This window comes from Hyla sarda, chromosome 6 (genome assembly GCF_029499605.1).
Source record: "Hyla sarda isolate aHylSar1 chromosome 6, aHylSar1.hap1, whole genome shotgun sequence".
NCBI lineage: Eukaryota > Metazoa > Chordata > Amphibia > Anura > Hylidae > Hyla > Hyla sarda.
In genome coordinates, this window is record NC_079194.1 from 144059353 (window position 1) to 144279846 (window position 220494).

At 44.9% G+C, this 220494-nt stretch overlaps 6 protein-coding genes across 13 annotated transcripts; 3 read left to right on the forward strand and 3 right to left on the reverse strand.

Moving 5' to 3' along the window:
- Positions 1 to 22704: 22704 nt before the first annotated feature.
- Positions 22705 to 37826, reverse strand: SF3B3 (splicing factor 3b subunit 3). 4 transcript variants are annotated; one of them, XM_056525429.1, is made up of 26 exons: positions 37698 to 37826; positions 35838 to 35950; positions 34713 to 35039; positions 33825 to 33997; positions 33505 to 33646; positions 32580 to 32692; positions 32259 to 32396; positions 32060 to 32163; positions 31814 to 31979; positions 31619 to 31714; positions 31370 to 31442; positions 27470 to 27621; positions 27194 to 27349; positions 26961 to 27116; positions 26665 to 26808; positions 26459 to 26581; positions 26205 to 26359; positions 25922 to 26096; positions 25515 to 25720; positions 25276 to 25432; positions 25071 to 25196; positions 24774 to 24986; positions 24441 to 24539; positions 24221 to 24364; positions 23744 to 23848; positions 22705 to 23115 (listed from the first exon to the last, which is right to left on the reverse strand). In XM_056525429.1, the coding sequence occupies exons 2-26, from the start codon at positions 35905 to 35907 to the stop codon at positions 22975 to 22977; spliced, it is 3654 nt and encodes a 1217-aa protein (XP_056381404.1). In that variant the 5' UTR covers positions 35908 to 35950; positions 37698 to 37826; the 3' UTR covers positions 22705 to 22974. The 4 variants fall into 4 exon arrangements, with proteins under 4 accessions (XP_056381404.1, XP_056381405.1, XP_056381402.1 ...); XM_056525430.1 differs by having other exon boundaries at positions 37605 to 37734; XM_056525427.1 differs by lacking the exon at positions 37698 to 37826 and adding an exon at positions 37378 to 37558.
- Positions 37727 to 66017, forward strand: COG4 (component of oligomeric golgi complex 4). The gene is made up of 19 exons (XM_056525437.1): positions 37727 to 37907; positions 40967 to 41049; positions 43000 to 43114; positions 44843 to 45017; positions 45192 to 45385; positions 46012 to 46117; positions 46856 to 47013; positions 47134 to 47192; positions 47728 to 47861; positions 48217 to 48335; positions 48608 to 48774; positions 48941 to 49106; positions 49180 to 49242; positions 64445 to 64561; positions 64644 to 64736; positions 64824 to 64907; positions 65045 to 65146; positions 65353 to 65481; positions 65556 to 66017. Exons 1-19 carry the CDS (start codon positions 37788 to 37790, stop codon positions 65688 to 65690), a joined length of 2319 nt encoding a protein of 772 aa, XP_056381412.1. The 5' UTR covers positions 37727 to 37787; the 3' UTR covers positions 65691 to 66017.
- Positions 66018 to 66204: 187 nt separating this feature from the next.
- FCSK (fucose kinase) lies at positions 66205 to 152386 on the reverse strand. Of its 5 annotated transcripts, none has more exons than XM_056525432.1 (24): positions 152292 to 152386; positions 102841 to 102941; positions 89073 to 89224; positions 88945 to 88995; positions 88745 to 88870; positions 88579 to 88651; positions 88348 to 88445; positions 88187 to 88267; positions 87189 to 87308; positions 86969 to 87116; positions 86388 to 86509; positions 86124 to 86225; positions 85751 to 85921; positions 85570 to 85643; positions 85113 to 85483; positions 80824 to 81034; positions 69195 to 69361; positions 68862 to 69089; positions 68638 to 68781; positions 68305 to 68424; positions 68027 to 68214; positions 67540 to 67639; positions 67204 to 67427; positions 66205 to 66612 (listed from the first exon to the last, which is right to left on the reverse strand). In XM_056525432.1, exons 1-24 carry the CDS (start codon positions 152378 to 152380, stop codon positions 66529 to 66531), a joined length of 3345 nt encoding a protein of 1114 aa, XP_056381407.1. In that variant the 5' UTR covers positions 152381 to 152386; the 3' UTR covers positions 66205 to 66528. The 5 variants fall into 5 exon arrangements, with proteins under 5 accessions (XP_056381407.1, XP_056381409.1, XP_056381408.1 ...); XM_056525434.1 differs by having other exon boundaries at positions 152308 to 152326; XM_056525433.1 differs by lacking the exon at positions 152292 to 152386 and adding an exon at positions 107727 to 107793.
- Positions 143180 to 163614, forward strand: ST3GAL2 (ST3 beta-galactoside alpha-2,3-sialyltransferase 2). The gene is made up of 7 exons (XM_056525438.1): positions 143180 to 143345; positions 150623 to 151264; positions 154689 to 154882; positions 160802 to 160981; positions 161155 to 161200; positions 161453 to 161572; positions 161724 to 163614. The coding sequence occupies exons 2-7, from the start codon at positions 150776 to 150778 to the stop codon at positions 161901 to 161903; spliced, it is 1209 nt and encodes a 402-aa protein (XP_056381413.1). The 5' UTR covers positions 143180 to 143345; positions 150623 to 150775; the 3' UTR covers positions 161904 to 163614.
- Positions 163615 to 165678: 2064 nt separating this feature from the next.
- LOC130277466 (C-type lectin domain family 18 member A-like) lies at positions 165679 to 196145 on the forward strand. The gene is made up of 11 exons (XM_056528139.1): positions 165679 to 165889; positions 166660 to 166751; positions 185316 to 185534; positions 185653 to 185750; positions 185857 to 185978; positions 186124 to 186231; positions 188751 to 188843; positions 189939 to 190042; positions 195353 to 195485; positions 195608 to 195704; positions 195782 to 196145. Exons 1-11 carry the CDS (start codon positions 165679 to 165681, stop codon positions 195879 to 195881), a joined length of 1377 nt encoding a protein of 458 aa, XP_056384114.1. The 3' UTR covers positions 195882 to 196145.
- Positions 196146 to 205029: 8884 nt separating this feature from the next.
- EXOSC6 (exosome component 6) lies at positions 205030 to 216151 on the reverse strand. The gene is made up of 2 exons (XM_056525439.1): positions 215480 to 216151; positions 205030 to 205522 (listed from the first exon to the last, which is right to left on the reverse strand). Exons 1-2 carry the CDS (start codon positions 216098 to 216100, stop codon positions 205361 to 205363), a joined length of 783 nt encoding a protein of 260 aa, XP_056381414.1. The 5' UTR covers positions 216101 to 216151; the 3' UTR covers positions 205030 to 205360.
- Positions 216152 to 220494: the final 4343 nt, after the last annotated feature.

The following is a 220494-nucleotide window of genomic DNA, read 5'->3' on the forward strand; positions in this document are numbered from 1 at the left end:
CTAAAACCGGCCCTGACGAAATCCCAATATTTTCTGATGAGACACAAACATGTAGCACAGACAACTTCAGAACAGCGAGGCCGGGGTGACATGAGGACTAACCTAGTCATGTTACATGTATTGGGCTGATGGGTTGTTAGTTACCATCTGCAGTGAGCACAGGATAACTGAGTACTGTTTATTGCAAAGGTATGTAAAACACAAGCAGATGTGCTTAACTTGCACGCAGCCTCTTGTCCCAGGACAATGTTTAGCTTTCACAAATACTTCCACAAAGCTTCTCTAGATCCCATTTACAGCCTGCATTTGCAAGCTTGGGACAGGAAAACTACCAAGAACTTTCCTTATGTCCTGGCCAGCCGCACAAGTAGGGTATATCTTCCTGTGAACTGGTAGGACAGACAGTATATTATAAAAATAAATAAATAATATTAAAAATAATAAATTAATTAATTAATTAATCAATCAATCAAGAAACCTGAGGGCACACCCTTAACCACAGTTTTTTTTTCTGTCTTGTCAGACAGGTGGCACTATTGTAGTGGGTCCTCTCAATGGGCAGGACAAAAGTCTTACTCCTGCACTCTCTCTGCGACCTTAGACCTTTTTTCTCAAAACACCCTGATAAATAGGTTCCTTAGGGGAGCCACCAGACTAATGCCTTGTGTCCTAAAGTCTGTCCCACAGGTGGGCCCTTTTGGTTGAAGTTGAAATTCCTTACCTGGAACGAGAAATTCTTGCTGGCAACAACATTGGCTAAAATAGTGGGACAGCTATAGGCTTTATCAGCCTTTGAGCCATATACCAGGTTCCTTCCAGACAAGGTCTGGTAAGATTCTTGCCAACATTCATCACCAAGGTGCCTACCCTTGGAAGGTACTACATCAATGAATTGTTTATATACAAACATAACTTTATCTATGGGCACAAAACGAACAGATTTCTTGTGGAGCATAAACTGATAAGAGAATGAGACGGAGCACTGACTGGCAATTCTTGAAGCAGGTGAATCTTTGTTCTTTATGCAGGAACACTGCATGGGGGAGCGGACTGTCGGGAAGGACTTTGGGCTAGAAGTCATTCCCGGCAGTCCGCCAGGAAAAGTAGCTTCTGCCAAAGCCTTTTCCCCAGAGCTTAAGAAAATGTCAATGTTTGCACTTTATTAGTGTGAAATTTCCTCATGTAGGAAATCCAGGGCATTCTGGATAGCAAAAATTAAAAAGGAACCTGGTGCTGGCAACAGCAGCTGGAGAAGACTCTCCTAATCGTCTAGATTACACCAGAATGCATATAACAGTCCAGAGCTTGTTAGAAGAGGCCGATCAACTTTTAGGCTAGGTTCAGACTACGGAATCTCAGGGCAGAAAATTTCCGCCCGGAGATTTCGAGTGCGGCCAGTGCTGACTGAATCAGTCGGCGCTAGGACCGTGCGGACACTGCAGTCTCCAATAGACTGCAATGTGTTCCGAGCGGATTTCCGCCTGAAGAAAGAGCAACGCCATTCTTCAGGCAGAAATTTCCAAGTGGATTTTCCGTTCACAAATTCCGCTTCACAAATTCCAAAGTGTGAATTTGTGAACGGAAACCCATTCACTACACTATGCATTTTAACAAGCAAAATTTCTGCCTGCAATTTCAAAGCGGAATTGCAGATGGAAATTCCGTAGTCTGAACCTAGCCTTAGGCCAACTAGGTGAGGAAAACATAAGCCACCTTGAGTCACTAGATTTGTTATCTGTGGAAGCCTCTGGACATCAACTTTAGCAGTGTGATTCAGGTCCTGTTGGGCTAACATGGGCAGATGGCAATGACTGAGGCCTATTTCTATGTAATCTACTTGTAAGAACTTTTAGATCATTGGGATAGGCAAAAAAAAACATTTGCACATTGTAAATATCATGGGATAGAGATTACATCTAGAGCCCATTGCCTCTCTCTCCTGAGCAGGGAGCAGACACATGCTACCTTGGCATTTTTTCGCCATTAGGTCCACGTCTCCCCAGAGGTCTTCAATCTTTTGGAGGATTATCTGATTGAGATCCTATTCCCCTAGAGGGCCAGATCTGTTGGGACTTCCTTTAATGAGACAGCTAGCTGCTGAAGAAAAGTCTCAGCCCAAGTAAAGATCGGTTCCACCTTAGAAGAAAGGTAATGGATCTTGTACCTTCTTGGTGTAAGATACTGTATGCCAAGGAGGTGCATCTTCCTGAGGAGTACAGCTAGCAGCTGTTGAAGGAAGGTCTCTCACCAAGTAAAGATCGGTCACACTTCTTTAATAAGGCTGGTGGATCTTGTATGTCCCTGGTGTAAGATTGGACTTAACCTTTACTGCTCTATCCTGGGTGGCTGGGTAGAAATGAATGAGAATTTTCTGAATAGCTCTCACCTTTGTGATGTTAAGAGGAGACCACTTCCCCTTCACCCTCTGCCGCATCCTCATGTGGGTGCTCCATCCTGTTGAGTATGCCAATCGAAGTCTAATTCTGGGCTCTTCGGCTGTAAAGGACACATATGTGCAATCTTGCCCTTTCAGCACTATTGCTGGCTGATATAAGACCGAACACCACTGTTTGACACACACTAGCTTGGGTTCTCAGATCTCTGTATTGCATACAAGATCTTTAGTTTTTCTCGTGGAAGAGGTGTGGACATAATCCTGGAACCTAACAGAAACCCTATTAACTAGTGCAACAGAGCTGGACAAAGATGGGATTTCTCTTGGTTGACTATCCACCCAATGCAGCAACCACTTTGGTAAATGTACACAATGTAAAAGAAATCTCAAATGGAAGAGGACTGGCGTTGAAGCAGGTTGCCTTCTCTACAGATTCATATGCAGGGATATGCAGTGTAGTTTCTGCAGAGAGGGATGCACAGCTATGTGTCTTTTAGGTCAATAGTCGAAATTATCCTTCTTCCAGGCGTTGAAGGCGTTATTATTTTTTTCCTTTTTTTTGTGTGAAACCTTTCCATTTTTAATAAACCCATACTAGCTTTCTGTTGGTGTCCGGAGCCCAACTTATGGTTAGTAGAGGAGACACCTCTACTACATCCTCTTGGCACTGATCACTGGGAGAATAAGCCTTCTTTTCTCTTCGGATTGCTAGAAATCAATTTTATTTAAAGGGGAGAATTTGCTTTCTTATCAGATAAAGTCAATTTGCCTTGTATCTTACAGAGAGTGACAATTTTAAGGTGAACATCTGTTCCCCATGGTTCGAGGCCTGCAGTAGAGAAAGTCATAGCTATAGCTGCAAATCTTGCTTGTTGAACAGACATCACAGGTCAGAGCAATTTGTTAGACATTTCTGAGATCATCATCATCTCTGCTACCTCTTAGTCAAAGTTTTCCTCCATCTGGAGGAACAAGATCTGTGATTCTTTAGCAACAGTAAAATAAAAAATATAGTCTTAGCTTGTGCTTAAGCAGAGATATAAATTATGCAAAGTGCGATATCAATTCTATGATCCACAGGTTGCCTAATTTGAGCTATCACTGGGTACAATGGGATGCTAAAAAGCATAAAAACAGCATCCACTTTCAGGGATCACCCCATTTACCATAACTTTATAAGAAAATGATTTGAAGTGTACCTGTCATTTGCCAACATTTTTTATATAATGTAGCTAACAACCTTATATGTTTATCTATAATATACTTTGGTTAAAATGTGTATATTTTTGGGTAAAAAAATAAATGCTGTCTTGTCCCTGTAACTATTACCTGTGTGTTTCTGTGAAGAGACAAAATACAGTAAGTGTGGGCGGGACAAGCAGAGCTCTGTTCAAGCTGCTGACTTGTCAATCAGCCTGCTGTGTGAGACGGGGGCATATCACAGAGCCACAGTGCTCCTGCCCACACTTCCTGTATTTTGTTTCTGCACAGACACACACAGTCAATAGCTGCAGGGACAAGGCAGCATTTTGACACCAAAAATATACAGATTTTTGTAACCAATGTATATTACAAATATGCATATAAGCTATCTACATTATATAAAAAGTTTTTGCAAATGACAGTGTACATTTACCTTTTAACCACTTGCCGCAAAACGCCATTTATAAACGGCGCTGAGGCACAACAGGATTATGAAGCAAGCTCAGGAGCCGAGTTCGCATCATACCCGCACGGTCCCGGCGGCTATTAGAAGCCAGGACCCGTGGCTAATGCCGGACATCGCCGTTCAGGCAGATGTCCGACATTAACTCTTTAGAAGCGGCGATCAAAGTTGATCGCCGTGTCGAAAGTGAAAGCTTCTCAGCAGCTCAGTCGGGCTGATCAGGACCATTGCGGTAAAAACGCGATGTCCTGATCAGCTAGGACCATTCAGGAGAGTGCCTTACCTGCCTCCTGCGCGTCCAATCAGTGATTGATTGCTCCAAGCCTGAAATCCAGGCTTGGAAAATTGACTGCCGACAACACTGATCAATGCAATGCAATGGCAGTGATCAGTGTATTGAATCAATGTACTGCATGTTACAGTCCCCTATGAGAGCTATAACATTGTGAAAGAAAAAGTGAGAAAAAAAAGTGTAAAAAAAAGTTAATAAAGATTCCCCCCCCTTTTCCCATTTAAAAAAAAAACTGTGTAAATAAAAATAAACATATGTGGTATTGCCACGTGCGTGAATGTCCGAACTATAAAATATATCATTAATTAAACCGCACGGTCAATGGCATATGCACAAAAAAGTTCCAAAGTCCAAAATAGCATATTTTTGGACACTTTTTATACCATATAAAAAATGAATAAAAAGAATTCAAAAGTCCGATCAAAACTAAAATGATACCAATACTTCAGATCACAGAGCAAAAAATGAGCCCTCATACCACCCCGTATGTGGAAAAATAAAAAAGTTATAGGGGCAGAAGATGAAAATTTTAAACGTATTAATTTTGGTGCATGTAGTTATGATTTTTTTCCAGAAGTACGACAAAATCAAACCTATATAAGTAGGGTATCATTTTAATCGTATGGACCTACAGAATAAAGATAAGGTGTAATTTTTACCGAAAAATGTACTGTGTAGAAACGGAAGTCCTCAAAAGTTACAAAATGGCCCTTACAACTCTCAGCATGCCCTTACAGTGAGGAGATGCTGGGAGTTATAGTTACAACAGCTAGTGGCCAGGTGATAGGTGTGGTCGGGTGGCCGGGAGCAGAGCTGGCCGACAGGAATATGAAATTACAGCACTGTAATTTCATATTTCCCGGGCAGACCTGTGATTGGTCCGGACCTCCTGGCCAATCACAGCTGCCAGATGAAAATATGACGTTACAGTTTTCCCCGCTGGGAAGCCAGGGAGAGGAGCACAAGCCGCCCGCTTCCCTGGCTCCCTTGCCACCAGCCCACGCCGCAGGACTACAACTCTCAGCATGTTCTTATGATAAGCTTGTCACCTGCCCCGCCGCACAACTACAACTCTTAGCATGTGCTTATTGTAAGGGCATTCTGGGAGTTGTAGTCCTGCGGGTGGAAAGTTGTGCGGGCGGGTGACAAGTTTGTCACCTGCTCGCAAATCAGGACATTGTAAGGACATGCTGGGAGTTGTAGTGATGCGGTGCGGGCGACAAGTTTGTCACCTGCCCGCGCCGCAGGACTACAACTCCCAGAATGCCCTTACAATAAGTACATGCTAAGCGTTATAGTTGTGTGGCAGGGCAGGTGACAAGCTTGTCACCCGCCCGCACATCTCATGCCCGAGCCCCATGACTACAACTTTCAGCAAGTCCTTACTGCAAGGGCATGGTAGGCGTTGTAGTCGTGCGGCGCGGGGGCGGCAGGAGATGTGCAAGAGGATGACAATAAACGTAACACAGAAAATTTACTTTTCTGTGTTTTTTTTTCTTCTCATTTCAGATCCGTGTATCCTGTGGACTACTTCAGATTCGATTGACTACTATGATGACCAGCGTATTTAAAAAAAAATATTAATAAAATGGTTAACGAGGGCTTGAGGGGGAGTGTTTTTAAAAGATTTTTTTTTTCTTTTAAACGTGCTGTTTTTTTTTTTTTTTCAATTTACTTTACAGGCGTAGTAGTGGAAGCTGTCTTATAGACCAAGTACATTACTAAGCCGGGCGTAGCGTTAGCCCCAATCACAGCTTGCGCTAACCCCCAATTGTTACCCCGGTACCCACCACCACAGGGGTGCCGGGAAAAGCCGGGACCAACAGGCCTGGAGTGTCAAAAATGAAGCTCCTGGGCCTAGGCGGTAGCAGGCTGGCATTATTTAGGCTGGGGAGGGCCAGTAACAATGGTCCTCGCCCACCCTGGTAACGTCAGGCTGTTGCTGCTTGGTTGGTATCTGGCTGAGAATAAAAATAGGGGGAACCCTATGCGTTTTTTTTCTTATTATTATTTATACCAAAATGTGTGGGGTTTCCCCTATTTTCATTCTCAGCCAGATACAACCAAGCAGCAACAGCCTGATGTTACCAGGGTGGGCGAGGACCATTGTTACTGGCCCTCCCCAGCCTAAATAACGCCAGCCTGTTACTGCCTAGGCCCAGAAGCGCCATTTTTTGACGCTGCAGCCCTGTTGGTAGCGGCTCTTCACGGCACCCCTGTGGCGGTGGGTACCGGGGTAATAAATATATATATATATATATATATATATATATATATATATATATATATATAATGTGTGTGTGTGTTTATTAAATTGTTGTTTTTTTTACCCCTTTTTCTCCCTAAATGAACTAACTTTTTTTTTTTTTTTTTCCCTCCTTTCAGATCCGTGTATCCTGTGGACTAATTCAGATTTGGTGAACTACGCTGACCAGCTTTTATTTTTAGTTTAATATTAATAAAATGGTTACCGAGGGCTTGTGAGGGAGTATTTTTTTTATATAAAAGTTTTATAAACGTGTTGTGTTTTTTTTTTTATTTACGTTACAGGCTTAGTAGTGGAAGCCGACGTTATAGCGTTAGCCCTATAAACAGCTAGTGTTAACCCCCAAATATATATATACACACACACACACACACACACAGCACATTTCTTTTTCCACAACTGTGTTCTAAAGTCAATTATTGATTTTTGCTTATGTGTGCTAAAAAAAAAAGGTATTCTAATGTGATTTATTGTTTTTTTTGCTTACGTGAGCCAAATTTATCAACCCGCTGTATGATAACTTTGTCACACATAAGTAAAACCAAAACAAGTAAAAAAAAATGCCTACAGAATTCGCTTACCAAAGCAACAAAGATAAATGTCCTTCTAAGTGAAAGAATGGTTAAAAAAAAAGTTAAGATAAATGTAGCCCTTTCCTAATAAAATGTGAATCAACTCCTTCTCACATTTTTTTTTTAAATAAAATTATGTAAACAAAAAACCAAAAAGTGTGGTATCGCCGTTTATGTAAATGTAAAACTATTGTGGTGTCCCGATACTGTATCCTATCCGGTACCTGCGTGGGTGGGTCCCCATAGCCAGAGTCCCTAGGACGTCGGGGTCCCCATTGTCTAGTTCACCCCTAGTCCCCTCTCATCCAGATAGTTATTGCTCCAATAACTTACTTAGGAAGCATGTAAATATTATATCAATGCCTATAAATAGTTAATTACCTGTCTGTAGCGTAACAGGACCTGCGGGTCACGTGATTAGGTGAACTCTATGGTATTTCTGCTTGAGGACCTTTGGAGTTCCTTGTGACGTAGTCAATCCCAGCACACTGTGTAACAGTGAATGACAGATGTTCGGACCAATCAAATTTGCCCCGCCCCCTGCCCATATAAGGGAGCGGCAGCCATTGTTCTCTCTCTTGTTTCCGGGCTTTCAAACGAGCAGGATCTGCGCAGCTGTCTATCGCAGTGAGTTAGGCCTGAGCCTTGCGGCAACGGCTGATATATCTAGGATCGCGAGTGTATCAATCTCCATGCACTCTGCAGGATCCCCTAAATCCGGACGGATCTGCAATAATTACCCTGAATTCAGAGACTTTAATTTTACTCAAGGTCCGCAACAATTGTCAGTCATTGAGATCTATAGAGACTGTTTGCCTGAGACTGTCATTGTTCATTGGATGTACTGCAAGCACTTAAGTAAAGTTTGTTCAAGTACCTTGTGGACCTTCAGTAATTTTATTGCATGCACCTATCGTTTCTGGGAAGGGCGGCGATAGGCCGGAGAATTTACCTCAGCATACCAGCCCTCAGCCTGGCGTCACGAACTCTAGGGTTAACATTAACTCCTTACCTACCACAACATCCCAACTACCCTACACCCCCCAGGGCTACCACACTATTAAGATATAACATTAATTAAACGACTAGATCAATAGCATATACATTAAAAAAAACATAGTCCAGAATTGGGTATTTTTGGTCACTTCATATATCATAAATTTTTTTTAAATAAATCAAGAAGTCTAACCATAGCACCCTCATACATCTCCGTATATGGAAAAAAATAAAAAAATAAAAATAAATAAAAGTTATATCGGTCATAAAACCTATATAAATTGGATATTGTCGTAATTTTATTGACTTACAGAATGACGATAAAAAGTGTAATTTTTACCAAAAAATGCACTGAATAGAAACTGAAGCCACCAAAAGTTAAAAAATGATGTTTGTTTTTTTTAATTTCGTCCACAAATATTTATTGTTTCACTGTAAATTTTGTGGTAACACCAAATGTCATTACAAAGTGCAATTGGCGGTGCAAAAAAAAAAAAGTGCAAATTTTTTACGTAAATTTGTTTTCCCTTAGTCCTAACAGCAGTACAAGTTGGGTGTTTCTCCCCTGTGAAGCCGGCAGGACAGGGGGAATATTTATCGAATTTTGCCCAAGTATAAATTAATTAAATAATTAAGGTCCCCCCCTATAAAGGAGCTCCCGCCCCTAGCCTGGTGCTTTTTAACAAGTAGTATAAGAGTGGAAAACGTGTGTGCTGCTGTTAGGACTAAGGGAAAACAAATTTATGGTAAAAATTTACTCTTCCATTTTGTCCTAACCAGCAGCACAAAGGGGGGCTTCGCAAGGAACAATAAAGTACTACAAATGGGAGGGTACAAAGAGAAGGCAGCACTTAAGATGGAATTCTCAATGGCCACCTCCTCAGATCGCCTGGCATCAAGTGGTTAATAAATGTCAACTGTGTACTACAGGAGGCAGCAGCACAAATTTGCTCTAATGGAATTAGTCTTTTCTCAGTAAAGGAAGTAGAAACTGCACTGGTGGAATGGGCAGTAACAAAAGGAAGGAATAGAATCTTGAGCTTAAAAAGCTTCATGGATTGCCCACCTACTCAGAGGTGAGCCGCAATAACGGACGTCAGAGAATCCCATTCCCAAGTGAATGGGATCCTCTGTGCCCGTTATGCCTCCCGTTGGGCTCCGTCACACTAACAGCCGTTAAAGGCAAAAAGAGCCTAAATGGCCATTTGTGGCGGAGCCCAGCAGCAGTGTGAAAGTAGCCTAATATTGCTGAAAGAGGAGGAGCTGAGGCTACTACCTCTTTTACAGCACACCACTGGAGGAAGATTTGGTTTATTATGGCATAAGCGTTAATTTTTAACGTAAATTTGTTTTCCCTTAGTCCTAACAGCAGCACAAGTGGGGTGTTCTGCCCCTGTGAAGCTGGCAGGACGGTGGAATTTTTAATTCCGCCCAAGTAATTAAAGACTTAATTAGACCCCCATATAAGGCCTCCTCCCTTAGGCCACATTGCTTAATAACAAGTAAAACAAAACAATTTGGGCGGGAAAATTTGTGTGCCGCTGTTAGGACTAAGGGAAAACAAATTTACGTTAAAAATTAACGCTTCCCTTACGTCCTAACCAGCAGCACAAGTGGGGACTTAGCAAGTAACAACACAAATATGGAGGGACTACGGCAGAGTGGCACTTAGGATTGATTGCCCGAAGGCCAACTCTTCCGATCGTTTGGCATTAACCCTGTAATGACTAATAAATGTATTATGCGTGCTCCAGGAGGCAGCAGCGCTGACTTGTTCTAGAGGAACAGCTTTTCTTTCTGCAAAGGAAGTAGAGACTGCCCTAGTGGAATGGGCAGTGACAAAGGCAGGAGGAGCTAACTCCTGGGCTACAAAAGCCTCCCGGATTGCCTCTTTAATCCATCTACTCAGAGAGGGTTTAGAGGCTTTAAGACCTTTGTTCTTCCCAGAAAAGGAAACAAGAAGGTTGTTACGCCGAGCGCTCCGGGTCCCTGCTCCTCCCCGGAGCGCTCACGGCGTTTCTCTCCCTGCAGCGCCCCGGTCAGACCCGCTGACCGGGAGCGCTGCACTGACATTGCCGGCGGGGATGCGATTCGCATAGCGGGACGCGCCCGCTCGCGAATCGCATCCCAAGTCACTTACCCGTCCCGGTCCCCGGCTGTCATGTGCTGGCGCGCGCGGCTCCGCTCTCTAGGGCGCGCGCGCGCCAGCTCTCTAAGACTTAAAGGGCCAGTGCACCAATGATTGGTGCCTGGCCCAATTAGCCTGATTAGCTTCCACCTGTTCCCTGGCTTTATCACATCACTTCCCCTGCACTCCCTGGCCGGATCTTGTTGCCTTGTGCCAGTGAAAGCGTTTAGTGTTGTCCAAGCCTGTGTTACCTGATCTCCTGCTATCCATATTGACTACGAACCTTGCCGCCTGCCCCAACCTTCTGCTACGTCTGACCTTGCCTCTGCCTAGTCCTTCTGTCCCACGCCTTCTCAGCAGTCAGCGAGGTTGAGCCGTTGCTAGTGGATACGACCTGGTTGCTACTGCCGCAGCAAGACCATCCCGCTTTGCGGCGGGCTCTGGTGAACACCAGTAGCCTCTTAGAACCGGTCCACCAGCACGGTCCACGCCAATCCCTCGCTGACACAGTGGATCCACAACCTGTAAGCCGAATCGTGACAGTAGATCCGGCCATGGATCCCGCTGAGGTACCGCTGCCAAGTCTCGCTGACCTTCCCACGGTGGTCGCTCAGCAATCGCAGCAGATTGCCCAACAAGGACAGCAGCTGTCGCAGTTGACCGCCATGTTACAGCAACTTCTGCCTCTGCTACAGCAGCAACCATCTCCTCCGCCAGCTCCTGCACCTCCTCCGCAGCGAGTGGCCGCTCCTAGCCTCCGCTTGTCCCTGACGGACAAATTTGATGGGGACTCTAGACTCTGCCGTGGATTTTTGTCTCAATGTTCCCTGCATATGGAGATGTTGTCGGACTTGTTTCCTACAGAACGGTCTAAGGTGGCGTTCGTAGTGAGGCTTCTTTCAGGAAAGGCCTTGTCTTGGGCCACACCGCTCTGGGACCGCAATGATCCTGCCACAGCCACAGTCCAGTCCTTCTTCGCTGAAGTCCGTAGTGTCTTCGAGGAACCAGCCCGAGCTTCTTCTGCCGAGACTGCCCTGCTGAACCTGGTCCAGGGTAATTCTTCAGTAGGCGAGTACGCCATCCGATTTCGTACTCTTGCTTCCGAATTATCTTGGAATAACGAGGCTCTCTGCGCGACCTTTAAAAAAGGCCTATCCAGTAGCATCAAGGATGTGCTGGCCGCACGAGAGATTCCTGCCAACCTGCAAGAACTTATCCATTTGGCCACCCGCATTGACATTCGTTTTTCTGAGAGACATCAGGAGCTCCGCCAGGAAAAAGACTTAGATCTCTGGGCACCTCTCCCACAGTATCCTTTGCAATCTACGCCTGGGCCTCCCGCCGAGGAGGCCATGCAAGTGGATCGGTCTCGCCTGACCCAGGAAGAGAGGAATCGCTGTAGGGAAGAAAATCTTTGTCTGTACTGTGCCAGTACCGAACATTTCTTGGTGGATTGCCCTATTCGTCCTCCATGTCTAGGAAACTCACGCACGCACCCAGCTCACGTGGGTGTGGCGTCTCTTGGTTCGAAGTCTGCTTCTCCACGTCTCACGGTGCCCGTGCGGATTTCTCCTTCTGCCAACTCCTCCCTCTCAGCCGTGGCCTGCTTGGACTCTGGTGCCTCTGGGAATTTTATTCTGGATTCGTTGGTGAATAAATTCTGCATCCCGGTGACCTGTCTCGTCAAGCCGCTCTACATTTCCGCGGTCAACGGAGTTAGATTGGATTGCACCGTGCGTTACCGCACAAAACCCCTCTTAATGTGCATTGGACCCCATCACGAAATGATTGAATTTTTCGTCCTTCCCAATTGCACCTCTGAGGTCCTCCTCGGTCTGCCATGGCTCCAGCTTCATTCTCCCACCCTTGACTTGACCACCGGGGAGATCAAGAACTGGGACTCTGCTTGCCACAAAAAATGCCTCTCCCCCCCCTCCCAGTCCCGTCAGGCAAGCCTCAGTGCCTCCTCCTACACCTGGTCCCCTCAAGGCTTATCTGGACTGTGCCTTGCCCCCTCATGGCCCCCGTCCTGGTGACACCCTGCCCCATGCCAAGCTTCACCCTCTGCCCTCCCTCCCCATTCCCACTCCTGCTGTACTGCCTGCCTTTGAGGAAACCCTACATTCACTCCCGGTGTCCTCGTCCCAGGTAAAGCAGCTGTCGGACAAAAAAAGGGGGAGACCTAAGGGGGGGGTACTGTTACGCCGAGCGCTCCGGGTCCCTGCTCCTCCCCGGAGCGCTCACGGCGTCTCTCTCCCTGCAGCGCCCCGGTCAGACCCGCTGACCGGGAGCGCTGCACTGACATTGCCGGCGGGGATGCGATTCGCATAGCGGGACGCGCCCGCTCGCGAATCGCATCCCAAGTCACTTACCCGTCCCGGTCCCCGGCTGTCATGTGCTGGCGCGCGCGGCTCCGCTCTCTAGGGCGCGCGCGCGCCAGCTCTCTGAGACTTAAAGGGCCAGTGCACCAATGATTGGTGCCTGGCCCAATTAGCCTGATTAGCTTCCACCTGTTCCCTGGCTTTATCACATCACTTCCCCTGCACTCCCTGGCCGGATCTTGTTGCCTTGTGCCAGTGAAAGCGTTTAGTGTTGTCCAAGCCTGTGTTACCTGATCTCCTGCTATCCATATTGACTACGAACCTTGCCGCCTACCCCAACCTTCTGCTACGTCTGACCTTGCCTCTGCCTAGTCCTTCTGTCCCACGCCTTCTCAGCAGTCAGCGAGGTTGAGCCGTTGCTTGTGGATACGACCTGGTTGCTACTGCCGCAGCAAGACCATCCCGCTTTGCGGCGGGCTCTGGTGAACACCAGTAGCCTCTTAGAACCGGTCCACCAGCACGGTCCACGCCAATCCCTCGCTGACATAGTGGATCCACAACCTGTAAGCCGAATCGTGACAAAGGTGCTCCGATCTTCTAAATTCTCCAGTTCTTGAGATGTAAATTCTGAGGATTCTTGAAATGTCCAGAGTATGGTCAGCAGCTTCCTCGGGAGAGGATGGATTAGGACACAGAACTGGAAGGGATATAGCTTGATTGATGTTGGAGAACGTCGGGACCTTAGGAACAAAGGTGGGCAAAAATCTCAACAGGACTCTATCCTGGAGAAAAAGCGTATAAGGCTCGAAAGCCAAAAGGGCCTGAAGCTCGCCAATCCTTTTGGCTGAGGTTATGGCCAATAAGAAGGTGACTTTAAGGGACAAATACCTAAAGTCGACTTCTTCCAGAGGTTCAAAGGGGTGTGAGCATAACCCCTTAAGAACAATAGTCAAATCCCATTTGGGAATGGGTCTGAGAACTGTGGGTTTAAGTCTTTCAGCTCCCTTAAGGAATCTTCTGATTAGGGATTCTTGTGATAAAGATCTGCCTAAAAAGGCAGAGAGCGCTGAAACTTGAACCCTCAAAGTGGATGGGCTAAGACCCTTGTCAAGGCCATCCTGAAGGAAACGTAAAATTGCAGAAAGAGGAGGATCTGAGGTTACTACCTCTTTCGTAGCACACCATCGAAGGAAAATCTTCTTTATCCTAAAATAGACCTTGTTTGTAGACTCTGCTCTAGAGTGTGCAATAGTTCTCAAGACCTCCGCAGGAAGCCCACTACTTAGTAGGGTCCTGTTAATCTCCAGGCTGTCATATTGAGTCTCCTCAGATCTAGGCAGGAGCCTGTGTTGTGAGACACAAGGTTCTGCACGTGGGGAAGCCTCCAATAACACCCCTGACTCATCCTCATGAGTTGGGTGAACCAGGACCTCTTGGGCCAGAATGGTATGATGGCAATCACTGAGGTCTGGTCTTGCCTGACTTTCATCAATACCCTTGGTATCATGGAAAGTGGAGGGAATATGTAGGCCAGCCTGAACCTCCATGGAATGGACAGAGCGTCTATCGCCACTGGATTGTCCTCTTTGTAAAGAGAGCAAAACTTGTTCCCCTTGGCGTTCAGACGAGTTGCCATGAGATCTATCTCTGGCATACCCCACCTTAGGGTTATCTTCTTGAAGATGTCTTCGTTCAGGGACCATTCCCCTTGGACCGGAAGCCCGCGACTTAGACGATCTGCCACTATGTTGAGATCCCCCTTGATGTGGACTGCAGAAAGGTGGGTTAGATTGAGCTCTGCCCAAGAAAGAATTAGTCCGGTCTCCTTGAGGAGCACTTGGGACTTTGTGCCACCCTGTCTGTTGATGTAAACCACCACAGTGGTGTTGTCTGACCGAACTCTTATCGCTTTCCCTAGAATAAGGGGTGCGAAATGGAGAAGAGCTAGACGAACTGCTCTCAGTTCTCTCATGTTGGAGGAGAGAAGTCTCTCCTGAGGGTTCCAAGTACCCTGTACTGGATTCTCGTCCAGATGGGCTCCCCAGCCCAGAAGGGAGGCGTTCGTGGTTAAAGTGATCCACTGAGGTTGAATCAAGGACTTCCCATCTGTCAGATTCGTCCACCATCTGAGAGATGCACGGACCTCGGTCGACAGGTTGCACTTTTTGTCCAACCCTCTGGGGTTGCGATTCCAGACCTTCAAGACTTGATCTTGGAGAGGCCGGAGGTGCCATAGGGCCCAGGGGACTGCCTCTGCAGATGCTGACATATGACCCAACATCTTCATTAGAGTTCTGATGGGAACCTTGCGAGGGACCATCAAAAACTCGGCGGCTCTTATGACTCGATCTTTCCTTTCTGGAGTGAGGGATAGAGTCATCTGAGAGGAGTTCAGGACAAACCCCAGAAACTTCCTTGAGGTGGACGGGTTGATTTCTGATTTCTCCCAATTTATAAGCCAGCCCAAGCGCTGGAGAAAATCTAGAGCCAGATGAAGATGAGACTGTAGAACGTCTAGAGTAGCGGCTTTTAGAAGCCAGTCGTCTAGATAAGGAATGATCTCTAGACCTTTTAGTCTTAGAGCAGAGACCACTGGAGCCACCACCTTTGTAAAGGTGTGGGGGGCTGAAGTGATGCCGAAAGGCAGAACAGCGAACTGGAAATGCTTTACCATACCGTTTATGGTGACAGCAACCCTCAAATATTTCCTGTGAGCAGGAAAAATAGGAACATGCAGGTAAGCATCCTTCAAGTCGATGGTAACCATGAGATCTTGAGGGTCCAGGATACTGACTACTGAGCGAATGGTTTCCATCCTGAACCGCCTTTTCCTTATGAAACGGTTCAAAAAGCGAAGATCTATGATCATACGCCAGTCGCCCGATGGTTTCGGCCCCAGAAATATTGGGGAATACACCCCTGACCCTCTTTGGTCGGGGGGAACTTCTTCTAGTTCATGTTTCCCCACGTACTGTAGGACAGAGTCCTCTAGAATAGCCTGTTTTGGCTGAGGAAGTAGCTTTGTTAAAACAAATTTCCTTGGAGGAGGGGAAATGAAATCTATTTTGTACCCCGACTGAATGACATCCAGAACCCAAGGATCCTGGATTTCTTGCATCCAGGTTGACAGAAACAAACTTAAACGTCCTCCGACCGGAGAGGGATTGGTAGATAGCTTCTCTACCTGAACTTCCCAAGGGGAAGGGAGAGGGGAAACGTTGGTGGACCTTAGAGGAGAGTCATAGCTCGGCCTTACGGTCTTTACCGCGGCCGCGTCCTCCACCACGCTTTTGAGTAGACTGGCGTCTCTGGGATCTGGAAGGGCCCTGGAACTTCCCCCCCTTGGATCTACCCTTGCCCCGAAAGGACTGTACAGGTAGGCATTTACCTTTTTTATCCGCAAAACCCTCCATGATTCGGTCTAACTCAGACCCAAAGAGCCAATTAGGCTCAAAGGGCATCCCACAGAGGTTGAACTTTGAGGTATTATCAGCTACCCAGGGACGCAACCACAGGGGGCGCCTGCTTGCGGATGAGAGCGCCATGGACTTGGCAGCAAGTTTGAGGTGCTGTTGGGATGATTCGCATAAGAAGTCTACCCCAAGGAGTAGCGTTTTGAAGCTGTCCAGAATATCCTCCCTAGCAACATTACTTTCAATCTCAGACTGAATGTGTTGTACGCGTTCTTTGACAAAGTCCGCAACCTCACTTGAAGCGACAGCCACCGAGGCAGATGCTGAGGCCGCCGAATAGTTGCGTCTTAGAAGGGAGTCCACCTTCCTGTCAAGGGGGTCCTGGAGGTTACTGCCATCATCTGCAGGAACTAGAACCCTCTTGGACAGCTTGTTAACAGCCATATCCACTTTTGGCGGTGGCATCCAGAATTCCGACTCAGCTTCTGATAGAGGAAACATCAGCTTGAACCTCCGGGTAACAACAGCAGGCTTATCTGGGTGCTTCCACTCGGCTTTCATCAGTTTCCTAAGTATATCATCCACTTTGAAAACCAGAGGTCCTCTAGAGGTGGATGTAGAGGCTTCCCCTTGATCAACATCCTGATCCCTTGATCGGATGGATCTTAGCAATCTCTTTTACAAAACCCAAGAATAGCAGGAACCACACAAGTGTAGTCAAGATAGCAAGGCAGCAAGAGGCCAAATGAAGGCCAGTACTGCCTTAAATAGGGGAGAGGGCGGCAATTTTAAAATAAGCCCCGCCCCTCCAGGAAGTCAGAGCACCAACCAGATCGAAATCTAAAAAACGATCTGAAATAAAACATTTTTGCTCTGAGCCCCTTCCTTACCTTGGAAGGGGCAAGTAACTAATATATTAAGTAAAAATAATAGTTAAAATTAGCGCTCATTGCGCCAGAAGGCTCCGATGCCGGACCGGAAGTCGTCAGATGACGCACTTCCGGTCCGCGGCTCCGCACACAGCAGAGGACCAGAGCGAGACAGCGGCGCTGCCGGAAAGGTAAGGGCAGAATGCCCGAGTAGCAGAGGGATCGGAGGATCCCTGAACCATAGAGGGCGGCGCTCAGCGCCGCCTGAACAAAGAAAATAAACTGTATCTACGAACCCGTACCGAAGTCCCGGGTCATAGATACAGAGTCTGAAAAAAACTCAGCTGGGGCAGCACCAAACAAAGCCGCCCAGGCTGACAGAAAAGAAGGGGCAGCAAGCTGCAACCCTGCTAGAAAAAAGCAAACCCTTTTCCACATAAAAGAGGGGGAAGGGAAAACTCCATGCAGGCTCTGCTAAAAAACCAGAGCCTGCACCGTCCTGCTGTCCTGCACAGGACAGAAAAAAAGCAATGTGGCCTAAGGGAGGAGGCCTTATATGGGGGTCTAATTAAGTCTTTAATTACTTGGGCGGAATTAAAAATTCCACCGTCCTGCCAGCTTCACAGGGGGCAGAACACCCCACTTGTGCTGCTGGTTAGGACGTAAGGGAAGCCCTGTTTTTGACCCTGCCTTGGATTGTGCAATGGTTCTCAAGATCTTCGCAGAAAGTCCTCTAGCTTCTAGTAGGAACCTGTCAATCTCCAGGCTGTCAGATTGAGTCTCCTCAGATTTAGACAGGAACCTGTGTCCTGATACACTAGGTCCTGCATTAGGGGAAGTGTCCAGAATAACCACTTTGACTCATTTGCATAAGCTGGGTGAACCACAACCTCTTCTGCCAGAATGGTATGATGGTGATCACTGAGGTCAGGTCTTGCCTGATTTCACCAATACCCTTGGTATCATAGAAACTGGAGGGAATATGTAGGCCAGCCTGAACCTCCATGGAATCAACAGAGTATCTGTCCCACAGGATTGTCTTCCTTGTATAGGGAGCTAAATTTGTCCACTTTGGTATTTAACAGAGTCACCATGAGATCAATCTCTGGCACACCCCACTGTTAAGTTATCTTTGTGAAGGTGTCCCTGTTCAGCAACCACTCACCCGGGACTGGAAGGCCTTGGCTCAAATGATCTGCAACTATGTTGAGTTCCCCTCTGATGTGGACTGCTGATAGGTGTGTTAAGTTGCTCTCTGCACAGGTCAGAATAAAAACCTGCCTCCTCGAGGAGCAGCTGAGATTTTGTGCCTCCCTGTCTGTTGATGACGGAAACCGTTATCATGTTGTCTGATGTTCCCTGTTCACGGGAGTTTTTTTTTAAATTGATAGTGGATCCTGTATGTCACCCAGTCAGAGGCCATGTGCCCAACAGGTGAGTAGAATAAGCATGTTCGGATCCCATCCAAAATGGAGGCCACCTCCACGTGGTGGTTGGGGGAAACATTCTGATCAAAAAGTGATACCAGTGTTTCTCCGAAACTAAGACCGGGTCTTATATTAATTTTAGTCACCTAAAACACACTAGGGCTTATTTACAGGGTAGGGCTGATTTATTTACATGTGATGGGCACATGGCCCCCCGCCGGTTTATCAGCCCAGAGCTGCACCCCACATCGGGGGGCTAATTGTACCATATGTCACCCGCAAGCGCAGCTTCTCTCCCCCCTGCCAAATAATTATCAGCCGCTGCACTGTACTTGTAAAGTAGCTTGAGCATGAAGGGCCAACATATATACCTGAATGTTTTTTTTATGTAGCACACACCTCTATACTTCTAAACACTGGCCAATACCTTTGCGCCAAAAGAGCAGTTAAGTATTTCTGTGCCCGGCCTGCAAATATTAAAAAACAAACTTTAACTTACCTTCGTCCTCCGTTCCCGCGTTGCTAAGGAACCGGCCTCATGGTCCCTCCGCTGTTCTTGCCGCGGTCCTGGGGATGGAATGTCACAGAGCCTCCAGCCTATCACCGGCCGCAGCGATGTCCTGCCTCTGTCGATGATAGGCTGAGCCAACTGTCATGTAAGAAGTCGGCCGACTCCTTACATGACAATGCGCACAGCCCATCATCAGCTGAGGTGGGACATCGCTGCTGCCGGTCATAGGCTGAAGGCTCTGAGACGTCACAACACCAGGAAGCAACAAGAGCAGCGGAGAACAGTGAGGCCGATTCCTTAGCAACGGGGGAAGCGAGGACTAAGGTAAGTTAAAGTCTGTTTTTTAATATTTGCAGCCCGGGCATTGCCTAGATCAGTGGTCTTCAACCTGCGGACCTCCAGATGTTGCAAAACTACAACTCCCAGCATGCCCGGACAGCCAACCCCAATAATCCAGCTAGGGCTTATTTTCGGGTAGGGTGTATTTTCGGGCCTCCATTTTTTGACCAAGAGTGCCGCTGCAACCTTCTTGTATTACTTTTCCACAGCAGCATGCACCCGTATATTAGGTAGTTGTGCTGGCTATTTTTTCTTTTTTTTTTGTGCTATATATCTCATAAAAGGATTTCAAAAGAAATTGAAAATATAAGGGAATTTTAGTTCTGACTTTAAGAAACTGAATGAAAAAGTGCCCCAAAAAGCTGTGTATAAACCTGCTAATGTCAGTCACACTATGTCACTCAGCTTTAACAAAAACATATACAACTGTTGAATACCTTCTAGCAGAGTAAAATACTGAGAAAGGAGCTATAATTCATGTGCTCTGCCAATAGATTAATGTACAACTGCAGGACACTATGTTCATCTATGGTGCATCCTATACACTGCACTGTTCAGCTGGTGACAAGAATATATTTAACTGTGTCTCAAGATGAACCTCTTCCTTGTGGAGTTGTGTCTAGAGATCATATGATCTCACCATAAAGAAAAGGTGACTTAAGGTTCCTGCACATAAATAACATGAGGATGGATATTTATATAACACTTACAGCATTTCAGCACACACTGCTGCTGCCCTTCATACATCTTAGAAGTGTATATAATAATACAGCCTGAAAGATTATGTAAAGTCCAGTATGACCCCTTTATGTAAAGTCTAATATCTGAACAATGTATATAAAGTCCAGTCTGAAGGCCACACTTCGGTATATGAGAGGGATATGATAATGTGGAATTAGTATGTGTTTTTTTTTTTTAACCCACCAAATATAATGGAAGAGACAATTCAATTTCAATTAAATAGATTATAACTTGTTCTTCCATAAAGAAATCCTGAGGGTATCAATCTTTGCAGATGAAACTAATCTCTGTATAATGGATAACACAATAGAGGATAGTGCACTGTTACAAATGGATCTGGATAGGTTGGAGGTTTGGGCTGAGAAACAGCAAATTAGGTTCACTGATAAATGTAAGGTTATGCACATGGGGAGAAAAAAAATCCAGGCTTAGAATATGTACTAAATGGGAAAATACTGGGAGACTACTGACATACAAAAGGACTTGGGTGTTTAATTCTACAGTAAATTTAACTAACAACCAGTGTCGGTCAGCTGTTGCTGTGGCAAAAAAAAATAAAAAAAATCATGGGGTGCATGAAAAGGGGAGTAGATGCCCACAGCAAGGAAGTAATTCTACCACTGTACAAGTCACTAGTCAGACCACACATAGAATACTGTGTACAGTACTGGGCACCAGTGTACAAGAAAGATATAGTGGAGCTGGAGAGGGTTCAAAGACAGGCAACCAGAGTAATACGGGGAATAGAAGGACTACAGTACCCAGAAAGATTATCAGAATTAGGGTTAGTTTAAAAAAAAAAAAAAAAACTGCATAGGGGGTGACCTAATAACTATGTAAACATATATAAAAGGTGCAGTAGAGAGATCTCTCCCTTGACCAATTTATACCCAGAAGTGTATCTATAACAATGGGGCTTCCCCTATGGCTAGAGGAAAGAAGGTTTCTACACCAGCACAGATGGTGGTTCTTTACTGTAAGAGCAGTGAGACTATGGAACATGCTGCCAGAGGAGGTGGTCATGGTGAACTCTGTAAGAGTGTTCAAAATGGGCCTGGATGCATTTCTGGAGAGTAATAACATGGGCACTGTTATACATACTAGATTTATAGGGAGTCAAAGTAATTTTTCCCTAGTATAGGGCAATTGGCATGTGCCTCAAGGGTTTTTTGCCTTTTTTTCTGGATAAACACAGAAGGGACACAATGGGGATTTAGGTTGAACTTGATAGACTCTGGTCTTTATTCAACCTCAGAAATGACCATCAAAGTCTACTAGAGGAGAGCTCTGAACATGGAAGACCCTGCTAGTGCAGACCAGTCCGCCATTGCTGGAGCTTCGTGGGCGGAGCCAGCGGTTGCCTGGATGACTCCCGCACCCAGGCAATGAAGAGAGCGAGCAAGTGAGTGTGGCCTTTGCCTGTGGATGGCTGCTGCTGTTGCGGAGGGAGGTGGGAGTCGTCAACCCTCTGCTAGATCTGGGCCACTATCCTAAGGCTGGTTGACCTGGGCTCTGGAGGAAGACCCCCCCCCCCTTGCTGTGGTGCAGTTGAGGCCTCTGGGGGTGCGTTGTCCTTTGCAGAGGATTGACTTTCTCTGAGATTCTTCGGTGATGCCCATCTCTGCTTCATTTCCTGTGCATCTACAGTTAATATACTGTGCATTCCATTTACTGTACATCTACGGTTAATCTGTGTGTCTCCTGTGCATCTACAATTACTCTACTGTGCATCTACAGTTAATCTACTGTGCATTTCCAGTGCATCTACGATTAATCTACTGTGCATCTACAGTTACTCTACTGTGCATTGGCGGAGCGTTCCATCTACTGTGCATCTTCCGTGCGTCTCTAGTTAATCTACTATGCTTCTGCTGTGCATTCCATCTACTGTGTGGCCTCTGTGCATTTGAGGGACTTCTACTGTACCTCCACTGTGTGTGTCTTGTTAGTGGTGGACATGGGGGGCCTGCATACGCCTAGTGGGCCTCCCCGAAAAAGCTGAAGGTTTGGATCCTGTGCCCTTTCTGGAATCCTGGCTCAAAGAATTGCTGCCGTCTGATACCTTCTCACCTTACTTTACTGTGGAGAGGGCTCATCCGGTCCCTGCTCGGTCTCCCCTCAGTGTTATTGATGACCATAGGCGCTTACTTATCTGGTTCCTATTGTTTTGTGCTAGGAAAGTTTTGATTATGGCCTGAAGGATACTTCCCCTCCCCCGATTGCACGATGGTTCAACTTTGTTAACAGATATGTTCCGTTGTTCAGGATGCTGTACATTAGCTGCAAGTGCCAAGAAATGTGATAAAATTTGGATGCCCTGGCTCCTTATACAGAGTTGATTGTCCCTCCGGAACGAGTTGGTTCCCCTAGGTAGGTTAGTTGTCGCTATCTCGGGCAAGGAAGGGAGGGATACTCCGGGAATGTGTGGGAATGAGTGTGTGTGCGTTGTCTGTGTCTTTGTTAAGTGTTTTGGTGTCATCCCGGGGTAGATATCCTTGCCTGCTTATTTTGAGGGTGGTGATATGCTACTCATTTGCTCCTGTTTTTTTGAGGGTGGTGGAGATGGGTCTCTCTGGATGTATGTTTTCTTTTTGTATTATTTTTTGTATTGTTCTGCTAAATCATTAAAGTTATAAATACATTTTTTTTTTAAAGAATACGAAAAACTAGCAAATAACCCCCTCCCCCCCTAGCAAACTTGAGGCTGTAATGTGTGCCACTTTCTGCAATAAAAAACTTCTACAAAAGCATATAGAAAACAGCATTTATTATGCCAGCCTCTGGGCTTAGACGAACATTTAGCCAAAAGACTTTAAAAAAAAAAAAAAAAAATCATTTTACAAATATATTTACAAAGTCGAAGGGCAGGAGTTAAAGTGAAATTTTGTGTTTAAAACAGAATGAATGTCACTGTTCAGGTGAGATCAAGCTGCCCCTGCTGCATGCAGGATCCATCACCACAACAAATCACTGTGCAGACACTGACTGGGAAGTAACACCTTGTGGTGTGGTCACAGGCAGGAGACACTGGTGGTCTCTTAGAAAGCATATCGTGTACGTATGTCTTCCAGCTTCTTGGAGACCTCAGGTGGCGTTCTATCTAGCTCCTCAGCCACACTTTTCTGCTTTGTTGGCTCCATGGAATTAAACTGTTCACATAAGTCACCATCAATCACATTCTAAAGAAGGAAAAAAAAAAAAAAGATATAGGCCCAAGGTTAGAAGTTTATGATTTAGGGTAAGGAATCTTTAACACTTTCTATGAAACTAGTAGAGGGTGGCAAATCATGGTTTTTAGCATATACAAGAGTCCAGCTTAGGGGGACTGCAGACCCCCAGGGACCATTTATGAGTGGGTTTATCCCAAATATATTTTCACATCTGGAACTGTATTTTAAAATCACAAGCCATTTTTTATTTTAACATAAGTACAATAACATTTATGTTTAAAAAAGGCCCTGGACTTTTGTATTTATAATAATTGTGGTTCCTGACCCACCCTGGGGATCATTTGTGAGTGGTAGTGTACCACAAGCCTTGTGTGGTCTGCCATAATGTGCCCCCCCCCCCCCCCCCCACTCTTCTCGATAAACAGAAATATTATATTAAGGAGGTGAGATTGCAGGAACTGATTACTCTTTAATAAGGACCCAGTGCTGCCCCATCTATTCATCCATTTCGTTTCTGTGCCCCTGGTTGTTACCCATCATTTTCTTTATCTACCAGTGTAGACTGATCTGTCAGTCACCTCCCTGGACATACTTTTATACCCAGATGCAGCAATGAGTCGAGAAGCGCACAACTAACCTTCACAGGAAAGTAATAGGAGCGGAAGCTGAGATGGTCTCGTCCACAGATAGGGGGGTGCTCGGAGCGCAGATGCATCTCTACATGCTGGAAAAAATCATGATCCTGTGGATAAAGATAGTTTGTTGGAAGTTGATATATACATATATACACATATATATACATATATGTATATACATATATATATATATATATATATATATACACATACATACATACATACATACATACATACATACATACATATATATATATATATATATATATATATATTTATTCACAAACCAAATCACACTGAACACCTGGTTTAAAGGTGCCAGACAGGCCATCTCAAAGTTCCAACCCCATAAATCTTGTTCTTTAGATTATTTTTGTTAGTTTACACTGAATAGCAGATACACAATTTCAATCTCTGGGACAGGTCTACCAGCCCTTTAACAGAGTCTGATATCTAGAGCCTTACAACCACATCTGTACCTCATGTGAAGTAAATGGGACAAGAATGCCAATGCCGCCAGATAACGTAGTGTAGACTAGAGACTCTGAGCCTCCAGGGATGAGTGTTGTCTTCTGTACGGACAGCACAGTCTCTCCTACATGGTAGTTCACAATCACCTCTGCCTGCAAGAAGAGGGATCAGTAAGAGCAGGATTCAAACACAGAAAAAATGAAGCAGCAATTTCTAGACATACGTTACCTTCTGAGAGGCTCCATTCAGCAGCCCCCTGTCCCATAAAGCCTTGTTACCAGTCGGATCTTCATCAACATCATCATTTATATTAGGAGGTAGTCGGACCTGTAACAAGATGTAGGAAAGAACATTAGTCTTGCAAAAGAGCAATGTACTGCAATAGAACCATTGAATAGACTGATCTAGTGAGAAAATCAAACCCAATAATGTCTGTATCCTGCAATAATATAATTACCACTAATGCTGTAACTCTACAAGGATGACCTAAGATGATATTCTTACTAGAGATCAGTCCATTTTGACTATCCATCACAAGTCTCAACTCTGCAGACAGCTTACCACACAAATGTTTCCAAACTTGTCAGCACCAGCTACAGTATCATAATCCAGCAGACATGCGTTGGTAACCCAACGTGGATACGTATCATCAGCAAATATGATCAGCTGGTTTTCATTTCGTTTGTAGCGCACCCATATGAAGCTTTCCTGTACGTCAGACACAATTACGCGCTGTCCAATGGTCTGTATGCCCACAATGAAGTTTGCAATGTGCTGTAAAATGGATAAAAGTATTTAATACCCATCTAGGAGCCGACAAGCTGCTTTTTAGCCTAATGACTTGCAAACATGACCCACCTTGTTTTCACACTTCCTCAAAAGCTTCTTCTTTCCCAGATCATATATTCTCAGAAGTTTGCCAACTCCTATCAAGACCCGACCTTGAAAAGGAGCAATCGCAGCTGGAACCTCTTCTACAGGGGTCTACAGGAAAAACAGTCACAGAGGGTCACCTGGAGCAGACACCAACCACACCTGGAGCAGACACCAACCACATACAAACCTTGTGCACAAACTCCAGCTTCTCTCCATTGTTCACAAGCTTATAAGTATAAACCAGCCCTCCAGCCACAGAGCGAGGGTTCAGTATAAGGTCTTTAGCAACACCAACCAAGACATACCAGTCATCTCCAGTGTTACTGAATCGGCACACTGCCACGCTGCCAAGGAGGAACACCACATTAATTTCATTCATCTACATAAGTGCCCCTGCCAAGAACGTGAAAGTTAATTTCAGCTTACCTGAAGGCAGCTTCATTCTGCTCCAACTGTACAAGGTCCAGAGTGTTTCCCTGGATAGGATTCATTACCCTGATAACTGATGCCCACTGACCATTTCCAGCTTTTGGTGCCCCAAAGATGGACTCTGGCAGGTTTTCATTGAGGAATGCAGCTGCCATCTCGGCTGCAAGCTCCCTTTCATCTTCTCCTGCAGCTTCTACCATTTCCTACAACAAATCATTGGAATAAAGTGTCACCACATGCTTACCGCACCCTGATTTAGGATAGTTAGTGTATGACAACAACCAAGTACTCTACTGAAATATGGTTACACCCTACAGCTGGGCAAAAGTCCACTGTGGAGTGATGCACACCAGATGGGGAGAAGAATGCCAGACAATTACAGCATGTTCCTGCCTGCCGCTTACCTCTGCCATTTGCTGCTTACGCTGAGCCTTGGTAGCTTCTGTGTAAGCATTGTGGTCAGTTTCAATGATAATCAAATTGTTACTTTCAGGATGAATCACAAACTTTCGTGGTGTGTACTGGAGAGGGAAAGCCACCTGGTTAAACACTGCACCCAACTTCTCCAGTGCCAAAATTCTGTCGGGATAAATGGAGAGAAAGAGGTTTCTAGTCAGTCTACTTTGCCCTCCACCTGCTAGACATGTCAGCTCAAAACCATACTATGAAGATCCAGCATTTACTGACCTCAGAGTGTTAGTTGAAATAGCTACAATGCCCTCTGGACACTGTTCTGAAGCAAAGCCAGATGCATACTCCAAAGTCTCATAGGACAGAGGAGTAAGGTGGAAACGAGACTGGTAGGAATAGCTGAGCCAAGAACGACTGGACATGGCCAGAACCTGAAAACAGGGGGGAAAAAAATTAATTCACAAATTTCTACTTCTATATGCTCATCATAGTACCCCCCCCCCCCCCCATAAACAGAACCTTCTACTTACAGCCTCTTGACCTTGCATTCTTACACGGAACAACTTGACTGGACGGGACCCTAAATAGCGAGTTCTCGTATCAGACAGATCACCTGTTACCGGATCCAAAACTGTTCTGAGCAGCACTCCATTCTGTAGAGGTTAAACTTTAAGTGAGATGCAAGAAAAAGATGGACCACAGCACAAAATGGCAATAATAAAACCATTTTTCTCACCTGAAGGCCAATGTTAAGATAAAGAAAACCAATGGAGCCTCGCTCACCGAGTTCATCCTGCCTTTCTGCACCTCCCATCTCGACGATACACAGTGCCTCCGGTTGTGCGGGAAGAGCCTGCATACTGAGAGGCTGAAGACAATCCTACCAGGAGAGGCAAGGAGCAGATTAAATGAACATCCAACACAATAAGCATAACTATTACCATGAATCCCAGCCCCACAAGCCAAAACATTTTTGCCTCCCGATTAAAGCAATTCTAGAAAAAATAAAATAAAAGACAAGCAAAAACTTACTGATGGGTCCAGAGAGATTATTCTGACAGTGTTGTCCACCAGCCCAACTGCCAGGAATCGAGATCGCTGCTCTCCTGGAGGGACATTGGCCAGGCTCATACACACGACATCCGCAGACATTTCCTTCCTCTCTGTGTACTCGTTTAGCTGCCCTGACTGGAGGGAAATATGAAGAACTGGTAAGGTGTTTATTTGAGAGAATACAAACTAATCTACAGAGGGCAAGAACTTACAGGGTCCATCTCAAAGTACACCAGCTCTCCCCCGGTGAGAGCGATCACGACTTGCCGCTGGTTCACTGCACACTTCACAATCATCTTCTTCCCAGGCGTTTTCCACTCATTGACTCTCTTGTCTGCTCGAATGTGCCGGATTCCATCAGGATAGACCTGAAAGACAAGAACGTATTAGCTGCGGAAGAAGAGACATGGATAACAGATCTGCTGTATTTCATATCCCTTTCCTGCAATGTCATATTCCCCTACTGTTAGTCATCAAGGAGGACCAACCTGGACTAAGGCATCTTCACCCAACAGAGAACAGGACAGGGTTGGGGTTGTTCCCAGAAATCCAGAATCTGTCACTTCTTCTACAGTTTCACCGATAGAAAGTACCAGGGTGGCGTTCACGAAGGATACAATGATGTATGCATCATACTCATCTGCAAGAGTGAAGGTTACCATATTTCAGGTCACTACACAATACCAAAAGACCTCTTACTTTATAAGCAGAACTATGCAGTGTCACTAGCACCCCACCCTAATCCTAAACACACCAATAGGAAATGCTCAAATACCAAAGAGCAAGCAAAATTTCATAAGACCGTAAAAGTCTTGGGGGTGGGAGATGAGGGAGAGAGAAATTATTTTTTATTTTTTTTTTTAAATAAAAGACTTCCACTATTATAAAGCCTGCTCTATACTAGCTCCCAGAAATATCCCTTGCCCAGACAGTTCTGCACAAATGCCATTTTCAGTCAAGGATAAAGTCAACAGTATCAGGTCTTGGGGAATTTTCTTTAGGGACAAATATGTCTCTGGACTATCCTCTGCTGCTACCCCAAAAAAAAAAAAAATATATATATAATGGAGAATGACTTAAAGGTCTAAAAGGTCTCACAGTGTCCTGTCACTCAGGTCAGTTTATCATGAAACAAATGGCAGCTTTTTCATACTCTGTGTATAGATCACCATTTTGTTGTCAATAGTAACCAATCATAGCTCAGAGATCTATATATATATATATATATATATCTATATATATATATATATATATATATATATATATATATATATATATATATATATATATATATATATATATATATATATATATATATATATATATATATATATATATATATATATATAGTGACCCCCGACCTATGATGGCCCCGACATATGATCAAATCGACATACGATGCTTTTTTATGTCGGGGCCATCACATTAAGTGCTATCCGGCAGCTCAAAATGCTTAAGCTGCTGCTGGATAGCAGCTTAATGTTCCCCGTGTGGTGCGGTAAGTATTACTTACCCCTCCACGATGCTCCAGGCTGCCCTCAAGGTCCAGCGCTGGTCTTCCGGTGTCTTCTCGTCCCTCTCCGATGACGTCATTACGCTGCTGCGCACGTCATCCAATAGGTATGGTGTACGCAGCGGCGTAATCACGTCGCTACGCAGGCCCAGTAAGGCCTTGCGAAAGACAGCAGAGGACCGGAGAAGACAGCGGAGGACCGGAGAAGACAGCGTAGAGCCCAGCGGAGGCCCGGGGTCACCATCGGGAGCGGCGGGGACAGGTGAGTGCAGCTTCCTATACTTTACATTGCACGAATCCCTCAACATACGATGGATTCGACAAACGATGGCTCGTTTGGAACGAATTACCATCGTATGTTGAGGGGCCACTGTATATATTTAAAAATTATACATCTGATGAAATTAAAGCCACGGTATGATTGGTTGCTATGGGCAACAAAGACATCTTGATAAATTTCCTCCTGATTGTATCTTAAAGAGTACCTATCATGAAAAAAACTCTTGATATGTTTTACATTAATGCATTTGGGACACTTTCCTAAATGCATATAATTTTTTTAATATATTTTATTGAGACATTTATGTTTGAAAAATCCACCACTAGGGGTCTCCCTAGATCATCTTTTATAGATTTTGGACTCCTGCTTGGCCCAAGTTGGAAATCTCAGACTGCAGCCTGGTCATGTGATGCGCACAGCGCTGTTCCCTGCCTGTCAGACAGGCGGGAGCTTGCGCTGTGCATGCAGCAGAGCAGAGAGCGCTCCTGACAAGGCCAACCGAGTCATCAGGCTCCTACTGCCTGAGAAGGAGAGCCGACCAAACTGGCCATATGTCAGTGCAGTACTTCTCTGATCTGAGGTATTCTTAATCCAAGTAAGTGATGGGCATACATTTGAACATTAGTGTTTCACAAATAGAGTGCCTCCAGCTGCTAGTAATAGTTTTGCAACAGCTGGAGGCACTATGGTTGTGAAACAAATATATAATATAATATCTATATCCTCAATAAGGCTGCTCATTTCTTCTGCTGTGAGCAAGGGAGGGCGGGGGAAGAGAGTAGCCTGGCAGGCGCAACATCATCTGAAGCCTTGCCGGGCTAATTCCGCCCTTCTTCCTCTCTTTCTATATATAAAGAAGAAGAAAAACTGAATTAGCCCGGCCAGGCTTCATATGAAGTTGCGCCTGCCGGGCTACTCCCCCTTCCTCCCGGCAGAAGAAATGAGCAGCCTTTTTGAGGGGGAAAAGGTATTTATGAGCATTTTTAAGTAGAAATTAAGACAAGAATAGCGTTAGTCAGTGTCAGATTTGGAGGGGGGGGGGGGGGATTAGGTACAGTTTAGTTGATGATAGGTACTCTAAGTTCTTGAGTTGTATATTGCTGCAGAATATATCTGCAATGTAAAGAGATTAAAAGGTGTTATCCAGAGAAAAGCTTTTACATTTAGAGTACTCAGGGTGGCGGCTGCTCAGAGCTTCTTGTACTTTGTCCTGAGGTTTAGCAGCAGGCGACACGTTTTGAGAACTGCTAAATTTAAATATTTTAATCTGTACAACCCCTTTAACATTTTATATCCAGAGGCTGATCAAATACAGGCTATAGGTTAGGTGCAGGCTTATTACAAGATCTGGGCAATGTCAAGGACATGTTTGTTTCTGGATGTAAATAAAGCATTTACTGTCAGCAAGCAGATAATTTGAAAAAAAGAATAGTTTAGACAACTATTATATGAAACCATTTGATTGGTTCCTATGAGTAATAACTCTTCTGTTGCTCTATTGTGGATCAATTTCCCTAATATAAAGCCTTTCTGCTAAAGCTCATATGGACACCACCCTTAACATGTCTATTCAGACATTGTAAAATGCCTGTACTTAGACTGCAAGGAGAGCATCCCTAAACATTCTATCAACAGAAATCACATGGCTGACTAAAGGAACATCCTACGTCCATAATCAGACAACACCGACGACATTTTATTTGCGATTTCATGTGGTTTGATGATTCTGATGTTTGTACAGCCCCAGACGGAGGCCAGCTTCGGCAATTATAAAACTGTGTTCCATAGATATGGCCGCCAAATAGCAAGGAGACAGAACATCAGCAGATAGGACTGATACACACCTGCGTGTGTGGAGGGGGGTTATAGCAGCACCACCTCCACCAGCAGCCACCTGTGGAAGAAAAACAGAGGCTTGGTATAGGGAGTGTATCACCAAGTACCAGCCAGAGTTAGTATGAGCCGCCAATGATGAGTAAAATAAAAAATAAAAAGATCAAATTAAAATGTTTAAGACCCTTTCCTACTTAATGGGGAGAAAGCTTTACTTTGTGTACACATTCGTGCCAGATGTAAGGCAACACAACTTCAGCATATGGGGCATCCAGTAAACTTCTGTAGAAACCAGAACAATTTTTTTTAAAATGAATAAGTCTTATGAAAAAGTCACAATTACTATGCACCAGTAGAATTTACTGTAGCATCACTACTAAGTACACTTCAGGGTACATTGCACGCCAGCAACATCTATTCAGAGTCAATCTTAAACAATAACCACTATCCCCACTGTTTGCACATAATGAACACTTGCTTTCACAAGTGTCTAGCACATAAGCCCATGATTGGAGGCAAAAGGCCTGTTATGAACCTGTGAAAGTCCCCAAGGATCAGAGACACAGGAAACAATGATAGTACAGGCTACAATGCTGTCTTTAGCGACACATGATCCATTTAGAAAATGGTTGCACAGCAAAAACACCAGAAACCGATCATGCAGAGTCTATAGAGCTGAAGAGCTATGGCCGACACACCATAAACCATGCTAACCCCCAACCTATCTCACTCCTACAAAAGAGAATGAGCCATGCTACCAACCTTCAATGTGTCTCCTTACAGTCCACACAGCATTGGGGTTACCGGGTAGCTCAGAGACGGCCATTTCAGAGACCTGCAGGGAGACAAACGATTCATTTCCTGGAAGGATATTCTCTCACACTTTGCATATCTTACATGTCTGTGGCTGTCAGAATCTAACAACTTCTCCATGATGGATGTCAGAGAAGAGACATGAGAATTCATCATACTGCACATACATAGAACAAGACAGACATAGTAACCTCTCACCTCAAGTCCGTGTCTCAAGACCCTGAGAGAGGACCGTGGACCTCGTCCACACGCCACGTACAACTGAGGAGTGTCTTCATTGGCCAAGTCGGCAATCTAAAGAATTGACACAGAGGAGGCTGTAGCGATTTGTAACCAGGAATAAACCTCTCAGCTCATCACCTTTGGCTGCCACATATCACACATTTACTTTACCTGACAGCTCATGATGGGGGAAAGACTGTCCTGCTCATCAACCAGCACCAGGTTCTTCAGAGGCCGAGGCTGAAAGAAGAAAGTATCTCCCTCCTCCAGAGGCATGGCGGAGGAGAACTCTGGTTCCTCATCGTCATCACCCAGGTGAGCAATCTGGTAAAGGTAACTGCAGAAGAGATGTGCAGTCAGTGCCCCATCACAGTGGGATGTATGCCATTCTCCATCCCCCCACCAGATGACACTTACTGGTTCCCAAATTCTGATGCCACAAAGAGGAAGCCAGTCTTTAAAACACACATTGCAGATGCCACTGGAACAGTATCAAAGTATTTCAGCCGGATTTCTGTAACCTGAGGTGAAAAGGGGAGGGTTAGACAGTCAGAAAGCAGCATTATAGTCCTGCAAATGTCAAAACAAAAACACACAACACTGCCACAATTCGCACCATGTCCTCATCCGTTTCCAGTGTGATCTTGAAGATGTCTCCCTGCTCTGTCTGGGCCAGGAAGAAAAACATGGACTTTGTTTTGTGTGTGGCTGAGCAGACAAAAATCATCCCTCTCTCAGGATCATCCAGGTCATTCTGTGCAAAAATAAAGTGTCAGGATCAGATAATTTACCATAACAAAATGACACAATGGTACCCAAGACAGCATAAAATCAGATTTTAATTTCCTCTCCAAGATGTTGTCAGAGAAGAGACATGAGAAATCATCATTAATAGCTTCTGATTATCCGGCGCAAAAAGAACCGCACAACTACTCACCCTCCTCCTTGGGATGGGACAACGAATATCTGGCTGATCCCCAAAGTTCTTGTATGTGATGTAGTTTTCAGAACAAATCAGCACCCCACTGGGGCCGTCTGAGCCTCCAGGAACTGCAAGGAAACGTGAGAACATGAAGCAGTGGTGCAGAACCCAGCAGCTTTCTACTTATCAGAGACACTAGCATCATTGACCCTATCTAGCCAATACACAGGACATAATTAACTCCTTAAGGACACAACCCATTTTGGCCTTGAAGACAGACAATTTTTAGATTTGTGTTTTCCTTGCTCACTTTTACAAGCCATAACTCTTATTTTTCCCCATATCTACAGACCCATATCTGGGCTTGTTATTTTGCACGACCAACTGTACTTTGTATTAAAACCTCTCAATTTATTATAAGATTAAAGGTGCAACCCCAAAAAGGTTGTGGCAGGAAATTGGGAAGAAAACGTCAATTTTGTAACTTTTGGAGTTTTTTTTTTTACGCAGTTCTGTGGGTCAATCGATCCCCATGTTTACATTTACTATGATTTACCAAACATCTGCTGGAAGTTTTATACAATATATCCAACACTGAAGATCACCTGGGTTTGTCATCCAGCTCGCCTGCATGGCAGGTTTCCCTAGTTATCCAAAATTTTCTAGAACAATTTACTAGGCAAAATCCAATGCCAGAAGCCCAGTATAGAGCTGTAATTGTGGTGGCCAGGAAAGATTCATTCAGCTTTTTCAGAAACTGGTCAGTGTTCAAAACCTTATTCATTTGTTTCTTTGTTATCTTTTCTCTAGGACACTTGTGAGCACAGAATATCAGCACAATAATCACAAAGTTATAGAACATTCTACAACTAATGTCTACTGACTGGACACCTTGATATCTTGCAGTACATCTTCAGGCTTGTCCAGCCTCAAAGCTTACCAGTAATTAAGAAGTTGCCATGCTCCTCCAGGGGCTCACTGTATTTGCGCACTACGTGGTTCAGACCAAGATCCAGCTCATAGAAGGTCAGGGTCTGCTGAGTGTTGGCAGCTGCTTCCCCAGTAGGATCATTATCAGCTTCCTACAAATAAACAAAAGTCCTGTCAAGAACACAGTACCAATCTTCCGCACTATGAGATGCCCCAGATAGCTCAGTATCAGAAACACAATTTTCTCCAGCCAGTGTCAGAGAAGAGACATGAAAAACTCATCATAGTGAGCGCGCAGAGCAGGGTATTACCCTGCAACATTCTCCTCACCTCATAGTCCATCTCTAGGCAGGCAAACATGGGATTCTCAAAGCCCACATCCACCCCCACCACATGATACACCAAGGTGTTGGCCTTGTGAGCCTCCAAGGGGGAGGAGATGGTGAGCCGTGCAGCAGCATCTCTGTTCAGGATGTACACCAGCTTCTGCTTCTCTATGGCACCTGAAAATACAGATACAGCTGGTGAATTTCCACTAAACAGGACCAAGGAGCTAAAATACTTTAAGACCAGGCTAATTTCATATCTAGCCTGCAGAACCCTAAGGGTGATTAATTCCGCTTTTCATCACACTGGTATTGATTTAAATGGGATTTTAGCAACTGTTTACACAGTGATTTGTTCACAGACATTTTCAGAGAGGATCCAAATTCTGACAGAAGAATTAACATCGGTAGTAAAATCCTATAAGTCAAAGGGGTATCGCACTGGCCATTGTTCGGAACTAAAGTGTTCCAAACGCTGTTTTCGCGCTGCAGGAGTCGGCCACGTCCCCTTGTGACGTCATGGCCCCCTCCCATAAAATTGCATTGAGGGGGCGTGGTTGTGACATCATGAGGGGGCGTTGCTGACCCCGCAGAAAAACAACAGCGCTCAGAACATTTCGTTCCGAACGATGGCCAGTGGAATACCCCTTTAGTTTTCAGTGCTTATTTCCAACTGCTCATTATTTCTGCTCCTTTTACCAAGCAGCAGAAAACGTGCAGATCCAAACAGAAATTCAGTGAATTTTCCTCGTTGAATTCCGTAGTGTGAACAAGCCCTAACCTTGCTCTAGGAGAAAGAACTACTCCAAGCAAACAATCCAAAAGACTGTTTTCTATAGAGTGCTTCAGTATAGAAATAAGGACACAACCCCCACCCTCCCTAACTACTCACTTATCATTACTGCTCTGCCCTTGGGGTCAACAGCCAAGAACTGCCCGGGCACAATCCTGCGGCATCCACTCTTTCCAAATGTCTCTTGATGAATCTTCTCAAACATGTTCTTAGAAGGGTGGTACTCTAGGATAATGATGCGCCCAGAGTCGCTGCCTACCACAATGTAATCCTTGGTGCCACCAGTTAGGCGGAACGCCATGAGGGAACGGATGATGCCAAATACCTCCACTGTGAGCAGTGTGTGCACTTTACCAGTGTTGGCATCAGGGCGAAGCAGCTCCACAATCTTTCCCCGGGAAACAACAATTTCCTGGAGTTTAGTTCCTTTTAAGTAAGAAAACAAAACATGAGGAGACTGAGAACTTAAAGATTAAAATATGTAACAAATACTAACCAAAACACTAAGAACCCAGCCTAATATGGAATAAGTTATTATGAGACAACCCCAAAAACTATACAGGAAAGTGTCTATATTCCAATTCCATAGTTCCCACCTGGTCCTTAAAAACCATCAGGATAGACCCTGTAGAGCCCAGAATATAGAGGGGGAATTTATCAAATGTTGGTGTGGATGTAGTGATTCTCTACATGGATTGTAGTTGTTTCTTGTGGACTGGTGCTTATTAGAGATGAGCGAACTTACAGTAAATTTGATTCGTCATGAACTTCTCGGCTCGGCAGTTGATGACTTTTCCCTGCATAAATTAGTTCAGCTTTCAGGTGCTCCGGTCGGCTGGAAAAGGTGGATACAGTCCTAGGAGACTCTTTCCTAGGACTGTATCCACCTTTTCCAGCCCACCGGAGCACCTGAAAGATGAACTAATTTATGCAAGAAAAGTCAGCGACCGCCGAGCCGAGAAGTTTGTGACGAATCGAATTTACTGTAAGTTTGCTCATCTCTAGTGCTTATCATACTGTGTGCACCTTTCTGATAAACTGGCCACAAGTCTACAGGTGGCATGTAAGTATGTTATATAAGCACACAACATAGACAACAAAACCAGTGTACATACAATGATAAGTGACTCCAAAATTATTAACAGCCCTAAACCACATGAAAGTGCTGTCCACAAGTGCCATCTTGTTATGGTTTCTGGATTAGAGGTCATGGAGAGGCATTACCTGAGAAGTTTCCATGGATGGCGAAGCTGATGCCAGTGGCTCTCTGCAGGGTGATGTTGTAGAGAAACATGGTGTCAGCCGCCCGATATCAGTGTCGAGTGGAAACAGAACAACTGAAAAACAGAAGAGAAGATACGTAAGTGATGGCGAGATTTGTCTCCAGTGAGAGTCAGAGTGTACCTAGTAGGGATCGACCAATTATCGGTATCGGTTCTAAAAGACCAATATCGGTCGATCCCTAGTACCCTAAGGGTATCTCCGCATACTTTGGTGGTATGACCGCCACGGCACTGCACCGTCACCATTGACGGCTATGCAGTAGTGCTGGGCGGTATACTGGTTCATACCAAATACCGGTGTGGTTTTTTTTTGTTCGGGACTGCCGCGCCGAAATTGTCCCCTACCTTCCTCCTGCGTGTCCGATCGCCGAATGAGACCCAGACAGGAGCAGTAAAGCGGCCGAATCTTTGATCAATGATATCATATGGGATAACAATGATCAATGTAAAAGATCAGTGTGTGGAAAAAAAAAATAAATAAAGTTAAAGGGGTATTCCAGGCCAAAACTTTTTTTTTTTTTTATATATCAACTGGCTCCGGAAAGTTAAACAGATTTGTAAATTACTTCTATTAAAAAATCTTAATCCTTCCAATAGTTAGTAGCTTCTGAAGTTGAGTTGTTTTTTTCTGTCTAACTGCTCTCTGATGACTCACGTCCCGGGAGCTGTGCAGTTCCTATGGGGATATTCTCCCATCATGCACAGCTCCCGGGACGTGACATCATCATTGAGCAGTTACACAGAAAACTTCAGAAGCTAATAACTATTGGAAGGATTAAGATTTTTTTTAATAGAAGTAATTAACAAATTTGTTTAACCAGTTGATATAAAAAAAAAAAAGGTTTTGCCTGGAATACCCCTTTAATAAAGATCATTTAACCCATCCCCTAATACAAGCCAGAATCACCCCCCTTTTCCCATTTTAATAAAATGATAAATTCCCATTTAAAAAATATATATATATATATATATATATATATATATATATATTGTATTGTTAAATACAGTGAAACCGCCATCATTTAGAAAAATACTGCGATATCCATTTTTGATCATACCGCCCAGCACTACGCGTGGAATTCCACTCAAAGAATGAGCATGTTTCTTCACGCAGAACAATTTCATCTACTCACAGAATTTTACCCTGATAGTTACTGCAGCCATATCCTGTCTGGAGCCCTCAGACCTCTCTACCCCCGTGTGCCCTAATTCTCTGAGCAGCTTCACCCCAAACCACAACACTGGGGACGATGGCCCTAGTCACCTCTCTTACACTGCCCCCTATTGTCCCAGCTGCACAAAAAAGCCCACCCCAACTCTACTAAGCCCCAATAGATACGAGTTACTTCACAACCCAGCACTAAGCCCCAGCCACCCGTGCAGACAGCCCCCCAGCCCCCACACACGACAGTGCCCCCTCATCACATACAGCGCAGGTCGCGGCCTACCCTTGAGGCTACCCTCGTGGCCGGGATCCTTACCACCCAGTATCCGGCTGCGGGGCTGGAGCAGGGGGGAGGCACTGGATGTACAGTTGAGAAGCGGGGCTCTAGAGGGGGACTGATGGCGGAGATATTGGCCGGATTGCAGCCACGTTCACTCCACCGCCATTTCGCGCCGCTCTAGACCACGGGCCCTTCAATAGGTCCCCGAGCAGCTGCCCGACTTCCGCCCGCCCTGATGAAAGCCGCCAACACCTTGTCCTCACCTACAGCCGGGGCCGCTCCAGTGTGTACACCGTGCTCCTGGACACCCCTAAGAGCTGGGCGGACACACTTTGCTCTATGCCCTTCTTGCTTACCGGCACTGCCGCGGACAGCCTGACACCTGTAATGAAGACCGCCGGAAATCGTACAGCGCTTAGGAGCCGGAAGTGACGCGGCCTATCAACATGGCCAGCTCAGCGAGTTACCAAGGAGACGGGGGCTCAGCTCTGAGCATGGAGTATATCCGCTCGCTTACAGACCTGCAGGAGCTGGAGGGGGCCTATGCGCGGTTGTGCGCTGAGGAGGTGACCGGGGGGAAGGGCGGGGCCCATTATCACTGTGTTCCTCCCGGAAAGCCGCCCACTTATTACCGCTAGACTCTATAGACGTCCGTGAAATAGCGCCTCTAGCGGCAAAGTACATAGTGTCTCCTGTCAGTTTCGTTGGGGCCTAGGGTCAGTGATGGGTGAGAGTTGTCACCGTATAATGGGCAGTGAAGGGGCCCAGTATCCAAACCTGTGCTGAGGAGGACCCTTACCATCACACAAAAATGGCGCTGGCAGAGGACACCCCACAAGTCGTCTATAGTTGTGCCGAAGTAAAAGTTTACCGCAGTGCTTCCCAACCAGGGTGCCTCCAGCTGTTGCAAAACTACAACTTCCAGCATGCCCGGACAGCCTTCGGCCACGGACGTAAATTTATGTCCTTGGTCGTTAGGGGTTAAAGGGGTACTCTGCCCCTATACATGTTATCATCTATCCAAAGGGTAGGGGATAACATGTTTAAAGGGGTACTCCGGTGCTTAGACATCTTATCCCCTATCCAAAGGATAGGGGATAAGATGCCTGATCGCGGGAGTCCCGCCGCTGGGGACCCCCATGATCTTGCACGCTGCACCCCGTTTGTAATCAGTCCCCGGAGTGTGTTCGCTCCGGGACAGATTACGGGCGACTTCAGATCGGACGGCGTGTGATGTCCCGCCCCTGTTTGATGTCACGCTCCGCCCCTCAATGCAAGCCCACGGGAGGGGTCGTGATAGCTGTCACACCCCCTCCCATAGGCTTGCATTGAGGGGGCGGAACGTGACATCACACATGTAGTCGCCGGTAATCAGTCCCGGAGCGAACACGCTCCAGGGACTGATTACAAACGGGGTGCCGCGTGCAAGATAACGGGGGTCCCCAGCAGCGGGACTCCTGCGATCAGGCATCTTATCCCCTATCCTTTGGATAGGGGATAAGATGTCTAAGCACCGGAGTACCCCATTAATCGTGGTGAGTCCGGCCTCGGGGACCCCCCGCTATCTCCGTGCCGGCGCTGCGATGTTAGTCATGAAAGCCTGGGGCTTTCGTGATTGTGATGTCACACCACGCCCTTTCCATTCATGTCTATGGGAGGGGCGTGACAGCAGTACACATAGTACACAGCCGTCACACCTACTCCCATAGACATGATTGGAGGGGTAGTGGAGGCTGTGTTACATTACTAGGGTTACACATTGTAGCAAAAAATGTAATTACCTTATTACTGGGGTGACCTCCTCTCCAGCTCAGCCCTGCCTCCTCCACAGCATCATCACAGGTCCTTCACCTACCATTTCTCCTATCCTGCACGGCCCAGCTCCACCCGCAACATATTACTGGTCACATTATGGTCCTTTACCTCCAGCCTTTAGAACAGTGGTTCTCGACCGTTTTGGCGACTGTACCTCCAAAGGCTGAAAGTATGTCCGCGGGTACCCCTTGCGTGTAAATTTGCACGAGGGGTACCCGCGGACAAAAGGCGTGTGCTTACCTTTATACTAATGCGATTCTTAATTCCCTTGTGCCATTATTGTACCCTCCATCTTTATCCCCTTTTGCCATTATCCCTCTCTCCCCCTCCATTTTAATGCCCTTGTGCCATTATTTCTCTCCCCCCACCCATCCCCCCCTCCGATCCCACTGGGCTAATATATATATATATATATATATATATATATATATATATCCCATACACTTAGTTTTAACTTTTATTTTTTTTACATTACCCGACTTGTTCAGGTACCGCTCCTAGAGTCCTGTTCCTGGAGTCCCGTTCAGAGCTGCGGCCACGATACTTTACTGAGAGCTGCTGTGGCCATTCCCCGAAATACGATGACAAATACTGGCCAATGCATGGCCGGTATTTGTCAGTGCATTGCGTTCCCCGCACAACCGGTGGCGTACTCCTAGGGGTAGGCATAGTATACCACCGGTTGAGAACCCCTGCTTTAGAAGGCTGGTTTAGGGGGGAGGAGGTGGAGGGAGGGGGTAAGTATAATTCTAGGGAAAGGGGGGATGAGATAACTCAAGGCTTGACAAATCCCAGATGCCATGCCTTAAGATAGGTCACCAGTTTTGAAAAGCTGGATAACCCCGTTAGGCTAGGTATCCACACAGGTTAGGTATCCACACAGGTTTTTTCTGCCATTATTTGAAGTCAAAACCAGAAGTGTATTCACAAGGAATAGGAAATCAAATGAAGGACTTACACTTCTTCTTCCTGCTGGATGCACTTCTGACTTTGCCTCAAAAACTTCAGTGACAGTATTCCAAAAACTGCCAGAAAAAAAACCTGTGTGGAAACCTAGCCTAATGGTCTTTTCCCGCTCAGGTAGGCTTTGAGCACTAATGTATGTTTGAATCTGTTTCAAGATATCATTTCTGCTTGGTCTCGGTTCTGAAGAAGGGATGCAGTACACCTTACCCCAAAGCACATTTTAATTCTGTATCCAACAAGCTTTCTGTTTGTTCTATGAATATTTGCTTGTATCGCTTATAAAATTTGAAGAACAGCCCTAATAGATCCTTCTTTTTCTCCTGACTTACAACACTTTATGTATCGCTCATATCCATTGGATGTGATTGTAGAACCAGGGAAGTCTGCTGCACCGTGGATTATAACTCAGAGATGGAACAACTTATCCCCTATCCTTAAGATAGGGGATAAGTGTTAGATCGCGGGGGTCCGATCGCTGGGGCCCCCTACGATCTCCCAAACGGCGCCCCGGTTCTCAGCATGAATGGGGTGTGTCGACCCACCCTCTCCATGCAGCTCTATAGGATGCAGCTCTATAGGAGTGCCAGAGCACTTTATTTGGCAACCTCTGGCTCTGCCATAGAACTGCATGGAGGGAGCGTGTCGGCCGCAGCTTCGTGTTGGTGCTTGAAAAGGCTCGTTTCATGCAGGGAGCTGGGGCGCCATGCGGGAGATCACGGGTCCCATAAGTCGGACTCCCCGCAATCTAACACTTAGAATATGGGATAAGTTGGTACATACCGGAGTTCTCCTTTAAAAATGTTCAATTCTTCTTTTTTTTTTCATTGTAATGTCTGTTTTACAGATAGAGGTGGAAGCAGAACTGGAGGCACTACTCGGACAGCAAGGTGCAGTAGAGAACAAGATGCTGGCATTACAGCGGATGGGGTATGTAAACATATAGTGCATGAGGAAAGTCTTCAGACCCTTTCACTTTTTCACATTTTGTTATGGTGTGGCCTTGTGATTTAAACAAAAAAAAAAGTAAAGTTGTCCCCCGTAGAAATATTTGCTGATTGAAAAGGAAAAACTAAGATATTGAATTAAGATAAGTATTCAGACCCTTTACTCAGTACTTTGTTGAGGCACCTTAGGCAGCTCTTACAGCCCCCAGTCTCTTTGGGTATGTTTCCACAAGGTTTGCACACGTGAATTTGGGGATTTCCTGCCGTTCTTCCCTGCAGATCCTCTCAAGCTCTGTCGAGTTGGATGGGGACTGTCAGTGGAAGCTATTTTTGATCTCTCCAGAAATGTTCAGTTGTGTTCAAGTCAGGGCTCTTGCTGGGCCACTCAAGAACATTCACAGATTTGTCCCTCAGCCACTCCTGCATTGTCTTGGCTGTGTGCTTAGGGTCATTGTCTGCTTGGAAGGTGAACCTTCGGCCTAGTCTGAGGTCTGGAGCACTCTGGATCAGGCTTTCATTAAAAATATCTCATACACAATGCTTAGAATTGAGGCCAGAAAGTTTAATATTGGTTTCATTAGACCAGATAATCAGTCTCGAGTCTTTAATGTTCTATTTTGCAAACTCCAGGTGGGCTTTTATGGGTTTTTTACGGAGGAGAGGCATCTTCCTGGCCACTCGGCCATAAAGCCAAAATTGGTGGAGTGCTTCAGTGGTTGACCTTGTGGAAGAGTCTCCCATCTGCACACAGAACTTTTGGAGCTAAGCTAGAGACCATTGGATTCTTAGTGACCTCTCTTACCAAGGCCATTCTCACCCAAGTACTAAGTTTGGTGGGGTGGCCAGCTCTAGAAAGAGTCTTAGTTATTCCGAACTTCTTCCATATAAGAATTATGGAAGCCACTATGCTTTTGGGAACTTTCAGCAAAGCAGGAATATTTTTGAACCCTAATCCAGATCTGTGGCTCCACACAATCCCGTCTCTGAGCGAATAGTTAATAGCAGATCGCTTCTTTTATTTCTCAGATTCCTTTTTAAAAATGAAAGAAACATTCTAGTTCAGTGGTTCTTAACCTTGTTTGAGGTACTGAACCCCACCAGTTTCATGTGCGCATTCACCGAACCCTTCTTAATTTGAAAAATAAAATATGATAGGGCAGCTAGGTTGGGATAGGGTTAAAAAAGATTATAGGCACAGATAAACAAATATTGAATACAGGCAGTGGTGATTCAGTGTAAGGATAGGGTTAACTATGAACTAGACACAGTTAGCCCGGCATAGAGTGAAGGCAGTGGTGGTTCAGTGTGCCTACCTGTTCCCGCGACGTCCTTGCGTCCAGGCTGTCCCCTTCTCAGAGGGACCGTCTGGCTGAGCCTGTTTTAAGACGCCGCAGGACCGAAAGTGTGTCATGGGAGGCCGTGCCGAAAGTGGTGCGTTCCAGCGTTGGACGCATGCAGGCGATTGCGTAGGAGCGGAGCCACAAAAGATAGGCTTCCTTTACAGTAGGGTAAAACAGTACTCTGAGATCTGTTAGGTGGGACATGATCACCTGCAGCCAATGATGGACAAGCGAGGCTTGTCATCACGAATCATATGAGTCGGGTGTGTCTTGACCTCCGCCGAACCTGCGAGACTGACTCACCGAACCCCTGGGGTTCGATTGAACCCAGGTTAACCACTGTTCTAGTTGCTATAGGATACTAGTTAACTTTTCCTCTGCACAGGTATGGATAAATTCCCACAAGGACTTGACTGCTTTGGGGGCATTCAGACCAATGTCTGCTGGAACCCGAGAATTGTGCTCTCATTGTACGACCTTGTCATCTGCTGACGTTCAGCTTTCTTTGTCCTGGGTGTTATCCCCAAGCAGTGTCCTTACTTAGGACCTTTTTCCCAATACCTTGCCCTCATAGTTGTTCTTCTTTCATTTAGGCCAAACTTGCAGCTGATAGAAGGAGATGCTCAGCAGCTGTCAGGAATGATAACATTTACCTGTAACCTGGCCGAAAATGTCAGCAGTAAGGTCCGACAACTGGACCTTGCCAAGGTATGTCTGCACTTCCATACTAAAGGACGAATGAAGATTTTTCTCTGCTCGCTAAAACAGCACTGTCAGTGTGTGTGCAAATCAGACCCCAAGCTAGGATCCACTAGATTCACATGAAGAATAGTCACAGCACTTAAGGGTATGATAGTGAGGCTTTTTTTTTATTTTACCATGAGTACAAACTATATTAGTAAAACTAATTTGGGGATAACAATGGAGATACAGCCCTGTATTCCCATTAAGAATACAACATTAGTCACCTTATTCTGTGTCCTTTTAGGGTGAGAAAAAGAGTATGTTTATATTGTTTTATTTTATTTTATTGTTTTCTGGATACTTTTAACCTTTTTAAAAAAAAAAAAAAAAAACTTTCTGTTCCAGACTACCACATATCATTTCCAACAGTGTTGCATAAATCATAGTACAAGCAAATATAAGAAACCCTGTATATCAAAGCTTTCCATACTGGGGCCGTGACACATTAATGTGTTGGTGGCAATCTCCAGGTGTGTTTGGGGACCATCCCAAAGCATCAGCCACTTGTTACTGTCCTTCAGTGGCCACAGCCTACTCTGCCTGATGTTGAATGTGCAGCTGGTGCCACAGCCACTTTTATTCAGTGAGCATCAGCGGCTGCTGGGACTGATGTGACGCCCCTGTGTAGCGGGAGGACATCAATTGTCAGGCACCAATGGGAACTGCGAGCCTGCATCTGGGCCTGCTATAGCAGGACTGAAAGATAAAGGCCAAGTGGGAATAAAATAGCATGGAGGGGATGAAGGTGGGTGAACTGGTACAGGGGATGGCTGGGGGGGGGGGGAATAAAGTTGCACAGGGAATGATCTAGGGGTTGAGTTAAGTGTCACAGGGGGTGATAAAATAGCACAGAGGGTGATGAAGTGAGTGATGAAATAGCACTGTGAGATAAAGAGGGTAATGAAGTGGCACAGAGGGATATGGGGGGGGATGAAGTTGCAAAGGGGTGATGAAATGAAACGGGAGTGATGAAATGGCACAGAGTGGGTAGCAGAATCAATGCTAGTATTGTGGGACACGGAGTGATGAAATCGTAAAGGGGTTGATAAAATGGCAAAGGGGGTGATGGAGGTGGTAATGAAATGGCACAAGGAAGTGATTAAATAGTACAGGGGGTTCTAGTCACATTTGTAATGCTGATACTTGTACAGACAATTGGAGGAGTGTGTCGCAAAACTATGCATGTCTACAAATATGACAAGTTTGGAAATCTCTGCTGTATATCCTTTCAGAGAAATATGCTTCATTCTGCTCATCACTAAGGAAGATCTTCATCAGAGTGAAGACAGGTTTTCAGCTGTACTATTATTAGGTTACACTGCCCATAGAAGTCTATTAAGTCTATTAGAGGTGCAGAGGGAGATGAGTAAGGAGAAGTGCAGGCACACATAAACAGACTCGGCAGGCTTACGGTCTCACAAAAAGTGTTGGGTTCACAGGTTAAACTGGCCGGTACTGCTCTGTATGTTTGTGCAACATCTGAGGGATTGTAACAGTGAGGTAGGATTCATAGTTTTTTGTGTGTAGGTAGTGTATAATAGCTGACACAGGGAAGGAGTCTGCAGGGGGTAACCAAGGGGAAAATACCATATACCAAGTTACAATGGACAGAAATAGTACTTGCTCCTCATGTACATACACAGGACAGCTTATACCTAAATGGAGACTAATTCACAAACTTCTCTTATTTAGAGCCGACTCTATCAGGCCATTCAGCGAGCGGATGACATACTGGATCTTAAGTTTTGTATGGATGGTGTGCAAAGCGCGTTGAAGAATGAGGAGTATGAGCAGGCAGCAGCGCATATACACAGATACCTGTGCTTGGACAAATCCGTTATTGAGCTCAGCAGGCAGGGAAAAGAAGGTGATGTCTGACATTTTAGTATTTTAATCAAGTGGTGTCAGTAAGATGGAGATATATTAAACCTTTTATACTGCTTTGGGGACTTTACTGTCAGTCTTTGACAGTGAGTGCTGTGTATTGGAGAAGCTCCATGGTCACAGAAGGGCTCTCATGGCTTTCTACATTGTGGTCTAGGTAGTATGATTGATGCAAACCTACAGCACCTGCAGGAAGCCGAAAAGCAGCTCAAGGTCCTGGTCAGTGAGAAGTTTGATGTGGCAACTAAAGCTGGAGACCTGCCTCAGGTAGAGAGGTTCTTCAAGATCTTTCCACTACTTGGACTGCATGAAGAAGGAATCAGCAAGTTTTCTGCATACCTGTGTCAGCAGGTCAGAAGATTCTTGTCTCTAACCCAGAACTGCTCCTGCCCCTCTTTACTGCCCCTCCCCACACTGCTTCTGTACTTTATGGGGGAGATTTATAAATATATTTGTGTTCAACCACTTTCACTTTTTTTTTTTGCTTATGTACACCACATTTGTCAACATGGCGCACAGACTGATACATTTTGCACAAATGAAAAATCAAAAATCACTTTAGAACTTGCTGTAGGATGCCATTTTTCTAAGACAAGGCAGAAGTGGTATGAATTTGCGTTTTTCTTGAACATTTGCACATTATTGAATTTTGTCCACTGCTGTCAAGAATGAAGCACTGCATTTCACAGTCACTTTTCCTAAAGTTGTCTATTTTGAAATTGCGCCAAATTTTTGCACAAAAACGAACTGCTCAACAATTTTGCACAAAATTTTAGCCAAATAAATGTCAGGAAGGCAATGATAAATCTCCCCCTATCTGTTTACTTCTCTTGTACCTCTCTACTGCTTCCCCTTACTGCTCCTACAACTCTATGCTGGTTCTGAAAACAGTTTCTTCCCAGTTGCTTCCTGGCTGCAGCCCCCAAAGTCCTACCCCAGCTAGTTCCCTTTCACTGATTATGGTCTGAACATTGCAGGTAGCTAAGAAGGCTGAAGAGAACTTGGCGCTGGCTATGGAAACAGAGGGCAGTGAGCGCCGAGCAACTCTCTTATTTGCAGATACACTAACGCTTCTGTTTGAAGGTGAGTATAGAGCAGTACTTCTTTTTTTATATAACTGTTTTTTTATTAAAGAATTTGTCTTTAAAACAGATATTTGAGAATAAGAAAATAAAAGTACATAGAATCATAAACAGAGTCATTACATATTAATAAGACCAGGTTACAATATGATAACATAGATCCGGCTGTAAAGATGTTGTAAAGTCCAGATTATTTCAGGTCGGCTCTGTGAGTATCCGGGGAAGACCCCACATCAGAGACATGAAGCTTAGATAAAAGCCGTTATCTAACAGATAATAAAGAATGAAGCGAGGATAATATGAAGCACTCTTAGAGGATACTAATAATATCTCTTGACTCCGGATCCATTACACCTCAGCTTATGGTCAATAATCCAGGCAATATGCAATGAAGAAGATGTAAAATAATGTAAAAAAAATAAAAAAAAATAAGAGCAGTACTTCTATAACAGTGAAATGTCACCCAGTTGCAGATGGACAGCTAGGGGGCAGATTTTCAGACATTTTCAAATGCTGTGCTGACCTTTAGCTGTCTGCACCAGTTTCTGCTTTCGTACCATTGTTTTGTACTCCTTATAGTGTTCCTTTGGGGTCAGAGAGAAAAAACAGCAGAGAAGGGAATATAGATGACAGAATAGTGTGCAGCCAGTTACCTCTTACCACTAACCAGTATTGTAAAGCTATATTAGCTATTAGATTATAGCTGCCAAGTGTCCCAGATATTGCCTCTTTATTTCAGGTATCGCCCGAATTGTCGAGACTCATCAACCCATATTAGAGACCTACTATGGCCCAGGCAGACTCTACATACTTATAAAGTACCTTCAAGCTGAGTGCGACCGGCAGGTGGAAAAAGTGGTCGACAGATTCACACAGCAAAGAGACTATCAGAGGAAGGTGAGGTGCTATGTGTTTTGGGAAGCAGGGGTCTATGAGTATGTGTAGGCTGTATATTGACTGCAGATGCTTTTAAGATGTGTTTATATGTATGATATGTGGTGTAATGTATTCCTGCAGTTTCAGCGGGTGCAGAGCTGTATGATCCGTGTTTCATCTTCTGACAAGATTGAGCCAAGGTGAGAGTCCTGCCCTTCATAGCAACCTGGTAGATGGATTTTGTGAACCCCAGAGAAAGACATCTTGCCTGCCAGGCTCATAAAGCAGTGGCAGTGTGATTTTCTATCTCGGCAATCTGATCCTTTATTTCTCAAGGCAAAAAAAGAATATCATACCAAACCCTGATAAAAATAAAGACCTGTCCATGTAAGCACAATCTCTCTATGGGATTTACAGCAATATGCTAACACAACAAGTCTTCAGTGAAGAAAGCCACACCTTTCCACATTGTCCCTTCCCATATGCAGCATCTTGGGCTGCTTAACAAGTGTAATGGGACTTTTATTTACCTTCTAGCTGGAGCTCCCGTCTAGCAAAAATGTTTTAACATTAACTTCGCATCCAGTGGATTTGCCATTAATGTCTAATGTGGCATGCTGTCCTTTTGAGTTTTTAATAGGTTTACAGGGTAGTGTTATGCTATAATAGGACTGTCTTACATAGAATTGTAGGATGTATTGTGACTGTGTTGCATATACTTTTCATGCTATACAGGGACCTGGACCCTATACTGGCTGAGGTGACATTGATGAGTGCCCGTACAGAGCTTTACCTCCGTTTTATTAAACGACGCATCACATCAGACTTTGAAGTTGGAGACTCTATGGCAGCAGAAGAAGTAAAACAAGGTAGTCTGTTTTCTATTTATTTCTATTCTGATCACATGCTGTTTAGAGCCCTTTCTGCAGTTGTCACTTTGCAGCCCTATTCTTGACATCAAAACTAATGAAAACCTGATGGACCTACGTTATAAGTAATTTGTACATCAGTTTCTGTAACGCTTTGTGGTGCAAAGTATCTAGAGCAAGGTCATGACTTCTATTATGAAAAAGGGCCATGACTCTAAAGTGAACATGTACAAACACTCTGAAGACCAGGTGACGGATGGTGAAATTATTAGATCCCTACAGCAGGCATGTGTGGTCAGTAAATGTAGCATATTTTCAGGTTCTCTAACATTACTCTCATGGTACTCTGTTTTAGAACATCAGCAGAATTTGGACAAGCTGCTTAAACATTGTCTCCTCAGTCGCTGCATGCAGGAGCTGATCGGTTACTATATCACCATGGAGGAATACTACATGAGGGAGACCGTCAACAAGGTACAAAGAAAACTGTAGCAACTAGGTGGAAGAGGGGACTTTATGCATGCACTATAGATATCTGAAGTTATTTTTGTGAAACTGCAGAGTCGTTTTATAATTTAACACTGGGTAGTATGGGGGGGAGAGCCTGCAGGTAGCACTGGTGCAATTCTGAACAATTTTAAAGAAGCTTAGAATGGTGGGAGCTAAGGACATGAAAGCCATTCCAAATATACAAAAAAGTATTCCTCTCTGACATAATAGAAGGTCGTGCCCTTTATCTTCTGCAGGCTGTGGCCATGGACACGTGTGAGCAGGGGCAAATGATATCCAGTATGGTGGATGACGTTTTTTACATAGTGAAGAAATGTATCGGACGTGCACTCTCCAGCTCCAGTATAGACTGTCTATGTGCGATGATTAACCTGTCAACAACCATGATGGAGTCTGACTTCAGGTGATTTTGGAGTCCACTATTACATTTTGAAACTCGATGCATAACTGTATATGTACCTTATTCCATATGTACTAAGCAGACAAAATGTAATTCTGTGACCTGAACTTGTTGGCACTGAAAAGTCTAAGAATGACAATTAATTTGCACATTCATGTATTCATTGCAGGGAAGTTCTCTGTAACAAGCTGAGGATGGGTTTCCCGGCCACCACATTACAGGATATCCAGCGTGGGGTGACCAGTGCTGTCAGCATTGTCCACAGCAGTCTGCAGCAGGGCAAATTTGATACCAAGGGCATTGAGAGTAATGATGAGGCCAAGATGTCTTTCCTGGTACGATGTTGGATCATAAGTGAAAGGAAACTGCCATTGTTACTGCCACTCACAAGCTCTTAATTTTTTCTAGGTTTGTCTGAATAATGTGGAAGTGTGTAGTGAGAACATTATGACCCTGAAGAAAAATCTGGAGGTAGGAGGACAGATAAGGGAAATTGTGTATGTGCCCTTAATACGGGAGGGTACAGTAGAAAAGTCATGAAATGCATATATACTGTTGATCACAATAACTACAACCTTCAGACATTTTATTATGTCTTTACCTGATGTAGACCAGAACATGAAGGGGACCAGGTCAGGGTATTAAGGAAGCCCCTTCAGCTGTAGATTAACATGGTCTTTGGCAGAGACTCATTATATGGCCGCTTTGTCTATCTGCTGTGTTTTGGGCTGCAATAGTGCCATTCTTATGCTGGCCATTACATTAACATCGACCAAACTTGACCGATAATCTAGTGTATGCGGGCCTACCGACTACCCCCAGATGGCAGATGTTTGGCAAGAAAACAATTGGGTAGTTAGATTTCAATTGCCTGATTCTTTTGTTTTTCAAGGTGATAATGTGCTGCCAGACACTTCTAGCAGTGGCCTAAGTTTTGTTTCTACTATGAATTATGGCCATTTTTGCAGCCACTGAATTTATTGGGAAAACAGCTATTTGTTCACTGTTTAATATTATGGCTGTAATTGTTAGTCATAAAATTAAATGGGCACTGTCATGAAATCTAAAAATTGATATGTTGTAGTACTTAAGTACTACAACATATCTCTAATATACTTTAATTAAAAAAAGTGATTTTAAACAAGTTTAAAATCACTTTTAAATTCGGCCACTAGGGGTCGCCCTCCTAGTGGCCGAATGCATTCTGCAGTGACGTCACTACTGGATTTCGACTCATTTCAGCCTGGCAATGAGTCGAAATCCAGTCACTGCGGTGCTCGCTCCCGCCTGTCAATCAGACAGGCGAGAGCGAGCACGCTGATAGCTGGGGCTGCGCGCATTGGCCAGCTCCACTGGCCTCGCGCGCGGCCCCGCCCGCCCCCGTTACCCTGTCCGGAGGCAGCTCATTGATCCTCCGGTAAGTCTTCACCACTGGAGGAATGGGGTGGGGGAAGCGGGGTTCGGGAGAGCGCCACCGCCACCGCTGCTGCTCCCGAAGTAGCACTGCTGCGCTAATAAAGTTATTGTTTTCACCACAGGGTGCCTCCAGCTGTTTCACCACTACAACTCCCAGAATGCCCTGACAGCCAGTAGATGTCAGGGCAAGCTGGGAGTTGTAGTGGTGAAACAGCTGGAGGCACCCTGTATAGTGAGCTAAGGGCGGAAGTGCCGGCCCCAGCAGGCATCAGTGACGTGGTGCCTGCTGGGGAAGTCTGCCTGGTAGTGAGCACACTACCAGGCAGACAAAAAGGGATTTTAATATAGTAAAAAAAAATGTAAAGGGAGGGAGGGGGTTAGGGAGAGATGGGCAATAGGCAGGGACAGAAAGAAAGAAAAAAATGGATGGTGGGAGCTACCCTTAAAAGGACAACTCGAAAAACACTTATCCCCTATTCCCAAACAGGGGGTCCAGCATTTCTGCGCTGAGCTCGGACATGCCCCCCTCCATACAGCTCTATGGGAGAGGCAGGGAGGCATCCCGCCTCTCCCATAGAGATACATAGGAGGCGTGTCGGCCAGGGTGTCATGCTGCGGCCGGCACGCCTCCTGTATGGGAGAGCCGGAGCCCCATGCAGGAGCTCGCTGGGGGTCCCAGCGTTCGGACCCCCCGCCATCAGACGTATTTCACTGCAGATTTCCTTTAAGTGCCAGGGCCCTTTTTGGCAGTTTACATTCCCCAGAATACACGCATGCTAGCCAAAAATATGTAAGTGTTGAAAAATTAAATTTTTCTTTTTAATTAAACAACATTTATATAAAACAAACAGCAAACAATAAACATACATAGATCCAGAAACCCCACCCCATCCCACCCTCACAGAAACACCCTCCCCCAGCCTTTCCTTTCTTCAAAGTAGGGAAAACCAGAACAATATTATGGAAAATAAGGCAGTGCAATACAATAAATCATTCCACATATAAGAAGCATGGTCAAGGCAAAAAGCATATGCAAAAATACTCTATAAGCTTTACATGAGAACAAGTGTTATATCAAATAACACTAAAGAGGGGGCAACAACAAGTGGCAGACGCAACATGTACATAGAAAACCGAAAATTAGACAGCACAACACACCAACACAGACACAAAATGACAAAGTATATGAAACAAGAAGAGGTTACAAGCAGAGCTTAGACAGTATTAGTGGTCAGACCCCCCCTAACTGCCCCAAAATCACCTCCATAAGAGTTCCCTGCAAATAAGTGGATGGCAAACCAGGGGTATCCATCCAAGGTTCCCAAATGGACTCAAATTTTTCTTTTAAGATATACTCTTTTCCAATCTAATGATATGATTTAATTTTATAGACAACTCAGAAATAGTAGGTGGGGAGGCTCACAACCAATTCTGTACAATTAATTTACGAGTTTGGTATAAAATCCTACTAATACCAATGTACAAGCCACCTTCCTCATCCAGCCCATCTCAATATCCCAGGACACATGTCAAGGCGGACAAACGAACAACCATACACTCTCCTAATCAACTGTCCCACATCATATCAGAATTGTGCAAGATGAGTACAGACCCACATCACATGAAGCAAGTAAGCATCAGGCAAGGAACAACGGGGACAGTAGGAATCTGGCTGTACCCCAATCCTATGCAGAGAGGCGGGAGTATGATACACCCGATGTAGCACACAAATTTGGGACACCCGGTGGGCCTCCGACACAGCAAGCCTCGGAGTTACAGTTAAAATCTGTGTCCACTGCTTATCTGATAATGGGACCCACATCCACCTCCCATTTATCCTTAATACTCAACAGATAGGCCTCATGATACGAGGACAGCAATTCCCTATACAACACAGCTATCACACCTTTAGTAGAAATCTGAGTGAACAAATTATTTACCACTACGGATGAGCCGACAGTCAAATCACAAGCCTGAGACTGCGCGTCAAATGGATGTCGCAATTGTAGGTAACGATAAAAAAATTAGGTAAAATAAATTCCTCCCGCAGTTGAGCAAATTACTTCAAAATTGGCCCATCTTACACCTGGGAGAGATACAAAATCCTATGTGTAATCTAAAGGGGGATATTGGGTAACAAACACAGTTCAGATAGACCAGGATTATGCCAAAGAGAAGAATATGTAACAAAAACAAGAGTGCATAAGAGTCTTAAACTTCATCCATACCTTACGGATAAGGAGAAAAGTAGGAGGGAGGGCTGGGGGACGAGTCTGAGCAGCCATTTCCAGCAGATATATAGGGGTAACTTTACCAATGTCCCTGGAGACTAAATTGTCCCGTACGCCCCAAAGTAGCAAATTGCACCCACCCCTTCAACTGTTGAACCCGTGACACTAAAAAGTATAGCTAAGGATTTGGAATAGACAAACCACCCACCTCTTTCCCACACTGCAATGTTTCAAGACTGATCCTAGCCGGCTTTGCATTCTAAATGAGCTCCCTAAACAAGAACTGAATCCTAAGAAAATATTTCATAGGAATCCAGACAGGGATTTTATGTAAAATATATAAAAACTGGGACATAAGAACCATTTAACTAAGTTAGATCTACTGATCATGGAGAGGGGAAGTTTACGCCAAGTAACTACTTTATGAGAACTACTGTCTAGCAGCGGAAGAAGATTGAGAGCAATATATTCAGAGGGGAGGGCATTGACATACACACCCAGATATTTAAATTGTGAAACTACAGGAAGGCCGACCCTAGCAATAATTGGTATAGAAGGGAGGGGGGAAGGAGTGTGGATTCGGTCCCAATTAATAGGCCAAAGTAACTACCGTATAATTCTGTAAGGTCCATCAAAGGGGGCAAGAAGTGCCCCACATCTCCCAGGAAGAGAAGCATGTCATCTGAATAAAGGGCAATACGTTCTTCCAAGTCCCCATAATGGAAGCCTTTAAATTCTGTGGATGCCCTAATTAGTACTGCCAGGGGCTCCCATTGCTATGGCAAATAGCCTCTTATGGACGCAGGGCGTACCTGTACGCCCTGAGTCCGCTTCCTTTCTATAACTCGGGACCACAACATGGCCCAGCGTCATAGCGTGTTAGAGGCCGGGACCCCTGGCTAATAGCGCGCGGCACTGATCGCGGTGCTGCGCGCTATTAACCCTTTAGACGCGGCGTTCAAAGTTGATCACCACGTTTAAAGTGAAAGTAAACTACTGCCGGTTAGCTCAGTGGGCTGGATAACACCAGGAGGATCCCTACCTGCCTCCTGCGTATACGATCGCCGAATGACTGCTCAGTGCCTGAGATTCAGGCATGAGCAGTCAAGCGGCAGAATCATTGATCAATGGTTTCCTATGAGAAACCATTGATCAATGTAAAAGATCAGTGTGTGCAGTGTTATAGCCCTCTATGGGAGCTATAACATTGCAAAAAAAAAGTGAATAAAAATCATGTAACCCCTACCCTAATAAAAGTTTGAATCACCCCCCTTTTCCCATTTAAAAAAGTGTAAATAAAAATAAACATATGTGGTATCGCCGCGTGCGGAAATGTCCGAATTATAAAAATATATATTTATATCATGAAAAAATGACTAAAAAGAGATCAAAAAGTCTGATCAATAAAATGGTATTGCTAAAAACTTCAGATCATGGCGCTAAAAATGAGCCCTCATACTGCCATGTATGCGTAAAAGTAAAAAAGTTATAGGGGTCAGAAGATGACAATTTTAAACATAAATTTCTCTATCGGCTCCATTGGGGGACACAGACCGTGGGTGTATGCTGCTGTCTCTAGGAGGTGTAACACTATGGTAACAAAAAAAAGTCAGCTCCTCCCAGCAGAATATACCCGCCTTCAGGCTCTGAGCCAGTCAGTTTAATCTTGGTGTCTGAAGGAGGTGGACATGGCCTGGATTCTCCAGACCAGGTCTTCTGTTTTTTATTTTCCTAGTTAGGGATGTGTTATTTATTTATTTTTTTATTCCTTTTCTTTTCCATTTTCAGGTGGGGACTCGGGGACTGTGGTTCCCGTTTCCCCATTGCGAGTAAGGGAGCACATACATTGCGTATATGCGCTGTTAACCCCCTCTCGCCAACAGTCAGCGTCTGGGTGGAACCTCATGGGTCCGGGTCCCCCTATGTCTCTGCTCGCCTCGCTCGCGCATAGCAGCTAGGCGTGATGCAGGGACCATAAGCTGACTGAAGACTTCACTGAAGACTCCATTAGGTAAGTTCTTCTGACTGAGGTAAGTACATTTCCCTTTCTCCCCTAGGTGCAAGGACTTGCAACCTCTGGAGACCCTCAGTTTTTGCCCACCTTTTCAGGTTTATGGGGCTGTCTGGTACTGGAGCGAGCAGTGGCATCTTTGGGGGCATAATTTATTAGTTTGTAAGTGCTCTCTGTGTGAGACTGTGTTTTATTACACTGTATGTAAGTGCTCTCTGTGTGAGACTGTGTTTTTACTATGCGGCTGTGCCGCAGCGCCTTATATGCGGCTGACAGCCACGTCGCTTTTTTTCTAGCTGAGCGCCGGCTTACTTTCATTTTCTCCGGCAGCTGCTGCCGGTGTTTCTGCCGCCCGCTTACTTCCCCCGAGCGCGTATGTTCTTTCATATGCGCTTGGGACAGGGAGTGGGCGCCATTACTCCTTCGTCCCCAACTTGTACTTAGCTCCGCCCCTAGGGTCCGGAACTCTCTGGAGGCGCTCCCTCGCAGTGTATGTGGTGGTTTGTACTGTCGGGCGCTTGAAGCGCTGTCTTCCTTCACCTCGTCAGCTGACGGCTGCCGGGGGATATGTGCGGCGCCCGCTCACTCACTGCGGCTGCATGTGCGCTCGGGGCATGGGGCGGGCGCCATTACTCTGGTTCTTCTCGGCGGCCGGGGCGCTGTACCTCCGCCCACAGGGCCGCTGGAGCTTCTGGTGGCGTGCATCGCCCCCCAATCAGTGCTGCGCGTGTCTGGTGGCGGGGGCCGATCGGCAGTGCCCCTGCTCTGGGAACGCCCCTCTCAGGGGTTAACTCTTTTCCTGCCATAAGGGGACGCTATTCTGCCCTCCCTCTATACGGACAACTAGACTGCTAGTCTCTATTTTGTCACAATAACATATTATTACTAAAATGCCTACTGACTCTGCCTGCTCCCCCAGATCCCCCAGTTTCCCCGGATGTTACAATTCCGGTGGATTCGGCCACCCTTTCAGCCTGGGGTTTCTTCCTATCCCAGTTTATGGCTGAATTGACTCAAGTCCCCCTTGTGGTGGCTGAGGCCTCACGTGACTAGGTGTCTACCTGGAAGAGGTCTGTCCTGCGCCGACCCTCTGGCGGGTCCCGCTCCTCTTTTACACAAGCTTCACGTTCTCTCTTGAGGCATACTAGGGGTGTTTGTCTGACTTTTACATTGAGTCTCCAGGTAGATGTGGGTGTCCCTTTCTGGAATCGGCGCTCTGCCCTGCCAGAGCCGTGTACCCGGTAAGGGTTGCCCCCCTCCAGGGCTGCCTCCATGCGTTCACTTTCTCCTGGTGAACTGGCGGATCAGGTTTCCGAATCAGCATCTGACCCTCGGATATGTTGAAACTGTGCACTCATTGGTTGCGGCCATAAGTGACACCCTTCACTTAGAGGACCCAGGATCTTCGGACGTTACTCCTGAAGTATCCTTTCATCGTGTTCAACCAGCACCTCAAAGGTTCAGCTCTCACGCTGACTTTGACGACATTCTGGAATCTGCATGGAAACATCCAGACAAGAGGTTCCCGGGAATCAAGACAATCCAAGAACGTTATCCATTTGTCAAGGACCTTCTCGCTAAGGTGGTTTCCCCTCCCTTAGCGGATCCACCACCCTCCCGGAGCTCTAGGGCGACTAAACTGCCTCTGGCAGTTGCCGCTGCCTTCAAGGATCCCACGGACAATAAGGTAGAATCCTTAGCGAGGTTTGCTTCTGAGGCAGCTGGCTCTTCTCTTCTTCCCATCTTCGCCTCGACATGGGTGTCCAAGGCCCTGTCGGAGTGGTGCCAAAAGCTCCATCAGGATATCTTAGCGGGATCCCCCACCAGAGGATCTATCTGCTCTGGCTCTCCACTGCTCTCAAGCTGGAGACCTTCTGTGCACAGCTTCCACGTAGTCAGCCACTTGTTCTGCCTTTGCTGTGGGTCACCTAGCGGCTCTCCGCCGCTTTATGTGGCTTAAAGCTTGGAATGCGGATGCCGCTTCCAAAAGGTCTCTCTCTGAGCTTCCCTTTGCGGGTGGCCGATGAGATTATCTCCGTGGCAACTAGAGGTAAGAGTTCCTTCTTACCTCAAAATAAGGCTCGCCCTTCTACCCAATGGAAGTCCTTTTTCCTTTCGGTCATTTCGGACCTCTGGTTCTAGCTAAGGGTCAGGGCAGGCGCCCTTGCTGGACAAGAAGACTCCCTCGTGCCGGGCCGGCCGTTTTGCGCCCAAATCGGGCAACCGCAAGCCCACTTCTGCTGAATTGAGGCCCCCACCCGTGTTTTCTTCGGGTGGTAGGTTGCCTCTTGTTTTCCGAGCTATCTGGACTTCACACATTCAGGACTCTGGGATCAGGGTTGTGGTGTCCAACGGCTACTGGATCGAATTCGCCTCCCTTACAAGGGATCGCGTTTTTTTCGACCCCCGGTCTCCCCCTCTGGATGACCCTCTCATCAAGGCTCCGACCAGAGCCCAGGCTCTGGAGAATCTGGACATCTCTCTCCACTCTCTGACTCGCTTCGGGTGGATGGTCAACTGGGACAAGTCAGTCTTCTGTCCTACCCAGTCTCTAACCTTAATGGCCTTAGATTCGATGGTCTCTGCCCGCATTTGTCTTCCGCAGGACAGACGTCTGGCGCTCTGGTCGGGGGTCCGCCCCCTTCGGACCCAGTTGTCAGTCTCCACCTGCACAGTATGGACGTCCTGGGTCGGGTGGTGGCTACTATGGAGGCCGTACCCTTTGCCCAGTTTCATTACCGCCCCCTTCAACTGGCGATTCTCTCTCGATGGAACAGGTTTCCTCTGTCCCTCGATCGTCAGTGTTCTCCCTCGCAGGGTCCGTCAGTCTCTGCTCTGGTGGCTCCGCTCCCCCCTTCTTCTCCAAGGGCGGTCCTTTCTTCCCCTTCTCTGGCGGGTTGTTCCACCAGTTGCCAGCCTGGGGCGGCGTGTTCAGGGATTGGACGGTCCAGGAACTCTGGTCTCCCCTGGAGACCCCCCTTTTCCAACAAACATATTGGAATAACGGGCGATTCTTCTTTGTCTTCTTCATTGGGAGTCCCGTCTTCAGTCTCGTCCTGTCCGCATTCAGTCTGACAACGCCACGGCCATGGCGTACATGATCGACACACATTCCGGGAGTGTTCAACTGGGAAGCGGACTTCCTCAGTCGGTCCTCATCCGACCCTGGCAAGTGGTCTCTTCATCCGGAGGTCTTCGCGCAGCTCTGCGACCTCTGGGGCTTTCCGGACGTGGACCTCTTCGCGTCCCGGAACAATCGGAGGATCCTTCCGTTTGTGTCCAAGTTCCGGGACTCTCAGGCTCTGGACGTGGACACCCTAGTGATTCCTTGGGCGGGGTTCGCCCTACCTTATCTGTTCCCTCCTCTTCCACTCCCTTCTAGGGTGCTGAGGAAGTTCAAGGCAGAGGACGTCCTCGCCTTTCTGGTAGCTCCAGATTGGCCCCGAAGGTCATGGTACGCCGACGTAGTCAGGCTCCTGGATGGTGCTCCTCTGCGCCTTCCGCTCCGCCTGGTCCTATTCTCTCTCGGGGTCCTCTTGCCACCCCAATTTACAGTCGCTGCATTGTTGGCGTGGCGATTGAGACAGCAGTTTTGAGGGCCTGTGGGTTCTCTTCCCAAGTCATTCACACCATGCTCTAGGCTCGTAAGCCCTCCTCCACACGATTTTACCACCGCACTTGGCGGTTTTTTGATTGGTGTGAACCTCAAGACTTCTCCCCGGTGACCTTCTCGGTTTCCCGTCTTCTCTCCTTTTTTGCAGTCGGCGTTGGAACTGGGGTTGTCTCTCAGTTCCCTTAAGGTCAAGTTTCGGCCCCTGGTTTCTATTCTCATGTCCGGACCTTCATGCAAGGAGTGGCGCATGCTGCTCCTCCTTATCGGTCACCTTCTCCCCCTTGGGACTTGAACTTGGTTCTGAGTGCCTTCCAGGGTGAAGCCTTTGAGCCCCTTAGAGAGGTGTCTCTCCACCTCCTTTCTTGGAAAGTGGCGTTTTTTGTTGCTATCACCTCCATCCGGAGGGTGTCTGAACTGGCAGTTCTTTCCTGCCGTTCTCCATTTCTGGTGATCCACCAGGACAGGTCGTTTTCCGGCCAGTTCCTTCCTTTTTGCCTAAGGTGGTCTCGGTCTTTCATCTCAATGAGGACTTTGTCCTCTCGTCTTTTTGTCCGGCTCCTTCCCATCCTAAGGAGCGTTACTACACAAGCTGGTTGTAGTTTTGGGCTGTTCGGTTTTATCTCTCCATCACTTCTTCGTTTCGTTAGTGTGATTCCTTTGTCGTCCTTACGGAAGGTCATCGCAAGGGACAACCTGCTTCCAAGGCCACCATCTCTCGGTGGATTCTGTCCGCCATTGCGGAAGCCTAAGGGGAAGATTCCTCCTTTTCAGGGTTGTGGCTCAGTCCACATGTTCTGTTGGGCTTCCTGGGCTCTCCAGAATAGAGCTTCGGCCTTGCGGATTTGCAGGGCGGCTACCTGGTCGTCTTTGCACACTCTCTCGAGGTTTGTCAGAGTTCATACTTTCGCATTGGCTGATGCTAGTCTGGGTAGTAAGGTGTTGCAGGCGGCAGTGGATCGGCCGTCTGCCTGACTACTTATCTGCCCACCCAAGGGACGGCTTTGGTACGTCCCACGGTCTGTGTCCCCCAATGGAGCCGATAGAGAAAAGGAGATTTTTTAACACTTAACGTAAAATCTTTTTCTCGAAGGATCCATTGGGGGACACAGCTCCCGCCCTTTTTGGGTTTTTTCCTTTGGTTCTCTGCCCGAGGGTGTGTTCAGTTGTGTTTTTTCTTCTGGTTCTCGGACAGTTTTGGGTTTTGCTATGCCCTATTGGTCTCCTCCTATTGCTCTGGAACTTAAACTGACTGGCTCAGAGCCTGAAGGCGGGTGTATCCTGCTGGGAGGAGCTGACTTTTTTTGTTACCATAGTGTCACACCTCCTAGAGACAGCAAGATACACCCACGGTCTGTGTCCCCCAATGGATCCTTTGAGAAAGAGATTTTACGATAAGTGTTAAAAAAAATCTCCTTTTTCATGCATGTAGTTATGATTTTTTTTCCAGAAGTACGACAAAATCAAACCTATATAAGTAGGTTATCATTTTAATCGTATGGACCTACAGAATAAAGAGAAGGTGTCATTTTTAACGAAAAATGTATTGCGTAGAAACGGAAGCCCCCAAAATTTACAAAATGGCATATTTTCTTAGATTTTTTTTTTGTTTTGCCATAGATTTTTGGGTAAAATGACTGATGTCATTACAAAGTAGAATTGGTGGGGCAAAAAAGAAGTCATCAAATGGATTTTTAGGTGCAAAATTTAAAGAGTTATGATTAAGGTAAGGAGGAAAAAACAAAAATGCAAAAAATGGAAAAACCCTGAGTCCTTAAGGGGATAGCAATGGAGACGGGGGCACCCCTGGTGTGTACCACGATCCAGGGGAAAGGAGTGAGAAAGCAGGCCGTTAACCTGAATTTTAGCACCAGGGGCAGCATACAACAATTGCACAGATGTCAAAAACTTAGGCCCAAATCCCATGTGGTGCATAACACTCCACAGGAAGTTCCACTCGACGCTGTCAAAAGCTTTGGCAGCGTCGAGTGAAAGCACAGCCCAACAAACAGAATCCTCAGGCTGCAGCTGGAGATTCAGAAAGCGCCTCCTGATATTATCGGCCATCAATTTCCCTGGCATAAACCCCGTCTGAACCACATGCACCAAAGTAGTAATGACCCTTAAGAGACGGTAGGCCAGGACCTTCGCTATTAACTTAACATCAGAGCACAGCAGGGATATTGGCCTGTATGAGTTCGCCAAAAGCGGATCCTTACCGGGCTTCAATAACAATACTATAATTACGTCCAGCATAGACCCAGGGAAGCCCTCCGCCGCAGCCTGTAATACCCCCAGCAACTGGGGCAACAGAATATCTTGATATTGTTTAAGATACTCATTGGGGAGTCCATCAACACCCGGTGACTTCTCAGAAGGCAAGGCCCCCAACGCACTCTCCAATTCTTCAAGAGTAACAGGCTGATCTAAAATATCCCTTTGGGTCTGCGACAGGGCCGGTAGCGAAATGCCAGAAACAAACTGGTCAATAGCAGTAAGATCATGTGTCAGTTTAGAGGAATATGTCTCCCCATAAAAGGAGACCAAGACATTCATAATGTCCACATCATCTTGGACAGCAGTCCCGGCACTATCACAGAGGCAAGGGATAGAGGCTGACCCCTGCTAGGCTCTAATTGTATGAGCCAGCAGGCAACCCGTACTCTCGCCACTCTCAAAATTGCGCTGTTGTTGAAAGAAGCGCCTATTATCTGCCATCTGTAACAAATGTGAGTCTAACAAAGTTTGCAAAGCTTGCCAACTATCTCTAGGGTGGCCAGAAGGATCACTGAGAAACTGTTGTTCCGCCAGGAGCACTTGTTGCTGCAATGAGGTTTGAATTGCCCTATTCTTAGATTTACAGGTGGTAATAGATAAAAAATGTCCCGTACATACGCTTTTAATGAATCCCAAACGGTACCCACCGAAGCAGTCCCCGCACTGATCTCGAGAAATGCTTCCACATCAGAGTTAAGTGTACAGCCTACTGAGGGGACTTGAAGCCAAAATGGATTCAGACGCCACAGAGAACCCCACAATCTAGGATGAGAATTGAAAGTAAGATGCACAAATACAGGGGAATGATCAGAAAGACTACGGGGGAGGTATTCCACAGACATAACCAGGGGGAAAATGAGCTCATTGACCAGTGCGAGATGAATACGTGAGAGCGTACCATGAGAGCTAGAATAGCTAGAATTGCATCTTAGTAGGATTATGTCTTCTCCATAAATCTGCCCACCCTCCACAAATCTAGCTAGACCCATAGATCCAGGAGTCCCAGAAGGCCCTCTGTTATTAAACCTATCAAGCATCGGGTGTAGCAAATTATTGAAATCCTGACCACCAGGAGCGGTGCGTCAGACAGAGAGAATAGAAAAGATAATACCCTGCACAAGGCATCACTCGAGTATGGGGGAGGAATATAGCACACACAGGGTACAGTTAAAAGTGCCATAAAGGCAAACAAATATACCCTCCGGATCAATAAGGCTAGAAACACATGAAAATAAAATGCTTCTATGAATTAGTACACTTACACCCTGGGCATGTGAGGAAAAAGTGTTGTGGAAGGTATTACCAAACCATGGTTTATTCAGCACATTTAGTATCACTCGTCAAGTGTGTCTCAGAGAGGGACGGTACAGCAGGTTGATAGGGTTTGAGCGCCTGAAAAACAGCAAGGCGCTTAGTGGGATCATTGAGGCCCCTTCCACGCTACCACATGCAAATCAGTAGCCATAAGACAATTGAGAAAGGGTAAGTGACAATGTAAGGGGGTGGACGCATGAGCCGCCAATAAGTGAAACTGGGAAGAAACATAGAAGACAGAGCACTGCACAATGAGCGGAAGAAAGGACACTGAACAACACAAACACCCCAGACAAACAACCAAAACCAAACAGTTGCAACTTGCAACACAAGGGGCAAACAAAAAGCCCAGGTAGAGTGAGCAGGTGACATATGGATAGAAGATACTTCACCAAATATACCGTGCTCAAATCTGAGCAAATGAGAAGAGAACATAATGGGGACATCTGGCAACATAGGCAAGTACCCAGAGAACAGATAACCAGTAGTATAAGCAAAAAAATTCCCCCCCCCCCCCCCCCAGTTACCAATAAAGGCATAGCATAGGTACAGAGGCACAAAACTATGTGGCCAAAATATGCATAAAGGCCCAGGAAGTCCCAACATTAATACACATAGGGGGACGTGTATTTGTGTATGGTAGAAGCAGTTTACCCCTTTTCCCGAATTCTAAATTATGTGCAGAAGCGCTACATTTATAAATCAAGCGCAATGAGCTTCATAAATTGTGGGTAAATATAGTAATCTCTTCAATCTCCTCTTTGGAAAATAGAATCGATGATTTAGAGCATCTTGCTACGTAAAGTCCAAGATGGCTTATATTTGCGCAAAAAAACTGCTCTTGCGGAAAATGTTTTGGTGTAAAGGAAAATTACGCAGTTAATAAATCCATGCGTACTATAGATGTCACTCCAAGGTACCCTGATTCGGCCACATCTGGAGGACATGCTCTACCAAAACGTGCGCAAAAAAAATTTGCTAAATTTTGCGCAAAAAAATACACACAAAACAGGGGTAAAATGTTTGATACATGTCCCCCATAGTCCACACAGGAACCTCAGGTACGGGAGCGCCGTATTTGCACCTCATGTATATTCAGCCATTCCGCAGCCGCCACAGAGGAGTTAAAAATATGGTAGTTCCTAGAGCAACCACGCGGAGGTGTGCAGGGTATAGCATAGAGTACATCATATTTAGTGCACGCAGGCATCGCTTATCATCCGTATATTTAGCTCTCCTCTTCTGAACTTCAGCCGAAAAATCCGGGAAAATAGAGATACGGCTGCCATTGATCGTGAGCGAGTCCATGTCCTTGGCTTTAAAGAGAATGATATCTCTATCTTTATAGTGCAAAATGCAGATGGGGACGAGTGGGCACCCTGTGGGCGCACTCAACAGCAAATAAAGGCATAAAAGTCTCTCTTCCAAATGTATTAAGGAGCCAATTTTCTAAATACTCTCCAGGGTCACGACCCTCTACTTTTTCAAAAGCACTTACCAGGTGCACATTGTTCTGTCGCAGGCGGTTTTCCATATTATCAGATTTAGCGGCAATTCAGATTATTAATCACACAATGCATATCTCTCTTTAGCGGAAGGACCTGGTCCTCCAGATCCCCCACCCTTTCCTCAACTGAACTAACCCGCTCAGAAACCTTTTGCATATCATGACGGATAAGGTTAATGTCCTCACGCAGGCCGCCCAGTAGCATTTTAACATCAGTGTTGCCCTTGGAGAGCCAAAAAGAGCCTTCAAAGTGGGCTCAGCAGGAGCAGATGTAGATGATGGGGTGCTTAAAGGGGTTCTCCCGTGCTTACACATCTTATCCCCTATCCAAAGTATAGGTGATAAGATGCCTGATCGCGGGAGTCCCACCGCTGGGGACGCCCGTGATCATGCGCGCGGTACCCTGTTTGTAATCAGTCCCCGAAGCGTGTTCGCTCCGGGTCTGATTACGGGCGACCACCGGTCCACCCCCGTGTGACGTCACGCTCCGCCCCTCAATACAAGCCTACGGGAGGGGGCGTGATAGCTATCACGCCCACTCGCATAGGCTTGCATTGAGGGGCGGAGAGTGATGTCACTGGGGCGGAGGACCCCTTTAATGTTGCAGGCATCACACCAGCACTGAAGGGGTTAACATTTGCAGAGAGCTGTGCAGCTACAGCAGGGAGAGTCTCAGCGGAGGAGATAACACAGAGGCATAGCAGGGTCATCAGGGGGTAGAGCAGCAATGGTAGAGGAGTCCCCTTGGCAGGCAGATGGCACTCCAGAAGAGAGAGTTAAGCTCAGACTGACCTGCGGCGGCGGCATGACGTTCAGGCCTGCTCAGCACAGTGGAGGGGTTTGCAGCCGCAGAAGAGACCGAGGCCTTGGCCAGCCAGTCAGCCCCATCCTGCTCCTCCTCGCTCTAGTCCTCACCGGAACCCGCATCGGTGGCTCTGACACATGTGAAGCGCTGCAGCTGCTTCGCAACTCCTTACACCTCTGCGCAAGATAGCGCCGGCTCTCCCTGCATCTCTGCCTCACAATCTTCCGTCACTCCCTGTGTCTTCCTATTACGTCTCTGCCTGGCCATCCTGGTATGAAAATGCTCCAGGCACCTTCCCCCACAGGTAGGCAATGAGAAAAAGCTGAATTCTAGCCAAATGTCCAGGATAAATGAAGGATGCTTAGCGGAGCTCTGGACCACGCGTCTGCTCTCATGCCATGCTAAGCCACGCTCCCCCTCAATATATAATTGATAGCTCCCTCCTCCCCTTCCTATGATTATTTTGTGTGTTTAAACTGTAAATGTTTTTAATTTTTCCCAGAATGACTGCAGAAAGTTGTTTAGCCAAGACTTTGGAGGAGACCAAGCTAAGGCAAAGATTGACAGCTGCCTCTCTGATTTGGCTTCTGTTTCAAATAAATACAGAGACCTTCTCCAGGTGAGTCTGGAGTCCTGAATGCTCTCTACTAAGGCATAGTTAACACTGCAGTGCGCTGACGTTTCTGTTTCTTTCGGGACAGGAAGGTCTGGGGGAACTGAACAGTACAGCCATTAAACCTCAAGTTAAGCCATGGATTAACCTATTTCTGTCTGTGTCACACAACATTGAGGAGGTTAGTGTTAAGTAACTAAGGGAAGAAGGGGTAGGAATATGTGCCTAAGTACAGAACTAAATGTTTTTATCTCCTTATTTGTCCTAGGAGGAATTTAATGACTATGAAGCAAATGACCCCTGGGTGCAGCAATTTATAGTGAACCTAGAACAACTCATGGGAGAGTTTAAGGTGAGTGCATATTGGCAATGTCTGGCTGAGTTGTCTGTCCTGCACATGCACTCATGCCAATACAGTGTCTGATGTTTCTATTACAGGATTATTTAGTGTGTGTGTGTGTCTTTTTCTCTCTCTCTCTCTCTCTCTAGGCTGGTCTCTCCCCCATTATCTATGAGAATCTCACCAGTCTTCTTACCAGTCTTATTGCTATGGAAATGGAAAAGGTGGTTTTAAAATCCACGTTCAGCAGGGTAAGAGTGGAAGTTAGACCATCCTGTGGGCATCACTAAGCAATTGCATACAACACACACTATAAAATACACCCATATTCCTAAATGCTATCAGCCATTTGCTGACCGGAGTAGTTACATTCTACCATTACATTTTCTCATACATGGATAAAGACAGACTGCATCAAGGGTGCTCTGAGATAAACTGTGTACCTTTTTACTTATAGCTTGGAGGGCTTCAGTTTGACAAGGAGCTGCGCTCTCTCATCGCTTATCTCACTACGGTTACAACATGGACGATCCGGGATAAGTTTGCTCGACTTTCCCAAATGGCAACAATTCTAAACCTAGAGAGGGTAAGTGTTCATCTGTACCAGGCTGGATGTGGTCCTTACATGGTATACTGCTGCTTACACTTCTTTTTTAACAGGTGACAGAAATACTGGATTATTGGGGCCCTAACTCTGGACCTTTGACATGGCGCCTCACCCCTGCTGAAGTTCGTCAAGTGCTGGCATTACGTATAGACTTCCGCAGTGAGGACATTAAACGCTTACGCCTTTAGATTTTGGACTGGTATATGCGCTGAATGTCGGGTCTTGAGTGTAGACCTTTATCTACTTCATCTTCAGAGGTTCACTTCATGTAGTGGAAGAAGACTGGAGATTTGTAAATATCAGGACACAATGACTGCGCTTTCTGGGAGGTTTATTGTTTAGGTCAGAGAATAAAATTTACAAGACTTTTTTTTATGTACAAAATAACCTGAGACGGAATCAGCAGTTACACCAGGTTAAATAAAATCCCTCATCTCCTGGTTGTGAACAAATTGAGCAGCTATTTCATTTACTATCTTAAATAAAGGAAGTACACTAGCACATGGCCCAAAAAAGTGTCTATATTTAATGCAGCCCAGTGTTTGTAAAGTGGAATAAATCAGAACCAAAATTCATTAAATAACCAAAAAAAAAAGACACCTCTGCTATAGTGCTAAATGTGTACATTTATAAAGAACTTTTAAGTGGTGTCTAATGATTGCACACCTCAAGTCTATACATATACAATGATCCGATCATCAGTGGGTAGATCAAGAATGACCTGCAGTGTCATAGTAAAGTGTGTTTTGCGCCAAATTTGGTTATTTAATGAATTTACATTTATCTCATTAAACATCTGGGCCAATGGATTTTCAGTAAATCTATAACACCCATGTGACAACTTCTGTCGAGCGCTCCATTATTGTGCAAATACAATGATTGTTTCATCCTGATTGTGTCTGGTAGAAATGTAAGGTACAGACCAATCACTGCTGTACCCCTGCACCACCCTAACCATTACCCTTCTACTCTTCTATCCTGGATCTCTCCAGCCAGTAAGAATTATAATTATGATCGCAGTTCTACTCAGACGCCTCCATCAGACTCCAGTCGAACAGTAAAGGTCTCTGTTTCCACCTGTACAGTGTGGATGCTGCATCTTTCTAGGCCCTGGAAAACAGCAGATTTAGTAACAGTCACTGTAATTTTAAATCACCGTTAAAGGGGTATTCCGAGAAAAAACTTTTTTATATATATGAACTGGCTCCAGAAAGTTAAACAGATTTGTAAATTACTTCTATTAAAAAATCTTAATCCTTTCAGTACTTATGAGCTTTTGAAGTTAAGGTTGTTCTTTTCTGTCTAAGTGCTCTCTGATGACACGTGTCTCGGGAAACGCCCAGTTTAGAAGCAAATCCCCATAGCAAACCTCTTCTAAACTGGGCGTTTCCCGAGACAGGTGTCATCAGAGAGCACTTAGCTCATAAGTACTGAAAGGATTAAGATTTTTTAATAGAAGTAATTTACAAACCTTTTTAACTTTCTGGAGCCAGTTGATATATAAAAAAAAAAGTTTTTTCCCTTTAAGTGGTGGAATCAAAATAAGGGGTAGCTGCTGCACAGGGATCCTGTGTCATGTAGATACTAACTTTGCTATTACTGATGGAGTTGCAGTACATAAGTGACATAAGATCATCTGACTGCCGCAGCACCCCTATCTACCTTTGATTCCATCCCTGTCTGCTGGGACATATCAGATACCTGTGTCGTCTCAAGAAGGCTCTGCAGGAAGTCTTTCTGGTTTGGCTCTTTGGTCAGTATATAGAGGTAGCCACCTCCACCAGCCCCTGCCAGACTCTGCCCATACACATGTGGTTCCAACTTGTCCATTATCCTCCGAACTGCCAGTGGCTCACACCCAGGTGCCATGCATTTCTTCTGTTGCCAGTATGTGGACAGACAATGTCCAAGTAGTTGTATGTCACCTGCATACAGAATAAATCCATCCACTTAGTGTTGTGCTGCTGCACATATGGTGCATAGAAGGCTTACGATTAAACTGTCTCTAGTAGAGGAAGGTCTAGTGAGATTCCTCACCTCTGCGGAAGGATTCTGCACAGAGCTCAGCATTGTTCACCAGAGCGTCCACATTCTGCAGGATATCAGGGAGGCGAGCATACCAATTTCTGAGAACATCCTGTGGATACAAATTTGTACAAAGTGATATCTAGAGATGAGCGAACTTACAGTATTTGTCACGAACTTCTCGGCTCAGCAGTTGATGACTTTTCCTGCATAAATTAGTTCAGTTTTCAGGTGCTCCCGTGGGCTGGAAAAGGTGGATACAGTCCTAGGAGACTCTTTCCTAGGACTGTATCCACCTTTTCCAGCCCACGGGAGCACCTGAAGGCTGAACTAATTTACGCAGGATAAGTCATCAACTGCCGAGCCGAGAAGTTCATGATGAATCGAATTTACTGTAAGTTCGCTCATCTCTAGTGATATCACATGAAAGAGGAGTTCTACTTTATATGGATACTCCAATACAAGACGCATGGTATGAGATGGTTAAGTTATACATCACCTGCAGCATATTGCGGGCTAGGCGGGTTTTCCCTGTATACACAAGCAAGAGATGTTGGTTTAATGTCTCTATAAAGCCATCAGGCAACTGGAGCCGCTCAACTGTGACATGAAGAGGAAGTTCTGGGGCTGAGCGTCCAACTTTCACTTCTGGAATCAGCCCTCCAACCTGGTCCTGCCATCCTCCTCCTGAGAACAGATACATTGGGATGGAGACAGGCCTTTATCTATGCAATATACAGCAAACTATTGGCTGAACATGCACAACACTGGACACACCTGTAGTGAGCACCTGCTCCAGGTAAAGAACAGCATGAATCAGAGATTCTGCATCCACTGAGCGCCCAGATGCCTCATACAGCACTGCCATTACTGCCCCAGCCAGAATGCTGCTCGTTCCTGCAGAAGAAACCACAGAAAAACACTAAAGCTGAAAGCTTTACATCCCTGACCGTGTAGATAATAAGCATTACTCTGCTGGGTCCTACCTGCTGCAGAGCTCTGCACATCATCTTGTATAGTATATGGGGTCAGCTCTCTCCACTACATTCCATCCCCAAATACTCTAGGTACTGTGGAAGATGTATCACTTATTGAATGTTTAACACTTACCAAGACCAGATCCATGTGGCAGGTTCGACCATGTCCGCAGCTCAAACCCACCACCATACCTTTCAGTAAGTTGTTCGGATAATGATTTCTTACAGGTCAGGTTCACAGTCCCCGAGCAGATGAAAGCAGCTTTCAGTAATGCCCCTGAGGAGGCACAGACAATGGGACATCAAATGACTTTGACAAATCATAGTGCGTACAAGAATGTCTGCACCTTGTGTCACCTGGGGCCTGAGGCTGGCAGTAGTCCTGCAGATCATTGAGACTCCCACAAGTCAGCTCTGTATGGATTTCAGCTTTGAGAGGGCCGCTCTTACTGGAAAGACGTAGCAGAGGCTCTGGTATCCGTCGAGCTTGAGAGCCTATTGGCCTTTGACCATCAACCAGCACGGCTACATTGACTACTGTGCCACCATGCTCATATGTGATCGGAGGTGTATCGCTCCAGCCTCCTAGCAACATATAGAAGCAATGTCACTAGTCCAGTAGCTACATATGTATATGAGAGGGAGGAGACATTAACAGTACTGAAAATGGGGGTCACACTCATAACCTACCAGACATATCAATGCGCGCCGGACACTCTGCAGTGACCCACTGGCCTTGGGGTGGTAGCTTCTTAACACCAATAGACATGAATGTGAAGGAAGACATCACTGCTCTGCGAATTAAAATTTGCTCTGCTCCTTCATAATGACGAGCAGCACGGATCAACATTGCTGGTCTGAAGGGGGGAAAATGTAAAATGCTTATGCAGACTAACAGTGCAGAACACCCAATCCCCCCCCCAGTACCTGCAGACTGTTAAAGGCTCCTGCCACCTTTGCAGGCATTTTTTATTCCACTGTATGTATTTAAATTAAAATGGGTATTTAAATTAAAATGGGTGTCTGATCGTGGTCGGGGTGGCAGACCGCTGGGACCTTCTGCAATTTCCTGTATGGGGCCCTGTGTAAGTAGCAGAGTCCCGTACAGGAGATCATGGGGGTTGGGTCCCCAGCAGTCTGACCCTCCGCAATCAGACACTTCAGTTGTGGTCAACATCACTTGACCCCTAATTAATAACTACACAATGTAAAATCTCCAGAAATTAAAGTGACATTGTTTGATTATATTCTGCATATATAAACTCAAAATTAAATGGACATGACCCATAAATAATAACTTGGCAGGAAAAAAGAATACAACACTGAACAAATTGCCAAGAAACGATTATTGGTCCCTGTGCTCAGATTGATACAAAAGGACAAAATCAGACTAATATGCAAACAAAAAAAACAGAGTTGGCACTCACCCCTTTAGATATAAAACTTAACTTTTATTTCATCTAAACGTGCCCGTTGGTTGGGAAAGAACAACTATAGCTGGAGCCAAGAAAGAAACAGCCTGTTTCACGGATTCCCCACTTCTGAGCTTCCGTCCAGAATTGCGGAATCCAAGAAACAAGTCGTGAAACAGGCTGATACCATGCATTCGTTACTATAGCAGATATACGTTGCATATCACTTGTAGGCCAGGTTGCATTAACAATGCCTACCATGTATACGTCAAGCTAACATATATGCATGTATACGTCACCAATACATATACCAAGTAGATGTCGCTAGCATGCATACTGTGTTACAAAAGCTTCTGCATGGTGCATCAGATGGGGTACATTCAGAATGTTGTGTGATCTCTTTTGGTGTGGCAGAACTAGGAGGGTGGTTACTGTAATATTTGACAGGTACTCAGGTCGGTTATGTTTGTCAGCAAAGCATTATGGTTACGTTTTCTCATGTATTCTGGGCTTTTAAATTTCTTAGGTTGTCACGACAACAGTACTATTATGTTTTTATGTGCTCAGGTCTGCCAAGTTCAGGGTCGGCGTGTTTTTTAGGTTGTCTGGGCATCTCCGTTAAGTTTGCATGTATTCAGGTTGTCAATCTACAGTAAGCACAGTGTAGGTTTCCTGTATGTGTATTATCGATATTGTCACATTTATGCATTTAGGTTTTGGACCTTGTTCAAGCTCTCATCTTTCATGGCTAATATGTTTCTTGTATTTAGGTCTGTTCAGTTTGGCGGCCGTAGTGTCTTCAGTTGTTCTCAACCAATGATTGCTCATGACTGTTTCTGTTCCTTTGTTCGTACCTCACGCTTACACTTGTTAGTTGCGGATTGCCTGTCGATCCATGGAAGCCTCTTGTCATCTTCGGATCATGCCTTTTGTTTGTTACACATTCCTTGTTTCGGACAGACTGTCCTCACCAACTGTTACGTTCCTTTGTATGTAACACAGGTTCTTCCTAGAGGCAGATCGCCCGTCAATTTGCGAGCCTCATGTCGTCATCATTTGTACATCACTTAAAGGGGTATTCCACCCCTAGACATCTTATCCCCTATCCAAAGGATAGGGGATAAGATGTCAGATCGCCGCGGTCCTGCTGCTGGGGACCCCCGGGATCCCCGCTGCGGCACCGCGCTATCATTATAGCACAGAGCGAGTTCGCTTTGCACGTAATGATGGGCGGTACAGGGGCCAGAGCATTGTTACGTCACGGCTCCGCCCCTCGTGATGTCACGGCCCGCCCCTTTCAATACAAGTCTATGGGAGGGGGCGTGGCGGTCATCACGCCCCCTCCCATAGACTTGCATTAAGGGGACGGGCCGTAATGTCACGAGGGGCGGCGCCATGACGTCACAGTGCTCCGTCCCCCGTATCGCCCGTCATTACACACAGAGCGAACTCGCTCTGTGCTATAATGATAGCACGTGCCGCAGCAGGGATCCCGGGGGTCCCCAGCAGCGGGACCGCGGCGATCTGACATCTTATCCCCTATCCTTTGGATAGGGGATAAGATGTCTAGGGGCGGAATACCCCTTTAAGCTTAAAGGGGTACTGCCACCCTAGACATCTTATCACCTATCCAAAGGATAGGGGACCCCCGCAATATTGCATGCGGCACCCACCTGTTTCTTACCCTCCAGCGCTTCCGGACAAGAAACAGGTGGGTGCAGCATGCAATATTGCGGGGGACCCCCGCAATCAGACATCTTATTCCCTATCCTTTGGATAGGGGATAAGATGTCTAGGGTTGGAGTACCCCTTTAAGAGGTAGATTGCCCATCAGTCCAGGAGATTTATGTCATTTTCATTCTGATCCTTTTTATGTTATACACATCCTTGTTAGAGGCAGCTTGAATCGTCAATCCACAAGCCTCATGTCGTCTACATCAAGATTACCACTTTACGTCTATTGGAAACGATCGCATATCATCGCATGTCTCAGATGTATACATAGCAATTGTGTTGCTATCTTCATCGTACGTGTTTCTTAATGTGGTACCTTCTCAGGTGAAGTTCTCTTCTCTTCACATTTTGGTGATTAATACTTCAGTGTGGGATAGATTCAGGGCCTCATGTTGTGTGCTGTTCATGTCTGTCGCCACCATTTAGAGGTGAATCACCTCTTTCAGCTCGTGTGACCTTTAGGTCAGACTTGTGTCCAGTTCATGGTACGTCTCTCTGCATCCCAAGGCAGTTGTCTTATCATTTGCAGGGTAGCCTGAGGATTCTGCCTGAAGGCGCACACAGCCTCATGTCATGTATATGTCCTTACAAGTCCTTATGCCATGCACAAATATATTTAACATGGTCTTCGCTCAGTTTCGGTCCATTGTTCCTGTTAAACGCAACTAATACAAAGTACGCCCTAGCAGGTAATATTTTGCCACTTAATCTTAACCACAGGTTTTATTATTTATGGCCATTGTCATACCAATTATCCTTGCTTTCCAGAAGCACCCAGGTACTGCTATTATGTGGGCATCATATTTTAAAGTAAGACATTTTCTTAACCTGTTCAGGACCCATGACGTATGCATACGCCATCACACCCTGGGTCTTAAGGACCCATGACGTATGCATACGTCATGTCTTTTCCTGGTCTCCGCCGCTCACCCGGCGGAGATCGGAAGCGGATCCCTGCTGAAATCCTTCAGCAGGGATCCAGGGCAAACGCCGAGGGGGGCCATGTATGCCCCCCATGTCGGCGATCGCCGCAAATCGCAAGGGAAATCGCCCTTGCGATCTGCGGCGATACCGGGCTGATCGGGTCTCTGGGACCCGACCGCCCGGTAATTTCGCATGATCCCGGCTGTCACAGACAGCCAGGACCATGCTAAAGCATAGGAGCGAGGTGGCAAGCCTGCCACCTCCTCCTATACCCTGCGATCTGTCGGTTAGTTAACCGACCAATCGCAGGAGGGGGGGCGGTTACTTCCTCCCGTCCTGCCCGGCCCCTTGAAGTCCGGAGAGGACGGGAGGAAGACCGGAGGATGCGGCGGGGGACGGGGGAGTGCTGGGGACCGGCCCCGGTACTTACCTCGTCCCTGAAGACCCGGATCCCGGCGGGGAAGATGGCGGCAGCGGCGACAGGTGAGTAGATCTTCAGCCGCGGTCGGGCCCTTTACAGCAATGCACGTCGCCGTAAAGCGACATGAATTGCTGTATTGGGACCCTATATACTACAACTCCCAGCATGCCCAGACAGCCCTTGGCGTCTGGGCATGCTGGGAGTTGCAGTTTTGCAACATCTGGAGGACTACAGTTTGGAGACCACTGTGCCCTTCCAGATGTTGCAAAACTACACATTCTCAGCATGCCCTTACTGTCCAGGCATGCTGGGAGTTGTAGTTCTGTAACATCTGGCCCTTCAGATGTTGAAGAACTACAACTCCCAGCATGCCTGGACAGTTTTGGCATACTGGGAGTTGTAGTTTTGCAACATCTGGAAGGGCACAGATTGGGAACCACTGTATTAGTGGTCTGCAAACTGTAGTCCTCCAGATGTTGCAAACTACAACTCCAAGCATGCTGGGAGTTGTAGTTCGGCAACATCTGGCTCTAAAGATGTTGCCGAACTACTACTCCCAGCATGCCTGAGAATGTTTGGGAGTTGTGGTTTTGCAACAACTGGTGGCACACTGGTTGGGAAACATTGTCTGTTTCCTAACTCAGTGTTTCCCAACCCGTGTGCCTCCAGCTGTTGCAAAACTATAACTACCAGCATGCACTGATAAACTGTGCATGCTGGGAGTTGTAGTTTTGCAACAGCTGGAGGTCCCCCCCTGTGAATGTACAGGGTACTTTCACATGGGCAGGGGCTTACAGTGAGTATCAGGCTGCAAGTTTGCGATGCAGCAAATTTTGCGCGGCAGCTCAAACTCGCAGCGGGAAAATCGCTGTAACCCCCCCTGCCCGTGTGACTGTACCCTAAAAACACTACACTACACTAACACAAAATAAAATAAAAAGTAAAAAACACTACATAAACACATACCCCTACACAGCCCCCCTCCCCTCCCCAATAAAAATGAAAAACGTCTGGTACGCCACTGTTTTCAAAATGGAGCCTCCAGCTGTTGCAAAACAACAACTCCCAGTATTGCTGGACAGCCGTTGACTGTCCAGGCATGCTGGGAGTTTTGCAACAGCTGGAGGCACCCTGTTTGGGAATCACTGGTGTAGAATACCCCTAAGTCCACCCCAATGCAAATCCCTAATTCAGGCCTCAAATGCGCATGGCGCTCTCACTTCGGAGCCCTGTCGTATTTCAAGGCAACAGTTTAGGGTCACATACGGGGTATCGCCGTACTCGGGAGAAATTGCCTTACAAATTTTGGGGGGCTTTTTCTCCTTTCACCCCTTATGAAAAGGTGAAATTGGGGTCTACATCAGCATGTTAGTGTAAAAAAAAAAATTTTTTTACACTAACATGCTGGTGTTGCCCTATACTTTTCATTTTGACAAGAGGTAAAAGGGAAAAAAGCCCCCCACAATTTGTAATGCAATTTCTCCCGACTACGGAGACGCAAAGTGCTCTGGGGGCGCACAACAAGGCTCAGAAGGGAGAGTGCACCATGTACATTTGAGGTGATTTGCACAGGGGTGGCTGATTGTTACAGCGGTTTTGACAAACGCAAAAAAAAAAACCCCCATATGTGACCCCATTTCGGAAACTACACCCCTCACGGAATGTAATGAGGGGTGCAGTGAGAATTTACACCCCACTGGTGTCTGACAGATCTTTGGAACAGTGGGCTGCGCAAATAAAAAAATTTGTACAGCCCACTGTTCCAAAGATCTGACAGACACCAGTGGGGGGTAAATGCTCATTGTACCCCTTGTTACGTTCCTCAAGGGGTCTAGTTTCCAAAATGGTATGCCATGTGGGGGTTATTTTGCTGTCCTGGCACCATTTAGGCTTCCTAAATGCGACATGCCCCCAAGCAAAATTTGCTCTCAAAAAGCCAAATATGACTCCTTCTCTTCTGAGCATTGTAGTTCGCCCATAGTGCACTTCATGTCAACTTATGGGGTACCTCCATACTCAGAAGAGATGGGGTTACAAATTTTGGGGGCTATTTTCTGCTATTAACCCTTGCAAAAATGTGAAATTTGGGGGGAAGCACACATTTTATTGAAATTTTTAAAATTTTTTTTTACATATGCAAAAGTCGTGAAAGACCTGTGGGGTATTAAGGCTCACTTTATTCCTTGTTACGTTCCTCAAGGGGTCTAGTTTCCAAAATGGTATGCCATGTGGGTATTTTTTTGCTGTTCTGGCACCATAGGGGCTTCCTATATGGGACATGCCCCCCAAAAACCATTTCAGAAAAACGTATGCTCCAAAATCCCCTTGTCGCTCCTTCCCTTCTGAGCCCTCTACTGCGCCCGCTGAACACTTTACATAGACATATGAGGTATGTGCTTAGTCGAGAGAAATTGGGCTACAAATAGAAGTATACATTTTCTCCTTTTACCCCTTGTAAAAATTCAAAAATTGGGTCTACAAGAACATGCGAGTGTAAAAAATGGAAATTGTGAATTTTCTCCTTCACTTTGCTGCTATTCCTGTGAAACACCTAAAGGGTTAAAATGCTGACTGAATGTCATTTTGAATATTTTGGGGGTGCAGTTTTTATAATGGGGTCATTTGTGGGGTATTTCTAAGATGAAGACCCTTCAAATCCACTTCAAACCTGAACTGGTCCCTGAAAAATTGTGATTTTGGAAATTTTGTGAAAAATTGGAAAATTGCTGCTGAACTTTGAAGCCCTCTGGTGTCTTCCAAAAGTAAAAACTCGTCAATTTTATGATGCAAACATAAAGTAGACATATTGTATATGTGAATAAAATAAAATAATATTTGGAATATCCATTTTTATTACAAGCAGAGAGCTTCAAAGTTAGAAAAATGCAAAATTTTCAAATTTTTCATCAAATTTTGGGATTTTTCACCAAGAAAGGATGCAAGTTACCAAAAATTTTTACCACTAAGTTAAAGTAGAATATGTCACGAAAAAACAATCTCGGAATCAGAATGATAACTTAAAGCATTCCAGAGTTATTAATGTTTAAAGTGACAGTGGTCAGATGTGCAAAAAATGGCCGGGTCCTAAGGTGTAAAATGGCTGGGTCCTTAAGGGGTTAAAGGGGTACTCCACTGGAACGCATTTTTTTTTTTAAATCAACTGGTGCCAGAAAGTTAAACAGATTTGTAAATTACTTCTACTAAAAAATCTTAATCCTTCCAGTACTTATCCGCTGCTGTTATGATCCACAGGAAGTTCTTTTCTTTTTGAATTTCCTTTCTGCCTGACCACAGTGCTCTCTGCTGAAACCTCTGTCCATGTCAGGAACTGTCGAGAGCAGGAGAGGTTTTCTATGGGGATTTGCTCTTACTCTGCACAGTTCCTAAAATAGAGATGTCAGCAGAGAGCACTGTGGTCAGGCAGAAAGGAAATTCAAAAAGAAAAGAACTTCCTGTTGATCATAACAGCAGCTGATAAGTACTGAAAGGATTAAGATTTTTTTAAAGAAGTAATTTACAAATCTGTTTAACTTTCTGGCACCAGTTTATGAAAAAAAAAAAAGTTTTCCAGTGGTGTACCCCTTTAAGTCCCCAGTCTTAGCCTGTGTAGGTGTTGTTTGTGCTTACAGTTTGGGTTACAAGCTATGGTTGGTATCTGGCTTGGTCCTGGGGAGAAGGGCTAACTCAGGTAAGGGCATTTAGGTGTGTTGCGAGCATTGCATAGAAATGTTCTTAGCCTTATAGTTGCTTAGACCGTACTAGGGATCGACCGATTATCGGTATGGCCGATATTATCGCCCGATAATCACGATTTTGGGCATTATCGGTATCGGCAATTACCTTGCCGATAAGCCGATAATGCCCCGCCCCCCACACCGCCCCCACCGCACCGCGACCGCCCCCCCCCCCCCCGACCCGCCGCACCGCAACCGCCCCCCCTATCCCCCCCGACACACCGCACCGCGTCGCACCCCCCCACCGTAGTGCTGGGCGGTATACCGGTATGGGTTTTTGCCCATACCGCTATACCAGTCGGGCCCCTCCCCCACCCTCCGAGTCAATAAAAAATTTTTTACTTACCCGTAATGGGGGTGGTCCGGGCCATCCATCCTTCCTTCCTGTAGTGTCCGGCGGCATTCCGGGTGGAGGGTGAACCGGTCCGGGCTGTCCTTCTCCGGGGGTCATCTTCTCCACTCCGGGCAGGCTCCGGCCTAGTACGCTGCATAGACGCCGCTACGCAGCGTACTAGGCCGGAGCCTGCCCAGAGTGGAGTAGATGACTCTCGGAGAAGAAGGACAGCCTTGTCCGGTTCACCCTCCACCCGGAATTCCGCCGGACACTACAGGAAGGAAGGATGGATGGCCCGGACCACCCTGACAGGTAGGGGGAGAGAAGCGGGTGGTGGCAGCGGCGGCCTATGGCACCGCAAAAGCCACTGCAGTGCATTGATTTAAAGCGCCCGCTTTAAATCAATGATCTGCAGCGGTGTCGAGGGGGAATAAATAGCCGATAACTTATACCGGAATATCGGTATAAGTTATCGGCTATCGGCCCTAACCTCCACCGATTATCGGTAACGGTATCGGCCCTAAAAACCCGATATCGGTCGATCCCTAGACCGTACTGATGATAGTCAGTTGTTTACTTGTGTAATGTCCCTAAAGTTGCTGGTCCTTAGGCTAAGGTTATCAAATTTTGCCTCATAAATGTAGGCATTAGGGGTCAGTGCTTTGGGATTACAATGGGTTAGACCTTCCTATCTAGTAATCTTTGGCCCCTTCTTTAGGCATACTTACACGGCCTAACAGTGCACACCCCAGGCAATTAGGTCACCCTCCACAAGTGGGAGAGGACCAGTATATTTAGTTATGTAGTTCTGGCTTTTTGATCACTTTTTCTAAAAAAAATGTTTGGGATGTAATGTAACCAAAAATCAGCAATTTTGGCGTTTGGAATTTTTTTGCGTTTACACCGTTCACCGCGCAGGATCAGAAACATAATAAATTAATAGTTTGGACAATTACGCACGCGGCGATACCAAATATATGTATTTTTTTTGTTTGTACAGTGCTTTATTTTAAAAAAAATGGGAAAAGGGGGGTGATTTGAAATTTTATTAGGGGAGGGATTTTCTTTTCATAAAAAAAAAAATTCCTATTTTTTTTTTATACACATGTTTTGGCCACCTAGGGGCCTATCATAAGCCATCATCAGATGGCTTACATAGATCAATGTCATGCTAGATGCTGATCTATTAAATCTGTGCTCGATTGCTAAAGGCTGCCAAAGGGAGCCCTAAGCAATAACAGAACCAGGGAAGACACCGAGGACACGTTAAGACCTCAGGCTTCCCTAGCAACCCATAGCCCAATTACACCGTGGGGGGCTATGGCACCACTAGATACCAGGGAATAGGGGCATTTAATCTTTAAATGGTGTGATCTGTATAGATTGCAGCGGACATCTTCTGGTCGTGACGCGGACCCGACTTGCGGGCCCCTGTCATGTCTGCCCACCCGACCCATGACGTACATGTATGTCATGGGTCGGAAAGGGGTTAAGATGGTCTGCATCAATATCTGATGACTTTAGGATGTTAGAAGGGTGGGATGTATAGTTTTATTGAGGATGCATTCTATATATGTGATTTTGGGAGTCCCATGTGACTATTTTTTGGTCCCACATTTGATCCCTATTATACTTTGTTACAATTTTGTGTGATGTCTGCAGAAGGTTTTGTAAGTGTCTATGGCACAATAATTCCTATTTAGTGATGGGATAGGGTTGGAGTGGGAAATGTTTGCTATATCTATGATGTTTCAGTATTGTAGTGTTTTTGGAGGAATATTTCATTAAAAATAAAAAAATCTATTCTGCTATTAAAGGGGTAGTCCAGTGGTGAAAAACATATCCCCTATCCTAAGGATAGGGGATAAGTTTCAGATCTCGTGTACAGGGCCCCAGCTCGCTGGCCAGATAGCGCGTGTTGACCACCGCACGAAGCGGCGGCCGACACACCCCCTCAATACAGCGCTATGGCAGAGCTGGAGATTGCCGAAGGCAGCGCTCCGGCTCTGCCATAGAGTTGTATTGAGGGGGCGTGTCAGCCGCTGCTTCGTGCGGTGGTCAACACGTCCCCTTCCCACGGGCTGTCGGGGCCCCGTACAGGAGATCACGGAGGCCCCAGCGGTCGGACCCCCCCGCGATCTGAAACTTATCCGCTATCCTTAGGATAGGGGATACATTTTTCACCACTGGATATCTACTTTAACTAAAAAAAAAAACAATTATTCCATCAGACAAGCTTCGTCAGGTCAGTCTGTTGGATCTATACTCGTGAATGATAATGTGGTAGAGGGTGTGAGATGCAGGGCAGATGGAATTACCCTACGGGCAGATGGCATTAAAGGGGTTGTGCGCTGCCCTGACTTTTGGAGCTCCGCTCACAGCGTCCGGAAGTTCATTACTCCGAATGCTGGGTGCGGGCTTCCGTGTTCGCGGCCTCCGGGCGTGACGTCACGCCCGGCCCCTCGTGACGTCTCGCCCGCCCCCTCGTGACGTCTCGCCCGCCCCCTCAACAAAAGTCAATGGGAAGGGGTTACGCCCCCTTCCCATAGACTTTGGTAGAGGGGGCGGGCGTGACGTCACGAGGGGGCGGGCGAGACGTCACAAGGGGGCTGGTGTGATGTCACGCCCAGCGGCCGCGAACACGGAAGCCCGCACACAGCGTTCGGAGTAATGAACTTTCGGACGCTGTGAGCGGAGCTCCGAAATTCAGGGCAGCGCACAACCCCTTTAACCCCTTGTATTCGTGACGCCACGGTGTGGTTTATCCTCAATACCACCCGAAGGTATACCGCTGGATCCTCGGCTAGGCACGGGAGCAATAATGATTCCGACGCCAAGTTACGGAACAACGGTAGCTTTACTGAGTTAGACAGGTGGAATAGTCTATACAGCTTAGCCAGGCCCACGGAGGTGACCAGCAACTTCAGAGACCTTAGAGCTTGCTGGGACTTGTAGTGGACTGGGACAATTTTTATGCAGGCCATGATGACTGATGACAGGTTGACTTTGACTGACTTGACTGAGACTGACTATACCCTGTTTGTAGCTTACCAGGCTCTGACTTGACCTTTGGGGCAATGGACTTGAGAATCCGTAGCTGCTTGACTGAGTTTAGGCCTCCTCTGGACTTCAGATACACCTAGGACTTGACTTCACTGGACCTCAGCAAAGACTTAACTGGAACTCAAGAGAGCGAGCTAGCTCCTCCCAGGGCTTATATCAGTGAGACTAGGAGGGGTCCCATAGGTCACCCTTAGGTCACATGGTCATTGATACCTCACTGGGTTACAATCACATGACAACTGTTCAATCACATGACAACTGTTCTTAAAGCTATAACACTTTTATATACAATACACAGTGTAAAGATAATCATACAAGGGGAACAGTTGCAGGGGGGCCCAGGGGACACTGCAGGGAGGCTGTCTGACAGGACAGCAAGGTTACAGGGGTACAACTCCTGTACTGGGCCACCACAATAATCTAAGACCCCATCTTTACAACCAAATAAAACAAACTTAAATTAAATAAAATGTCATCTTAAAGTCTCAATCAGGGGCTGCAGACTGACTCGACAGGAAGCTTGTCTGATGGAATAAGTTCCCAATGGTGTCAAGCAGTTTGCAGAGTACTGTAATACATGGAACCTATAACCTTTCATTGACAACCAATTGTAAGTATGTGTTAATAAGATACAAACAATGCAGTTAAAAATGTCTGCAAAGGTTTCTCTAGCCTTTAACAAAAAATATCCGGTTACCTGTTTAGCCACCTCTCCCGCTCTTCAGCCAGCAGTTTGACACCTTGCTTTACATTGCCCTTTTCCAGCATCATGTAGGCTGGAGCCCAGGCCTTGTTAGCTGCTGGCCCACTCCTTAGCCCTTCTTCTCTGCCTGCCATACAGCCAAGCAGATCTGCCACACAGGCAAGGGCCCGGGCAGCGACCCCAGCATCATCCGTCATAGAAGCCACTGTATAATAACAAGAAACCTGGTTAATATAACTGCTTGGTCAAAGCACCTATAGTCCAAAAGGAGTTATGGTTTTTTTTTAACGTTTGGTATTAATTTAATGTAGTGATTGTATGAAGAAAATATAAATCTACAAAAACCCAGCCCTTAATCTAGAAAAAGTACGCACCAATAACCAAAAACATGGTATCAATTACATTTTATTGGACAAATATTATAAATACAGAAACAGAATCCCCCCCCTAAAAAGCATGTATGACACTCAGACAAAGATAAAAAACAAGCAGTGGGGGAACACAGAGTAACTAAATATGGTTGTCAAACAAACAAAGCTGCCACTTGATAACATATCACCATAAATGTGCTTCCGGACGAAGCGGGGCGAAACAAGTGTGAGGTGGGGGAATACAGAAGTAGGTCACGCTACCTATTGTGGCATAAGCATTTGAGTCTGTTTATATATATTGTTTGATTTTGGTGCTAATGGTGCTGCCAGTACTCATTTTTAGCACATGATTGTTGCTTATGGACCTATTATACAGGGAGGGCCATTTATATGGATACACCTTAATAAAATGGGAATGGTTGGTGATATTAACTTCCTGTTTGTGGCACATTAGTATATGTGAGGGGCTAAACTTTTCAAGATGGGTGGCCATTTTGAAGTTGGCCATTTTGAATCCAACTTTTGTTTTTTCAATAGGAAGAGGGTCATGTGACAAATCAAACGTATTGGGAATTTCACAAGAAAAACAATGATGTGCTTGGTTTTAACGTAACTTTATTCTTTCATGAGTTATTTACAAGTTTCTGACCACTTATAAAATGTGTTCAATGTGCTGTCCATTATGTTGGATTGTCAATGCAACCCTCTTCTCCCACTCTTCACACACTGATAGCAACACCGCAGGAGAAATGCTAGCACAGGCTTCCAGTATCCGTAGTTTCAGGTGCTGCACATCTCGTATCTTCACAGCATAGACAATTGCCTTCAGATTACCCCAAAGATAAAAGTCTAAGGGGGTCAGATTGGGAGACCTTGGGGACCATTCAACTGGCCCACGATGACCAATCCACTTTCCAGGAAACTGTTCATCAAGGAATGCTCAGACCTGACACCCATAATGTGGTGGTGCACCATCTTGCTGGATAAACTCAGGGAACGTGCCAGCTTCAGTGCATAAAGAGGGAAACACATCATCATGTAGCAATTTAACATATGCAGTGGCCTTGAGGTTTCCATTGATGAAGAATGGCTTAATGTAGAGATGGTACAAGGTAAGTTAAGTAAAGTAAATGTAAGCAAATCTCCAGGGCCGGATGGACTACACCCAAGAGTTCTTAGAGAGGTAAGTTCAGTAATATCTGTACCCTTGTTCATGATATTTAGAGATTCTCTGGTGTCTGGTATTGTGCCAAGGGACTGGCGCAAGGCTAATGTGGTACCAATCTTCAAGAAGGGCTCTAGGTCTTCGCCAGGCAATTATAGACCGGTAAGTCTAACGTGCATTGTGGGTAAATTGTTTGAAGGACTTATAAGGGATTACATACAGGAATACATAGGGGATAATAGTATTATAAGTGATAGCCAGCTAAGGATAGAAGTTGTCAAACCAATCTAATTTGCTTTTATGAAGAGGTGAGTAGAAGCCTTGACAGAGGAATGGCTGTGGATATAGTGTTTCTGGATTTTGCCAAAAGCGTTTGATACTGTCCCTCACAGACATCTGACAGGTAAGTTAAGGTCCTTGGGCTTGGAAACTTTAGTTTGTAACTGGATTGAACACTGGCTCATGGATCGTACCCAGAGAGTGGTGGTAAATGATTCGTACTCTGATTGGTCCCCGGTTATTAGTGGTGTACCCCAAGGTTCAGTACTGGGCCCGCTGTTGTTTAATTTATTTATCAATGATATAGAGGATGGTATTAACAGCTCTGTTTCTATCTTTGCAGATGACACCAAGCTTTGTTGCACGGTACAGTCTATAGAGGATGTGTATAGGTTACAAGATGACTTGGATAGACTAAGTGTCTGGGCATCCACTTGGCAAATGAGGTTCAATGTGGATAAATGTGAAGTTATGCATCTGGGTACTAAGAACATGCATGCGTCGTATGTCTTAGGGGGGATTAAACTGGCAGAGTCACTGGTAGAGAAGGATCTGGGTGTACTTGTAGATCACAGACTACAGAATAGCATGCAATGTCAGGCTGCTGCTTCCAAAGCCGGCAGGATATTGTCATGTATAAAAAGAGGCATGGACTCGAGGGGCAGGGACATAATACTCCCCCTTTATAAAGCATTGGTACGGCCTCACCTGGAATATGCTGTTCAGTTTTGGTCGCCTGTTCATAAAAGGGACACTGCGGAGTTGGAAAGGGTGCAGAGACGCGCGACTAAACTAATATGGGGCATGGAACATCTTAGCTATGAGGAGCGATTAAAGGAGTTACAATTGTTTAGTCTTGAGAAGAGACGTTTAAGGGGGGATATGATAAACGTATATAAGTATATAAATGGCCCATACAAAAAATATGGAGAAAAACTGTTCCAGGTTAAACCCCCCCAAAGGACGAGGGGGCACTCCCTCCGTCTGGAGAAGAAAAGGTTTAGTCTAAAGGGGCGGCACGCCTTCTTTACCGTGAGGACTGTGAATTTATGGAACGGTCTACCTCAGGAACTGGTCACAGCAGGAACAATTAACAGCTTTAAAGCAGGGTTAGATACATTCCTGGAACAAAATAACATTAATGCTTATGCAGAATTATAAAACTACATCCTTTTCCCTTATCCCCTTACATCCTTCCCTTCAATCCCCTGGTTGGACTTGATGGACGTATGTCTTTTTTCAACCATACTAACTATGTAACTATGTAATGGCCCCACTATCTTTGTACCCCATATACCACACCATACCATCAATTTTTGTGTTCCAACAGTCTTGGAGGGATCTATCCAATGTGGGTTAGTGTCTGACCAATAGCGGTGGTTTTTTTTGTTTACTTCACCATTCACATAAAAGTTTGCCTCATCACTGAACAAAATCTTCTGCGTAAACTGAAGGTCCTGTTCCAATTTTTGTTTTGCCCATTTTGCAGCACCTGAAACTACGGATACTGGAAGCCTGTGCTAACATTTCTCCTGCGGTGTTGCTATCAGTGTGTGAAGAGTGGGAGAAGAGGGTTGCATTGACAATCCAACACAATGGGCAGCACATTGAACACATTTTATAAGTGGCCAGAAACTTGTAAATAACTCATGAAATAATAAAGTTACGTTAAAACCAAGCACATCATTGTTTTTCTTGTGAAATTCCCAATAAGTTTGACGTGTCACATGACCCTCTTCCTATTGAAAAAACAAAAGTTGGATTCAAAATGGCCGAATTCAAAATGGCCACCACCCATCTTGAAAAGTTTCCCCCCTCACATATACTAATGTGCCACAAACAGGAAGTTAATATCACCAACCATTCCCATTTTATTAAGGTGTATCCATATAAATGTCCGGCACTTTATATGCACACCGACACTTTATTCTGTATCAAATGCATATTTAAACATGTACACACTGCCCAATGTTACTGCCAGTCTATTATAGTTTACTGTTATCATGATTATATTATAGCACATTTATGGTGATATTTTATCAAGTGGCAGCTGTGTTAGTTTGACAACCATATTTAGCTACTCTGTGTTCCCCCTCTGCTTGTTTTTTATCTTTGTCTGAGTGTCATACATGTTTTTTAGGGGGGGGGGATTCTGTTTCTGTATTTATAATATTTGTCCAATAAAATGTAATTGATACCATGTTTTTGGTTATTGGTGCGTACTTTTTCTAGATTAGGGGCTGGGTTTTTGTAGGTTTATATTGTCTGAGTACCCTTTGCCTATTTATGTTTTTTCAATTGGTGTATTGGTGGTCTTACACATATTGTTTTTTATGGTATGAAGAAAACCCTGAATGCTGTCTGTAACAATATGAACTGTTATACTCTACATAGACATAATGCCAGTAGTTGTATTACATTTTTATCTCTTCTAACTTTCTTATGTTTGATCATTGTGGAGGTCTTACCAATATCCAGTGTTTCCAGGAGATTGTTGTGGGTGCCCTCCAGAACAGCTGCTCGGATTATTGGCATCAAACTCCTCTCCTCCCTGCCCAGAAGAATTCTCTGCACTTTCTCCTGAGCCTGGCTGAAGAAAAGCTCCCTACGAGCCTGTAGTGATCTTTCCTGGTCACGATGCTGTCGGATCTGCTGCCAAGACATACGCCAAGAATTGCGCCAGAGCTGAAGGTGATGCTGTGTGTTTTGATCCCTTGGATTGAGGAACCAAAGAACATCTTCCACCCCCAGAGTTTGAGAAGGGTGAAGAACAGGGAACAAGTGGGCAGTTAACACGCTCTTCTCACTACTGCACTCATAACCCCAGAGGTCGCTCTCACTGTAAGCAGAAGCACAAGAGAAAACATTATTGGTACCCTAGAAAATACTAACCACCAGCAGCCACCAGCTGCAACCACCACTCACCAAATCCCTGTATTCTGAAAGAATTTATTCCAAGGCATATTGAGAAATGTGGGAGATCCGCCCTCAGTCGGGAGCTGGAGCACACAACACACAAATGGCATTAGGGTGTCACATATGGCGGTACACATGTTTATCTAGAACAACTACTCATAGCCAGCGAGAACCAGGGGTTAGGCAGTACCTCCAGGTGATCATCTGCCCCTAGAAGACTGTAGACTGTCAAAAGAAGGGACTGGACTCGGATGGGATGAGCTTGTAGAATAATATCCTTCAGGTGATGCCCTTGAAGCTTGGAGGATGCCATGAGGTCAATTCCATTCATGAGACACCCACTACCTATGCATAGGGGACCCTGTGACGGAAATAGAAAAAAAAATTCTATTGTGTTTGAAGAGAGTGATGTGAGGAGCAGAAGGGTGTGACATAAGGACCAGAAAAGGGGCATTAAGTATTGTGACAAGATGACTGGAAGATGGGTGATAAGTGGTGGCAACATGAGGAGCAGAGCGGGTGCAGTAGGTGGTGGTGACTTGCAACAGTCACATGTGGATTACCTGTAGGTGACAGTTCTGAATCACACTTCCCTGGGACACAGAAATCTCCCCACTTAAGCGACTGTTGATCACACAGCTTCCATCTTCTACTAACTCAGGATGCTAAATGCAGACATACAGCCCTTTAAGACACTTTGCATTTCACACCACATAAAGCAACTAGCGACCAAATATATTTAAAGTATTCTAAAATAAAGGTGCAGCTCAGTGCTGTGTTCAGAGCTCATCCATCCCACAACACCAGCCCCCCAAAAACCATCGTACCATAACTGAGGAATGCACAATCTTGCTGCGGTTGCCCCCAGCTGGGGCCGATTTGACCAGATTAGCAATGTAATCTCTGGCACGCAGGGATAGATACTCGTAGCTGCCATCCTGAATGTACACTGTAGGCATAAACATATAGGACACAAGTGATCATCAGTTGTGACATTCTCCAGTGAATGCCGTCAGCTGTACAGTGGTGCCTGTGCCATTAGAGTCATTAAACCTTACAGATAAGTTCTTACTTACAACCACATGGTTAAGTTCTTACTTCCAAAATGTAGAGGTACTTATATAAGTAATGATAAAGGGACCTTTCTCCTTATTTTGGATTAGCTGTTCTTTTTAGACACCTTTCTATAATCTTGGGAAGGTTATGCAGCTTCTGCCACATTATGGCATTATATCATGAATTTCTTAATTTACAACTGATGTGATGGCTACAACTGAGGACATTCTCCCAAATGTGAAAGTCCCAATACTAGTAATGATAAAGGGACCTTTCACCTTGCATTGGATTCATTTTTGACTTTGATAAACAATAGAAGATGTGTTATCAGCTGCTCTCTTTGGACACTTACCCATACTCAGGGGAAGGTCATGCAGCTCTTGCCACAGTACAGCCCGTGCATTTCTTAACTTATGGCTCAGGTGTTGGCTCCCGCTCAGGAACATCTCTTGACTGACATTGAGACACATGCTCATCAGAATATCAAGGAACAGGGATACCTGGGAACGAATGTGGATGTCAAAGGACTTTCCATAAGGCTGAGACACCCAAAATGAAGACCATCAACTCACCTCAAGGGGTTCAGCCCCCGAATCCAGACCCTGGTATGTGCAGCCGGTCAAAGGTGCCACAGCAAGAGTGTTGAGAAAGCGTTCGGCTGTCTCTGTGGAAAGGAAGACTATGCCTGAAACCTATGACAGAAAGGGAAATACAGAATGAGAATAAAACCAAAGAGGAAGCGGAGACTGGAGAAGAGAGAATAGGAAAGAATAAGACAGAGTTGAGGCTAAAGAGCTTGTAGAGACAACAGGGGAGAATAAGAGATAACTGAGGCTAATAAGAGTGTGGACAGAAAAGGGGAAAATAAGCCTAATTTTAATTTAACTACTAGCAGAGTGGATACAGTAGGGGAGACTAGACCTGTGTTACCACATTTGTGTTTTTGTTGTGTTTCTTTGCTTACATAATTTGGACCTAAATTGTCTTTGTGGACTTTGCAGTATGATCAGCATTGCCAGGGTTAATCAGATCCTTTATGAAAAGAGAGATTGACGCAAGATTCAAAAAGGCATGTGTTTATTTTAATGCATTATTTATGCTGCCCTTAAAGGGGTACTCCCACCCTAGACATCTTATCCCCTATCCAAAGGAAGTCCGGAAGTCTGTGACATCAGTACTCTGCCCCCGTGTGATGTCACCCCCGTCCCCTCAATGCAAGTCTATGGGAGGGGGCGTGACGCCCCCTCCCATAGACTTGCATTGAGGGGACGGGCGTGACATCACACGGGGGTAGAGTCCTGACGTCACGGACTTCCGTTCCCGGAGTCGCGACTCAGACCCTCCAGCAGTTCCGGTGAAAAACCAGGTGGGTGCTGCATGCAATAATGCGGGGGTCCCCAGCGGCGGGACCCCCACGATCAGACATCTTATCCCCTATCCTTTGGATAGGGGATAAGATCTCTAGGGTGGGAGTACCCCTTTAACACATGTGGGAACAAGGCCTAAGAGTCAGCTGAGGCTAAAGAGAGTGTGAAGAGAGTGAGCAGGTGATGGAGTATGAGAGAACTACCAGTGGAACATGCTGATCATCCAGGAGACAGGCTCTGATCTGCTCTGTGGAGCCACGGTATACAATGTCCCTCACAATTCCCTGTAAGAATAAAGCTGACATGGAGACAACAGTCCCTGGCAGGTCTCCAGAGAGAGAGAGAGATGTTGTGCTCCACTTACTTTCTCATTTGTCAAGTACACACCATGATTCCTTGCATATTCTGGGGTTCCAGGCAGAGAGATGACACGAGCCCCCCTAAACTCCAGCCAGTTAATTCCTGTACATTACACACACAATGAGGTCAGATTAGTTATAATGTTAGTAAGGTGGAAGAGACTTGAATAAGAAGATAGTGAGTAAGGAAGTAACATGGAGGATTGGGGTAAAGTAAGTCATTAGACTGAACTCACGTGGTTTTGTATGAAGGGACAGTGTCATGTCAGTGCTGCATATCCAGACACCAGGAGGTGACTCAGGGCACAGCTGGGGGTGGGGGGGAGACTCATAATAAATTTCAAGTTACCAATCCCTGCAATGTTGACAATCCAGACACCCAGCCATACACACAGACCTTACCTGGTGCCTTAGTGTAGTCAGCAGACTGTCTATGTTACAGGTAACAGACTCCACCTCCATTTTGGGATCCTCCAAAGGGAGAGCGATAAAACCTCGCCCACAGTCGTCAAACAAGAAATCCCGACCCTGTAACAGAAGCATGATGTCTTCTCAGCCCCTAGCCTCTACCGCACATTCCCCCATAAATATTACACCTTTACCGCGTGTAGGATGAGCAGCCGTGCCCCCTGCAGGACATCAGAGGAAACTACCTGAAATAAAAGGGACATCATGAATACAGATGATGTATAAGGAAGGGATTACATGAAAAACAAATGCTCCAACTCACCGTGTATCCGGCCCGGGAACTCAGATGCTCTGCAGCCACTAGGAGGGCATTAAGTGTGGCACCCCCACTCCCCACATGAGCCTGGGGGTCTTCCACAGTCAATATAAGGGTGTCAGCGGGCAGGACACCACGACGCTGTCTGATCTCTAGTTCTAGGAGGACAATGATGGATGACAAAGTCAGTGTAATGGACCAATGTAATACTGTAGATCTTTTTATTAAAATTTCAAACATAACAATAAAAAATTACAAACATAAACATATCATATTCGACAAAACATATCAATATAACGAATCATAAAACCATAGCATAAAATACAACACCGGTCCACCCCACACTCATTCCTGCACACAAACAAATATATACAATATTTACAAAAGATATAATACCCATACCATACTAATAAACTATATACACTAATATACACTAATACTAAATGTGAATTTCCTGGCCCAGTTGCAATACCAAAAACCCAATACCAATAATATACCAAAAAGAATAACAACAACAACAACAATAATAATATATACAAAATAATAAAAAAACAACACAAACAAAATAACACCCCCTTTTTTTTTTGGCCCTGAGCTGGTCCCGCATCCCATGCCCCCAGTACATGTTACCAGACGTCCATGAACCAGTCCAGGATTTTCTGTATATATAAAAGTCCCTACTGTATTGTACTCCAGAGCTGTAGGGGGAGTCACATATATAACTATCCAATACTGCTTCTAAAGTTACATCCTGTATTGTAGTCCAGAGCTGTATTCACTATTCTGCTGGTGGAGTTACTGTATACATACATTATATTATTAACCAGTACTGATCCTGAGTAACAGCCTGTATAATATCCACCAGTCTGGAGAATAATACAAAATTTAACTTAGCCTTTGTACAGTATAAGGTCAGGGCTACCCTGAACATTTTGTAGCACTACAAGTTTTTTTTATTTTTAAATACATTTTATTAACAGTTAATGAAAAATGATGACCCAAAGTAAAACTATAAAGCCCAGATCAGAAACAAAATAAAACTAACATAATACAACATAAATTCTCATTTAGCGCAAAGGAAACACTTCAAAGAGGAGACTATCGTTACCTCTTTGAAAACCAATATATAATAGACAGAGCAGACCAGTGAAATTATGGTCAATCAATATGTGGAAAACATTTTCCTCTAAAAGTTCCACGTTGTATGTTGAAGGTGTTTCATGACAATAGACCTTTTCCGTGGAGTCTAGTAAGTATTGGAGAAAGCTTTTCTATTTTTTGGAGAGAAACTCTTGGCCTCCCGTTCTTTATTTTGTAAAACAATAATCAATTGTATATAGAGGGGATATTAAAATTTGTGTATAATTTCTGATCATGTTGGCATTGACAGATGTATCCAACGAGGTAAAAGGCAAGATTACAAGATTTATTTTAACTATTGAATGAAGCTGTAGCCCACAAGATTGCACACAACTTAATGTATTGCTTTGGACTGCAGCTGTAGCGTTACAAAAGTGTCATAGTGTAGCCCTAGCCTAGATGTAGGTACACAGTGACCCAACCAGCAGAACAGTGGGTGCAATTCTTTAGTATAATACAGGCTTACGAAACATGCACGGAAAAACTCATGCAATGTACGTCCCATTGTTTTCACTGTGATCAAATGCATGCACATATGTGGCTGGAATTCAAGGATACCCTTGTAATCTCTAATGCATATTTCAATGTTTATCCTTAAGCTACAAAAGGGTTAAAATTCTGATTTTATTGCTCCAATGTATGTACAAAAAAAAATGTACTTGACAAACATCTCCTCCAGTTGTGAATACAGCTTCCCTTTGCTCCCCCCAGCGGCACAATGGCCGGGTAGTGTCCCCCAAGTAAGTCAGCAGGACAAAGGTATAATTGAATAATTAAATAATCAACATAAGGTTAAGGGTATATATCCAGCCAATCTCAAGCCCAGTGAGTTGTTTTTTTCTTGTCCTTACATATAGTTACATAGTTTACAAGGAGAAAAAAAGACAAGAGTCCATCAAGTTCAACCTAAAACCCTACTGTCTGTGTTGATCAAGAAGAAGGCATAAACCCCCTATGAGGAAGATACCAATTGCCCCATAACAGAGTTACCCCATTTTTTTAAATTTTATTAGCTTTTTTGGACTTTAGAGATTATCCTGTGTGGCAACCAGTCGGCTTTCTGCTACATGGTGCTGTGTTTTTTTCTCTCTATGCTTCTGTGGAGTGATAAGTCTCTGCTTAGATTAGAGTATTTAAACCGAGCAGTGGAGACTAACTCAGCCAGTACTTCCTGGACAGGTCAAGTGACTGCAGTTGTTATTTTGGGGGCCATATTCTTTCCTTGTTCGCTTCTTGCTGCCATTCAACTCTGGGTCTGCTCTTTCTTGCTACCCTTCCTTCCCTGTTATTGATCCTGCCCCATGCACTAGCTTTCTATTTTCCAAGGTCTCTCTTCTCCTTAGTACTGTGCTTGTTTTTCCATTTTATTGTGTGTTTTTCTCCACATGTTATGCCTGGATTCAGGTGCAAAGGGGTCCAATGGTTGCAAAGCTACTTCTAAGAGAAAGCATTTGTGTTGTAGTGAATGTGATACCCCACTTTCTGACAATGACTACACCACCTGCCTTGCCCGTTGCCCCAAGTCTGCCAACTCAACTGAACCCAGTATCAGGGATATCGTCATTTGGATCAAAGAATTTGCGCGTTCTTCCATTAAGGTGATAAATAACTCTTTAACCCAGGAAGAGGGCTAGACAAAGTCAGTCATTGCCCTGTTCCTATTCTGAAGAAATTTCAGAATTAATGATGCGGTGTAGTCTTCAACTGAGGAGGAGGTCAGAGTAGGAAGAGGCCACCTCATCTTTATTGAGATGGCCTGGGGCCTTCAAGATGGATGAAGTTATCCTTTAACCTTATGAGAAGCTGAATAGAGGAATTCAGAAGAATCTCCGGTGTTATGCAAGCACTTCAGAATGCTTTTTCTCATTGATGAGGAGCAGTCCAAGTCTTGGATCCAACCTTCTCAGGACATAGCATGTGCCTGTGGAGAATGGTTCAAATCTCTGTGACCCTATAGATCATACTGTGCCAGGTCAAGGTTTTGTTGTCAATTATGAACACACAAGAGCCCACAGGAAATGGTTAGCCAGGATTCAGGATTAGGTGTATTCTGGCATTAGGGAGGTGATCAGAGGCCTAGCTAGAAACCACAGGGCCCGATGCAAAAAATTGTCTCGGGGCCCCCTCGAGTCCTCTCTTGGCACCTCTGCCCCCAAATCCCTAAGTCTTCTCCTGGCACCTCTGCCCCCCCCAGATCCCTAAGTGCTCTGCAGGCTCCTTTGCCCCACCCCAGACCCCTAAGTCCTCTCCAGGCTCCTCTGCTCCCCCTCCCCAGACCCCTAAGTCCTCTCCAGGCTCCTCTGCCCCCCTCCTCAGACCCCTAAGTCCTCTCCAGGCTCCTCTTCCCCCCTCCCCAGACACCTAAGTCCTCTCCAGGACCTTCTGCCTGCCTTCCCAGACCCCATAGTACTGCTCCAGAAGGCTGTCAGAACATGATAGGGGTTGTAGTTGTGCAACAGATTGGAGAACACCAATCAAAACCAATATTCCCCAACCCATCAGTGGAATATTTTAGGTTTATGCTGCCCTAAGTGGACCCATACCACATCGCCTCCTGGACCCCCATCCCTCCGCATTGATGTATAGTGTATGTATGTATTTATGATAGATGTAAATATGACTGTGTATGTATGTATGATAGATGTTTGATCTATCATACATACACACATCTATCATACACATTTATCATACATACCCACATCTATCATGCATATATACATCATACATATACACACACACCATACATACATACATACATATACACCCCCCCCCCCCCCTCTTATCCTCGGTCTCCTCATCACCCTGCCCCTACACCCAATCTTTGGTCTCCTCAGCTCCCTCCCCCTGCACCCCATGGTATAGCATTGATCAGTGTACTCAATCAAGAGAGTGCATGTTAATAAGGTAATAAAAGTGAATTAACCCCTTCCTAATAAAAATTGTAATCCCCCTCTTTTCCCATTTTTCTTAAAATTAAATAAATAAAAAATAATCATATGTGGTACTGCCGCGAGTGTAAATGTCCGAACTATTGAAATATAAGGGTAGCTAAACCGCACGTAAAAAAATACTAAAGTCCAAAATTGTGCATTTCTGGACACTTCATATACCATTAAAAAAATGTATAAAAAGCGACCAAAATGTCCCATAGAAAAAAAAAAATGGTACCAATAATAACAACTACAGACCACGGCGCAAAAACATTAGCTCTAATATAGCCCAGTATGCAGAAGAATAAAAGAGTTATAGGGGTCAGAAGAGGACAATTTTAAACATACTCATTTTGGTGTATCTAGTTATAATTTTTTTTAAAGTAGTAAAATAAAATAAAACCTACGTGAATTGGGTATCCTTGTAACTGTATGGACCTACAGAATATAGATTCGGTAAACAATTTTACCGAAAATTGCACTGTGTAGAAACGGAAGCCCTAAAAAGTAGCAAAATTTTTTTTTTTTTTTTTTTTTTTATGTCACCCCACAAATAATTTGTTTTTGTTTCGCGGCAGATAATGTTATAAAATTAGTGATGTCATTACAAAATACAATTGGTGATGCAAAAAACAAGCCCTTATATGGGTCTGTAGGTGCGAAATTGTAAGAATTATGGGGGAGATATATCATTACTTTTAGAGAATTTTTATTGTCTATGTTTTGGCGCAGTTCAGGTGCAAGCAGCATATTTAGCGACTTTTATGCGTCTTTTGATATAAACATTTTCACTCTTTTTACCTACCCATAGAACTTTTTCTTTTTGACCATGCAGTGGTCATGTATTTATCATTTGTGACTTTTGTCAAAAGTTGCTATTTTGTGCACAAAGGTATTTTTATAGGCGCAAAGCTACACCCCCTACCAGTAGGCGTGAGAATCACTTCTACCTTCCACAATTCAACCTTTAACCTCTTGTGGACGACAGCGTCCCACTCCCCTATTATGACATGTGCTTAGGAGCTGAGCGCGGGTCATAGCTGGATGGTTCTGGCGGCTATCTGCCACCAGTACCCATCTCTAATGCCAGACATCACCGATCATGGTGATGCCCGGCTTTAACCCCTTAGACACCGCAATCAAATTTGATTGTAGCGTCTAAATTGCAAGTAAAAATGTCCCGGCAGCTCCGTGAAAGTAAGTAAAAACACCTAACCTGCCAAATTCAGGACCTGGGAAAGTGTCTACTTCCCTCCCTCACAAGTGTCTAGAAAAAGTGTATGTGGTAGAGCTTTTCCCACCACAGCAGAGTTGCGCAAAATTCATGATCCTGCTGCACCTTCTTGATAAATAAGATGAACGCTAGTCAAACCCACCACCAAAATAAACATGGGAAAATAGCTCTACCGTAGACATTCTTTGATAAATCTGGGCCTATGATTTTTAGAAAGGGAGGAGGAAAAAATTAAAGTGAAAAAACGAAAATTGTCCTGGTCCTTAAAAATCGGGCTTTGTCCCCAAGGGGCTAAGCACTCTGTCATGTTCTTTCTAGTTTTTGTTCTCCTCAGCCCCCTCCTTGGTCTCCTCAGCACCCATCCCCCCACCATCCTTGGTCTCCTCAACAACCCCCCCATCCTTGGTCTCCTTAGCCCCCCCCTGCACTCCATCCTTAGTCTCCTCAACACCCCCCCCCCCAAATGTCTCCTTGGTCTCATCAACGCCCCCCCCCCCCCCCCCCACAAATGTGCTGGAAGAGACGGGTAGGGATCTCAGGCGGCGCCCGAGGGTCCGACCTGCTGCCGTAGCAGCAGCAGCAGATAGTGTAGTGGCAGGGGGGCCCTGCAGGCCCCCCAAGGCTATGGGGCCCGGTCGCGATTGCGACCCTTGCGACCTCTATAGTTACGCCACTGGAGGTGATATTTTCTCCTCTTTTAAACAAGTCTCCTTGGCAGTGGACTATTATAATTTCACTTCTCAGGAGGTTAGGCTGGCCTAATGACATCTGCCCACACTTGCCAGGCGTGTAGTATGGTTAAGACCATGGTCAGGGGATAACCCCTCGAAATATAACTTGTGCAACCTGGAGTTTTCCCTTAACGGTTCTTGGGTCTGGAACTTGATTCTCTTTTGGAATCGCTTTTAGACAAGAAGGGCAGTTCCTTCAAAATCTTCTTAGCTCACTCAGTCTTCACTGGTGGTTAATTTTAGCCAGATCTGTCTATCTGGTTAGTGCCACTCTGAACCTTCTTTACTCCCTAGGCTGGATCTAACACTGGGAGAAATCCGAGCTCTCCCCTGCCACAAGAAGGTTTTTGGGGTTTATTATAGATGTCCAGAACAAGAGGTTGTACCTCACTCAGGAGAAAAAAAAGCAGGTAGGATCCTGTTTTCATTGGTCTTCTCACTCGCTCAGGACTCTTAACAGGTATTTAGGCCTGCTGTCATCCTCTGCAGATGCAGTGCTCTGGGCATTGTGACATTTAAAGGGGTTATCCAGGATTAGAAAAGCATAGCTACTTTCATTTGGAAACAGCACTACTGTTGTCCTCAGTCTGCAGCTCAGTTCCATTGAAGTAAATAAAGCCTAGTTGTAATACCATACATAACCTGAGGACAGGTGTGGTGCTCAATTGCAAGAAATCAGCATTGCTTTTCTAATACTGGATAACTCCTTAAAGAACCCTCAAGAGAACAAGCGGTTGTCAGACTGTGGGTCTGCAAGTCAACAGTGGTCAGTCCCTGGCCTGGTGGGATGAGATAAAGGATGGAGGCTCCCTGGAAGATCCTCACTGGCTCACTTTAACGACAGGTGCCTCAGGTAGAGGCGGGGGCACTTATCTTTCAGACTTGACCATCATCAGGGTTTGGTCCTCTGCAGAGCGTACGCTGCCCTTAAATGCAAGTGAACTTAAGGGCCCTTTGCCACTTTTTTTTATCTTCTCTGGGGCAAGCAGTGAAGATCAGGGCTGACAACATGGTGTGCATGTTTATATAAACAAGAAGGGTGGCACCAGATCGGAAACCCTTCTAAAAGAAGTGGGTAAGATCTTAAGGGTAACCGTGTTACCTGCAGCCCACATAAAGAGAGAAGCGGATGAAACTGCAATCACCTAAGTAACAATTTGTTGATTTTGATTTGATTTTTTTTTAATGAAAAAAATATATTTCTCATGGGGACTGTAGAAAGGCTTTTTGCCCTTAAAACTGGCAAAAAAAGTGTCTGAATGGGTTCAGCCAACCTTTCCCAGGTAGATGCAGCCCAGACACACTATGCAATGTACATAGCTAGTGGGGGAACTCTTATGATAATTGCTTCATTAAAGGGGTATTCCAAGGCAATTTTTATATATCAACTGGCTCCAGAAAGTTAAACAGATTTGTAAATAACTTCTATTAAAAAAATTTAATCCTTCCAATAATTATCAGATGCTGAAGTTGAGTTGTTCTTTTCTGTCTGTCAACAATGCTCTCTGCTGACATCTCTGCTTGTCTCGGGAACTGCACAGAGTAGAACAGGTTTGCTATGGGATTTGCTTCTAAACTGGACAGTTCCCAAGACAAGTGTCATCAGAGCAGAGAGCACTTAGACAGAAAAGAACAACGCAACTTCAGCAGCTCATAAGAACTGAAAGGATTAAGATTTTTTAATAGAAGTAATTTACAAATCTGTTTAACCCCTTAACGACCACGGACGTAAATTTATGTCCTGGTTTGGCAGGACTTCTCGCACCAGGACGTACATTTACGTCCTGTGTATGACCGCGAGCATCGGAACGGTGGTTGCGTCAGCAGCAGCCGGGGACCCGCCGGTAATGGCCGACATCCGCGATCGAGCGTATGTCCGCCATTAACCCATCAGATGCCGTGATCTGTACAGATCATGGCATCTGCGGCAGTGCGGTACTTTGAATGGATGTTCGGATCGCCTGTAGCACTGCCGCGGCGATTCGATCATCCAGCATGGCTGCTGGAGGTCCCCTCACCTTGCTCCAGCCGTCTCCCGGGGTCTTCTGCTCTGCTCTGAGATCGAGCAGACCAGAGCAGAAGATCACCGATAATACTGATCAGGGCTATGTCCTATACATAGCACTAAACAGTATTAGCAATCAAAGGATTGCTATAGATAGTCCTCTATGGGGACATAAAAAGTGTAAAAAAAAGTTGAAAAATGTAAAAATAAAAAAAAGTTAAAAATCCCCTCCCCCAATAAAAATGAAAATTTTCCGGTTTTCCCATTTTAAATTTTTTCCCAATGTAAAAAATAAAAAAAGTCCAAAAATTCCGCTTTTTTTCACATTTTATTAAAAAAAATGAATAAAAAATGATCTGCAAGTTTTATATATGCAGTTTTAAGCGGTACAAAAATATAAAAGTATCTAGCCATGGGTATCACTTTAATTGTATTGAACCACAGAATAAAGAACACGTGTCATTTCTACCATAAAGTGTACAGTGTGAAAATGAACCCCTCCAAAATGTGCAAAATTGTGGTTTTCATTAAAATTTCCTTCCTAACAATTTTTTGGGGGGTTCGCCGTACATTTTATGGTAAAATTAGAGGTTTCATTACAAAGTGCAATTAGTCACGCAAAAAACAAGCCCTTATATGGGTCTGTAGATGGAAACATAAAGGAGTTATGGATTTTAAAAGGCAAGGAGGAAAAAACGAAAATGCAAAAATAAAATTGGCCTGGTCCTTAAGGTGAAAATGGGCTTGGTCCTTAAGGGGTTAACTTTCTGGAGCCAGTTGATATATATAAAAAAAAGTTTTTCCCTGGATAACCCCTTTAACCCCTTCATGACCCAGACCATTTTCACCTTCAGGACCTGGGCATTTTTTGAAAATCTGACCACTGTCAATTTAAACATTAATAACTCTGGGATGCTTTTACTTATCATTCTGATTCCGAGATTGTTTTTTCGTGACATATTCTACTTCATGTTATCGGTAAAATTTCACTGATATTTGCATCCTTTCTTGGTAAAAAATCTAAAAATGTCATGAAAATTTTGAAAATGTAGCATTTTTCTAACTTTGAAAGTCTCTGCTTGAAAGGAAAATGGATATTCCAAATAAATTACATATTGATTCACATATGCAATATGTCTACTTTATGTTTGCATAAAAAAATTGACAAGTTTTTACTTTTGGAAAACACCAGAGGGCTTCAAAGTTCCGCAGCAATTTTCCAATTTTTCTCAAGATTTTCAAAATCGTAATTTTTCAGGGCCCAGTTCAGGTTGGAAGTGGATTTTAAGGGTCTTCATATTAGAAATACCCCATAAATTACCCCATTACAAAAACTGCACCCCCCAAAGTATTCAAAATGACATTCAGTAAGTATTTTAACCCTTTAGGTGTTTCACAGGAATAGCAACAAACTGAAGGAGAAAATTCTAAATCTTCATTTTTTACACTCGCATTTTCTTGTAGACCCAATTTTGAATTTTTACAAGGGGTAAAAGGAGAGAAATCACCCTAAAATTTGTAACCCAATTTCTCTCGAGTAAGCACATACCTCATATGTCTATGTAAAGTGTTCGGCGGGCGCAGTAGAGGGCTCAGAAGGGAAGGAGCGACAATGGGATTTTGGAGAGTGAGTTTTTCTGAAAGGGTTTTTGGGGGGCATGTCCCATTTAGGAAGCCCCTATGGTGCCAGAACAGTGGACCCCCCCCACATGTGACCCCATTTTGGAAACTACACCCCTCATGGAATTGAATAAGGGGTGCAGTGAGCATTTACACCCCACTGGCGTTTGACAGATATTTGAAACAGTAGACTGTGCAAATCAAAAATTTTATTTTTCATTTTCACAGACCACTGTTCCAAAAATCTGTCATACACCAGTGGGGTGTAAATGCTCACTGCACCCCTTATTACATTCCGTGAGGGGTGTAGTTTCCAAAATGGGGTCACATATGGATATTTATTGTTTTGCGTTTGTCAGAACTGCTGTAACAATCAGCCACCCCTGTGCAAATCACCTCAAATATACATGGTGCACTCTCCCTTCTGGGCCTTGTCGTGCGCCCCCAGAGCACTTTGCGCCCACATATGGGGTATCTCCGTACTCAGGAGAAATTGCATTACAAATTTAGAGGGTCTTTTTTCCCTTTTACCTCTTGTGAAAATGAAAAGTATAGGGCAACACCAGCATGTAAGTGTAAAAAAATTATTTTTTTACACTAACATGCTGGTGTAGACCCCAACTTCACCTTTTCATAAGGGGTTAAAGAAGAAATAGCCCCCCAAAATTTGTAAGGCAATTTCTCCCGAGTACGGCGATACCCCATATGTGTCCCAAAACTGTTGCCCTGAAATACGACAGGGCTCCAAAGTGTGAGAGCGCCATGTGCATTTGAGGCCTGAATTAGGGATTTGCATAGGGGTGGACATAGGGGTATTCTATGCCAATGATTCCCAAACAGGGTGCCTCCAGCTGTTGCAAAACTCCCAGCATGCCTGGACAGTCAATGGCTGTCCGGCAATACTGGGAGTTATTATTTTGCAACAGCTGGAGGCTCCGTTTTGGAAACAGTAGCGTACCAGACGTTTTTCCTTTTTTTTGGGGAGGGGGGCTGTGTAGGGGTATGTGTATATGTAGTGTTTTTTACTTTTTATTTTAGGTTAGTGTTAGTGTAGTGTAGTGTTTTTAGGGTACAGTCACATGGGCAGAGGTTCACAGCAAGTTTGCCGCTGGAAGTTTGAGCTGCAGCGGAAAATTTGCGCCATCTCAAACTTGCAGCACTCACTGTAAACCTCCGCCCATGTGAGTGTACCCTGTACATTCACATTGGGGGGAGGGGGCAAACATCCAGCTGTTGCAAACTCCGAGCATGCCCTTTGGCTGTCCGTGCATGCTGGGAGTTGTAGTTTTGCAACAGCTGGAGGAACACTGGTTTGGAAACACTAAGTTAAGTAATAAACTTTCAAGTGTTTTGCAACCAAACTTAGTGTTTCCAAACCAGTGTGCCTCCAGCTGTTGCAGAACTACAACTCCCAGCATGCATGGTCTGTCAGTGCATGCTGGGAGTTATAGTTTTGCAACAATTGCAACAGCTGGAGGCACTGAGGTAGGAAACGGACAATGTTTCCCAACTAGTGTGCCTCCAGTTGTTGCAAAACTACAACTCCCAGCATGCCCAGACTGCCCAGGCATGCTGGAAGTTGTAGTTCGGCAATATCTGAAGGATCAGATATTGCCAAACTACAACTTCCAGCATGCTTGGGCAGTCTGGGCATGCTGGGAGTTGTAGTTTTGCAACATCTGGAGGTCCACAGTTTGGAGACCACTGTATAATGGTCTCCAATCTGTGCTCTTCCAGATGTTAGAGAACTACAACTCCAAGCACGCCTGGACAGACTGAGCATGCTGGGAGTTGTAGTTTTGCAACATCTGGAAGAGCACAGATTGGAGACCATTATACAGTGGTCTCCAAACTGAGGACCTCCAGATGTTGCAAAACTACAACTCCCAGCATGCCCAGAAAGCCAAAGGCTGTCTGGGCATGCTGGGAGTTGCAGTTTTGAAACTCCCAGAGGCAGCAGTGAGATCGCTTTACGGCGATCTCACTGCTGCCAATGAAGATGCCGCACTGCTGCCGGAAACTCACCTCCGGGACGCAGCGCCGCCGGGACCGCATGGAGGACGTCGCTCGTGCCGGGACCGCTCGGGACACTGCTCGGACGGGTAAGTGACGCCGGGGGACGAGTCAGGGACACTTAGCAGAGCGGTGTGTGTCCCGATCCCCGTGATCGGGACTCACACACCGCGTTGCTAAGTATTTTCATAGCGAAACGCTGCTATCAGCTAGTCAGATCTGACTAGCTGATAGCAGCGATCGCTGGGGGGGGGGGGGGGTGGGGGATAAAACCCCCCGTGGTCGCACGGTAAGATGGCTGGTTATCAGTGATAGCCACCATCTTACCGGGCGCTGCGGGATGCCGTGAGTAGCGGCAAAAATGTTCATGACGTACCTGTATGTCATGGGTCGGGAACACCTTGCCACCCATGACGTACAGGTATGTCATAGGTCGGGAAGGGGTTAACCCCTTAAGGACTCAGCCCATTTTGGCCTTAAGGACTCTAAAAATCATAACTCTTTTATATTTTCATCCACAGACTAGTATGAGGGCTTGTTTTTTGCGCGACCAGTTGTCCTTTGTAATGACATAACTCATTATATCATAAAATGTATGGCGCAACCAAAAAACACTATTTTTGTGGGGAAATTAAAACGAAAAACGCAATTTTGCTAATTTTGGAAGGTTTCGTTTTCACGCCGTGCAATTTATGGTAAAAATGATGTGTGTTCTTTATTCTGAGGGTCAATACAATTAAAATGATACCCATTATTATATACTTTTCTATTATTGTTGCGCTTAAAAAAAATCACAAACTTTTTAACCAAATTAGTACCTTTATAATCCCTTTATTTTGATGACCTCTAACTTTTTTATTTTTCCGTATAAGTGGCGGTATGGGGGCTCATTTTTTGCGCCATGATCTGTACTTTTTTTTGATACCACATTTGCATATAAAAAACTTTTAATACATTTTTTATAATTTTTTTTTAATAAAATGTATTAAATAAGTAGCAATTTTGGACTTTTTTTTTTTTTTTCGTTCACGCCGTTCACCGAACGGGATCATTAACATTTTATTTTAATAGTTCGGACATTTACGCACGTGGCGATACCAAATATGTCTATAAATTTTATTTTTTACGCTTTTTGGGGGTAAAATAGGAAAAAACGGATGTTTTACTTTTTTATTGGGGGAGGGCATTTTTTTTTACACTTGAATAGTCCCCATATACCATGATTGCTAATACTGATCTGTTCTATGTATAGGTCATAGAACAGATCAGTGTTTTCGGTGATCTTCTGCTCTGGTCTGCTCGATCTCAAACCAGAGCAGGAGATGCCGGGAGCCGGACGGAGGAAGGAGAGGGGACCTCCGTGCAGCGTTCTGAATGATCGGATCCCCGCAGCAGCGCTGCGGGCGATCCGATCATTCATTCAAATCGCACACTGCCGCAGATGCCGGGATCTGTATTGATCCCGGCACCTGAGGGGTTAATGGCGGACGCCCGCGAGATCGCGGGCGTCGGCCATTGCCGGCGGGTCCCTGGCTGCGATCAGCAGCCGGGATCAGCCGCGCATGACACGGGCATCACTCCGATGCCCGCGGTTATGCACAGGACGTAAATGTACGTCCTGGTGCGTTAAGTACCACCGCACCAGGACGTACATTTACGTCCTGCGTCCTTAAGGAGTTAAAACTTTCTTTGTCCTACTGGCTCACAGGGTCGAGAAAACCCCATTATTGTGCTGCTGTTGAAACTAAGGGAAAATCTTTCTATGCAGGTCCATGGTAACAGACAACAACCATCCCTGTGTGGTCTGATCTCACCCCCTCCACTGGCTTTAGTTTCTTCTCTGCAATGCACAAAGAGACATTGGGGGAGATTTATCAAAACCTGTGTAGAGGAAGAATGTTGAAGTTTCCCATAGCAACCAGATGGCTTCTTTCATTTTTTAGAGGCCTTTTTAAAATTAAAGAAGTAATCTGATTAGTTGCTATTGGCAGCTAAGCCCCTTTTCCGTTGCATAGATTTTGATCTCCCCCAAAATGTGGAAAGTGGGGGACAGAGGAATATTGTTGGGGTGAAGATGATGTGTGGTTGGGGGAGCTCTCACCTCTCTGGAATACCTGGACGTTGTCCTTATGCTGACAGGTGAGAACCAGAACTGTCCAGTCTGTGTCCAAGCCCATCCTGATGGTGCTTCCAACTGAGCACCTGTACAAGGAAATCAAAATGGTACAGTGATACAGTCGCTCATCCACTGGTTCTGCAATTCCATATTACAATGAGGTTATGTATAACTTTTACAGTTACAGCAATATATTATAATTCTCAACCGCATACTTATAATACTATCCATACTATCACAGTTCTGCACCCCATCCATACTTTTAATGCGGGGCCCATCAGTATACTTATAATACAGGGTCCTAACACAGTTCTGCACAACTCCCCCCGCCGTTTCTCATTTTCCCATACTTAAAATGCAGGGCAAAATTACAGTTCTGCCACCTACTGATCCCTACCCATACTTATAATGCAGGGCCCTACAACAGTTCTGCCTCCCCCCCCCCTCCACTCCTTCCCATACTTATACAGGACCTAATTACAGTTCTGCCCCCTACCCATACTTATAATACAGGGCCCATCACAGTTTTTCTCCCACTTACTAATACCTCCCTCCTTCCTATTCGTATAATGCAGGGCCCAATTACAGTTCTGCCCCCCCCCCCCTACTTAAAATGCAGGGTCCTAGCACAGTTCTGCCCCTACCCATATGTATAATGCAGGGCCCAATTAGACTTCTACCCCGACATTTAATACAGGGCGGCCCTATGACAGTTCTGCCCCCTAACTTGTAATGCAGGGTCCGATGATCCAGGGCTCTCTTACAGACCACCCCCCCCCCCCCCCATATTTATAATCCAGGGCTCTATAACAGCCCCCCCATGTTTATAATCCAGGGCTCTATAACAGCCCCCCCATGTTTATAATCCAGGGCTCTATTACAGCCCCCCCCCCCATGTTTATAATCCAGGGCTCTATAACAGCCCCCCCATATTTATAATCCAGGGCTCTATTACAGACCCCCCCATATTTATAATCCAGGGCTCTATTACAGGCCCCCCCCCCCCCATGTTTATAATCCAGGGCTCTATAACAGCCCCCCCATATTTATAATCCAGGGCTCTATTACAGACCCCCCATGTTTATAATCCAGGGCTCTCTTACAGAACCCCCCCCCCCATGTTTATAATCCAGGGCTCTATTACAGACCCCTCATATTTATAATCCCGGGTTCTTTTACAGACCCCCCATATTTATAATCCAGGGCTCTCTTACAGATCCTCCCATATTTATAATCCAGGGCTCTATTACAGACCCCCCCCCCCCTATGTTTATAATCCAGGGCTCTATTACAGACCCCTCATATTTATAATCCCGGGTTCTTTTACAGACCCCCCATATTTATAATCCAGGGCTCTCTTACAGATCCTCCCATATTTATAATCCAGGGCTCTATTACAGACCCCCCCCCCCCCCTATGTTTATAATCCAGGGCTCTATTACAGACCCCTCATATTTATAATCCCGGGTTCTTTTACAGACCCCCCATATTTATAATCCAGGGCTCTCTTACAGATCCTCCCATATTTATAATCCAGGGCTCTATTACAGACCCCCCCCCCCCCTATGTTTATAATCCAGGGCTCTATTACAGATCCCTCATATTTATAATCCAGGGTTCTATTACAGACCCCCCATGTTTATAATCCAGGGCTCTATTACAGACCCCTCATATTTATAATCCCGGGTTCTTTTACAGACCCCCCATATTTATAATCCAGGGCTCTCTTACAGATCCTCCCATGTTTATAATCCAGGGCTCTATTACAGACTGCCCCCCATATTTATAATCCAGGGCTCTATTAAAGACCCCCACCCCCATATTTATAGTCCAGGGCTCTATTACAGACCCCCCACCCCATATTTATAATCCAGGGCTCTATTACAGACCCCTCATATTTATAATCCAGTGTTCTATTACAGACCCCCCATGTTTATAATCCAGGGCTCTATTACAGACCCCCCCCCCCCCAATATTTATAGTCCAGGGCTCTATTACAGACCCCCCCATATTTATATATATATATATATATATATATACAGACCCCCCCCCCATGTTTATAATCCAGGGCTCTCTTACAGACCCCCCCCCCATGTTTATAATCCAGGGCTCTATTACAGACCCCCCCCCCACCCATATTTATAATCCAGGGTTCTATTACAGACCCCCATGTTTATAGTCCAGGGCTCTATTACAGACCCCCCCCCCCCCAATATTTATAGTCCAGGGCTCTATTACAGACCCCCCCATATTTATAATCTAGGGCTCTATTACAGACCCTCCCCCCCATTATTATAATCTAGGGGTCTCTTACAGACCCCCCCCCCATGTTTATAATCCAGGGCTCTATTACAGACCCCCCACCCATATTTATAATCCAGGGCTCTATTACAGACTCCCCATATTTATAATACAGGGCTCTATTACAGATCCCCCATGTTTATAATCCAGGGCTCTATTACAACCCCCCCCCCCCCCCCATTTATAATCCAGGGCTCTATTACAGACCCCCCCATATTTATAATTCGGGGCTCTCTTACAGACCCCCCATATATATAATCCAGGGCTCTATAACAGCCCCCCCCCCATATTTATAATCCAGGGCTCTATTACAGACCCCCATTGTTTATAATCCAGGGCTCTACTAATGACCCCACCCCATATTTATAATCCAGGGCTCTATTACAGACCCCCCCCCCCCCATATTTATAATCCAGGGCTCTCTTACAGATCCCCCCATATTTATAAACCAGGGCTCTCTTACAACCCCCCCCCCCCCCCCCCATTATTATAATCCAGGGCTCTCTTACAGACCCCCCCCCCCTCCCATGTTTGTAATCCAGGGCTCTATTACAAACCCCCCACCCATATTTATAATCCAGGGCTCTATTACAGACCCCCCACCAATATTTATAATCCAGGGCTCTATTACAGACCCCCCACCAATATTTATAATACAGGGCTCTATTACAGATCCCCCAGGTTTATAATCTAGGGCGCTATTACAACCCCCAAAATTTATAATCCAGGGGCTCTATTACAGACCCCCCATGTTTATAAACCAGGGCTCTGTTACAGACCCCCCCATATTTATAATCCAGGGCTCTCTTACAGATCCCAACATATTTATAATCCAGGGTTCTATTACAGACCCCCCATGTTTATAATCCAGGGCTCTATTACAGACCCCTCATATTTATAATCCCGGGTTCTTTTACAGACCCCCCATATTTATAATCCAGGGCTCTCTTACAGATCCTCCCATGTTTATAATCCAGGGCTCTATTACAGACTGCCCCCCATATTTATAATCCAGGGCTCTATTAAAGACCCCCACCCCCATATTTATAGTCCAGGGCTCTATTACAGACCCCCCACCCCATATTTATAATCCAGGGCTCTATTACAGACCCCTCATATTTATAATCCAGTGTTCTATTACAGACCCCCCATGTTTATAATCCAGGGCTCTATTACAGACCCCCCCCCCCAATATTTATAGTCCAGGGCTCTATTACAGACCCCCCCATATTTATATATATATATATATATATATATACAGACCCCCCCCCCATGTTTATAATCCAGGGCTCTCTTACAGACCCCCCCCCCATGTTTATAATCCAGGGCTCTATTACAGACCCCCCCCCCCACCCATATTTATAATCCAGGGTTCTATTACAGACCCCCATGTTTATAGTCCAGGGCTCTATTACAGACCCCCCCCCCCCCAATATTTATAGTCCAGGGCTCTATTACAGACCCCCCCATATTTATAATCTAGGGCTCTATTACAGACCCTCCCCCCCATTATTATAATCTAGGGGTCTCTTACAGACCCCCCCCCCCATGTTTATAATCCAGGGCTCTATTACAGACCCCCCACCCATATTTATAATCCAGGGCTCTATTACAGACTCCCCATATTTATAATACAGGGCTCTATTACAGATCCCCCATGTTTATAATCCAGGGCTCTATTACAACCCCCCCCCCCCCATTTATAATCCAGGGCTCTATTACAGACCCCCCCATATTTATAATTCGGGGCTCTCTTACAGACCCCCCATATATATAATCCAGGGCTCTATAACAGCCCCCCCCCCATATTTATAATCCAGGGCTCTATTACAGACCCCCATTGTTTATAATCCAGGGCTCTACTAATGACCCCACCCCCATATTTATAATCCAGGGCTCTATTACAGACCCCCCCCCCCCATATTTATAATCCAGGGCTCTCTTACAGATCCCCCCATATTTATAAACCAGGGCTCTCTTACAACCCCCCCCCCCCCCCCCCATTATTATAATCCAGGGCTCTCTTACAGACCCCCCCCCCTCCCATGTTTGTAATCCAGGGCTCTATTACAAACCCCCCACCCATATTTATAATCCAGGGCTCTATTACAGACCCCCCACCAATATTTATAATCCAGGGCTCTATTACAGACCCCCCACCAATATTTATAATACAGGGCTCTATTACAGATCCCCCAGGTTTATAATCTAGGGCGCTATTACAACCCCCAAAATTTATAATCCAGGGCTCTATTACAGACCCCCCATGTTTATAAACCAGGGCTCTGTTACAGACCCCCCCATATTTATAATCCAGGGCTCTCTTACAGATCCCAACATATTTATAATCCAGGGCTCTATTACAGATCCCCCCCCCCCCCCATATTTATAATCCAGAGCTCTCTAACAGACCCCCCTTTTTTTTATTTAGAATGCAACCTTTTTCGTAGTTTTGCCTTATCAACATCCCCCAATAAAGCAGAGGGGTTTACTGCTCGCCTTCCCTGCTTGTGTCAGTCTCACCATATGAGCCCCCCTGTGTACTCTCCCCGTCCCAGTAATACACTTACTTTACACCCGGAGATCAGCCACGAGTAGGAAATGATCACATGACCACGTACATGCTACTGGGAACTGTAGTTTTTTTTGTTAACCATACTACGCTTGCGCCTGTCTTTCCCCTCGTCATGAGCAGAGCAGAAGATCTCAGTATTTGCCAGCAGGTGTCGCCCTCCACCCGGCCCAAGCAGTTGATACATAGACTACAGTCGGAGCCCTGAGGTGCACGCCGTCTGCTGTATCTGACATTATTATGTTGTTAGTGTCTCCTGAGCCCTGAATCGAATTCTATCATGTGACAGTATCTAGTGACTGAGCCTCTGTATCTAGTCTTATCATGTGTGATACTGCGCTGAGTTGCTGTATTATCCTGTTGTCTACTGCTGCTGTACCTACTAAGCCTATTATGTGATACTGTCTGCTGAGCCATTGTATCTATTCCTATCTAATTATTCCTTGTATTTAACCCCTTAAGGACCCAGACAATTTTCACTGTAGTACCCGGCCATTTTTTTGCACATCTGACCACTGTCACTTTAAGCATTAATAACTCTGGGATGCTTTTACCTTTCATTCTAATTCCGAGATTGTTTTTTCGTGACATATTCTACTTTATGTTGGTGGTAACATTTGCTTCAAAGTATAGCAGCAATTTTCAAATTTTTCACAAAATTTTCCAGGAACCAGTTCAGATTTGAAGTGGATTTGAAGGGCTTTCATATTAGAAATACCCCATAAATGACCCTATTATAAAAACTGCACCCCTCAAAGTATTCAAAATCACATTTAAAAGGTTTGTTAACCCTTTAGGTGTTTCACAGGAATAGCAACACATTGAAGGAGAAAATTCAAAATCTTAATTTTTTACATTGGCATGTTCTTGTAGACCCAGTTATTGAATTTTTACAAGGGGTAAAAGGAGAGAAATCTTCCTAAAATGTGTAACCCAATTTCTCTCGAGTAAGAAAATACCTCATATGTGTATGTCAAATGTTCGGCGGGTGCACTAGAGGGCTCAGAAGGGAAGGAGCGACAGTGGGATTTTGGAGAGTGAGGGTTTCTGAAATGTTTTTTTGGGGGGCATTTCCCATTTAGGAAGACCCTATGGTGCCAGGACAGCAAAAAAAAAATACACATGGCATACTATTTTGGAAACTAAACCCCTCAAGGCACGTAACAAGGGGTCCAGTGAGCCTTAACACTCCACAGGTGTTTGACAACTTTTCTTTAAAGTTGGATGTGTAAATTATTAAAAAAAATTCACTAAAATGCTAGTTTTCCCTCAAATTTAAAATTTTTACAAGGGATAATAGGACAAAATGCCCCCCCCCCCCCCCAAATTTGTAACTCCACCTCTTCTGAGTATGGAAATACCCCATGTTATGACGTAAAATGCTCTGCAGGCGAACTACAATGCTCAGAAGAGAAGGAGTCACATTTGGCTTTTGAAAAGCAAAGTTTGCTGAAATGGTTTTTGGGGGGCATGTCCCATTTAGGAAGCCCCTATGGTGCGAGGACAGCAAAAAAAAAAACAAAAAAAAAAACACATGGCATACTATTTTGGAAACTAAACCCCTCAAGGCACGTAACAAGGGGTCCAGTGAGCCTTAACACTCCACAGGTGTTTGACGACTTTTCGTTAAATTTGGATTTGTAAATTATTATTATTTTTTTCACTAAAATGCTAGTTTTCCCCCAAATTTAAAATTTTTACAAGGGATAATAGGACAACATGCCCCCCACCCCCAAATTTGTAACTCCATCTCTTCTGAGTATGGAAATACCCCATGTTATGATGTAAAATGCTCTGCGGGCGAACTACAATGCTCAGAAGAGAAGGAGTCAAATTTGGCTTTTGAAAAGCAAATTTTGCTGAAATGGTTTTTGGGGGGGCATGTCCCATTTAGGAAGCCCCTATGGTGCGAGTACAGCAAAAAAAACAAAAAAAAAACACATGGCATACTATTTTGGAAACTAAACCCCTCAAGGCACGTAACAAGGGGTCCAGTGAGCCTTAACACTCCACAGGTGTTTGACGACTTTTCGTTAAAGTTGGATGTGTAAATGATTTTTTTTTTTCACTAAAATGCTAGTTTTCCCTCAAATTAATTTTTTTTACAAGGGATAATAGGACAAAATGCCCCCCCCCCCCAAATTTGTAACCCCATTTCTTCTGAGTATGGAAATACCCCATGTGTGGACGTCAAGTGCTCTGCTGGCGCACTACAATGCTCAGAAGAGAAGGAGCGCCATTGAGCTTTTTGAAAGAGAATTTGTTTGGAATGGAAATCAGGGGCCATGTGGGTTTGCAAAGCCCCCCATTGTGCCAGAACAGTGGACCCCCCCCCCACATGTGACCCCATTTTGGAAACTACACCCCTCACAGAATTTAATAAGGTGTGCAGTGAGTATTTACACCCCACTTGCGTTTGACAGATCTTTGGAACAGTGGGCTGTGCAAATGAAAAATAAAATTTTTCATTTTCATAGATCACTGTTCCAAAAATCTGTCAGAGGGGTGTAGTGAGGGGTGTAGTTTCCAAAATGTGGTCACATGTGGGGGGAGGGTTCCATTGTTCTGGCACTATGGGGGCTTTGTAAACACATGTGGCCTTCAATTCCGGACAAATTTTCTCTTCAAAATCCCAAATGGCGCTCCTTCTCTTCTGAGCTGGTGTAGCCCCCATCTTTTCCTTTTCATAAGGGGTAAAAGGAGAAAAAGCCCCCCATAAGTTGTAGTGCAATTTCTCCCGAGTACGGAAATACCCCGTATGTGGCCCTAAACTGTTTCCTTGAAATACGACAGCGCTCTGAAGTGATAGAGCACCATGCGCATTTGAGGACTACATAGGGATTGCATAGGGGTGGACATAGGGGTATTCTATGCCAATGATTCCCAAACAGGGTGCCTACAGCTGTTGCTAAACTCCCAGCATGCCTGAACAGTCAGTGGCTGTCCGTAAATGCTGGGAGTTGTTGTTTTGCAACAGCTGGGGGCTCCGTTTTGGAAACACTGCCATACAAACGTTTTCATTTTTATTGGGGGGACAGTGTAAGGGGTGTATATGTTGTGTTTTACCCTTTATTATGTGTTAGTGTAGTGTAGTGTTTTTAGGGTACATTCGCACTGGCGGGTTACGGTCAGTTTCCCGCTAGGAGTTTGCACTGCGGCGAAAAATTTGCCGCAGCTCAAACTTCACGCAGGAAACTTACTGTAAACCTGCCTGTGTGAATGTACCCTGTACGTTCACATGGGGGGGGCAAACCTCCAGCTGTTTCAAAATTACAACTCTCAGCATGTACTGACAGACCGTGCATGCTGGGAGTTGTACTTTTGCAACAGCTGGAGGCACACTGGTTGGAAAACCTTCAGTTAGGTTCTGTTACCTAACTCAGTATTTTCCAACCAGTGTGTCTCCAGCTGTTGCAAAACTGAAACTCCTAGCATATACTGATCGCTGAAGGGCATGCTGGGAGATGTAGTTATGCAACAGCTGGAGGTACGTAACTACAACCTCCAGCATGCCTAGACAGCTGTTTGCTGTTTGGGCATGCTGGGTTTTGCAGTTTTGCAACATCTGGAGGTCTAGAGTTTATAGACCAGTGCACAGTGATCTACAAACTGTGGACCTCCAGATGTTGCAAAACTACAAATCCCAGCATGCCCAGACAGCAAACTGCTGTGTGGGCATGCTTGGAGTTGTAGTTTTGCAAGATATAGAGGGCTACAGTTTGGAGATCCCTATGCAGTGGTCTCTAAATTGTAGACCTCCAGCTGTTGCAAAACTACAACTACCAGCATGCCCAAACAGCTGTCTGGGCATGCTGGTAGTTGTAGTTTTGGAACATCTGGAGGGCTACAGTATAGAGACCACTGTATAGGGGTCTATGACTGTAGCCCTCCAGATGTTGCTAGGCAACTCACCGGCTTCTGTAGGATCCAGGGAGCCAGCCGCGCCGATCGCCGTCGCCCGCAGCTTCCGCAGATCGGTAAGTGACCTTCGGCGCCGGTCCCTGTCGGTTTCCCCGTCCTGCCCCGCCTATTGTGGGTGGGCATAATGGGGAAAATAAAAGTAACCCCGCCCCCAATCTGCTATTGGTCGTCACGTCTAGACCACCAGTAGCAGGGATAGGAGGGGTGGCACCCCTGCCACCTCACTCCTATCCCTTCAGGGGGATCATGGGTGCCTTGGACAACCACGATTCCCCTTATATTCCGGGTCACCGTAGACCCGTAATGACCCGTAATCGTGCAAATTGCAAGTGTGAATTCACTTGCGATTTGCGTCGATCGCCGACATGGGGGGGTGCCTGCTGATCGATATCAGTCAGCTGCGTGGCAGGGACCGAAATTCCCATGTCCGTACATGTATGTCATGGGTCCTTAAGTACCAGGGTCCCATGACATACCGGTACGACGTGTCCTGAAGAGGTTGTCGCTGTATCTAATCAGATCATGTGTGATACTGTGCTATGTTATGTGCTGTGTATCTAATATGTTACATGTGATACTGTCTACTGAACCTCTGTATCTAAGCCTATATCTAAGCAAAGTCTATTCTGTCTGCTTAGCTGCTGTATCTAATCACATAATTTGTGGTACTGTCTGCTGAATTGCTATATCTAGTGTGTGATACTGTCTGCTGTGTTGTGTTACCACAATACATATCTGTAAAGTGTGATATTGTCTGCTGATCTGCTGTAGTTAAAGGAAAACTGTCATCTTGCGGTACTCGCTGGTAGTGAGGGGGGACGCTGATCAGTTTGATGCCTACTGTGCCCGGATCCGCCCGGCCAATATCTTAATTTTTCCCTATATGCTAATTAAGTGCTAACTGGCACAAGCAGGTTAACTGGCACTCTGATGTCAAAAGCCGCAGCACCGCCCAGCTCATCAATATTCCTCCCCTCCCTCCGCCTCTCCCTCTTGTCCCCGCCTCTCCCTCTTCTCCCCGCCTCTCCCTCTTCTCCCCGCCTTGTAATGAAGAGGAAGAGGGACGGGAGGAATATTGATGAGCTGGGCGGCGCTGCTGCTGATGTCAGAGTTGGCCTTAAAGGGGTATTCCGGGCAAAAACATTTTATAAGATTTCTGATTGTGGGGGCCCGCCGCTGGGACCCCCCCGTGATCTCCCTGCAGCACCCGAATTATATGCGGGAGCTGCGTCTCCAGTTTTGGAACCCTTCAGTTTCGAAAACGTCACGCCACGCCCCCTCCATTCTTGTCTATGGGAGGGGGCAGTATGGCCGTCTGTTTGCCGTGTGCTTAGTGTGAATAAAACACTGACCTTTGATTTGAAAAGCACTGTCTCCTTGCCTCTATACTGCAACCGCATCAATCTGCAAGAGCAAGTCCTCACATTTGGTGGAGGAGGCAGGCAACGCAGTGAGGTCAGCATTTGAGTTGCAGCACGCTGTAACGCCGAGCGCTCCGGGTCCCGCTGCTTCCCCGGAGCGCTCGCGGCGTTACTCTGCTTGCAGCGCTCCGGTCGGCGCTGCTGACCGAGAGCGCTGCTACCCTGTCACCGGAGGGGATGCGATCCGTGGGACGGGACGTGCCCGTTCACGGATCGCATCCCATGTCCCTTCTCACCCGCTCCGTCCTTCCTCTGTCCCTGCCCGGCGCGCGCGGTCCCGCTCTCTAGGGCGCGCGCGCGCCGACTCTCTGAAATTTAAAGGGCCAGTGCACCACTAATTGGTGCCTGGCCCAATCTAGTCTAATCACTGTTTCCCCTATAAAAAATCACTTCCCCTTCCTGTCCCTGCCGCATCTTGTTGCCTAGTGCCTAGTGAAAGCGTTCCAGTGTGTCCTTGCCTGTGTTTCCAGAATCTCTGCTGTTGCCCCTGACTACGAACCTTGCCGCCTGCCCTGACCTTTCTGCTACGTCTGACCTTGCCTTGCCTTGTCCTTTTGTACCGCGCCATCTCAGCCGCCAGAGAGGTTGAGTCGCTACTGGGAGGAACGACCTGGAGGTTACCTGCCGCAGCAAGTCCATCCCGCTTTGCGGCGGGCTCTGGTGAATACCAGTAACCCCTTAGACTCCGTTCCCCTGGTACGGCCCACGCCATCACCTCTCTGGTTCAGAGGATCCACTTCCAGTGTCCTCACCAGCCGCTTGCCCGGATCCTGACAGTAGATCCGGCCATGGATTCCGCTGAGGTGCCGCTACCTAGCCTTGGAGACCTTTCCTCCGTTGTGGCCCAACAGTCTCAACAAGTAGTCCAACAAGGACATCAGTTGTCACAACTGACTGCAATGGTTCAGCAACTTCTGCCTCTACAGCCATCTTCTCCGCCAGTTCCTCAACTGCAAGCTGCCGCTTCCAGCACCAGAGTCCGTCTTTCTCTTCCGGATAAGTTTGATGGGGACTCTAAGTTGTGCCGTGGCTTCCTGACCCAATGTTCTCTGCACTTGGAACTATTGGCTGACCAGTTTCCCACGGAACGGTCTAAGGTGGCATTCGTGGTCAGCTTATTCTCTGGAAAGGCGTTGTTTTGGGCCACTCCGCTTTGGGACCGCAACGATCCTGCCACCGCTTCAGTCCAAACCTTCTTCTCAGAAATACGTTCTGTTTTTGAGGAACCAGCCCGGGTTTCTTCTGCCGAGACGGCCTTGTTGAATCTTGTTCAAGGAAACTCTTCAGTGGGCGATTACGCCATTCAGTTCCGGACTCTTGCCTCAGAATTAGCCTGGAATAATGAGGCTCTCTGCGCGACCTTCAAGAGGGGTTTATCCAGCCACATCAAAGATGTTCTGGCCGCACGAGAGATACCCTCAACCCTGTCTGAACTAATCCATTTGGCCACCCGCATTGATATGCGTTTTTCAGAAAGGCGACAGGAGCTACGCCAAGAAAAGGATCTCGTTCACACCAGGCGGTTTCCCCGCCCAACACCTCTCTTCCAGCATCCGCTGCAACCTGTGACTGTGCCTTCCACCGAGGAGGCTATGCAAGTGGATCGTTCTCGCCTGACCCAATTTGAGAGGACTCGCCGCAGGAATGAGAACCTTTGCCTTTACTGTGCGAGCTCCGAGCATTTCCTGAAGGACTGTCCTATTCGTCCTCCGCGTCTGGGAAGACGCACGCACCTAGTAAACGTGGGAGAGGCGTTACTGGGTGTGGATTCTACCTCTCCACGCTTAACTATTCCTGTACGGATTTCTTTGCCTGCTAAATCTGCCTTTTCTGCCGTGGCCTTTCTGGACTCAGGTTCAACAGGTAACTTCATTGAGGCCTCATTAGTCAACAGATTCAACATCCCTGTGACCCGTCTCGACAAGCCTCTCTTCATTTCTTCTGTCAGTGGACAGAATCTGGACTGTACCGTGTGCTATCGCACTGTGCCCTTGCGCATGAACGTAGGTGTCCTCCATCATGAGGAGATTGAATTTTTTGTGCTTCCCAACTGTACTTCTCAAGTTTTACTAGGCTTGCCTTGGCTCCAGCTCCACTCTCCAACTCTCGACTGGTCTTCTGGGGACATTAGAAGTTGGGGTCCTACCTGTCACCTGCGATGCCTTAAGACCTTACCCATCAGTCAAGTAACCATCGCTTCTTCTCTGCCAGGCCTGCCTAAGGCCTACCAGGACTTTTCCGATGTTTTTTGTAAAAAGCAAGCAGAGGTCGTGCCTCCACACAGACCCTTTGACTGCCCTATTGACTTGCTTCCTGGTACTTCTCCACCGCGTGGCAGGATTTATCCGCTCTCTGCCCCAGAGACCCAAGCCATGTCCGAGTATATTCAAGAAAATCTAAAAAAAGGATTTATCAGAAAATCTTCGTCTCCTGCTGGAGCAGGATTCTTCTTCGTTGCTAAGAAAGATGGAACCCTACGCCCATGCATCGATTACCACGGTTTAAATAAAATTACCGTTAAGAATCGTTACCCACTCCCCCTTATCTCTGAATTGTTTGACCGTCTGCGGGGAGCGAAAATTTTTACCAAACTCGATCTAAGAGGGGCTTATAATCTTATCCGTATACGTGAAGGAGACAAGTGGAAAACTGCATTCAACACTCGTGATGGACATTTTGAGTATCTTGTCATGCCTTTCGGCCTTTGCAACGCCCCAGCAGTTTTCCAGGACTTTGTCAATGAGATTTTTCGTGACTTGCTATATACTTGTGTAGTGGTCTACCTGGATGACATTCTTATTTTTTCTTCTAACCCTGAGGAACATCGCCTCCATGTCCGTCAGGTGTTACAGCGCCTACGCAAAAATCACCTTTACGCTAAGATAGAAAAGTGTCTCTTTGAAAGCAGTAGTCTACCTTTCTTGAGTTACATAGTGTCCAGCCAAGGCCTTCAAATGGATCCTGTCAAACTCTCTGCGGTTCTGGATTGGCCACGCCCCTCTGGATTGCGAGCTATCCAACGCTTTCTCGGGTTCGCTAATTACTATCGTCAATTTATTCCTCACTTCTCCACCATCGTTGCTCCTATTGTAGCGTTGACCAAAAAGGACGCGAACCCGAGGTCCTGGCCATCTATGGCGGAGGAGTCCTTTAATCTGCTCAAGGCTTCCTTCGCTTCTGCACCTGTCCTGTCCAGGCCTGACCCCTCAAAGCCTTTTATCCTTGAAGTAGATGCTTCTTCTGTTGGTGCCGGTGCCGTTTTAACTCAAAAGACCACTACTGGGAAAAATCGCACGTGTGGCTTTTTCTCCAAGACCTTCTCTCCTGCAGAAAAAAATTATTCGATTGGAGATCGTGAGCTTTTAGCTATTAAATTGACACTCAAGGAGTGGAGACATCTTTTAGAAGGGTCCCTGCATCCCATCATCATTTACACGGACCATAAAAATTTATCGTATCTCCAGACTGCCCAGCGATTAAATCCTCGCCAAGCTAGATGGACATTGTTTTTTGCCCGCTTCAATTTTGAGATTCATTTTCGTCCAGCTGACAAGAACGTTAGAGCTGACGAACTATCACGTTCCACCGATGTTTCCGAATCTGAAGCCCCTCCACAGCACATCATACCTCCTGAGTGTCTCATCTCCTCCGCTCCTACCACTCTTGTGCAAGTTCCTCCAGGGAAGACCTTTGTACCTTCACGCCTTCGCCACAAAATTCTTAAATGGGGTCATTCTTCTCTTTTGGCTGGACATGCTGGTGTCAAGAAGTCGGAGCAGTTGATTTCCAGACACTATTGGTGGCCCACCTTGCAGAAGGATGTGACTGATTTTGTTCGGGCTTGTACTACCTGTGCCCATGACAAGACTCCACGCCAGAAGCCGGCAGGTCTCCTCCTTCCTTTACCTGTACCTGAACAGCCATGGTCCCATATTGGTATGGACTTCATCACCGATCTGCCACCTTCCCGCAATAATACAGTCATCTTGGTGGTCGTTGATCGTTTTTCTAAAATGGCTCATTTTGTTCCTCTGCTGGGTCTTCCTTCTGCGCCTCAATTGGCGAAACAATTTTTTCTTCATATTTTTCGATTCCACGGGCTTCCCACGCACATCGTTTCAGACAGAGGCGTCCAGTTTGTTTCTAAATTTTGGAGGGCACTCTGCAGTCAATTAAAAATCAAACTAAATTTTTCTTCTGCTTACCACCCTCAATCCAACGCTCAAGTGGAAAGAGTAAATCAGATACTTGGTGACTACCTGCGACATTTTGTCTCCTCTCGCCAAGACGATTGGGTGGACCTCTTGCCCTGGGCTGAATTTTCGTACAATTTTAAAAACTCTGAGTCTTCTTCCAAATCCCCATTTTTTGTGGTGTACGGCCGTCACCCGCTTCCCCCCCCCCCCTCCATATCCCCACTTCCTCTGGGGTTCCTGCCGTTGATGAATTGACGCAAGATTTTTCTTCCATTTGGCGTGAGACTCAAAAGTCACTTCTACTGGCCTCATCCCGAATGAAGGTGCATGCTGATAAAAAGAGAAGGGTTCCTCCGGTATTTTCCCCTGGTGACAAGGTATGGCTTTCTGCTAAGTATATTCGATTCCGTGTACCCAGTTACAAGTTGGGCCCCCGATTTTTAGGGCCTTTCAAAGTCAAAAAACAAATCAACCCTGTCTCTTATCAACTTCATCTGCCCCCCTCTCTCCGTATTCCTAACTCCTTCCATGTCTCTCTACTCAAACCTGTTGTTCTTAACCGCTATTCTCCCAAAGTCATTCTTCCTGCTCCTGTCTCTGGATCCTCTGATATCTTCTCTGTGAAAGAGATTCTCGCCTCCAGGGTTGTCCGAGGTAAAAGATTTTTTCTTGTTGATTGGGAGAATTGTGGCCCCGAGGTCCTGGGAACCCGAGATCAATATCCTTGATAAGGAACTCATTCGTAGATTTGTGGGTTCCAAAAAGAAGGGGAGACCCAAGGGGGGGGGTACTGTAACGCCGAGCGCTCCGGGTCCCGCTGCTTCCCCGGAGCGCTCGCGGCGTTACTCTGCTTGCAGCACTCCGGTCGGCGCTGCTGACCGAGAGCGCTGCTACCCTGTCACCGGAGGGGATGCGATCCGTGGGACGGGACGTGCCCGTTCACGGATCGCATCCCATGTCCCTTCTCACCCGCTCCGTCCTTCCTCTGTCCCTGCCCGGCGCGCGCGGCCCCGCTCTCTAGGGCGCGCGCTCGCCGGCTCTCTGAAATTTAAAGGGCCAGTGCACCACTAATTGGTGCCTGGCCCAATCTAGTCTAATCACTGTTTCCCCTATAAAACATCACTTCCCCTTCCTGTCTCTGCCGGATCTTGTTGCCTAGTGAAAGCGTTCCAGTGTGTCCTTGCCTGTTCTTCCAGAATCTCTGCTGTTGCCCCTGACTACGAACCTTGCCGCCTTCCCTGACCTTTCTGCTACGTCTGACCTTGCCTTGCCTTGTCCTTTTGTACCGCGCCATCTCAGCTGCCAGAGAGGTTGAGCCGCTACTGGGAGGAACGACCTGGGTGTTACCTGCTGCAGCAAGTCCATCCCGCTTTGCGGCGGGCTCTGGTGAATACCAGTAACCCCTTAGACTCCGTTCCCCTGGTACGGCCCACGCCATCACCTCTCTGGTTCAGAGGATCCACTTCCAGTGTCCTCACCAGCCGCTTGCCCGGATCCTGACACACGCTGTTTGCTAAGAACTGTGCCTGGGATAATTTGTTGGAGTGGTTGCTAGGGGCAACGATCCTGCCGACAAGTGTCTGACTGTACAGCAGAAGTGTTTCTCCAGAGTCAAGGCAAAGCAGTGTCGCCAAAATGGAGGCGGTTATGAAGGCACTCATGGAGGCCAACTTGCAACAGCGGGAGACCAACAGGCTCCAGCTGGAGTCCACCAAGCAACAGCAGGAGTTCAACAGGCAACAGCAAGAGGCCAACAAGCACTAGCAGGAGACCAACCAGCTACTGCTACAGCAGGTGATGGCGCTTCAAGCTGCAGCGACGACCAGGACCAACCCTGACGCCCGGAAGGCTGTTCGGATGGTGATGCCAAAGATGACCGCAGCGATGACGTTGAGACCTACCTGGCGGTCTTTGAAAGAGCGGTCATGAGGGAGAGGTTACCCAGGGACCAGTGGGCTGAGGTAGATCGGGTTCTGGTTCTGGTACCAACGGTCGATAGTAAATTTCTGGCTAGGTGGCAAGGTCCCTACGAAGTGATCGAAAAAGTAACGGAGGTGACGTACAGGGTACACCAGCCCAGGCGAAGGAAGCCAGAGCAAGTGTACCATGTAAACTTGTTGAAAGCCTGGAGAGATAGGTGCTATACATATTGTGGTGTCCCGATACAAGTCCCCTCAGGAAGAGTCCCTGCAGTCCATAGGGCTCTCCTGCAGAGCTCACCCCTTGCTCAACTTATATAAATGCAATGTAAATGTATTGTACATATTGTTCTTTGTATATAAAGTTGTAAAAATGTATAGGACCTTCCTGGGTCATGTGATCTACTGTCATGTGATGTACCCAGAGTTCCCTGGGTACAGGACCTACAGGCTTTGCAACCAATGGGCTTTAGTCTAGCCCACCTAGTATATAAGGGGCTGTAGTCTCTAAATTCGTGCTCTTGTTCCTGTTCTCTCTTAGTTCCTGGCTACAAAGCAAGCACAATACCTGTACTATCTAAATTCATCTCGTCTAGGCCAAACCTGCAGCCACTTCAAAACATGAGTTATCAAGCTCTACCTACAATTCTAGTGAATACTACTCAACTCAAGTATACAATTAGTAGCACAGTGGCCTGCATAAATCTCAATACTACATGTCCCAGCAAGCCTGTGAGATATCCTGCATCACGGTTGCCTCTAGAGAAACTGCATAATTGTAAAGACTGTTTCATAATAAGTTTAAGTAAAAGTTCCAGTTATCTCATAATTCCTGCTGTGGACATTCCTTTATTGCCTGCCGTTTTGGGTTGGTTGTCGGCAGAGCCTTATACAGAAAACAACCACATCCTGGTGTCACGAATAATCAGGGGTTAATAACACTTTACCCCACAGGGTTAATACCATCAGACCCTGCTACACCGTTGCAACACCTCAGACACCACAATCTAATATACATGACATATCTATAGACTGAACCAGCCCTCTTATATAGAGCAAACAGACATAAGCCTCTCCTGAGAGAGACTAATAATAATGCAGTATAACATGCATGACAAATCTATGGTCTGAACGCCTCTTTATATAGAGGCCAGGAGGAAGCAGATATAAGCCTCTCCTGACAGAGGCTAAAAATAATAATAATTTAATATACATATAATATACAAGACATATAGTCTGATCCAGCCTCCTTATACAGAGGCCAGGAGGAAGCAGACATAAGCCTCTCCTGACAGAGGCTAATAATAATAATAATGTAATATACATTTAACCCCTTAACGACCACGGACGTAAATGTACGTCCTGGTTTGGCGGTACTTCCCGCACCAGGATGTACATTTGCGTCCTGTGTATGACCGCGAGCATAGGAGCAGTGCTTGCGTCATACACGCTAGGTTCTGGCTGCTATAAGCAGCCGAGGACCCGCTGGTAATGGACGACATCGGCGATCGCGTGGATGTCCGCCATTAACCCCTCAGACGCCTTGATCTGTACAGATCACGGCATCTGCAGCAATGCGCATAATAAAATAGATGATCGTATCACCCGCAGTGCTGCCACGGGTGGATCCGATCATTTGTAATGGCGGATCAAGATCGAGCAGACCAGAGCAGGAGATAGCCGATAATAATGTCCTACACATAGCACTGAACAGTATTAGCAATCAAAGGATTGCTATAGATAGTCTCCTATGGGGACATAAAAAGTGTAAAAAAAAATGAAAGTTTAAAAATAAAAAGTAAAAAAAGTGAAAAATCCCCTCCCCCAATAAAAATAAAAATTGTCAGTTTTTCCCATTTTACCCCCAAAAAGCGTATTTTTATTTTAATAAACATATTTGGTATCGCCGCGTGCATAAATGTCCAAACTATCAAAATATAATGTTAATGATCCCGTACGGTGAACGGCGTAAATGTAAATTGTTTTTTAAAAAATCCAAAAATACTGCTTTTTTGTCACATTTTATTCAAATTTTTTTAATAAAAAATGAAATAAAAGTTTTATATATTCAAATGTGGTATCGATTAAAAAGTTCAGATGACAGCGCAAAAAATGAGCCCTCATACCGCCCTATATACGGAAAAATGAAAAAGTTATAGGTGGTCAAAATAGGGCGATTTTAGATTACTGATTTTGTACAAAAGTTTTAGATTTTGGTACAAAACCATAAAAGTATCTAGCCATGGGTATCATTTTAATCGTATTGACCCACAGAATAAAGAACACATGTCATTTTTACCGTAAATTGTACAGTGTGAAAACAAAACCCTCCAAAATGTGCAAAATTGTGGTTTTCATTAAAATTTCCTCCCTAAAAATATTTTGGGGGGGTTCACCGTACATTTTATGGTAAAATCAAAGGTTTCATTACAAAGTGCAAATTTTTTTTTCAATCAGAAAAGTTTTATTGAACATTTAGTAGTTTACAAGCAAACATCAAACAAAATAAAACATACAAAGTACAATTGGTGACGCAAAAAACAAGCCCTTATATGGGTCTGTAGATGGAAATATGAAAGAGTTACGGATTTTAGAAGGCGAGGAGGAAAAAAAAAAACTAAAATGCTAAAATAAAATTGGCCTGGTCCATAACCGCTTAACCCCTTAAGGACTCAGGGTTTTTCCGTTTTTGCACTTTAGTTTTTTCCTCCTTACCTTTTAAAAATCATAACCCTTTCAATTTTCCACCTAAAAATCCATATTATGGCTTATTTTTTGCGTTGCCAATTCTACTTTGCAGTGACATTAGTCATTTTACCCAAAAATGCACTGCGAAACGGAAAAGAAATTATTGTGCGACAAAATCGAAGAAATAACGCCATTTTGTAAATTTTGGGGGCTTCCGTTTCTACGCAGTGCATATTTCGGTAAAAATTACACCTTATCATTATTCTGTAGGTCCATACGGTTAAAATGGTACCCTACTTATATAGGTTTGATTTTGTCGCACTTCTGGAAAAAATCATAACTACATGCAGGAAAATGTATACGTTTAAAAATGTCCCATTCTGACCCCTATAACTTTTTTATTTTTCCACGTATAGGGCGGTATGAGGACTCATTTTTTGCGCCGTGATCTGAAGTTTTCATCGGTATGATTTTTGTTTTGATCGGACTTTTTGATCACTTTTTATTCATTTTTTAATGGTATAAAAAGTGACCAAAATACGCTTTTTTGTACTTTGGAATTTTTTTGCGCGTACGCCATTGACCGTGCGGTTTAATTAATGATATATTTTTATAGTTCGGACATTTACGCACGCGGCGATACCACATATGTTTATTTTTATTTATTTTTACATTGTTTTATTTTTTTTTTATGGGAAAAGGGGGGTGATTCAAACTTTTATTAGGGAAGGGGTTAAATGACCTTTATTAACACTTTTAACCCATAGGGACCTATAACACTGCACACACTGATCTTCAACACAGATCACAGGCGTGTATTAACACGCCTGTGATCAATGTTATCGGCGCTTGACTGCTCCTGCCTGGATCTCAGGCACGGAGCAGTCATTCGTCGATCGGACACCGAGGAGGCAGGTAAGGGCCCTCCCGGTGTCCTGTCAGCTGTTCGGGATGCCGCGATTTCACCGCGGCGGTCCCGAACAGCCCGACTGAGCAGCCGGGTCACTTTCACTTTCACTTTAGAAGCGGCGGTCAGCTTTGACCGACGCTTCTAAAGGGTTAATACCGCAAATCGCCGCGATCGGCGATGTGTGGTATTAGCTGCGGGTCCCGGCCGTTGATGAGCGTCGGGACCGACGCGATATGATGCGGGATTGCGGCGCGATCCCGCTTCATATTGCTGGAGCCGGCGCAGGAAGTAAATATACGTCCTGCGTCGTTAAGGGGTTAAGGACCACGGGTTTTTCCGTTTTTGCACTTTGGTTTTTTCCTCCTCACCTTTTTAAAATCATAACCCTTTCAATTTTGCACCTAAAAATCCTTATGATTGCTTATTTTTTGCGCCACCAATTCTACTTTGCAGTGACCAGTCATTTTACCCAAAAATCTACGGCGAAATGGAAAAAATCTCTGTGTGCGACGAAATTGAAGAAAAAACGCCATTTTGTAAATTTTGGGGGCTTCCGTTTCCACGCAGTAAATTTTCGGTAAAAATGACACCTTATCTTTATTCTGTAGGTCCATACGATTAAAATTATATCCTACTTATATAGGTTTGATTTTGTTGTACTTCTGTAAAAAATCATAACTACATGCAGGAAAATTTATACTTTTAACATTGTCATCTTCTGACCCCTATAACTTTTTTATTTTTCCGCATATGGGGCGGTATGAGGACTCATTTTTTGCACCGTTATCTGAAGTTTTTAGAGGTACCAATTTTGTATTGATCGTACTTTTTGATCGCTTTTTATTCATTTTTTCATGATATAAAAAGCGACCAAAAATATGTTATTTTGGACTTTGGAATTTTTTTTGTGTGAACGCCATTGACCGTGCGGTTTAATTAATTATATATTTTTATATATTTTTATAGTAGACCCGCTGACCGGGAGCGTTGCACTGACACTGCCGACGGGGATGCGATTCGCATAGCGGGACGCGCCTGCTCGCGAATCGCATCCCAATCCACTCTCCTGTCCCGGTCCCCGGCTGTCACGTCCTGGCGCGCGCGGCTCCGCTCTCTAGGGCGCGCGTGCGCCAGCTCTCTGAGATTTAAAGGGCCAGTGCACCACTGATTGGTGCCTGGCCCAATCAGTGTAATTAGCTTCCACCTGCTCCACGCCTTTATAACCTCACTTCCCCTTCCCTGCATTGCCGGATCTTGTTGCCCTTGTGCCTAGTGAAAGCGTTTCCTGTGATTGCCTTACCAGTGTTTCCAGACCTTCTGCCGTTACCATTGACTACGAACCTTGCCGCCTGCCCTGACCTTCTGCTACGTCTGACCTCGCCTCTGTCTTGTCCTTCTGTCCCACGTCTTCTCAGCAGTCAGCGAGGTTGAGCCGTTACCGGTGGATACGACCTGGTTGCTACCGCCGCAGCAAGACCATCCCGCTTTGCGGCGGGCTATGGTGAAAACCAGTAGCAGCTTAGACCCGGTCCACCGGTATGGTCCACGCCAATCCCTCGCTGACACAGAGGATCCACATCCAGCCTGCCAAATCCTAACAGTAGATCCGGCCATGGATCCTGCTGAGGTGCCGCTGCCAAGTCTCACTGACATATCCACGGTGGTCGCCCAGCAATCCCAACAGATCGCCCAACAAGGACAGCAGCTGTCACAGTTGACCGCCATGCTACAGCAACTTCTGCCACAGCTACAGCAGCAACCATCTCCTCCGCCAGCTCCTGCTCCTCCTCCGCAGCAAGTGGCCACTCCTAACCTCCGCTTGTCTCTGCCGGACAAATTTGATGGGGACTCTAAACTCTGCCGTGGTTTCCTGTCCCAATGCTCCCTACACTTGGAGATGTTGTCGGACCAATTTCCTACAGAACGGTCTCAGGTGGCTTTCGTAGTTAGTCTTTTGTCTGGGAAGGTCTTGTCATGGGCCACACCGCTCTGGGACCGCAATGATCCTGCCACAGCAACTGTCCAGTCCTTCTTCGCTGAAGTCCGTAGTGTCTTCGAGGAACCAGCCCGGGCCTCCTCTGCCGAGACTGCTTTGCTGAACCTGGTCCAAGGAAGTTCTTCTGTAGGCGAATACGCCATCCAGTTTCGTACCCTTGCCTCTGAGCTAGCCATTGACTACGAACCTTGCCGCCTGCCCTGACCTTCTGCTACGTCTGACCTCGCCTCTGTCTTGTCCTTCTGTCCCAGCAGTCAGCGAGGTTGAGCCATTACCGATGGATACGACCTGGTTGCTACCGCCGCAGCAAGACCATCCTGCTTTGCGGTGGGCTCTGGTGAATACCAGTAGCAGCTTAGACCCGGTCCACCGGTACGGTTCACGCCAATCCCTCGCTGACACAGAGGATCCACATCCAGCCTGCCGAATCCTAACAATTATATATAGCAGTTTCTTCAGATAGGCACGCCAAATATCAATTTATGTGCCATAGAGCTATTAATCAATGTCCATTAAAGTGCAGTTGCAGTCATAGAAAAATCACAGTTCCTCACACTTATTGTGTGTCCTTTGCACTGTAACAATTTTGTAACAGTTATGTATCAATCAGGTTTCCTCACATCAAAGATCGCCAGTGCAACAATGTTCCTCAATGTAGCAATCTTATAGCAGGTATTGGAAGAAAATGTGGACGAATTTTGGCACTGGAACTCTGGATATTAAGAAAATCAGGAACACATCCGCATTCCTTTCAGAGGCTTTATTGTGAATACATAAGCTACGCGTTTCTGGACAACCAAGTACTGAGTGTATTTAAACTGCACTGTGCTATCCTGTCACATATACCTTGCCTGACGAAGGGTCCGGTTCGGACCAGAAACGCGTAGCTTATTTATTCACAATAAAGCCTCTGAAAGGAATGCAGATGTGTTCCTGATTTTCTTAATATCCAGAGTTCCAGCACCAAAATTCGTCCACATTTTCTTCCAATACCTGCTATTACGTTACACTGGGACAGCGTACCTGCTACCAGAGGACTGAGGCTGCGGACCTGGGAATTGTTACCATTCCACGCTTTTTAGGTGTTGTGGCCTGAGCGCAACGCCCTCCGGTGAGTTTAACCTTGAATACGTGTAAACTCAATTTTTTAAACGTTCTTCACTAGGGGCGCAATTTCCCTCTTACTTTTTTCCTCTCCCTTTATGTTTCAATGGAGCAATCTGGAAACAATATCAGGATACTGTGTTTGCTCAGTCAAATAGCGCTGGTTAAAATAGTAAATGCCGGCAATTGATTTAAACTATACGCATAGAACAATATTGGAATTCTCTCACCAATCTAGATGTGGGATGAAGATGTTGTAGTGACCGCTCAGTGCTTGCTGGAGCCGTCTGTACCCGCTCTCTGGCCGGAGAGCGCACCGCTGGAGTCTCGGCCAACTCCCAATTCTGCGGAGCTTTCGGATGGTGGGCAATGTTCTCAGGGGCTGCAGCGCTTCCACGAGCAGATGCTCCTGAGTGCCGTCCTCGTGGAGATAGCGCGCGTTCCTAGTCTCGGACGGCGCGTTCAGGAGGCAAGTCTCTGTATGTGATTTCTATGGACTGCAAATAGTAATAGGCATATAGGTGGTCTTGAAGGGGGGTCGCTGGATGCGTTTCAGCACTCACTAGGTGTTTCCTTCAGCAGCTTAAGTATATAGGTCCTGGGGGTCCGAGTTGGTTCATTATATATGGTTATACTCCGCCCCTCCCAATAATGATGTCACACAAAAAAGTAAACATTGTAGTAGGTCTTAATTTATGAATGGCAATTTTCAGTGAACCAAATAAAGGGGAACACTTACTCAACTGAAACTTATAGTAAAGTTTATAGATGTCTATATAAAAACCCATTAAAAATATCTGTATAAGAAAAGATCTATGTATATAAAAAATATGTATATAAAAATAAAAAATAATATATAATATATGTCACGATTCGGCTTACGGGTTGTGGATCCGCTGTGTCAGCGAGGGATTGGCGTGGACCGTGCTAGTGGACCGGTTCTAAGAGGCTACTGGTTTTCACCAGAGCCCGCCGCAAAGCGGGATGGTCTTGCTGCGGCAGTAGCAACCAGGTCGTATCCACTAGCAACGGCTCAACCTCGCTGACTGCTGAGAAGGCGTGGGACAGAAGGACTAGGCAGAGGCAAGGTCAGACGTAGCAGAAGGTCGGGGGCAGGCGGCAAGGTTCGTAGTCAGGATGGATAGCAGAAGTTCAGGTAACACAGGCTTTGGACACACTAAACGCTTTCACTGGCACAAGGCAACAAGATCCGGCAAGGGAGTGCAGGAGCAGTGAGCAGAAATAGTCTGGGAGCAGGTGGAAGCCAATTAAGCTAATTGGGCCAGGCACCAATCATTGGTGCACTGGCCCTTTAAGTCTCAGAGAGCTGGCGCGCGCGCGCCCTAGAGAGCGGAGCCGCGCGCGCCAGCACATGACAGCAGGGGACCGGGACGGGTAAGTGACCTGGGATGCGATTCGCGAGCGGGCGCGTCCCGCTGTGCGAATCGCATCCCCGACGGCCATGACAGTGCAGCGCTCCCGGTCAGCGGGACTGACCGGGGCGCTGCGGGGAGAGAGACGCCGTGAGCGCTCCGGGGAGGAGCGGGGACCCGGAGCGCTAGGCGTAACAGTACCCCCCCCCTTAGGTCTCCCCTTTTCTTTGTCCGGTAACTGCCTCCCCTGGGATGAGGACACCGGGAAAGAATGGAGGGTTTCCTCAACGGCAGGCAGTACAGCAGGAGTGGGAATGGGGAGGGAGGGCAGAGGGCGAAGCCTGGCACGGGGCAGTGTGACACCAGGACGGGGGCCATGAGGAGGCACTGAGGCTTGCCTGACGGGACTGGGAGGGGGGGAGAGGCACTTCCTATGGCAGGCAGAGTCCCAGTTCTTGATCTCCCCGGTGGTCCAATCAAGGGTGGGAGAATGAAGCCGGAGCCATGGCAGACCGAGGAGGACCTCAGAGGTACAGTTGGGAAGGACGAATAACTCAATCCTTTCGTGGTGGGGTCCAATACACATCAGGAGGGGTTCTGTGCGGTAACGCACGGTGCAATCCAATCTGACTCCGTTGACCGCGGAAATGTAGAGCGGCTTGACGAGACGGGTCACCGGGATGCGGAATTTATTCACAAACGACTCCAAAATAAAATTCCCAGAGGCACCAGAGTCCAAGCAGGCCACGGCTGAGAGGGAGGAGTTGGCTGAAGGAGAAATCCGCACGGGCACCGTGAGACGTGGAGAAGCAGACTTAGAACCAAGAGACGCCACACCCACGTGAGCTGGGTGCGTGCGTGCGTTTCCCAGACGTGGAGGACGAATAGGGCAATCCACCAAGAAATGCTCGGTACTGGCACAGTACAGACAGAGATTTTCTTCCCTACGGCGATTCCTCTCTTCCTGGGTCAGGCGAGACCGATCCACTTGCATGGCCTCCTCGGCGGGAGGCCCAGGCGTAGACTGCAAAGGATGCTGTGGGAGAGGTGCCCAGAGATCTAAGTCTTTTTCCTGGCGGAGCTCTTGGTGTCGCTCAGAAAAACGCATGTCAATGCGGGTAGCCAAATGGATGAGTTCTTGCAGGTTGGCAGGAATCTCTCGTGCGGCCAGCACATCCTTGATGCGACTGGATAGGCCTTTTTTAAAGGTCGCGCAGAGAGCCTCGTTATTCCATGATAACTCGGAAGCAAGAGTACGAAATTGGATGGCGTACTCGCCCACTGAAGAATTACCCTGGACCAGGTTCAGCAGGGCAGTCTCGGCAGAAGAAGCTCGGGCTGGCTCCTCGAAGACACTCCGGACTTCAGCGAAGAAGGACTGGACTGTGGCTGTGGCAGGATCATTGCGGTCCCAGAGCGGTGTGGCCCAAGACAAGGCCTTTCCTGAAAGAAGGCTTACTACGAACGCCACCTTAGACCGTTCTGTAGGAAACAAGTCCGACAACATCTCCATATGCAGGGAACACTGAGACAAAAATCCACGGCAGAGTTTAGAGTCCCCATCAAATTTGTCCGGCAGGGACAGGCGGAGGCTAGGAGCGGCCACTCGCTGCGGAGGAGGTGCAGGAGCTGGCGGAGGAGATGGTTGCTGCTGTAGCAGAGGCAGAAGTTGCTGTAACATGGCGGTCAACTGCGACAGCTGCTGTCCTTGTTGGGCAATCTGCTGCGATTGCTGAGCGACCACCGTGGGAAGGTCAGCGAGACTTGGCAGCGGCACCTCAGCGGGATCCATGGCCGGATCTACTGTCATGATTCGGCTTACGGGTTGTGGATCCGCTGTGTCAGCGAGGGATTGGCGTGGACCGTGCTAGTGGACCGGTTCTAAGAGGCTACTGGTTTTCACCAGAGCCCGCCGCAAAGCGGGATGGTCTTGCTGCGGCAGTAGCAACCAGGTCGTATCCACTAGCAACGGCTCAACCTCGCTGACTGCTGAGAAGGCGTGGGACAGAAGGACTAGGCAGAGGCAAGGTCAGACGTAGCAGAAGGTCGGGGGCAGGCGGCAAGGTTCGTAGTCAGGATGGATAGCAGAGGTTCAGGTAACACAGGCTTTGGACACACTAAACGCTTTCACTGGCACAAGGCAACAAGATCCGGCAAGGGAGTGCAGGAGCAGTGAGCAGAAATAGTCTGGGAGCAGGTGGAAGCCAATTAAGCTAATTGGGCCAGGCACCAATCATTGGTGCACTGGCCCTTTAAGTCTCAGAGAGCTGGCGCGCGCGCGCCCTAGAGAGCGGAGCCGCGCGCGCCAGCACATGACAGCAGGGGACCGGGACGGGTAAGTGACCTGGGATGCGATTCGCGAGCGGGCGCGTCCCGCTGTGCGAATCGCATCCCCGACGGCCATGACAGTGCAGCGCTCCCGGTCAGCGGGACTGACCGGGGCGCTGCGGGGAGAGAGACGCCGTGAGCGCTCCGGGGAGGAGCGGGGACCCGGAGCGCTAGGCGTAACAATATATATATATATATATATATATATATATATATATATAAAAATAGGAATATATCAAAATAATAAGAATAAAAAAAGGAATAAAAAATGGATTCCAAAAAGAGCACTGTGTTGGAAAATAATAATATAAAGATTATGGGGGAGATTTATCAAAACCTGTGCAGAGGAAGAGTGGTGCAGTTGCCCATAGCAACCAATCAGCTAGCTTCTTCATTTTTAAAGAGGCCTGTAAAAAATGAAAGAAGCAATCTGATTGGTTGCTATGGGCAACTGCACCACTCTTCCACTACACAGGTTTTGATAAATCTCCCCCCTATATTAATACAAAATTATATTGATATAAAATTGTACACATAAATAAATTAAATATAAATATGAATAAATCCAGAAAAATAATGTGGTAAATAACACATATGTATAAATAGAGATTATATATAAATAAATGCGTTAATCCTTCCTAAAAGGGATAGATGTCTGATAATAGTATTTAATATGAATATTAAATAGTGTATACCTAAATAATTTAAAAATATCTAATTGGGCTAAAATAAATTCTAATATAAATGATATACAATATACCAAGATAAATCAGTAAATCTATAAAAATATTAGTAAGATATAGTAATAAGATATCAATAAAAGTACCAATAAAAACGCCAATAGAAAACAGCAGTAAGACATGATAATAAAATATAGTACTATTCTAAAAATGAGCATGTCAGGGTGTATTATAGTGTGGTGGGGAGTGGGACCCTCCCAGGACCGATCGGTGTGCTGGAAAACAACAGCCAAACGTCGAAGGGTCATTAGAGGGGCCCACCCCCTGGGGTTCTTCTACCTAATCCTGGAAACCGAACAACTCTAGATCATTATTTAAACCTTTAGGGCTAAGGAACCAAATTCAAATATTTTTCGTGATTCCGCCCTCGACATCTTTACTATAAAATTTCCTCCTCTCCAGTCTTGTTTAATCTGTTGTAATGCCACATATTTTAAGTTGTTAGGGTTACCCTGGTGACAATGTTTGAAATGGGCAGGTAAGGGGTGTTTTAAGGCCCGTGACGTCCGACCTATATATTGTTTCAGACACGGGCACTGTATTAGATATACTACGTCTTTACTGCCACAATTCAAAAATTCATTTATTGTAAAACTGAAATCATTAGATGTGGATTTAACCAAGGTAGTGCGCTTCTTAAAATTAGTGGATTTGCAGTTGGGACATTGTACACATCTGTAAAAGCCTTTGAGATCCATTATAGTTGATGTTTTAGCATTTGGCTTATCTTGTCTTACAGTGGGAGCTATCTTTATGCCCAAATTTGGGACTCTAGTGTAGACAATTGGGGGTTTTGTTGGGAGAATGTCTCCCAATGTCTTGTCCTGTTGGAGGAGTGGCCAGTATTTCTTCATTATATTCTCTATCTTGCGGTACTGGGTATTAAAAGGGATCACTAGTTTAGAGTTATCTTTTTGGTTAGTGGGGGCAGTTTCTGGAATCTTAGGAATTAAAAATTTGGATCTGTCTAATTTCCTGACATTTTCTAGAGATTTTTGCAGGTTGGGCAGTGGATATTCTTTTTCTAGGAATTGTCCTTTCAGTTCTGCCGCTTCTATTTCAAATTGCTCGTTTGAAGTGCAATTTCGTTTTAATCTATGGTATTGACTCGTAGGAACGTTCAACAACCATTGAGGTAAGTGACAACTACTATATAGGATGTAACCATTTTTTGCTACTGCTTTGCGGTATATGCTGCAAATTAGTCTCTGTGTGTCAGCGGTAATCAATAAATCAAGGAATTCCACAGATTCTGAACTGATATTTGGAGTGAATTTAAGACTGTAATTATTAGAATTGAGAGTAATAATAAAATTATCCAAGTCTGTTCTTGTCCCACGCCAAATGAAAAATATATTGTCGATATACCTATGCCAGGACACCAGGTCGCCACCCAGCTGGGGATTAATGGTGGAATTTTCCCAATTTGCCATGAAAAGGTTGGCGTAGCTGGGGGCGAACCAAGTGCCCATAGCTGTCCCATTTATTTGTAAAAAGTACTCTGTGCCGAACATAAAATAATTGTGTGATGAGATAAAATAGATACTATCTAAAATGAATTTGATTTGTTCTGTTCGAATCTCCATTCCTGCATTTAAAATATTTTGAATCGCTGTTAGACCTTGTTGGTGATTAATTACCGTGTATAAAGAACTTACGTCTAAAGTTCCCAAGATCCACGAAGGGTCCCATCTGACCGCTTCAATAATTTCGACAACTTGTGTGGTGTCGCGTATGTATGATTTGGTTTCCTTCACAATATGGTTGGAGGAACTGGTCGATATACTGTGAAAGATTAGCTGTAATAGATCCGATCCCGGATACTATTGGTCGACCAGGTGGTCTGATGGGGTCCTTTTGGATCTTGGGAAGTGTATAAAACATAGGTAAGTGTCCTGGTGTTCCTGTAATAAAATTAAACTCATTTTTTGTAAGGATTCCTTTGTCTTTCGCTTCAGTGCATAAATTAATCAGCTGTTGTGAATAATCTGCTGTGGGGTCTTTTTTTAATTTTAAGTATGTATTAATATCTTCTAGTTGAGATTGACATTCAGCTGTATATGCTGATGTGTCCATCACCACTTAGCCGCTACCTTTATGATGGTGGCCTGATGGTGATGGACAGATCTTTTTGAAACTGTTTGATAGCTGAGATTTCTCCTGGTGTTAGGTCTCCCCATGTGTTAGTCGATTTTATTTTGTGAAGGTCTATTTCTACAGCTTTTTTAAAGGATAACATATCATTACTGATCTCTTGGCGAGGGAAAAAATTTGATTTATTTTTAATGGTTGTATGTTTATAATTCGTTACTATTGGTAACGGAGGCACTATCGGATTTTTCATGAAGTATTTTTTTAAACTCAGTTTCCGAATGTATTTTTCTAAGCCTACATAGACTCCAAATGTATCTAGTTGTTGGCTAGGCGCATATTTTAAGCCCTTATTTAAAAAGTTAATTTGATCATTATTGAGTGTCTTGGAGCTCAAGTTGAAGATGGGGCTTTTATTTTCTAATACATCTATGCTTTGCTGACTTTTAGTCTGGGTTGTTCAGTTTCTTCTATGTCCTCTACGAACTCTCTTTTTCTGTTGGGTGTGGCTAGTGCAGGTATTGGTACTGATGTCGGGTGTATCTGTGCAACCGTTTCTACGGTCTGAATGATTTTCCGTGGTTCTAGTGATTGTCTGGGAATTGTCTCCATCAAAGGTTGTCGTGATTGTTGGTGGTGGTTGCGATATGTGTTGGGATAATTGTGGTAGTGTCTCTTGTATTGGGGTTGATATTGTGTTCTGTGAGGAATATAGGGTCTGGGTTGTCTCCAACTGTAGTGCAGGGAGTGTGTGGGACGGGAACTGTGAGTGTATTGATTGTAATTGTGTCGGTGATATGTTTGTGGGGGGTTGTGCCCATATTGAAATCTTTTGGTTGGCCTGGGGGAATATTTTCTTGAAGGTGGGATAGTATGTGAAGGGGTCCCCCCTAAAAAATGTTGTTGGTTGTCAGTGGATAGAACATCATATCTATCTGAGGTAGGTATATTGTAACTATGCGTCTGTGTATGTGTTTGAGTAGTATGTTGCTCATTTGTCTGTTTTTTGATGTTCCACAGTCTTTTCTTTGTGATAATCTCATTTTCCACTGTGTCTAATTTCTTACATAAGCATTCTTGATATTTAATAAAATCAGGTGTTTTCTCTAAAGAGTCAATCGTTGAACGTATTGATGTAATTTTAGCATCAATTTCTATAATCATTTCTTGGCGTCTTTCTATCACTAGTTTTGTAGCTTCTATAGATACTTGTTTAAAAAACGCATTCCATTTTACAGTAAATGTATCACTCTCTAAATCTCCTGCTTTAGGCATAAGGAAGAACTTTAGGCATAAGGCGCACACCCGTATCTTGTTCGTGATGCCAAAAGTTGTGGTATGGATGTTTTACATGTACTAAGTAAATGTTACTACTGGTGATTACATTAAGCCTACTCTTTGGTATCAGTTTTCTTTGTTTTTGCATTTTCACCAGGCTTACAATACCTCTTCTTTGAGTTAGCCTTATTATCTATGTATTTATTTGTGGTATGGGTGTGTGATGTTAAGGGCAGATGGAATTGCCCTAGGGACTGATGGCATTAACCCCTTGTATTCATGATGCCAGGGCGTGGTTTTTCCTCAATACCACCCGAAGGTATACCGCTGGATCCTGGGCTAGGCATGGGGGCAATAATGACTCCGACACCAAGTTATGGACAATGGTTGTTTTACTGAGGTTAGACAGGTGGAAAAGTCTATACAGTTCAGCCAGGCCCACGGAGGTGACCAGTAGAGATGAGCGAACTTACAGTAAATTCGATTCATCGCGAACTTCTTGGCTCGGCAGTTGATGACTTTTCCTGCATAAATTAGTTCAGCTTTCAGGTGCTCCCGTGGGCTGGAAAAGGTGGATACAGTCCTAGGAGACTCTTTCCTAGGACTGTATCCACCTTTTCCAGCCCACCGGTGCACCGGAAAGCTGAACTAATTTATGCAGGAAAAGTCAGCAACCGCCGAGCTGAGAAGTTCGTGATGAATCGAATTTACTGTAAGTTCGCTCATCTCTAGTGACCAGTGACTTTAGAGAACTTAACTCCTTAAGGACCCAGACCATTTTCACCTTAAGGACCCGGCCATTTTTTGCACATCTGACCACTGTCACTTTAAGCAAGGGGTTATCCACCATAAGGTGATTTTAGTACGTACCTGGCAGACAGTAATGGACATGCTTAGGAAGGATCTGCGCTTGTCTTGGGGCTAAATGGTGATGTTGTTAGATTATCATAACACTGTGCCTGGCTTTTTGTGAACTTGTATTTCCTGTTTGACTTTTCTTTTTTTGACTACAAATCCCACAATTCCATTGTCCTCCCTCCCACACATCAGCCACCCCACCCATTGAAACATAAACGAGCTGCAACCATCAAAAGACCTGTGTTTTTCAATCAGGGTGCCTACAGCTGTTGCATTAGTTGCAGTTGATCGCTCTCCCACCAAGCGATCCCTCCACCGATTGAAGCAGACAGGCTCCCTGTCATCAGCTGACTAGTGAGTCAGGTCTCGACCGCATTGCAAGCTGGGAAAAATCCGAGACAACAGTCATTTTGTATGCTGTTAAATACAAATATTGGGGTGAAAATCACAGAAGAATTGTGAGAAAACTGTCACACACACAGGTACAGACACTATATTATGAACTACACTAACTTTACAGCCCCTGTAGCAAAGTCAAATAAAAAAAAATCCTGGAATACCCCTTTAACCCCTTAAGGACACATGACGTACTGGAACGTCATGTGTCCGCTCCCGATCTATAACGCGGGGCCACAGCGGGTCATAGCGGGTCGGGCCCGGCCTCTAACAACGTCCGGGACCCGTGGCTAATAGTGCGCGGCATTGATCGCGATGCCGCGCGCTATTAACCCTTAAGACGCGGCGTTCAAAGTTGAACGCCGCGTCTAAAGTGAAAGTGAAACCATGCCGGTTAGCTCAGGGAGCTGTTCGGGATAGCCGCGGTGAAATTGCGGCATCCCGAACCGCTTACAGGACAGCAGGAGGGTCCCTACCTGCCTCCTCGCTGTCCGATCGCTGAATGACTGCTCAGTGCCTGAGATCCAGGCATGAGCAGTCAAGCGGCAGAATTATTGATCACTGGTTTCCTATGAGAAACCAGTGATCAATGTAAAAGAACAGTGTGTGCAGTGTTATAGGTCCCTATGGGAGCTATAACACTGCAAAAAAAAAGTGGAAAAAAAAAAGTGAATAACCCCTCCCCTATTAAAAGTTTAAATCACCCCCCTTTTCCCATAAAAAAAAAACACAGTGTAAATAAAAATAAACATATATGGTATCGCCGCGTGCGGAAATGTCCGAATTATTAAAATATATCATTAATTAAACCGCACAGTCAATGGCGTACGCGCAAAAAAATTCCAAAGTCCAAAATAGTGCATTTTTGGTCACTTTTTATATCATGAAAAAATGAATAAAAAGCGATCAAGAAGTCCTATCAATGCAAAAATGGTACCGTTAAAAACTTCAAATCACGGAGCAAAAATGAGCCCTCATACCGCCCCATACGCGGAAAAATAAAAAAGTTATAGGGGTCAGAAGATGACAATTTTAAACGTATTAATTTTCCTGCATGAAGTTATGATTTTTCCCAGAAGTACGACAAAATAAAACCTATATAAGTAGGGTATAATTTTAATTGTATGGACCTACAGAATAAAGATAAGGTGTCATTTTTTACCGATAAAATGTACTACGTAGAAACGGAAGCCTCCAAAAGTTACAAAACTGCGTTTTTTTTAAATGTTGTCTCACAATGATTTTTTTTCCGTTTCACCGTAGATTTTTGGGCAAAATGAATGAAGTCATTACAAAGTAGAATTGATGGCGCAAAAAATAAGCCATATGGATTTTTAGGTGCAAAATTGAAAGAGTTATGATTTTTTAAAGGCAAGGAGCAAAAAACGAAAATGCAAAAACTGAAAAAACCCCGGTCCTTAAGGGGTTAATAACTCTGGGATGCTTTTACCTTTCATTCTGATTTCATTCTGATTACATATTCTACTTTATGTTAGTGGTAACATTTTGTTGGTACTTGCATCATTTCCTGGTGAAAAATTCAAAAATCTGATGAAAAATTTGAAAATTATTAATTTTTTTAACTTTGAAACTCTCTGCTTATAAGGAAAATGGACATCCCAAATAAATTATATATTGATTCACAAATGTTTGCATCATAAAGTTGACATGTTTTTACTTTTGGAAGACATCAGAGGGATTCAAAGTTTAGCAGCAATTTTCCAATTTTTCACAACATTTTCAAAATCAGAATTTTTCAGGGACCAGTTCAGTTTTGAAGTGGATTTGAGGGGCCTTCATATTAGAAATACCCCATAAATTACCCCATTATAAAAACTGCACCCCCCCCCAAAGTATTCAAAATTACATTCAGTAAGTGTGTTAACCCTTTAGGTGTTTCACAGGAATAGCAGCAAAGGGAAGGAGAAAATTCAAAATCTTCATTTTTTACACTCGCATGTTCTTGTAGACCCAGTTTTTGAATTTTTACAAGGGGTAAAAAGAGAGAAATACCCCCAAAATTTGTAACCCAATTTCTTTCGAGTAAGGAAATATCGCATATATATATGTCAAGTGCTCTGTGGGTGCACTAAAGGGCCCAGAAGGGAAGGAGCGGCAATGGGATTTTGGAGAGTGAGTTTTTCTGAAATTGTTTTTGGGGGGCATGTCACATTTAAGAAGCCCCTATGGTGCCAGAACAGCAAAAAACCCACATGGCATACTCTTTTAAAAACTACACCCCTCAAGGAATGTCACAAGGGGTACAGTGAGCCTTAACACCCCACAAGTTTTTAACGACTTTTTGTTAAAGTTCGATGTGCAAATGAAAAAAATATTTTTTTTCACAAAAATGCTGTTTTTCCCCCAAATTTAACATTTTTAGAAGGGGTAATAGGAGAAAATGCACCCCAAAATTTGTAATCCCATTTCTTCTGAGTATGGAAATACCCAATATGTGGATGTAAAGTACTCTGCAGGCGAACTACAATGCTCAGAAGGGAAGGAGCGCCATTGATCTTATGGAGAGAGAATTTGGTTGGAATAGAAGTCGGGGCCTTGTGCATTTACAAAGCCCCCCGTGGTGCCAAAACAGTGGACCCCCCCACATGTGACCCCATTTTGGAAACTACACCCCTCACAGAATGTAACAAAGGGAGCAGTGAGCATTTACACCCCACTGGTGTTTGACAGGTCTTTGGAACAGTGGGCTAAGCAAATGAAAAATAAAATTTTCCATTTTCACAGACCGCTGTTCCAAAAATCTGTCAGACACCTGTGGGGCATAAATGCTCACTGTACCCCTTGTTACATTCCGTGAGGGGTGTATTGTTCTGGCATTATGGGGGCTTGTAAACACAGGTGGCCTTCAATTCCGGACAAATTTTCTCACCAAAAGCCCAATAGCGCTCCTTTTCTTCTGAGCATTGTAGTTCGCCCGTACATCCACATATGGGGACGTTCTTACTCAGAAGAAATGGGGTTACAAATTTTGGGGAGCTTGTTTTTCCTATTTTCCCTTGTGAAAATGAAAAACTTAGGGTAACACTAGCATTTTAGTTTTCCCATCCAACTTCAATGAAATTTTGTCAAACACCTGTGGGGTGTTAAGGCTCACTATACCCCTTGTTACATACCGTGAGGGGTGTAGTTTCTAAAATGGGGTAACATGTGGGGGGTCCATTGTTCTGGCATTATGGGGGCTTTGCAAACACAGGTGGCCTTCAATTCCGGACAAATTTTCTCGCCAAAAGCCCAATGGCGCTCCTTCTCTTCTGAGCATTGTAGTTCTCCCGCAGAGCACTTTACATCCACATATGGGGTACGTTCTTACTCAGAAGAAATGGGGTTACAAATTTTGGGGAGCTTTTTTTTCCTATTTTCCCTTGTGAAAATGAAAAATTTCGGGTAACACTAGCATTTTAGTTTTCCCATCCAACTTTAATGAAAATTTGTCAAACACCTGTGGGGTGTTAAGGCTCACTATACCCCTTGTCACCTTCTGTGAGGGGTGTAGTTTCCAAAATGGGGTCACATATGGGTATTTTTTCCCCGTTTATGTCAGAACCACTGTAAAATCAGCCACCCCTGTGCAAATCACTAATTTAGGCCTCAAATGTACATAGTGCGTTCTCACTCCTGAGCCTTGTTGTGCACCCGCAGAGCATTTTACGCCCACATATGGGGTATTTCCATACTCAGGAGAAATTGTGTTACAAATTTTGTGGGTCTTTTTTCCTTTTACCTCTTATGAAAATAAAAAGTATGGGGCAACACCAGCATGTTAGTGTAAAATTTTAATATTATTTTTTTACACTAAAATGCTGGTGTAGACCTCAACTTTTCCTTTTCATAAGGGGTAAAAGATGAAAAAGCCCCCCTAAAGTTTGTAACGCAATCTCTCCCGAGTACGGAAATACCCCATATGTGGCCCTAAACTGTTTCCTTGAAATACGACAGGGCTCCAAAGTGAGAGAGCGCCATGCCCATTTGAGGACTAAATTAGGTATTTCATAGGGGTGAACATAGGGGTATTCTACGCCAGTGATTCCCACACAGGGTGCCTCCAGCTTTTGCTAAACTCCTACCATGCCTGGACAGTCAGTGGTTGTCCGGAAATGCTGGGAGTTGTTGTTTTGCAACAGCTGGATGCTCCGTTTTGGAAACACTGCTGTACGATACGTTTTTCATTTTTATTGGGGGGGGGGGACAGTGTAAGTTTTTTTTTACCCTTTATTATGTATTAGTGTAGTGTAGTGTAGTGTTTTTAGGGTACATTTACACGGGGGTTTACGGTGAGTTTCCCGCTAGGAGTTTGCGCTGCGGTGGAAAATTAGCCGCAGCTCAAACTTGAAGCAGGAAACTCACTACAAACCTACCTGCCTTTGTGAATGTACTCTGTGCATTCACATGGGGGGGGGGGGGGCAAACCTCCAGCTGTCCCAACATGCACTGGCAGACTGTGCATGCTGGGTGTTGTACTTTTGCAACAGCTGGAGGCACACTGGTTGGGAAACCTTCAGTTAAGTTCTGTTATCTAACTCAGTATTTTCCAACCAGTGTGCCTCCAGCTGTTGCAAAACTACAACTCCCAGAATGTACGGATCGCCGAAGGGCATGCTGGGAGATGTAGTTATGCAACAGCTGGAGGTACGCAACTTCAACTCCCAGCATGGCGAGAAAGCCGTTTACTGTTTGCGCATGGTGGGAGTTGTAGTTTTGCAAGATTTAGAGGGCCATGGTTTAGAAACCACCGCACATTGATCTCCAAACTGTGGCCCTCCAGATGTTACAAAACTACAAATCCCAGCATGCACAGACAGCAAACTGCTGTGTGGGCATGCGGGGAGTTGTAGTTTTGCAAGATCTAGAGGGCCACAGTATAGAGATCACTGCACAGTGATCTCCAAACTGCATCCCTCCAGCTGTTGCAAAACTACAAATCCCAGCATGCCCACACAGTAAACATCTGTCTGGGCATGCTGAGAGTTGTAGTTTTGTAACATCTGGAGGGTTACAGTTTAGAGACCACTGTATAGTGGTCTCCAAACTGTAGCCCTCCAGATGTTGCTAGGCAACTCACCGGCTTCCGTAGTCTGCAGCACGCCACACCAGGGAGCTAGCCGCACGTCATCGCTGCCCACTGATCACCGTCGCTGATCATCACCTCCGCCACTGCTGATGGTAAGTGGACGTTCGGCGCCATTCACTGTCGGTCCCCCCGCTCTGTCCGGACTAAAGTGGGTGGGCAGAGTGGGGGAACCGAACGTTGACTCCCCGCCCCCGATCTGCTATTGGTTGTCGCTTCTGAAAGACCAATAGCAGGGATAGGAGGGGTGGCACCCTGCCACCTCACTCCTATCCCTTCAGGGGGGATCGTGAGTGTCTTGGACAACCCCAATCCCCCTTATTTCCGGCTCAGCGGGTCATCGAAGACCCGTATAACCCGGAATCGCCGCAAATTGCTCGGAGCCCCCCTGAGCATTTGCACAGGATGCCTGCTGATAGACATCAGCAGTCATCCCGGTCCGATCCCCACCCGACGGGGAACGAAATTCCGTACACCCTGGGTCCTTAAGTACCAGGGAGCGAAGGCGTACCTGTACGCCCTGGGTCCCTAAATGGTTAAAACACTTTATTTTAGCTTTGAACATCCGGCCACTAGGGGTCTCCCTTCTAGTGGCTGGCTGCAGAGCGGCTGATGTCACAGCTGAATTCGGACTGATCCAGGCCAGGCAACAGTCCGAATTCAACCAGCACTCGCTCCCTGCTTGTCAATCAGACAGGCAGAAGCAAGCGCTGTGAACACCGGGGCGGCGTGCATTTGCTCCCTGGATTCGATTGCCACCCTGCCCACCGGCATGTACAGGCTGTTGGCAGCGCGCACCGAATCTCAGTGCTGCGCTGATGCTACAGGACATCAGATGTCCTGTAAGGGTAAGTCTAATCTGAGGTCTTTTATGAAAGAAAATATAATTATATTACTAAAGTAATTGCATTTTGGAAGGAGGGGGGTGGGAGATAAGGTTAGGGTGGAAGTCGGCTCACAGCAGGCATCAGTGATGTCGTGCCTGCTGGGGAAGTCTGCCTGGTGAGTGAGCACACTACCAGGTAGACAAAACGCTATTTCTAAGCTACTAAAAAAAAAAAAAATGTTTAGGCAGGGAGGGGGTTAGGGATAGATGGGCAATAGGCAGGGACAGAAAAAAAAGAGGATGGTGGGAGCTACTCTTTAATAGAAATCCTTGAGTCACATGATAAAAAAAACATGTGACTTTGTAATGAGAAAAATGAGGAGGCTAAACATCAAGTAAATAGTGCCTATACTGTTCTAATACAAAACTATGGTGTACAGTCAATATTCTTGGAAAACAACCTACCAAAGGTGAAGGTGAAAAATGAGTGGGTAGTTTTTGTGGTATTTTTTTCAGGTCAAAAAACAGCAAACAAAAGTTGTCTCTTTTTGTAGACTTTTGCTCTGTATATTTACATTATCACAGGTGGGTCAATTTTTTTTTAAATGGCACAAGATGGTAATGAAATGGCACAAGATGGTAATGAAATTGCACAAGGGGTGATGAAATGGCACAAGATGGTAATGAAATGGCACAAGGGGTGATGAAATGGCACAAGATGGTAATGAAATGGCACAAGGGGTGATGAAATGGCACAAGATGGTAATGAAATGGCACAAGATGGTAATGAAATGGCACAAGGGGTGATGAAATGGCACAAGATGGTAATGAAATGGCACAAGATGGTAATGAAATGGCACAAGGGGTGATGAAATGGCACAAGATGGTAATGAAATGGCGCAAGGGGTGATGAAATGGCACAAGATGGTAATGAAATGGCACAAGGGGTGATGAAATGGCACAAGATGGTAATGAAATGGCACAAGATGGTAATGAAATGGCACAAGGGGTGATGAAATGGCACAAGATGGTAATGAAATGGCACAAGATGCTAATGAAATGGCACAAGATGGTAATGAAATGGCACAAGGGGTGATGAAATGGCACAAGATGGTAATGAAATGGCACAAGATGGTAATGAAATGGCACAAGGGGTGATGAAATGGCACAAGATGGTAATGAAATGGCACAAGATGGTAATGAAATGGCACAAGGGGTGATGAAATGGCACAAGATGGTAATGAAATGGCACAAGGGGTGATGAAATGGCACAAGATGGTAATGAAATGGCACAAGATGGTAATGAAATGGCACAAGGGGTGATGAAATGGCACAAGATGGTAATGAAATGGCACAAGGGGTGATGAAATGGCACAAGATGGTAATGAAATGGCACAAGATGGTAATGACAAAATGTTTGCGGGAGCAGGCAGAATTAGACGCACATGACATAGGAGCCAGCTGGAGTGGACAGTAATGGTCAGAAATCCAGGGAATAAAGAAAACCCAAACAGGGCGCAGGGCTCTTATTGAAAGAATCGATCAGTGATTGGCTCTCATGCCAGTTTATTGATCAGTAGTATTAATTTGTGATCAGCTCTCCTGTCAGTTTATTAATCAGTGATTGGCTCTCCAGTCAGTTTATTTATCCCCTAGCTAAACACAGCGTAGATCTCAACCATTGGTAATATTGATCAGTGATTGGCTCTCTTTTCAGTTTATTTATCAGTCATTGGTGGTTCTAATCGGTGATTGGCTCTCCTGTCAGTTGATTGATCAGTCACTGGTAGTACTGATTGGTGATTGACTCTCCTGTCAATTTATTGATCAGTGATTGGTGGTATTATTGGGTGATTGGCTCTCCTGTCAATTTACTGATCAGTGTAGATCTCCAGGCATCTGATCTGTGTAATGATCTCCTGTCAGATGTGATCAGATCAGCGGCAGATACATGGAGAATGTGTAGAGAGCTCTATGGTCGTCCTAAGAATAAGCTGCGGCTCTAGTGTCCGCCCTCCACAGCCCTTAGTCTTAGGATGAATGGACAAGCTGTGCGCCATATCCCAGCACTAGGTCCCGTTATTCAGAACAGACAGAATTCCATAAATCTCGCTTGTTTCTGGGACTTGTAGTTTGACGCTCAGTGGATAACGTGGATTATAAGAGAGATGTTATCCGCAACGGACTACAGTGACCAGTGTGCAGTGCGCTGCAGAACACCGCCCCCCTGTGGCAGGCATCCTGGAGCTTGTAGTTTTATCTTGGCTCTGCGCTCATTGGTAAGGTATCGTTATATGAGCGACAGGACTACATTTCCCAGGAGCCCAAGGGTGCCAGGGTTCGTTGTCCTAAGAGCCTGTAACGTGCAGCTGGACGGAGGGGGCTTGTGTGGTCCATGGATGAGCCGGAGATAAGAGGAGGAGGTACAGGGACAAAGGCCTGAGTGGCGGCCGTGGTGGTACAGAGGATGATCCGACTACTGGGCGGTAAGTGTCGTTTTATGCTCCCCGAATATACTACCCTACAAATATACAAGCACCCCATAGCTATACACTGCACACCCCAAAATGTATACATTACACAGTACGCAGCCCCACATATATACACTGCATATATATATACACACACTACACACATATACCCCACATATATACACTGCACACTACACACATATACTGTTATACCCCAAATATATACACTGCACACTACACACATATACTGTTATACCCCAAATATATACACTGCACACTACACACATATACTGTTATACCCCAAATATATATATATATATACTCTGCACACTACACACATATACTGTTATACCCCAAATATATATATATATACACTGCACACTACACACATATACCGTTATACCCCAAATATATACACTGCACACTACACACATATACTGTTATACCCCAAATATATACACTGCACACTACACACATATACTGTTATACCCCAAATATATATATATATATACTCTGCACACTACACACATATACTGTTATACCCCAAATATATACACTACACACATATACCATTATACCCCAAATATATACACTGCACACTACACACATATACTGTTATATCCCAAATATATACACTGCACACCAACATACACCCCAAAATGTATACATTACACAGTACGCAGCCCCACATATATACACTGCACACTACATACATGTACTGTTATACCCCAAATATATATATATATATATATATATATATATATATATATATATATATACTCTGCACACTACTCACATATACTGTTATACCCCAAATATATACACTGCACACCAACATACACCCCAAAATGTATACATTACACAGTACGCAGCCCCACATATATATACACTGCATATATATATATATATATATATATATATATATATACATACACACACACACTACACACATATACTGTTATACCCCACATATATACACTGCACACTACACACATATACTGTTATACCCCAAATATATACACTGCACACTACACACATATACTGTTATACCCCACATATATACACTGCACACTACACACATATACTGTTATACCCCAAATATATACACTGCACACTACACACATATACTGTTATACCCCACATATATACACTGCACACTACACACATATACTGTTATACCCCACATATATACACTGCACACTACACACATATACTGTTATACCCCACATATATACACTGCACACTACACACATATACTGTTATACCCCAAATATATACACTGCACACTACACACATATACTGTTATACCCCACATATATACACTGCACACTACACACATATACTGTTATACCCCAAATATATACACTGCACACTACACACATATACCTTTATAACCCAAATATATACACTGCACACTACACACATATACTGTTATACCCCAAATATATACACTGCACACTACACACATATACCGTTATAGCCCAAATATATACACTGCACACTACACACATATACTGTTATACCCCAAATATATACACTGCACACTACACACATATACCGTTATACCCCAAATATATACACTGCACACTACACACATATACTGTTATACCCCAAATATATACACTGCACACTACACACATATACTGTTATACCCCAAATATATACACTGCACACTACACACATATACCGTTATACCCCAAATATATACACTGCACACTACACACATATACTGTTATACCCCAAATATATACACTGCACACTACACACATATACCCCACATATATACACTGCACACTACACACATATACCCCACATATATACACTGCACACTACACACATATACTGTTATACCCCACATATATACACTGCACACTACACACATATACTGTTATACCCCAAATATATACACTGCACACTACACACATATACCCCACATATATACACTGCAGACTACACACATATACTGTTATACCCCACATATATACACTGCACACTACACACATATACCGTTATACCCCAAATATATACACTGCACACTACACACATATACTGTTATACCCCACATATATACACTGCACACTACACACATATACTGTTATACCCCACATATATACACTGCACACTACACACATATACTGTTATACCCCACATATATACACTGCACACTACACACATATACCCCAAATATATACACTGCACACTACACACATATACTGTTATACCCCAAATATATACACTGCACACTACACACATATACCGTTATACCCCAAATATATACACTGCACACTACACACATATACCGTTATACCCCACATATATACACTGCACACTACACACATATGCTGTTATACCCCAAATATATACACTGCACACTACACACATATACCGTTATACCCCAAATATATACACTGCACACTACACACATATACCGTTATACCCCAAATATATACACTGCACACTACACACATATACTGTTATACCCCAAATATATACACTGCACACTACACACATATACTGTTATACCCCAAATATATACACTGCACACTACACACATATACCGTTATACCCCAAATATATACACTGCACACTACACACATATACTGTTATACCCCAAATATATACACTGCACACTACACACATATACTGTTATACCCCACATATATACACTGCACACTACACACATATACTGTTATACCCCACATATATACACTGCACACTACACACATATACCGTTATACCCCAAATATATACACTGCACACTACACACATATACCGTTATACCCCAAATATATACACTGCACACTACACACATATACTGTTATACCCCAAATATATACACTGCACACTACACACATATACTGTTATACCCCACATATATACACTGCACACTACACACATATACCGTTATACCCCACATATATACACTGCACACTACACACATATACTGTTATACCCCACATATATACACTGCACACTACACACATATACTGTTATACCCCACATATATACACTGCACACTACACACATATACTGTTATACCCCACATATATACACTGCACACTACACACATATACCCCAAATATATACACTGCACACTACACACATATACTGTTATACCCCAAATATATACACTGCACACTACACACATATACCGTTATACCCCAAATATATACACTGCACACTACACACATATACCGTTATACCCCACATATATACACTGCACACTACACACATATGCTGTTATACCCCAAATATATACACTGCACACTACACACATATACCGTTATACCCCAAATATATACACTGCACACTACACACATATACCGTTATACCCCAAATATATACACTGCACACTACACACATATACTGTTATACCCCAAATATATACACTGCACACTACACACATATACTGTTATACCCCAAATATATACACTGCACACTACACACATATACCGTTATACCCCAAATATATACACTGCACACTACACACATATACTGTTATACCCCAAATATATACACTGCACACTACACACATATACTGTTATACCCCACATATATACACTGCACACTACACACATATACCGTTATACCCCACATATATACACTGCACACTACACACATATACCGTTATACCCCAAATATATACACTGCACACTACACACATATACTGTTATACCCCAAATATATACACTGCACACTACACACATATACCGTTATACCCCAAATATATACACTGCACACTACACACATATACCGTTATACCCCAAATATATACACTGCACACTACACACATATACCGTTATACCCCAAATATATACACTGCACACTACACACATATACTGTTATACCCCAAATATATACACTGCACACTACACACATATACCGTTATACCCCAAATATATACACTGCACACTACACACATATACCGTTATACCCCAAATATATACACTGCACACTACACACATATACTGTTATACCCCACATATATACACTGCACACTACACACATATACCGTTATACCCCACATATATACACTGCACACTACACACATATACCGTTATACCCCAAATATATACACTGCACACTACACACATATACCGTTATACCCCAAATATATACACTGCACACTACACACATATACCGTTATACCCCAAATATATACACTGCACACTACACACATATACCGTTATACCCCAAATATATACACTGCACACTACACACATATACCGTTATACCCCACATATATACACTGCACACTACACACATATACCGTTATACCCCAAATATATACACTGCACACTACACACATATACCGTTATACCCCAAATATATACACTGCACACTACACACATATACCCCACATATGTACATTACACAATACACACAACAAATATATACAGTGCATAATGCACCCTTACAGCTATATATATATATATATATATATATATATATCCAATAATATGCAGCTTCATGTGTACATACACCCTTAAATATACACTGCACAATATACAACCCCAATGTACACTTTTAATTATATATACAGTGCAGTATACATCCCCTACATATATACATGTGCCCCCCCCCCCAATATACACTCAAAATGTTTGCCCCCTATATATTTACCTACACTCCTCCCTCCGTTTGTACTCTAGGGCAGTGGGCTTCAACCTGCGGACCTCCAGATGTTTCATAACTACAACTCCCAACGGCTGTCCAGGCATGCTGGGAGTTGTAGTTTTGCAACATCTGGAGGTCCGCAGGTTGGAGACCACTGCTCTAGACATACACTGACTATATGTATGTATATATATATATATATATGTACCCTGCAATACACCACTTGTGTCTATATATACCCACACACCCGCTCCCAGGGTACACTGTGAATGTGCACCCCCCCCCCTATATATATTACTATGGCCCCGGGGGCCCCAGCATTTTTCACATTTTTTGTTAGGTGTTTCAACCTCTCATACATGAACTTATGTGCTCCTTTTCTACCGATTACACTTGAGCATTATGTATGGGCATCTCTGCTGTTGTAATAGGCTTATGAATGCCTATTATTGGTATACCATGGGCATAACCTCTGTCACATGGGCTGACCCTGTGCGCCTCTCTTGTGTAAGAGGATTATTGGGGCACAGTTTCAGGTATCTTGTATAACATGGTTTAGTAGATGTCTATACTGATCCCTGGAGGCACTTATACTGGTATATCATGGGTTCTTATAAATGTATACTTCCCTTGTGGGCACAGCTGCTAGTACCTGGTGTAACGTATAGACATCTATACTGAGCCTCATCGGATGAGACAGTGTTTCCTAACCAGGGTGCCTCCAGCTGTTGCAAAACTACAACTCCCAGCATGCCCGGACAGCCAAAGGCTGTCCGGGCATGCTGGGAGTTGTAGTTTTGCAACAGCTGGAGGCACCCTGGTTGGGAAGCACTGTGATAAGATAAGAAGCTTGTGTGGCAGTCACTGGTGACTCCTTATCTTGTAAGCTGCGGACTGGGATCATCCATCACGGCAGCCACCGTTCTGTGTCCGAACACGTGAAGCCAGAGACATTTAAAGAGGTATTCCAGTGGAAACTTTTTTTTTTTTTTTTTTTTAAATCAACTGGTTTCAGAAAGTTAAACAGATTTGTAAATTACTTCTATTAAAAAACCTTAAACGGGCACTCTCATTAAAACAAAATTTTGCTATTGCATTCCTTAAGGTAAATAAAAAAATATTTCGAATATACTTTGATTGAAAAAAATGAAGTTTTCTATGTTTTATTTGTGCTTAAAAAAAGCTCAAGAGCACATTTTCCCCCCATCTTATACACAGACTTTGGACCGAAGCCCAAACACGGAAAGTGCAGCCTGGAGTGCTGAGGGGGGGGGGGGGGGGGTTGTCCAACCAACAGCATATGGCAGTTAAGTGTGAGATGAGCTATGATTGGATGAGGCTGTACACACCCCCTCAGCACTCCAGGCTGCACTTTTTGTGTTTGGGCTTCGGTCCTAAGACTGTGGATGAGATGGGGGAAATGTGCTCTTAAGCTTTTTAAGCACAAATAAAACATAGAAAACTTCATTTTTTTAAACAAAGTATATTAGAAATATTTTTTATTTACCATAATGAGTGCAATAGCAAAACATTTTTTAATGCGTTACCCTTTAATCCATCCAGTAATTATTAGCTGCTGAATACTACAGAGGAAATTCTTTTCTTTTTGGAACACAGAGCTGTCTGCTGAATCACGAGCACAGTGCTCTCTGCTGACATCTCTGTCTATTTTAAGAACTGTCCAGAGTAGGAGAAAATCCCCATAGCAAACATATGCTGCTCTGGACCGTTCTTAAAATGGACAGAGATGTCAGCAGAGAGCACTGTGGTCATGATGTCAGCAGACAGCTCTGTTTTCCAAAAAGAAAATTATTTCCTCTGTAGTAATCAGCAGCTAATAAGTACAGGAAGGATTAAGATTTTTTAATAGAAGTAATTTACAAATCTGTTTAACTTTCTGGCACCAGTTGATATAAAAAAAAAAAAAAAGTTTTCCACCAGAGTACCCCTTTAATGGGGTCATGTGTTAATAGTAAGACCAGTTTCATACATTCATTGCTAAAGACTCTAAAACACAGCCTCCCTACCACATAAAGTGCGTCGTCACCAATGATAGCATAGGGGTTATTAAATATGGTGGATTCATTTTACCATTTACAGTTACTGCCTCTGCAGCTTCCATCTGGGAGGGACCTCTAATTGTGTTCATCCTGAGCTTCCTGTTTCATAAAATGCCAGGACTTGGGTAAATCCTGGCACACTGGCATCGCATTGATGTAATCATATGAAGCTGGCAGCAGTACCGGCTGCTCTGTGCATGATGTCATTTAGACTACAGAGGAGTAGCAGTTCTTCACCCCAATATTGTGCCTCATTATAAAGTCCCCTTTCCATATGTCCATCTCAGAATACACCACAGTGTGCCAGAATGGCGGGTCAGCCCTTCCCATCCTTATTTTCTGTATTATTTCCCCTTTGCTGTTATCTCTTTCGTCCCACCCCACTCTCGGGCAGATGTTCAGGGGCATGTGAGGCTCAGGCATAGCTGCGGAGTATTACTGCAAGGCATCTGGCCGAGGGGAGGATTAAGTCATGTGACCTTATCACAGAGCAGGAATTTGACATCCCTTTCTCTGGTCGTCCTGTACGGAGGATCCTGCGGTGCATGCTGCTGCCTCGCTATGTAAATCAGCTGGAGGTGCCACCTATCATCATGTCCTTTCTCTTTCCTGCAGGTAGTGCTGACGCTTGCTGACCGGTTGTGTGGCACCAGTCCCTGAAGTGCACACACATTCTTTTCCTTCATGTTAGGACTTCTCAAGTGTGCGCTGGAGGGACTGAAGAGGAAGATAAATGTATGGACTTTCTGGCCCTGGGCCTTATAGCTGATGCTTCCTTACACCTCAGACACCTGGTCCTTACGTTCCACAGTGTCAGCAGCCAGAGCTCTTAGGTGTACCAGGGTGGAGGCCCATGCTGTGGAGAGGTGGGGCTCGCGGTCCCTGGACAAAGGAAGCTTGGGTGTGGTCATCAGGATGAGGTGCTCCTTACGAATATGGCTCCTTAGCACCTCTGTTCTGCTCTTCATCATGTCTCTCCTTTTCACCTTCTCTCACAATGGGACAGAGGCTCCGCTGTATTCAGAGCTGGGAGGATGGGGATCAGCAGAGGGGCATCCGGTCCGTCTTGTGCCAGGTTACCCTGGGGTGAGGCATCGTCCCCCACCTCCTCAGTTCTCAAAGTGCTGCTCCTGCCGCCACTGCCTGCGGCAGCCCGGGGACTCTGCCTGGTTTGACACTCACTACAATGCGGCCATCTCCCCTGTGTGGACCCTGGAGAACCGGGAGTTACCAACGGATGTCCAGCACTGGTGGATGGTGAGTAAGCTGGGGGGACTGGTGAGGGCTGTGGAAGAACTGTGATCGAAGGAGATCAGAAAAATAGAGCTGTTCTATATAGTCAGAATGCCATTCCTTTTTCCAGCTCTGGCAGTTCTTCACTCAGATACCCAGATAACCACTGGCTGAGATATATTGCCCCCACACAGAGCTGCTGCTATCTGGATGGATTTGTGTGAGCAGCTGGAGATGAAGGTCGCTTTAAAGGGGCACTCCACTGGCCAGCATTCGGAAGTAAATGTTCCGAACTCCGTTTTCGCGCTGTGTGGGTCGTCCACACCCCTTGTCATGTCACAGCAATGCCCCCTCAATGCAAGTCTATGTGAGGGGGCCCCCAACCCCCGTAGCGTGAAGCAACGTTCAGAATTTTTACTTCTTGGCCAGTGGAGTGCCCCTTAAAGGGCTTTCCCATGTATGACACTTAATTTCCTCAACATTTCTCTGATATTATGCACTGCTCAAAAAATAAAGGGAACACTAAGATAACACATCCTAGATCTGAATGAATGAACTAATCATATGCAATACTTTACTTTAATACTGCAATGTCTTTACACAGTTGAATGAGCTGACAACAAAATCACACATAAATGATCAATGGAAATCAAATCTATCAACCCATGGAGGTCTGGATATGGAGTCACACTCAAAATCAAAGTGGAAAACCACACTACAGGCTGATCCAACTTTGATGTAATGTCCTTATAGAGTACCTATCATGAACTCATCTGTCCCTGACTCTTCCTGACTCTAATTCTACCTTTTTATTTTTTGTGAAACCCCTTTTCCTACCTTTTTATAAATTCCTTGTTAGTTACTCAGTTTTGCTGCCTCTGTGAGAGAGGAAAGGGGGAGTGGCCCAGCAGGCGTGATGTCCACTGAAGCTTGGCTGGGCTTACTTCTGCCCTTCTTTTGATCAGGTAATGGGGGGGGGGGGTAAATATCACTGCCTATACAACCCCCCTGCCTGCCCAGGTAGTAAATGTAACCCCGGCCTCACCCTTACCTGTGGACCAGCCTACCTGTCTTCAGGGCTGCGACCCTGCCTGTAACTGGCAGCAGGGGGGGGCAAATGGGTGTTTGTGGGGGTGACATGGTGTCGGGCGCTGCGATCCTGTATCGGGTGCTGTATTCCTGCGGCGCTGCGGGACAGTTGGTGTTATAACTGACCTGCCTACCGTCCGTGCACAGCGCTGCTCCCGCCTGTCTGATTGACAGGCGGGAAGCTGCGCTGTGCTTTTCTGTGTCCGGCTGCACTGAGAGTTGGGACTCATGCTGCCAGGCCGGCATGAGTCCGAAAATTATGAGCGTGGACATGTAGGGAGACCCCTAGTGGTCAGTTTTTATAGGTAAAAAAAAATTATATAAATACATTTTTGTTAATCACCTGGTATTAGAAAGTTGTTTCTAATACATTGATTAACAAAATATAAAAGTTTTTTTTGATGATAGGTACTCTTTAAAACAAGTCAAAATGAGGCTCAGTGTGTGGCCCCCACATGCCCCTATGACCTCCCTACAATGCCTGGGCATGCTCCTGATGAGGTGGCAGATGGTCTCCTGAGGGATGTCCTCCCAGACTTGGACTAAAGCATCTGCCAACTCCTGGACAGTCTGTGGTGCAACGTGGCATTGGTAAATGGAGCGAGACATGATGTCCCAGATGTGCTCAATCAGCTCATCCAGTGCTCCTCCTGCTCCTCCTTGCACAAAGGTGGAGGTAGTGGTCCTGCTGCTGTGTTGTTGCCCTCCTACGGCCTCCTATGTCTCCTGATGTATATGCCTGTCTCCTGGTAGCGCCTCCATGCTCTGGACACTACGCTGACAGACACAGCAAACTTTCTTGCCACAGCTTACATTGATGTGCCATCCTGGATGAGCTGCAGTACCTGAGCCACTTGTGTGGGTTGTAGACTCTGTCTCATGCTACCACTAGAGTGAAAGCACCTGCAGCATTCAAAAGTGACCAAAACATCAGCCAGGAAGCATAGGAATTGAAAAGTGGTCTGTGGTCACCACCTGCAGGGCCACTCCTTTATTGGGGTGTCTTGCTAATTGCCTATAATTTCCACCTGTTGTCTGTTCCATTTGCACAACAGCATGTGAAATTGATTGCCAATCAGTGTTGCTTCCTGAGTGGACAGTGTGATTTCACCGAAGTGTGATTGGCTTGGAGTTACATTGTGGTGTTTAAGTGTTCCCTTTATTTTTTTGAGCAGTGTACTTCTATAAGGGTATGTGCAGACACAGTAAATGTCTGCCAAAAATCTGTAGCAAATTCTACATTTTACAGATATTTTAATGATAATGGCCCTGATTTACTAAGAGGGGAGTGTATTATTTTTTTATTTATTTTTTGTGGGTTTTAATGCCCTACAAGTATTTTTTTCACGGTATTTACTAAGGTTTCCCTATGTTTTGCACTTTTCCCTATGTTTTTTATGCTTTACAACTGCTCTGATCTGTGGGGTTTTCCAGAGCTCAAATCCACCACATTTTATTTGGGAACCATAGTAAATTTAATAAACCAGAAGAATACAGTCCTCTGTTATGTGTTAAAAAAAAAAAAAGGGGGACCGTTAATTAATTAATAATTAATTGATATTTAATAGTATTGCAGTGCATAACAAGTATTAAAACAATAAAGGTGGACCACATGGCCCTGTGGTCCACCAGCCTGCCATTTAGATAACCATTATTTTTTTATACATAGTTTTTAATTGTTTTAATACTTTTTCTGTACTGCAATACTATCTATTAAATGTTAATTATGAATTAACTGTACCTCTTTTTTTCACATAACTTAGAGGACTGTATTCTGGTTTATTTTATTTTTGGCTCCTCGTGTATAGGAGTTTTTATACAGCTATATGTGAGTGTAGTCAGCTCTAATGTTTGCTGTTTGTAAACATTAGTAAATTTGTTGGGATTTTTCAAAACTGGACACACCCCTTTTCAGCATCCACGCCCCCTTTACCCAATGGCCACACCCTGATTGGGTTTACTGCGTAAATTGGCAAATTTGTAGGGGTTTTTTTTTATTGTAGGGTATTATTATTTTTATTTTAGTTATTTATTTTTTGTCGGAAATTCTGGCACGAAAAACCCTACAAAATCGACTCAGAAAAGCCTTAGTGAATGAGGCCCGTTGTTGTGGGTTTGCCTCAGTGTATCTATCACTTCAGTTATTAAGGTCGTGAGTTTATGGAGGCAGCACTGACATCTGCCTGGTTATGAACTGATCTATCATAGAAAAGTTGGTTCGCAGCTATGGTTGCTGTTTTAATACTAGACATATTGGTTGTCATTACAAGCATGAGTTCTGACATCTGATTTCTTGCTCCTTTTTGCCCTATCCTGTGCCTGGATACCATATACTATTTGATTTGTGCCGTCATCTCAGATGCTGCAGCCTCAGTTCCGGTCCCATAACACCCTGGAGATCCTGACCCAGCTCTTCCAAATTATTCCCGGGCACAATCCCTACAAGCAGCAGGACCCTCTTCTGTGCCGACGCTGCGCTGTGGTTGGCAATTCCGGCAACCTGCGAGGATCTGGCTACGGGAAAGAAATTGACAACCACAGCTTCATCATGAGGTAGGATGGTCATTCAGGGTTTATGACCCCTCATAAGGCTGCATGCACACCACATTTTTACTATACAGTTCCCACACACGGTTTCAAGTTAAAAACCGTACGGTACCGTATAGAAAACCGTATGCATTGACTTAACATACAGGTTGAAATTTGTACACACGTTTTGATACAGTTTAGTCAGGTTTTGAGGAATCTGTTTTTCATCAACAACCTGATACGGGAACTGTATTGCAAAAATGTGGTGTGAATGCAGCCTAAGACAGATGCTACAGACTCCGAGACTGGAGATCTTACATGTGACAAACCACCTGAACTGAAAGCTGTGAATTCGGGTTTTCAGCCCCGCACTCAGGCCGGGACTTGAGGCATAATACAGATGTAAAAATTCATCCGTATTAGGCTAATGTGAACCCAGCCTTGGGGGGAATGTATCTCCAATTTATAGAGAGCATACTTATTGGACATGATATTGCTGTGGTTACATTATACAGTAAGCTTCATTCTTAACATGCACCACTACAAAGTCCTAAGGTCAGGGCTCGTGCAAGGATTTTTGCCACCCTAGGCCAAGCCTCATTTTGCAACCCCCCCACGACAACATATTACTCCTGTAGTAACTAAATAATGGCTTCATACTGTAAGGAAATAAAAGCCACTATACACAGGGCAGTATCACCAATAACACAAGGGACAAATTATTCCGCCACACCATGACCACTACCATTACTACTTAGTAATACTGCTTTATTGTTATTGAATAAAAACCACTATACAAATAAAGTGACTGTACAGAAATTGATGCCGGCTGTACACAGGGGCTGCAGACCATATAAGTCATTACAGTTACCTGCTCACAGTGTGCGTCTTCTCTGATCGGAGTCGTTCACTTTTCTATTTCTTCTTCATCATCTGGGTCATTATAAAGAAGAATTCTCCCGATCACAACTCTTCTTCACCGAATCTGCCAGACAAACATTTTAGGCTCCTCGCTACAGAACAATCCTCACCTCTATACAAACCCCCAAAATGTATAACCCCGCCCCATATAGTACAGTAGAATCTCTCAGTAGCGGAGACTCGTGGGGGGAAAAAGTGTCCGCTATTGAGAAAAAAGGCTTAAAAATTTTTTATTTCTAAATGACCGAATACTGTCCTGTACTCACTCCATAGTGTAATATATATATATATATATATATATATATATATATATATATATATATATATATATATATTATACCAGCAATAAATCCAACAGCACTCACGGATTCAAGCGAAAAAACACAACTGTGTTTATTTAAACCATGTTCGGATGCGAACATGGTTTAAATAAACACCGTTGTGTTTTTTCACTTGAATCCGTGAGTGCTGTTGGATTTATTGCTGGAATCTATGGATGCGGTCTGCGACTGGGACCGCAGTTCTTCCTATTGCACCCGGACTACTACCTAGAGACATACAGTGGTTGTGCTGTCCTCCGCCATTTGGGAATATATATATATTCATCCAAAGGGCTAAAGATATTAACATGAAACTTGGCACACGTTTCCTATGTCAACAACAAACATAGGATAGGTAATTTAACCCTTACTCAGCCCCATTTGCCAGGGTCTGGGTGTTTGTTTAACCCCTTAATGACCAAGCCCATTTTCACCTTCCTCCTCGCCTTCTAAAATCCATAACTCCTTTATATTTCCATCTACAGACCCATATAAGGGCTTGTTTTTTGCGTGACCAATTGTACTTTGTAATGAAACCTCTCATTTTACCATAAAATGTACAACGAACCCAAAAAAAAATAAAAAAAATTTAGGGAGGAAATTTTAATGAAAACCCAAATTTTGCACATTTTCGTTTTCACACTGTACAATTTACGGTAAAAATGACATGTGTTCTTTATTCTGTGGGTCAATACGATTTAAAATGATAACCATGGCTAGATATATTTTTTTCAATTATATTTTTGTACCGCTTAAAAAAAATCTAAAACTTTTTGTACAAAATCAGTAATCTAAAATCGCCCTATTTTGACCACCTATAACTTTTTCATTTTTCCATATATAGGGGGCGGTATGAGGGCTAATTTTTTGTGCCGTCATCTGTACTTTTTATCGATACCACATTTGCACATATAAAACTTTTAGATAATTTTTTATAAATTTGTTTGTTTTGAATAAAATGTGACAAAAAAAGCATTTTTGGACTTTTTTTTATTTTTTACGTTTACGCCATTCACCGTACGGGATCCTTAACATTATATTTTGATAGTTCGGACATTTATGCACGCGGAGATACCAAATGTTTATTGAAAAAAATATTTTACGCTTTTTGGGGGTAAAATGGGAAAAACTGGAAATTTTCATTTTTATTGGGGGAGGAGATTTTTCCCTTTTTTTTTTATTTATTTTTTTTTTTACACTTTTTATGTCCCCATAGGGGACTATCTATAGCAATCCTTTGATTGCTAATACTGTGCAGTGCTATGCATAGGACACAACACTGCTCAATAGTATCGGTGATCTTCTGCTCTGGTCTGCTTGATCGCAGACCAGAGCAGAAGACCCCGGGAGACGGCCGGAGCCAGGTGAGGAGACCTCCGGCCGCCATGCTGGATGATCGGATCGCCGCGGCAGCACTGCGGGCGATCTGATCATCCAATTAAAGTGCCGCAGATGCCGTGATCTGTATTGATCACGGCATCTGAGGGGTTAAAGGCGGACATCCGCACAATCGCGGATGTCTGCCATTACGGGCGGGTCCCCGGCTGCTGCTAGCAGCCGGAACCTGCCGTGTATGACGCGAGCACCGTTCCGATGCTCGCGGTCATACACAGGACGTAAATGTACGTCCTGGTGCGGGAAGTCCCACCAAGCTAGGACGTACATTTACGTCCGTGGTCGTGAAGGGGTTAAAGTCCCATACAAGCCTATGGGAAATATGTTACTGCATGACTTCCAAACGGCTGGAGATATTTCAATAATACCTGGTACACATATTACTTATATGTCAAATAAAAATATGATAGTTTAATTAACCCTTAACTACACCCTTATATAAAAGATGTGTTTTTGTTTCAAGTCCCATGCAAGTATAATGGACTTCCGTCACCTTACTCCACAAGCTCCGCTCTGCATCTCCTGGTGAATGTGTCAGTCTGACTTGCAAGCCACACCCCATCTCACAAAGACACGCCCACTGTTCAAGCCCCACCCCTTTTATCTGCCCTTTTCATGCATCAGTCTGGCTTGCAAATCACGCCCAGTCCCACAAAGCCTCGTCCCCTTCTATTTTCAGCTTACAATATCTTCATCACAAATCGGTCCCACCTGAGGACAGGATATGAGGATGGGACATAAGGACAGGATATGGGGTCGGGACAGGAGGACAGGATATGGGGTTGGGATATGACAACAATATATGAGGATGGGATATGAAGTCAAAAGCTTCCTCCTTTTTGTTTGATTTTCCTCCCCAACAAGGATTAGGAAGGAAAAACCAGGCAACGCCGGGTACTCAGCTAGTCTATATATAAACTCAATGTGTGTGTGTGTATATGTGTGTGTGTGTGTGCGTGTGTGCGTGTGTGTGTCCAGCATCACTTCCAAACGGCTAAAGATATTAACATGAAACTTGGTACACATGTTACTTATATGCCAAATACAAACATAGGATAGGTCATTTAACCCTTACCCACTCCCATTTGTGAGAGTCTGCGTTTTTATTTAACCTCTTAAGGACGCAGGGAGTACCTGTACGCCCTGCGCCCGGTCCCAGTGTTTAGAATGGGGTCACGCCGTGACCCCGCATTACACCGGGTCGGTCCCGGCTGGACCTGGACTAATAGCATGCGGCACAGATCGTTGTGCCGTGCACTATTAACCCTTCAGACGCAGCGATCAAAGGTGATCGCCGCGTCCAAAACGAAAGTAAAAGCTTCAAGGCAGCTCAGTCGGGCTGATCGGGACTATCGCGATAAAATCGAGATGTCCCGATCAGCTAGGACGCGAGCGGAGGTCCCCTCACCTGTCTCCGTCATGTCCGATTGGCGTTTGATTGCTCCAAGCCTGAGCTACAGGCTTGAGCAATTGAGCCCCTAGAACGCTGATTCATGCAAAGCTCTAGCTTTGCAGGGATCAGGGTAAAAGATCAGTGTGTGCAGTGTTATAGCCCCCTATGGGAGCTATAACACTGCAAAAAAAAAGTGAAAAAAAAAAAGTTAATAAAGATCATTTAACCCCTTCCCTAATAAAAGTTTGAATCACCCCCCTTTTCCCATAAAAAAAAAAAAAACTGTGTAAATAATAATTTAAATACACATATATGGTATCGCCGCGTGCGTAAATGTCCGAACGATAAAAATATGTTAATTAAACCACATGGTCAATGGTGTACGCGCAAAAAAATTCCAAAGCAAAATAAATTCCAAAATAGCGTATTTTTGGTCACAAATGGTACTGATAAAAACTTCAGAACATGGCACAAAAAATTAGCCCTCATACCGGCCTGTACACCGAAAAAATTAAAAAGTTATAGGGGTCAGAAGATGACAATTTTTAAACGTATAAATTTTCCTGCATGTAGTTATGATTTTTTTCAGAAGAACCACAAAATCAAACCTATATAAGTAGGGTATCATTTTAACCGTATGGACCTACAGAATAAAGATAAGGTGTTATTTTGCACTGCATAGAAGCGGAAGCCCCCAAAATTTACAAATCAACATTTTTTCTTAAATTTTGTCGCACAATGAATTTTTTTTCTGTTTTGCCATGGATTTTTTGGTAAAATAGCTAATGTCACTGCAAAGTAGAATTGGTGGTGCAAAAAATAAGCCATCATATGGAATTTTTTGTGCAAAATTTAAAGCGTTATGATTTTTAGAAGGTAGTGAGGGAAAATGTGGCTGGCAGACGTACAGAAACAGAAGACCACTGTTTAAACAGAGGTCTACTGCTTCGGTGCTGGGAGGCTGGGCCCCTTACTTGGGTATTGGCGGTACCCCATGACGGCGGCCCTGTGTACAAGGTAGGGCTGGCACATAAGCTTGGTTGTCCCCTATTGGGAGCATATTGTCCCCTTTTGGGGTGTGTTGTCCCCTATTGGGAGTGTTTATGCAAATACATTGTCTTATGGGACTCTGCCGGAGAGTAAAAAACTGTCCATTATTAGGAGGTGTCCCCTATTGGGAGGTGTTCACTAAGGGAGATTTTACTGTATTAGACCCCTCTGTGCATCTGTATATTATTAGGCCCAAACATTTCCCCTATAGATTAGCAGGCCCTCACATTGCCGCCATAGTATATTTTTCCTCTCACATTGCCCATATAGAATATTATTCCCCTCACATTGCCGCCATAGTATATTTTTCCTCTCACATTGCCCGTATAGAATATTATGCCCCTCACATTGCCCGTATAGAATATTATGCCCCTCACATTGCCCGTATAGAATATTATGCCCCTCACATTGCCCGTATAGAATATTATGCCCCTCACATTGCCCGTATAGAATATTATGCCCCTCACATTGCCCGTATAGAATATTATGCCCCTCACATTGCCCGTATAGAATATTATGCCCCTCACATTGCCCGTATAGAATATTATGCCCCTCACATTGCCCGTATAGAATATTATGCCCCTCACATTGCCGGTATAGAATATTATGCCCCTCACATTGCCCGTATAGAATATTATGCCCCTCACATTGTCTCATAATATATTATGTGTGCACGCGTTGTATGGTGTGATGGGGGGACCTGAGTGAGGACCAGCCCGGGTGGGTAATTTTTGGGGGACGGCAGTTGCCTGTGATGCCTATGCCTAGCGCCGGGCCTGCCTGAGGTAGTTATAGAGGTTGCACTGTAGGGAGGGTGAGACACCTACTGACCATCCTGAATCTAACACATCTCTTGTCTGTCAGGATAAACCAGGCTCCAACTCTTGGCTTTGAGAATGATGTTGGCTCCAGAACCACCCACCACTTCATGTACCCTGAAAGTGCTAAAAATCTCCCTGCTAATGTCAGCTTTGTGCTGGTGCCGTTCAAAGCTCTGGATCTCCTGTGGATCACCAGTGCGCTCTCCACTGGGCAGATACGCTTGTGAGTACCGGAAAGTTTGGGGAGGAGTGTATGCGACTACATGATGAGAACAGAGAACTGCTTGGTTTTCTGAAGTGTTCTTTTGGCTTCTATAGTCCAGTATTGCTGGTGTGTAATCATTTTCATCATACTGGTGGTTTATTTACTGACCGACACTTGCCTCCTCCTTACAGCACTTATGCTCCAGTGAAGGCATTCCTGAGGGTGGACAAGGACAAGGTGAGGATGGGGATTGTGAGATTAACACTGACATCTCTTCTATTACTGGCTGTTACATAAGAAGCTACAACTAGTGGATATCATTTTAGCATATTCTTGGGATTCTGTCTAAGGGGGAGAAGCAGGGCAGGACAATGCAGTGAGAAGGTAGTAGGATGGGGAGAGGATTCCCAGGTTGGTGGTGTGACAAGCATTGGGGGAAGCGGATGAGTGGGTGGAGCACACTATCATTTTCTCACTTCTGCTCATCAGGTTCAGATCTATAATCCAGCATTTTTTAAGTACATCCATGACCGCTGGACAGAGCACCATGGCCGCTACCCCTCTACTGGAATGCTGGTCCTGTTTTTCGCTCTTCATGTTTGTGACGAGGTAACTGCCCATTCTGCATTGTGCTCTGTGTAACTGCCCTCTTTTTACATTGTGATTCTTGGTGTTTTGATGTTGTCAATAACCTATGGTCTATAAAAATATTTTAATTTAAAAAAGAACAAACCACTTTTTTTTTTTTTTTCCCCTTTAGGTGAATGTATTTGGCTTTGGCGCAGACAATCGGGGAAACTGGCATCACTACTGGGAAAACAACCGTTATGCTGGTGAATTCCGGAAAACTGGAGTGCATGACGCGGACTTTGAGGCACAGCTTATTGACACACTTGCCCGGGAGGGAAAAATCAAGGTGTACAGTGGCCAGTCTCTGTAAACATCGACTTAAAGGTCCAGCCCCTGACGTGGAGTCTCAGGGCTTGATTGTGGCTCCAGAGTTTGACTTTTGTTGTAAATGCTGAATTCTGGTTCCTTCAGGGTTCATTTTGGTACCAGTGCAGATTTGGGGGTGGACTGGACAGGCGCTTTCTCCTGCACTTTCTAATGTGTCTCCACATTGTAAGGTATTGTGCACTGACAATGAGGAAACTCTTCATCAGACTTCACCTCTGAATGTTGCAATAGTGTTATGTGTTCTGGGTGCTCTCTGTAAAAGTGGAGTACAGGGCACCCCACTCTCTGGGTAGTGAAGGGGGAGAATGTATTTGTTTTTATCAATAACAATCTGCTGAAACGTATAAAGCTGGCCTTGTACAATCCTCCTCCTTTCATCAGCCAGTCAGAGACCTTTTTCTGGATCCAGCTGCTCTCTATTTGGGTGACCGACCCTTCTACCTGCTCTGACCACTGAGGGTTGAGTGTGACCTGGTCGGGGGGCAGCACTGAATCCTGGGCCTCTTCTCTTTTTTCTGTGTACCAGAGAGTGACCAAACTACAATGTAGCATGGAAAGTTCTGCTGCTTGCTTTTTTACTTTGTCTTAAATTCCTCACCATCTTCCAGTTTTGCACTTGCTGTCAGTGAACAGAGTCAGTTCACTGTCAGAGCAAGGCAAGGTCAAGATGGGGTTTCAGCATCGGAATGAAAAGATTATTCCCTTTTTTTGCTGACAAGTAGAAAGTTTTTAAAGATGGTGAGGAAAAGTACAGTTGTAATAGAAAGTTCTAGAACTTTCCATTCTATAAATGATGTTCATTTATGTAAAAGTGACAATCCCTATGTGAGGTGATAACAAACTCTCACCCCTGCCCCGATTGTTTTCCAGTATTCTGTCCCCATAAATGTGATGGATCCCTGTGATCAGTCTTGTCACGGCATCTCTGTTGTTTTCCATCCCCCACTTGACTGCGTGTGGAGGTGCTTTTCAGGTAATAATGGACTAAATATTTTGGGATTCCTAATACTTTGACAGGCTATTGTATATGTGACAGTAGCCATTTTATGTGGTAAATGGTGATGGACACTCCATCATGAATTTGTAGTGCCTCCAGTATTGCTTAACAGCACATTGTGGGCTCGCACAAAATGGCAGCCTGCACCAAGATCCACACTAGGATGTATTGCTCTTTTCTCATTCTTGAAGGATGTGTTTATCACTTCAGGATGTTCTGTCAGTAAATGCATATGGTTTTGATTACAGACCCAGGTGACTTGTGTATGAAAAATTGGGAAGATTAGACCATGCCACCCAGAGTGGCCAATCTCATCTCAGCTTTCACTTTCTAAACTGCACTGAATATAAAAATATGGACTAGGGTTGGTTGCTTTGGATCACATGGTCATGTCTTTCATGATGATATTGTGTTGCTGTTGTCATGGGCTAGAATACGGCTGTACAGGCGCTGTGCATGTATTTACTGGTCGCGGCATAAGGACTTTACTAGTGTTTGATATAAATGTGACTCTTTTTGACTTTATTTGCTTTACCCCTTCAGTCTCCTCCTTATTGTGGATATTTTGCTCCTCGGGGGTGGGGCTTATCAGTATTATTCTCTTTGCACTTTCTAAAGCGATTATCATTATTGTGCTGCCCCCAGTGGGAATGTGCAGCAAGGTTTGGAATAATAAACAAAAACACATGTCTCTTGGCTCTTTTTTTTTTTTTATAAATCTGGGTGTTTCTATGCTGCACACTCTGGAGGCATAAATACGTCACAATTATTTTTACTTGTTGTTATGGGGTTGTTACTAAATGGAACAAACAGAAAAAGTGGAGCAACCAGTCATATTTCCACTGTCCTATTTGTAAACTCCCAATTGCCAGTGCTAAATTGTAGGGGGAATTTTTATTAAATGAAAACTCTCAAGCTGACCCATCCGGTTGCTTCTAGAACATTATAGAATACCATGAGCGTGGTGCTACTTTTATTGCATTTGTGAGTGCTGTGGGTATAATGTCATGGCAATATGTATTATTGATTACATATGGGCCTGTAAGGCAGTGTTCACAACATTGTTGCCTTAGCTGCAAATTCCATCAAAAATTTCAAACAAAATATTGCACCAAGCAGCACTTGTCTACTAAAATGTTGGACACTTATGAAAAACTGGCAAATGCCCATTATAGTCAACTAGGATTATTGACACTTTTGGTGTCCTTCAGGTGATAAATACAGCACTGTTTACTTGTTATTGTTCTGTTCTAATGGTGGAGCAGGTCAATGAAAATAAATGACACAGGTATGTATATAGCCTAACTATAGTAGAAGTTGTAGCTGCAAACACAGTATAGGAGTTTAAGCATGCATGGGATAGCCGTAAGGTTATACCATGGCCTACTCAATGCGGACCAATTAAAGGGAATCTGTCAGCAGTTATGCTGCCCTATCTGCTGACAGGGACCCTGAGTAAAACCCTGTATTACTATTCTTTGAAGGTGCTGCATACAAGTATTTGATACACTGCCGATTTTGCAGGTTTTCCTACTTTCAAAGCATGTAGAGGTCTGTAATTTTTATCACAGATACTCTTCAACTGTGACAGACCAGGTTTGCACACACTGCAGCAGGGATTTTGGCCCACTCCTCCATACAGACCTCCTCCGGATTCTTCAGGTTTCGTGGCTGTCGCTGGGCAATATGGACTTTCAGTTCCCTCCAAAGATTTTCTAATGGGTTCAGGGCTGGAGACTGGCTAGGCCACTCCAGGACCTTGAGATGCTTACGGAGCCACTCCTTAGTTGCCCTGGCTGTGTGTTGCGGATCCTTGTCATGCTGGAAGACCCAGCCACAACCCATCTTCAATGCTTTTACTGAGGGAAGGAGGTTGTTGGCTAAGATCTCATGACACATGGCCCCATCCATCCTCCCCTCAATACAGTGCAGTCATCCTGTCCCCTTTGCAGAAAAGCAGCCCCAAAGAATGAGGTTTCCACCTCAATGCTTCACGTTTGGGATGGTGTTCTTGGGATTGTACTCATCCTTCTTCTTCCTCCAAACACGGCAAGTGGAGTTTAAACCAAAAAGCTAAATCTTTGTCACATCAGATCACATGACATTCTCCAATTCTTACTGTGGATCATCCAGATGGTCATTGGCAAACTTCAGACTTGCCTGGAGGTGACCTGGTTTTAGCAGGGGGACTTGCGTGCGCTGCAAGATTTTAATCCATGACTGCGTAGTGTGTTACTAATGGTTATATGTTAATCAGGTGCTGAAATACTGCTGTGCATAAGATATGTGCCTGGCAATTCTGCTTAAATGAGTTACGGCTGGATAAAGTTGCCATAGTAGTCTGAGCCATATGGAAAAGAAAAGTGTCTGGGGGGCAGTAACCTGGTTACTATAGGCAACTGCTCCACTTTTGATTAAGCTCCCTCTATGTGTAATGGAAAAGTTTCTAAAAAGCTATCTCCAATTAGATTAGACTTTTTTTGTGGGCGCATCGAGGAAGAAGGTAATAGCATTTTGAGAGTTATATGTGTCGTCAGACATTTAGTGAATTCCTGATTTATAGGACCTTGCAGATTATGCTGGCTCATCATATATTCCAGTTTATCGGTCAATCACAACACTGATTAAAGTGTTTCTAGTTTACGGTGGGTGAAAGTTGTCAGTCGTATGATTATCATATTACAGCCCCATTGTACTATGACAGTGATTTATCACTGTGGGGACATGCTGGGAGTTTTAGTTTCACAGCAGCTGGGTAGCTATGATAGACGCAGCAGATGACCATCCAGGGACTGGGCCGGATGCTGAGAGGAGGAGGGAGAGATTTCATAAAGAGGAGATAGCCAGGTTAGTGACCACATCACAAAGAGACATGTCCGTGTGCGGTCTGATCGCCCGGAGAATTCTCCTGGGCATCTTTTGCATTGTGGGTACCTTGTCGGAACAACTTTCTGAGAGTACACAGAGACTAGGTGAGTGGGCACCTGCTTTTAGTTGCTTATAGCTCTTTAGCCCAGGTTCCTATCACCGGGTTATGATTGGGAAAAACGGTGGCATATGTTGGTACAATAGACATGAGGGGCAATTGTTGGTTTGGGTATCAGCAGCAGGAGTTTAAATCCATCTGCAATCTAATACATAGCCAACACCCTATGTGTCTGGGGTCATAGAGCCAAGAAAGATCTGACTGGGGGCAGGTGGATTCATGGTGGGTACAACTATATATAGTTACGCTTCTTCATACCCCACTATATTATGACAAAATATGGTAGATAGAACTGGAGGAAGATGGATCCATGCCAGGTACATGTGCACATTGATATAACATTAAGGGACAAAGCCACAAAATAATTGTGCCATGATTGTCCTATCAATCCATCCTTTCTCTCAGCAGATATTGTGCAGGATTTGGAGGTTTTAGCAAAATGCTGGTTATTATTATGCAATTGTAGGTTGATGCCACTAATAATACTGTTTTAGTCAGCTACCTCTCACAAAAGAAGCGGAGTGTGTGTCCAGTCTGTTGTCACATCTTGTTTTATACTCCAGTCACAACCAGAGTTGCATTCAGTGTAGTGTCGGTGAAACTGGGAAACTACAATACATTCTGCTGTTCCCTCCACTGTGGCCCCTCAGGTTAACTTGACTTGGGGGCTGGTTTATTGTTTCCTGGTTGATTGGCACAATTGTTCCATGGTAATTGTGGAGCTGCTGCTGACTCCTGTCTACCTTATTTTCTCAGGATTTGGGGATATGGAGAAATTCAAGTTGGTTTCTGTACACAACAAACTGCGCGGAAATGTGCGCCCCCCAGCTGCCAACATGAGGAGAATGGTGAGAATCAGCAGCTGTATGAGGGCCGGTGTGTGAGGTGGCGGAGCAGCTGCTGCCAGTGACTCAGACTTCTGGCCCAGGATCTGCTGCTGAGAACATATTTCTCTTCTATCTCTGAGGGGCCATAAAATGACATCTGCATCAGCAGCAGAGACCCCCAAATCCTGGGAACCCGGAGGTCTCCAGCCTCTACCATCCGCATTTATTGTGATCCACTAAATGTTGCTCCACCACATAGGTCCCTAGAGCCCACAACTCCCGTCTTCCCTGCCATATGGATAAATATTCAGATCTACCTTTAGTTATATTTGTTTTATAGGAAAGTTGGGTGACAACCAGTATGGCAATATGTGGCTTCAGTGCGAGATGTTACACAGATTTCCCATGATTGTAAACAATGAAGTGGCTGCTGTATTATTCCAGTTTAACAACTTTCCCTATGCAGGCCTAAATAATAATGTGGAGATCGGCATAATTATATGTGGAGGCTATATAAAAATTCTGTGGGGGTGGCTTGTAGCTGCAGAAATCTGCTTTAATCCATCTCCACCAAGGTTCTCTGATGATTAGACAATATACTATCTAATTTTGAGGGTATCAAGACGAGCTACATACAAATGCCTCTGATAACCCCAGCTATAACATTTTCTGAAGAACCTATGCCAGTGGAATGACTGTTTTGTGACAAAGAACGTCTTTGCAGGCGAGCTGACAACCTATGCTTATATTGTGGCGTAAGGCACTTTATGTCCAAAATTGTCCTTTTTGAGCTGCCAAACTCCAATAGGTGAAGATAATACTCTAGACAAAGAAGACTCCTCTTCAAAATTGTCTGTTCCTGTCATTCTCACATGAGTCATTGGTGACCCGGAATAGAAGGGGGATCGCGGGTGTCCATGACACCCACAATCCCCCTGAAGCGATAGGAGTGAGGTGGCAGGGGTGCCACCCCTCCTATCCCTGCTATTGGTGGCCTATACGCGATCACCAATAGCAGATCGGGGGCGGGGGGTTAACTTTCCTTTTCCCCGTCCTGCCCACCCACAATAGGTGGGGCAGGACAGGGAAACCCGACAGGGACCGGCGCCGAAGATCCACTTACCGATCCGGAGGCTGCAGGCGACGGAGATCGGCGGGCGGCGACGTCGTGCGGCTGGATCCTACGGAAGCCGGTGAGTTGCCTACCGACATCTGGAGGGTACAGTCTGAGACCACTAGATAGTGGTCTCTAACTGTAGCCCTCCAGATGTTGCAAAACTACAACTCCCAGCATGCCCAGACAGCTGTTTGGGCATACTGGAATATGTCGTTTTGCAACAGCTGGAGGGCTACAGTTTGAGACCACAATCTAGTGGTCTCTAAACTGTATCCCTCCAGATCTTGCAAAACTACAACTCCTAGCATGCCCAAACATCTGTTTGCTGTCCGGGCATGCTGGGACTTGTAGTTTTGCAACATCTGGAGGGTCACAGTTTGGTGATCACTTTGCAGTGGTCTCTAAAACTGTAGCCCTCCAGATGTTGCAAAACTGCAAATCCCAGCATGCCCAAACAGCTGTCTCAGCATGCTGGGAGTTGTAGTTGCGTACCTCCAGCTGTTGCATAACTACATCTCCCAGCATGCCCTTTGGTGATCAGTACATGCTGGGAGTTGTAGTTTTGCAACAGCTGAAGGCACACTGGTTGGAAAATACTGAGTTAGGTAACAGAACCTAACTGAAGGTTTTCCAACCAGTGTGCCTCCAGCTGTTGCAAAACTACAACTCCCAGCATGCACCGTCTGTCAGTACATGCTGGGAGTTGTAGTTTTGAAACAGCTGGAGGTTTGCCCCCCCCCCCCCCATGTGAATGTACAGGATACATTCACACGGGCAGGTTTACAGTAAGTTTCTTGCTTCAAGTTTGGGCTGCGGCAAATTTTTTGCCGCAGCGCAAACTCCTAGCGGGAAACTCACTGTAACACACCAGTGTGAACGTACCCTAAAAACACTACACTAACACATAATAAAGGGTAAAACGCAACATATACACCCCCGTACACTGTCCCCTCCAATAAAAATTTAAAACGTATTGTATGGCAGTGTTTCCAAAACGGAGCCTCCAGCTGTTGCAAAACAACAACGCTCAGCATTTCTGGACAGCCACTGACTGTCCAGGCATGCTGGGAGTTTAGCAACAGCTGGAGGCACCCTTTTTGGGAATCACTGGCATAGAATACCCCTATGTCCACCCCTATGCAATCCCTAATTTAGTCCTCAAATGCGCATGGCGCTCTCTCACTTCGGAGCCCTGTCGTATTTCAAGGAAACAGTTTAGGGCTATATATGGGGTATTTCTGTACTCGGGAGAAATTGCACTACAAATTTTGGGGGGCTTTTACCCCTTATGAAAAGGAAAAGTTGGGGGCTACAAGTTGGGGGTTAGTGTAAAAAAATAAAAAAAAATTACACTAGCATGCTGGTGTTGCCCCATACTTTTTATTTTCACAAGCGTTAAAAGGAAAAAAAAGACCCCCAAAATTTGTAACGCAATTTCTCCTGAGTACAGAAATACCCCATATGTGGTCGTAAAATGCTCGGCGGGGGCATAACAAGGCTCAGGAGTGAGAGTGCACCATGTACATTTGAGGCCTAAATTGGTGATTTGCACAGGGGTGGCTGATTTTACAGCGGTTCTGACATAAACGCAAAAAAATAAATACCGACATGTGACCCCATTTTGGAAACTACACCCCTCACATAGTGAGCATTTACGCCCCACAGGTGTCTGACAGATTTTTGGAACAGTGGTCCGTGAAAATGAAACATTTTACTTTTAATTTGCACAGCCCACTGTTCCAAAGATCTGTCAAACGCCAGTGGGGTGTAAATACTCACTGCACCCCTTATTAAATTCTGTGAGGGTTGTAGTTTCCAAAATAGGGTCACATGTGTGGGGGGGTCCACTGTTCTGGCACCACGGGGGGCTTTGTAAACGCACATGGCCCCCGACTTCCATTCCAAACAATTTTTTTCCCAAAAGCTCAATGGTGCTCCTTCTCTTCTGAGCATTGTAGTGCTCCAGCAGAGCACTTGACGTCCACACATGGGGTATTTCCATACTCAGAAGAGATGGGGTTACAAATTTTGGGCGTCATTTTGTCCTATTATCCCTTGTAAAAATGTTAAATTTGAGGGAAATCTAGCATTTTAGTGAGAAAAAAAAAATCATTTTCACATTCAACTTTAACGAAAAGTCGTCAAACACCTGTGGGGTGTTAAGGCTCACTGGACCCCTTGTTACGTGCCTTGAGGGGTGTAGTTTCCAAAATAGTATGCCATTTTTTTTTTTGCTGTTCTGGCACCTTAGGGGCTTCCTAAATGTGACATGCCCCTCAAAAACCATTTCAGAAAAACTCACTCTCCAAAATCCCACTGTCGCTCCCTCCCTTCTGAGCCCTCTACTGCGCCCGCCGAACACTTGACATACACATATGAGGTATTTTCTTACTCAAAAGAAATTGGGTTACACATTTTAGGAAGATTTCTCTCCTTTTACCCCTTGTAAAAATTCAATAACTGGGCTACAAGAACATGCCAGTGTAAAAAATGAGGATTTTGAATTTTCTCCTTCAATTTGCTGCTATTCCTGTGAAACACCTAAAGGGTTAACAAACCTTTTGAATGTCATTTTGAATACTTTGAGGGGTTCAGTTTTTATAATGGGGTCATTTGTGGGGTATTTCTAATAAGAATGCCCTTCAAATCCACTTCAAAACAGAACTGGTCCCTGAAAATTTTTGATTTTGAAATTTTTGTGGAAAATTGCTTCTATACTTTGAAGCCCTCTGATGTCTTCCAAAAGTAAAAACATGTCAACTTTATGATGGAAACATAATGTAGACATGTTGTATATGTGAATCAATATATAATTTATTTGGAATATTCATTTTCCTTATAAGCAGAGAGCTTCAAAGTAAAAAAATTTCATAAAATTTTGGAATTTTTCACCAAGAAATGATGCAAGTATCGACAAAATTTTACCACTAACATAAAGTAGAATGTCAAGAAAAAACACTCTCAGAATCAGAATGAAAAGTAAAAGCATCCCAGAGTTATTAATGTTTAAAGTAACAGTGGTCAGATGTGCAAAAAATGGCCGGGTCCTACAGTGAAAATTGGCTGGGTCCTTAAGGGGTTAAAGAGTACCTGTCACCAAATGAAACTTTTTTACTATATTATTCCTTTATGTAATTATAATACACATTCCGAATCACTTTCTGTTAAGATTTTAAACCTTTATGGGGGAGATTTATCAAAGGATTTAGACTGTTTTTTCCCATCTAAAATTGTCAAACAGAAAGTCGCAGTCCAAATACGTGTGACTTTTTTGCGACTTTTGCTTTAGAGGATTTTTAGAACATGATACATTCTAGACTATTTTAGACAGAAAAATGCATTGGTGCTGAATTTATCAAAAACGACTCTTCGGCGAAAATTTGCATCGGGCGAAAGTACACTGAAATGTCAGACCATGCTGGAGCAGGTTTAAATACAGACTAAACCGTAGATGCCGAAGTCTGTGCGCAGAATTTATCAAGAACCGTGCGACTTATAATAAATTAGGCACATGATAGACCGGCCTAACCCTCTGTAGGTTGGTCTATATTGATGCGGGAAATAGACAGCTTTGATTCCCCCCCAATATGTTTAATCTCTTAAGGACGCAGGGCGTACCTGCGCCTGGTCCCGGTATAAAACGCCGTGACCCCGCGTCATACCGGGTTGGTTCCGGAGGCTAATGACAGCCGGGACCCTGGGTTAATAGCGTGCGGCACCGATCGTTGTGCCGCGCGCCATTAACTGTTTAAACGCAAAGTTGATCGCCGCATCTAAAATGTAAGTAAAAGCTTCCAGGCAGCTCAGTCGGGCTGATCAGGATCATCGCGGGGAAATCGCGATGTCCCCAACAGCTAGAACGCGAGCGGAGGTCCCCTTACCTACCTCCACCACGTCAGATCGGCGATTGATTGCTCCAAGCCTGAGATCCAGGCTTGAGCAATCGACTGCCGATTACACTGATCTTTGCCGTATCAATGCACGGCAATGATCTGTGTATGAGATCGGTATGTACAGTTAAATAGCCACTATGGGGGGGGGGGGGAGCTATAACACTGCAAAAAAAAAAGTTAATAAAGATCATTTAACACCTTACATAATAAAAGTAAGAATCGCCCCCCTTTTCCCATTTAAAAACAAAAAAAAACTGTGTGTGGTATCACAGAGTGTGGAAATGTCTGAACTATAAAAATATATAGTTAATTAAACCGCATGGTCAATGGCGTACGCGCAAAAAAAAATCCAAAGTCCAAAATAGCGTATTTTTGGTCACTTTTTAAATGATGAAAAAATGAATAAAAAGCGATCAAAAAGTCCAATCCATATAAAAATTGTACCAATAAAAACTTCAGATGACGGCGCAAAAAATGAGCCCTCATACCGGCCCGTACATGGAAAAATAAAAAGTTATAGGGGTCAGCAGATGACAATTTTAAAGGAATACATTTTCCTGCATGTAGTTATTTATTTATTTATTTTCTTAAGTAATACAAAATCAAACCTATATAAGTAGGGTATCATTTTAACCATATGGACCTACAGAATAATGATAAGGTGTCATTTTTACCTAAAAATGCACTGCGTAGAAACGGAAGCCCCCAAAATTTACAAAATGGCATTTTTTCTTCAATTTTGTCGCACAATTAATTTTTTTCCCGCTTCACCATGGATATTTTGGTAAAATGACTAATGTCACTACAAAGTAGAATTGGTGGGGCAAAAAATAAGCCATAAAATTGAATTTTAGCTGCAAATTTGAAAGTGTTATGATTTTTAGAAGGTGATGAGGAAAAAATGAAAATGCAAAAACGGAAAAACCCTGCATCCTTAAGGGGTTAAAATCAGGGCTAGAGTCCTGCAGGAACGCACAGGAACGGCGTTCCTTTGCTTTTTCCACAGGAGGAATGCCATCCCTGTTACATTAGTCCTACAGGACCTACCTCTCTGTTCTTACCCTCCCTCCGTTTCCTCCCCTGGCCCTCACTGCTAGATGCTGGAGGTGTAGGACCTGTGATTATGTCACTATCACATGTTGGGGGCGGAGCTTAGCTGTGGAGGAGAGGAAAGATCATGGCTGAAGGACCTGTGGAGGAGGCAGGGCTGAGCTAGAGGAGAGGTCAAATGTCACTCCAATAAGGTAATTACATTGAAGGAGGTTTGTTGCAGTGTTTCACCCCAGTAGTAAGGAGATTACATGAGGAGGGGTATATTACAGTGTGTCACACCAGTAGTAAGGAGATTACATGAGGAGGAGCTTTGTTACAGTGTGTCACCCCAGTAGTAAGGAGATTACATGAGGAGGGGGTTTGTTACAGTGTGTCACCCCAGTAGTAAGGAGATTACATGAGGAGGAGGTTTGTTACAGTGTGTCACCCCAGTAGTAAGGAAATTACATGAGGAGGAGGTTTGTTACAGTTTGTCACCCCAGTAGTAAGGTGATTACATGAGGAGGAGGTTTGTTACAGTGTATCACCCCAGTAGTAAGGAGATTACATGAGGAGGGGTATATTACAGTGTGTCACCCCAGTAGTAAGGAGATTACATGAGGAGGAGGTTTGTTACAGTGTGTCACCCCAGTAGTAAGGAGATTACATGAGGAGGGGTATATTACAGTGTGTCACACCAGTAGTAAGGAGATTACATGAGGAGGAGGTTTGTTACAGTGTGTCACCCCAGTAGTAAGGAGATTACATGTGGAGGAGGTTTCCTACAGTGTGTCACCCCAGTAGTAAGGAGATTACATGAGGAGGAGGTTTGTTACAGTGTGTCACCCCAGTAGTAAGGAGATTACATGAGGAGGGGTATATTACAGTGTGTCACACCAGTAGTAACGAGATTACATGAGGAGGAGGTTTGTTACAGTGTGTCACCCCAGTAGTAAGGAGATTACATGTGGAGGAGGTTTCCTACAGTGTGTCACCCCAGTAGTAAGGAGATTACATGAGGAGGAGGTTTGTTACAGTGTGTCACCCCAGTAGTAAGGTGATTACATGAGGAGGAGGTTTGTTACAGTGTGTCACCCTAGTAGTATGGAGATTACATGAGGAGGAGGTTTGTTACAGTGTGTCACCCCAGTAGTAAGGAGATTACATGAGGAGGGGTTTCTTACAGTGTGTCACCCCAGTAGTAGGGAGATTACATGAGGAGGAGGTTTCTTACAGTGTGTCACCCCAGTAGTAAGGAGATTACATGAGGAGGAGGTTTGCTACAGTGTGTCACCCCAGTAGTAAGGTAATTACATGAGGAGGGGTATATTACAGTGTGTCACCCCAGTAGTAAGGAGATTACATGAGGAGGGGGTTTGTTACAGTGTGTCACCCCAGTAGTAAGGAGATTACATGAGGAGGGGGTTTGTTACAGTGTGTCACCCCAGTAGTAAGGAGATTACATGAGGAGGGGGTTTGTTACAGTGTGTCACCCCATTAGTAAGGAGATTACATGAGGAGGGGTATATTACAGTGTGTCACCCCAGTAGTAAGGAGATTACATGAGGAGGACGTTTGCTACAGTGTGTCACCCCAGTATTAAGGAGATTACACGAGAAGGAGGAGGTTTGTTACAGTGTGTCACCCTAGTAGTAAGAAGATTACATGAGGAGGTTTCTTACAGTGTGTTATCATTATGATAGGGACATAAGGAGGTTTTTGTTACAGTGTATTATCAGAATGATAACCCCTTAACATTGGGGGAGATATATAAAGACCTGTGCAGAGGAAAAGTGGAGCAGTTGCCCATAGCAACCAATCAGATAGCTACTTTCATTTTCAGAGGCCTTTAAAAAAAATAAAGAAGCGATCTGATTGGTTGCTATGGGCAACTGGTCAACTTATCCTCTGCACAGGTTTTAATAAATCTCCCCCAATGGATGTAAATATACATCTTGGTTCCCTGGTACTTAAAGGGGTACTCCTCCCCTAGACATCTTATCCTCCATCCAAAGGATATGGGATAAGATGTCTGATGGCGGGGGGCCCACCACTGGGGGGTTTGTATTAGAAATCTTGGGTGAGTTCCCACACTTTTTTTTCCAAAACTTGACCCCTGTTTAAAATGCTATTGAAAAAACAAGGTGGCTCTGTTCTGTTTCCTGCAGCAATTCATATAGCTAGTTTGGTGTCCTCCCGGCCTGGCATGAGACCAAATTCAGGAAGTGCTTCAGGAAATAGCGAGACACAGCTCTTGCTCACTGCCTGTAAATCAGACAGGCGAGAGCGAGCACTGTGCCCGCCATGATCCTGACATGGCCACATCACCTGTGAAGAGTTACGAGGAGATATCACTCGGACGGACACATTTCACTTTATGCGCAGCAGAGAGGAGAGGGCAGAAGCGGTCCCCCAGCAGGCATCCGTGACGTCTCGCCTGCTGTGGAATGCACACTTCCACCTGCCGGTTTTTAACCCCTTAAGAACTCAGGGTTTTTGCATTTTCTTTTTATTCCTTATCACCTTCTAAAAATCAGAAAGCTTTCAATTATGCACCTACAGACCTATATGAGGGCTTATTTTTTCACCACCAATTGTACTTTATAATGATATCAATCATTTGACCACAAAATTTACAGCAAATTCAGAAAAAAATATTTGTTGGGCAAAATTGAAAAATAAAACGCCATTTTGTAACTTTTGGGGGCTTCCGATTCTATACAGTACACTTTTCGGTAAAAATAACACCATGTCTTCATTCTGTAGGTCCATACGATTACAAGGATACCTAATTTATATAGGTTTCATTTTATTTTACTACTTTAAAAAAATTATAACTACATGTACCAAAATTTGTATGTGTAAAATTGTAATCTTCTGACCCCTATAACTTTTTTTTTTTTTTTCCATATACAGGGATGTATGAGGGCTCATTTTTTGCGCCGTAATCTGAAGATTTTATCGGTACCATTTTTGTTTTGATGGAACTTTTTGAATTCCATTTTATACAAAGTGACCAAAAATACTAATAATTTTGGACTTTGGATTTTTTTTACGTGTCTGCCATGGACTGTGCGGTTTAATTAACCTTATATTTTCATAGTTCGGATATTTACACAAGCAGCGATACCACTTATGCTTATTTTTAATTCTGCTTACATTATTATAATTTTTTTAAATGGGAAAAGGGGTGATTCAAACTTTTATTAGGCAAGGGGTTAAATCACATTTATTAACTATTTTTTTTTACACTTTTTTTTGCAATGTAATAGCCCCCATAGGGGACTATAACATGCAATATATTGATTGCATACACTGATCAATGCTATGCCATAGGATAGCATTGATCAGTGTTATCGTTGCTCTGCTGATCCAGCCTGGATCTCAGGCATGGAGCAACAGAGCGAAGATCAAACGGCGGGAAGCTGCTGCGGTCTCGACCAGCCCACTGAACTAACCGGCAACAGTTTTCTCTCGTTTATGACGCCGCAATCAACTTTGATTGCGGCGTCTAAAGGGTTAAGGCAGATCGTCTATGTCCGGTATTAGCCATGGGTACTGGTTGCTGATAGCAACCGGGACCTGCCGGGAATGAAGCACGCTCAGCCCCTGAGTGCGCGTCACATATCAGGAGCCGGCGCAGTACGTAAATATACGTCCTGCGTCATCAAGGGGTTAAAGGGTTACTCTGCTGGAAAACATTGTTGTTGTTGTTTTTTTTTTTTATCAACTGATGCCAGAAAGTTAAACATATTTGTAAATTACTTCTATTTAGGAATCTTAACCCTTCCAGTACTTAGCTGCTGTATACTACAGAGGAAGTTCTTTTCTTTTTTAATTTCTTTCCAGTCTGACCACAGTGCTATTTGCTGACACCTCTGTCCAAGTCAGGAACTGTCCAGATCAGGATAGGTTTGCTATGGGGATTTTCTCCTGCTCTGGACAGTTCCTAAAATGGACAGAGGTGTCAGCAGAAAGCACTGTGGTCAGACACAAAAGGAAATTCAAAAAGAAATGAACTTCCTCTAGAGCATACAGCAGCTTATAAGTACTGGAAGGATTAAGACTTTTTAAAAGAGAACTGCGTCATAAAAAATGTTTATGTGCCCGGGGTGCAAAAATATAAAAAACAAACTTTAACTCACCTTCCTACGTTCCCCTGTTGCGAAGATGCCCGCATCCCTTTCCTTCGGTGCTGCTGGCTTCTTAGGCTCGAAACGCCACAGTGCAGGCAGGGGGACTTAAAAAAAAAATGACACCCCAGTTCTCCTTTAAGAGAAGTAATTTACAAATCTGTTTAACTTTCTGGCACTGGTTGATTTTACCCCTTAAGGACCCAGGACGTCCTGTGACGTCCTGGTGGTTTCCGGTCCCTGCCGCGCGCCGGGCAGAGATCGGAAGCGGATGCCTGGTGAAATGCTTCAGCAGGCATCCAGGCCAAACACCGAGGGGGGCCATGTAGGCCCCCCATGTCGGCGGTCAACGCAAATCGCGAAGGAAATCGCCCCTGCGATCTGCGGCGATACTGGGCTGATCGTATCTCTTGGACCCGACTGCCCAGTAATTTTGCATGATTCCGGTTGTCACAGACAGCCAGGACCATGCTGAAGTATAGGAGCGAGGTGGCAAGCCTGCCACCTCCTCCTATCCCCTGCGATTCCTCGGTTAGCTAACCGACAAATTGCGCGTGGGGGGGGGCGGTTACTTCCTCCCGTCCTGCCCGGCCCCTGGAAGTCCGGAGAGGACAGGAGGAAGACCGGAGGATGCGGCGGGGGAAGGGGGAGTGCTGGGGCCCGGCCCCGGTACTTACCTCGTCCCTGAAGACCCGGATCCCGTCGGCAGAGACGGCCGCGGTGGCGACAGGTGAGTTGATCTTCGGCGGCGTTGTGGAACCTTTGCAGCAGTCCAGACCGACGTAAAGCGATCTGGACTGCTCCATATGGTCCCCTTACACTACAACTCCCAGCATGCCCAGACAGCTCTTGGTGTCTGGGCATGCTGAGAGTTGCAGTTTTGAAACATCTGGAGGTCCACAGTATGGAGACCACTGTGCCCTTCCAGATGTTGCAAAACTACACATCCTCAGCATGCCCTTACTGTCCAGGCATGCTGGGAGTTGTAGTTCTGTAACATCTGGCCCTTCAGATGTTGCAGAACTACAACTCCCAGCATGCCTGGACAGTTTTGCCATACTGGGAGTTGTAGTTCTGTAACATCTGGAAGGGCACAGATTGGGAACCACTGTATTAGTGGCTGCAAACTGTAGTCCTCCAGATGTTGCAAAACTACAACTCCAAGCATGCTGGGAGTTATAGTTCGGCAACATCTGGCTCTAAAGATGTTGCCGAACTACTACTTCCAGCATCCCTGAGAATGTTTGGGAGTAGTGGATTTGCAACAACTGGAGGCACACTGGTTGGGAAACATTGTCTGTTTCCTAACTCAGTGTTAGGAATCACTGGTTTCCCTCTTACCACAATGTCATAGGCAAGTATGTTAAAAAGGCAGTTAACTGCTTGTATGTCACTTCAATCTTGTTCAGTGCCGTCTCGTTTATCTATATATATAAAACTCAATGTGTGTGTGTGTGTATATGTATGTATACTGTATATGTATGTATGTATGTTCCATAAAAACGTCCAAACGGCTAAAGTTATTAACATGAAACTTGGCACACATGTTACTTATATGTCAACAACAAACATAGGATAGGTAATTTAACCCTTACTCACCCACATTTGCCAGGGGCGGGGTTTTCATTTAAAGTCCCATACAAGTCAATGGGAATTATATGTTACTGCATAACTTCCAAACGGCTGGAGATATTTTGATAATACTTGGTCACATGTTACTTACATGTCCACTTAAAATATAGGATAGTTAATTTAACCCTTAACCTCCCCCATTTGTGAGGGTCGGGGTTTTTGTTTAAAGTCCCATGAAAATCAATGGGAAATGTATGTTCCCACATAACTTCCGTACGGCTGGAGATATTTCAATACCTGGTGCACATATTACAGGTCAGGATAGGAGGTCGAGTTAGGAGGTCGGGATATGAGGACGGGATTTGAGGACGGGATAGGAGGTCGAGATAGGCGGTCGGGATATGAGGACGGGATAGGAGGACGAGATAGGAGGACGAGATAGGAGGTCGAGTTAGGAGGTCAGGATACGAGAACGGGATAAGAGGACGGGATAGGAGGTGGAGAAAGGAGGTGGACATAGGAAGACGGGATAGGAGGTCGGGATAGGAGGATGGGATTGGAGGTTGAGATAGGAGGACGGGATAGGAGGTCGGGATAGGAGGATGGGATAGGAGGTCGAGATAGGAGGACGGGATAGGAGGATGGGATAGGAGGTCGGGATTGGAGGTCGGGATATGAGGACGGGATAAGAGGACGGGATAGGAGGTGGAGATAGGAGGTCGGGATATGAGGACGGGATAGGAGGTCGAGATAGGAGGTTGGGATAGGAGGTCGGGATAGGAGGTCGAGATAGGAGGAGGGGATAGGAGGTAGAGTTAGGAGGTCAGGATATGAGGATGGGATAGGAGGTCGGGATATGAGGATGGGATAGGAAGACGGGATAGGAGGTCGGGACAGGAGGTCGGGGTATGAGGACGGGATATGGGGTTGGGATATGACAACAATATATGGGGATGGGATATGAAGTCAAAAGCTTCCTCCTTTGTTTATTTTCCTCCCCAACAAGGATGAGGAAGGGAAAACCGGGCAACGCCGGGTACTGAGCTAGTTACAGAATAAGTAAGATTGCCACAGCTCTTCAGTACCAGGCATCGATTACTAGGCTAGTTAGTTCACAGATTCGCTATTTTCGGTCTCAATTGAAGAGGCTAAAATTGGGGTTCGTGTTAGGTTTGTGGTATTGGTTTATGATTATAAATCCTGTTATTTCCTACCAGGTTCACTTTTTGCCCACTAAAGGCATGCCTCTCCGGTCATTGGGCACAAATCTGACTGTTTTGTTTAGTGTTAATGTTTTCCATACAGGTATGTATGTATTGTTGTAACCACGAGCATGAGTGTGAAGCCCTGAACACAAGTTTAAAGCCTATTTATGGCTGTATTTGTGTGAGGGGCGGGAGTATTTCCACCCCCTACATGTCCAGGCGGGGCATCAAGCAATTGTGGGCGGGGAATATAACGCCGCTGCTCCTACGTGAGGGGCCTATGTGATGTTTTGTGGACCCCTCCCTCTTTTTCAATTTCCCATTACAGCGTATGCCCACTAAAGGCGTGCCCTCCATCGCGGTCTTTGGGCACAAATCTGACCATTTTGTTTAGTGTTAATGTTTTCCATACAGGTACATGTGTATCGTTGTAACCACGAGCACTTGTGTAAAGCCCTGGACACAAATACTTAAATGAATACATTTCGCTTAAAAATTCTGCTTGAATGGGTCCTAAGGCTATGTTCATATGGCAGAATGTCCGCATGGAGAATTTCTGTGCAGACATCCTGCAGACTGCAGGCCTCGGAATGACAGCAATGCATTCCATGCAGAGTCTGCAGAAAAAATGGAAATGTCTATTCTTTCTGCGGACACTGGGATTGGAATTTCTGCACCAGATGTTTTCGGCATGGAAATTTTGCTTTGTGAACAGCGCAATAGAATCCTAATGAAATCAATGAGACTCTGCTGCTTTGGAATCTCTGTGCAGAAGTTTAATGTGGAATTCCACATGGAAATTCTGGTATGCGAACATTACCTAACAGTCTAAACTCCAGACTGATACATTGTAACACAGGAGGTTTCTACAACTGCTGCTGATGTGTGTCACTGACATTATTGCCTCTTTGAGCCTCATCTCATCGGAGCTGCCTGGTGCCAGAACTGAGATTGTAAACTGCTTCATTATTATTGGTGATCAAGCCTGTGAATTATGTGAGAATCCTGCGAAACAGACACATAGTAACAGTGGATTCCTCCATCGTCATCATTTTCCCTGTCATCTCATAGATGGATAATGAGGGTTAATTCTTTCATCATTTGTTAGCAGCGCTGTAAGCCAAAAGTCAAACATCGCTTGTGAAACAGAAGCAGTGCTGCTAAGTGATGAGGTGAGGAGGATTAGGAGTCAATGCTTTGTATTCTTTGCGTCATCCACTGCTATACACTCCAGCTGTGATGGAGCATGTCACTACGCTGGGAATAGGGGACTGCACTCCAGCCATAGTGGTACTTAACCCCTTAAGGACCCAGGACGTACTAGAACGTCCTGGCACCCTGGGCTTTAAGGACCCAGGACGTACTAGTACGTCCTGGTGTTTCTCAGGTCTCTGCCGCGCCCCGGGCAGAGATCGGAAGTGGATGCCTGCTGAAATGCTTCAGCGGGCATCCAGGGCAAACGCCGAGGGGAGCCATGTCTGCCCCCATGTCGGCGATCGCCGCAAATCGCGAGGGAAATCGCCCCTGCGATCTGCGGCAATACCGGGCTGATCGGGTCTCTGGGACCCGACCGCCCGGTAATTTTGCATGATCCCGGTTGTCACAGACAGCCAGGACCATGCTGGAGCCTAGGAGCGAGGTGGCAAGCCTGCCACCTCCTCCTATCCCCTGTGATTCCTCGGTAAGCTAACCGACCAATCGCAGGGGGGGGGCAGTTACTTCCTGAGGACGCGGCGGGGGACGGGGGAGTGCTGGGGACAAGCCCCGGTACTTACCTCGTCCCTGAAGACCCGGATCCCGGTGGCGGAGACGGCAGCGGTCGCGACAGGTGAGTGGATCTTCGGCGACGGCGCAAGACCTTTGCAGCAGTCCAGACCGCCGTAAAGTGATCTGGACTGCTCCATCTGGTCCCCTTACACTACAACTCCCAGCATGCCCAGACAGCCCTTGGCGTCTGGGCATGCTGGGAGTTGCAGTTTTGCAACATCTGGAGGTCCACAGTTTGGACACCACTGTGCCCTTCCAGATGTTGCAAAACTACACATCCTCAGCATGCCCTTACTGTCCAGGCATGCTGGGAGTTGTATTTCTGTAACATCTGGCCGTTCAGATGTTGCAGAACTACAACTCCCAGCATGCCTGGACAGTTTTGGCATACTGGGAGTTGTAGTTTTGCAACATCTGGAACGGAACAGATTGGGAACCACTGTATTAGTGGTCTGCAAACTGTAATCCTCCAGATGTTGCAAAACTACAACTCCAAGCATGCTGGGAGTTGTAGTTCGGCAACATCTGGCTCTAAAGATGTTGCAGAACTACTACTTCCAGCATGCCTGAGAATGTTTGGGAGTTGTGGTTTTGCAACAACTGGAGGCACACTGGTTGGGAAACATTGTCTGTTTCCTAACTCAGTGTTTCCCAACCCGTGTGCCTTCAGCTGTTGCAAAACTATAACTACCAGCAGGCACTGATAGACTGGGAGTTGTAGTTTTGCAACAGCTGGAGGTTCCCCCCCCCCCTGTACATTCTCATGGGCAGGGGCTTACAGTGAGTATCAGGCTGCAAGTTTGCGATGCAGCAAATTTTGCGCGGCAGCTCAAACTCGCAGCGGGAAACTCGCTGTAATCCCCCGCCCGTGTGACTGTACCCTAAAAACACTACACTACAGTACACTAACACAAAATAAAAAGTAAGAAACAATACATATACACATACCCCTACACAGCCCCCCTCCCCAATAAAAATTAAAAACGTCTGGTACGCCACTGTTTCCAAAATGGAGCCTCCAGCTGTTGCAAAACAACAACTCCCAGTATTGCCGGACAGCCGTTGACTGTCCAAGCATGTTGGGAGTTTTGCAACAGCTGGAGGCACCCTGTTTGGGAATCACTGGCGTAGAATACCCATATGTCCACCCCTATGCAAATCCCTAATTCAGGCCTCAAATGCGCATGGCACTCTCACTTTGGAGCCCTGTCGTATTTCAAGGCAACAGTTTAGGGTCACATGTGGGGTATCGCCATACTCGGGAGAAATTGCCTAACAAATTTTGGGGGGCTTTTTCTCCTTTCACCCCTTATGAAAAGGTGAAGTTGGGGTCTACACCAGCATGTTAGTGTAAAAAATTAATCTTTTACACTAACATGCTGGTGTTGCCCTATACTTTTCATTTTGACAAGAGGTAAAAGGGAAAAAAGCCCCCCAAAATTTGTAATGCAATTTCTCCCGACTACGGAGATACCCCATATGTGGACGCAAAGTGCTCTGGGGGCGCACGACAAGGCCCAGAAGGGAGAGTGCACCATGTACATATGAGGTGATTTGCACAGGGGTGGCTGATTGTTACAGCGGTTTTGACAAACGCAAAAAAAAAAAAAAACACATGTGACCCCATTTCAGAAACTACACCCCTCACGGAATGTAATGAGGGGTGCAGTGAGAATTTACCCCCCACTGGTGTCTGACAGATCTTTGGAACAGTGGGCTGTGCAAATTAAAAATTTGTACAGCCCACTGTTACAAACATCTGACAGACACCAGTGGGGGGTAAATTCTCACTGTACCCCTTGTTACGTTCCTCAAGGGGTCTAGTTTCCAAAATGGTATGCCATGTGGGGGTTATTTTGCTGTCCTGGCACCATAGGGGCTTCCTAAATGCGACATACCCCCGGAGCAAAATTTGCTCTCAAAAAGCCAAATATGACTCCTTCTCTTCTGAGCATTGTAGTTCGCCCGTAGTGCACTTCAGGTCAACTTATGGGGTACCTCCATACTCAGAAGAGATGGGGTACAAATTTTGGGGGGTATTTTCTGCTATTAACCCTTGCAAAAATGTGAAATTTGGGGGGGAAACACATTTTAGTGAAATGTTTTTTACATTTTTTTACATATGCAAAAGTCGTGAAACACCTGTGAGGTATTAAGGCTCACTTAATTCCTTGTTACGTTCCTTAAGGGGTCTAGTTTCCAAAATGGTATGCTATGTGTTTTTTTTTTTTACTGTTCTGGCACCATAGGGGCTTCCTAAATGCAACATGTCCCCCAAAAACCATTTCAGAAAAACGTACTCTCCAAAATCCCCTTGTCGCTCCTTCGCTTCTGAGCCCTCTACTGCGCCCTCCGAATACTTTACATAGACATATGAGAAATGTGCTTACTCGAGAGAAATTGGGCTACAAATATAAGTATACATTTTCTCCTTTTACCCCTTGTAAAAATTCAAAAATTGGGTCTACAAGAACATGCGAGTGTAAAAAATGGAAATTGTGAATTTTCTCCTTCACTTTGCTGTTATTCCTGTGAAACACCTAAAGGGTTAAAACGCTGACTGAATGTTATTTTGAATACTTTGGGGGGGGGGGTGCAGTTTTTATAATGGGGTAATTTGTGGGGTATTTCTAATATGAAGACCCTTCAAATCCACTTCAAACCTGAACTGGTCCCTGAAAAATTGTGATTTGGGAAATTTTGTGAAAAATTGGAAAATTGCTGCTGAACTTTGAAGCCCTCTGGTGTCTTCCAAAAGTAAAAACACGTAAATTTTATGATGCAAACATAAAGTAGACATATTGTATATGCGAATAAAAAAATTTATTTGGCATATCCATTTTCCTTACAAGCAGAGAGCTTCAAAGTTAGAAAAATGAAAAATTTTCAAATTTTTCATCAAATTTTGGGATTTTTCACCAAGAAAGGATGCAAGTTACCACCAAATTTTACCACTATGTTAAAGTAGAATATGTCACGAAAAAACAATCTCGGAATCAGAATGATAACTGAAAGCATTCCAGAGTTATTAATGTTTAAAGTGACAGTGGTCAGATGTGCAAAAAAATGGCCGGGTCCTAAGGTGTAAAATGGCTGGGTCCTTAAGGGGTTAAAAAAGAATTTTCCCAGTGGAGTACCCCTTTAAACATCTTTCTCAGTCTCTCTTTGAACATCTTTAGGAAGCCAAAGTAAGATTTTGATCTTGAAAAACTGTTATTTTTATCCTTCACTAAAGGGTCACAGGTGTAATTACCGTACAGGAAAGCTCCATTGATTAATAAATAACCACATATACTTCCCCTCTACAGCTTTACACTAGTTGACACCCAACTTTCATAAAAACAGATAAAAAAAATTTCACTTTTTGCTAGTAGAGGATGATACGTTCCTGTTAAGCTGATCATGGTGACATAATAATATGTTTTATTCCCAACCACGTAGAAAATAGAACAGGGCAACTCACCATCTGCGTTTTCACCGCTTCTTTATTCAAGAACACATACGGGGGGAAATGCAGTGCAGGACATGGGTGGACAACAAGGTAGAGGGGATGGAGCACCCAGACTACATCCCCTCTACCTTGTCGTCCACTCGTTGTCCTGCACTGTATTTCCCCCATATGTGTTCTTGAATAAAGAAGCGGTGAAAACGCAGATGGTGAGTTGCCCTGTTCTATTTTCTAGTGGTTGGAAGTTTGTGCATTGGACTATTCAGTATACAGAGAGCACCACCTGGCGTGGAGCAGCTAACAGAGGTACTAACACGCTGATGCTGTACATATAGGCAGCAGTGCCGATTTACCTTCAAAGGAACTTTTTTTATAATATGTTTTTATAATCTATAAAACATTAAGCCCTTAATTTCAGAGCTGGAGCGAGTCTTTGGAGGCCCGGGCCCTTGAAGTTGCTTACCAATGTCTACAGAATGCACCAGATGACCCCGAGGTTGGCTGGAATTTGCAGAGTTTTCCTGTAGGAATCATGACATTCAGAGAAGTCATCACTCTTTGGTTCCGTCAAAGAGACAATTATAATTTTCAAACGTCTGAGTGCACCCAGAATCAAACCTGCCATCATTACACACAGGTGAGTGACTGTAGTCAGAGAAGGTGGCTGTGATACCATCTCTGCAGGGGGAGGGCAGTTGTATTACCACTCCTAGGCAGCTTGTGGACTCAATCAACGTATCTCTTTTTCTTTTTAGTTGGTTTGGGCATCTTCATGGGAGCTGGGCTGTGGGATGAGTCAATGCTCCTCAGAGATGGGCAAAGTGGACATGTTTGTATGTGCATATGGTCCTGGGTAAGGTCAAATGCCCAGTTTAATTTCCAATAGTTGCACTTCACACTCATCTTTAGCACTTGATGTTCCTTGGCTGGCATACATAACACCAGTGTCTAACTTGCAGGGGTAACTGGGACATTGGAGGGCACATCATCAATCCCTATCAGTCTGGCCCCAGTTGCAGCATGTGTACGGCCAGCTGGTCCGGCTGCTTCACATCCTGGGAGCACCGTGGTGGCCTCTGTGGTAAGTTCCGGGAGTAGCCCGCACTCTCTTGTAGGATCAGTTCTTAAAACATATAGCATGAGTCTTCATAGTATGTCTATTGGGTGGTGTCCATAACAAGGCAGCTGTACTGTGCTGTCTCCATTACTATGTTTCCATATTTTAGAGGTGCCCAGGAACCCATGCCGGATAAACTGTGGGGACCATGGAACATTGAACATGAGCAGCTGTCAATGTGATTGTGCCAAAGGTTACACCGGCCGTCTCTGCCAAGGTGAGTTATACACTGAAAACGAGTACCTCTGGAGATCCTTTAAAGATCCACTTTCCAGACATGTCTTACAAAACTGATTGTGGACAGCATTTATAAAAAAAAAAGTCGCACATGGCGCATGCGGGTATAAAAGGCGCAGAGAAGGAATCCTACAAAATGGTGTATTGAAGGGTCATTGAAAAACAATGTATACTAGCACCATATTTATCACATGCTCTGCACCATACAGTGGGGAGAACAAGTATTTCATACACTGGTGATTTTGCAGGTTTTCCTACTTACAAAGCATGTAGAGTTCTGTAATATTTATCATAGGTACTCTTCAACTGTGAGAGACAGAATCTAAATCAAAAATCCAGAAAATCACATTGTAGGATTTTAAAAAATTAATTAGCATTTTATTGCATGACATAAGTTTTTGAAAAGCATACCTTAATATTTGATACAAAAACGTTTGTTTGCAATTACAGAGATTAAACGTTTCCTGTAGTTCTTGACCAGGATTGCACACACTGCAGCAGGGATTTTGGCCCACTCCTCCATACAGACCTTCTCTAGATCCTTCAGGTTTCGGGGCTGTCGCTGGGCAATACAGACTTACCTTACGTCCTAACCAGCAGCACAAGTGGGGTGTTCTGCCCCTGTGAAGCTGGCAGGATGGTGGAATTTTTTATTCCGCCCAAGTAATTAACCACATAAGGACCAAGGACCTAGCTCACTGATACTTATGGACCAAAGACGTACACGTATGTCCGTGGTAATTTCGGTCCATGATGCGCGCCGGGCGGGGACTGGACTGGGGTGACTGCTGATATCGATCAGCAGGCACCCCGTGCAAATGCCCAGGGGGGTCATCAGACCACCCCATGTCGGCGATCGGCGCAAATTGCAGGTGAATTCACACTTGCGATTTGCGACAATTCCGGGTCATATGGGTCTATGGTGACCCGGAATATAAGCGGGATCGCGGTTGTCCAAGACACCCATGATCTCCCTGAAGGGATAGGAGTGAGGTGGCAGGGGTGCCACCCCTCCTATCCCTGCTATTGGTTGTATATACGCGACGACCAATAGCAGATCGGGGGCGGGGTTAACTTTCGGTTTCCCCGTCCTGCCCACCCACAATAGGCGGGGCAGGACGGGGAAACCGACGGGGACCGGCGCTGAAGTCTACTTACCCATCGGCGATGGCAGCGGGCAGCGATCGGCTGTGGCAGCAGGCGGCAAAAGAGGACGGCTATGCAGCTCCCTGGATCCTACGGAAGCCGGTGAGTTGCCTAGCAACATCTGGAGGGCTACAGTTTGAGACCACTATACAGTGGTCTCTAAACTGTAGCCCTCCAGATGTTGCAAAATTACAACTCCCAGCATGCCCAGACAGCTGTTTGGGCATGCTGGGATTTGTAGTTTTGCAACAGTTGGAGGGCTACAGTTTGGAGATCACTTTGCAGTGATCTCTAAACTATGGCCCTCTAGATCTTGCAAAACTACAACTCCTAGCATGTACTGATCGCCGAAGGGCATACTGGGAGATGTAGTTATGCAACAGCTGGAGGTACGCAACTACAACTCCCAGCATGTTGAGACAGCTGTTTGCTGTCTGGGCATGCTGGGATTTGTAGTTTTGCAACATCTGGAGGGCCACAGTTTGGAGATCACTGTGCAGTGGTCTTTAAACTGTAGCCCTCCAGATGTTGCAAAGCTGCAAATCCCAGTATGCCCAAACAGCAAACAGCTGTCTCGGCATGCTGGGAGTTGTAGTTGCGTACCTCCAGCTGTTGCATAACTACATCTCCCAGCATGCCCTTCGGCGATCAGTACATGCTGGGAGTTGTAGTTTTGCAACAGCTGAAGGCACACTGGTTGGAAAATACTGAGTTAGGTAACAGAACCTAACTGAAGGTTTTCCAACCAGTGTGCCTCCAGCTGTTGCAAAACTACAACTCCCAGCATGCATGGTCTGTCAGTACATGCTGGGAGTTGTAGTTTTGCAACAGCTGGAGGTTTGCCCCCCATGTGAATGTACAGGGTACATTCACACGTGTGAGTTTACAGTAAGTTTCCTGCTTCAAGTTTGGGCTGCGGCAAATTTTTTGCCGCAGCGCAAGCTCCTAGCGGGATACTCACAATAACCCGCCAGTGCGAATGTACCCTAAAAACACTCATAAGAAAGGATAAAACATTACATATACACCCCTTACACTGTCCACCCCTATGCAATCCCTAATTTAGTCATCAAATGCGCATGGCGCTCTCTCACTTCGGAGCCCTGTCGTATTTCAAGGAAACAGTTTAGGGCCACATATGGGGTATCTCCGTACTCGGGAGAAATTGCACTACAAATTTTGGGGGGCTTTTTCTCCTTTTACCCCTTATGAAAAGGAAAAGTTGGGGTCTACACCATGAGTGAATCAATGTGACAGATTAATTCTGCAATCCAAAGACCCATATGACATGTTGGATGAGTGATGGCAGATAAACAGCTCAGCTGTACATGTAGACTGCTGTCTTTCTTGCAGTGCGGTGCGCACCTCGCTGTCTACACGGCCAATACAAAGCACTTGAATGTTCCTGCATATGTGATTCTGGATACAGGGGGGCTGAATGCACAGGTAATATTCTGTTCCTTTGGAGACATATCTGATGATATTATTTCTACATAATGGTTTAAAGATATAAATACTGGGGCTTCACTAGCCAAGTGTTGGGGATTATTCTACAGGTTTGTTTCAGTTATAGGGGTATTCCTGTGAAAAACGTTTTTTTTTTTTTTTTTTTTTTAAATCAACTGATGCCAGAAAGGGGTAGTCCAGTGGTGAAAAACCTATCCCCTATCCTAAGGATAGGGGATAAGTTTGAGATCGCGGGGGGTCCGAACGCTGGGGCCCCCTGCGATTTCTCTGTACGGGGGCCAGGCTCTCCAGCCAGATAGCGGGTGTCAACCACCGCACGAAGCGGCGGCCAACACGCCCCCTCAATACATTGCTATGGCAGAGCCGGAGATTGCCGAAGGCAGCGCTCCGGCTCTGCCATAGAGTTGTATTGAGGGGGCGTGTCGGCCGCTGCTTCGTGCGGTGGTCGACATGCCCCGTTCCCGCGGGCTGTCGAGGCCCCAGTGGTTGGACCCCCCGCGATCTGCAATTTATCCCCTATCTTTACGATAGGGGATAAGTTGTTCACCACTGGACTACTCCTTTAAACAGATTTTGTAAATTACTTCTATTAAAAAATCTTAATCCTTCCAGTACTTGTTAGCTGCTGAGGAAATGGTTTTCTTTTTGGAACACAGAGCTCTCTGCACACATCATGACCACGGTGCTCTCTGTTGACTTTTCTGTCCATTTTAAGAACTGTCCAGAGTAGGAGAAAATCCCCATAGCAAACATGCTGCTCTGGACATTTCCTAAAATGGACAGAGATGTCAGCAGAGAGCACTGTGCTCATGATGTCAGCAGAGAGCACTGTGCTCATGATGTCAGCAGAGAGCTCTGTGTTCCAAAAAGAAAACCATTTCCTCTATAGTATTCAGCAGCTAAAAAGTACTGGAAGGAATAAGATTTTTTTAATAGAAGTAATTTAAAAATCTGTTTAACTTTCTGGCATCAGTTTATTTAAAAAAAAAAAGTTTTTCACAGGAGTACCCCTTTAAAGTCTAATGTCGCTCAGTGTTAACCATTTTCCTTATATTACATGTTTTATGGCTTTAGAGGAGGTAAAATCTGCGCAGCCCTGTGATCTTCTGAGTGATGGTGTCTGCTTCAAGGTCTCCTCTGATGTTCGTCCATATTATAAAGCAAAAAAGATATGTCAGGTATGATGCCCCCGCTAACAGCAGGGTGTGGTCTGCCCAGAAAAGACCCTCCTCTCTTACAGTTGCACTCTATGGGGGAGATTTAACAAAACCTGTCCAGAGGAAAAGTTGCAGAGTTGCCCATAGCAACCAATCAGATCGCTTCTTTCATTTTTGAAAAGGCCTCTGAGAAATGAAAGAAGTGATCTGATTGGTTGCTATGGGCAACTTTTCCTCTAGACAGGTTTTGATAAACTCAGATTTATAAATGCTGTTTTAACAGCTAGACAGTATAAACTGAAACAGTCTACAGCTAGTGCTACACTGCAACTTTATGTAGCGCTACTTGACTCTTTATTTGTAACTATTAAATGAAAATTGCAGTCTACAAGATTGCATAAAGCTCAATGTGTTGCTTTACCCTACAGCTTAAAGGAGAACTCCGGAATATAAAAATTGTCCCCCATACTGCCGGCAGTAAAAAAATAAAGATGTACATACCTTCCTCCGCTCCCCCTGGGCCTTCGGTAACCGGCTCCGGTCTCCGCCGTGATCCTCTTCCTGGTTGCCGGTGGTCGGAGAGTCATACTGCACTCAGCCAATCACCAGCCGCAGTGAAGTCCCGACTCGGCCGGCGATAGGCTGAGCGTCAGTGTGACGTTTTCGGCCCCGGCAGCAGGTGCCGGTGTAGTGAAGAATTTTGTGTCCTGAAGCGTTTTCACACTGCCACTCAGCCTATTGCCAGCCGAGTCTGACTTTGCTGCGGCTGGTGATTGGCTGAGCGCAGTATGATTCTCCGACCACCGGCAACCAGGAAGAGGATCGCGGCGGACACCGGAGCCGGTTACCGGGGGAGCAGAGGAAGGTATGTACATCTTTATTTTTTTTTACTGCCGGCAGTATGGGGGACAATTTTTATATTCCGGAGTTCTCCTTTAAAAGTTGCAGTGTAGCTCTAAGCTAATGATGAGGAAAATGAATTGCAGGTACTTATGGTGCCTGATAAACCTGGCACTGTGTTATAGGGTAGAGTCGCAGGTTATGGCTTTCATCACATGGTTTTGTGTTCCTCTTGCATGTACCACAAAACTGCTGTAAGCTGTGTGCAATTTTGTGTGACGCACTACCATCATGATGTCACAATGTGTAAACCCAGCCCTAATTCTTAGGCTCTGAAGTCGTTCAGTCATTTTTGATAGAAGCTGTGAACATCAGACACATGAAGGGCAGAAAGGCTAGAATTCCACTGAGGATTTTCACGCAAAAGTTCATGCCCATTTTGCCGTACGCCGTTTTTTTTTTTTGAAAAAAGAAACACCGCGTCCAGGAGTTACCTGCAAGTCAATAGTAAACTGCAAAATGCCCGATCCACTTGGCGTTTTTCAGTTTGGTGTTTTTTTATTTTTCTTTTTTTATCCTTTGGGCGTTTTTCAGCTATTTTGGGCTCAGAGGCTGGTTTTCAAAAATGCCCTCCAAATCCTAGTTTGGAGTTTTTATTGGGAAAATCTTGGCGTTTTCCTCCCATAAAAGTCTATGGGAGTGAAAAACCGCCAAAAAATGCCATGTGGGTTTTAATTTAGGCGTTTTTGCCGGAATTTTTTATTCTTTTTTTTTGGACTTTAGCGATCCAAAAAAGTGATGGAGATACCTTTTAATAAAATTTTGTAGGATACCATTAAAAAAAATAAAAAATATACAGTAGCAATGGAAAAAATTGTATTTTACGAAATTTGTCTTTTTTATAACAAAATTTTTAGTAATTTTTAAACAAGGATCAATTTATGTGAGCAGGCAGGGCACTAAAAATGTAGCCAACAATAATAAAAATGTAGTGTGTGTTTATGTTTTTCACTTTTTTTTTTCTTTTTCAAATGTTTTAGGTAGTACTACTACTCCCAGCATGGAACACACTGTTCCATGATGGGAATAGTAGTACCTGTATTAATTGACAGATCACCTTGTAACTATCCTCCGGTATAATTTATAGATGCAGCTGGCCGCTCTTCTCTGGTCCTCTGCACTGACGTATATATACACACCTATTCATATTTCCATAAGAGAGCTGTGATTGGCCAGGTGGTTCCAGCCAATCACAACTCTATGTGGGAAATATGAATAGGGGTGTTTATATATATATATATATATATATATATATACGTCAGGTCAGGGCACCACAAAAGGGGCCGGCCGCATCTATACATTATACAGGAGGATCACAGCGGGTGTCAGGAGTTACACTCACTGCAATCTGTTTATTAATGCAGGTACTACAGCTCCCAGCATAGAGCAGAGTGCGCTCCATGATGGAAGCAGTAGTACCTGCAGTAAGGGACAGATCACAGTAAGTGTAACTAATGACACCTGTTGCCCTCGTTCCTGATGTGAATTTTCGGGACTCAGCTGTGCTCTCGGCTACAGAGCCAGGAGAACAGCTGATGCTGAGCAGTAGATATAAGTCATATATCTACTGCTCAGCAAAAACTTACAGTGAGCCTGCAATGTGTATACACATTGCTGGCACACTTAACCCCTTGCTGAGCTGTGCGCTGTGCGCAAGCCAGGCAAAGAAAGAGAGTTAACTTACACTGCTGGACAGTGTAGGTTAACCCTTTGGGCGGTATACAATATATACAGCTATCTATAGATTGCTGTATATAGTGCATACAGAAGTTGAAGTCCCCTTACCACCCTCCAGTCCCGGCTAGATCTGTGTAGCTCCGCCCCCAGTGATGACATCATTAGGAGGCGGAGCTTCACACGGGAGCCAGGCTGGTAAGTCTGATGCTCTGTTCACATTGCCCGTTTTGTATAATGTGAACAGACCCTTCTGGCAGTGTCTACCCAGACATGGAGACTCCAGCTGTTGCTAAAATACAACTCCCAGCATGCCCAGGGCAAGCTGGGAGTTGTAGTTTTGCACCAATTGGAGGCTCCTTGTTTGGGTAGACATTGCATTATGGGTGCTTTCCCCAGTGGAGAGTGCCAAAAATGCCCTAACCAATTTTTTTTTTATTTTTTTTTTCTCATTTCAGATCAGTGTATGCAGAGGATTATGTCGCATGACCTGGAATTTTTTCTTTTAATAAAATGGCTAACGAGGGCTGTGGGGGAGTGGTTTTTTTATTTTTTATATAAAATAATTTTTCCAATGTGTGTTTTTTTTTTCATTTAATTTTCAGGCTTAGTAGTGGAACCTGTCTTATTGACAGAATCCATTGCTAATCCGGGGCTTAGTGTTAGCCCCATAAACAGCTAGCGCTAATCCCCAATTATTATCCCAGTACCCACCATCACAGGGTTGCCGGGAAGAGTCGGTCCCAACAGGCCCGGAGCATCAAAAATGGCGCTCCTGGGTGGTAACAGGCTGGCGTTCTTTAGGCTGGGGAGGGCCAGTAATAATGGTCCTCGCCCACCCTGGTAACATCAGGCTTTTTGGTTGGTATCTGGCTGTGAATAAAAATAGTGGGAATCCTAGGCGTTTTTTTTTCTCATAAATAACTTTAAAGGGGTTCTCCGGTGCTTAGACATCTTATCCCCTATCCAAAGGATAGGGGATAAGATGCCTGATCACGGGAGTCCCGCCGCTGGGGACCCCCAGGATCTTGCACGCGGCACCCCGTTTGTATCAGTCCCTGGAGCGTGTTCGCTCCGGGTCTGATTATGGACGACCACAAGGCCGGCGGCGTGTGACGTCAGGCCTTCGCGTGATGTCACGCTCTGCCCCTCAATGCAAGCCTATGGGAGGGGGCGTGATAGCTGTCACTTCCCCTCCCGTGGGCTTGCATTGAGGGGCGGAGCGTGACATCACACGGGGGCAGAGGCGTGACACGCCGCCGGCCTTGTGGTCGTCCGTAATCAGACTCAGAGCGAACACGCTCCAGAGACTGATTACAAACGGGGTGCCGCGTGCAAGATCCCGGGGGGCCCAAGCGGCGGGATTCTAGCGATCAGGCTTCTTATCTCCTATCCTTTGGACAGGGGATAAGATGTCTAAGCACCGGAGAACCCCTTTTAAAAAAAAACAAAACACTTTGGGTTACTCATATTTTTATTCACAGCCGGATGCCAACCAAGCAGCAACAGCCTGACGTTACCAGGGTGGGCGAGGACCATTGTTACTGGCCCTTCCCAGCCTAATTAACACCAACCTGTTACCACCTAGGCCCAGGAGCCCCATTTTTGATGCTCCGGGCCTGTTTGTACCAGCTCTTCCTGGCACCCCTGTGGCAGTGGGTACCAGAGTAATAAATGGTGGTCAGTGCTTGCTGTTTTTGAGGCTAACGCTAAGCCCCAGCTTAGTAATGGATTCCGTCAATAAGACGGCTTCCACTACTAAGCCTGAAAATTCAATTTAAAAGAAACATGACACATTGGAAAAATTATTTTATTTAAAAAAATTTAAAATAAACTCCCCCACAGCCCTCATTAGATTAGAATGCAGGGATCTGAAACGAGAAGCAAAAAAAATTGGTTAGGACATTTTTGGCACTCTCCACTGGGGAGAGCACCCATAATGCAATGTCTTCCCAAACAGGGAGCCTCCTTTGGCTGTCTGGGCATGCTGGGAGTTGTAGTTTACCAACAGCTGGAGTCTCACTGTCTGGGAGGACACTGCCAAAAGGGTCTGTTCACATTATACAAAATGGACAATGTGAACAGTCTCAGACTTACCAGCCTGGCTCCCATCTGTAGCTCCACCCCCTAATGACATCACTAGGGGAGGAGCTACACAGGCCAAGCGGGGACAGGGAGCGAGGAAGGTAAGTGGACCTTGTTTTCTGTATACACTATATACAGCTATCTATAGTTGTATATACCGCCCAAAGGTGCTATAGGAGCAGGGAGTCCTGTCAGTATATAGTGACAGGATTCCTGACTCCTGTATAGTATACAAGGGTACACTATTCACCTCTGTATACTACACGGCAAAGAGAGGTTAGTATTGATGCTATACATCACTCATTACACTCTGTGGACCGGGCGCTCAGCATCTGGCCCACTGAGTGGTACCCTGAAGGCAGTGAAAAAATTGCAACAGGGGACAAAACTGGCTATTTCCCCACACCAGGAAAAATTTCAGAAAAACTGCCAAAATGCAGTGAAAATCCTTGGCAGTTTTCCTGGTGGGAAAAAACCTCAGTGGAATCCTAGCCTAAAGGTGGCAGCAGTTCCCAGAATCCTCCAATTCTCACTGAATCCTTTCTCCACCAAATTAATCTCTCTCTAGAATCTTTAGATCAAGGCCAAGTTTTCAGAGGAACTGGTCATAGTTACGTAATAAGGTGATTGAAGTGGGGGCAGTAGATGGGAGTAACAATTTTTGCTTTGAAGGAGTCCGGGGGACATCTGGCTGAAATAAGGACACAGAAGATTCAGGATATTTTGGCTTTTTATCTTGGACAATTGGGAGACATAAATGAAGTGGAAATGGATAGACACTTCCAGACCCAGAACTTCTGGATTGGTGAGATACCCCCTTCCCAAGCTATAGTGACAGTATATTTGTTAGGGAATATTGTAGTTTCAAATTCACCTTCATTTATTTATTACAAAGTAGATGTCATTCTCTTCTGGCTCACCCTCTAGGCCTGACCTATAAGAGCCGCTTTTCTTTCTTCCGCTGGGATTCTGGAGTCCCTGTTTCCTTCCAAAGCTTTGCTCTGGGGCAACCAGACAATGCTGGGTAAGTGCAGTAATGGTCTTAATTATCTGGTAGACATCATCAAACTGAGGGTCCTAAAACTTCTCTACTTTTCTCAGCTTTTCAAATTGTGTGGAGATGATGGAAAATGCACGATTCAACTGGAATGACCAACATTGTAAGACACATAATCGCTACATTTGCCAGTACAAAACATAAAGTGGCTGATTGTATACTCCAGAAAAGAACAAATAAGTGACCTGATCGCTTCAGAATTGCTCCCTATTTCAACACATGGTGGCCTCCAGAACTGACTGTTAACTGACCTATGAGAGAAGGATCCAGATTACGACAGATTCTTCAAGAGTGTGGAGGTCTCGATACAGATAAAAGTCGCCTGGACTGGCCAACTGTCTTATATGTATGGAGGCCACTAGAGATGAGCAAAGTTACAGTGATTCGATTTGTCACGAACTTCTCGGCTCCGCGGTTGCTGACTTTATCCTGCAAAAATTAGTTCAGCTTTCAGGTGCTCCGGTGGGCTGGAAAAGGTGGATACAGTCCTAGGAGATAATCTTTTTCAGCCCATCAAAGCACCTGAAAGCTGAACTAATTTATACAGGCTAAAGTAAGCAACCGGCGAGCCGAGAAGTTTGTATCAAATCACTGTAACTTCGCTAATCTCTAGAGGCCACCACACACACCTAGTGGTGTCATCTACCTTCTCAAGTACATCATCTATCAATGATCCATCCTTTTGTCCTTCCAGAAGAAAAGCCTCTCCGTGTGCAAGTGGTAATCAGGAGAAATAAGCTTTTGGCTGATGCTAGAAAAGACGTATAGGCACCATAAAACCACAGGCTTTGCATCTGTCTGACATTTGGACTCACCTGCTTGTTTCACACACTGCAAAAACTAAAATAACCTGAAAAAATGATTCATCCATTCCAGAGACAGTTACCATTCTAACTCAGTGTTTCCTCTGGTCTCTCCAGCAACTTAAAACAATGGCCCTCATTTACTAACAGGATCCCAACACTTTTTGTTGGGTTTTGTGCCAGAATTCTGTCTGCGCCAGAATCTGGCGCACAACCCGACAAACTCAAAATCACTCAGAGTGGGGGAAAAAAAAAAAATGACAAAAGGGGCATTTATCCCGACCAAAAAAAAAAAAACTGAGTGTGAAGACAACTCACAGGAAAACCTGTGAGTTTTGCTTCACAGAAAACAGACAGCTCAGAGTGAATCCTGCTACCCCCAGCATGGAACAGGGTCTGTTCCATGTTGGGGGTAGTAGTAGAGGGGCTGAGGGATTGATCGCACCTGGTCTCACTTCTGAGACCCGATCCAATGTTATTAAGCAGGGGAGCGGGCGGCATGTTCCGATCCCCTGCAATGTACAGTAAGTATAAAGCCTGATGGGCTGTATTTGTGTGAGGGGCAGAAGTAATTATCGCTCCCTGCACTTCCAGGTGGGGCTTATTGGGAACAGGTGGGGGCATGTGTATATAACTTCCCCCTCTCCTACATGGGCAGAGCACGTGACGTTTGTGGAATCTCTGCTTCCTGTGTCTGGTGTTTGAATCTCCCACAAAAATCTTCAGAGCTGCTGCTCACGATGCGGAGGCCTCGCTGATCATGAGTCTGGGGGGTGCAGACACAGCATCCTGGCAGCTCCGCTGGCTGTCTTATCTGGGGATTCTGTGTCTCACTCTGATTATAAGGTAATATAGGGCAGGTATGGTTCTGGCTGGCTCTGCCTGCAGCGGTAGTGGGGGGCCAGGAGCGGGAGTTAAATCGGTGTTGGGGGTGGTGTGGCCTCAGCATTTCGCGCAGCCCGCTAGCTGCCTCATGGCGACATGTGGACCGCCCACCACCCGCACAGCTACAATTGTCTATGCCCTTGGGACAGGTTGTGGCAGCTGCCCAGTCCTCGTTAGGCGGTCCTGTCAGCTGGTCTGCAATCGTTAATCTAAAGTATAGTGCAATGCTCTGCGGAGGGTTGTTTCAATATAACGTTTGCTGTATACAGTGTGGTGCAATGCTCTGCAAAGAGTCGTTTCAATATAACTTTTGTTGTGTGCTGCGGTGCTCTGTGGGGTATATGGTGCCCTTGCATACGCTTATGGCACACTGCTCGTACGCGCATAGTATGTATACAGTTTCATGTGCTAATATCATTATATACGGTACATATACTCACTGACGATACATTCACAGCATTTATACTGTGCAAACTCGTTTATGCTGTTCACCTCATGGTTATTCTCTCACTCGCTGGTGTTTTACACAGTCCACAAACTTGGCATTTATGCTGTTCACATATTCTTGGCATGTTCACGGTCTTACGTTCTTTCTACCATGTTACGTTCATGGCAAGCAAACACCTCATAATTATCACTGGTTCATACGCTCAAAGTGTCATTTGGTTCATGTTAATGGAATTTCATACTGGTTACGGCAGTATACTGCCTATGGTAATCATACGGTTCATACACTCATGGCAGTTAGAGTGGTCACATGCTCACGGTTCTTAAGTTGGTCACACGTTCACCGCATTCATACACGCAGGTTTCATACGCTCATGGCAGTTACATTGGTCACACGGTTATGGTTTTGTTGTTCACACGTTCATCGCATTCATACACGCAGGTTTCATATGGTTCTCACACAGTGTCATGCTGTTTCGTGCAGTTGTGGCCACATGCTGATAGCATGTTCACAGCATTATACTGCTCATAGTACTCATACCTCATAGCATCATACCACATATTAATTCGTAGCACATATGCTTGATACTTACACTGCACATGTACTTGTAGCATTTATACTGCACATACACATGGCCTACATCAGGCACATACGCTCTTAGCATTGATACCGCAAGTATACTCATAGTATCATACCACTATACCTCATAGCATTTATACCACATATACACTCGTTGTATTCATACCACAGACATGTTCACGTCATGTATATTGCACATATAATTGTAGCAATACACTACACAGATATTCGTAGCATTCATTCTGTACATACGATGGTAGTAATTATTATGCTGACACGTTGTAGTACTTCTGCGTACATGTAGCATTCATTCTGTTATGTTCTCTGCACTAACATCCATAGCGTTTACTGTACATGGGTAATGGTATTTATTCTGCATGTTCATCCATAGTGTCTACACTACACACATGCTCCCGTAGCTTTTACTGTACGTATGTTCATAGCATTCATTCTGTGTATTCGTTCATAGTCTTATATACGGAAAGTTCTCTCAGGTTTGTCAGGATGTTGCCCAATTGCCTGACTCCTCTTCAGGTTAAGGGGTCAATGTCGGTTGCTACTGACTCGTTCAGAGCAATCGCATTGTTGTTTGTCATGACCTGACAAGTTCTCAGGTCAGATACAACCTTATCAGTTAGTTATAGTACACATATTCAACTATCCGGCACAGGTACTCTTTCAAAGGGTGGTCATCATTTTAGTGGCACTAATTGGCTGTTCAATACCCGGTCACCTGACTCGTTCCTTCAGGATTAGGGGTTGAATCGCGGTTGTTACTGACTCACATTCAGAGCAACCAATTTCAGGAATAGTCACAATGTTAACCTGTTGCCTGACTCCTCTTCAGGTTAAGAAGTAATGTCGGTTGCTACTGACTTGTATTCAGAGCAATTTTGTCGTTTGTGTATTTGTTATGACCTGACACGTTTTCAGGTCAGATACAACCTCGTCTGTTGTATTTCTCGATTACGTTATGATTTCGTTATAGTACACAGATTCAACTATCTGTCATAGTTGCACGTTATGCTCATAGTCTGGTTACGTTCTTAGCTTTATTTTGTTGTTTTCACATGGGTAATAGTTTTTCTGCATTTTCATCCTTAGAGTCTACACTACACATATGCTCATAGCTTTCATACTGCATATTCGTGCATAGTGTTTATACGGAAAGCTTATACAGCTTTGTTAGACGTTGCCCTATTTGCCTGACTCCTTCAGCTTAAGGGGTTAATGTCGGTTGCTACCGACAAATTTTCAGAGCAATTACATTTCGGTTTATTGTCATGACCTGAGACGTTCTCAGGACAGATACAGCCTCCTCCGTGGTATTTCATGACCACGTTATCAGTTACTTATAGTAGACATATTCAACTATCCGGTATAGTTGCACGTTGTCTTTTTATCTTTTTAGAGATATGTTGTTTACACTTTATTTTCTAGGCATGTATGCTGTACTCATAATGGTGTTAGAGCATAAATTCATAACATTCCTTACATTTTCACGGTACTTACGCTCCCAGCTTGTGTATGATACATGCACCAGTACACAGCATTTGTTGCATACTACCATAGTTGTATGCGGGTAGGTTATTATGTGCATTCGTTCCTAGTGTTGAATAGCAGTTGCACCTCTGGCTTTACATATATTTACAATACACGGTTACAGTATTCATATTGTGCTTACATTCATTGCAGATATATCGAGCACATATTCTTAAACCTCCTACGTCTGCAGGGGGGGGGATGCAACACATAGGTTATTGTTACAGACATGTCTCAGAGCAATAACATGTTGGGTATACTGTTAGCAGGTTATGCCGCACATACGGTTAACATGTTTCATGCGGTGCACACAGTGGATGTAGATCATTTGGTTAGGGTATTGGACACAAGTGGTCATTTTTGTTACTGACACGCCAGCTTCATACAGGTTTTTTGTCAGGAATACTCATGCTGTTACCCTGTTGCCTGACTTCCCTTCAGGATGAAGGGGTAATGCCAGTTGCTACTGACTCGTTTTCAGAGCAATTTTGTCGTTTGTTATATTTGTTATGACCGGACACGTTTTCAGGTCAGATACAGCCTCGTCTGTTGTATTTCTCAATGACGTTATCATTTCGTTATAGTACACAGATTCAACTATCCGGCATAGTTGCACGTTCTCTTTTAAGGAGGGCCAGCAGTTAGTTGCAGATATATTGTGCATTTAATACAGTTACATGACTCATTTCTTTAGGATCAGGGATTGAATCGTGGTTGCTGCTGCCTCATTTCAGAGCAATTGATTTGACATGGTTATGTAGGTAATCTGACACGTTTCAGATAGTATACAATCTCAATATGGCATTTCACACTTACGTATTTGGGAAAAAAAAAAGTGGTTTACAAAGACCTGTGACGTTTACAGGAACAATGATTTCACAAAGACCTGTCATGTCTACAGGCTCGATGGTTTCGCGGGGACCTGTGACTGGTTCAGGCACGACGGTGTCGCAAAGACCTTTCAGGTCTACAGGCATGATGGTTCACCTAAACACTGGTCACGTCTACAGGCACGTTGCTCACGCAGGGAGCTGTCATCTGCAACGGGTCATTACTTCCAAGTCCAGTTGGGTCAGTACAGTGGCTAGTTAGGTATGTCTGTTGTAACTGTCTCAATCAGGTAAGGTGCCTTCGTGAACCTTGTCTATCAGGTAGATAGGTATTTCTTGTCATTTACCTGTCAGTTTAGTTTTTGCCTCTTAAATAGCAAGGGATTGGTGCTTTTCAGACCTGCCATGAAGTTAGCCTTTCCGTGTCCATTTGAAGTTATGTCACAAGTAGGGATGGTAATAGGTATAGTTCAGTTAGTATATTTGGCAGGGAATGTTATTCTCAGGTTGATTCTTTACAGATGGACGTTACTACCACGGTTTCAAAGGTATGGTTACCACCTCTAGTAGTCACTAGTTGGTCAGGGCTACTCTTTCAGCACCTTAGGTATAGTCTACTTCGGGTATGTGAAGATTGATGCTGGGTGTAGGATGTGTTATTTCATCCTAGCATGGTTGCTTTTTGCCCTCTATAGGCGTGCCCTCATTATGCGGTTATGGCACAACTCAGACCGCTATGCTAGGGTAAGATCTTGTATAGGTATGTAGGCAATCTTTCCTGTCACTAGTACACGTATGGAGCCCCGAACAAAAGTATAAAGCCTGATGGGCTGTATGTGTGAGGGGCAGAAGTAATTATCGCTCCCTGCACTTCCAGGTGGGGCTTATTGGGAACAGGTGGGGGGGTGTGTGTATATAACTTCCCCCTCTCCTACAGGGGCGGAGCATGTGACGTTTGTGGAACCCTCCCTTATTTTATTCCTTCACTATAGTGCATACCCTCTATAGGCGGTCCCTCATTGCGCGGTTATGGCACAACTCAGACCGCTATGCTAGGGTAAGATCTTGTATAGGTATGTAGGCAATCTTTCCTGTCACTAGTACACGTATGGAGCCCCGAACACAAACTTTTTTTAAAATTCCCCACCAGGAGCCCTGAATGGCCGGGACCGAAGAGCCAATCAGGGCTCCTGGCAGGGTTTTAATAGTAGAAGCTCTGTGGTGGGCAAAGATGTATAGAATCGCTGGGGGGGGGTGGGGTGGGGGGGTGTATATCTTTCCCCCTGCTGCGCTATATCAAACTTAGTGCCCACTGCGCTTGAATAAATGTACTGCCCCCCCCAGCGCTATTATATATCTATACTGACCCACACTGCGCATATTTATTTATTATATATATATATATATATATATATATATATATATATACACACACACACACACACTTTTTATATATACATACATACACACACTGTGCAATTAACGCCGAAAATTTACCACCAAAATAAAGAATGTCACGAAAAAACAATCTCAGAATAATAATATTCGGTAAAAGCGTTTTCGCGTTATTAATTCGTAAAGTGACGGTGGTCATAATTGCGAAAAAGGGCTCAGTCCTTAAGGTGAAAAAGGGCTGCGTCCTTAAGGGGTTAATATGCGCAGCTGGGGGGGGGGGTCAGTATATATAAATATGGGCAGCGGGGGTCAGTATAGATATATAGTAGCGCTGGGGGGGGGGGCAGTACATTTATTCAAGCGCAGCGGGCACTAAGTTTGATATAGCGCAGCAGGGGGAAGATATATAGAAACGCTGGAGGGGCCAGATATATACCCCCCCCCCCACCAGCGATTCTATACATCTTTGCCCACCACAGCGCTTCTATATTAAAACCCTGCCAGGAGCCCTGATTGGCTCTTCGGTCCCGGCCATTCAGGGCTCCTGGTGGGGAATTTAAAAATGAAAGTTTACTGTACATTGCAGGGAATCGGAACATGCCGCCCGCTCCCCTGCTTAACATCTGATCTGATCGGGTCTCAGAAGTGACCCGGTGCGATCACTCCCTCAGCCACTCTACTACTACCCCCAACATGGAACAGACCCTGTTCCATGATGGGGGTAGTAGTACAAACACTAATGTAGTCAGAATTTGCAGAGACTTTTCTGTCTCACAGAATACATTTTGTGCGACAGAAAAAAAAACCTGCGACAGAAAGAAAGAGAAATTGGGCGACAGATTAGTAAATAGCATCAGGAAAAAAAAAAAAAAAAAAAAAGAGTAAAGGACTTGCAAAAACACAAACCGACCCTCCACTCTTAGTAAATGAGGGCCAATGTTTTAAAGGGAAACTGACAAGCTGTTCACCCACACTCAAACCAGTATACTTGGTTATAGTGTGGATTAACAGCTTTAAAAAGAGTTCTCACTTACAGTAATGCAGCCAGTATTTGTAAAAAGTATATGTCCTCTTTCTTGCAGTTGCATTGCACAGCTCTGTGCAACGGAGGTGGCTCCATGCCTCCAATGTGCAGAATTGTGCAATACAACTACAAGAAAAAAGACACAATGGCGGTCAGTCGTGGAAGGATTAAGTCACCTCCTCCCAGCACTAGTAACTGCTGGGAAGAGAGACAGTGAGATGCAGGCTGGAGAAGCCAGACCACGCCACACGGAAGCTGAGTCTAGAGCCGCTACTGGGTTTCATCTGCTTGTTAGCTCCAGTACAGCGCGCCCCACTGTTTCTTCTCTTACTTTTTTTTTTTTTTTAAGGGCAAAGTTATTATATCGCAATTCACAAAAATTGCAATTCGGTTGCGATATACCGTGCAATATAGTAGTACAATAATAGACAAGCATGTAAAAGGTATTAGTGTAATCGTATTGACCCACAAAATAAAGAAAACATGTCAGTTTTATCATAAACTGCACTGTGTAAAAACATAATACAAGCTCTCATATTGCTCTGTGGATGGAAAAATGAACAAAAAAGTTATAGCTCTTAAAAAGGAGGAAAAACAAACTAAAAACCTGCTTGTGTCTTTAAAGGGTTAACAGGGAAATAAAATGAAAAACACTTCTGTATGTGATAAAATATAAGTGTAAGCCCCATATTTATTGTGTATAACACACTTTAAAACCTAAATTTAAGGCAAAAACCCTATCTGCGTGTTATACACCAATAAATGTTCTCGTCACTGATCAAAAATCAGCAGCTGGGCCACGGCCACTTTAAAATCGTGACCAACCAGAAGGGCCATTACTTGTCATGCTTCAGGGAGGTAAGGGAAAATAAAAAGCAGGGGGGGGGGGGGGGGGATGAGGCACAAAAGGAAAAATGAGGCGCATAGGTTATCGGGGGAGTAAAAGTGGCACAGGGGCTGATAAAGAGGGAGGGGACCAAATTGAGAATCAGGGGGAATGATGTGTCAAATGGGGGGGGGGGGGCTATGATGTGGCATTTAGTTCAGATCTTCCAAGTCATTTATTTGACATTGTCTCCGGCAGTGTGAAGTCTGTTATTTTAGGATCGAGAGAAGCCGGAGAGAAAATAGAGCTTGAACAGTCTTTTTTGCGGCTTCTCTCTCCAAAAATAATGGCTGCTGTTGAATACAAAGGGGTCCATCGGGACCCATTATTTGCCAGTATGCTCCGGCAAAATTAGGGCTGGCAAAATGCAAAAAAATAAAATAAAAAGAGGGAGTTTGACAGCCGAATTTGCCAGAGCATACCAGCAGTGTGAAAGGGGCCTAAAACATGTTTCTATAAATCTCCACCACTATTTGAGAAACCACTGGCTAAAAAGAAACAAAAATTGCAAACAAAAAAAAGCAGTCTACGGCTGACAGTCTAAGCCAACAAAAGTGTGTGATAAGTAGTCCTAACACTGCTTTGTAACTCTTTTGTGGCGTGAGGTATAAAGTGTTATCTTGTTAGATGCTCCTCAGCAGCACACTACACCTTATATTAAGATAGTTGTGTAATTTTATGCTAAGTAGCAACTTAAAGGATTGTTTATAATTCCAAGTCAACCATATTGGGGGGTAAATGGAGGAGCTACAGCAGATCTCCACCCTAGCTGTAGTCTGTAGGAAAGCTGGGTGACAACCAGTCACAATAGTACATTTACAGAATTACCCCCCCCCCCCCATACATTCGTGACCATTAACCATTTAAAATTTTGAAAATACTGCAATTGTATAGTGGTCATAAGTTGTGTACAAAACTTTTATTTACAGCTTGCAAAAAAAAAAAAAAAAAACACAACCCAATCTCTTGGCTGTCACTGCCCCTTCTGATCGATCACACAACCTCAATAAAGGAGTGGCAGTGATAGCCAGGAATTGTCCCAGTCACTGAGCCCCATCCTCTCCTCCTGTAACATGGTGATAAGTCCCAGGACAGCAGCTCCTCAGTCACCATTGTCTGTTAATGTTCCAGGTGGTGGGAGTAGCACCCACCATTATGTTAGAGAGCAACATCCTGCATCTTTCATTTATCATAAACGTCTGCAGCCCCCAATACATCAGAGATCACATGGTTATCCAGACTGAGGTTGCGGGGCTGGGATCTTCCTCTTTGTTGCCTTCACAAGACTCTGTTGCAGTACTGGATACAACCGCTGACAGCCCTCCATACACATCCGCAGGGCCGCCACAGAGCTGTCACCCTCCCATTCACCGCTGCATAGGAGGCCAGAGACCTGGATAAGACAAAAGCACATCAGAAGACCTGCGTACACCCCATTTCAGAGCAAATCACAATTTAAGCATATACCCCCTTTCCCCAAAACTTCTCCAGGCCTGATCTAATCATAGGTAGCATAATCCACCCTGATATCCCCACAAAGCTGATCTCAATTTTTACTCTCTAAAATACAAGATTTCCTGACACACCCAGTCTCAGCGAGCAAACCCAGAGAACCCCAATATACACAATCTCCCTCATACTTCTACTCCAAACAATTACATTTACACCCTGGAGCTGGACTCAATGACAGAAGCCTAGAACCCTCCCCATATCTGTAAGGATAGGCCAGCGCTGACCGCATGAATTACGCATCCAGTGTGAATGTATATCAGACTAATGAAATGTTCTGGGACCTAACAATATACTTTGTTTATTTCTCACCATTTGTTAGATATCTGCTTTCTATTAGTCAAAAATATTGTTCATATAGAGGCTGCAGAACCTGTCCTGACACCTCACAGCTGAGGTTTGTTATGATACATTACATATATATTAGGTATTACACAGGAAAGAAATTTGTGGTTCTGCTATGTTAAAGGGGTACTCCGGTGGATTTTTTTTTTTTTTTATCAACTGGTGCCAGAAAGTTAAACAGATTTGTAAATTACTTCTATTAAACAATCTTAATCCTTCCACTACTTATTAGCTGCTGAATACTACAGAGGAAATGGTTTTCTTTTTGGAACACAGAGCTCTCTGCTGACATGACCACAGTGCTCTCTGCTGAAATCTCTGTCCATTTTAAAAACTGTCCAGAGTAGGAGAAAATCCCCATAGAAAACATATGCTGCTCTGGACAGTTTCTAAAATGGACAGAGATGTCAGCAGAGAGTACTGTGGTCATGATGTCAGCAGAGAGCTCTGTTTTCCAAAAAGAAAAGAATTTTCTTAGCAGCTAAGTAGTAGCAGCTAAGTAGTACTGGAAGAATTAAGATTTTTTTAATAGAAGTAATATGTAAATCTGTAAAACTTTCTGGCACCAGTTGATTTAAAAAAAAAAAAAAAAAAGTTTTCCACAGGAGTACTCCTTTAAGCTCAAATGCTAAGTGGTCATCCTAAGTATCCTTCTCAAACCTAGGTCCTGAAAGGTTGTTAAAAGTGAGAGACGTATATCAGCTAAACCAGCATGCGGATGCTCCAGGTCTGACAAACAGGGTATACAGCCATTTCTACAGCCGCTCAGCAGTGCACACAGACCAGGCATTGCCTGAACATGTGCGCCCTTAACCTCTTGGGGACGCAGGGCCTATGCATACGCCCTGCATCCCCGATCCTTAAGGACTTAGGGCGTACCTGTACGCCCTGAGCCCAGTGTTTAAAACGGGGTCACGCCGTGCCCCCGCATCGCTCCAGGTCGGTCCCGGCTGCTAGTCATAGCCGGGACCCTGGGCTAACAGCGCGTGCTATTAACCCTTCAGATGCGGCGGTCAAAGTTGACCGCCGCATCTGAAAGTGAAAGTAAACGCTTCCCGGCAGCTCAGTCGGGCTGATTGGGACATCGCGATAAAATCGCGATGTTCCGATCAGCTGGGACGCAGGTGAAGGTCTCCTTACCTGTCTCAGCGGCGTCCGATTGGGGTTTGATTGCTCCAAGCCTGAGCTACAGGCTTGAGCAATCGAGCCCAGGGAATAGATATACAACATGAGGGGAATGGGTTATAAGAGGGGAATAGCTATACAACATGAGGGGAATGGGTTATAGGAGGGGAATAGCTACACAACATGAGGGGAATGGGTTATGAGGGGAATTGCTAGATAAAATGCATTCATATAGCAATTCCCCCCCCCCCCCCCCCCCATAGCCATTTTCCTCCTATGGAACTCCCATTTTCCCAAAATCGACATATCGCAATCTGAGAGTTTAGGCCTATTATTAATTGATAAAAAAAAGTGTACAGGGGGCTGCCATTACTATAGCCTCTGGTGTGTGACTTCACAACACCTACACAGATGCTTTATGGCAGGCACAGGGAGTAAGAAAGTTAAGGCGGCACACGCCTCATAGGGAAGCATAGACTGTTTACTGCGCAGGTGTACACGTGAAATGAGAGGGGGAGCCAGCAGCCATTTTCCTGAAGCCTGTATGCAGACAGAAGGCAGTTGGCAAATCTAAGGAGCAGCCAGGGAATGAAGCAGAAGAGGTGGATGGGGCATCATACACTGCACAGTATAATTACAGCATGAGATGAGGTTTATACAAAGTTAAAAGCTCTAGTAGTGTCCGTCCTCCAACTCCCCTCCATTCTGTCATGAATATCCCAAGTCACCACCAGAGCTGCCCACAACCCTCCCGTCACATGATTATCCCAAGACACCTCCAGAGCTGCCCACAACCCTTATGTCACATGTCTAATGCCACAGTAACATCAAGAGCCTACAGTTCATGACACACACAGCTTTCCCAGGCTCCTGACCTGCTTAGTACTGGAACGTTTGTGGCCATTCATTACAGGGAGTGACTGTCGCACAGTTTTTCAAGGCCCCTGAATGGCCGCAAATGTTTCAATATTAACCCCTTAAGGACTCAGCCCATTTTGGCCTTAAGGACTCAGACAATTTAATTTTTACGTTTTCATTTTTTCCTCCTCGCCTTCTAAAAATCATAACTCTTTTATATTTTCATCCACAGACTAGTATGAGGGCTTATTTTTTGCGTGACCAGTTGTCCTTTGTAATGACATCACTCATTATATCATAAAATGTATGGCGCAACCAAAAAACACTATTTTTGTGGGGAAATTAAAACGAAAAACGCAATTTTGCTAATTTTGGAAGGTTTTGTTTTCACGCCGTACAATTTCTGGTAAAAATGACGTGTGTTCTTTATTCTGAGGGTCAATACGATTAAAATGATACCCATTATTATATACTTTTATATTATTGTTGCGCTTAAAAAAAATCACAAACTTTTTAACCAAATTAGTACGTTTATAATCCCTTTATTTTGATGACCTATAACTTTTTTATTTTTCAGTATAAGCGGCGGTATGGGGGCTCATTTTATGCGCCATGATCTGTACTTTTTTTTGATACCACATTTGTATATAAAAAACTTTTAATACATTTTTTATAATTTTTTTTTTAATAAAATGTATTAAAAAAGTAGGAATTTTGGACTTTTTAAAAATTTTTTCGTTCACGCCGTTCACCGTACGGGATCATTAACATTTTATTTTAATAGTTCGGACATTTACGCACGCGGCGATACCAAATATGTCTATAAAAAATGTTTTTTACGCTTTTTGGGGGTAAAATAGGAAAAAACGGACGTTTTACTTTTTTATTGGGGGAGGGGATTTTTCACTTTTTTTTTTACTTTTACTTTTACATTTTTTTTTACACTTGAATAGTCCCCATAGGGGACTATTCATAGCAATACCATGATTGCTAATACTGATCTGTTCTATGTATAGGACATAGAACAGATCAGTATTATCGGTCATCTTCTGCTCTGGTCTGCTCGATCACAGACCAGAGCAGGAGACGCCGGGAGCCGCACGGAGGAAGGTGAGGGGACCTCCGTGCGGCGTTATGAATGATCGGATCCCCGCAGCAGCGCTGCGGGCGATCCGATCGTTCATTTTAATCGCGAACTCCCGCAGATGCCGGGATCTGTATTGATCCCGGCACCTGAGGGGTTAATGGCGGACGCCCGCGAGATCGCGGGCGTCGGCCATTGCCGGCGGGTCCCTGGCTGCGATTAGCAGCCGGGATCAGCCGCGCATGACACGGGCATCGCTCCGATGCCCGCGGTTATGCTTAGGACGTAAATGTACGTCCTGGTGCGTTAAGTACCACCTCACCAGGACGTACATTTACGTCCTGCGTCCTTAAGGGGTTAAGTAGATCAGGAGCCTAGGAAAGCTGTGTGACAGTCACTCCCTGTAATGACTCATGGCCCTGTAATGATTTACAGAGCTTGGACTGTCACACAGCTTTCCAAGGCTCCAGAGCTTCTTAGTACAGTTTCTGGCCATTATGAAGCCTGAGAAAGTTGTGTGTAGCTTTCAGACCCTGTAATGATTCATGGCCATGTAAGGATCATCAAGCCTGTCACACACAGCTTTTCCAGGCTCCTGAATGGTCAGACATGTGTCAGTACTAAGCAGATCACATGCCATTCAGGAGCCTGGAAAAGCCTCGTGTTTCAGTTAGGCTCTGTAATCATTACAGGGCCATAAGTCATTACATGGCATGAATACCATAGCTTTTCCAGCTTTCTGAATGGCCATAAACGTTTCAATACTAAGCAGATCACATGCCATTCAGGAGCCTGGGAAAGCTGTGCGTGACAGCCAGGCACTGTAATCATTACAGGGCCTGACTGTCACTCCTCCTCCGCTCCGCTGATACTGTGATCTGCACACCGCCGCTATACCTGCTTTCTATTGAGCTGTATCATCACGTCTTATCCTACAGTCATTTACAAAGCTGCATTGACTATTTTGCTGTCACATTAAGCCTTATCCCCCAGTCACCACTATTTTACTGTTACATCACGTCCTATCCTCCAGTCACCTCCTGTGTATATAGGTAGCCAACAGGATATAGTCAGGTAACATAAGCAGGTGTAGCGTTAGCTCCTCTTTCTTTGCTGCTCAGCAGTTCAGATAAATGTAAATCCCCTTGCTCTCCATTGTTCTTGTACAGTATTCCTCTTTTTTCATTTTTATTCTTCAATTCTTATTTTCTTTATTATTTCCATTGTCTTATTACTATCATATTTTCCCCTTCTGTCATATATATTTCTCAATATATTTATCATATCTTCTTCCCCTTTTTCACTATTATTCCGCACACATATATTCATATTTATACCCGAGCCATGCATTCTGAGCTCTGCTTCCTGCGCGTGCTCCTTTCCCTCATCTCAGTGATGCAGTTGTTTTTACAACTACATCTCGCTTCAATTGGTGATCAGTTGAAGTGATTCCCACCCTTCGTGTCAATCATGTCATACCTCACTGACACTAATGCAGGTTAGTCAGAGTGGAGTCAGTAGCACTGCCATTCGTACCATATTTGACCCTGTACTGCCCCTCAGTGTTTTATTTCATTCCTGCATCCATTCCTGGCATTTATTAATATATATTTTACCTCACAAATTATATTATTTATAATTGCTATATATATTTTTTTTTTTAATTCTATTTATTAGTACTTAAATTGAAGTTAATAAAGTACTCAAATTATTTACACTGTGTATATATTTTAACTGTATACATATTAACTATTTAATCCATACATATATATATATATATATATATATATATATTTTATAACTATTTACATTGCTAATATATACAAAATGTCTTCTGAACAACCTAAAGAGACTAGCTATTTATCTGAAGATGAAGTTCAGAATTTAGTGGACCAGTCAGTGTCCTGCTCAGTTAAATCTGCTATAAAAGAGAGTGCTATAGCATCTACGCATAATGCAATATCTAAATCTGTTACCATGGCAATTACACAATCTGACACACAACAATCTGCTCAGAATATTCCTACTCAGGATATGCCTGTTACCCCTGAAATGTTTTGGGCTGCGGATGACTCTCCCTCTAAATGTTCATAAAAATTTCTATTAGGGATCGACCGATACCGATACTCTATGGAGGTTAGGGCCGATAACATATCGATATAAAAGTTATCGGCAGCGACACCGCTGCAGATCATTGATTTAAAGCGGGCGCTTTAAATCAATGAACTGCAGTGGCTTTTGTGGTGCCAGAGACCGCCGCCGCCATCCGCTTCTCTCCCCCTACCTGTCCTGGGGTCCTGAGTCCTATCACCGCCACCAATCCCCCCACCACCACCACCACCGTTGGGCTGTTCTCTTCATTAGACAAGTCCCAGGCCTCACTCAATAATAAGATTATCAGACGTCCTGGGAAAAGGGGTCTTTTCCCCAGCCGTTGATACAATTACAGATCCCAACAAAGGGTTTCCTTCCAAATGGATAGACCCTCTACCCCAGCCCCTACATACCAACCTCCTCCATTCTTCCCTATAGGGGACGCCCCTGGAGGACCAGAGGGCAATCTTTCTCCACCCGTTCCAGACCTGCACCAGGTAAGTTTTCCTCTACAGGATATTTCCCATCTTCCTGTGGGCAGAAGACTCATACATGTTTTCCACTATTGCAGTATAATTTCTTCCGATCACTGGATACTCAACACCACTCAGGGTTACCTGAATGTATATCCAGCCCCATCCAATCTATCGTTCCTTATCCAATTCAGTTTTCATTGGAGGATCAATTCCTCATAGGAGGAGATAAAAGATCTCCATGCAAAAAATGCTAGCATACCAGTTCACCTCCATTCCCAGGGTTTTATCAACACTTTCTCTTATAAGATAGACCCCCTAAAAATCTTAATTCATTGATCTTCGGTAGCTCAGTTATCTGCCTTGTGTCAGGGGAGGAAGCTGGCGTGGCACAGTAGGCGCACATCATCTGATGCCTGCCAGGTCTGGCTTCTGCCCTTCTTCCTGTATGTTGCGATCCCTCTCAGCAGCGCGCATACAGCCCAGCACAAGGCAGGGACGGCAGCCTCTGAGTCTCCTAGAAGAGGAGCCCTCCACCGACTCTGGGCCAACACGCGCTAACTCTCCTCGTCAGGGAGCTGAGCCTGAAGACACGGCTGGCCAGCAGAGTCAGGATTGCTCCCTGCAGTGATAGAATCACAGCACTCGCTCCCACCTGTCTGATTGACGGGCGGGGAGCTGTGCTGAGTCTGCGATTTCGGACTCAAGCCAAGCCCGCGTGAGTCTAAAATCAATTAAAAAGCTTGCAGCCAGGGACTCCTAGGGAGACCCCTAGTGCCCACAGTTTCAAAGTGAAAATAGACATAAAAGGAATCATTTTTTTTTAATACAATCCCATTAGAAAGTTGATCTATATAGAAGGTATAACAAATTTTTTTTTGATAGCTACTCTAAGTATTGTTGCTGACCATTAGAGATGAGCGAACTTACAGTAAATTCGATTCGTCACGAACTTCTCGGCTCGGCAGTTGATGACTTATCCTGCGTAAATGAGTTCAGCCTTCAGGTGCTCCGGTGGGCTGGAAAAGGTGGATACAGTCCTAGGAAAGTGTCTCCACTGTATCCACCTTTTCCAGCCCACCGGAGCACCTGAAGGCTGAACTCATTTACGCAGGATAAGTCATCAACTGCCGAGCCGAGAAGTTTGTGACGAATCAAATTTATTGTAAGTTCGCTCATCTCTACTGACCATGTCTATCCCTTTATGACCGCAGTACACCCATCTTCTGATGGTTTCTTCTACCAGGATATTGCACCATGTCACAGAGCAGACTTCTTAAACATTACTAGAGTTCACTTTACTCCAATGGCCTCTACAGTCACCAGATCTCAATCCAATAGAGAACCTTTGGGATTAGGTGGAACGGGATATTCGCATTATGGACGTGATGTCATCATGTTCATACAGACCAAAATCTCTAAGGAATGTTTCCAGAACCTTGTAGAAAGTATGACACAAAGAATTTAGGCAGTTCTGAAGGAGAAATGGGGTATAATCCAGCACTAGCAAGGTACCTAAAAGTGAACAGTGAGTGAACATTCACAGTCAGTACCAAACTATGGTTGGTCTATTAAAGAGACTGGCAGCATAAGCCTATTGACCGAGACCCTGCATAAAACACTTTTCTTTCTTGGTGCAGTAGATCTAATACCCGTTTATCACTTAAAGGAGTAGTCCAGTGGTGACTCAGTGGTGAACAACTTATCCCCTATCCTAAGGATAGGGGATAAGTTGCAGATCGCAGGGGGTCCGACCGCTGGGGCCCCCCGCGATCTCCTGTATGGAGCCCCGACAGCCCGCGGGAAGGGGGCGTGTCGACCTCCGCATGAAGCGGCGGCCGATACGCCCCCTCAATACAACTCTATGGCAGAGCCGAAGCGCTGCCTTCGGCAATCTCCGGCTCTGCCATAGAGATGTATTGAGGGGGCGTGTCGGCCGCCGCTTCGTGCAGACGTCGACACCCACTATCTGGCCGGAGAGCCTGGCCCCCGTACAGAGAGATCGCAGGGGGCCCCATCGGTCGGACCCCGCGTGATCTCAAACTTATCCCCTATCCTTAGGATAGGGGATAAGTTTTTCACCACTGGACTACCCCTTTAAGACCATAGAGCGGTGTTTCCCAACCAGGGTGCCTCCAGCTGTTGCAAAACTACAAGTCCTAGCATTCTCGGACAGCCGAAGGCTGTCCGGGCATGCTGGGAGTTGTAGATTTGCAACAGCTGGAGGCACCCTGGTTGGGAAACACTGCCATAGAAAGAGCATAGAGCAGCTCCATAGTGTCAGTATTTACAGAACTCTGCCAATCACTGACAGGTGCTTAGTATATAAGTTGGTCGGCACTTCCGTTAGGGGTGGATCAGGTCCAGAAAAGTGTAAATAAAGTCCCAGCACTCACCAAGTATATTAAGGAACAAGGAGCTTTACTGCATCTCCTTCATATCAAACAGGACATGTTTTGGCACTAGCCTTCCTCTGCTTCCTCTACAGCCAAAACAAGTCCTGTTTAATTTAAAGGGTACGCAATAAAGCTCCTTGTTCCTGAATATACTTGGTGAGTGCTGTGACTATGTACACAGTCACTGGCAGGTGGGCAGGCAAAGTGTAAGCTTACACTATGGTCTGCAGTGATAAACAGGGATACTAGATCTACGGCAGCAGAAACACATAAAAGCAAAAATAGCCAGGCTGATCTCTTCCCAAAAGTTATATTGATCAGGGTCTCAGTTCTGAAACCCCAATCGTTAAAGGGGTACTCCGGTGGAAAAAAAAATGTTTTAATCAATTGGGGCCAGAAAGTTAAACAGATTTGTAAAATGACTTCTATTAAAAAAAAATCTTAATCCTTCCAGTACTTATTAGCTGATGAATACTACAGAGGAAATTATTTTCTTTTTGGAACACAGAACTGTCTGCTGACATCATGACCACAGTGCTCTCTGCTGACATCATGACCACAGTGCTCTCTGCTGACATCTCTGTCCATAGCAGCATGTTTTCTATGGGGATTTTCTCCTAATCTGGACAGTTCTTAAAATGGACAGATGTCAGCAGAGAGCACTGTAGTCATGATGTCAGCAGAGAGCTCTGTGTTCCAAAAAGAAAAGAATTTCCTCTGTAGTATTCATCAGCTAATAAGTACTGAAAGGATTAAGACTTTAATAGAAGTAATTTACAAATCTGTTTAACTTTCTGGCACCAGTTGATAAAAAAAAAAAAAAAAAAACATTTTCCACTGGAGTACCCCTTTAGACCGAGCAGGGAGAAGCACAAGCTTATTTGCTTCACTCTCCTGCACGCTGGGGGGTTCTATCCAGTTGCTGTAGATAAGACTCCATTATGTCTATGGAGCACAACTAGTGCACTGGGCAGGAGTAAGGGTATGTTCACACTACGGATTGTGAACGGAATCTCCGGGAGCAGAATTCCGCAAGCGGAGATTGCATTCTGGCGGCCACCGTCGGAATACTTCAGTGGTCCGCCGTGCGGCACTGCGCCATCACCATTGAAGGCCATGCAGTGTTCGCGGACTTCCGCGCAAAGAATGAACATGTTCTCTCTTTGCGGGGGAACAATTTCAGCGGCGGAATTGTCCGCCGCTGAAATTGCGCAGTGTAAATGGGTCTCACGGAAGACCCATTCACACTGATGTTTATGTTCTCAGCGCGTAATTCCATTCGCGTAATTCTGCAGGAATTACCATACCATACCTAGGTGCTTCTCTCTGCTTCTTCTTATGATCTGTGGAGGTCTCAGCACTGAGGCCCTGGCCGACCAAAATGACTGATAAAGTTTCTTTTGAACAGTCTATTGCTACACTGCAGTATAACATAATAAGCCTATCTGCCAGCGCCCCCACATTACCTGGTTGAGGGCAGGCAGCAGGCTGAGGTACATGGTGGCTCCAGCCTCCTCCTCGGCGTCGTCGGGGTCCAGCAGCAGCTCACCGCCCTCCAGGCCCCAGCTCAGCCCCGCTCCCACCACCAGGTCATACATCTTTATCCCAGCGTCCGCTAGGGCTAGCGAGGCGCAGGACACGGCTGCGGGTAATGCGGAGCCACGGTCCTCCAGCACCAGCGCCCACACCGCCAGCTCCGCCCGCGGGTAACGTTCCAGTCGTACGGCGGACTCCAGGCTTTCCTGCAGTAAAAGGCCGGCTTGACGGTTAGGAGCCGCAGAGGACGACCATGCTCCTGCCCGGGAGAACGGAGCCCAGCGCAGGTCACACATGAGCCGGCCACGGTGCTCTCCGCCCATGCCGCCCCACTCGCGGGGCCCGGACACCGCGCACAGCACCTTTGTGCCTCCCGCCTCTATATAAGCTGAGCCAGCCGCTTGGCTGAGGAGCCCGGCCCGCACGAACACTGCCCGAGGCTCCCCGGCCCCACGGCCAGTCCTCCCTACATGGGGTTGTTCGGGCAGGGCGTACAACAGCGGGCTCTGGGACTCCTCCGGGCCCCGCACACGCCGGCTGTCACCCGGCATGACTGCGAACACACAACGTGACCCGACCGGAAGTGAACAACCATCGAGACTCCAGGGAAAGAGACAGAGCGACCGGAAACCATAGACACTGCAAAGGAGGAAGAGCTTTCATACTCTAGCGCCGTGCTGGCAGAGCTTTATGGTGTATGGCAGTGTTTTCCCAAACTGTGTGTCTCCAGCTGTTGTATAACATCAACTCTCATCATGCCCGGACAGTCACAAGGTGTATGGGCATGCTGGGAGTTGTAGTTTTGCAACAGCTGGAGACACTGTTTGGAAAACACTGGTGTATGGAAAGATTGTAGTATCATATGTGTACATTACTCTCTGTGTACTGTTTAAGGAAGTGTTTCCCAACCAGGGTGCCTCCAGATGTTGCAAAACTACAACTCCCAGCATGCCCGGACAGCCTTCAGCTGTCCGCGCATGCTGGGAGTTGTAGTTTTGCAACAACTGGAGGCACCCTGGTTGGGAAACACCAGTTTAATGGATACTGTAAAGGGGTTTTCTATCCAACAAAGTTATATATCTATACTCCAAAACCACCCGTGATCCACTGCTCTATTCTAACCGGAGTCTCATTATCAAGATTACAGGGTCCCAATCGCAAGACCCCGGTGATCACCTAGTTATCCCCCAATTAAGTGAATAAGGGATCACTTTGTCAGATGGGAAAACCTCTTTAACCCCTTAAGGACTCAGGGTTTTTCCGTTTTTGCACTTTCGTTTTTTCCTCCTTACCTTTTAAAAATCATAACCCTTTCAATTTTCCACCTAAAAATCCATATTATGGCTTATTTTTTGCGTCGCCAATTCTACTTTGCAGTGACATTAGTCATTTTACCCAAAAATGCACGGCGAAACGGGAAAAAAAATCATTGTGCGACAAAATCGAAAAAAAAACGCCATTTTGTAACTTTTGGGGGCTTTCGTTTCTACGCAGGGCATATTTCGGTAAAAATTACACCTTATCATTATTCTGTAGGTCCATACGGTTAAAATGATACCCTACTTATATAAGTTTGATTTTGTCGCACTTCTGGAAAAAATCATAACTACATGCAGGAAAATTTATTCGTTTAAAAATGTCATCTTCTGACCCCTATAACTTTTTTATTTTTCCACGTATGGGGTGGTATGAGGACTCATTTTTTGCGCCGTGATCTGAAGTTTTTATCGGTATGATTTTTGTTTTGATCGGACTTTTTGATCACTTTTTATTCATTTTTTAATGGTATAAAAAGTGACCAAAATACGCTTTTTTGGACTTTGGAATTTTTTTGCACGTACGCCATTGACCGTACGGCTTAATTAATGATATATTTTTATAGTTCGGACATTTACGCACGCGGCGATACCACATATGTTTATTTTTTATTTTTTTTACACTGTTTTATTTTTTTTATGGGAAAAGGGGGGTGATTCAAACTTTTATTAGGGAAGGGGTTAAATGACCGTTATTAACACTTTTTTTTAACTTTTTTTTTGCAGTGTTATAGGTCCCACTTTCACTTTCACTTTAGAAGCGGCGGTCAGCTTTGACCGCCGCTTCTAAAGGGTTAATACCGCACATCGCCGCGATCGGCGATGTGTGGTATTAGCCGCGGGTCCCGGCCGTTGATTAGCGCCGGGACCGACGCTTCATATCGCGGGAGCCGGCGCAGGACGTAAATATACGTCCTGCGTCGTTAAGGGGTTAAAAGAGCTATTCCACAATCCAACAACCAAGGTGTTATTTAACCCCTGAAATCAACTGGTGCCAGAAAGTTAAACAGATTTGTAAATTACTTCTATTAAAAAATCTTAATAATCCCAGTACTTATTAGCTGCTGAATATTAGAGAACATTCTTTTCTTTTTGGAACACAGAGCTCTCTGCTGAACCATGGGCACAGTGCTCTCTGCTGACACTTCTGTCCATTTTAAGAACTGTCCAGAGTAGGAGAAAATCCCCAATAGCAAACATATGCTGCTCTAAACAATTCCTAAAATGGACAGAGATGTCAGCAGAGAGCACTGTGGTCATGATGTCAGCAGAGAGCACTGTGTTCCAAAAAGAAAATAATTTCCTCTGTAGTATTCAATAACTAATAAGTACTGGAAGGATTAAGATTTTTTTTATAGAAGTAATTTACAAATCTGTTTAACTTTCTAGAGCCAGTTGATTTATAAAAAAATAAATAATAAGAATAAATTCCCATTTTCACCTTAAGGACCAGGCCAATTTTTTTTTTGTGTTTTTGTTTTTTCCTCCTCGCCTTCTAAAATCCATAACTCTTTTATATTTCCATCTACAGACCCATATAAGGGCTTGTTTTTTGCGTGACCAATTGTACTTTGTAATGAAACCTCTCATTTTACCATCAAATGTACGGCAAACCCACCCAAAAAATTTTTGGGGGAGGAGATTTTAATGAAAACCACAATTTTGCACATTTTGGAGGGTTTTGTTTTCACACTGTACAATTTACGGTAAAAATGATAGGTGTTCTTTATTCTGTGGGTCAATACGATTAGAATGATACCTATAGCTTGAAACTTTTATATTTTTGTACCGCTTAAAAAAAAATCTAAAACCTTTTGTACAAAATCAGTAATGTAAAATCGCCCTATTTTGACCACCTGTAACTTTTTCATTTTCCCATATATAGGGCGGTATGAGGGCTGCACCATTTTCCAATAGTCCAATATGAGTGGACAGGACAAAAAAATTTGAAATACAGATCCTAGGCCTACCGCACAATGCCAGCATTGGGGGGGGGGGTGCCAGGGTTTATTTATTTAGCAACTCCAGAGTATGGTACCATACCATAATCATTTTAAATTGAGTCTCTTTATAGGCTGTATGCATGCTCCCAAATTATTCACCATTGGGGGATAGAGATAGTAGTAGCAAGAGCTTCCTCCCAACATCGCATGTACCGATGCGTTGGGGTATCACCATCCGGAGACATAAGAAGGATAGAATAGATAGCAGAGGGTAGTCCCTTCGTCTGTGGTCCACCATGGCATAGCCTTTAAAAAGTCGTGGGCAATGACACCGTCACAGAGTGCAGGGTGGAAGACAAAATGCAGAAGCTGGAAATAGTTGAACCTGTCAGATGAAGGGAGCTACCAGCGAGCTACAAGTTGGTCAAAAGAGAGAAGAGAGCTAGAGACAGGGTCTACCACATCCGCCCAACAGAAAAGACCCCTGGAACACCACTCCCCCACCATACCCGAGGACAGGCCAGAGGGAAAATCAGGATGATAAAGAAAAGACCATAGAGGAGAAAGAGGGGAGAACAGCTTATGCTTCCAAAAACAGTACCCCCACATGTCGTACGAGAAAGACATTGGGCCTAACAGATAACCCAGGGAAGTAGGAGGAGAAGGGCCACCCCACAGGAGAGTATTCGGATGGATCGGAGCTAACCACAATTTTTCCAGTTCCATCCAACGGCTATATGCGTGGTACGTAGATCATGCCACCAAGTGACACAAGTGCGCTGCCCAGTAATATTTTACCACATCAGGAACTCCTAGTCCACCCATAGAGCGACTATCTAGCATGACTGACATCGGAACAAAATGCCGTTTAGCATCCCATATAAAGCAGAGTATAGCAGATTGGAAGGAGGGTAGGACAGACAAGGGAACCCAGACTGGTAGAGTCTCAAAATAGTATAGTATATCTTAGGGAGAATGGTAATTTTGACCGCAGCTATGCCACCAAAGAAAGAAATATACTGGGTACGCCACTTCTCCATAAGGGCCCTGAGCTCACGGAAGAGGGGGTGAAAACTAGTAGAATAGAGGGAGGAATAGTGGGGAGTGAGAGACACCCCAAGGTGTTTAATAGCTGAGGAAGAGCACTTAAAAGAGTTGTTAACACACAGAAGGTTAGATAAAGACAGAAGAAGGTTGAGGGGAAGAGCTTCTGTTTTAGATAGATTAACCTTATAGCCTGAGACCACTCTGTAAGCATGAAGTACCCTATAAAGCAGGGGTACTCAACTTCTTTTAGTAGGGGTCTGCTTTTCCAGGTCTGCCATCCGGTGAAGGTCCGAGCTAAACGCAAGGACCTGGTTCACACCTAGCGGCCGCAGTGCACTGCCAGAAATATGCACTTCCTGTTGTAGAACATAATTAGAACTTAATAAGTCATAATCGTTCTCCACACACTGTGCCCCTGGTATAATACTGCCACATACTGTGCCCCTGAATATATAACTGCCACACACTGTGCCCCTGGTATAATACTGTCACACACTGTGCCCCTGGTATAATAATGTCACACACTGTGCTCCTAAACATAATACTGCCACGCACCTGTCCCTGTGTATAATACTGCCACAAATTGTGCCCCTGATTATAATACTGTTACACACTGTGCCCCTGAACATAATACTGCCA

Excerpts from the sequence above, each read along its gene's own strand:
- LOC130277466 (XM_056528139.1), top strand. The coding sequence starts at position 165,679 with ATGATAGACGCAGCAGATGACCATCCAGGGACTGGGCCGGATGCTGAG. Across the intron at positions 165,890-166,659 it reads TGAGAGTACACAGAGACTAG|GATTTGGGGATATGGAGAAA; the intron begins GTGAGTGGGCAC and ends TTATTTTCTCAG. Across the intron at positions 185,751-185,856 it reads GTATGTGCATATGGTCCTGG|GGGTAACTGGGACATTGGAG; the intron begins GTAAGGTCAAAT and ends TCTAACTTGCAG.
- EXOSC6 (XM_056525439.1), bottom strand. The coding sequence starts at position 216,100 with ATGCCGGGTGACAGCCGGCGTGTGCGGGGCCCGGAGGAGTCCCAGAGC. Across the intron at positions 205,523-215,479 it reads TGCTGCCTGCCCTCAACCAG|GTCTCTGGCCTCCTATGCAG; the intron begins GTAATGTGGGGG and ends TGTCTTATCCAG.
- COG4 (XM_056525437.1), top strand. The coding sequence starts at position 37,788 with ATGGCCAGCTCAGCGAGTTACCAAGGAGACGGGGGCTCAGCTCTGAGC. Across the intron at positions 41,050-42,999 it reads CTGGCATTACAGCGGATGGG|GCCAAACTTGCAGCTGATAG; the intron begins GTATGTAAACAT and ends TCTTTCATTTAG. Across the intron at positions 64,562-64,643 it reads AATACAGAGACCTTCTCCAG|GAAGGTCTGGGGGAACTGAA; the intron begins GTGAGTCTGGAG and ends CTTTCGGGACAG.
- ST3GAL2 (XM_056525438.1), top strand. The coding sequence starts at position 150,776 with ATGCTTCCTTACACCTCAGACACCTGGTCCTTACGTTCCACAGTGTCA. Across the intron at positions 160,982-161,154 it reads TCCACTGGGCAGATACGCTT|CACTTATGCTCCAGTGAAGG; the intron begins GTGAGTACCGGA and ends TCCTCCTTACAG. Across the intron at positions 161,573-161,723 it reads CTCTTCATGTTTGTGACGAG|GTGAATGTATTTGGCTTTGG; the intron begins GTAACTGCCCAT and ends TTTCCCCTTTAG.
- FCSK (XM_056525432.1), bottom strand. The coding sequence starts at position 152,380 with ATGTCACCCCCACAAACACCCATTTGCCCCCCCCTGCTGCCAGTTACA. Across the intron at positions 85,922-86,123 it reads TTCAGAACTGTCACCTACAG|GGTCCCCTATGCATAGGTAG; the intron begins GTAATCCACATG and ends TTTCCGTCACAG. Across the intron at positions 67,428-67,539 it reads TGCAGAATCCTTCCGCAGAG|GTGACATACAACTACTTGGA; the intron begins GTGAGGAATCTC and ends TTCTGTATGCAG.
- SF3B3 (XM_056525429.1), bottom strand. The coding sequence starts at position 35,907 with ATGTTTCTCTACAACATCACCCTGCAGAGAGCCACTGGCATCAGCTTC. Across the intron at positions 26,097-26,204 it reads ATTTCAACTAACACTCTGAG|AATTTTGGCACTGGAGAAGT; the intron begins GTCAGTAAATGC and ends TTATCCCGACAG. Across the intron at positions 24,365-24,440 it reads TGAATGGAGCCTCTCAGAAG|GCAGAGGTGATTGTGAACTA; the intron begins GTAACGTATGTC and ends CTCTTCTTGCAG.